This window comes from Pteronotus mesoamericanus, unplaced genomic scaffold (assembly GCF_021234165.1).
Source record: "Pteronotus mesoamericanus isolate MK-2021 breed Mesoamerican mustached bat unplaced genomic scaffold, CSHL_Meso_final scaffold_54, whole genome shotgun sequence".
Classification (NCBI taxonomy): Eukaryota; Metazoa; Chordata; class Mammalia; order Chiroptera; family Mormoopidae; genus Pteronotus; species Pteronotus mesoamericanus.
This window is the reverse complement of record NW_026555321.1, coordinates 6948021-7188997: the sequence shown is the minus strand read 5'-3', so window position 1 is coordinate 7188997 and position 240977 is coordinate 6948021. Positions and strand designations below refer to the sequence as shown.

The window sequence follows — 240977 nt, the reverse complement described above, 5'->3', positions numbered from 1 at the left end:
GATAATAACTTAGAATAATGCTTCATGCTCTTACTTACTGCTGTCTCCTCAGGAAACTGGCCTGCCTAGTGGTATGAGAGCACCACCCTCTCCCCACGCCCCATGATGAAATGCTCTACGACTCGTCTCTCCCCAGTGTGTCTATCTGCTCAGTGAGGGTGGGGAAGATGCTTTCTCATTTCTGTTGCCCAACTTGCTCTTTACCCACCTGATCAGTGTTGCATAAATTCTTGCTGAGAGAACCACTGGAAGATGAATGAATATGTGTGGACAGTATTGCTTAATGTGTGAAACGCACACTGGTATTTCAGATGATTTCAGAGTATGCCAACTTTTAAAAACATTATTTCAGTGGGTCTGTTTTTTATTTTAATGTGTTGAAAAAAATAAACACATTTAAGCCTGGGCCTTCAAAAATATTATTACCTGAAATATAGCTGAGCGAAAAAACTCAAATTGATTTTTTAAATGCAGTAAGTACATAATGGCACTTATTTTGGGCAACTACAGGGGATGTGAATATCAAAGATTGAAGTTAGCTCCACACAAGGAAGCAAATCCATGTTAATTGCTAACATATATTGAGCACTCAGTAAGTGTACACTGTTTTTGTTTTCTTTATCTGCTTTAATCTTCACCACAGGCTTAGGAGGTACTCTTACCTCCATATTAGAGATGAGGAAACTGAGGCAGCTGGTGAGATCTTGCTAACAGACCCACAGAGAGCCCTCTTTGGGCCAGGATTTGAACTGAGGCAGAACATCAGAGCCCACACTCCTGCTTGAAGAGGAGATGAAAGATGTAGTTAGAGGAAATAATGAAGCCTCTGGAAGGCTCCTGGGTCCCAGGGTCTAATTTCTTAGTCTATGAAAAGGAGGAGGAAGATGCAGTTTGCACTGGAGGGGAGGGGCTGGCCCCCAGGGAGCCCAGGGAGCCCAGGGAAAGCCATTCCTCAAAGGCACACAGACTCTGGGCTCCAGCCCAAGAGGCTCAGCCAAAACAGGAGCCAAGGTCCTCTGACCCCCTGCCGGTTCCATTTTGCCAGGGTTATTTCAGTTCTTGCTACTGCAAGGTCAGGGGCATTCCCAGTTGGCAGTCAGTCTCCAAGTGCCCTCTACCGGGACGCAGTCCCTTGTACCAGTCAGCAATATGTGAATGCCGGTTCCTTGTGCCCAGGAGTTTCTACTCTGGTGGGTTTTAAGTTCTCTATGCAAATGATGTGCTAATGGCAGGGCCCTGTGGGAAATCCCTTCCCTAGGTGACTGACAGAAAACCTTTAATTTAAAGAACAGTGTCCATCCTTTTTCACAAGTCACTCTAGTCAGCATCTGCTCATTTTGCTCATTTTCTTCCTGAAATAGGCTGCCTAATTGTTGCTTATCACATTTCCAATTAGGTTTTTGTTTTGTTTTGGTTTTTTTACTTCAATAATTATAGCTCCAGACTATGGGTCTAGCAACATGGCTTTCAGGCCAACTTTGCAAACTGCCATTAAAGACAAGATTGTGAACTTACTTTCCCCACATTACATGGCCTGCCAATCAGCCTCACACAGCGTAATTCAATTCTAATACACCTCCTGATCTTGGGTGCATTTAAAAATAACTTGTTAATACTCTTCCTAGTCTAATTAAGCTAAAATTGCCTACACTGTGAAATGCTCTCTTTCTGCACACACACACAAACACACACACATGCTTGATCCTTAAAAATCACCTGCACAGAGCCAACGCAGCATGGTGCTTCTGAAATCGTTCTCAAAGTCTTATCTCCGTCGATGCCCAAGTTGATGGACAACAGAATAAGCACAGCTCAGGTGTCCTAGGGTCATCAGAAAAATTGCCTTTGAAATTTATGTTTGTCTAAGTAGCCATAGCAAAATGGTTAAAAGGGACCCCTGGAGCCAGACCCCTTGGTTCAAATCCCGCCTCTGCCACTGACAAGTGGGAGGACTTTGTTTAGGTTTCTCAAGGTGTGACATGGGGAACTGACCTGGAAAGTAGTTAAGAATCACTATTAAAATGGAGTTACCAGAGAAAGACAAGTACTGTATGATTTCCTTTATATGCAGAATCTAAAAAACAAATGAACAAACAAAACAGAAACAGACTCATCAATGCAGAGAACAGACTGATGGTTGCCTGAGGAGAGGGATTGGGGATCTGGATAAAAACGTGAAAGGGATTAAGAAGTTACAGGGATGTAAAGTAGAAACTGCCAGTTATAAAAGCAGTTACAGGGATGTAAAGTACAGCAAAGGGAATGTAGTCAATAATATTGTAATAATTATGTAAGGTATCAGATGGGTACTAGGCTTATGGGGGAGTCACTTTGTAAGTTATATAAATGTCTAATCACTATGTTGTACCCCTGAGCTCTTTTGACCCACCCAAGACTCCACCTTGTCCTGCCTATGTTAGAAAGCTGGAGAAAAATCAAACATCTCATTCGTAAAACCACATAGAAAAAGTACTGAATATTATTAATACAAGATACAATTTATTAGCTTTTTATAAATATATGCACTGAAACTTTGCTGGAACACTAGACCCTCAGTAGTTGGTATCATTATACATGTCCATGCTAATATTCTAACAACTCTGTAGTTAGGTATCATTTTCTCCATTTTGCAGGTATGAAACCAAGATAAGTATCTTATGCAAGTTTATGCAGTTTGAATCCAGGTCCCCCTCAGTACAAAACTGTCCACTCCTCCAACTTATTTTGTCCATACTTATTTGCTTCGTCCAACATACATTAGCTGAATGCAAAGCCACCCAAGGTCTGCTTGGATCTTGAAAGCAAGGACTGTGCGCTACTCAGCATCTTGTCCCAGCATCTAGCACAGAACCGAGAACAATGGTTGTTCAAGAAATGTTTGTGGAAGGAAGAAATGAAGCCTCTTGGTCTTTAGAAGGCTCAAATCTAGCTGAGGAGACAGGCACATATAAGTAAACAGTATGTGATCAGGATGTCCTAGTCAGTAACGCCTTTGGAGTAAAACAGCATGAAGCCAGACATGTATGAGTTTTGCAGAGGTTCCTAGGGAGGGCCTGGCTGCTGTGGGTGAGCTCCATCTGCCCGTGTGGATGTGGTTGGTGCTCAGCCATTACTGCTGCCCTGACAGGATGGCCCTGCTCCTCCAGGTCTCTACAAATTTCTCTCAAGCCTTTCATATTAGTTTCCTAAGGCTGCTGTAACAAATTACCTTAGTGTGGGCAGTTAAACGAACAGAAATTTAGTCCCTCACAGTTCTGGCATCCAGAAGTCCAAAATCAAGGTTCTCAACATCAAGGCAGGGCCTTGTTCTCTCTGACATCTCTAGGGAATAGTCAGGACCAGGTCATCCAGAGCTTGACGCATCCAGCTGTTTTGGATCCAGGTGTTCCTCGACGTCTCCTGCCTTGTAGCTATACCACATCTGTTTCTGCCTCCTTCTTCACACCCCCTTCTCCTCTTCTACTGTAGGTGTCTCTCATGAAGACATTAGTCATTGGATGTAGGACTCATCTGGATAATCCAAGTTCTCACATTGGGATCCTTCTCAATTGCATCTACAAAAATCCTTTCTCCAGATAAGGTCACAATACAGGTTCTGGAGATTAGGACTTGGACATATCTTTTTAAGGGTCATCATTCAACCCACTATAGAGCTTTAGCCCATTCTTCTGATAGGAATTCTTCTAAGATGAAAAGATCCCAAGCCCAAGACTCTCCCTTGTCCACTTGAAGCATTCCCCAAAATGATGGGTACACAAATTTTAGTTGATTCGTTTCATTTTCTATCTTAATGACAACAAAAAGGTGATGTTTGCACTGTACAATAATTAAAACATCATGTAGAATTAGTGTTTATCTCAATAACTTCACATATTTTTTGCACACCTATCATTTCTCCAGCAATTCTAATTTTTTTTCCCTCCAGGAATATGAGACCAAGTTGAAGTCAAAAACTCTTTTCCCACCCACTGCCTTTGATGCCATCCTGGTTTAACAGCCCCTGACACAATGTAGGGAGCAATTCATGGTTCTAAAAGAATATTATGGAATTTCACACCAATGCCAAACTTAGAAATAAACTATGACTGTGAATGTGTGTATGTCTTGTTTCAGTGCCTGTCTCATTCCCTTGGAACACAGGAATACCCTGGGAGAGAAGGGGAGGTTAGGTCTAGTCTAAGTCCTATTACTAAGTCCCTTTGCTTCATGATTGTGGGTATTCTAGTTATTATTACAAATTACTATACATCTTAGTGGCTTAAAGCAACCAATGTACTCAACTCAAATGTTGTGGGTCAGGAATTTAAGAAGAGCTTGGGCTGGACAGTTCTCACTGTAGTCTCTTCTGCCACTGAAATTAAATACTGACTGGATTTAAAATCATCCTGTGGTTCGGCTGGGCTGGACTCCCAGGATGTCTCGCTCTGGCAGTTAATGTTGATGGTCAGCTGGGAGCTCAGTTAGGAATATTATCTAGAACATCTACACATGGCCTTTCCAGCTGGCCTCCCCTAAGATGAGAGTACCAACAGAACCAGGCACACACTGCATGGATATTTATTACATAGTCTGAAATGTCATATAACATCATTTCTCCCATAATCTCTTGAACCAAGCTGTTTCAGGTCACTCTCATCCCAAGCAAGAGGACATGGTCTCCCACCTCCCAATGGGAGGAGAGACTAAGAGTTGTGGTAATACTTTAAAAACATCACAAATCCTTTACAGCGCATGGGTCTCCATCTCTCATCTGTAAAATGGCACATTAGTCCTAAGGTTCCTTTAGTAAACTTAAGTCTATGAGCACTTTTCTTTAATTATCTTAATGTATTCATATCAATATTGATATGACATTTCCTTTCTTTTACACATTATAAAATAACGGTACTACATAAAATTTTTAAAAAAGTTTCCATTTTGATAAACTTCCAATTTTTTATATTTTTTAGAGTTATATTCTATGTGTGTATGTTTATGTGTGGTGTGTGTGTGTGTGTATGTATGCATGGTGTTTGAGTGTGCATGTTTACATGTGGTATTTGTGTGTATATTTACATGTGGCATTTGTGTATATGTTTATGTGTGGTATGTGTGTATGTTTATGTGTGGTGTGTGTATGTTTATGTGTAGTGTCTGTGTGTATGTTTATTTGTAGTGTTTGTGTTTAGTATAGTGTTTGTGTGTGTGTGGTTGATGTGTGTTTTGTGTAGTGCTTGTGTGTGTGTGTTTATGTGTAGTATTTGTGTGTTTGTGTGTGATGTTTGTGTGTGGTGTTTGTGTGTGGTGTGTGTGCTGCTGTATTTGTGAGTGCACTGATATGACCAATTCACCATTTTAGAATCTTTTTCTCAGAACTAAACAAGTTAGAAAGACATTCTGGAATCTAGTTTTAAAGAGGCACCAGTTGCCTCTACGTAGCAGTAAAATTTAATATTCTAATTAAGTGGTATTGGTTATTATCCTCAGATTACAAACTCAGGTGTGCCAGAAATGTCACATCTTGGTTTTCTATAAATCTACTTGATTTTTAATCTGCACCTCTATCCTGCTGGGCTGGTGAGAAATTCAGCCCTTATTTTTGGAAACGCCTTCTCACTAACTCCAAAGGTTTTTACCGTTGTTCCAGGTTTTGTGCAGTGATAAGGGGGAGGGACTGGGGCATTCTAGTTCTTGGTTTTCTGGGAAGCCTGATCCCCCGAGAGGTCCATTATCCCACTTGCTGGGTTTGTTCACATCTGCCTCTCCTCCACTTCTTTACCTTGTTGGGAACTTGGTGTTATTCTTGGGAGAACAATGAGGGCCACATGTCTGGTTTTGTTTCCCGGTGCACCATCAGCTACCCACCATGCCCTCAGATCCCTGCCTTGGAGAAGTTGGCAAGGGCTCTTTCCTCCAGAGACCCACACAACGGTCACTTCTTTAAGTCCTAGGGACTCTCTGCTTCTCACCTTTTCCTTTGCCCAAGCTCTGCTCCTGCTCTTTTCTCAACAGATTTTGGTAGCTTCTCAACTTGGAGCCTGAATTATTAGCAACCAAATAACAAGTTCGCTTAATCGCTAAGCCTTCCCTGGAGAAGGAAATATTTGCATTCTATCTTTCTAATGCTTAAAAGAAAGGGAAGAACCAATTGATTATTTTCCCATAATAAGAGTGAACGTTCACATCCTGCCACAAAAGAATACACCAGGCTTATTTATATGCATTGCATAGCCTCAAGTATAATAAAGGGAATCACACTTCCATCTGATAGTTTTCTTGAGTCTGTGTTCAACCATTTCCTAAATCTCCTAGGTCTGATGGGAGGACAACTTCTTTCAGGCTGATAACACTGAAGAAATATCAAAAAGGATAAAATGGCAGACACAGACCTTATTGTTGGGATGGGATAATGCAGGTCCATAATCCCTTATGTGCTATTTCAAATCAAAAAGCTCTAAAAAATATAAATAAATTTCCTTACTTGTTTAGCTTCTAAACTTGATATGAGACTACTTATAATTGTTACTTACCCCATGTATGGTGAGCGTTTATGTTATTTGGCAGAAATATTAATGTATTTAATTATGGGGATACCACCTACACCACACCTCAGGGTCTCACATAATATCCATCTTACTAGCTTCCTAAACCACTCCCCAGAAATGTCTCTGTTTCTAAGTCTATCTGACTCTGGAGGGTTTGAGTAGGGCTTGGGAGAGATATATACCAGTATGTTTCTTATTCATGATATTCCTTCATATGCCCAGTCAGGCCAGACCATGGGGAATGATCTAGTGGGGCATGATGATTTCTACATAGATTTGTTAAATCTGAAAAGAAGAAAAGGCTTTTCTGAATTTCAAAACTTGATGGTAGGCTCAAAGCAAGGAGGAAGACAGGTAGCATCAGAACAAGTCTTCTTACATCCATACCACTGAATCTAGCCAAAATTCCCTGGTTGGCCCTGGCTGGTGTGTCTCAGTGGTTTGAGTGTCATCCTGTGAACCAAACAGTCACTGGTTCGATTTATAGTCAGGGCACATGCCTGGGTTGTGGGCCATGTCTCCAGAAGGGGGTACGTGAGAGGCAACCATTCACTGGTGTTCTCTCCCTCTCTTTCTCCTTCCTTTCCCCTCTCTCTAGAAATAAATAAATAAAATCTTTTTTAAAAAATCCCCCAGCTGAAGGAAGATAAAGGGACTATGATAAGGAAAGATGTCGATGGGGCTGGGCACCAGTGTGCTGCAGACCTGGAGGGATCATGCAGACTGAAAGTAAGTTGCAATCAAAGAACACCCAGTTCACATTAGAGCAGCCCCTTAAATTGTCAGCCCATGGGAACAACATGGATACTAAGTCACAAACACTAGAACCTCCAGGATCTATTCGAGTAAACATCACACATCTTCTGTGGCAAGGAATCGCATCAACAAATCCTCACACTAAGCATCTGGTGAGAAGCTCCAACCATAGGAACTTATTGCTCACTGAGTTTCAACAGGAAGTGGCCCCAGTGCCCCAAGAAACTGTTCTCAGGCCTCATCTGTTGTGAATTAATGTAAATCAAATAATTTGCCATCATAAACATCAGACTCTTTTGGGAATCAGTAGCTTTCAATGGTTACAAACAGGTTAAGGCTACTGTTCTCCCCAACAACCTCACCAGCATGTTTTGATGAAAGCAAGTGTCAGACCGCACAAAAGAAATCATACCAACTGTTCCATAACCTCAAAAAAAAGCTCAAATCTCTACTTAAATGCTATCACCATAGTGGAGACAAAATCAGCAATATTCTAGAGGTGGGGGATGTAGCAATTTTGCAATTGAAATTCAGCAACCAGAATCTTCCAAGTCAGTAGCTGGACACTGTTTTAGGAGCAGACCTTAAACATCGTTCTGAAGGAATCAGATTTCCGAGCCACTGGATTCTGCTCATATGAAGATAGAGGAAAATGTTCATAATATTTCTAGCCTATTCACATATCTTGAAAACCAGCAATTTCACCAATGAACACCCATTTGTGCAATCATTATGGTAATAAAACTTATTCTATTAATAAAGATGTGAAATACTTGACAACCTTTACAGGTGACTTTTGATTGTACATGAACTCACCAACCCTGGAATATTTTCCGAGATTGGAGCAGCCACCCATCTTAGCAAAGTGTATTACAGTTATCATATAACATATATGCATCTTAAATGTATATGCAAAAGTATGTAAGAGTTAAATATAGACTACAATTCCCTATCTGAGGTATTGTATGTAAGCCCCTTTCGACTGCCCAGGGTACATGGGAGCCCTTCAAGGTGGAAGGTGGGGCACTGGACACCTAGAAAGGTAATGGGAGTGGTATTTAGCTGAAATTCTTTCAGACTTTCAACCTCCACACTTGAACTTGTTTGGGACTGCATGGAATCAGCTGAAAAGCTCTTCCAAACCAGAGAATCAGTATGTTTTCTCCCGCTCTTCTGGTCAGGGGAACAGACCCTGCTTTGGGAACAGAACTATAGCTTCCCTGTGAGCTATACTGAGCCATGATTCCCGCAAGGTATGTCTCTGCTGTTGGCACAAACCGTACAGGAAAAAGCTGTTCATGCAGGCAATACCTGTGGTTTTGTTTTATGAGACAAGTATTATATTAAAAATATAGATCCTGTGTTAGGAAATCATATCATTCATATGTATTGTGTAAAGAAGTTAACTCACAAGTTATAAATCTTCACTACAGATATTAAATGTGATTTCTTAAAATGCCAACCCTGAATTTAAACTCAAACAGTAAACATACAAAATTTTAACAGTCAACAATAGAAGTAATTAAATTACAGGCAATGGACAATCATGTAGACAAGTTATGTAGACCATGGTGAGTGAACTAATATTAGGTCAAAAAGAATCATCAAAGCTTAAAACTTTCACTGTGTTTAAAAATATTTTATGTCTTACACATGATTCTGTGCTTGTTAATTTATCATTCTTGCATTGATCTCTGTTAAATTGTCTCCCATTTTCGATTTTCCAGCATTATGAATATTGTTGCAATGACTATCTTTGTGTAAGTTGGCATTTGCATATTTTTCAAGACAGACGACAAGAAGTTATAAATATTTTTATGGTTCTTGAATCGCTGGCCAAATTATTTCCCAGAAGGATTGTTTCTATATCTATTCCCAGCAATAACTGAGAATGTGTATTTCACAGCACACTCACCAGCTTTGCAAATTACCACTCTTGGTTAATTTAATATTCCATAGTTATACATGATTATTGTTATTGTATTTCCTTTATTCATAAAAATATTAAATGCTTTCTTCACATATTTGTTTTGAAATTGTGGCTTTACCGCTGAGAATTATGGCTTAAATGTGGGTTCTTCCCACCTATGCATGTAGCTACAGTCTAGAGGATTACCTTCTGTGTTACGTTCTTTTTAATTTATATAAATGGAACTCTGTATGTATCTCTCTACTCCCCCCCCACCACCATTTTCATTTTACTTAAGATTATGCTTTTATATCCAACTATGTAGATGTCTACTAATCTAATTTATTCATATTAACTGCTAGGTCATGTTTAATCACAGGTTAAAGCAATCAAACAAGGAGGCCTTTAGACAAGCTGGCTCCAAATGCCTGGGTTGCCTGTTAGATCTAATTGACACTTGGCTCTCGTCATCCAGGGTAACTGTTGCTGAGTACTTCTTCCTCCTTACTCAGAATGCAATGGTTATTTTGAGGGAAAAGTCAGAGAGGGATTTCAGGGGCAAGTACTCTGTAAATTGAGGAAAGCTATCAGCACCCAGTCAAACTCACAGTGGTTTCCAGAGTCACCCAAACACATAGTTCCTGTTCTTAATTTGGCAAACTCTTTGATGAACATTCATTGGATTTTTTTCTTATTTGAAAATAAGAACTAATGACAATCCATATACGTTGGACCAGGTCCAAGACTGGAAGCCACTCAGTTACTGTTAAACAACACTCAGCTAACTCAGAACTGGAGGTCGGCAACAGCAGCATGACTGCCAATCATTCGCTTCTAATTACCAGGCACTTTTTAGAAGAGAGTAGCTAGCAAAGGCACTGGCACCCCAGTTTTTCTTGCTTTTGTACACAATGATAATTTATGATTGTTAGCGTATTTCAGTTTCCTGAATTGTATTCCTTTCCTCTTATTGGAAGTTACTTACTTATCCAAAATCAGACTTACCCCCTTACCTACCAGACTAGCTCCCCTTCAATTTGCCCTGGTAATGGTAACCATTTTTCCATTTACTCAGAATCAAAGACTTCCACAAACACCTTCATTCAAAACAGTGCACCCTGACTTTGGCTCTTGAGAACAATGCAATCCACATATACATTATGTATGCTATGTTGCTGACTTGAAAAAGTAAAACACAAACATCAGCTTATATTCAGGTCAGTTACCTTAATAGCAACTCGATCTCATTTTTAAGTCAAATCTTCACAGCTCTAACTTTGAATTCTGACTTAGTCTCCATCTCTGATACCTGGAATTTATTGTTTGGGTTTGGCCTCTCCAAGTATTCAACTCATGCTCTTCCTGAGGTGTAGAGCATGGTGGTACTGCGGGACCACTGCCCCTAAGTTAAAATCTCCTACTCCCTTCCTGGCTTCAGAGAACCCAGACCTGCTACCAACACCTGGCCAGCATCCTCATCAAGCCATCTCCAGCCTATAACCACTAACCTTCAACCTATAAACCAACCTCAATCTATCACCACACACACACACACACACACACACACACACACACACACACACACACAGAGGCTAGGAGAAGAGTCTTTACCTTAAATCTACTTTTACTAAGTCCACATTTCCAAGATCTTACAACACAGACCGAACCACGGAGGGGACACTGTGCTACAGCATAAATATGCAGTTTTAAGCACATGAGTGTTTTTCCAGTGGTTGAGTTAGCCACAGGCGGAATGGAACAGGCCCAAGTGCCACATAATCTGATCAGGTGTGATCTCCAGGATCTGTTCTTCACCCTTGATTGCACCCCTCAGGAGAAGTGAAGCAGAAATTCCTACCTAGACTTTATTACATGGCTATGACTCTAATGGGCATCACAGCCTGAAGACAGCGGAGAGTCCCAAACATATCCGTACAATTTGCACACCAGATTGGGAGGAACATGTGTTCTCTTATGTAGTAGACCAGCAAGTCTTTATAACACATATTTAAAACTTCCCCGGAAGTCATACAATCCCAGCAATATAGCTCTGCCCTAAGGATGTAAGAAATACCAAAATTTATCCACAGGCTCCAGGACAACAGTCATTGAAGACTAAGTTGGGGCTGCCAGTCCTAGGATGAGAAAACTCCCCTCTGGAAATATAAGTCCCAGAGGCCTTAGAGAAACACGATGTTTGGGCTTCTGAACACCTGACCTAATCAGTCAACTAAAAATTCAATTCACATGATGAGTTAGGTATGCTTGGAAGACATCGTTTTAGGTTCAGCACAGGTTCTTAGAAGTGACAACAGGGTCCTATTCCAAGAGCAGCAAGGGCAGGAGTTAATGAGGTGTTCTCAAGTACCCATTCCTCATCCCTTCCCTACCCAGCCCTGTGCAGAGAGTGACTCCGCCTGAAGATGGAACAGCTGTGTTTTCCTTATGGCTTAATAAGCTTCTCATCCCTTGGTCTCCAGTCAAACATGACTTACATAAAGAAACCTCAAAGCCTTCAAATGACAGAATAAAATTGTTTAGAACTAACCATCACATGAGTCGTGGTCTGAACTAAGCATGCTCTACATTGTTATCAGCTATCAGTCAGAATTGCAGGATATTTTGAATATGACTCGGACTCTAGGAAACGTTAGTGAAATGTTAAGCAACCTATGGCTTGAGATGACTTAAGGTTTTTATAGCTCTAGTCATTCGTTCTTGTGAGCAAATATTTAGAAATCAAAGTCAAACTTACCCAAAGAGGAAAATTGTTCTGTGACAAGTCAAATCTAAATTCATTTTAAAGGAGAGACACTCCTCTTTTTCTTCAGGGGCACATTTACTAACCCAAACATTTAACAACATATTTTGTAGCAAATGTCTTAAAATTAAAGGTTTCTTAGAGTTTCCTCTAGTTGTTTTACCTTTATGTATCCAAGTGCTTCCCTAAATAAAGAAGTTATCTCCAAAAACAAATTAATGTACCTTCCTGCCAACCTTCCTTATTTTTACAACTATTTATTGAGTGATGATTATGTGCTAAGTCTCCAATGGATACTGTATTTTAATTTTAAAAATATACAGAGATGTATAATTTCAAAGAGTAACATGTATTTTAAGAAAATTATAGAGAGCTTATATTACTGCAGAGCCCCTTTTGGGTAGGTGCAGGGCAGACAAAGAACGCATCTATGAGGAACTGAGAATCAGGCTGAAATATGACCTGTAAGCAGGTGTTTAGTTAGGTGAAGGGGAAATAGCATTCTCGGAAGTGGTTTTGACGTGTAGGGTAAAGAGGAGGGGTGAAAGCTGAAAGAAGACTCATTTTTTCTGACCCTCAGCAGGAGGGAGGCAGGGTAACATAATCCTACACTGTATGGGAGTTGTAAGGAGGCTGGGGCTTGGCAGCCACTTGCAGAATTTGATCTTTATCCTGACAATTGAAATCATTTGCTTCTATATAGCTTACCTATCAGGACTGAGATCACCTCCATCAACATGATTTAACTGGTTGTTTCAGGAGATTCTCGTTCACAAAGTTAAGATTGTAAATCAATGAACAACTTTACTGTTTGCTTTAGCAAGTTCCTGCCAACCAATTTATCCAGGCAAACACTTGACTCATCTCTCCTATCAGGATAAAAGAGTGCTCAGCTGCAGAAACAGCTTGCTTATCACACAACAGCTTACTAATCAGGGTCTGTGTCAAGATTCTCACCTTCCTGTGCCCACTGATCCTAAACTATTGCATGATGAATTGTGCCCCAATCAGTTTGCCTTGAAAGACCCACCTTAAGCCCTGTGAGCACAACCTGAAGCCTGTAAATTGTCCTCCTCCAAGGCCCCCCTTGTGAGACACCACAAAGATTCTTTCAGGACAATGCTCTCCTGTACTCAGTAGGGCTCATTAACTTAGGTTTGCTTGACTGATAGGCTTTCTGATGGTCTTTACAAAGCTGAAAGTTGTCAATCCTAAGAGCAAAGAGAAAGTCATTGAAAGTTTTTAAAGAAGTGAGAGACTGGATCAGTTTTGTGTTTTCATCTGGTTGCAGTTTGGTGAGCAGAGTGGACAAAGCCCAGAATCACTGCATGGATACAGTAAGGAGGCTATTGCTATAGTCCAGAGGACAGGTGATAGAAACTTGAAATGTGGACAGGACAGTGAAAATAGGATAAGTGGGTGGACTAGAGCTATGTCTTGGAGGTAAATCCAACAAGGCTTACTAACAGATTGGACGATGAGAAAGAGAAGGAAATAGAGGTGGCAAGCATAAATTATGAACTGTGAATTGCTAAACTACATAGAAAATGACATCAATCACTGAGATCGATACATGGATAAAGGAACAAGTTTGAAATGGGATGTGGGGTTTGAGATAGGAAATCATGAGTCTGTTTCGCACAGGCTGTGTCTGAGGTGTATTTGGGATACCTAAGTGGAGCTATCAAGTAAGCATTTGCAAATATGGTTGTATAATTCAGAAAGGTCTGAGAAACAGAGCAATGGTTAAATAATCAGAAAATAATTATCCTTTCCTCCACTGTGGTCCCTGTTAAAATTTCTTAATATTTCTGAATATTTCAACCCAAAGGCTCTTAAACTGCTACCCTCCAACTTCAATGACAAAAAAAAAAAAAAAAAACAAGAAAATTCCTATATTCTGGTTTGAAAAAGCGAGGTATTACAGTATGATATAGTTGTCCTCTGTGGCCAAACTGGTTCTTGATGCTTTTCTTTGCTAAGTAACTGTGGGATGCCAGGCATATTCAGATTGCTAGGATTAGTCCAAGTTGACTGTTTCTTCTTCATATAGTTACAGAAAACTGAAGAAGTTTAGAACTTAGGCTCCAGGATGAGGTGGGTTTGGATTTGACTTTTTGATGCACCCCTTATTAGTTTGACAATCTTGGAGAATTTTCTTATTAAACTACCTGAGCCTCAGGTTCCTCAGTTGTAAAATGAGTATAACAAGAACCCCCACCTGATGGGGTTCTGTGAATAAGACCATGTCAATGTACAAGCTGACCCAGACCTTGGAATGAAGTGTGAACTCAATAAATGTTAGCTATTGTTACATTCATGCTGGTTTTCTGCATTAGAGGATCCTCAAACTTGTGGAAAGTGGCTCTGAGAATTGTTATAGCCTCAGGACTAATAGGTTAGATAAATAGGAAACCTGTAGTATTTTTGTACTTTTGGCCACTGTACTCACATACTCCTCTTTTCCCCAATGGTCCTTTATTTCAAGGGTATAGGTATTCAATGCTTCATTTGCTCAGTCACACACAGTTAAGGGGGAAGTGAAAAACAGAGACCTGAGAGCTCTCATTCTTCTTCACTTGTGACTCTAATTTAACCTGGGGTCTCCTTTATGATGTTTGCTGAGTTTTCTTTGAAGAGCTGGTCAAGAGTCCCCTTTACAGTGTTGCTTCTATTAGGCTGCATTCAAGAGCTTCCTGAAAAAGGGGCTTTTTAATGCATCCAGTTGTATTAAGCAAGTTTCATCCAATTTTCCTTGAGTTAAACTGTATAGAACAAATAAAACCGGTTCTAAATGGTTGAAATGAATTTCCACAAGATCAAGGTAGCTCAAATGGGATGTGATCAAAGCAGAGAGACATAAAATTGCTGCAAACTGTAATCATGCCAGTTTAAATTATATTGGGTGAGTTGTGACCAGTTTAAATGAAGAAGAATCAAATTGGTCCTGAAGAGGTTAAATTTAATCTAATTTTTCCCATTCAAAATTGACTCTAATTGAGCTAATGGGAATAAGATGTTTCAAGCTGCATCGATCCATTTCCCATTGAGTTAGATAAGTGTGAGCCGGGTAAAATTAACCCCATTCAGCTTGAACCAGACAAACTGGATTCTGGACAGTTAAAATAGAAGCAAACTTTATCAACATAGGTTAATTTCTGGGCCACTGGGGGAAAAATAAAAATGTTTAAGGAGCCACCCAATGTATGTGTTACAGCGGCAAAGACTATAGTTGTCTGCCCGGGTACATTCTCATATTTATTCTTTACTACTAACAAAACTACTTAATATGGTCATGGACATCAACATATGTAGCTTTATAAATAAATAAATAAATAAATAAATACACACACAGGTGGGCAAAAGTAGGTATACAGTTATAATACAGCTAAATAGTACACTAATTGATAAATAATAATACAAGAATAAACATGGTGTTTTGCCCACCCCTGTAAATAAATAAACAAATAAAATTTTAAAAACTACATTTCTTAGTCTCCCCTGAAGAGAAATGTGCAAATAAGGTGGTGGTGGATGGGCTTCTGGGAAAGTTCTTTTCCACTTTTTGCTGTCTGAAATGTGGAGGAACGCCCATATTGCAGCCATGAGTGAAACTTGATGGCTGAAACCACCTCTAAAGATAGCAGGGCAAAAATACAGAAGGATCCAAGGTTCCTGACAACACTGTGGAGGTATCATTCATTTGTTACAAAAGCTGTCAATGCCCTTCCTAAATCTGCTCAACACTCACCAGACTGGCTGAAGGCTCTAGTTGCAAGTGCGTTTACTCTCTGCCGGAGACTTCCGAGGCCCTGGAAGTATGGTCAGGATTGTCAGGGAGTTGATGGCCCTTGGGTCAGCCCTCAACCAATTAAATCACCAATGGATGAATACCACACCTCCCTCTCCCCTCAGACAGAAATCTCAGAGTTGTGTTCTACACCTTTCCCCAGAGGTCATAGGCAGGGTACAGCTTGTCCACAGCATTAATTTGCTCATTAATGTTCACTATACTGGTTTCTTTTTCTTCTCTGTCTCACTTTGCTCCCCGAGGACAGTGTTTCCTGAGATTACCAAATGAGCAGGCTGCTTGCTCTCAAATCCTTGTACACATCTGCCTACAGGGTAATCAAATGTAAAACACCAAATCTGAACCATCTATCTTGGGACTTCTTTTGAATAAAATAAAATAAATGACTCCAATGAAACGACAAATATTTGGGTCTTCTGTTATATGCTATTAAACCTCATCCTCTCTGATCCAATTAGCCATGTAATACTTCCTTAAGTTTAAGTCCCTTTATGTTGGATCTTTTTCAATAAAGAACCATTGTTGAAAATCAAAAGCCAGAAGAGGAATTTAAAAGTCTTTTGATTGAATAAAGTCTGATGACGACAAGAAGAAATATTGAAAACTATATTCTAAATTCTTATTTTTAACAAACAAAAGTTCACCAGTGAACAGCCCCTATACTGCCAATCCTAAAGTCAGTCTCAGTTCTTTCTTGATCCATCCTCAGCATTTGAAGTGACTGATCACTCCCCTCCTTTCTAAAATGTGTTTCTTCACTTGGCTCCTGGGTGACCACTCTCTTTTGGTTCTTTCTCTGTCTTACTTGCTGCTTCCCTTCAGTCTTTGCTGGTGCCCCTCCATCTGGAGCTGGTGACCCAGAGCTCAATTCTTGGCCTGCTTCTCTTTTACGTCTACAAACACTCTCTAGATGATCATACCCAGTCCTATAATTTGAAATAAAAACTCCTTTTACGATGGCTTTGAAATTGACATCTTTGGCTCCAACTTCCTGTCACAATTTGATACTCACAAATAATCACTTATATCATATCTGGTTGGCTAACTTTTAGACAACTCAAATTTCACATGACCAATACCAGGTAAAACTACCCTTTTTGCAGTCCTTACCTCAGTAAATAATTCCTTTCTTACCATCGCCCAGGCCAAAAGTATATGAAACTATTCTTAATTCCTCATTTGTCTTTGAACACTCCACTCCATTAGTCAACCCCACCAACTCTACCTTTAAATGCCTCCAAAACTGGACCTCTTAACCCCACTTCCATCACTACAACCCTAATATAAATTTTCAGAATTTCTTGTTCAAATAGTTGTAATTGCCTCCTATTTGGTTACCCTGAGTTCACTCCCACCCACATACACTATACTGTCCAAACAGTAATCTGAGTGATCCTTCTGTAATGTAAGTTGAGAATGCAGACTGATGCAGCCACTGTGGAAAACAGTATGGAATTTCCTCAAAAAATTCAAAATAAAACTGCCTTTTGAGCCAGCATTCCCACTTCTGGGAACATATCCAAAGAAGCCTGAAACACTAATTTGAAAGAATATATGAATCCCTATGTTCATTACAGTATTATTTAAAATAGCCAAGATCTGGAAACAGCTCAAGGAAATGAGTGGATGAAAAAGCTGTGGTACATTTATGCAATGGAATACTACTTGGTCATTTAAAAAAAAAAAAAAAAAGGAAACCTTATCTTTTGCAACAACATGGATAGACCTGGAGAGTATTACGCTAAGTGAGATAAGCCAGTCACAGAAAGACCAATACCATATGATCTCACTTACATGTGGAATCTAATGAGCAAAATAAACTGACAAACTAGAAACAGAGGCATGGGCACATGGAACAGACTGACAGCTGTCAGAGGGGAGGGGGGTTGAGGGGCTGGATGAAAGAAGGTGAAGGGATTAACCAAAAAACATATATGTGTGTGTGTGTGTGTGTGTGTGTGTAGTATAGACACAGACAACAGTGTAGTGATAGAGGGAAAAGGGGGTAGGGAGTAGGTGGAGGTGGGCAAAGGGGGAAAATGGGGATAGAAAGAGACTTTGCTTGGAGCATTGAGGGTATAATGTGATGTGCTGATGATCTTTTATTGAGTTGAGCACTTGAAACCTGTGTGGTTTTTTAAACCAATGTCACTCCATTAAACTCAATAAAAAATAAAAAATAAAATAAAATAAAATAAAAAAGTATAAGCTGGATCACTTAGTACCTTCTTCAGGTTCTCTATCTAATGTGTTTCCACCTAACTCTAAGTTCCCACCTACAAGGCCCAGTGTAGTAGCTCCCAGATATTTCTTTGACTTCATCTCACACTCACCCCACGGTTCCCTCTACGTGAGCCATGCTTACCTCATGGTGGTGCCTGAAGTACCATGAAAGCAACTCCTCTGGTCTTAGGCTTAGCACACCCTCCACTTGAACACCCTTCCCGCAGACACCCACATGATTGATTCTCTACCTCATTTTCATAGTCTCCTTTCAAATGGTACCTTATGGAGAGACTTGCCTAACCCACTTTTCTCCAATAGCTCACCCACTCTCACCTTCATACTTTATCTCTTCACTCTCTTTAATTTTTGTTCAAAAACACTTATTACCAACTGACTTGTTACGTATGTAGTTGTTGATTATCTGCCCCAACTGGATTAAAAGCTCCAGAAGAGCCAGGACTTTTTCTGCTTCATTCACTGCATGTCCCCAGCAACTATCCATGTGTTTAATGAGTGGATGAATTATAATTATCCTTTTATCCAATAATTATTCTTGCCCATTTGGTCAATACCTGCTTGTGTTGTATATCTTGACATTTAAAGAACAAAATGGAATTTTCAGACTACCTAGTAGCAGCTGCTTTTTCATTGATCAAGGAACTTTTCTTTCTCAAGAAAGGCACAGCTGAAGCTGAGCTGTGGCTATTGAGTTTCCATGGCTTTCCTGGGAGAGGAAGAAAACTGAAACAAGAGGCAAATACACCCTTTGCTACAACTGCTGTTATCATTGAATCCAAGGTGTTAACTACAAAACAGCTTTCAACCTACTACTCTCTAATGGCTACTCTCTCTTTAAATTTAGAACAGATAATGGTTAATTTAGTATAGTTTCTCTTTTTAAAAATACTACTACTTTCTTATGGCTAAAATGCCAGCCGAGCCCAAATCTCTTCTAAATTTTTATTGGTACAGTTTAATAAGAGGAAATGACAGGAAAGAAAACAACACTAAGTGTGTGCTAATGTCGCTTTTTATTTCATGAAACCCAAATTACTGCAAACATCAATTTCAGGAACATTTTATAAAGATATTAAAACAAAAGGCAATGAAAAATGCAAAACACATACACAAATACCTATCACCAGAAATTGAAGTAATTCTTTGACCAGTGGAGATATTAAGAAACCACATATCCCAAAATGAAAATATGGAATAAAAGCAAAGAGTACATTATCTGATTTTTTTCTCTACAAAATTTAAACAGCACAAGCCAATGATGGATTATGAAAATGATATTGAATGTGCTAAGTCTAATATTTGAACACTCTTCAACCATTTGCCTTCCAAATCAGAGTTCTACTTAATTTTACCCTGTTAAACTCTGCAACCACATCTCTGAGTTTTGCTTGTTTCTTAGTCAAATAAGCTTCTCCTAGAAATCTAGGAGCAGGATAAGAGAACTACTCCTATCACCTACTCCCAGGGGAAAAGGAGGAGGTGTTTTCCCTGAAAGGCCCCCGATTCCCAGATTCCCTGCTCAATATGAATCATTTAATAGTCTACACTTGGTATTTCAAAGCTTGAGAAAGGGAATGTTGTATCCCCATGGACTTCATTCTGGTTATTTCCAACAAGCAGAGAACAAGCTAAGAAATGGGCCCCTCAAGCTAAAAGAGGTTCATAAGTTAGAGACATATATGTCTAATATCTATGCCAAGTGAATGACACAGTGACCTTCAGAAGTGAATTAGGATTATTGCTTTGATTTAAAGGACAATGCCACAAAGTGTTTGTCTTTTATTCTTATCTCTAAATAATTTAGAACAGATAATGGTTAATTTAAACTTTTGAGAATAAACATTCAGCCTGCATAAAATATACATCTTTATAAAATAAGCATCGTGTATAGTTTCTCTTTTTAAAAATAGCTTGGATACACTTCTGATGTACCTAAACATTTGTGCTACCAATGCCGCAGCTACGTATATTTTCAAAGACTGGCTCAGGAACCACTGAAATATTAGATATGCTTTTGCTGGCAAAACATCAGAGTGATTATTCAGTCATTATAAAGTTTCATGAAGCCACTAGTTCTCAGATCTTACCTTGCCTCAGGATCACCTCGAGGATTCCTTAAAATACAGAAAGACTGGGTCCCACCACCAGAGTTTCTGATTCAGAAGGTGTGAGGCGGAGCTAAGGATCTGCATTTTTAACAAGTTCTCAGGTGATGCTCTTGCTGCTCATTTAGGGACCTCACTTTGAGAACCTCTGCTTTAAACTATTTATTTATACGTTTTTTTAGAGAGCAATGAAAGCTTAGATTCCAGGCACCACAGGGTAATTCTTAATCTCTTCAATTGTTTGTCTCAGGGACAATCCTTGAGAAAATGCATTTTTCACTTCCTCTTTTGTAGCTACCATAGTGCCCAGGCAGCTAGAGTCCTTAACACTATTCACTTAGCATTTTGGTTTTGCTGGGCTTAGATGGGGTGTGTTTCCTATTTCTCACCAGAAGGGCTGCAATCCCCATGTGCCCCAGACTGGATCTGTTACCCTCTCTAGGACAGAACCCATGCCTCTGGGGGACCAAAAGCCACCGCTACATGTCTCTACCCAGCAGGTCTATCTCATCCAGGAGAAAGTCCATGTCTTCCCGGCTCACTTGAGGGCTGATCACAACCTGGCGGAAGAAGTTGACCTTCCCCCGGTGGGGCTGATAGCCCAGCATCAGACTTCCCTTCTTCATCATCCTCTCCTTAATGGCTGGGGCCACCTGCATGGGTGGAGAGGATGGGTGGAGGTGAAAGACCAGAACACCAAGGCATTACAACTCATTCTACCCAGTCATTTGACACTTACTGGGCATCCACGGGCATGGATCCCACTCTCAGGTACACAACAAGGTCAACATTAATAAAAACCTATTGAGAACTTATGACATATGAGGACTGATTCAAATGTTTTAAATATATGAACTCATTTAATCCTCACAATAACCCCATGAGGGAGATAATACTACTGATATGCACACTTACAGATGAGGAAGTTGAGGTGCATAGATTACATAAATAGCCTGAGGTCCCCCGTTCCGTATGTGGGAGGGCCAAGATTTAAAACCAGGCAGCTCACTCAAGCCCGCAGTCTGAAACCTAAACCATTATGCAATGCTGCCTCATTAAAAACAAGCCAGGTGTCCTCAGGGCTCACAGTCTGAAAGGTGTCAAATGTTGTCTGAACTGAAAAAAACAAAACAAAACAAAAACCACAGCTCTCCAGTTCATGCATCTTGAGGGGAAAAAAAGTCATAGATGGGGGAAAATACCACAAAATAACAGCCTTGCATTGATAGTCTACCAAGAAAAACACTAATAAAGGTATTATGTACAGATCTATTTTGAAGACTGTTTATTAGTATATTAATAGGACATATGTGAAATATATACACTCTCGTCTGTTATTAAGAGGCATAAAGTTAGTAATAAGATTAGGAAACCCATATTTTAAAGATTTTCAGTTAACATGAGAAGCATGGGCCCTGATAATGCATATGCACAAATTTCTCTAAAAGTTTAATATTTGAAGAAATGAGTCCAATTAAAGGACCACATGAAAAAATGAGTCCATTTTCAAATCACCCAAGAATGAGCTTATAAACATGTAAAATAGTGAAATTAGTTTTTGAAACACCAACTTAAAAATTAAGAGTGAACTCTTACTGGCTTGGAAATGCAAGCAAAGGTTCTCCATTTTCATTTTATTTTAACTCCGTAAAAGATTCTGAGTGTATCCTACTGAATATGTGGAAAGGGAACATCATGAGTTTCTGGGTTCCTTTTCTCAGAAAGATCAGACTTAGCTAAGCCAGAAGGGAGGAAGGCATGTATAAATAATACCAGGCACAATGTGCTTTACGATTCCTTAGGTGACAGGCATAAATGTCAGTTCCCCCGAGCCTCTCTCCAAGTGTGACCATCCAACACCTTTCTAGTTTTAAGCATACCTATGTTTTGTCAAAAGAAATGCCAAACTATTTTATTTAACACTCAACATAATCTTGACCTATTCCAAAGCTGATGGAAAAAGTAAGGGTTTCAGACCTCTGGAGATATGACAAGTTGGGCTTAGCCACACAGCCTTCTCAAGGGATGTTCACAGATAATTTTAACTGAGTATATTATTCCTCATGTGCTAATTTTAGAATATAAATCTTGCAAAACATGGACTACGCTATGCCTACAACAGCAAAAAACAAACACCTATTAAGCACAATCACGTTGCCATCCTAGCAACAGATCGGAGCCCTTTTAGTCTGAAGGAACATGAAGAGAAAATGTTATATGAGTGTAAGAGAAAAAAAATTGTAGAGACAGATGAAGTCAGAGGTCAAGTTAGGGGAAAAGAATGTGAACCATCATTTTCTATGGCTATCTGAAAACACATCACAAATTTTATTCTGAGCTTTTTAGAGATTAGAAAACAAGGATTAAATAAACACCATCTCCAGTTTCTTGGCAAAATTTAGTGACAAATGCCCAGTGGACACTGAAGGTTGGAAGCTAATAGGTAACTCTCTGAGATGTCTAAGCATATCTGTTAGAAACACTTGATTCTGAATGCTCCAAGCATCAGCTGGGTTTTCTTCCAAAGCTCTTTATGCAAGTATCATTTCTTATTAGTATTATAAAATCTAGTAAAATTATATGTAAGCAAATTAAAGATTATTGCAAAAAGAGAGTGCCTCCCATAAAAACTAAGGTGAATCCTTTGGAAAGGCTAGATAAACAAGGACTGCTAAATGTTGCTGCAAGTCAGGTGTGGCAAGAGAACTGTAAAAGCTTTAAAACAAAACCTTGAGAGTCCAGACAGGTTCTGCACACAGATGGCTCCACAGGTGTCTGTGCCCTCTCACCACTTAGAGAAACCTGAGCTGGATATGACAGGTGATTTCTGAAGAGTGCAGATTAATGTAGTCTAATCATCAGACTCAAGAAAAGCCCCACTTGCTTTTGGAAAGCACTTGCATATCTTCACTTGGTAAGGGAGGGAGGAAAAACCCTTTCCATTAGAAGGTGGGGAAAGAAAGGCACGTAGATGTGTTTTAAGTTAAAGTGGCTAAGCGATGTATGCATCACGTGTTTTCCTGGGATTGTTTAAACTGATCAATCCTTCTCAGATAGGAGGGTTTCTAGTGTGAGTGTGAATGTGTGTGTGCATGTGCACATGTGTATGTGTATGTATATGTGTTCACTACCATGTATGATTTAAACTTCTAACCCAACATTTGTTATTCACGGCTCTTAAAGTCCTCATTTTTGATCACAGAGCAGTGCAGCACTGTGGCATGACTTAGGCTATTAACTAAGGCACATTTATTCCAGATTTAAAGAACAAGAATCCTCTTGATGCACTGAAGATATGCGACAAAAACACAATCGTGCCAGTAATGATCAATATTAGGAAGACCTGGTTGACCAGGAACAAATGCCTGGCAAGGAAAATCCCAGTCTATCAATTTTAGAGCTTACAGATTTTGGTTCTGTAGGTTGTTTTTGAGAATAAAAATTCCCTTCATATTCATCTCTATCCTCCTCTAGATAACCAGGGTGTAGCTGGCTCTGGCTTACAGTCAATTTTAAATTTAAAACAGGCATGTCTCCTTGGTGCAGGTCTAATTTGCATTGTCTATTTCCGTTTCCTTTTCAATGCCTTCATTCTTGCCCCATATGATATTTTCATGCCTTATCTTTGGGGAGCATTGGAATTTTGATTCCAGGTCATCAACATGTCAGAGGCTTACAGGAGGCAACCTTCAAAATAAATCTGTTCAATTGCATTGCTTGTATGCAAACCAAAAATATTTCCTCATATGAGCAGAAAAGGTCAAAGTAAGATGGCCCCTCAATAGTTCAATATAAAGATATTTTTGATCTTTAAAGTCTTGCTCTTGTGTAAGGCATGAGTGTTCTTCCGTGAGCAAAACAATGGCATAAGAACCAAACTTCTTGGCCAACTTTTGTCACTAACTCTCAAAAATTATAAATAAGTGATTCAATATCTATGTGACTCAGGGAACCAATTCAGTGAGTGTGTGACAATACCACACATATTTTATGAATATAAGATTAATTTCTGGAGGTAATTACTCATAGGCAAGAGGGGAAGGCCTTCTTTGTTTAGGAATACTTCCTAAGGAAAGAAAGCCATAAGCAACACCATGGTTGATAATCAGTAAATCTCTGCCACAAATAATAATTGTAGTAGTAGTACTGCTTGTTGTTAACAAATATTTTACCAACTCCTTACAACTTGCAATCTGCCTTCACATGTCTGATTCCCGTGAACTCAAATCAAAGCTTATTTGAATGGAATTCATGGTTTTGCAATTTAGGGATCAAGGCTATTCTCATTAACAGCCAATTTATTACCTTTGCACTTAAAAATATATCAACCATTTTCTATTTATAAAGCTCCAGGCACAATCCAGTGTTGGGTAATTTGGATATTCTCTTTTGCTGATCACAGCAGAGAAACAGCCCTAATCCGATAGGATGGAATACTCACAGGGGAAAGAAAATATGCACAAACTAAATGTAAATATCCAAAGAGCATCCCTAAATGGAGCATGCATGGAGGAAAGCAATTTGGCAGGAGCGAGATTGCTTTCCAGCCCTCAATTATTTTATCGCTGGTTTTCCTTCAAATTGTAAATCAAGTTCTTTTCTCATGCCTCAGTGCACTGGCCCCTGCATCTTAAGTGGAGGAATACCCGGACATTTCTTTCTGGTTGCACAGGAACTTAATTGACATGTGTTCTGTAGAATTGCTGTTTTTCCCCCTTTAAATAATGTCCCAGCAATGGTTTAGTCACTTACACAGAATTTTATTGTCAGGCCCCTGCAGCATGAAATAGCATTTGATATTTAAAAGTTGCTTAAACCAAAGGAAAAAAAATAAATGAAACAACTCTTTCATTCTGGCCAAGTATAGGAATTTGATAACAAATAACTGACCAGGTACTGTAATCGCCTCTTTATGAAAATAAAATTGCAATGTCCATAAAATGACATTTCTTTTGAAAAATGTTACATACTTAATGTTAATAGCAACACATTTTTTTCAACATATAAAGTGTTTCTCAAGTTGTGAGGGAGTTTATTTTTTCTAATGCATTCCATACATACTTTTGTGAAATACAATAAAAGTAAATTACTAAATGAAATTGAATTACTAAATAAAAATAAAATAAACCAAAAAATACAAGCTCAATTTTGTTCTTATATTTTAAAATTCAACAGTAAAGTTACTCCGTCATTATAAAGGTTTCTAAATAGTAACTCTTGATTTCCATGCTTTTCTTTCTGCATCGTGGTATCACCAAGTTCATGGGTCTGCCTGGGGCTGGAGACCACACTTGGAGGAGTGCTGCTCTCTCAGAACTCGGTTGGCTCCTTGTGGGTGTATAGCATTTGAGTTATGCATTGCCTTGTTATATTGCACATTTATTTCTGCTTATCGGCATGGTCTTCATTCCATTTTGAGCAATGTTTTGTATCCCACCATGCCACCGTGCTATAGTTTACCTAAACATTTTCTAATTATTAAATCTTAGAACTGCTTCAGTTATAACGGCATTTTGGTGAAACCCAGAACCCAGTCATGAAGCCTCTACATCAGTTCTTCGAAGTCTAGTCCAGAGATTATGAGAGTAAGTGGTTCAAAATGTCCTAGACTTTAGGATCTTTATACAATTTTTTCCATCATTTGCTATAAGGGTGAAATAGTCACATATACCCCCTGTAAAGATGGGGTAGCGCAGCATTCAGGGTGGCTGAGAACACAAAGCCATATTTGAAGGAGGTGATCTTTTCACAGAGAATATGAGGGACAGAGACTATATGTTTCTTTATGACTCTAGACAGCAATACCATTCAGAGCTTCTAAAAAATCCAGAGAGATTTGTGTTTTGCTAAATTTTTCTCTAAACCATGGACCATGTTCTTCAAAAACCCAGATTTGAGAGCCATCATCTCAATTTCAGTTTAATTAATGTACATTCAATTTTCTCTGAAAAAGCAATGATTCTTTGAGCAACAGGGAGCTAAACTAATAATACTTTGCAAACCTTGTGGGTAGAACATGGGGCGGGCAGGCAGAGTAAAATCTGAAGTGTAAGTTATGAGAGTTTTATTGTAATCAACATTTTTTCTAAGATTATCTTACCTAACAGAAATTTGTATCAAATGCAGAAAATTATCTACAATATTTTTTCTATATAAAAAGCCAATTGAAAGAGTTGTTAATTTTCCATACCTACACTAAAATTCATGCATATTTTTCCTCTTCTATATTCTCCAAAACAGTGTTTATAGCCATACCAAAGCTACTCATTGCAATACATGGTTAAGCAAAATAAACACTGAGAATGCAATATAATGGGGGCTAATTCAGCTGCCATCCTTGAATGTTAGTTATTCTAGATCTGGGATGCGAAACTATATTTTTCTGTAAAGCACCCAATAATAAATATTCTAGATTTTGTAAGTTATGCAGTCTCTGTTGCAAATACTCAACGCAACCATTGTGGCACAAAAGCAACTTTAGACAATATATAAACAAATGAGCACAACTGTGTTCTAATAAAACTTTATTTAGGGACAGTGAAATTTAATATCATATGATTTTCACATGTCATAAAATGTTATACTGCTTTTGATTATTTTTAAACCACTTAAAATGTTAAGGCAATTCATAGCTTCTAGGCTGTACTTAGATGGGTAATAAGATAGGTTGGACTTCAGACATAATTTACTGACTCCCTGGTCAAAATGGAAAAACACATTATATATGTAAAACATACCCTTTCAAAGGAAAAAGTACATAGAAAATTTTGCTCATTGGACTTCTTTCAGAAATTCTGCATTGAGCCAAGAAATGACAAAGTCTTCTTGACTCTACTCCAGCAGAGCATGAAACCAGAGCCACGGATGGGTGAGCAGGGTCACCCTGTGGCTTTCTTCCAACACTGTGCTTCTTGAACAATCACAAAATGTAACTTGCTTTATGCTTTCTTCCCAAGTAACCTGGGTTCCAAACAAGCCCTGTCCTCCATGTTAACGTGGGAAGAGTTATCCTCAATAGAATATGAAAATCTAGCTCATGAAAGAGTTGGCATGAAATATTTACACTTTGTATCTGGTACCCAACCAAGACTATTCCTGAGACTTGTAACAAGCTACATTACTCCTTTCTCCATTAAGCCACTTATATTTTGTAACGTTGGGGGACATCTCAGACTTTATGCGGCCAGATAGAGATGTAATGTGGATCAAGGTGGGGGACAGAATTCAGGGTGTAAACAGCCTCAAGGTACAGAACTTAAGTGGAAGAATTTCAGCCCAAGAGAACGATTAGCACACCTAAGCCATTCAGAGGACTTGAGTGGGCTTCCCAAGTCCCTTCCTTCTCCTGAGAAGGGCGCGTTGGCAGTCTAGGAAGCAAAGAGTTCCTTTATCCCTGCCTCAGTGAACTAAGGAGACAGTGCACACAAGCTGAAGGCCAATTCATTAGCCCCTGAGAAAAGCTGCCCTAGAGACAATGCCCAGTTCTGTAGATATAGAAAATTATACATGTGAGAAAGGATGTAATTTATTTAATTGTTCACTAATTTCTCTGATATTTATCTCCATGAATCAAATTGGATCACAAAGTCTAAACACAGATTCACATCTGTTTTCCTTTCAGCCTCAATTTGTAAAGAAAGCATATTCTCCAGTGGAAAGGGGCAGTTCACCAATTTCTGATTCTGAAAGAGTCCAACGATATGCCATATATAGGAACTTCCTAAAACATAAATGAACATTTTTAGCTTTGAACCAGTTTTCTGGATTTCCTCTGACTGTAAATAACAATTGGCTTTTCCATTACACATGCAATTCAGAAGTAGAGTTGAAATGGGTTTGAATTCAGCTAAATAGATATCCTCCAGTTTGTAACCTCTGTTCTACCCAGGGCGGTTGTCGCTAAATGAACAGCTGGTGGAAGAAAACATTCGTTATGGTGTAGAATACTATAGTCCAAAGGAGAAAGTGATTTTTTAAGTCTTACATAAAAAGATTTTTGTGGTAATGGTTAACTTTACACCTTGAAAAATGTAGTAAATGGAGTCTCTTACTTGATGCAAGAGAAAGAGTTGTTACCTCACAATATAGAAACCTTTCCTTTGTATTTCCAAACACACTTGAGTAATTTGTCTCTTGCCCCTAATGTGATATTTCATGTAGAATAGACATTTGCCTTCCCAACACAATGTGCTTTTGTCAAAAATTGTTCTGAGTTCAGAGCCCCGAACAGCAGCAATGTGGGTAATGCCTGATCATACAGGCAGTTTCCACCTTCCATCAGGGAAGAAATCCGCACCCGGCAGAACTAACACTTGAGCACTCGCACATTTCTTAGAGCGTTTGCAGTGCAAAGGGGTGAAACTGTAGCCTTCTTAGCTTGTGTCCAGCTCCCTTCTAAATATCTGCTTTTTTGCCCCCTTCCTGAGTCTTAGGTGAAGTGATCCTATTTTTCTATCATTTCATCAAGTTACTTGTTTTCCTTTCAGAACAGGGAATGGCTATAGAATGCTGTCTTTTGCTGATAATTACTCGACAAGTGCAGTAAACACTGATTCTGTCATTGCTCCATGCAAAAGGGATCATGCTGAACAACTTAATGCATTGATTCTGGAGCAATTATCTATTGATGAAGAATTTAGGATATTTTTCTTAAAATATCACAAATCAAATTATTGAATACATTATTTCTCTTACTTTTTAAAGTTTTTTGACCATATAGCCTTAATAACAAAAGAGATGCAAAAGTTTACATCGACTTTATTCAAAACAACACAAAGGCTCTTCAACAATTGAATGGATACATAAATGATGGTATATCTTTACCAGGGAATACTACTCAGCAATTATCTACTTTCTGGAATTATCTTCTTCAGGCAGGCCCCTTGTAGTACAGGCTTCCGCCACTAGGCACATGTTCTAGGAACCCATCTGTATCAGTGTAGTAGCCGGCATTGTTGTGAGAGGCTGTGTTCAGCTTCAGTGAATTTTTTTGAAGACTCTTTCAATGCGGTTACCTATTTCATGACGAGTGATTTATGAGCACACCTGCCCTCATTGTGCTAAGGGGTCAGCAGTTTTTGACCAAAACCAGGATGACCCCCATGCCTCACCCTCCCTATTCACTCAAAGTTCATGAGAGATTTTTTTTTGTTGTTTCCCCGATGAAAAAAGTCCTCTAAGGGAAACATTTTGCTGATGTGGAGGAGGTGAAACAAAGAATAGCAGAAGCACTAAAAGCCACCTGCATCAACGAGTTCAAAAACTGTTTTGAGCCGTGGAAAAAAAATTATCAATGGGTGTATTGCATCAAGTGGAGAGTACTTTGAAGGTGACTGAAGTTTAAACCAGTAAGAATAAATGCACATTTTTTAATAAATAAATTCCAGAGTTTTTGTGTTCTCTCTTAAAAATGAATAAACTACTGATGCAACATGAATGAATCTCCATTATGCCAAGTGCAAGAAGCCTGACTCAAAAGGCTACTTAACATATGATCCCATTTCTCTGGCATTCTGGGAAAGGGCGAAACCATGTGAAGTTTTCTTTCATTATTTTTTCAAATAAGTTTTCAATTTCTTGCTCTTCATCTTCTTCTGGCATCCCTATGATTCAGATGTTGGTAGTTTTATAGCTGTTCCCGAGGTTCCTACTAGCCTCATTTTTTTGTATTCTTTTTTCTTCCTGCTGTTCTGATTGAATGTTTTTTCCTTCTTTGTGTTCCAAATTGTTGATTTGATTCCTGGCTTCATCCTCTCCACTGTTGGTGCCCTGTAGATTCTTCTTTATTTAACTTAGTGTAACCTTCATTTCTCCCTCCCCTCTTTTTCTTTTGTTTTCAATACTCAATGAGTTCTTTGAGCACCCTGATCAGCAGTGTTTTGAACTCCACATTTGCTATGTTGGTTATTTCCATTTCATTTAGTTTTTTCTGGAGTTTTATTCTGTGCTTTCATTTGGGCTATATTTCTTGGTCTCAATTTGGCAGCCATCCTGTGTTTGTTTCTGTGTACTAGGTAGAACTTCTTTGACTCCTTGTCTTCGAAAATGCACCCATCTGGAGGGATGTGGGTTCTGTAAATCCTTAGTTGTTGGACTTCAATAGAGCTCGATTTTTCTGACAGTTCTGGTTGTTATTTGTTTTGAGATATAGTTGAAATTCTCTCTGTGGTTGCATGAGGAGGTGAAGCATGTCTACCTACATCTCCATCTTGACCGGAATATTATTAATTTCTTAAAATGAATTTGTTCTTAATCAATTTACATTCACACCTGGTCTTTTCTTACACTACTTCATTGTTATCTCTTGAGACATGAGCATTTGAAAGTGTTGTGAAAACACAAATTGTAATTTATTGTTTCTCTCCAAAGCATCTTAATTGTATTTAAATAATTCTGAGAGGTTGTGAGTTAGCAGCTTTAGAAATTCAATCTTGCACCTCATGTATACCACTTCTATATTAATCTTCTCTTTAAGTTCCAAGTTTTTCAAACAATGACAAAGTAAACGTTTTTTTTCCTTTAAGAAGGAAGACAGTTGTCAATCATCTTGGCATTTGGGTTGGAGACGGGGACCAGGGGCAAGGTGAGAAGCTTTCCATTGAAATATAATGTGTGCAGGGATGTTTCCATTGTATGAAATTTCTTTGTGTTGTGTAAAGTATTTTGTAAGTAAGTGTAAGTACATTTCAGAATGCAGAAATATTTTATAAGTTAAAATTTACTTCTTTGGACATGTGAAAATGTCATATACTGAAAAGGTCATTTGTCCCCATATTCATAAGCTTGTGTCCAAAATTGGACAGTCTTCTTGTATTGTCCTACCACTTAACTATTTATTGAAACATTGAAGAGCACTATTAGGTGCTTCACAAATATGCCTGAAGATATAAATCACCAGAATTCAGATCCAAAACCAGGGCAACTGAATTTGAAGCTCAATGAGATAGGCGTGGTGGTCTATATATTTACAAGCACCCTAAGTTTTTATTATCATGATGCAAATTTATGAACAGGAAGAATGACAGTCTCTTAACTAGGACTTTAGAAGTCACAGTGGGATGGGAGGTGAGAGGTGTTTTAAATAGGAAAAACAATTTTAAGAGAAGAGCGGGATGGAGATTGTCAATCTCCCTTCTCGAATTGTTTATGTCAGTTTTACAGTAAAACCAACCAGTGACCTTCAAAGAGATGCTAGCCAATGTTTCTGCTAATCATAAAACCTGATAAAGTGTTAAAAACACTTAACCATGGCTTAGGAAACAATAAAACTTTTTATTTTGATTGCTTAAAGAATCAATTTGCTTCTTTCCGTCTGCAGGGTCCAGCACAAATAATGCCCCTTATTTACTACAAAATCTTTTATTACAAAATCATAAGCATGTAATTCTGTAACATAACAATATCACACTCAGGCACACCATATGACACTTTAGGTGAAATGTTCAAATTGCTGTCCACCTTGTGTGCAACATTCACGTACCCTACCAACTACACTCAAGCAAGCCTTACTTCTGCTGGAACTTGCATTTTCACTATTCCCTACCTGTCCAATTCTGCTCTTACTCCTTCACACATTTCCCCTGACATCTGTCCTCCTATAATTTAGAAGTGAGCTGCATTGGTATAAACCTCCCAAGCTTAAATTATGTAAAATTGGTGGTCTATTGCCCATGAAATCATATGCAACTAAGAGATCATTTCAGCTTGGCAAAACATGGAAAAATAGGCTGCACTTTGACTGGACATACCTTTTCTCAAACACTGATTTTTTAGCCTTATTTTCTCCAAAAGCTATCTCAAAATCAGACATGCACAAGAAGAAAAGTGCTTTAACTTAAAAGAACTTCCCTGTTTTACCCTTTCTGATGCAGAGGAACAAAACCACAAAAACAAAGTTTAAAATCACAGCAAGACTAAAGAACACAACTTCACATTTGGTGTTTACAACATAGAAATGCCAATGACAGCAATTCCTATAAACCTAATGTCAGCCATATATTCAAGGCAGCTGAAATGAACAGTCATGAAAATAAACCAAACTGAACCGAAAGCTTTAGCTGAAGAATGGACACAATAAAGGTTTGACACACTCTATAAAGCAAAAATTTAATGCTCAATTGTGTCACAGCAGCCATCTGAGCTCATAGCTTCTCGGTAACTGTTGTGGGCCAACTCCCAAATTTCAGCCCATGTTGGGAAATCCCTATATTGGTCCTTAACATGACAAGTTATTTGGAAATTTTCAGCCATGAGTAGTACCACTGCTCTAGGGACCTGTGGAAAGGAGTCTAAGCATTTTGAATTGTTGCAATGGTGTCAGGGTGCTATTTACATTTATGTCTGAAGGTCAAAGGTACCAAAAGTGTGATAATGCTTACAATTGTCCTGCAGCAAGGAATACTTATGTTGCCCCAAAATGTCACTGTGTTCCTGTTGAAACACACTGATCAGGGCCCGCATGTGCTCAGGGACACCAATTACACTTTGTTTTGACACTTGGATCCTCTCAGTATCTCTCCTGTGTTATTACTCTTGCTTTGGTCCAGAAGAGATGACTAAACTGATGGGTGAGCAAAGTAAATGGGATCCTCGGAGACAAAGTGGACTGTTTTGTTATTTCCCTTCGATTCTTTTTGGTGGTTGTTTTATTTTTACTTTTTTACCTTCACTGAGATATGATTGGCCAATAGAAATTGTATACATTTACAGGGTACAACGTGATGTTTCAATAAGCACATACATTGTGAAATGATTCCCCAAAGATTCTTAATATATTCAATGAGTATCTCTCGGTCTGAGAGGAGAAAATGGGACAATCCCCAGTTTCTCTCTAGGTCCCCTGGGCAGTGGTCCAACATTACGAGATGCTGCATCTGGCCATTTTAGCAGGGACACAGCTTGGAGGCCCTCAAGGTGGTCCCAGCACTATTCCAATTGCAGTAAGTAGATCAGATTCCCTGGTTCTCAGCCTCAGAGATGCTGCACTCGGCACAGAGCCACACACTCCATGGGATAAACATTCTAAGGAGGATGAAAATTCTGATTCCTTTTCCCACAGATTTTCTCCAGGTGACTCTCCCAGAGAATCCTATTCCCTTTTGATTTTTGGCAGTGGGCCATTAGCAGCTGGAATTCTGTCTTCGGACTGATTCCATGCCAACAAGCCTCTAGCAACCAAGGAGGTTCTTTGGGACATGTGCACAAAACCCCGACAGTGGCTCAGACACAGATGTGGAAGGTGGTCCTGGTGTTGGCACAGTAATAATTTTAAGGTGTCGAACCTGCATATTAGGCTGGGGAGGCTTAGCTCCCTGAGTAGCAGTATTATGATTTTTATAGTAGATTCTGGGGCCTGACAACAGAAGGAGTGAGAAAGAAAGTGACCCCGTGGTTTATGTTGCTCTGTCCTGAGAGAGCTTGCTCTGCACAGCCTGCTGAGGGATCAGGAATAGGCCTCAGTGAGGTCCCCATGAGCCTAAACCCACCCTCCTACCTCCACCTACTCGCACCTACCTGCCTTCGTCCTTGTCTTGTTTATAGCTTTTTGCACCGATTATTTTCTTTTGGGGTAAACTGAAGTTCAGATTGTCTTTTTTGACCTTTTTGGGTTGAATACAATTCTCATTGTCCCTCCAACAGTTAGTGTGCATACATAGGACCTATACTCACCTCTCCCTATGGCTTTTCTTTAAACCTCTATTTATAGTAGTTTTCATATCATTTCATATTGTTTCACTGCACTTCCTTATTTAGCTCCAGTGCATTCTAAAATGCCTGGAGTTTCACCCTCAGAGGCAAAACCTGAGCTTTTAAAGTCATGTGTTTCCATTATCATTAAAATGGCAAATACCAAAGACAGACAGAATCCTAAAGCAAGCAAGGGAGAAGAGGTAGTAACATATAAGGGAGCCCCGATACAGCTAGCAGCTGACTTCTCAACAGAAACACTGCAAGCCAGAAGGGAATGGCAAGAAATATTCCAAGTCATGAAAAGCAAAGGTCTGCAACAAAGACTCCTCTACCCAGCAAGGCTCTCAATTAAAATGGAAGGCGAAATAAGGAGTTTCCCAGACAAAAGAAGGCTAAAAGAATACACCTCCACCAAACCAGCACTGCAAAATATGCTAAAGGGACTGCTTTAAGATGAAGAAAAGTTTCTATGAATATCTAGTTCCTTTCAGAGTTGCCAATACTTGATATTACCAATATTTTTTAATACTCATTAATCTGATTGTGACAATGATGTTATTTTAATTATTCCTTTATTATTTGTTGAAACTAAGCCTGTTTTTGTATATTTCTTACCTATTTCTATTATTTTTAAAAAAGCTTTAAATGACTTTTTTATATTCTTTATCCATTTATTGATTAAAAGTTTGTAGAACCTTTTTCCCTAAAAACAAAACAAAGCAAAACAATAAAAAAAACCTATTAACCATATTTTAGATGTGTTGCAAATACTTTCCTATTCTATTCCTTGTCCTTTAACTTTTTTAAATATGTATATTACTATATAGTCTTAAATGTTTAATATAGTCATATTGTCAATGTTTACTTTATAGCTTCCGGGGTTGAATATTTTACTTCAGGTCATGAAAAATATTTGTTCTATTTTCTTCTAAAACTTCTTGGATTCTACATACAGATTTTTTACTCGCCTGAATGTTTCTTGTATAATGTGTGAAATAGGGCTCTATATTTGTTTTATTTCAAGTAATAGTGGTCCATACACTTTATTTGTTGAATAAGCCTAATTTTCCCTATTGATTTGAAATATCAACTTAATTGTATATTATATTGTTAGACAGATATATACATTTGTCTCTAAAATGCTCATTATATTTCATTGATCTAATTGATTATTTCTGTGCTGGTGTCATGTTGGTTTAATTGCTGAGACTTTACAATGGTTTTAAATTGTTTTAATATTTTATAATTAACTTTGACATTTAAAAAAATAAATAAAATCAACCTGCATTTAAGAAAAAGAAAGGAAGGAAGGAAGGAAGGAAAGAAGGAAGAAAGAAAAGGAAAGAAAAGAAAAAAGAAAAGAAAAGAAAAGAAAAGAAAAAGAGGGAGGAAGGGAGGGAAGGAGAAATGGGACTCCTACCTTTTGTGACAACATGGATGGAACTGGAGAATATTATGCTAAGTGAAATAAGCCAATTGATGAAAGACAAATACCATATGCTATCACCTATAAGTGAACTCTATTCAACAAAATAAACTAACAAATAAAATAAACCACAGGCATGGAAACATGGAGCAGACTGAAAGTGACCAGAGGGGAGGAGGAAAGAGAACCATGGTGGAAAGAAGGGGAGAGAACTAGATAAAGAACATGTATGAATGACCCATGGACATGGACAACAGAATGGGAATTGACTGTGGGAGCGGGGGGTGGGGGTTGTATGGGTGGAGGGGTGTAAAGGGATAAAAATTGAGACAACTGTAATAGAATAAACATGATTTATAAATTTTAAAAAATAAAAATAAAAACATAAAGTCACGTGTTTCATGTAGCTTGCTTCCCCCCCCCTTTTTTTTACTGAATCAAAGAGCTACCATGAGGATATTTAAAAATAATTATTGTTCCTGTATTACTCATAAAAATATTGTGAAAATGTTAAGCATCAGGTGTTCCTCACTGAACTCTGTATAAATACTTGTAAAGAGTTTTCTTTCTTTCTTCTTCTTCTTCTTCTTCTTCTTTCTTTTTTTTTTTTTTTTACAATGAATACTGTTAATAGTAAGCAACAGCGTTTAGGTTAATTTCAAGCAAATTAACAAAAGTGAACTATATATTCTTCCTTGTATAATAAAGCGTCCTTCAACACTCTTTTACCTACTACCTAAAATTGGAAGCTGCCTTTTCCTCAAAGTCATGGTTCCCCAGTTGTGTTCCAGGGGCTGCAGACTGCAGCGAGCTGCAGAGGGGCAGAAGGGTTGCCATGAGGTCCAGGAGGAGGCAAAGTAGACAGGGCCCTTCTGGGCCTAAACCAAGCCCCACTTCACCTGTCTTACATACCACAATGCTGTGTAAGAGTTTGTTTTACAAAAAGGGCTCTGCCATTTAAAAAGACCATGTTTGAATTAGATTGGCAATGTATTTACTATTATTATTCGAGATCTATCATTTTGGAATAGCTGAAAAATACTTAAACTACATGACTAGTTTAAAGGAAACAAGGGGTCTTGCAGTCTGCCATTCTTGACCAACTTGGGAAAACAGAAGAACCACAGAGAAGGATGTTGCTTTGCCAAAACAATGTGTACAATGTGATGTTTCAAGAGATGCATATATTGTGAAATAATTCCTCAAAGATTCTTAACATATTCAGAAAGTATGAGAGAAGAAAATGGGACAACCTCAGATTCCTCTCTAGGTTTTAAGCTACTTCTGGTTAAAAGTTAAGAATAAGCCATACATTGTTAAGTTATGTTCAAGTAGAGTAATGATCAATAATAAATGACCATTTTGTGTAATTGAACCACGAATCTACCCTGTCACTGTCCAACCGAAAGACTCCTTTGCTTCTCTTAGGGAATCACTATTCCATTCCTGTGCTCTTCCACCAGGAAGGCCCAGGGTTTCCACTTATCCACTCGCCGTTTGACTGTGTCCCTTCTGTGAATGGCTTGTTCATGTTCTTTGCCCATTTTAGATGACAACTTTTTTTTTTTTTACTGATTTAGAAGAACATTAACTATCTGATTGTTTTACATGTTGCAAGTTATTTATCTGCTTTTAATTTTGTTTCTAGTTATTTCATGTATAGTTTAATATTTATATAAACAGACCTATCAATTACATACATGTATTTTTATCAACATTGGTGTTATATTTAGAAAGCCTTATCTACACTAAGATTAAATAAATATTTGTTTTTTTCTGATTTGATTTTGACACAAAACTGTTAATGTATTTGAATATTCTATCTGTATCTAGCATAAATGAGAGATACCCTCCCCATACTCCCACATTAACCAGTAGTCTCAACACCTCTGATGCAATAAGCCTGTCTTTCTTTAGTAGATGTTGGGAACAGGTATGATTCCTGTAAATACTTGGGCCTCAGCTTTCTATTTTGTAAGATTAATATGTCTGTTCTTTGAGTAACCCAAGCTGCTTTATTTATTGTAGTCCATAAAATCTTAAAGAGCTTGAGAGGGGAATTCCCTTGTTAGCAGGCATCCTTAACAAAATGTCCTTACCTACTGTACCCACTTATTCTCTTAGATGATATCTGGAGATACTTTGACAAGTTTAAGAAAAATTCTGTTACTATGATTAGAATTATATTAAGCTTGTATTAATCAGGGAAAATTAATCTTTTCATCTCAAACTATGGTGTTTTTCAGTTTCTAAATGAGGTGGTTTTTAAAAAATACAGCTGTAATTTCTTTGGCACTCCTCTCAAAGAGGTTTCCTGAATTGGACAGTATTTGTGGCAGGTTATTTGGATGCTGTGGACCCTGTGTGGCCTTAGGGTGAGGTGAGGAGAGGTGGAGTGGTGTCCAGTGGGTTTTCAGAAACACTCGTTTTTTAAGTCCAACTGTGCTGAGCCCAGCATGCTTTGATGAATCCCAGGCCATGTGGAAGAGCCTCATGTGGGTACTTTCATTGACCGCCCCAAATGGGGTCCTAGTCAAGGGCCAGCATCAACCAGCAAATGTGTGAGTGAAGATGCATCCAGAAGATCTCAGCCCCAGACAAGACTCCCGATGGGCCCTTCCCTCTGTGCTGTCTGAACCCTAACCCACAGAATCTGTGAGCATAATAAAATGGCTGTTTAAAGCTGCTCCATTGGGAATAATTTGCAAAACAGAAAATGTTACTGAAACATTAGAGGGTTTTGTGGCCTTAAAATTTTATAGTTTTCTTCTCTTGGTACTATATTTAATTCTTGCTTATTTAATTTTTTGTTTATTTGGTTTTTTGCCATTGTGGTGGTGAAATTATTCTGACTAAAAAGCTGATATATGTGTCAACTTTCTAGCTCTTAGTTGCTTACTCTTTATGTAAGAAAAAACTTTTTTAGATATTCCATTTTGTACTTCTACTATAGCAAATCTCTAAGTTTTTTAATTTGACACCCTTGAGTTTTATAGACACACAATTACACAATCTAAAATGAACACATTTGGTCTTCTCCTTTTAAATATTTAAAGCTGATGTGTTTGCCTGGTCATTGCATCAACTGGCACTCCCAGAACACCATTAAATCACTGCACCAAGGGCAGAAGCTCCTAATTTGTTACTGAGTTTAATGAGAAGGCTCTTCGTGTGTAATGTATATATTTGCCTTATACATCACATAAGCAAACAAAAGCATATAACCAAGAGATAACCTCTGAGTCTTAACATTAATTTTGAAGGTCATTTAACACATGTATTTAAAAAAATAATTTCTAAGTGTTTTTTCTTTCTTGCTCCATAATTTTGGATTCCCTTCTTGATTTACTTGTTCAGAGATAGGGAGAAAGTGATGAAATTGCTTTTTAAAACTTGCTTTTGCTTAGCTTTTGAAATAATGAAGTTCTGCTGAATGGAGCACTAAAAATGGAACCTGTGCAACAATGCTGTGTGCTCTGCTGGCTGACTAATCCATCTCCTCAGACAGTTTTTCGAAGTCCAAAAATGCTCCTTAAATTAAGTTTTTCAACCTGTGTGAGTGGATTATTGTATGGCTTCCTGAAATAATCCTCTCAGCTTTTAACATAGTGCTGACCCAGTTTGGGGAAATATCTTTAATATCTTGTTCTGCTTCACTGACCTCCGGGCAGAATAGCCAGAAATATCTGCATTTAACAGACAACTTTCATCTTTAGGCTCACAAAAGGGTTCGCTTGCTTTAAAAAGGAAATTGAAACTTGTATCACAAGACAGCCTTTTAGGTAATTTTTACTTTCCATTTTAGAACCCCGACAAATAGAAGGCAGAGATCTGGAATAAATGAAGTGCCACGGAATAGTGCGTAAATCAAAGCCGTTGACCGGACCTGCGTTTGCCTCACTGCTGGTTATTTGTGAAGTCATAGGCACTCACCCCAGAAAGAAAAGCAGAAACACATGTGTGGCAGATGAGGCGAGGCTGGGTTGCCAGAACCAAACCCAGAACAACAACCCACCCAGAGGAAGAATGAGATGGTGAAGTGCTCACACAGAGCAATAACTCCCAGATTTTATAACGCAGGCTGGTTACCTAAGTGCTGGTTAAGAGGATGGATGTCTTCTAGTTGGCAGATGGGGGATTGGTTGCTATGGCCTGTGGTAGATTTTATTACCGTTCTCAATTATTCAAATGTGCCCCTTGCAAGAGTATGCATCCGCGTCTTTGCCTGGTAACCTGCTGTGGCTCCCTATACCAGGAGTGAGTATATATCACCATTCCATTGTCATGTGACCAATCTGAGCATGAACTTCAAGAGCTGCTGTGTTTCTCCTAACCCTTTTCCCCTTTCCCTTTGCTGTAGGGATGGCATGTCCCAGAGAGGGCTCAGCCTTCAGCCCGGATATGGTCATGAAGACCAGGGCCAGGGCAAAGCTGCTACTGACCCACAGTAGACATGAAATGTAATAAAAAAATAAATAAACCTTTGTCATTATAAACCACCAAGATTGTGAAGGGAGAGCAGGGGACTCATTTGTTGCTATAGCATAACCAAGTAAAACCTAATTTATAACACACAAACTAAGGTGCATTAGGTTAGATCTGGGATGAGTTCAGTTTTAAAGCAACTGGGAAACTCCTGTTAGTTTGTAAGTTTGGCTTTAACTAATTTCTGCATTAGCCATGGGAGACTGAAGCCCTCAACCCCAAGGATACCCTAAGTACCTGAGGCACTTAGATTTTCATAGGCAAAGTCAAGGCAACAACTTGATATTAAGCTATTAGTCAAAGAGTATCTGCCATCATAAAAGTGGTTTAGTCATTTAGAAGGGCAGTATTAATCTCTAGCACAGGGATTGGAAAACATTTTCTCTAAAGGGCCAGATAGTAATATTTTAGACTTTGAAGCCCATACAATGTCTGTTGCAACTACTTAGGTCATAAGTAAAAGCAACCACAGATAATAGAAAATACATGGTCATAACTGTGTTCAATAAAGTTTTATTTACAAAAACCGTCAATGAGCTGGATTTGGTCAGCAAGCTAACAGGTGCTATAGCATAAGAAAACTTAAAAGCACATACACACAAAGAAAAAAATATCCTAAAACAAGCCTAACGATTTACAACCACGACTATATTGTTTTAAGATTAAAAGTTACCCAGTGGTCACTTAAGGGCATGGATAATTTCTTGGTTTTCTCATATGTAAAATAGAGATAATAAAAACCACTTCATAAGATAGGAATTAATTAAGATGAAATATAAAGTGCCAGTAAGAACAATTCTTGACATAACTGAACCATCTTTTTCTCCCTACAAATTAAATGCCACCAGAGAAAAACGTATCTATTTTTCCAGTATATTTTCTGCCTAATTTAACATTTTAAATTTACCTTCCAGTCCTCCTTTTGGAGTTTACTCTTGTCCCAAAGTACTAAAATACCTCCTCTCCATTCTTTCCATTTCTTCTATGCCAAAATAATGACCAGTATCATTGACAACCACCTAAGTTCTTTTCTGTTCATGAGATGGATAATCTGATGAGCATCACATCTATCATAGTTCCCTCACAAAAAAACCAAGGTAAGTATGAATACCTTCCTCCTGAAATGTTATAAAAGCAAAGGTAGGAACATTCTTGCATAAAATATGTGTATAAGCTTAAGGAGGCTTCTACCTTATTCACAGAGTAGGGGAGAATTTCAAGGTAAGTGAAATTGCTCTGAGGTTTTAGTATGGCTGTGTGCTTAGATAAACATGTGGGGAAGAGAGTATAAAACAAAGAAATGAGTTAATGTTCATTTAATGCTAATGTTAATATAATTCTAGTGGTGGGTGGAGACCATAGCATTTGCACCAGGCCTTGGATCACACTGTCTTGTGTTTCTGGGTGTAGAAAAATTGCTTTGGAATCATCTGAAGATGCTTGTTAACATTGCAGATTTTAGGATACCACTTATTGTAGACTTAGTATGTCTACATTCTCTAGGAAGTTGGGTCTGGAAATAGGATATTTACCAAAGTTTCTTTATGTTTCTGATATGAAGCCAAGTATGGGAACCACCTTATTAAAGAAACATGAACCTCATGAGAGATGCAAATAGTCATCACCATTAGTGCTTTCATGGAGGCATGGAGATGGCATCAGGGCATATCCCATTGGGCAATATGGTGACAGGTGAGCTAACGTTTCTTGTGAGAAGTTTCTTTCTCTTTCTACTCTGTACTTCTTTCTCAGTTGAGAACAGTATCTAATCCTGGGTTGTCCAACTTTTCACACTCAAGACACCAACAAACAAAAATGAGGTATAACTTTGGGATGCAAGGAAAAAAATGTCATTAAAATAAATGCTAATAAAATTGCCATTCAAATATTTGAAAAAAAATGAATTGGATCTATCACATGTACAAAAATCACTTTCTAGAGATCTAGTGTTGTATTTTGGTGTTCCTGAGGGCCAGCAAAGCAGGGGTGTAAAAATGAAATAGTGTGAGTTTGAGCACTAAAGGGTAGATGAGTACAAGGGTACTAAAAAAATCCCACAGTGAAAGAGTGTAATTTAGGCCAGTAATTCTCCCTTCTTCCTCCTCACTGGCCCTTTTTGGTATCTTGTAAAATTACAGTAGCTATATAAGGATGTCCCTACAACATGGCCCCTTTTAGGTTCCTGCATTTTTCTCTTTGTCCCTCGGAAGACTTTTACTATCACAGGCCGGAGCGAAGCCTTACACACGAACCATATCATCAGTTTGGATCAGGCTCTGCACGGTTCCTGTTGACAGCCAAATGATCACAAGTGGAACCAAGCCATTGTTCCCTCCCAGGGATTTTAGCACCCAACTCATTAGGTTGTCGAAAAGTTTTTCCTTTGCCCTAGAGCTGCCTCCAGACCTCAAACATGTTACGAAAAAATTCGGTCTACTTGGCTACTGAAAGTAATATATTAGCTTCATATACAGCTGTCAAAACGATGGCATGTTTAGCTGTCTGAATAATCCAGGAGAAAGGGGGCGAAGGAGTGAAAAAACTGTGAAATTAAGTAGAGTCTGAAACTAAACACACTTAATAATTCTGGTCAAGGATAAATTTATATCTATTCATACATCTCATTGGACAGTTTTACAGCATCCTCAAATCTAGTTTCTTTTTGAAAGAAAGACAGTCTCCAATATCCTTTGTGAATCAAATGCATTTTTTAATATTTTAAAACAACATTAATTTATCATTTCCTTCGTAATGAGGATTCTAGACATGGCCATATCTAAGGGAACATGGACCAAAGATTTGCATATGGGGGCATAGGGTTTATTCATTTCCACTCGTCTATCATATTCTGTAATACTTACTATTCATTATCCATCTGTCCACCCCACTCACTGAACTTAGACTTCGGTTCCTGTCAGAATTGTGGCCTGTGGTTTGAACTGACTGTCTTCACCAGGACGTTAAAATGAATTTGTTCCTGATTCACAGCACCAGCTAGTTTGCTGGGGCCACTAATGATGGGTCTAGCAAAGCTTCCTGTCAATCACACTGAAGTGCTTCCTGTCAAAACCACCCCAAAAATATTGACAGGGATGGCCTGTAAAAAAAGTTTAACAATATTCAGACCTAATCACTCACTGCATGATGAAAGGTTCAGTCGTTCCTGAAGCTAGAGAAAGGCAGTTAGGTCAGTCGCAGCGGGATGGCTTTGTGTTCTCCCCTTCTTCCTGGACTGAAGCAATGGTGTAGAGACTTTGGATTGATTTGGAACACCATCTAGTGAAGGATTTGAGGAAGTGCATGAACACAGAGAAATCCCAAGTCAAATTCGGATTCAATTGATTAAACACTTTCTTTGAGACTACTTCAAATGGATCTGAAATAATGACAGTGTAATTTTTTTAAAGTCAGGGCAAAAACAAAACAGAGTGATGAGTGTATAACCATATTCAGCTGATTACCTTGCCTGCCTCTTGGGAGAGATTTCCACTTTCCTCTCTTCACACTTGTCCGTTGACTACAGGAAGAATGTTAAGGAAGGCCCCATGGAGCTGGCCTGATCAATAGGCAAGTTCTGCCAGAAAGTCAGCATCTGGGAATGGCACCAAAGGCTTTGGGAAGAATGATACCAGGGCACCAGTTTCTCAGACTTGCATCTATCAGCCACGATGTTTTCAGTTAAACAGTATATGAGTCAGAGGCCTTAGCTATCAAAAAGTTAAATATTTTTCTGGAACTCGATAGCTTCTATCGCCAGAAAAATCAGTACCAACAGTACCTATTTCACAGTGCTGCACACGAAAAGCACTCGATAAATATGACGTTCAATCACTAGAAGTGGCAGCCAGAATTTTTAACCAGGGAGGAAAGTTGAATATAATTCAACCATTAAATGTTGAATTCCTCCGTACAAAACTATGCCATTTATTCCTTCCTTCCTTCCTTTTGAACTTCTCAACTCCACATTTCAATGTCAACTCCTCTTGGTACGTTTGATCTATGTGCTCTTGGCATTGGATACATGTTCTGTGACTGTCTCTAAACTTCGCATGGGGGGCGAGGGCCCAAGAAAGAAGGCAAACCAACAACAAATCCCTCAACATCAACACTGAGGTACTTTCACCATAATCAACTCTCAACACTTTCTAATGAGTCTTCATTCATCTTATTTTGACTTTTAGAAAACCTCACTTCGCCATGCTTGCTGGCTTTGTCATTTCTAGCTATAGCTCAAGTTACCCAGTGAGGGTGCCATTTGGGGTGTCCCAGTTTCTATGAGTGACTGAATGGAGCTACTCTAAATGAAAGCAAGTGCTGTATTTGTGCTGCTCGCGTTGCTGGGTTTTTCCTTTTCAGGGGAAGAGAGCAAGCCTCCATCAGGTCTGCGAGCCTCAATTACAGGCCACTGAGAGGAGAGAGAACTTCCTTCATACCTTGTCTTCTCTCTCTAATCAGGAGAAAAGAAGGCTGGACAGAGGGCGGGGTGGCCCTCTCTCTCCGACTCGTCCACTACTTGACAAATGGCTAATTAGCTATCGTTGTATAAATCCAGCTATGCGCTGGCTAATCCATGTTTATTTTTAGGAATAGGTAACTCTGAGGCATTTCTTCAAGAAGCCACCCTTTTAAACCAATTGCACTTACTTGGAACTTAGAGAACAGAGAAGTTTTCAAACATTATAACTGTTCTTTCTTTATTTGTGGTCCTTTACCAGGGAGGGAAGGTTTTTACCTGGCAATGAATTCTCAATCGGTTAAGCAATACCCAGAAAGCACCTGCAGGCAGGCAGGATAGTGGGTTGCCTCTACTCAGAGGTTTAGAACCCCAGAGTCCATTGTTACTTGCTCTAGCTCAGTACCTTACACAAAAAAGCCACTGAGGCACTCTAATGGGGAATAATTGAGAAAAACACCTCTCCGGGAGGGGTAAGAAAACAGGGAAACAGCTATCATGTGAAACAAATGGGTTAAATGTCATAACTGAAGAACAAAATGTGATGGGTTTTAAGACATGGTGTTTTTGTATAGTTAATGATCAAGGATGATGGAAAGAAATGCTCTGGGCAGGGGAATTTGTACCGTAGGCAAGTACAGTTACTGGCACTCAATTAGTTGTTTGGTGTATAGGCAACTTATTATTAATCAGGTTAAAATACAGAAATTGGCAAGAAACTCCCACTCCGCTGCCTCCTCTTTCTTCTTCAAAGTAGGTTACGGGCATTTCCGTTTATCCCCATGTAACATCCTTCTTCCCCGTGCTCTGACACACTCCCATGAACAAGAATGAAAGAGTTAAAATTAGAGTCGAAAGAGCAGACAACTAGGGCTGCTGGTTTGCTCGGAGGAATCCTGATTTATTTACGCTTTTTCCTGGTGTAATTATTACTAGCATCCACTTCACTTTCAAAAGTGCCCCGAGCTGGGCAATACCTCCTCTGGTCACTAGACACAAACGGACAGTCTATCCAACGGAGGCGACGTAAGTGGCTGGAGCGGAACAAGAGGCTGGGCAGCAGAAGGAGGCGTGATGCACTATCAGCGTCCTTCTGGCACTGTGGGTTTCTGCTTAGCTTTCCAAAATGCCTGGTCTACTGAGACAGCCACTTTTGAGCCTTCTGAAGGTAAGGTTGTGTGTAGTGTCACAGCGGCCATCAAGGGGGTACCGATCTCTGCTTTCAAATGATGGAAAAGTTTACTGGATCAAAATCCCATTTCTCCCTTCCTTTTCCCCTGAAGCCAATCTTCTGCCACAATTGCTACAACTAATTGCCAATATTTACAACACATACACACATAATATGTACATGCATGTATGTAATTTTTTGTGATTTCATATTGCCCGATTTAAATTATCTTCTTCAAGCTCATTTATTTTCAGCTTGACTGAAAATACATGCTATTTCACTTGTCTAACTCAAGAGAGCTTTTCTTTATTTGCAATGAATGTCAGCCCCTGATAGAACCTATAATAAATAAAACATTACATATTTTATATATTTTCAGAAGACACAGGACATGATCTGTACCTTAAGATCAACTTTTGTAGCAAACATATGAGGACGTGTTTTGGTGGGGAAAGAAGTGAAGAGCTAAGTTCTTAGGCAAACTGAATAAACCAAGCAAAACAAAACAAAAAAAGTCTTCCAGATTTTGAATGGAGGTATCTGTGGAAAATAGGCTAATATGAAAATTTAAAGAGAAATTATTTGAGGGAGTATCTTCTCCCCTCCCCCACCTTTATTATTATTTTTTTTTACAGTTGACAGAAAGCACTGGGAAACTCAGATTTCTGTTGCACTGTCGCCCCCCAATGGTCTTACAATTTCACTGCTCAGAGTTTTAGAGAAAAGCACTTGGGAAACTTTTTCATAGGTTTTTGTCACAGCCTGGAGTAGGACAAAATGGCAATGCAAAGCCCAGCTTCCCTTTTGACCTCCAATCAAGTTTGTTCCCCTCTATTTCCAACCCATGAATGGCAAAGGTAATGAGGCCAAGGGGGAAAAGGCAACAACAACAACAACAAGACTTGCCGATGGCTGTCTCAAGAATGTAGGCTGAGATTTGGAAATTAAACCCAGCAGGCGACGGCTTCCCAAGGCCCCTCCGCTGAAACCTCCTTTGTTAAAATGCTATTACGGTTTCTCGCTCCACACACAAAAAGGGACCTGACTGAGTTTTTCACTGAGAAACTTGAGCAAAAGATGCAGCGCTGATGTGGTCCTACTTACCAGGCTTTCTCAGATAATTTTAGGGTTCTTGTCAACAAGTTCTTAGTTTGAACAGGGGCCATAGTCACAAACTGAGTACTGGCTGAGGCCAGCAGGAGACAAAGCTTAACTGTCTTTCATTTCAGACATGTGGGGCCTGCTTCTGCCTATCTGACTGTTCCAAGGTGGAGTTTAAGCACAAAATCCGTTTAAGTGGGACACTTTGCATGGAGGCGTAGAAATTCATGCCACAGCCAACCTCAGAGTTCAGATAAGGCCCTGCATCTAAAATTACTCCAGTTGCTGTGAATTTATGAGAGCCCTGGAGAGCGGGGATGGCATGGGACACTCACTATTGGGCTCTTTAAACCACCAGAACCACTCAGAAACCCAGTCTCAAAAATTATAAGCGGCTCTCTCTTAACCTCTTCCCCCCAAACAGCTGGTGGCTCATAAGAAAATGACTGTTAGGGCACCCTCCACAGAAGGATAACAATAGCATAAAAGCTACTAAGAAATTTCCGTTGTCTCTTAGTTCATTTCTGGGCTTCTAGAGTGTGTTGGAGACCAACGATGCGTTTGTTAATATTTGAGAGGTGGTGATGACATGTTAAAATATGTGTTTACTCTATGTAAGTTAATAGAATAATTGTTTCTTAAGGTCTCAAAAAATAAGTTCTAAAAAATGTAGATGGAAATCAAACTAGTATAAGGCGGTGACAACACATTGGTAGGACCCTTGAAATCAGCTGAGAATGGAGAACCTTCATTCTTACCAGTTTACAACACTGCATCAGCGGCACATACGTAAGCATTAAATTTTAAGTATTTTCAGATTCCTAAAGGAGAGTCACAATAGACATCTTCTTAAACCAACTTCTCTTTAAAAATAACTGTCACGGACAATAGATAAATGCAATGTTTTCTCTTATTGGTGAGACAGTGATTTACTGCCTCTGTGATATCAATCTGCTAAGTAATCTTGTGAAATATTAACCACACTCCAAAGACTCACCCATGATTGCAAGCAAGTGGAAGGCAATTGCCTTCAGACTGTGAGTGGAGACAGTTCCAATTTATATTATGTGCTCTATACATAACATCAATTTTTATCTGATATTTAGTCCTTTGATTCAGAAGTCCTTCATCAGAAGCTTTCCTAGTTCCAAATACATCTTTACACATACCAGTAACAGGCTTGCATACAATACACATTTTGCTTACTTATCTTGGTTAATTGGGGAGTTTGGCTTATTATTTTTAAACTTTCTTAATTTCATTTTTTAGGAAGACAGAGTATTATATGTACTGTCTTAGGGAGTCATTTTTCAATCAAAAAAGAAACCAAATTACTTCTGTTAAGAAGGATAGTTTCTCATAGAAGGTTGATTAGTGAGAAATCCTTTTCCCCACCTACTATCACTGAGTTCATTGAACAAAACACCAACAGACTTTAAAGGAGAGCTGATTAGTCCTTCTCCTGAGCAGCACTTAAATTCATCCTCTGTGCCTCATGTTTACCTGAGAGATGAGGCTTCCAGGAGGTCGCAGCTGACATTTGGGTAATAATTTGAGGGAAGGAATATGAATTATTAGACCAAATACAAACCACAATACAAAACAAACAATGAACACCTCATTTGCCTCTTCACTATTAAACCTGTAAGGGCATGTGTTCCTATGCAAGCTTTTGCTAATTCATAAGCTGCAACTAAACAGGCTAAGTTTCCTTGTACATTTTAGTCCACTTTGAGGCTCCTCACTCAGCACTTTAATTTTAGTGGGCCCTTCAAAAAAGGAACTAGAACCTTGACTAATCCGAGAAGAGAAAGCAATTGTTTAAAATGACGCCACTGCTGTGTTGGGAACACACCCAAAGTCCTAGCCACACGCGGAACTTCCCCAGGGGGCTTCAGGGCCACTTGCATTACCAACTTTATTCTGTATCTTCCATCTTCAAGTGCTAAATTCAAGTAGCGACACGCAGGCTCTGGGGGGGCGGGGGGCAGCCTCTGACTGATATGTGGTCTCCAGGTGAGTAAAGACCCTTTTAACAAAAAGAGAAAAGGAGGTATACTGGTATGCATTTGATTACGACCTCATCTTTTTCCTCCTTCTTCCTGGGTGACAAATCCAGGGTGGTGTAAGGGGCAGAAAGTCCACCATTTATTTTTATCAGGACATGCAAGACTTTGGGGGTACATAGGAACATAGTACACTTTTGTCCAACTGATAAAATAAAAGTTATCAAGGATTATTATCTAACAAATTCCTTCAGGAAAGGCACATGGAGAATGGTGTGACTGCATTTTGAGAGGATCTTTAGCCACGATGATAAGCACTATAAAGCCTCAGACCTACAGGCATATGGGGAAGGACGGCTCTGTGGGAACGCCAAAGACAAACTCTGAACCTACAGGAGCCCCACAGCATCAAGAGCATAGAGTTCAGTGTCTACTGCTAAGCCGACAGATGATAAAGAGTGTATTATCTCAATGGCTAAATATTTAAGCTTTATGGAGTAGGAGATATTTGACTGTAAATAAGCCAGGAATATGAAATTAAAAGGAAAAAACCTCTGCCTGTGAAATTATACTGCAGACATAAAATCTCAACTGCTTGAGAGCTCCAGTATTTTAAAAGCCATGGATGACAGAACAAATTAAGCAGTGAGATGTTTACTATGTTTAACAGAGAAAAACTGGCAAATGTAGAAGATGTAATTACCCTGCATGTTTTTCTAAAAATGAATCTTAACTCTGTGCTATGAGGAAGAAACTCTGAAGGGCACTGGTTTGTTTTTCTTTTATTTCTTTTTTTCCTTTCTGAAAAATAGTTTCTCACCTGCTTAAGATGAATTAAAATTTTGTTTTCAATAGCTAATAAGATGGACAAATATCTATTTAGCTCTGGGAAGAAGATAACCACTATAAATAATTTAAAATTTCTACATAGTAAAACTTTTAATAAGTCAAAGTTCCTCTAAGCTGGCACCAGGGTAAATAGAAAGATGATTAGTTACACATTAAAAAATACATGAAGCTATCCCTGGCTGGTGTGGCTCAGTGGATTGAGTGCTGGCCTGTGAACCGAAAAGTCACTGGTTCAATTCCCAGGCAAGTCACATGCCTGGGTTGCGGGCCGGGTCCCAGATGGGGATGTGTGAGAGGCAACCAATTGATATCTCTCTCACACATGGATGTTTCTCTCCCTCTCTGTCTCCCTCCCTTCCCCTCTCTGTAATAATAAATAAATACGTAATTTTAAAAAATATATATTAAGCTAAAGTTTACATGAGGATTACTTCTCTCCTTGTGGCAATTTGTAGGCTTGTCCTAGGAGAGCTATACCCTTTACATTACTGTTAAGACAGGAAACTGTCAGGTGTTTTTGTTAGGATGTGACAGTTGTAGGAAATATATACTTACTAAATGATGGTAATGCTATAGTTATTTTATGTTTATCTGTATCTGTATATTTATATACATATATCTGTATATATACATATGTATATGTATATCAGATATTTAAATGTTTCTCTCTATCCCCCATTAGATCACCAGCTCACTGAGAAAAGAGAGCTCTCTTAGAACACTGCCTGACATATTAACAAATGCTCAATGAATATTTTTTAAATGAATGAGTGAACAAAATAAAAGCTGAATGCCTAAGAACATATACGGTGATAGAAAATGATTTAAACATGTACCACAGTTCTCTCTCTTTTCCTACAAAGAGAGAGTAAGAGGTAAGCATCTAAATACCCAACACTAAATATATATGCCTAAGTCAGCCTTAAATGGCTGATTCCTTTGTGTGCACCTGCCAGGAGGAAGAGCCCAGAACAGCATGGAGAAGAATTAGAGATCATTTGGAGGAGAGCTCAGTCATCCTAGCTGAGACTATCCTAGTCCAGCGTAAAGCAGCAAACACAGCTGCAATCAGCAGAGCTGTCTAATTGAGCCACAGCTGACTGTAGGTGTTAGGGATAGCTCAGCCAAGATCAGCAGAACCACTCAGATGACCTATAAACTCATGACGAATGATAAAAGTTTATTGTTTTAAACCACTGGATCTCAGGGTGGTTTGTTATGTGGCAATAGCTAACTGATACAGCACGATACAGGCAAACCTCAGAGATACCACAGGTTTGGTTCCAGACTACCACAATATTGAAATAAAGCTAGTTATATGAATATTCTGGGTTTCCCAGTGCATATAAAGTTATGTTTAAAATATACTGTATTCTATTAAATGTGCAATAACATTCGGTCTAAAAAAATGTAAATAACTTAATTAAAAAATATTTTATTGCTAAAAATTGCTAACCATCATCTGAGCCTGTTGGGAAAATTGTGCCAATAAATTTTCAATAGAATTGCCTGACCTGGGTTGCCACAAACCTTCAATTTGTAAAAAAGTGCAGTATCTGCAAAGCATAACAAAGTGGGGTGCAATAAAATGAGGTATGCCTGTAGCTTCCTACCAGAGCCCTTGGGACTATGTCCAGAGAAGAGGATTAACATGGTCAGAAAATATGTGGCTCTTACAATTCAATAACAACTGTATGTCTCAGTTTTCCCCTTCAGCTTCCTTCAACATTTCCAGTGTAGTTTTAACCACAATTCCTGGCTGACCTCAGGACTAAGGCTGAGAGCTTCTCACCTCAGCAGAAAAACTGCCCTTAGTTCACAGAACACCATGTGAACAGCTTCTGCTTCCAAGATGTGATCTAACAAGATATAAGAAATGGGCTCCTAGATCCTATCAAATCCCTCATTAAGTATGCTGCCTCAGTAAAGAGCCAAACACGCAGGCAGGTCTCTTTTTAAATATAGCTTCTGAAATCAACCTACCCAGTCTGACATTTAAAAATCAGCTGATACGGGAAAGCAGAAATGGATTAGTTAGCAAAAACAGAAAAGTGAACAGATCAGAGGCTGAGGCATCAGAAGCCAAGGCATTAGAAGCCTATAAACACTGTAAATGCTCAGGAAAATCTGCATGGGAAGTGGAGAGGTAATTTTAAAAGAAACAAAAGGGTAACCCATCAAATTCTTTATGATCAAGTATGTCCTCGCTCACAGAGCTCTGGCCACGTCGAGTCAAAGCTAATGTGATGCCATCAGTGCACAGTATGATGATAATTATGGGCCCATGGATAACTGTTTCCCTTTATTTCTGCCTTGTTTTCATTTTCTTTATTTCCCAGGACTTACCCTCTCCTGCAGAGCATGCGCAAGCATGGGATGGGGGACTAGAACTCCAGTCACTCAAATATTTCTCCTAAATAATAGATCAGATTCACAAAGTTGTGGAAACTCAAAGGAATTCTACAACTCCTACAAGTATAATATCTCCCTACCTTCTGGATACCCGACCTTCTTTATTTCTTCTTTATTGTCTGAATACAACAGCAGCAAAGACGTTCAATCTACCAGCAGACCAGCAAAAACTGAGAAAAATACCTGAACTTAAGATGAGAAGTCCAGATGCCCATAAACAATGACTATAGATAACACATATTGAGTACTTTACTATGTACTGAGAACGCTGGTGTTCACCAATTATCTGAAATTTGTCTTCTCCTAATTCCATGAGTCAGGTATGGTAAATCTATTTTATAGATGAGATCTGGCAAGATGCAATAATTTGTCCCCCAAAAAGTCTTATAGCTAGTTATTGGCAGAACCAAAGGCAGAACTAAGTCTGGATGATACTAACAAGTTCTTACAACCACTTGAACCTCAAGCTTTGGCTCCACCCAACAATCTTTGCTTGTGAAAGTAATGTTTACACAACATGTTACAATCTGTCAAGTGTTGTCAATTGCATCAACAAAATGTTTCACCTTTCCCTGGCAGGGCTTGCTTCAGCTCCCAGCATAGCCTCTCCTAGGCTGAAGATTTTTCTCCAGGCTACTCTTTGCAGCCTCTCCCAGCTCTGCCTTTTGTCAGATTGCCATTACGTACACACTTTACCTTTCATCCTTTTTCCTCCCTTCCCTTTATCAAGAGCCATAGTGCCTGGACTTAAGAACTTCTGGATCAGGTGGCTCTGCCACTAACTAACTAATGCAAGATGTTGGGTAACAAGAGAATCTACTTCATAGAGAAGACTAAAGGAGTCTTTATGTATGTGTGTGTGTATGTGTGTGTGTGTGTATATATATATATATACACACACTGAGCTTAGTACACTGTAAGATAATATACTAAAGGCTTAAAAAGTGTTATTGAAAATAAGTACAGGCATTCTATGAACATACAGATTTGGTGGAGGGAGAAAGTTAAAGCTAATCCTAGTCCTAGATTCTCTCTGCTGAGGAAAAAGTCTCCACAGTGACCCCATTCAAGAGAACTCCACTGTATATCCATAAAGCAAGTCTTCTTTATCTTTGTTGCTTTACAATTTATAATGTGCTTTTTAAATAAACAGAATCCTATGCCATTCCTGCTATAAGGCAGTGCTTTTTAAGACTGGCTCAAATGTCACCCTGTTTATGAAGTCTTCCCTAAGATTCCTGTAGAAGACATTAGGAATTGATTTAGCATCAATCCAACCTCCTCCTAAATAAATACCCTCTCTATACATTTCCAAGACTCCCTTGCAGCTAAGATGTCTGATGTGATTGAAAGTTAGCCAATTAGATGCACCTGTATAAGCCATAAGTTTCAGAATTGACTTCAGTGGGAGAAGAGGCATACTGATAGGAATCCACTTTTGCCAGGCAGATCACAATGGAGGCAGCCGGCTCTAGTGCTGGCATCTCTTGTGGCAGATTCACAATTCAACAGGCCACATCAGACTGGGGCAGGAGCAGCAGCTCCCTAGGCAGTCTGATTCTGGGACAGTGCTTTGAAATATCTGTTTTTTTTTTAGTCCTCTAATGATTATATAAGTCTTTACTGTAAATCTCTTCCTTCTTAAATTAGCCAGTATATTATACTTGCTGCACTTGATCCCCAAGCAATCACCTAGAAGAGGAATTCTTCTTGGCCTCTTTTCTGTGCTCATACTACTTTGTTCCTGCACATAATTCTTCTTACACTTAACTTTTCAATACAATAATTTTTTGATATGTCTGTTTCCTCTTCAAATTGAAGGATACTTGGTAGAAGACTTTATGGAATAATTTTCATCTTTGATTTTCCCTGTAGTACTTTGCACAGTGCTTGGCACAAAGCATGTGCTAAATTGAAGCAAGACATGTTCCCAGGCCAAAGGCTGACTTTGAACTATCACTAGGTTTTATTATTCCATATTCTGTCTCATGTTAAAGGATGCTTAAATTGCTAGTGTAAACATTAACCATCTTTGTGGTAAATTGGGCAACTCATCAGAAATATTACTTTCACTTTCTCACTTCTGTGGGAATAATATACTTTCCTGCTCCACTGATATTTATTTAGGCTGTATGGCTTCATTTGGGATACACTATAGTCTCTACTGTCTTTAAATGTTGGGTTTAGTTATGTGATTTGCTTTGGCCAATCATATGTTGGCAGATATGATACGACAGAGACTCTTGAAATGCTCTTGTGCACCTGCCTGGGCTTGTGCTCTTGGATTTCTGTCATTGCCATAGAAAGATGCCCCAAGTAGTCCACTGCTTCAAGGAAGAGGACAAGAGACTCATGGAGCAGAGCCACCCCCAGCTGAGTCCAGCCCAACTTAGCCACCCATCTCCGTCTTCCCCTTCTCACAAGCAGATGTGAGGACAATAAATGCTTACTATTTTATATCACTGAGGTTTTGTGATTGTTTGTTATATGGTACTATTACAATAATTCATGTTCCTGGAAAGGTAGAAAAGGAAATTCTCTATTTCAAAGACGGTTGGATGTATTAGAAAGAGAAGGTGTATCTCATATTAATGTCTAATACTTTCCTCTAGCACATCCCCTTCCCTTCACATCCATCTTCCTCCTAGAGACTCATCTCCTTCATTTCCATAACAATATACATTGCTAGGCCTCTGGCTACTTTCTGAGCCTTACCCCACTCTCCCTATGCCTTATCAGTAGATGTTACTCATTAGTTTTGCTTCTCTTCGTGAAGTCGCCTTCTCTCCCTTAAGTATCACTTTCAGTGAAAATTCCCAAACTCTAACCCCAGTCTCAAAGTTTTCTTTAAGTCATAGGCACTAAGTTCTAGCTGCCAACAGACTGGCTCCTGTTGGTACCTCTCCAGTTGGCATCCCTCACATGGTCCTCCCAAAACCACAGCTTCAAACTTAGTCTTTCATTCCCTCTTTCTTTTATTGACCATTTCCCAGGTCATCCATGCACACAAGTATTAGCATTAATAGTTACCCTTCTCTCACCAAACTACAAATTTAATAACTGCCAAATACCCTGAAGGTGAATTAGACATGGCTTTGATAAGCACTCAAAGGGAGCGTTTTAGGTTCATGGAGTTTGTAAGAACTGCTACCTGAAATAATTGTGTAAAGGAAAGAGTGACTTTAGTAATATGACTTTGCCCTGATGTGTTCTCTATTTTCAGGACTTTTACTATACACATTTTTCTCAAATTAGGGGCAGGGCAGTGATTCACAGAAGGTGGAGCCTCAAGTGTACTAATAAAAAGTTGTGGGAATCAGGATTTTGGTGAGGGAGATAGGACATAGGGAATAAAAGTAAGTCATTCCCACAATCAAGATTAAAGGCTGTTATCTTGTGTTGTCTTATTCAAAAACAAATCACTAATAAAAATGTAAGCAATATTAGCTCAGACAAAACAGGGATTAAAATTTATCATGTGGAACAAAGACCATAAAAATTTAGCAACTAGATTTTTTTTCCATTCTAAAAGCATAATACACCACCAGTTTTTATACAGACATTTAACAAAGGACATCTGAAGAGACGCTGGCTATAAACCTCATATTGTATGCCTTATTAATTGTTTTATAAAGTTCCATATTTCAAATCTGGCTGAATTTTTCTCTCATTGTATGTATTAACAGATGCTGATAATGAATAGCAATAAAAATTCTGGGCAAAGCCTTCAGGTGGAAGATAGCTAGAGTCTATCAAATCACCTTACCAAGTCACTGAGTTAAAGTTGACTCAGAGAATATTTATTTGATGGATTTTAGGAAGGAATAATGACTACATTTACCAAGTATATGTGGGGTTTACTGACAAAACAAGTGGCTAAGGCTTCTTCCAAGCAGCCAGTGTTAGGAGAACACACAGATTTTCACATTCCATTAACTGCAGAATCTGGGGTTTTGTATGTTTATTTTTACTGCATGACATATTTTAGCTCTTGCTATAGCCACATTTTTTTTTGTGCAAATGGAAATTGGGTAAGCTTCCTTTCTGCTTCTGTAGTTTACCCTTATTCTTTACCCAAATAAGTATTTGAGTTTAGACCAAACTTTATCGATTTGAAAATATCAATGCTTAGCAGACAGTATGATGCAAATTGGCTCTGTAATGAGATTTCCCAGGGTGTGCAATGGCTGGGTGGGGGTGGGCAAAGGGAAAATAACTTTACTAGACCAGGATTAAGTAAAAAAAATCATATTGAAACACTTATTCTATACTACACCCACACACCAATTGGGGTAAAACCTAAGATTAATATTTTTAAGAGAGTGTTTAAATGGTACAAGACACCAATATGCTGTATTTTACCATCATATATAATATGAAGTTTATATATGTATACATACGCATGCATATATATGCGCACAAGACCTGTCCAGAAAGTATCCATCCATGTACGATGAAAAATAGAGACATTTATTGAAGGAGATACAAGATACAAAAAACATTGTATACAGGAAAATGACATCTCAGTCCCCTTCAAAGTAGGCACCTTGGGACATCACACAGTTCTCCCAGCGTCTCTTCCACTGTTTCAAACACTGGAAAATCCTTTGATGGAATTGCTATCAGCTGCCCCATTGTATTTTCCTGAATCTCATCGATGGTCTGAAATCTCTTCCCTTTCAAAGGTGATTTTAGTTTAGGGAAAAGCCAGAAGTCATAGGGTGCTAAAACTGGGCTATTAGGGGAACTTAGTCACCTGGGTGATTTGATGTTTTGCAAAAATCTCTGCATGAGACACGATGCATGAGTGGATGCGTTGTCGTGATGGAGCTGCCAATCACCAGCTGTCCATCGCTGCAGCTGTTTTCATCATATGGCATCTCTCAACCAATGAATAACATTGAGGTAGCACTCCTCATTAATGTTTGGCCTGGAGGGGCGTACTCATCATGGACAACACCTTCCCAATCAAAAAACACAGTTAACATGGTTTGATTTTGCTGTGATTTTGCCACACCATCTTGGGGCGTGGAGAACCAGACAACTTCTGTTGGGACAACTGGTTCTTAATTTCCAGATCATAGCCATAGACTTAATTCATCTCCCGTTATGACCTTGAGGAAATCTGGTTCATTGATAGCAGTTTGAATCAGGTTATTAGCAACTACAGCACCATGTTCCTTCTGTTCTGGTAGCAGAAGGCGCAGAACAAATTTTGCCACAACACATTTCATGCCAAGATCCTGCACCAAAATCTCAGACACAGTAGTTTTTCGAATCCCCAGATCAGCTTCTAGTTCTCACACTATCAGTCACTGATCTTTGCTGATTGCAGCCTGCACATGTTCAGCATTCTCAGGTGTTCTGCTTGTTGCAGGCCTTCCAGGACATGGATCACTTTCAACAGATTCTCAACCATCTTGGATGCATTCATGCCGCACTTATATTTGTGCTGCACTCAGTGCATTGTCCCCAAAAGCCTTCTGAATCATCCAAATAATTTCCACAGAGGAATGTCCAAGCTTAATGCAAAATCTGATGCAGATTCATTGCTCTACTCAGTCGTTTTAAATGAGATAGGCTCATAGTACATGTGCTCACTCAGTGGTGTCTACCACCCCCACTGATGAGAGTACAGTGAAGTCATCATTGCTCATGCATGGGCATTCCAGTCCACTCTCCTTGCCTGCCAGGTTACATTGATGTCACACACACTGTTCTCATTATATTAACAATGGCTGGACTTTTTCTGGACAGACCCCAATGGTCTGAAATCTCTTCCCTTTCAAAGGTGATTTTAGTTTTGGGAAAAGCCAGAAGTCGCATACATATGTAATATTTTGGGTAGATGAGGCCATGGAAGGAATGAGATTCTAAGAAAAGGAAGCATCTGGAACTAAGGTACAAAGAGAGAGATAAGACCTTGAGCGCAGAGCTCTTGGGGATGTGAAAGAAGCTCACGCAGCCTGTATAGCTGAAAGGTGCAGCCACAGGAGGAGACAGAGCCTATGCTTTTACCACCCAGCTTAGGAACTTGCGTCTGGTAGAGAAGGTGGTGGGAAATGCTGAAACAGTGGAACAAAATGATTTAACAGCTGTTCATACAGTCCTCTAACGGGCTGAAGAGAGAGGCTTGGAGCAGAGGCAATCTAAAAGCAAGTGGATTAGTTTGAGACAGTTCACAGCAGTACTCTAGGTAAGAAAACATGAGTGAGGACACGCATTTAAAATAGCTTCCTTTTCTACCAAGTACTTCAATATAGTTTTCCTTTGTAATGCTATCTTCAAAGTTTTCATTTGATTTTTCTGGATTGCCATTGCAGGAAAAAAATACACAAGGCAAATCTGAGTTCTATGATTCAACAAACTGACCTCTGAAATCAGAGATTAGAAATTTAACAATATGTTATTAGCTTATAAAATTTTTTATTCAACATACTTTCTAGCCTTTGACATCCATTAAAAATCTGTGTGTATGTATAAAATATATGTATACACACACACATTCAAATCATATATGCAATTATAAGTATGTGCATGAATATGTATGTACATTTATATATGTATACATATAAAATCTTTACTCAGCTTTTGACCAGAAATTTTTAAATTATGTAACAATGTTACTATACCTATAAAATGAAGATATGTGTGGGTATCAGAAAATACCTTTTCTGAAATGATGTACAAGGCGGTTATCTATACTTGGAATATGGCTTTATAAAAAAGTTCAATAATACAAAATACATTGACTTTTTTCTTTGTCAACAAAGAATCAAAATTTCATAAGGTATTAACTTTAAATTTCTGAAGAAGGGCACCAGACAACAAAATGTTTTACTCAATATTGATTTTATAGTATAAGACATAAAGTTTTACTATAAAAAGTATTTCACAAAAATATAAATTTATGTTTAATACATAAGTTTATATATTACATTTATGTTTAAGATATATTTACATTTAATAAAGTAGTGAAGTTATTATTTATTATTTAAACTTCATACCAAAACATAAATAAAAAATAAACTCCTTTAAGAAATGTTTTGAAATTTAGTTCTCTTAAATAATAACTGAAGATATGAAGGGGAAAAATAATCTCTTACTGAGTTATAGTATGAGATTTTTATACACAAAGCATTTTCTTATTATAACTGTAAGAGGGTACACAGTAGAAACTCTCTTTAAAGATGTGGTCTGATAGATTCTGGTATTTAGTGTATAAAAGAAATCATAACTCAGTTCTGCAATATTTTGGTTAGATTACACTTAGAGTGTCTGAGTGTAAGAAAAATAAAACTGCAGAGCTACTACATGATAAACTAAAAACCAAGCTGAGCTTTCTTTTATAAAAACAGAGGAGCAATTCAGTTTTAATTATGTATTTTATCTTTCCTGTTATCTTTCATAAAATCCTAGCCTCTAATTATAATTTTTCTAAGCCCCTTGGTCAACATTTTATTAGAGAAATGACTCAACAAAAGGGATGTACCCCAAGTGCTTAGAAGAGTGTTTGGCACAAGTCAATGCTCAATATATATTTGTTGAATAAATGGGCAGATTTGAATGAGAATTCTGACTCCTCTACTGTCTTTTTACACTCAAACATTGTTGACTAATGTGGCAGGCGTGATTAGATCCCAATTCACTAGCAATGCTATTCCGGTCCACACTAGTACCACCTGGACAATTGGCTCCACCCAGATGGTAGACTGAAAGACAGTCTCCCTTCTGAATTAGGTAGGTGATACTGCGACTAACTAAACCAAACCCTGCTGCTGTACCTACAGCATTTGAATTATCCCTACCTCCAGAACAGTGGGGTGCTATCATCTCTAGGACATGCTAGAGAAGGGGGTACTTTCATAAGACGTAGAGCACGATCAGAGACAGATAGGAGGAAAAGTCTGAACTAAAACCAAGAGAGGTTTAGCCATCAGAAGACAGGCTAACAAGTTCTGACATTTTAATTTTTTTCCTGTGTTCTGAGCTGATGATGATCAACCAACAGGACACAATTTGGCAGCAATTTGCAATACCAACTCTGCTGGATTTATACAAAGACAGGGGTGGTGGTCTCCTCTGCAACAGAATTAGAAGAGCAATTAAAATGTCTGCCTCCCCTAAAACGTCTTCCTTATTTAGATGCTTTTGTCCTGGGAACCCCCGACACTGATTGCCATTCATAAAATGTGATGGCTCTCGGTCTTCCCTGCACATCAAAACAGGCTGCGCCTTGTAACCACAGGGCTTCACTCCAGACCAACCCAGTCATGCTTTCAGGATGAGCAGTCACTTAAAACTTCTTTGGATGAGTTAATGAGCAGAGAAGGTAGGAACAACTATGTCTCGGGAAATCCCTACATGCATGTAAGTTACCCAAAAGGTTAACACATTAATTCATTCCTTTATTCATTGACTCATTCATTCAGGGGTCATTAATTATGCATCCACTGTGTGACAGTAGCAAGGAGAAAAAATGCAAAGTAGTAAGAATATTAACAATCACCCTCATTATTAAACACTCAGCGCGGTGCCAGGGCTGGCTTCATGGGCGTGCAACCTGTGCAAGTGCACAGCGCCCTGTGCTTAGGAGAGTCCCATGTTTCATTTAATGCTCTGCTGTCACTATTGAAATTCTTGATAATTTTGGAACAAGGAGCTCTGCAGTTTCATTTTGCACTGGGGTCTGCACTAGCGAGGCCTGAAATATCAAAGCCCAGGCACGGCTAACCCCAGCAGAACACACTGCTCCACTTTCTTCATCTCTCCTCCCATCAACAGTATCATTAATACGAATGAGTGAATCTTTACTGATAACAGGGGGATTTGTATGTATCATCCCTGTGTTAAAATTCATCGGCTAGTTCCTCCTATTGCCTGATCTTCTCTTCCATGCTTGCTGTCATTTTTCTACCCCCTACAAAAGTGTTACTGTCTTATGGCAACTGCCAAGACAGGCTAGCAAAGCTGTCATAGGAGTATATGGAAAGGGTACTCATACCCAAGTGTCCAGAAATCTTCCTGGGAAAGCTCAGAGGTTACAGCCTAATTTTAAGGTGGAGCTGGACCCAAGAATTCCCTATATACTAGTTTGAAAGTTATAAGTGGCTTAGAGAAGACTGGGTCATCGCCATATTCTTTCACAGGAGGAAACACATACCTTTGGGGACTCCAGGAGGAGAGTGCATGAGAGGCAAGCCCTAAAGAATGCAGAAATGGAAGGACATAGGGGCAAGACACCGGAGACAAAGGGAGCAATGGGGAAAAATGCAAGGAGGCAAAAGTACAAACATTTATCTCCATTAGTAAACACTGAGCGCCATGGCTGGCTTCAAGGCTGTGCAACTGCTTGATTTAAAGCTCTGCTGTCACTGTCTTGAAATTCTTGATAATTTTTGAAAAAACGGGCCCCAATTAGCACCATGCAAAATGGCTTACATGCACTATCTTTTATAATCTGTGCAAATCCATAACATATTACAGTGAATTAATGGATGAGCAACCTGAGACATGGCGTGGTGAAGTACTTTACTGAAGTGATACACCCCCAAAAAGTGATGAAGCCAGGAACGGAACCCAAGCTTTTATTCCTGGCAAGGGGAAGTGTTTGAAGACAGTGGCAGGCTGGCTTTCCAAGAAAAGACAGGAGCAGGTGGCTCAGTTGGCTAGAGTGCAAGGGACATGGCGAGAATTAGCAGGAGACAGAGCCAGTGGTTAAGTGACATTGGATCACTGCAGTCCCTGAATGAAGAGGGGCTCTTTCCTTTAGGACAAAGGGAACATGGAGTGACATGATCAAGGCTATATTTTAGAAAGTTTATTATTGCAGTAGTGTGTGAGGTAATTTGGAAAAGGGCAAACAAAAAGACATGAAAAAGACACTTGAGGTTCGCATACGCCTTCAAACATGAGGTGACAAGATTAATAATAATGAAAGCTAATGTTTCCTGAGCACTTACTCTGTGTCTGATCCTCTACCTGGATTATGCTATTTAATCCCTATCAAAACCCTTTAAAATAGGTACTTTTATTATTCCCATGTTACTGATAAAAAGAGGAGGCAAACGGAATTTAAATAACTCATTCATAGTTACACAGCCAGTGAGTAGCAAAGGTCTTATTTAACTCCAGATCCAGTGACTTAAATAAACTCCAATAAACAGCTTAATAAGATGTCTTTTTTTAACTAAAAAGAGTTCTGAAATAGATATTAACAAATTTAAAATACACTATTAAAGAATGTTGTTTTAAAAAAAACCCCAGGAGGGTAGAGTTTTAGCAGCTTTGAGAATCAATTATAAAGCAATCCCATTTAAAACCTTTTGTTCCTGGCACAAAAACAGAAACACAGATCAATAGGACAGATGGAAAAATCCAGAAATAGAATAAATAAAGTGTTTCTTTAAAATGTAACATAGTAATACAAGCTTACCATAATAAAAAATGTCAAGAGGAATTGTTTAATAAATCAAATTGTAATAACTGGATACTAATTCGGGGACCCAATCAGGTTAGATCTATGATTTTACACTGTACACAAAAATAACCTCCACATGGATTAAGGAGTTAAATACAAAAAAAAAAAAAATTGAATTACAGAAAACCAGCAGGAGATGGACTAGAATGTTTATCAGATTTGTGAAAGAACAGTAACTTCAGCTTTGAAGCAGTAGAATAAATCATGAAGGAAAAGACTGACAGATTTGAATGCATAAAAAATTTAAATCTTTCATACAATAAGAAAACAGCAAGACTGAAATAAAAAGGACATTATACTTAGGGCAATATTTGCATTCAACCTGACAAAAAGGGCTTTAAAACTCAAACTATATATCCTCATTCAAATTTATAGAGAAAACATCAGACTTCAGAATATAAATATGTAAGATATGGAAAAAATAATGAACACACAGAGGAACACAACCAGTAAAGAAAAAAAAAATAAAAAGCTGTTTAGCTCACCCACAATTAATACAATAAAAGTAATGCAACCTTAAGATTTTTCCCTTTCTAGATAACATTTCCCCACAAACGGGCAACACCCGTTTATGCCCCAGATAGATTGAAACCCGCATACTCATTCCTCACTGGTGGCACTGTAAGTGGATACCACCATCTTAAAAATCAGTAATATCACAATACTTAGCCAGAGTCAGGCTCAAAACCACATTGATTTTCATAATCAGTAATTACATTGCAAGCACTTTATCCTCTGGAAGTAATAAAAGCAAAAATGGATGTGAACACGAAGACGTTTGTCCACTACTGTTTCCATCGGTGAAATACTAGAAACAACAGGAACATCAAAAACTAAGGCAGTGACTTTTTACCCAATGACATAAACTATTAAACAGGGTAAGGCATTTTATGATTTTCTTTTCAGAACTTTAATCCAAGAGGATGAAGACAGAAACAGAGGTAGCTTGAGGTGAAGCAATCTTACGAGAAAATCACGAAATAGTTCCTTTAAGATTGTCAGAGCTTGAGTGTGTATATCAATTGAGGGGAGCAATATATTAGAGACGAAAAACGAAACTATGAGAAGGGGAGAGAGAGAAGGAAGGAGAAAAGAGAAGGGGAGGAGGAAAGATGAGAGAAGACAGTGGTGCGATTAGAGGCGGGGTGAAGGCCCAGGCAGGGCCCTTAAAGGTAAACAGGGAAGAGGCTGCTGTGGAGATGAGGAACATGTCTCCCTCTGGAGTAAGGTCGAAGAAAGGGACAGAAACACGCTTCAAGTGAAGACAAAGATCAATCTGATCCTTGAGAATTTCTTACTCGGGCGCGTGTGTCTTGGTTTGACACGGAATCCAGCAGCCCTGATTCCAGCAATGCTGCATTTCTGTAACATTTTGTAATAGCATTTATTCCCTCAGCCTTGAGTGTCACTTCCCAGCGAGGAAAGGAAAAATGAGCAAAAGTGCCACCAGGGGGCAGGTTTGGTACTGAGAAAGGGACTAAGAATTTTACGAAAACCACAAGTCTTTTCCTTCAGCACAGGGTTCATTCTTTGTTTTGTAACAATAAATACTGTACCTAGTCCAGAGCAATTTCCTTAATAGCTGTGTCATGGGTATAAATTTTGCTCCATAAACTAAGGTGCACAAGAACATAAAAGTACCTCATATCTTTTAAATAAAATTAAAGCCAACCTCAAGCCACTGTTCCTACTAGGCCAGGTTAAAAGTCCATCTGAGTCATTGTCATGGCTCCCACAGCCCTAAAGCGTCCTGCAGAGGTTCTGGGAATGTTAGCCAGTGCTAATATTTAGGCCCAATATATAAAATACTTATGTTGTGAACCAGCATGATCCCTTGATAAACTGTGACTCGGTCATGTCCTTACCTATTGAGAATGGGCAGAGTCTAATAGCTGGAGTCTAATAGCACGCAGGCGCACACCCCCATGCACGTACGCTTATATGTACACACATACCTCCTTAGCGCACTCACAGAAGGGAAACTGAGAGTCATTCCTAATTGTGGTACTCTTGCCTCCTGCACCCCTCTCTCAGTTCCTCTCTCCCCTGCCCTCAAACTCTCTGCCTTCCTCTCATCGTTGGCCAGCTGAGGCTGTTAGAAAAACTAGGGAGAAAGGTGTCTTCAAGAGACATGCTTAAGAGAGGCACGTAGCCCAGAAGCCCTAATTCTAGGGATGAGAAAAGAAGAAAACACAAGAACAGAATACATCCATGTGTCCTAATTGTGTGGCTGCATTTGCCCCAATATTACAGTTCTTGAAATCTCCCACTTAAGTCTGGCAGCACGTGACAGTGAGGGTTTTGGTGGGGTGGGGGGCACTAGATAACAAAGAACTCGGGGAATCCTTGAAGCTGATGACGGGCCAGGGAATGACCATCAGATTAGCTGCCATGGAGGAATAAAGACAAAAGAGGGACACACTCTCATTTCAAGGGCTTTCCAGAGACACCTGAACAGAAACAGGTGATCAAGGACTGATGAATTTAGGTTAAGGGTTGCAACTAAAAGCCTGAAGGTCAGATTGCGCTGACAAATGTAGGCTCCAATCAGATTATCTAGCATCTCTTAGAAAAGAAGAAGCCTTTGCAACCCAGGTCTGCATGGCTGCGTGCCAGGCATCATTAGGAGCAGAAGGGAGGCTGCTCCCTTTAGCTGAGGCCACTCCTCTGCAGTTTACCCCAGTTCCCACCACTCCCTACTGTATTATCCCCAAGCTATTTCTCTTATGATGCTGTTTGTCTAGGTTCCATAGGTATTTGGGTTTGCAACCTCTGACGAAATAAACTAAATAAAATTATACTTAGGACAAAATAGTATATTCTCCATAAAGACCAATTAAACTTCTGCTTCTCCTCAGTGCTTACCCTGACATATCTGGAAGTTAGGAATTAATTCCGAAGAGCATTAAAATTTGAACAGAGACTGAAAAAACTGGTATACTTAAGTGTGATCGACTCAGTTCATATGCAGGCTTTAGAGACAAGGCCAGCTGTGCACCTGGCATGGAGCAGAGTAAAATAGTGCTTGTGTGCTGAACAGTAAACTCAAGGAACAAAGTGATATTCACGAAGTACAGAAATTGATAACCCAGTTGTGTTCTTTGGCCTCGGTTTCCATCACTGCTATCCAGAGTTCCCAATGGATCACCCAGTCATCAGTGAGCAAGAGCAGAGTGGTATGAGTCACAGGAAGCCACACGTGTGACATTTCTCTTTCAGAACCAGTCTTGTCCTGACCTCAGCCTCAGCCTACAGGGATGCCCAGTTTCGTTTTGCTCAATTTTAATTTTCAACAGATATGCAGATAAGCCAAGCTCAGAACTTCTTCCACAGTAAAAAACAAACAAACAAACAAACAAACAAAAAACGGAGAAAGAGAAGGGAGCCTGTTAAACTTGGGAGATAAAACTGAAGGAAAGAACAAAATAATTTCTGAATAAGGATATCTGTACTTGCCTGGCTTTCCTGGGAGTTTAAGTTACTATCCATGAAAATTCTTATCTAAGTCCCTGAAAATGTTTAAAAACCAAAAAGCAATATAAATAAATAAACTAATTCATTACAACAATTTAAAATTTTATTCTATGTGTTGAAAGGTATTGTTTAATGAAAAGGAGGGCTCATGAACTTCGCCACTGTGTATGCAATAGCCAAAAAGAATGTTGTTGGAATCTTTTGCAGGTTGAAATTTTATAAATCCAGTGGAACAAAGCCCTTCAGAAAGACTATGATGATACAACTGAGGAAGAGAGATGAGCATGAAAGCCATAAAGCATTCAGAGTACCCTGTGACCTTGAGCAGAAGGGATACCCCAGTGTCCCCTGCCGATTTCTGAAGGCAGCCATGGGCGTCCCTAAGTGGCTCCTTGACCCTTAAATGCAGAATGAAACAAGAAGAAGCTGATTACAGCTATTAGAATAGCTGACAAATTGTAGATAATAACACCTTTCCCTGAGACAATACTTAATACCATTTTCTCTCTGGTCTTAATAGTTTGAGGAAAGAGAATAATACAGTGTCTACATAGGAAATGCATTTGTTAAGCATTTTCCAAATCTGCATCCCAGCCACTATCAGAATGAGAGCCTCTCAAATCACATTTAGAAATATTTTTATTTCTAAGACACTTCTATATTAGATTTTCCTTAAATATAAATTTTAAAGGAAGTGCTGCTTTAAAAAATGAGGGGTATCCCCTAGGAAACAGGATTTTTGAAGAATATATCATAAAATATATATCACAGAGTTAAAAAAGAAACTCATCTTTAAAAATTAAAAAAAAAAACACTATTGCACTCCTAAAGAAATGGGTGTTTTTAGTTTGTAATTCAAAAATGACGGGTTGGATACACCAATAGCACAGATGGTGATGGAAAGGAACTTAGAATCAAAATCCTCAAAAATATAGAGGCTCTCAAAATGTGCATAAGTTCTTATGCACATTTGTGAGCACACACATGCACACGTACAACAGAAATAAATGGAGCGTAGCAAGCGGCGCTGAAGCCCCACCTACAATCACAAGAAGTGGCCTGTTTGGATGGCTTCCCTGAGAGGCTCCTCCCACGGAGGCATGGTACCCTCCACTGTTTACGCAGTCTCCTCTTCAAGTGCTGTTAATCAGGAAGCTGCCAAGAAGAATACTACATTCTCTCTAACGATATCTGGAATACCATATCAAGTTATATGCCAAGTAAGCAATAAAACAACAAGCCTATCGAGTAGGTCCTAAAAGATTTATTCCTCTTCTGCTGTTGAGGAGAAAGGAGCCTGTTATAAATGACTACCATTAGTCATGAATCTGCAGGTCAGCAAATAAAACATAAAGTTGAAATGACCATGCATGAGTACAAAAAGAAAACATGTTAATTACTGTTAAGAATGTAAATTTTGTTGGCATAATGTAGAATTATTTATGAAATGTCAACAAAAAAGGAATCTTCTGCTTCATAACACTGAGTAATGATGAGATGAAAGAGATGGATGGAATTTTCAATTATATTCTCTGGGTCTTAACGCTTTCCAGTTTATCTTTGCAGTCTACCCTCAACTTCCTCATCCTCTATATCTATCTGATCACAGGGCGGAGGGGAGGGTGGTGAGGCTTTAGAAAAAGCAAGCACATAAACTTATTTTAGGAAGTCACTGTAGAGAGCAAAATATGACTCTACCACAGTGCTGGAAGCTTTCAGGGAGTCTTGGGTGGCCTGTTAAAGGTCTCACCATAGGTTGACAGGAGGAACGCCTCTGAATTTTAAATTGGTGCAGATAGCGTAGGGATTTTAGGAAGGAGAGAGAAAGAGAGAGATGGGAAGAAAAGGCAAATTATACACTATGTCTGGGAAAAAGTTGCAAGAAAAAATAGTTCACAAACTGATTGATAGAATGCCATCCAATCATGATCTCAAAACAAAACTATCCCCTGTGATATAAAAAGAAAAGTTTGAAATATCTCTTGAGTTGTTTAAAATTTTCAAATTCATCCTTATAAAAATTACTTTGTGTATTTTAATATATATACTACATATTTATAAAATAATACATGTAGATAATTTGAAAACAATAAACATATATTAGGGTGAGTGTTCAATTTTTTTTCCTAATTTTTTTAACTGTTAGGAATATGTGGTCAAGACACTAATAGCCTTTGTCTAGATAAGCACTGGAAAGAAGGGGAGGGGATTAGTCAAAGAACATGAATGAATGACCCACAGACAGAGACAACAGTGTGGGGATGCACTGTGGGAGCGCGGGGTGGGCTGGGTGGAGGAGGGCAAAGGGTGGAAAATTAGCACAACTGTAATAAATAAACAAGAAAAATTTGGAAAAAAAAGAAACCTATAGCTTCTTTAGCTATAGGTCAGTTCTCTGTACTTTGGTTTATTATTATTGCTATTTTCACAAAAGCAATATACATTAATTGTGGAAAATGAAGAAATTAGAACCATAAAAGAAAGGAAAGATAACTCTATCTCTAAAATATTTTGGTGCCTATTGACTATCTCTTATCTAAACACATATACAATATTTTATATGTACGAGGGGGAACCCCCCAAATAGGATTATCTTCTGGAAGGTGGGCCCCTTGTAGTACAGGCTTCCCCTACTAGGTGAGTGTTCAAGGAACCCAACTGTATCAGTGTACCAGCTGGCATTGTTGTGAGAGGCTGTGTTCGCATTCAGTGAATTTCTTTTTAAGACTCAACACATTCGCCCATTTCATAAAGGGTGATTTATGAGCACACCTACCCAGACTGTGCTGAGGGTTCAGCATTTTCTGACCAAAAAACAGCATGAGCCCTCCCTCCCTATTCACCTCATCTTGGCCCAAATGACTTTTTTTTTGTTTCCCCAGATGAAAAAAATCCTCAAAGGAAAATGTTTTGCTGATATGGAAGAGATGAAAAAAAAAAAAGAAACCCAGAGGCACTAAAAGGCATCCGAATCAATGAGTTCAAAAACTGTTTTGAGCAGGGGGAAAAAATATCTTGACAGGTGTATTGCATCAAATGGAGAGTACTTTGAAGGCAACTGAAGTTTTAACATGTAAGAACGAATACACAATTTTTATAAATAAATCCCATTTTTGAGGGCCCCCCCTTGTATATAAGTATCTATACATAAACATTATTTTTCAAAATTCTTATCAAATTTTAGTGGCTATTTTAGAGCTCATTTTTAAATTAACAATAAATTATGAATATGCTATTTTGGAACAGAATTTTAATTGTCTATACACTTGAAATTCGAGTAATGTTATGTACTAAAATTTAACCTTTTCCTGTGGAGAGATATTTAGACTCTTTTAAATGTTTTGTTATTTTAAATAATGTCTTGGAACTTTTAAGTAGCTATTCAGCCCCCACAATTCTGTAATGATTTAAAAAGCATATGTTTCTGTAAGTGGAATTACTAAAAGAAAGTACATGCCAAATTAAGATACTTGATATGTTTTATAAAGTTGGTCTTCAGAAATCTTGTACAGATTTACGTGCCCATTAACAGTTATAACGAGTCCCATGACATTCTTGCCAATAGTAGGTATTAACATTAAAACCACAGTAATTTGCCAATTGGAGGAGCAAAAGCTCTCCATCACCTAATTCCTAACCAGTTTCTTAACTAGTAGGAAAACTGGTGAAACTCCTCTGGCTCAGTTTATTGGTTCAGGGGTTTCATCCATGGAAGTCCCCAATAGACTGAGCGGAAGATACCGGAGTTGAAAATACATGGAGGCCTTTGGATGCCAGGCAAATGGGACTAGATTTTATCCTTTAGACCAGTCATTGTCATGGGAATGGTACCATAACCCTAGGGAGCATTTTGTAAATTTGGGCAGATGTCTTTGCTTAACACTGTTTGGGGATGGCTACTAGTGTTCAGTGGGTGGGAACCAGAGATGCTAGCAGCCCTGCAATGTGCAGAAGAGTCTTGAGCAATGAAGAACTGTCCCGTGCCCTGCACAGCTTGCAAACATCTTACTGGAAAGGCATGAGGAGAGAAGCCTGATTACAATTATCCAAGCCTGGAACCTAACTCTATTTTACATACTAATGCAAAGTATTCTGTGCTAATTTTTAATAAATGCTTAAGTTTTCTGCTACCATGCAAACCAAGGGGAAAGTGTTTTCTACAGAGCTTTACCAAGGGTTGTGCCCATTTAAAAAAATTACATCATTAATACCACATCCTTTCTGTTATTTAGATATATTGTGATTCTAAGAGTATGTGTGAGAATCTTATCACTTCCTCGTGTCATTTATGTAATGAAATACATGTCTTCATCATAAACTAACTCATTTCTCCTCATTACATGCAAGGCCTTCTATTGCCTTTTACAAGATTACATGTAGGGAGGCCATAGTTTCCACTGGTTTCATATTAGGGGAGTAAAGGAAATGTTAACAATATTTATTCTAAACAGTGGCCATTGGGTCTCCAGGGTAGAAAACTGCTGCTGCAGAGAACAGGAAGCTATTCAGGGGCTTCCTGCAGGAGAATGGCAAGATGTAGCAGGGCTGGAGGTGTGAATGTGCAGAGAGCAGGAAAATAGATGGGAAAAGGAAATGGCAGGAGGCAGGGGCCAGAAAAGAGGCAAGTACAACCTAGGCATAGAGCTAAGGAAGGCCTAGAATACTGCAATGCCTGAATGAGTCAGAAGGAGGAGCATTTTATGGAAGTCATCTTACAAAGAGAAGTCATTGGCACTCAGTGATTGAACATAGTGTCACAGAATGACGGCCAGAGTGTTATTCGATGGCAGATTGATTGTTCTCAAAAATAAGTCTCACACATGTGCACACACATTCACAAGCACACACACATACCCATATTTACACACTCTGAAATGCCAGATTCATTACCAAATAATCGCTCTCCCCTCCTGCTGTCAAAGGGAAGGCTTATCACACCATTGATTCTGAAACCTGACAGCTCAAGCTGACACTAGGCTGAATCGAAGGGGTGATGCCTTAGTCGGTTTATTTATTTGTTTGTGATTCTCCATCCAAGATAAACTCTGAAATAAATTTCAAGTGTGTTTTAAGTGCACTCCAGGTTATAAATCATATATTGCATTCTCATACTACAGTAAGCATAAAACCCCATAGATCAACAACAGATAGATATGCCTCCCTTCCTTGCTGGATTCATTCACACACACCAACACAAAAAGAAGGAATAAAAGGAAACTGAGAATCGGAGAACCATTTTCATCGGAGATGATTTTTTTTCTTCAGTGTACATTTACTAACCAGGAGCAACCATAAAAATTAAAATAGTATAATATTAGACTGGACAAGAAAACCATGGTTCTAAATGGCAGAAAAGCGTTTCAAAGTGACGGGATAGAAAATCACAGTTATTACCCGTAAGAGGATCAATATTGGAAATTATTGGGGAATAGAAGAGAATGCCTGATTTATAGTCTATTTTCAGTGAAAAATAACAATGTATAATATTCTGAATTATTTGACTTTAGCTTCTCTATCTACCCTCAATTTCAAACTTTCTGATAACAGATAATGTAAATATTTCTATAAATAATGAGTCAAAAATATCTCTAAATACAATGAGACTCTTCAGTTATCACAATCCATGTTTATGCAACAGTAGTGTCAGTAAAATATAAGTATCACATTCTTGTTTACTTTTCTTAACATACAAAATATGAGGAAAAAGAGCAACCATTTCCTTCTCTACTCTATGTAATCCTTCCCCCCCTCAACCAAAAAATGTCAGGCGCATTCTATCAAAGTGGGTTATGTCCCTAGAAACCCGTCATTAAATTCTCACATTGTTCAGTTCTTGTTTCTTTTACTTATCATCTGAAATGTATACTTTAGCACTTTCCTATTAGCAGTGTGTGACAACAATGCAAGACAAATCCCAAGGACGGTGGGAACAACCTAAAATGGGTAAGGGAGGCCTTGTCCAGACTGGGGCACAGATAACACCATCCCTCTCTCTCCCCATCTCTGCTGCCTGATCTCAGGTTTGAAAAGCAGTAGAATATCTATATACTGGGTGTGTACTACGCTACAGTGCAGGAGGTTTAATGAGACATAAACAGAAAATGATTTGAGACTAACAGGAGAGGCTGTAGTTGAGGTTATAAGTGGCTGCAGCTTAGGGCCATGGTCTTCCCTCTTCCTTCAAATGAGGCACAAGCTCCAAGCTCCTTGTCCTGGAAGACAAGGACCCCATGACCTACCCTCTGCCTGTTGCTCTCATCTCCTCTTCCACCACTGACCCTTTGCACCCCTGTGGTCTTCAAATCACACTGTCTTCTGCTAAGACTGGAGGTCACCAGGCTGTAAGTCTTCCTGGAATCCACTTCTTTACAATTGTCCCCTGACTGGCATCTAGTTATTGTTCAAGACTCAGCTCTAGCATCACACATTATGATAGATAGGCTTTCTCTCTGCTTTCAGGGCAAACCAGGTTTATCTCCATCTAGGCACCTACTAGCTACATTGTGATTATCTCTGTAGTAATTTTTCTTTCGGAATATGAGCTTCCTATGGGCAGGGACTGAGTCTTTTTGATGTTTGTATCTCTAGTACAGAACACAGTGAGTACTCAGTAAATGTTTGATGCTTGCCTGACTAGGAAGTTCTTCCTTTTCTTCTCAAGGGCAAGTAGAGAACTACTGACTATAAACCACTGAGTGTAGAGAGGGGTTTCCAAGTCAGAGTTTGTACTAACAAGGGTCATAGAGCTGGCTGTGCTTGAGAGGGAAGACACAAGGCATAGGGGATTACCTAACTCCATGGTACCAACTGTCATGAACTCTCACTCTACATGCCACAGCCAAAGAATCCTCAGGGGAACTCCCAGTGGGACACATCAATATACACTGTGTCCATACAGCAGGGGAGTAAGATCAAGTAGTGTTGACTCAAAAAACTTCATAGCCCTAGAAATTTGGGTTAGAGGCAGCACAGAATTGGCAGGGCCCTGTTAGGGGAGGTGCAGATGAGATACAAGAAGTCCCTCAAGCCTGGGGATTCTCATCATTCTGGACTGTCAGCCTTAACCAGCTGTGTGCAGACACTTTCAAGCACATTATATTCAATAATCAGTTGAAACCCATTGCTGGTGTCTCTTTTCTTTTTTTATCCCACAAACCTCACAGGCATAAGATGCAGGGCTTTTGTTGGTGAAAAGAACAGAAAGTGTCAAACTTACAAAGGGTACCAGACTTTTAACGTCTCCAAGTGAGAAAATGCAAACAGTCACACGCTAGCAAGACTGAAAGAAGCAGTTCATCATACAACTTTAATCCTATTATCCAATCGTACTTTCTGAAGTATACTGTAAACCAGAACTTGGAATAAATTGTGTAACTATCTTGTACATAGCACAATGTTTTGAATTTGTGTCAAGTATGTTAATTTGTTCAATGTAAACAATGTTTATGACTGTTTGGCATGTCATTAGTTTTTAATATACTAGGAGCCAGCTCTCTAGTTCTTCAAGAAGTTTTTGCAAGAACAGAATCATTTATAGGATCAAAAGAAAAACACAATTCACTTACTACTTACCAAGTTAAGTTTTTCCCAGAACTCAGGCCCTTCTTTCATTTCTCTGAGGCTCGGTGGAATGTACCAAAAGCAAATATTGGCATATTCAGGCTGAGGATTAAGAAAATTTGAAAGTTGTTTTGTTAAGATTAATTTTAGAATGCAATTAAAGTCTTTGCTAGTTTCTTTAAAAGTTATGATGTGTGTACTATGTTGACAACAAGTCAGAATTTGATAGAATAGATATCCATTCTACCTTACTTCTCATAATGGCCTATTGGGAAATTTTTATCTCAGCTGGGTGCACCTAGAAGGATGCACACAAGATCAAGAATAAACATAAAGTTTGAAGCTGACTCCAGTTCTTACCATCAGCGCCTGATGCACATATGCCCAGAGAAGCCCTGATTTCTCCCTATTCAATCCTAATCCTAAGATTATTTCTAACAGCACCATATCCTTCTGATAATTCCCTCTCTACTTAAGGTATCCAAAGTTGTCTTCTATTGCTTGCCATACCTGACAAATGCAAAATCCCTGATTACCTGTAAGTGATAACATATGACATACTTCAATTCACTTAACTAGCTCTGCTAGGACCCTAGCCATCACTGCTTTGGAGGGAAAAAAGCATCACCTCGACTTCCAGCTCTCAAGTGTACAATCAGTCTCAACTTCAGTAAGGATGAGAATCAGCTAGGGGGCTTGCTCAAAATGTAGATTCTCAGTCCCTAGGAGGCCCAGAGTCTGATTAAGTCCACCATAGAAAAGATGGAAGCATCTCAGGCGAGTCTTAAATGGGTAGTGCATGGTCTATGAGAAACTTTGATGTAAAGTGGTCATAACCTAGTCCTCTTCTGCAGTAATCTGTTTTTCTTTCAGACAGACACAATTTGATTAAACATGGGATAACATTCCAGAACAGGCTTCAGTCCAGCCATTGTCATATAGACAAGGAGATCTTTTCCATCACACCCTTCGCCCTCACTGGATAAAGACCTAGGGCATGCCAAAGGTAATTGCAAGACTTGCACTCAATCATCAGGTGATTTGGGACATTATGTTGGGGGTTACAAATTATAAACACAGAACTGTATTCAGTAAAGATTATGAGGTTCTGGTCAAAATGGAGATGTAGGTAAATGTGGTACTCAAATCCTCCCCAAACCACCTCAAAAATTACTGCTAAACTACAGAAAAACCATTATTGATAACCACCTTAAATAGAGCTAAACAGAAGTCCTACGAATAAGGATATAAAGAAGAAGACACATTGAGACAGATAGGAGAGGTGCAGAGGTGAAACTGGCTGGTCCCACACCCATGTGAGGCAAATAAAAATAGGGAGGGATATCTTGGCTATGGAGGTACCCTGTGAGGACCGAGGGGTCTGAACTCCATACCAGGCCTCTCAGCCCATGGTTTTAGTGCTAGGACTTCTAGCTGTAAAAACTAGTAGGGATTGTTGCTGAGTGAGACTAAGGGCTTCTGGAGTCCCAGGTATTCCTCTTAAAGAGCCCATGCATGGGTTTACTCAGATTTGCATGCTCTGAGCTTAGCACCTGGGCAGTAGCTGGAAAGGCACCAGGGATATAGGAGGAGGTACTGAATCATTTGGCATCAGGACAAGACCTGGGGGGCTGCTTTCTCTCAGACAGAAGTGCTGTCAGAGGCCATTGTTCCTTTTCTGAGTCCTCACCTCACATAACTGGTAGGCTGGTGCCACATCTGAGCCTCCATCAACCTGCCTAACACCGTTAGCCCCATGCTGGTGATTCACTGAGATCCTGCCCCACCCAACTTGTGGCCCCACCAAAGCTGTTTTCAGTGGCTTTTCCATATGTAGGCCAGTTTTGGCTCATACTTCAGACTTTCCTAAAACTTTTCAAATGAGTAGTAGCTGGTCTCGGTGTGCCCTGTACCTCTTGCAAAGTGGCCCCAGCCCTAGACCTAGCACTAGTAGCAGCTGGCCTTGGTTCACAGCTTGGCCTTTCCTGGGCACCTCCAAGCCCAGCACAAGTATCACCCATCTTGCAGATAGCTTTGTAGCTTATGCTGGGAGACCCCAGTCAGGACATAGGTCATAGTTGACCTTGGCCTGCACCTCCCAGGAGGTACCAGAGCCACCTCTACAAGCAACACACTCAAGAAGCAGACTCAGTGGGCACCAGAACCCCACTGAAGTAAGTCCTGTTCCATGAGGTGGGCCTCTGGACAGCTGATCCTCCATGGTGGTTGCAGCCAATCTTTAAAGCTAATTGGCCTGGGGGTATATCCTTGATTGCGAGCAGCAATCAAGGCTCAACTACAACAGGATTGTGTACCCAAACCACATAAGAGATACACCGGGAGTACCCATCTCAGATGAATTGGGAGGCTGTACCACTGGACCCTATAGGACACCTACTACATAAGGCCACTCCACCAAGCCCGGGAGATATAACAGCTCTACCTAATGCATGGAAACCAACACAGGAAGGCTGCCAAAATGAGGTGATATAGAAATGTATCCCAAGTGAAAGAACAGAATAAAACTCTCAGAAAAGAGCTAAAGAAAATACAAACAATCTACCAGATGAAGAGATTAAAACACTGGCTATAAGGATGCTCAACGAACTTAGGGGAAGAATAGATGCATTTAGTAAAAATATCAACAAAGAGATAGGAAGCATAAAAATGGAACTAAAAAACATTAAAAAATACAATCAGAAATGAAGAATACATAACTGAAAGGAAGACTACATTATAGGGGAGCAACAGTGGAGTAAATGAAGCAGAGTATCAAATCAGAGATTTGGGAGATAAGGAAGCAGAAACCACCAAATCAGAAAAGTAAAATAATCTAAAAAACAAGGATAATATAAGGTGCTTCCGGGTCAACTTCAAATGTACCAATACTCACATCATGGGGTTGCCAGAAAAGAAGAGAGAGAGCAAGGATTTGAAAACTTATGTGAAAAAAATTGTGTCACTTATGTGACAGAAACCTTCCCTAACCTGGTGAGGGAAATACACATACAAGTCCAGGAAATGCAGAGAATCCCACACAAGATAAACCTCCCCCCCTCAAAAGAAGCCCACAACTAGACACACAATAATTAAAATGCAAAAGGTTAAAGACAAAGAAAGAATTTTGAAAGCAGCAAGAGAAAAGCAGTTAGTTATCTACAAGGGAGATCCCATAAAACTGTCAGGAAATTTTCTGGGCAGAAGGGATTTGGAAAAAATATTCAAGTGATGAAAAGCAAGGACCTACAACCAAGATCACTCTACCCAGCAAAGCTATCATTTAGAATTGAAGGTCAGATAAAGAGCTTCACAGACAAGAAAAAGATAAAAGAGTTAATCACCACTCAACCAGTATTACAAGATATGTTAAAGGGTTTTCTTTAAGATGGGAAGGGGATTAGGAGAATGGGTAAGAAAGGTCAAGGAATTAAGAAGTACAAATTGATAGTTACAGAATTGTCACAGGTGTATAAAATACAGCATTGGGAATATAGTCAATAATGTTGTAATAACTATGTATGATGTCAGATGGGTACTAGATTTATCAGTGTAATCACTTTGTACATTACATAAATGTCTAATCACGGGGCCATACACCTGAAACTAATATCATATGTCAACTGTGATTGAAAAGTAAAAAAATATTTTAAAAAATGATTTACAGTCAAAAAAAATTTTAAAAGATGTTGTTTTTGAAATTTTTTTAAAGACATCAATTACCAAGAAAGAACTAGGCAAGAGAGATAATGGGGAGTGTGTTCTGTCATTTTAATGCATCGATGTTGAATCCACTTCTAACCAAGTGTTCACCCTTGCCCTAAGATCCTCCCAGTTGGAAAAAACCAGAACTGATTTCAGAAGTGAAGCGCTCTGCACTCAGAGGAGAGCAGAAGTGGACACCAGAACACCTTGCCAGAATGCCCTAAACCTAAGCCTCACCTGTCACTTTGGTTGGGTCAAAACAACTTGTTGACTGTTTTCAGCAGCATTCATCGCTCTCATTCCTCTTACATTCTCCATAGTATAGAATCATTAGTAGCAGCAAGAGCTGGTCCTCCCTCCTCTACATGCCTTGTTGTTTGGTTTTTCTCTAGGGACTGATTGGGCCAATCCCTGTGTCCAGGACACACAGGCTATGCAATGAGAAGATAAATGTTATAATTTTTTGAAACTTTTGAATCATTCATCAATGGAACCAAGTTAGGAGGATGTTTCTAACCTACTCACAGTTTCCTTTGGCACCCAGAGCAAAGGGAAAAAAAAAAGAAAGGCCAGCACACCACTAGCACATGAGCAAGAGACAATTCTGCAGCCTGCCCACTCTGGGACATTCTCCAGAAACTGTAAGGCTCCTAGAAGAAATCCTCTCAACTGCTGTTCTAAAGAACCAGCACAAACACTTCTAAATGGGGAACTTCAGCAAGATGAGCCTGAAACACTACAAGAATTACTCCTACACTTAGAATTTTAGGCTCTACTGGACATGCTGTAAAGTTGTCAGTACCTGAGCTTCAGGAGGAAAAAGGCATCATTCTTTCCACCCCAATACAGGCCGTTTTGCTTGGGATGCTGATCCATGGTGACAGAAAAGGATTAGGATCCTGGAATACTCATCAAGGGTTGGAGCAAGGCCAAAGAAGAAAGAAGTAACCATCACATGGAAACCCAAAAAGGGTGTTCCATCCCTGTTCTGCATGTGATATTTTATTGCCTCAATGATTGTTGCCAAGCCCCATAGGAACTCCAGAAGCACTGTAAGCCCCACACAGTAGATGTCCTCCCCAAAGTCTGGATAACAACAACAAAAAGGATTGTCATAACAAACATGACTTCTACACTGCTATTAGCAGCAAAGTGTGTTGTCTGGGCAACCCCTGAACTGTAAACAAAGCAGGGCAAGAAGAGAAGTTTAAGAATTCCTGCACATGTTTCTTTGGTTGCTATTCTGGAATTCAGGAGAGAAACCGAGGTTAGGTAGGTGTGCATAACAGGAGCAGATGCTATGGATCTTGAACATCTGAGTCCAGAAACATGAGTCATTATTTCAGCTCTCAGTGCTGAAACAGACAATCAAATGTAACTTTAAACTCTGGCTGTGAATAATTAATTTAAAGGTGAAGTCTATAATTCCTTGAAATTTTTTCATTAGGTTTTCCTTCAGAACATTTAAAACAAAGAATGTGGAAGGTAAAAGTACAATAGAAACTTTGAGCAAACAGTCAACAAATTGTCTGAATTTTGCTCTTTTCATTATTCTAGCATTTTTGTATGTATGGACATTTATATTGCCCATAATTTCAAATAGTGTTTTTAGAAGAAATTATAAGTTATTTTTGAGCCTCCTGGTGCTCTTATTCATCTGTGTCTTTTTGCTTCCTTTTGTTTGTGTCTTGGAAAAATGCCTCTTGGATTTTAAACAGAATGTGACTCTTCATTTATAAAGTAAAAACATATTTAAAAACTAAAAAATAAAAGATTATAAATCATGCCCACCAACTCAGCACCTTCTTCATTTGATTCTTAGCTCTGACAGTGTTTGAAATGACTTTCATTTTTCCACCACAAACACAGTGTGTAGGTAATAACCAATGCTATAATAGTTATCAATAACCATCAGAGAGTTATGCTCTAATTTTAGTACAAACTTTCATAATATTTCAGAAGGAGGAAACAGCTATCATCTCATATCTTAAAATCAAGACTGGTACAATATAGAGTTCTCATTTTAAATCACAAGTGAATGCCCAGAAACAGTTCCAGCTCAAGAAGATAAATTCTTGATCTGTTCATCCTTTCACCTTGAAATTTATAACATGCTTATTGGATTTGACCAAAAAACTACAAATCTTCAAAACATAGAGTTTTGAATGTAGTACTTCAAAATGGAGTAAGTACTATGTAATATGGAGTACTATGTAGTTCAACTCAACTTCCACAAATATTGATTGTGAGACTACAAGTCTTTTTAAAAATCTTTATTGCATTTTTTTCATTATTATTTAGTGCCTATATACCCACTTCCCTCAGCAATCACCATACTGTTGTCCATGTCTACAAGTCCTTTTTCCTTTTTTTGCTCAATCCCTTCACCCCCTAACATCTCCCGCAAACTCTCCCCACCATAGCTGTCATCAACAGTCTTTATACATTTACACAATTTATACTTGGATTTATGATTTATAATTGATTTGGTTTCTCTAGGATAAAATGCACTGGTCTTCACAATTCTTTAGTCATTTAATGTGAATAAATCTTTTTAAATAAAGTAACTGTAGTTCAATAGAAAGTAGAAGAAAAATATAGTTATTGTCTGTCCCTATATTCTAGAAATTCATGTCTTTATATCAACAAAGATTTTATTCCAGATAACATGTATTTCAATGATCAATTTATCACCCCTCAGCTCCAAATTCACCCTTTCTTTGTGTCCTGCAATAATGGAGGTGGCCTCTATAAATATTTCTCCCTGCCACCTGCTCCAGTTTTAGACTTCAGCAGTAGAAGGTGCTAGAGGGACACTGAGAAGGAAGAGAGATCTCTTCCTGGTTCCAGTGAGCTCACCTCATGGGTCTCCTGCAGAATTTGTGATTCTTTCCAGCAGCATTGGTGACCAGCATCAAGTCACCCCCTGACACCTTCCCCTCAACACTGCTTTTAGAGGTGCCATGTCTGTGATTCCTTTTGCCCAATTTCTTAGAATGGTATGGCTTCAGCGCTATGACTTTGGAAACTTGTGAAGCCCTTTTGATGCATCATTTCATTACAGGAAATTTGATGCCCCATTTGATGATGTGTCTTTACTGTGGTCACTTCTAAAATTATTGAGTTGAAAAAAACATTCCTTTGAATATTCAGAGAGCATATTTCAGTTTTCTTGTCTCTTCACCTCTGTAGTTTGTATTATATATAGTGACTTTCTTCAAGAGGATTCAAAGCACTAAAGAGTATTTTCAGAGTAGAACCATTCACGTGCCACTTAATTCCCTACATATGTGAACGCCTGACATCCTGGTGTCTTAAGGACACATTTAGGCTATGTTCTCTTGCACTGAGGCATAAAAAGGAACCCAAATGTCTACACCAAACAGATGATAGTGAAGGGTACAAAAAATCTGTAGAAATAAAAGCATTGTCATAATCTTTAAAAATTAATAGAGAAGTGTCACTAAAGAAAAGATGAAAAAATTTTACCCTGAGTTTCAAAGAGAAAAAAAATAGATATATTTCAAAAAATAAAGCAAGTGTTTTGATGCCAATTCCAGCAAGGATCTATGAGCAAATGATATGAAACCCCATGGGGAAAAAGTCAGTGGTCACTAACATATAGTAGCTTGCATTCTCTAAAACTGAGTCATGTTAAAATAAATTCATCTCCTTTGTTTACAGTGTCATTAGATCACAATAATAGTAATAAAAACAAACTAGCAGTATGCGATTTTATATATATAAATACAGAATCTGGCATGTAGATTTAAATAATCATGCAAATGTAGAATGGAGAAAGGGGGAAGAATGGATTTTAATAGACTTCAAGCTCACAAGTTTTAAATGTCTGATTAGATTACTGAAAAATATCAAGCACAGCACTGAGTAGCATGAACAGACCGAGTGTGGAGGTCACATGGATGTAGCTTTAAATTCCACCTTCAGCTGGTCTTTGCTTGGTAAGTGTCAAACTCTCTGTGCTTCAGCTTTCTAATCTATAAAATGGAGATGATATTGTTTTCCCCACAGAGTTGTTTTGATCCTTTATTACCAGTATTTAGTATAATATCTGGCATATAGCAAGAACTCTATTAGTGTAGTGACTATTATTTGGGACTATATTGGTAGAAAGAGATAGCCTTTTCAAGTGGATAAATAACCTCACTAAAATCTGTGAGATACATCACTATGTTAATTTCTACATACCATATTTGAAGAAGAACATTAAAAAATTAGAGCATTTTCAAACAAGGGCAACCAAAATGTTGAAATTAATGAACAACATTTTCTATGTTCTGTTAGCATAGGCAGTGGGATTAGAAACATGACTTATACTTTATATCTTCAGGCACTCAGAGACTAGATGGCGCTAGGTACAGGAAGTTAAATTGCAATGGAATGAGCATTACACAAGAAGAAATATCCGATAATCCAAGAAACATTCCTGGTGAAAGGAATGGTGCACATGTAGAAGTCAGTGTATTTAGGAGGATAACACATACTTGGAATGGATAGATGCTAGGTGTACAGAAGACAGGTGAAGCTTGTTAAATATGGGAGTCATTTCATGAAGGACTTCCTCATGTGCAGCGCTTGGGAGTCTGGGTTTGATCCTGGAGGCAATAAGGAGTCATTGGAGAGTTTTAATCTAGGGATCAGAGATCATTTTAGAAAGGCCACAGTGTAGCTGCAGCATGAAGATGGGCGGAAGGGGACTAAGACTGTAAGTGGAAGAAGAGTTAGGACACAGTAAGCTACTTGAGGAGTAATGGGAGGCAGTGGCTTCAGGAGTGGAGAAGGTACTCAAGATACATTTCAGTGAAGGGGAAGGGATATAGTGAAGACAGTGTCAAGATTTTTGTTTGAATAAATCCTATTTCTTTCTTTTTTTATTCTGACCTGAGGATATTTTCTCATTGCTTTTAGATAGAGAGGAAGAGAGAGACATTGATGTGAGAGAGAAACATTGATTGGTTGCCTCCCATATGTGCCCAGACCAGGGATCAAACTCACAGCCTGGGTATGTGCCCTGACCAGGAATTGAAGCCGCAACCTTTCAGGTACAGGACGATGCTCCAACCAATTGAGTCACGTGAGCCAGGGCTGATGGATCATATTTCTAATGACCAAATAAAGAATGTAGAATTTTGGTAAGAAAGATGGCTACACGCTCAATTTGGAAATGCTGAATCTGAGATGCCTATGGGAGTCTAATTGAAAATTCCAGGATATATCTATACACAAAGGGCCAGAGTTTAGGAGACAAGTCAACATTGGCGACATTCCTGAGGCTATTTTCACAAAACTCTAGATAGGGATAAAGCATTTTAGGGAGAATATGTGAACACAACGAAGGGCTAAAGACAAATGAATGAAGAAGAGACCTTCACACAGAGACTGAGAAGAAAAAGTCACGTGAAAAGGAGAAAAACTGAGAAAGTCAAAGAAACCAAGACAGGAGAGAACTTGAAGCAATGGAGCACATAATAGCGTAAAATGCTGCAGAAGTCCAACAAGATGAAGATTAAAGATAATGCATTGGATTTAGCAATTAGAAGGCTGTTGTGATTGAATAAAACTATACAAAAAGTTAACTATATTTTGCAATGTGCTTGATATATATCAATAGTAGGATTCAGTAAGTACCAGAATATGGATAGATAAAGCTTCCTAGGAGAGGAATGAACTGTGAATTTGCTGACACAGGAAGTCTTCAGGCAGACTGACCTCCTGTTACAGGTACTGCCAAGAGAGCTTCCCTGCACTGAGCAGAAAGTTAACTCGATGTCCTTGAAGAGCCGTTGTAATTCAGAAAGTCTATGAAACCCAAATAACTCTGCCTAACATAGAATTCAGGAAAAGAAAAGCAAAAACTGAATAATTAGGACTCTCCCAAGAGATCAAAATAAAATATGTGAAAGATAGTATAAGAATGACTAAACCTCTAGGAAAACATCTATTGTTAGATCTTAGATTTAACACAGGGAAACAGAGATACAATTTTCAGGTTCCTATGAATAATGCAGAATTCATTTGAAAGGATAACTTTCAATCATCTTTAAGAAGATATGTGTTCTTCATGCTCTTTTCAGGACAAGATATTCAAGTACTGGACACTCTATTTTGTTGTGTTCATTTACTGTTTTCAGTGTCCTACTTAACACTCCCACTGCTTTCTGCCAAACAGTGAAAACACATACACTTTCAGCAGTTGCAGATACCTGTGGTCAACTGCAGTTTGAAAATATTAAATGGAAAGTTCCAGAAATAAGTTTTAAATTGCAAGATATTCTGTGCAGCATGATGAACTCTCATGCCATCCAGCTCGGTCCTGCCCAGGCCACGAGCCACTCCTTTGTCCAGGATCTCCATGCTGTAGACACCATCCGCTCATTAGTCACTTAGCAGCCATCTGAGTTATTAGATCTACTGTTATGGTATCACCATGACTGTGTTCAAACAACCCTTATTTAACTTAAAAATAGCCCCTAAATGCAATGGTAGTGATGCTGGCAATTCAGACATGCCAAAGAGAAGCCATAAAGTGCTCCCTTTAAGTAAAAATGTGAAAGCTCTCCACTTAATAAGGGAAGAAAAAGCATTGCATGTTGAGGTTGCTGAGATCTATGCTAAGCACGCATCTTCTACCCATGAAATTGTGAAAGAAAAAAAAAATGGTGCTAATAAGTGCCATTATCATGCTAAGAAAATTTTTGAAAATTCCCCGGTATTAGCCAATAACCAGTTCATATTAGAAATTCCCTCAACTGTTTCAAATTTAATTTTTACAATTGGCATGTTCAAAATAGGATTCTAATAGCTTCATATATTGCATTCAGTTGTTATGTCTCTTCTCTCTCTTTGAACCTAAAGTGATTACCACCACTTTCTCCTTTATTTTTTATTTATGTCACTGCCCTGTTTATGAAACCGGTCACCTGTCCTGTGGAATGTCCCACATTTGAAATTTGTCTTTTTGCCTCTTTAAAGTGTTATCAGAAAGTCACTTAAATATGGATTCTTTTGCCCTCTTTGCAAGTGTCTTTATATCCCCATTTTTCAGGAACTTCAAGTTTCTTTGTAGATAGTGGTGGAAGCCACAGCCAGAACTCTCTGGAGCAGGGTTGCCAGTACTTGTCTGAGGATCTGGACTACTGCAACAGTCCCCCAGTTTGTCTTGTATATTCTTTCCTTGTCCTCCCTTCACCCCACCCCATCCTCCATTCCTCTCTTACCAAGATATCCAGCATCATCTTCTAAAATGGAAGTCAGACCCCTGTCTCCTTAAAACTTCACCAATGGTTACGCTGAAGTAAAAGCTAAAGGTCTTAGCATGATCCACCTGATTCCTACTAATCTGGTCTCTGCCCACCTCTCCAACTTCACTGCAACCTTTCCTTGGCTCCTCAAACACATAGAACTCTTCCCAGCTTTAAGCCTTAGCATTGTTTATTGATTGTACCTCGAATGCCTTTCCTTCAGACAACTGCATGGCATGCAGTTTACCTTCATTCAGGTCTCACCTCAGAGATAATCTCAGAGGGCTGTACCTGGACCACCCGAACAAACAAGCTATCCCCCACTCCCATCTTGCTTTAACATTTCACCTTACTTATTTCCATTATAGTACCTATCACATCCACAACTAATTACTTCTATGCATTCTAGATGATCTCTCATGAATTTATTTGTTTTCATAAGACTTCTCACTACCTGATATTTCCTATGTGTTAATTTGCTTGTTTATTACCTGTCATGGTTCATTTGAGGGTAAGCACCATGAGAGCAGTAAACTTCCCTGTCTTGTATTTCCAGTTCCTAGGGCTATGCCTGGCAGAGAGCAATTGTTCAATGAATATTGCCAAACAAATGAATCCCTAACTAAACCAGATTGCTTATATATAACATAGGTTCCCAGGCTGCAATCTCTAGATGATTTTTACATTAGGCTAAAAATTGCTATTGAGTGTATGTATAAGGAGATCTAAGAGAACTTCACACTTTCTATTTCTTAAAAATCAGAATGAAATAATACTCTTCATATTTTCTAACCATATATTTGAGGGGAAAAAAACTATATTCTCTATCTTTGTAACCACCTATTTCTTATGTGGAGCAAACAATTCTACAAGAAGATGACTTATTTTCCCATTGCTCCAAAGCTAATATGCTCTCATTACTTTGTAAAAAGAGAACCGTATATGCATTATTGTAGATTCACTTAATTGATTTTTCACATGCAGGCACCACTATGGCACAGTTGAATATTTGCAGTACAATCATTATGCAATTTATATATCAAGATAGAGGACATAATTTATTCAGTATTATCCTTGGTAATTATTATTGAGCACTTTAATTTTCAATATGTAAAGGCAAGTGTGTTCTCTGAATCCAACAAAAGAAAAATACTCACTAATAGAGTAAATTAACATAATGGACTCTATGAATTAAGCTAATTACTTGTTTCTAAGCCTGCAACACAAAAACTAATGACATATAACAGATTAGAAAATTACCACCTTCATCACTGTTGATTGACAAAAATCACAAGCACAATTCCGTACTTACTTCCATCAGTAACTTGAATCCTTCTCTTTTCTTGATTTCTTCTACTAGGTACCTAAAAACACAAAAAGTCACACAAGTTTTATAATCTGAAATCTGAAAATTCCACGAACATGACTGGCAAATGACAAAAATGCTATTTCTAAAGCAGAGATAAGGCTTAGAAATGCAAGGCTTAGAGACAAGTAATGATTCAGGTATATGCATAGGTATGGATTTTGGCAGACACTACCGAATCTACTGCCATCACCTGGGGCCTAAGTAAAAAGATACATTTTTTGATGAAATGATGTCTATCTCACATGTTAGCATCAGACTTTAATCTCATTGCGAAATCCACACAAAGTAAATTGGATATATCTCTCTGAACATGTGGGCTTCACATTCACATTCTAGATGGGTATTTAGTATAGGCACTTAAATTACCTAGCTGGCTTGGGGAGAAAGATTCCTGTGTGTAGTCCTGCTTGTAATTTCACTCAAGATAAAAGAAGCTCAGCATCATCTTTTCCAAGGCCAGGACAGATGGAAGAAAAACTCATTACTGGTATCATGTTCAAGTGAGTAGGTTGTAGCCATTGGTAAAATGTCTATGAAGTCATTTTGAATGTCGGGGAAAAGAGAATTATCACACCGTAAGCAAAGGGTACAGATACATGAGATATAGAATATGATAGAGAAAAGACTAAAATGACATTGAGAATATAAAGTAAATTAACACTGATACCTTTCCCCTGGGATTGATTACAGCCTATATAAATAGAGAAGGCTTCTGAAATGGTTGGCCTTGAAAACTAGCCATCTGATCATGAGCCTTGAAAATTTCATAACACTTAACTCAATATTTCAAATGTGGGGGTCAAATATAAGGAAATGATCATGGTGCTGACAAAAATGTACTTGCTAGGGTATTTATTGTGATTTTATATCTAATAACAAAAAAAGAAAAAGAAAAAGAAAACAGGAAGGAAGGGAGAAAGGGAGGAAGGAAGAAACAGCACACTCAGAAATGAGGACCAGCTTTGAAAACTATGGTCCGGTCATATGGAATTATGGTACAACCATATGAAATATATTCCTGTCACTAAATTACATACAGCCTATTAACATTTAAGGACAATAAAAAAATGCACTTCTATAGCCTCAATTCCCTTACCTGTAGAACTGAAATAACATGATCTATTTTTTCAGTCTCAAAAGATGGTTGTAAAATTTTTTTAAATCATACATTAAAAATTGTGAAATATAGAAACTGTGAAATGGAGGTGGTTATTATCATTATGTTCATTTGCTAAAGGCTATTCTAGAATGTAGATATGGAATACATCAGATAACAGGACTCAGTTCTTTTTTCCCCAAAATTGTTTATATAGTTTTTCACATAAGCATATAGGTTATATCATTTTTGAATTATACAAAATCTTATACACTTCCATTATTATTAACTAAATAACATAGATCCTTCATTTTGAACAATAATGTGTGACCAGGCCTCCCTCTCCCACACACACATATACACACTCACCAAGTATTTGATGTTTTACATACTCCTTTCTCTGAATATTGTTTCAGGAGACGTTATGTAGCTATAAAGATTTAAACCTTTAGCACACTGCCTAACTTTCACAAAAAACAACTCCAACAGTTAATAAAAAACAGAACAGATGCTCAAGATCACTAATAATCAAAGAAGTGCAAATTAAAACAATACTGAGCCATGTTGCCCATGCGATAGTAAGAACAGATTTTAAGAGAGACAACACCCAATGCTAGTGAAAATGTGACAGAAAGCTGCTGAAAACCTTTTAAAATTAATAGGAGTCATATATTATGATGTAACAAACCACTTTTGAGATTCTGATCTACCAGAAAAAAAAGCATCACTACTAAAGATAGATATATATATATATATATATGCACATACATATATATACATACACACGTATATATACATTATTGTATCTAAATCTATGTGTGTGCATTCCACACAAAATAACTAGAAATAAGATTAATGTCCAGAAATTGGCAAATCATAAAATACAATATATCACAGCAACACAATGTAATACAATGCAGCTATTTAAAAAATGGATTATGTCTACTTCGATTACACCACAGGGATTCTTTTGATGTATTAGTAAGAGGTAAAAGCAAAGTACTAAGAAATGTGGATAATATGATTCTATTTTCTAAGAAATTGTAAAAAAGAAAAGTAAAAGTAACCCCTGCCCACAATTATATATGATCATGGAGTAAAGTACAGAAAGATACAAGTAAATTGTTAATGTTTACCTAAAAAAGGGGAGAGGGATGCGACGAGGGAGGTAGGAATTATTAACTCTCTTTTTATGTTTCCTTGCAAAGTTTCATAGTTGTGCTTATTTGTGTGATTTTGAAAACGTACTTAATAAAAGGTAAAATGTAAAGCACAAAATAAAACAGATACATACAATCTCTATACAAGGACAGCTTGTGAACCATATTTTTCCTCGCCTTCTCAGACAGAAATGTGACAATCTGTTGGCTCAAAAGCCAATGTCATCATGATTTCATCCTGAGGAGGTCTACACTAATCCTGGACTTCCTGAGCCTACAGAAAAGCTTTGTATCTCCAGAAATGCACAGAATGATCACAGAAGATTCTGCATGTGTAGGTAATGCACTTTGTGACTAAGCAAACTTCTTAGCCTCCCTGAGCCTGCCTCAGTTTCCTCATGCATGTAATGGAGATGTGAAACTAGATTGGTAAAATCCTTCGCTAACAGGTTTCAACAGTGTACAACTTACACATACTACCAATGGTCTCAATTTAAAATATTTCTGTCAAACTGGCTAAAGCTGCTCCCAGGAGAAAGGCATCCTAAAACAGAGCTTAACCATCTTAATTAAAGGTCTGCTTCCTGCTAACCATGTGGACCTGGGTTTGGTCAGTGTCAATGTCCTTATCCTAGTCACTCTTGGAGCCTATAAAGCCCAGTGTAACACTCCAACTGCACTGAAGGTAGAAGTGATTTGGGGGAAGAGTTACTATTTTAACAATAACAAAGGTTCACACCAAAGTTCCCAAACCATGCTCTATGACATACCATGTCAATAGTTTTCCCACATAAAGAGTTCCATTGCCAAATACATTTGAGCAACGCTGGGCATATCAGTTAAATTGATGTTGTCTACAGTTAGAAATATACTTGGCTTAATTTATAAAGATGTTTATTGAGCTGGTTAGATGGTTCAATACTGTCATCAAAAACTGGGCATTTTCTATCATGTCAGCCTGCCAAACACTCAGCGTTAGTGAATTCTCTTATGTTCAACAAGATGTCTGCCACAGGGCCATACATCACATCCTTGCACAGCAGTGTCCCAAGAAGAAAGAGAGGGGGGCTGGAGCAAAAGCATTTTCTCTATTTACATAAGAATATTTTCCTCAGATGCCTTCAGAGAATTCTTCTCTATCTTATTGACTGAAGTGGAGTCGTATATCCAACCCTAAAGTAATTGCTGGCAATGGGGATTGGCTTGGACCAATGCTCCCAGCTGGAATTTTGCTACCTAAACAAACCAAGGTTCTGTTGGCAAGGAGAAGGGGAGAATGGTTGTTAGGTGAGCAATTAACAGTGTCTGCATACTGGTTAAAGCACAGTTAAAAATATTTCTATATTATAAGCCCCCTCAGAGCCTTTAATGAGCTAATGAACATTAAATCTCCAAGAGAGGAATAATATAGTCATTAGCATTTCCCAAGCATATTGGACCATGAAAATATTTTTTGGAAGAACATTTATTATGATGTTCTAGAAGTATATTATCCTACAGAGCATAGTTTCAGAAATACTAGTTTAGAAGTTCCTCTTCTATAGGGCACCTTACCCTTTAAAAAAATAAATAAATAAATACTTAAATGCAATGAGTTTGGGGAGGGAATCAAAATAAGGTTTTGAGTCACTTCTGCCTACATTCACAGGAATGATTTATTCTTCACTTTTCTTTTCAATATATGGAAACAGCCTAGAGATGAAATACATTTTTAAAAAAACTATTCTTATCTGATGCCAGCCTCCAAAAAAGATGTACATTGAGTTTTTGGGACATAATGCAGGAATCATAAGCCACTTATACCAAAAAGCATCCAGGTAAATACGTCCAAAAAGCAACAATAGCTTCATAAAATTCATCACCATCCTTCTTACTAAGCTTAGCAAAAAGAGAAAAGATTAAAAAAAAAAATACATGAGCAAGAGTTTTCATCAACCTACTGGGTAAAAAACATTATACTAAGAATTTGGCTTGATTTTGAAGCATACATTAATGACAATCTTGCTCTAAAACATTTCCTCTTCCTTTGCATAAAAATGTGCTTCTAACATGAGATACCCTCAATTCTCTGATTTGTTAAATGAGTTTAATATCTTTGCATTGCACTTGTCCTTTCTGGAAATGGCCTTTCAAGGCCCTTTCTCAATTCACCAGCCACTTAGTCTTCCTGGAGCACTCAGGACCATGTTTCTCTCCCAGTCTCATCTCCTCATTTGAAATTTTCCTGATGCATGGAGCCTTGCAGAACTCCTGGGATTTTTTTCCATCTGCTTTCTGTATGCTCTGCATTTATTAAGACATATTGCATGGCTTGTGATTCATCACAAACACCTGCATGCTACATTCTATTGCAATTGTGATTTTTAAAAAAAAATTACCAGTAAAAAAAAAAAGAAAATGTTGGCCCTTCATAGGCTTGTTGGCTCTCTTCCTCTTGTCACCTGGAGAAATACACTAACACCAAAGTGCCATTGTGTAAACTGCTCACCTTTTCCATACTGACAACAATAAATCTCTTGGTATTCATGCAAGTCAGTGAAATAAATTCCATTGGAGAAATTACAGAGATTGTGTGTCAAGGGGATAAATAAATGATACATTGGAGACCTAACAAGAGCAGAACAGGAGCTTGTGAGCTGTTTGTTGTTGTTGAGAAGACTTACACACCTGACTCTTCCAGATTTGCTTTAAAAATTACCCCTTAGTGAATATCCATTAACCCGAGTGCCATAACAAAGGCCTAGAAGGTGCCCTCAGCAACAGGTTGCCTTGGGAATTGTAAAACATTTTCAACTTTCTTAGTCCAAAATCAGAGATGCACAATCCCCCACCTTGTGCTGGAGATAGTGATTTTAAACCTCAGCCATCTGGGTTTCAATCAAACGGTGCTTTTGGTTCCCAATGCCACTGATTTTCAAACAACCCAAGGAGAAAGCAAGTTTTTAGTCATTCCTATTTCTTCTGAGAAATGGGCTGTCACCAACTGGAATGACAAGTCAAATGGAAGCCAGGAAAGTCTTCAAGATCTTCCAGGCAATACATATTTCCTTCTGGTTGTATTTCTGACAATTGGTAAAACAGGAGTCATTGTTCTCTTGAAAATGCCTGTTCATGCTTTCCCAGGAGAAAAGGGAGCAAGTTGTATGATCATGAGGGCAGCTCATCAGTACACCAAAATCTGGTCCTTAAATCTTAAAAGCAATATAAACATTTCAAAACTAAGCTCCATTCTGATTCATTAACATGAAAACATTGCTTCTATGGGGTCAGTGCAATCTTTACTGCAAGATGCCAGGGGAAAAGAGTTGCACAGCTTTTTTGGTATTTAAGAGACCTGACCTAGGGTGTAGGGAATGGATATCTTAGCTACATTACCTTAGGCTACTGGTAATAGAGGTACACTCCAAATACTAACACAATCCTCATTTGCATCTTTACTTTGTTAGAGTTCTTATCTACTGAATGATATTATACTTCTTGGAAACAAAAGTGTTAATTGGCAATTATAGAAATTATTCCAGGTAGAGCCTCACACCATGAATGAGAATTGTTTTTATTACATAATATCTAAAACAAGCGGTCTAGGGTCAATGGGTGTGGTGGGAAATGGTATTTTAACTCTCACTAGTCAGTGGTTTGAACTAATTATGCTGACTCACAGAATCAATGGTGTGCTAGAGCTAGATTGTACTGGTTAGTGAGAGCTAATTGTTAAATATTCCAGAATTTTTTAAACTGCAACTATTGATGGCTTGCAATTTTCCATGATGGGAATTTACTCCATGGAAATTCACAGATGTTACAGGTTGGGGCTTTTTCCTCCTGAAAGCCAGTTTACCACTAGACCACCACACATAGGCTCAGGCAAACAGAATAGCTCCCAGAATTGAGACAATGTTCCACTTTTCCTAAAAAGCAGGACCACAAACCAATCAACCAATTTAAAAGGAAATAAAATAACAAAAATAATGACTTTATGTTTCTATCTTAATATAATTCTTAATCCTAGAGAAGCTTCCTCCAAGTTTATAATTTTATACTCATGCCAAGTGACATGCATAAAAGGACTCAGCTTTTGCTTGGTATTGGTGGTGGGGAAACAAGAAGACTTTAGCTCACCCCAGGAATAGAATGTTGGATAGCATGATTGTGGAAGTTCAGGGGAAAAACTATTATGAGTAACAACATGAAAGAGGAGGGATTATTTTTCAAATAATTAAATATAGGTCACAGAGTCTGCAGTTATGCTCACTGAAATGTTAATTCCATTCTATTCAATTCAATTCAAACTTGACAAACTTTTACAAACAATAAATGTTGTTGAATTGAATTGAAATGTTAACATTTATCCTCCTGATAATGTCTCTGCAAAATTCAGAAAATCCCCTTTGACTATAAATTAAATTCCACCCTGAGATGAATGTTAACTTCATAATAAATACAATCATCAAATATTTATATCTAGCCTGTTTCAAGACACCTGTTATTGAATTACTTAGCAGTATAGACAAAATAATGCAGAGATTCTACCACACTTAAATATTAGAAGAAAACACAAAAAAGTGAACAGAGACTTCTGAACTTTTCTTTTAATTTAATGAGTAACTATCAATATTTATGGTAGACAGTTTTCTCACCACTGGGTAGTTCTCTATCTATTTCTGATCCAGGCGCTTTAACCATACTTGTATTAAAGGCACCCTGCTCACCTAGTTTCAGTATATATTCTATGGGAGGAATTGACAGTCACCCTTGTGCCAAGGGAGGGCATACAGGTCAGCCTGACCAATGGGAGTATAACCTTTCCCTAGCAACAGTGACCAATTCAGTGATGGATGCTTGCTTCACACAGAAATAATGTAAAATTTCCTCTGGATTGTTGAGAGAGGAGAACTCTCTCCTTTTGGCCTTGAACTTGAGCTTGGGAGGACATAGATCTGATACTCTTGGCAGCTATCTTCCTGCATTAGAATAAACCCAACATGAAGGATACCAGACATCCTAGATGGAGAGAAACTGAGGCCTGGTGATATTGTATAAGCCCCTAGAATAAGCCATTTCAGAAGTCATCACTACACGAACTTATAAGTAACATGAAATAATAAATTATCTTCTTCATTCATAATACTTTGAGTTAAGGTTTCTGTCACTTACTACCAAGAGTTTTAACTGATACAATATTCACAGATTTTTCAAACTACTTCTTAAACCATAATCACTGGAACTGTTGACTTCTAACAGTCTTCTGAAATGTCAAAGCCATCTCTTTACCTTTCTTTCTATTTAAGCTGATTGCCCTGTAACTTTGCAGTTCTTCCTGCAAAATGGCAGAATGTACTTCCTGCCTTTTGACTTTGACTGTGGCCATGCGATTTGCTTTGGCCATGGGAATGCTAGTAGATATGATACAATCAGGAGGTTAAAGTGGGCTTGCCTTATTGGGCTTCTGTCAGCTCCATTATAAGAACATGCTTTGGCTAGACTGCTGATCCAAAGAAAATGAAAGAAATATGGAGAGTAGACCCAGTCCCTCCCCTCCTACCCCACAGTCACCAAACTGAGAAAAAGTCACTCCAGCCAACGTGAAGGCCTTTTAGAATAAATAATTGTTGTTATAAGATACAGGGTCTTTAGACAGTCCACAGAAATGTTCAGAGCATTACTGTTGCATGGTGCACCCATATCATTCCCAGTATAGAAAGAGAAATTCTTTTAAGTCTCTAAGGGAACATTTAAAGTTTTGCAAGTGAAATGTGAACAAGGAGTGAAGAAGGAAAGGTTATCCAAACCAGAGATCACAAATTCTGTTACCTGTCGTGGCCAAGTAGGTAAAAACAAACAAACAAACAAAAAACTCTAAAACTCATATAGCATGTAGCATATGCCAGGTACTGTTCTGAGTGTTTACAAATAGCAATTCATTTAATTCTCATAACAATAATCATAGTTAAAGGCTGTTGTTTTCTCCATGTTTCTGGGATGAAACTGAGGTACAGAAAGATTAAGAAACTTGTGCAAATCACAAAACTTATAAATGGTAGCACTAGCACCTCTATACTATAGTAAAATAGGCTATTAGTTAAAAAAAAAAACAGGAGGAAGTAGGAGGGTTACCATTCTCTGGAGAGTCAGGCATCTTGTTCAGCAGCTTGTCACCATGTGGGAGTAAGAGCATTCTGACCTTTCGATACGAGCCAAAATTCTAGATTTTTAACAAATCTCCCTATTTTTAAATATTTTAAATGTTCAAATGTTTGATTTTTTTAACACCATGAAAGTTAACCCTATGCCATTCAGGCCCAACAAATCACATTTAAAACTAAATTTGTCCGTGGCCTGGCCAATGGCACCCACTGATTCAAGCTTAGGAGCAGAGTCCAGTTCAGGTGGCAAATGTCCAGCACTCAGATGTCAAGAGCTTTTCTAATGTCTTTACAAGTGATTTCACATGCTTTATCTCTAATGAACCAAAAGGAAAGCAATCATGGGGCTTCCATATTTCCTTTACCTTTCTGCCTTTACCCTAGCCCCATAGTCTCAAGACCTCCTGTTCGAGTTCTTGAAGCCACCATGATCTCTCTCCCATCTGGAAATCTGGGCCTAGATCATTCTTCTGTCCTTCCTTTTTTTGGTCTTCATTGAATGTCACTTCCCACAGGAAGTCTTTGCCAGCAACCCTCCTGAACATACCAGGGAACCTTCCTTATCAAAAAGTAAGTTCACCTGTACTTTGTCTGCTTTGGCACCTAAATGTATTTCTTACTAGGCTAGGATCCTGGAGGGCAGTGGGTAAGGATACTTTGTTCACAATTCCTAACACATAGTAGATACTGGAAGAATGGTTATCAGATAAAAGAATGAATGCGCAAATGGAATAACATGTACAGACCTTGCAAATGTTACTGTCATTGAATCTATTACAGACATACAGGGGCACACACACATATGCAAGTACCTAGATAAAGCAAGAGCACGATTCACTCTTTCTTCAAGGCCTAATGTGCCCAGGGCTTTCCAGCTCATCCAGAACTTGAACGCATCTGGTCTCCTGCTACACTGGATAGACTTGTCTCCTGTGTCGTAGCTGACATCATAGAATTTATCCTGCTGGAAGAGGTAAGATGCTTTGGCAGAGTAGCATTTCTTAAGAAGATCCTTTTGGGGGAAGAAAAAGAAGGTAGATCAAAGGATTGTCCATTTTAAAAATGTACTTGATTTCAAAAACACCCACAGACATTACCTGTACAGCATTCTACAACTTTGTGCCACAGGACTTTGGTTTCATTCTATGATTGTCCTCCATCAGGAGCAATAGGTATGCATTCACTTGGAGACACAGATTCCCCATTGTGTTTCTTAAAAAACCTCAGAGTTGAGAATGCTAAATCTGTCTTCAACCATTTTACTGATGAGTACTCAGAAGGTTTGAGACAATAATGTCATCATCTGTATGATATCAAGGTGGGCTCAAGATGAAATAAAATCTGTTTATAACTCACTCAAGGCACAATGGAAAAAAGAAAACAATTTCTTTATACAATTTTTATACAACTTTATACAATTTCTTAGGCAAAAAGCTAGGCTTTTAAAACCTCTTTTCAACTCATATCCATATTGAAAAGGCTAGAAGTAACAATAATGCAGAGATTAAAAAAGCCTAAGGAAAGAGTTGTGGAAGAGCTAAACAAGTGCTAACAAGTTTTAATGACCACAAAATATCATCTACCATTCCAAAGTGTTTTGTTGGGTTGGTCTTGCATTGGTTTTATTTGGAATCAAATTCAGTTTGCACTTATTGACTGGTTACTGCTTGCCAAGCGGTATATGGAAATTCACCATGTTTATTACCATTTGAGAGTCTTCACTTTGACCTCGAATTATTAGAATTTAAGCCCTGTTGCCCTCAATGTTATTTGGTATCTACAAAATCCCGGATTTCCTAACCTGTCTTCCATAGCCCCCATAATTCCCTACACAACTTCATTCTCAGAGAATACCTACTAGAACCATATGTTCATCCCCCACTCACTCCAGCATAATCAAACTACTCAATGTCCCTTAACCACTCATGCCCCATATGTTTCGTCACTCACACCATTTGCCTGACCTTGTCTCTATTTTAAATAAACATAGCACATTCGAAAGAATATATGCAGTATAGTTATATGTTCTGAAGTCTACTAATACCAAGCATATTCTACCCTCTCTAACTAGGTCTGCTCTTCCTTTAGGTCCCATCTCAAGTTCTGCTTCCCTTTCAGTTTCTTTATCTGTCCATCCCATTGGACTTACTTTCTCCTTTTATATTTGGCTGCATTTGTTGGTTTACTCCTGAACCACCCCTACTCAATGAGCAGTCTGCATGCATTCTCTCCTCATGTGTCCAAGCCCATTCTTGAAAGCAGGAATCATTTCCTATCCATGTCCACATCCACAGAGCTTAAGGCAGTATTGGGCAAAGAGGACCGTCACTACAGCAATTAGGGTGATCATGCTACTCCCCATATTCCATACTTCTCTCATATTCTTCTGACATGCAGTATGAACAGAATAAACACCAATACATGAACTTCTCATTTGGTGAATCTTCCAACTCTTAACAATGCAAAACTATCACTGCTGTACAGGAAGCTGCAGAGAAACTACCCAGAAATCATTGAGGTCCTAGAAAGTGATCCCTTCTGAACAGAATATGTATAAGATGTTGTCATTTTACTGATCAACTTATACTTAAAGAATAAAACCTCAAGGCATCACATTCTGAACAAAAGGATGCATTTTTTATCTTAATAGCAATATTGTCTTGTGTGGACATTGACCTGGATATAATATTTTACTACCATAAAGCATGATTTTATACTGTGTAAAAAGTTATATACCAACTATAATCAGGAACCCAAAAGTCTCACTCATCCATTATCCAAAATAAATTGAGTATAAAATAATAATTAATATAATATTAGTAAGCCTTCAGTTTGGCTTTGATGGATATTATTGGTAGACACTGGGGAAGAGTTGATTGCTCTGATCTGAACATTAAGGTAGAAAAAGCTCCTTACTCTCTAAGCTACTTTAATTCTATCAGCAATCTCTCAACTCCAATCACAGCTGCCACCACTGCATCTCCTTCCCCTCAAATGTCAGGATATTTGGTTATTGTTTCCATAGCAACTACAGCCTGACCATGCATTATAACATTAAAAGGCCACTGTCCATATTTTTAAGACAAAGTCTACACACACACACACACACACACACACGCACACTTGCATCATGATTACAAATTACTTTCATCAACCATGAAAGATTCAAAAATATCCCCAAAGCAGATGAACTTTAGACATGTCTTGGGCAACTTTCAGTGACTTATGCTAGTGGCTCAAAGACAGAGGAAGCCCATTCATTATCGGAAGACAAACTGCATCATTGAGCAAATGGAGAAGAGCAGAGCCAAGGAAACATATAGCAGAATGAGTGATTGCCTTGTAGTGACACTGTTAATTTCATTGCACTGAAAAGGCCTCCTGCCTTGGGTAGCTTTCCCCAAAAAACAACTGGAGGCTTGGGATTCACTTTATTGAAAATAAATGAAAACTTTTCCCCCTAAAGTTTTTGTTTGCATTTTAATTTACATTCTTGTATTAAAATGGATAAGATGTGTTTTAAGATACACATCAACTACGGGAAGACCTCCAGAAAAACAACAATTTTGGAATAAGTATAGTAAAAGTTAACAGTTTGACGTATGAAGTGTAAAATCACTTAATTTGTCATTATTGTTCTATCAAAGAGAAGGACCATGTTTATCTTGCTCAGCTTCATACACTTAATCCTAGCTGGGCAATAAACACTAGTTAAAATTCCAGTGACAAATATTCAATGAGAATGCCAATTGTTTTATTTTGTGATATCTCCAACAGTTTTCATGAATAGTAGACAATGTATGAGAACTCTCACAGTGACAAGTAAATGCAATCAAAGTAGCTTAAGCAAAAAACTTTTGTAGGCTCATATCTTTAAAAATCCAGACATATAAAATCTTCAGGTACATTGGGATCCAGGATTAAATTTGGAATTTGCCTTTTTCTTCTTGTTCTAGTTTCTTCTGTATTGACCTTATGCTTACAGCAGAAAGCTGGTAAGAAGCCTATGAACCAGGGTTTCCAGTGGGGCCTATGAGCACAGCAGCAGGCTCTGCTGGAGAGAGATGTGAAAGGAAGAAGAGACAGCCTCTGCCGTTGGTGCTACTTCCCAAGCAGCAAGTCATCATTGGCCTCCCAACCTCAATCTCTTGTCTGAACCTTCTGCTACTTAAATATAGCAGGAAGCCAATTAGTAAGGGAGCCTGGGAAATGTGGCTTTCATAGGTCAGGCTCCCTTCACAGCAAAACAGAGGAAGGCTGAAGAATGAATTATACAGTAAAGAGAATAAATGACAAGCACACTGCAAGAGTACAGAAACCATAACTTCATTTTCTCTGCTGTATTCACAACACCTAACCTAGCACATAAAAAACTCACCAGAGCCAACATTTATCAAGTCCTTACTAGGTGTGAAGCATTGTATATGTATGAACTTATTTAAATCTCAAGGAGTATTAATTTTGTCAATGTCAACATACCTGTCAAGAAACTGCAACACAGAGAAGTTTGGTGAATGATCTAAGACCGTGTAGCTAGTAAGGGGTCAGGCTGGGCTTCAAACCAAGGCTGTTTGAATCCAAGGCCTAACTAAGCTCTTTACACATTACATTCTACTCTCTCTATAGTGAGCACTTCAGTATGTGTGGAAGAGAGTGCTCCATAAACGCTCATTAAGAATTCTTAAAGGAGATTGGTAAAATGGAAAATGGTGGCAGAGAACATCAAACTAAAGGTCAAACCAACTAATATGCCATTTCAGGCCCTTAACTTTGTTCCTGTGAATATGACTTCTGGTCTTACTAGTGATCCTATCTTGTTGATGAAGCATTTTGAGATTTTTCTAAATACCCGTGACTGTTGTGATCTTTAAGGGTATCACTAAAAACACATAATAAATCAGTAGGTTGTATATTTTCCTTGCCAAGATTAGTCAAGTCATCTTTGATTTCTACAAGCTAGATCAGATTCTGCAGTATCTTTCCCAGGAGTCAGTGACTACATAGGCCTATTGAAGTCCCCCTTGCAAACACATTTTTCAGCTTATCAAACAAAAGCTACCAAAAACTCTTCCCATATTCTGTCCCTTATCACTGCTACTTATATGCAAAACATTGTCTAAATTAAATGTCCTAGGAAATGGGTATATTAGTCATCCTTGTACTAACTAATTCATTCCAAAATTATGTGTTGAGGACCTATTTTATAAAAAGCACTATGATGCCAGGAGTTTGAGCATACAACCCCAATGGAAACACTAAGAATCTAGGCTAACATTTGTTGATCGAGTGAGCAAAATTAAATTTGGTCTGTGAATAGCAGAAAGGCTTGGTTGTAATCTAGAATACAAAAGTGAATTTTTAAAATGATTTGATCTTCTGACATTTGCTTTATTCCTTGAGCAAACATTTTGAGATCCTTAATATATGCCAAAAGCTACTCTAGGCACTGGTGCTGTATAGTGTCACTATCCTTAAGAAGTTTAAGATAGAGACAGGGACAGAAAAACAGGCAATTAGAGTACAGTGCTAGAATAGGGGAAAGAACAAGATCTAAGGAGCACAAAGAAGAAGGGTCATCATTCACTAACTTAGAGATGTTAGATAGGGTTCTTCAAATGAAGAAATGTGTCACCTGAGAGCTGAAGTAGGAGATAAGGAATAGCTGAGTAGGAGAAGAGAAGAAAAAATTAATTCAGTATCACTGGAGCTAATTAATGAAGTAGGGCATAGCTAGGAAGGCTGTAAAGGTAAAAAATAGCCAAGTCACCAAGGATCTTAACTGCCACGGTAAGAATGATTGGTGATGGAATTTTCTCAGGCTTGTGTAGATATTAAAACTTAAACTTCATTATTGTTCTGGTAGAATCAAGTTAGAATTAGCAGATGTGGATAGTGTTTTTGATTTAGTCACTTGGTGTCAGAGCTCAAAGTAAGTCACTTAACATCTCGGGCTTCATTTTTCTCATCGACCTAATGGAGATAATACTTGCTCCACCTACCATACAGGAATACTGTGAAAACTTAATGAAATAATGTTAACTGGGAATACCTCTCAATCTTTGACCAAAATCCTTCTCACTGGCCTTCTCTCCTGCATATTGCTGTACTCCTGACCCCTCCCAGCTTTCACCACTCATTTTTCCTTAGATTTACTTCTCTCCCCAGGCAAACTGTAGAACAGGATGCCAGCTCTGGACTTCCTTACTGTGTAGGAAATAAGAATATTACACCTCTCACCAACCTCCCCCTTTTTAATGGACTGTATCCATAGAAATGGACTATGTTGATAGAATGTATTAAAGCATAGACAAGAAATTTAGAGCATAGGAAGAATTAACCATTAGCTTGGAAGTTTTTATTCTCCAAATGGAGCTAATCCTGACCTTGTTTAAGCTATCACACTTGACTATCTTAGATGTTGCAGGTCTTTCTAAGTCTCAGCATGATCTGTATGGAAGACATACAAAAAGCAGGGTATGAAATGAGAGTGGGCAAGGGCATGCAATAGGTGGACTGAGGGCTAGCGAGTCACCAATTGACCAGGTATAACTTGTCTAGTCTTCAGTTTCCTTGTTCAGTCAGGAGAAAAGATATGTTGAGTGGCAGCTACATAGTTGGTGTGGGGTGAAGGGAATAGCGTAAGCAAATGATAACAATGCCAGTGTTATTTTCCCCAAAGTACACAAATCAGACTGAACCATGGAAAAGGCCAGGGTATTAGGCTGGGTCATGAATACCCTGGAAAGAAAGGAAAAGAGATAGAGAGAAGTGGGGAAGGGAGGGAGAAAGAAGGGGAGGGAGGAGAGAAAAAGGTGGAAGGGAGGGAGGGGAGAAGGAAGGAAAGAAGGGGGGAAAGGAAGGAAGAAAGAGGAAAGGAAGGAGGAAGAAAAAACATAGGAAAGAAAGGGAAGGAAGGGAAGAAAGGAAGGGGACAGAGGGAGGAAGGAAAGGAAGAATAAAAAGGGAGGGAGGGAGGAAAAACAATGGGAAGGCAGGGAAGGAAGAAAATAAGGGAGGGACAGAAAGAGGGAGGAAATATCCACAGCTGATCTGCTTTGGGGATTTTTTTGATCCTCCTCTTTCCCTTTCCCTGTCATCCAGGCTTCCACTTTTTGGACCTCTCCTCCCTGTGCCTCTGTATTGGGCCCTACAGAAGTCCATCTGTAGTCCAAAGCACGTGTCCTTTCGTGGGCTATTCTTTAGACCGCTTTCATTTTTCTGATGGCAGTTTATGACCTCTCTCTTTACTATTTATTGATTTAATTCACTTACTTCTGTTTTAGTTTTTTCATTCTCTGTCAGAGTAGAAAACTGTTAAAATCATCTGGTGTTCTATCCAGCTTGAGAGAAAGATTACTTTTGAGGAGGGGCCACAGTTTGCCTTTTTTGTTGTTGTTGTTCAAGTATGGTTGTCCCCATTTTCCCCTCACCATGCCCCCCACTGCCCCACCCATCCCTGCTTCCCACCCTTGACCCTACCCCTTTTTGCTTTGTTCATGGGTCCTTTATGCATGTTCCTTGAAGACCCTTCCCCTATTTTCCCCCATTATCCTTCTACCCCCTCCCCTCTGGTTACTGTCAATTTGTTCTTAACTTCAATGTCTCTGGTTATGGTTTGCCTGTTTGTTTATATTGTTGATTAGGTTTCACTTATAGATGTGATAGTATGGTATCTATCTTTCACCACCTGGCTTATTTCACTTAGCATAATGCTCTCCAGATCCATCCATGCTGTGGCAAAGGGTAGGACAATTTGTCTTTGAACTCTACATCAAATCTGCTGCAAATGCCTTCTCTTCTGCTATCCGAAAGGCCAGCCTCAGACGCTCATGCTTCATTGCGCTTCAGTGACTGCAGAAGGTTCACATCCTGCTGTTTATGCTTCTGTTATCAGTTCTGAGTCATCTTTTGGTCAACTGATTCAGTTTTCTTTTCTATTCCATGCAAACATTTCCCAGTCATTGGTAATCACCTAGATATCAACCTCTGCCCACCTTTTCAATTAATCCTCCAATTTTCACTCCCATCCTTTCCCCCATCACTTCTTATCTTCTGGAAGATGGTAGGTATAGAAGTTTGCTGAAATTTAAGTTGCTTGTACTTAAACTTTTGAAGAGTTGGTGAACAGCCTGTCCTGCTCTCTTCTGCCAAGTGGTGATATAGTTGAGCTTGTTGTCCTGCCATTTCAGCATCTCCCTTTGTAAAAAGTTCACATCAGCCTCCCTTGTCTCAAAATACTGCCACCCTGTTAGCTCTTTGCACACTTATCAATGGATGGCCTGATGCTAGCTGTCTCCAGAAAGTTTCTGGGTGTCTGGATATTATGTACTAGATTTCCGGGAGGAAAAAAAAAGTGACTTCCACTCCTGCTTCATTTCAGTTCTTATAACTGAAATTCTTTTAAATACGCAGCACTCTGTGAAGTATGTTCCTTGAGGAAACATCATTTTACTCAAAATGTTTTGAAAAGGAAGTTCCATGTGCTATATATCCTGTATTTGCCTTCCTCCTTTGGGCTGTTATTTTTATTATTATTATTGCTAAGTTACTTTTCATAGTTGAGTTCAATCACTCCTTTCTTTAATACATTCTGAGCTATTTTTAAAATCATCACTTTTCCACTTTGTGTATGTTCCCCAGCTCAAGGTAGGAGTGGCACAAAGGGATGTCGCATGAGCCGTGGGCACAACTCTTCGGGTCCTGTCCCTGGCGAATGTTTAGCTGAGGAAAGTCCAGACCTCTCAAGACCACAGCCTCTCTGGTTCACAATCCTTGTCCACCTGCGCCCCTAGCTGCTCCTCCACCTAGTTGCTCCACAACCAGTTCAAGGCATAAAGGCAGGAAGAAAGAGCAGCCTTTCAGCGCATGCCCATCAACAGAGAGATTCAGGTAACAGGTGGAAAGGAAGAAAGGGAGGGCCTCATTCACCTGGGGGTGGAGCCAGTGAGCCTGGGGATGCACTAGCTTTCTGGATGGGAGTTCCCATGTTGACCTCACGTGAACTGCTGTGAAATCATAGGGGCTGAGGGTTTGATATAATCTGTGAAAACTACTGACTATCCTGGAATATTTGAGCACTCGGTATTATTACGAATGCCCCACTTCTACTTCTGGAAAGCCTCCTGGAAGATTCCAGAAAATTTTGTTGAGTTCTAGACCTAGAGACCTGATGGGGTGTTCAGAGAACTAATAAAGCACTATTGTGCTAAACCCTATATCCTCTGTTTTCTTCTGAAGTGTAAATCTTCCTTAAATATCTCTAACAAAAAGTTAGAATGAGCTGATTTAAAAGTAAGAAAACTGGGGTAAAAAAGATTTTTAAGAAATGCAACTTACGTTTATGTAGTGATGGTACTTACAGGAGAGAGGAAAGTTGGGCTCAGTGTCTTAGAGAATATGTAAGTGCTTCTGTAAATACGTAAGAAACATTTGATAGTGCAGAGATCACTACAATACCACAATGCCACTTCACGTCCTACAGGCATTTAAAAATAGTGCAATTGGGCTTCTCTCTTAGAACAGATTGGAGATCTTCCTATTTTCACTAGGCAAATATCAACATAACATACTTTCTTCATTAAACATATTCTAAAACAGTATTTTTTAAACTTTGACTATAACTCACAGTAAAAAATTATTTTTAAATAGTGACAGTATCCACTCTAATATACATGAAACAGAAATAAAAGCTTAATGGAATAGTACCCATGATAACTACTTGAATTGCATACTGATATTTTCTATTTTATTCTATTCTGACTGTTCATTAAAAAAGAAAATGAAAAGTTGATATGACTTACAATTGACTATATAACTCAAGACCAATTAGTAGTATGGTTCTTAACCCTTGCCACTATTAGAATTATCCGAAGGGAAAAAATTCCAATGAAGAGCTCTTATTGGGCCAAAAATTCAGAATCCCTAGTATGGGGTAAGGGTAATCCTTTTAAAGCCTCAAAGGTAATTCTAATGTGCAACCAGGATTGAAAACCACTGTGCAGATGTTTTCAGCCTTACACTGAAAAATCCTGGTCTAGCGATTGCAGTCAGTATTATGTTCACGTTAAGATTCGAGAGCTCTGAAGTGATGTGATGTGGTTTTACAAGAGCATACAAACCAAGGTGATTATCTGACTTTTGTGTGTGTGTTATTAGTATCTGTGTGTGAATACAAGTGGAAAATGACTTTTTCCTATGCACCAAAATAAAGGGAATATAAGTGGGATATGGATAATGCTAGAGTTTTAATCACCTATGAAACATGTCCAAAGATTGTGGCATGGATGTGATATGCAAAACACCCCCAAACCCCAATCTATTCAATTATTTAATTTCCTATGTTTTTGTGATACAGATCAAAGCATTATTTATTTTTCAATATTTAATCATATCCATAGAGTAAGTAAATAACTAAATTTTGCTCACTCAGCTCTAATGGAAGAAAGTGTAGTTTTTGTCTTTCTGCATTACTTCCAAGTCTGAATTCTCATGATTCTATCATACATATATTTGTTTACAACCTATTTCATGCCAAAGGGATTTAAAGTAACTGACAAAAATAGAATATGGTAGGATTAGGATAGAAAAGGAGAAAGCAGAAGAGACAAGGGAGGTGGGGAAGGTGGGGGAGTTGGGGAAAGAAAAAGGAGGAAGAAGAGGAAATAAAAGATGAGATCAAGGCCAAGAAAAAAATGTGATGGGGAAGTACAACAAAACCTGTAGTGATAGCTAAGCCCAAGTGGCATGCTGGAAGGAGGTCGAATGGGGAGAGATTATTTGCCAGTTTCTTGGTGCACCTGCTAATGTGTGCACAGCAAAAACGTCCAGTAGTTATTGCTGCTTCTGAGCTCTGAGCATTTACTGTGTAACTGTTAACTGCATCACTTCCCCTCATCATATCTCCGTTTCATTCATCTGTAAATTGAAGAGAATGATACTGCATGGCAGCCCACCTCCCGCGGATAAGTATTCGTGGCACAAGGTTTAAGTGAATGTCTGTAAAAAAACATTTATTAACACAGAACATGTTCCTTCAGTCCAGATGGCTTACTTGTATCTCTCCAAATAGGTGAACAGACATAAGGTAATAGTGTTATTCAAACTGGACAAAACAGACACAGAACAAGTGTGTTTCCTTGGACTGAGGCTAGAAGAGCCATTCTATACCAGGGGCACAATATTTAACAAAAATCAATCTATGTCTCCAACTTATTGTGAGGCTGTTAACAAAAGCCTGGTTTCTCTTCAAAAGGAATTTTACACATTCAGCAGCAAGGCCGCTGGCCTAGATTCTTGGAGTTGGAGCATCCTCCAGAGGTCTGTCCTCTGAGGCTTGGAGTATAGCTAAGAGATGTATTTTACACCAGGAAAAATGCTGTGCAGGAAGGCAATTTCCAAAGCCCAAGTTACCTGCTCTTCTTTGTATAAATTCCTTTAAAGAGTTGCTGGAAATTGTTGCTATTACCGTAACCATGGGGAATCCTACTTAAAACTGGCCTTGAATAACAGTTCAAAATGAATCGGGAAGCACTTGGTAAAACCCTTGAATAGAACACAAGATGTACTGGACAAAAACATTTTTTTCAAAGACCCCTAATAAAATACGGAAATATGCTAAAACGACAAAGAATTTTTCCACAATATAAATGGACATTTGTCCAGACAGAAGAATTGGTGAATTCACATGTGGCTTACTCCTCAATTTGGACATAAAAAAGGAAAAATAAACTGTATTCACTAAGTGCCAACTACATGGCTAGAAATGCACTGCACAATTTTGAATGTGATCCCTTTTAATGTCATAGTAGTTCTTCAAAATAGTTTTTCAAACACTTTCTATTTTTTGCAAATAAAACAATCGCGATTCAGAGAAGTTAAGCAAGTTGTCAAAGTCACACAGGGCAATTGTAAGCAGAGGCAAAATTTGAACACAAATCTTGCCAGACTTCTCGATCCATAGGTGTATTTGCCCACTAAGAAATCATATTTAATCCCAGAATTTCCTGGTTTAAACTATGGTCTCTGTGACTAGGGAAGGCAAAGTCCTCTCCTCCGGGCATTCTAAAATACAAATGAGCAAACGATTTCTGTAAAGGGCCAGTTAGTAAATATTTTCAGCTTTGTAAGCCATGCAATCTGTGACATACCTACTCAGCTCTGTGGTTGCAGCACAAAAACAACCACGTAGGATACTTAAATGAATGGGCATGGCTGTGTTCCAATAAAACTTTATTTACAAAAACAAGTGTCAAGCTCAATTTAGCCCAAGGGCCATATTTTGCAGACCCTATTCTGAGACATATCTATGAGGAAGCACGTTCAATAAGAGAACTCTTTTCCAAATCTGTAGAGGTAGGAAGAGTTAAACATTTACCCAAAAGCTCTAACTCATTGTCTTCAATTTTTATTAAGGCAAGCTTTTAATCCTTTCAGACAGTAAATAGGTAGCTTCTAAAAGAGAACACTTAATTTGGAAAATAAAGTCCCTTGGTTTATTTTCCTTTTAATGGCATTTGGTGATCCAGATTCATGCTGGTTTACAAATTCTAATTTCCTTTCTTCCCTCAACATCCCGGGGAAGAAAAAAAATTATTCTGTGATGAAACTGGTTAAATCTGAGTTGACTTTCTGTTCTATGTTAAGGTTGTATTTTGTCATTTGTAGTGGATCTTTGCTGAAATAATGTGGCAGGAAAGGCTATGAATTTCAAACTGAAAACTCATTAAATGCAAACAGCAAGTGGAAGCTAGTCATGGCCAAATAGCAAGAAAGGAAGGAGGGAAGGAAGGCAGAAAGGAAGGTTCTCTTGTGGAAGAGAAGCAGATGGAGGAAGTGACTTCTAAGATCCTCTGGCTCAGTTCATCTCTAAATATAAGAATCATGATAAACTGTAATGTCCTGAAGGGGACATTGGGCCAGTTATATTAACTTCAAATCCTGAGAGAGAATGACTATTTCTACAGAATTCCTGTACACTCCTGAGCCACAAGAGGAGAAGTCAATGAGAAAAACCTACTGGCAAGGTCTGGGGACAGAACGGAGTTAGGAGGAGATTTACAAGTCACCTTAACCTGCCTGGCTGGGTCTGTGGAAAAGAGTTCGAATTAACAAAATAATTAGCAACAAAATTTCACTTTGTATTAGTTCTGTGAGGATCAATCGCTCAAATTTTATCTTTCTAAAGCAAGATTTTCTATTTCTGTACATCAATGTGACTTTAAAATTCAGAATTTTAGTTAGGATATGAGGTTGCTCCACTCCTTATCATCTTGATTTAGGAACGCAGGAGCTGTGTGATTAAAAGCATGATTGCAGAGTGAGCCCAGTTTGTCCTGAATCCGAGATCCACCCTTACTAGTTTTATATCCTTGGGCATGTCATTTATGATTTCTGTACTCAGTTTCCTCATCTTTACAGTGGGCAAAGTTATAGTCCCCACCTCATGGAATTGATATGGGTTTAAATGCGTTACTATATTTATCTACTTATTTATCTTTCCCTCACACTTGCCAAGGCCTATATTGGACATGGGGAGAGTGAAGGAGACTCTAGTTCCATGGAGATGACAGTCTATAATGGTGTGACCATAGAGGACTTTGTGGTATATGCTGAATAATTGCTTGGATAGAAAAGAGACAGCCAAGGAAGCAAGAAGACCCTCTAGGAAAGCTGATGCTTAAGCAGAGTTCAATGAGAGAAAAAGTAGGGTTTAGGTAGGCAAAGAGACAGTGTCCAGTTTTCCACTCTCTCTTTAGATAGAGGGAACAACTATCTATAGGGAAATGAGTACATTCTTAATGTGATATCCAACGCCCTCCATACACAACCTGAGATTGCTTCCCAGTCCTGTCTCCCAGCAGACTCCTTCCCAGTTGTAGGTACTTGTCACAGGTCAATGCCTGGACATTACCCTCTTCTACTGCCAGACCACATATCTCAATTTCTGACTGTTTAGCACATGCATCGTGAGGTGAAGGCTTTACCCCTACTCCTGCCCCATATCTTATCACAAATACAGTCTTCAAGCATAATTGCTCAGTGTACACTCTAGAAAGATACTGTGGACTGACAGATAGGTCGCAAGTCGGCAGTAACCTAAAATAAACCATAAATATCTTTTCTCCTTACAAACAGCCATGAAATTGGTGCAATAATGAGGGACAACATGTTTTCTCTATGATCTCATCTAGGCTGGCACCATGAATAACATTTTTGATTCTAAATAATTATGATAAATTATTGAACATAAGTGAGAACCTTTCTTAAGAATACCTAGAGTAATAGAGGCATTGGTGGGGGGTAGGGGGTGGGCGTTGTATCCTCATATAGGGAAAGTTAAATTCCATGGGCTAACGTTAATTCATTTTTGAATTGTAAAGCCAAGATTGAACTCTAGAATACATTTGAGACTCCTGGCTCCATGAATTCACCACTAATGATAGATGAGTCATTTCCTCAATCACAATCTTTCCAAATTAAGGAGACATTTGAAGAACTCCTCTTCCCTGGAGATTTTCCTCTTGGATATCGACTGAACTCTTTAAGTGAAAGGGATCCTATAACTTTAATAATCAGGATACAAAACCTATCAGAATAACTAACCCTGTAATGTTTGCTGTTGCAATCTCACAGGCACAAACCAATCTTTTCTCATATATAAATTCCTGTTTCTTCACTAGCTCTTAAAAAATGCTATGTATTTAATCACATTTCACTACATTTCTGGCAAGTTGGTTATTGAAATGGCACAAAGATTCTGACAGTACTGTAAAAGAAGGCATCGGTATTTCTGTAACTGGATGTCAAGGGTTTAATCTGCACTATGGTGCTGTCTAAAGCTGGTAATCAAATAGAGAAAAAAATATGTCAAGGTAAGGTCCAAAGGACGTATAATAGTGACATGTGCTACCCCGTGATTAAGGCATAATGAAATGTACTGGAAAGAGAGTAGCCTTATAAAAAAGAAGCTATAAACTGCTTTCTGATAATTGCTGGAGCTAGAGATGGGGAAGATACAATCAGTGTTCCCTGTTATTTTCTGTTGCTGGACCAGGTTTAAAACTCAGCAATCTATTAGTAAGTTGTCACAACAGGACATGGAAGACACTTACAGTAGACACAATTTAGGCTTTGCCCAGTTCACAGTGACCCCTTGCTTCTCTCATTCATAGAGACCATCACATTACACCACTCTGCTACCCCATTCCCCTGGTCTCAGCTGACTGGACCGGAGGTGGAGAAGCCTCAAAATTTGGAATTAACACTGAAGGATATTAATTTAGCATGCTGGTCACTTGCACATAGATGTGGACATCACACTGCAAAATGCCATATTTTACCTTAACACATGAACTTAAAAACAAATACAGTAATTATGAAATTTCAAAATTATAACATTTGGGGTATACAAAAATGATGTTTTATTTTTTTTGTAACACAAGAACTTATGATTTGGAACTACATTTATTTCTAATGCAAAATATCTAATCTGATCACTTCTAGGAAAAAGAATTAAATTGAGCGGTCTTTTGAAACATTCAGACGTAAAACATTTCCTCTGAAAGTTGTCTTCCTCTTGCTCTTTATTTAACATTTTTGGGACACTCACAAATGCCACTGAGGAGACTTACCAGATAAAATGCAAAACATTCTATTAAATTTGAATTACATAAATATTTATAAAACAAAAATTTTAGTATAAGTAGTATCCTATCCAATATTTGGGGTATACTTATACTAAAAAATTGTATTTTATTTATCTGAAATTCAGATTAAACTGAGCCTCCTTTATTTTCATTTGTTAAATCAGCCAGCCCCGCATTGAAGTTCAGGAGTGAAATCTGCTTCCCCAGAGCAATCACTGCTGTCCTTGTGCTGACCACCTGCTCCATTCCCAGCTCATCTCTAGCTGATCTTTCCATCTTCCTACTTATACCTAAAGACTTGCCATGGCTCCTGGTTGTCACCTTGCATGAGTCATGCTCCTTGCTGTCCCTGTTTCCAGGCTCCCTTGTGTGTTCTTTTTCAGTCCCTTCTGATGATGTCCCTGCCAGCCACTCAGAAGCCTGCAGGAAACTGGGAGGCTCTCTCAGGAGCCCTCATGCCTCACTATGGCTCCCCTGCCATCTATTTCATTTCTGCTTTACCATGTTAACATGAGGGAAAAGGGAGAAGAGAGCCTTCCCAGCTCTCTGAGTCTCACCTAGAACTTGAGCCAAGAGACAAAAATATATCATATGTTTTGCACTTACAGGGAAGTTCTGTCTTGATCTCCCTGGGTGCGCACACTCATGTGTAACACTTCCATCCTCTTCACATACCTTTCTCCCCTTCCCAAATCTGCAGACTGTTTACTTGGAAAAGAAAATGAAAACTAAAAATGGATTATGGATGATAAGATATCCTTTCAAGAGTCACTGTTGACTCTTGAAAAGGTAAAAATTTGTCACTCTTGATCTATGGATTCATTCTGATCGTTTTCTGACTATAGTAAAACAAACCAGAATTTCATAACATAACTTAAGCACTTGAGAAGTTAAAATACCTTCAATAAATCACTCTTGGCTCAAAGATTCAAGCAAAGCTGTTATTAAAGATTAATTAGAAAATAATTTAAATGAGAACACTCCAAAACAAAATTTAACGAGCTGAGGCAAAACTGCCCTCAATGTAAAATAGCATTCTTATAGGACAAAATATTCAAAAGCAGGAGAAAAAAATAATCATTGAATAAATTTAATAACAATGTGACTTGAAAAAATGAATGCAGGAAGTGATTTCTAAGGAGATAAACATAATCAGAAAAAAATAGAAAAAATATTTTAAAAATTTACATTTTTAGGTAAAGGTATAAAATAAAAATAAGATTAAAAAACTAGGGAATAGTATATATTCTTCTAATGTATTTGAAAATCTCAATAAAATATATTAAATATTTGAGAAATTACAAGTTATCAAAATTGACTCAAGGAAATTCTTAATAATTTAATAAAAATGGGGAAAATGAACATTTGATTAAGGAGCTATCTCTTCCAAAATTTCTGAACAAATGTTTTATGATTAATTTTTCTGGGAATTCCTAAAAAATGATGATCTTTATGCTAGAGTACTTATTCTAAAACAAAGATGACCATTTAAAACTGGCACTCAAAATACAATCCAACCTCAATAAAACACACATACACACACACACACGCAACTGCACTTACAGACACAGAGTAGATTGATCATGTGTACATAGAGGCAAAAATCAAAATATACAAATCCATGAATTCATTAAAACAACTTATTGCAATAAAGTGAGTAATCAGTAATTGAGAAAATCTATGAACACATTTAACTTCATTCAAAAAGTAAAGTGATAGAGCTACCTTATTAGATAATAAAAAAGAACATGGTAAAATTCAATACTCATTCCTAGATAATTTCTCAAGAGGACTTATATAGAATGTATATCATAAGGCAACTTTAATAAACTCACAAAGAAGAAAGAAGTACTTTCTATTTACTATTATTACTGAACATATTTTTGGACGTTCTATCAGGGCATTATATTTGAAAATGATATGAAGCTGAGATATTAGGAAGAAAATAAAATTACTGTTATATACCAATATAATTATATATTTAGAAAATACAAGAGAATAACTTTAAATCTTTCAAAATTTGCAAGAAATCCAGTAAACTAGCTGAATATAAATATTTTATAATTGTTCTCTACACCAGCATTTGCAGTTGGAAGTTTAAAAAAGACACTATACATAGTGATATTAACTAATATAAAATTTTATAAATAACCCCAGCAAAATACATGTAGGTTCTTTATGAGGAAAAAATAAATAAAAATCTATGGAACTTAAACATTTACAGGTAAAATAATAGAATGTCTGTGATTTTGTAAAAACGTATACAGGGAAGAGTAGGAAAGGATAGGTATGAAACTAGGTTACACATGAACTGATCCTTATTAAAGGCATGGGGTAGGTATACAGGGCTTCATCTCTGCTCTTGTATATGCTTGAAATTTTTCAAAATAAAAAGTTAAAAAGAACATTTATGTGAAATAAAAGATATGTGAATAAATAGAGAGGTATGCCATGTTCTTAGCCTGGATGGCTGAAATAATGCTAAGAGGATACATTTTCTCAAATTAACTCCTAGGTTTAATATAACCCTAAGAAAAGCCCAGTAGAATGTTTTTGTCTTTAAAGAAAAGTTTCCATAGTTCATTTGGAAGAATATGTAGATGAAATTAAAAGATTTCATTTAAAAGAGTGAATGAATACTTGATATTTTGAAACTATAATACTTACAGCAATGGAATTATTCCTTGTCTGTACCTCCTAGTGTTTTATTTCTCTCTTGTGTAAGTCTACTATGCTTTTCATTATATACATTTTTATATGCTGTTACAACACTTTTCGTTGTCTTCAGCAGGAACACTTCCAATTCATCCAGTGCTTTATTACTAGAATTAATATGTGCCCTGTTTTGGCTTTTTAATAAAAAAGCACTGTGTTCAGTATTGCCAGTGGGAGTAAGCATTTGTTAATTTATTCATCTTTCATTCAACCTGCAAATATGTCCAACCTCCTATATATTAGATGAGTAAGACATGATCCCTACCCTAAGTGAACTCAAAGTCTAGTAGGAGAAATAAACTTCAAGAAAATAATTCAATGTTTTAAAAAATTTGTTTCATCTTAGATGATCTTCCATTTCCTCTCATTCATATGTAGGCTTTGTACAATATTGGACCCCATCTGATGCATTAAATGCGATAATATATGAAAGTCTGTTTTTTATTTTAATATTTTTTTCTACAGTTAAATAGGTATTGTGTGTCACAAAAAAAGTTGTCAACAGAATAATAGAAGGATGGGTGGCTAAATGATATTTCCAAATACTACTCTCTCCCAAATGAAGATGGCAACATTAGCAGGTTTAGCTTCCCATCTTTCCAATGAAGTCACTGACAACCTGAACAGTTGTGATTATAAGAGGTATCTGGATGGAATGCAGAAAGAGGTATTGTATATTTTTAATGTAAGAAAGGCTTCTTAAAACATATATGTAACTTCATGAATACACACTTCTGAGCTGGACTGAAGGTGCCAGATTAGGGGCTTCCATAATAATGGTGGCCATCATTAAAGAAATTAATATTCTTTCAATTCTTTATACACAAGAACCTCTGTTTCTTAGATCAAAAGTATGGGTAGGACTGGATAGAAAAGGAAAATGCTGGCTGTAAAAGAAAAATATATGCTAATCTATATCTATCAGCATATATATAGTATTATATTAATATGTATCTATCAAGATAATTTTAAATACTTTAATTTTGGCTGGTGGATTATGAGTAACTTTCATGTTTCTCATTTTGCTTCACTCAATGCTACTGTGATCATATATTGCTTTAAAAATAAAAATACCAATAACATATTTTAGTATTTGACTCTTCTGTAAGTTTTCTAGGCCATCCTCTTCTGCACAGTCATTTTCTCACCTGATCTAAATCCCCTGAACACCTGCTTTTTACTTCCATAATTACATTAAAACTATATTGAATTATTTGCTTGAATGCTATTTCTCCTACCAGCCTTTGAGTTCATTTAGGGTAGGGATCATGTCTTACTTATCTAATATATAGGAGGTTGGACATATTTGCAGGTTGAATGAAAGATAAATAAATTAACAAATGCTTACCCCCACTGGCAATAGTGAACACAGCAGATTATTAAAAAGCCAAAACTGGACACCTATCATTTCTAGTAACAAAGCACTAGATGAACTGGAAGTGTCCCTGCTGAAGACAACAAAGTGTTGTAACAACACATAAAAATGCAAATAATGAAAAGCATAGTAGACTTACACAAGAGAGAAATAAAGCACTGGTAAGTACAGAGGGATGGAGCTTGAGGAGATAAGCCAGAGATGTTTCTGCTCCAGGGAAATTTTCCAACTGAAAGAGGACAGCTAAGAAAAGAGCCAGAGAGTGAGAGGTGAGGGAGCAGAGATGACAAATACCATGTGTGGAGACCTGGTATACCACCACTACCTCTCCTCCCCAGCAGGCTTTCCAAAAGCTTCAGGAAACAGAGTTCAAAGGTGTTCATTGTTAACAAGGGCAGTTAAAGTAATGTTTTTTCTTGTTTATGACCCAGAGGTGCCCAACCTAAAGTAGATGTAAAGGTTATATTCTGGAGATCCAGAAAAACTTCAAGCACTGCTCCTGGACTTCTAATTCCCCCAGATATCCAGGATATAAAAATAAAATCCTCTATGAAGAAATAGAAATTAAATATTCAGTAAGCCATCAAAAATTATAAGGCTAGACAATGTGAGAGCCATAAATCACAGACATGAAAAATAACAGGAATAGCACCAGAGGGAATCTAGATATTAGAGTTAGCATAAGCAGATTATAAATCTACCTTTAGAATGTTTATGGAGATGAAAGCCCATCTTAAAAATGTCAATGAGAACTTAAAGACATATATATGTGAAGAAGACCACATACTGTAAAACTGGAAACACACAATAAAGTAAGAATGTAAGAGAGGGTGTTAATAGCAGATTAGATATAGCTAATGAGAAAATTAGTGAATTTTAAGATATGTCATAAAAACTATCCACAAGGAAGCATGGAAAGACAAAATTATGAAACACACAAATAGAGTAAGAGACAGAAAAAACAATGAAAAATTCTAATATACATTTAATTGGCATGCCATAGAAAAAGAGAGAAAGGAGGCAGAGGCAATAATTAAATGATAGTTTTCAAAACTTATGAAACATATCAATCCACAGACTCAAGAAGCCAATGAAGCTATGACAAGAAAAATTAAACATATTTAGAACATTACAGATAAATAGCAGAAAATTAAGGAAAGTCTGAGAATCTTAAAAGAAGTCAGATAAATAAGTCATTTTACCATCAAAGGAATGACAAATAGTTAACTTTCTAATACAACACTAATATACCCACCCCCCAAAATTATGAAAGTTCTGAAAGAAAATTACTGACAGAATTCTACTTCCAGAAAAATAAAATAAAATAAAGATATTTTTAAAGAAACAAAGTTCAACAGGATATGCTACCTTTGGGACCCATTATGCAATTCCTAAATATGGTCTTCAAGAAGAAGAAAATTTATACTAGACACAGCCTCAAAAATATAGAAAGCAATAAAGATATATACACAAAATTACAGAAAAATTTTGTAAAAGCAAAAAGTTGGAATAACCCATCAGCATAAAATGGACAAAAAAATTGTGACATACTCATATGGAATAGCATAAAACGGTGGAAATGCACAATCATCAGGTTGTGTCACAACATAAATTAATCTTACAGACATAAGGTAAGTTGGAGCCACAAGAACAAAGCTGAATGGAAAAAATATACATAGCGTATGATTCTATTTATACAAATTCCAAACAGACACAAGTACACTATATTATTTGAGGATATATAATTGCAAAGGAAAACTAAAAAGAAAAACAGCAAAGTCAATAACAGGAAGGAATACCTGAGGAATTTCTGGTTTCCTGCTCTTTGTTTTAGTCTGAGTCGCAATTACCGGATTATTTCTATTATGATCATAAATTAAGATTTTCACTTCTGTTTTATGCATATTTTACATTTTTCTTATATTGTATAATATTAATTTTAAAAAAGACCAACATCTTCCAAACTCCTAAATAGCCCTCACAATAAACTTCCAAAGAAGAGATTGAATTTCTTTGGCAATTAATAAACCTCCCTAGATTATGATTTACCATTAACATCATAAAGGCCTAAGGCAGGTATGGATGTAAGTGTACATGTCCCTGCTGAGTGAGATACATGCCCCTTCAATACAAAAAAGATGGTGACTATTTTAGTTTTCTTTTTTTCACTCAGTCCAAAATTAATTTCCTTATTGCTTGCCAGTAACAATTTCTGTACAAATTAGGGTTTAGGTACAATTATTAAAAGTCTATATAAAATAAATGCATATTTACCACCTCTGAGTTATCTACAAAATTAGAATGCTTCTCTCATTCACATCAACTTGTGTCGACACTGAGTTGCCGTGGAAGAAAAACCCAGAAACAACTGACTCCTTGAAGCATTTTGGCCTCGAAACAACAAAGCTAGGAAGTGTGATAATGAGTGTCAAATATGTTTTTACATATCTTTCTTGGGAAACAACAAATATGACAACTAGAATTGTGCAAAGGAAAACAAATACAACATTTATTCCAAGAAGTCAAAAGGGTCCCAAGCATCATAACAGAAAGTAGAAATGGAAGAGAAAGCCTTGTTGCAGTAAGTTAATAGTAAAATAAAAGGCAAAAGAAACAAAAAGGCAGAGGCTTGGAATCCTTTAAAAATGCTAAAACCAAATTTTGGCCTACCCATTGAGGCAGGTGCAGCATGCTAACTATAGCACGATTTTTTTTCCAGGTTTCCTTTTATACTCATACCCTCATGTTTCTAATTTTTTTAGATTTTAACTTATGTAATTTTCCTATTATTTTGAGACCTTAATCAGTTTTGTTACAAGATAGGTGAGAAAACACTCAATCTGTAAACAGACTCATCTGTTGGTGATATTTTCCAACTGCCAGAGATGAAAGGACACAAAGATAGAGTTTCACTTTTCCTTTTTGGTCATTTCTTAGAAAGTCTGAAGTGTTCTGTGATGACTGGAAGAGAAGCAAAGATTGGGGCCCCATAGTGAAATGGGATGGCTGCTATGAAGAATGAATTTTTCACCTGGAAGAATAATCTAACGAACAACATAGTAACAGAAGCTTAGATGCATAAAATAGACTGACAGCTGCTGGAAAGGTGTGTGTGTGCAGGGGTAGGCGGGAGACAGGTTGAAAGATGGTGAAGGGATTAACCAGAGAACGTTTGTGCACGATCCATGGACACGGACAACAATATGGGGATTGACTTAGGGAGGGGAGGGGGTGGGGCTGGGTGGAGGTGGGGAAAGGGAGTAAAAGCAGGGACAACTGTAACAGCATAAGCTAGAAAAATAAATTTAAAAACCCAGGAAAAAAATATATAAGAGAGAGTCACACACTCTTAGGGTTCTCCAGAAATAGAAAGTAAGAAGATATTAAATCTAATACTGGGCAACACCCCAACTCATCTAAGTCAAACTGATTGAATAAATGTACCTTAATCAGTAGGACCAGGTGGCAGCCACCCAGAGGTTTGAAGGAACTCAAGGATGAAATTGGGAAACAGTTGGCCAAAATGCTGCATCCTACATTACAAGCAGCCACAGCCAGCAATCTGGCAGATTGTTTATGTCATTCTGTTTATTAGAAGGGGTCAAGAGAGGACCCAGGGAACCTTAGAAAAGCAAGTATCTCTTCCGCTTGTCCAGTCTCCAATAAAGACCAGCATCATTAGACACTAAAACAAAAATAACTCCCTAGGGGAAAGACAATATGGTCTCTGAAAAAGGAAAGTATGAGTCACTGATTTATTATTGGTCTCTGAGGCATGTAGATAAAAGGCCAAATGTTGGCAGAGGGTAGAGTAAAGGATTTTTTTTTAAAGTGCCAACATGAAATGGGAGATGTGAGGAGGCAATGGATATTTCAAGCCATATGGATAAGATAAATAATTTCTACACCTGTCAAAAAAAAATCTTAACCTACTAGCAAGGAGGGATACTCTTTGAGGCTTGAAAGAGATCAGGTTGCGATTATAAAGAAACCACTACTTCATACTGCAGGTAACAAGTTTAAAACGCATTATCATTGGACGGTATTGGATAAAGACATGAAGGTCATTCCAGGAAACATTTTTATCGAGTATTAGTTGAGTGTCAGGCTTTATACTAAGCAGTGGGTCTACAGCGATGAATACGAGCCCTTCTGCCCTCCAGCAGCACACAATCTACTATACAGATGATTACAAGAGCCGAGGAAAAGGTCCTGCATTAGGGCCTGTGCCCATTTATGACAAGAAGATAACAATTAATTGAAATCAAGTAATATAATAACAGTTATGCAATAACACCCCCTTTGAGCCACAGTTCACAAAGGATTTAATTTACTTGGTTATATGGGCAGGGATCTAAAATGAAGTACAAATCCCCTTGTGAGGATTAATGACAATTTCAGTAACAACAAAGAAACCCTAAACCCCAATTTTATTATTTTGTTTAGTGGAAAAGACATAATGAATTTTTGAACATGTGTAACTCAGACATGAACTATTGTATTTCTCTGCCTCATGCAGAAGGAAAGCAGACATAATAAGGGATATTTGTTATTACCAATAATACTGCATGAGGTTTTATTGATGTGATGCATGCATATAAATGTGTATATGCACAAATTTCCAAAAGCTTTATGAAAATTAACTTTTGTTTAATATAATTTAAAAACCAGGAATTAAAAAAGAAAAGGGCTATTTGCTAACCATGAATTTGATCAGTTCTGCCAGTCTTATGCAATTCTCAACCTTGTTGAAAAGTCTAAGAAAAATTTTCTCACCAGAAGCAGTATCAAGCACAAGAGCATGATGTCCCTTCTACAAGTCAAGTGCTTCTTCTTTCTAATCAGTTTTAAATGTGTACCTCTCCCTTTTTTTGCTACATTAGTTAGGAAGCTGCCATTCAAAGAAATGTGTATGTGTTCATATGGAGAGTGTGAGTATTTTCTGGCATGAAAGGAAAACATTTTTTTGATGATCAGATTGTTCAGTATTTTCAAACCAAATAATGGCATTTCTATAGGAACTCCGTGAGGAAAAACTAGAACTAAAAAAAGAAATTCTCACAAAAACAGATGCAGTTTGTTATAGTTTCTCTGATCAATGTTGTACGGCACATTTTTAAAATGGCATATAATAGTTGTTATTTGCAATATCAATTATCATTCTGAATAGAATTTTAAACGGGCTGGGAGATAGCACATTTTTCAGGTGTGATATTCCTGTGAAATTTCTCTGCCTTCTGCTGGAGGACCACACTGGGAAATGGTATTAGTCTCCTTTTTCTTCTTTTCTCTTTGCATTGCAGTGCCAGATACATAGCATTGAATGAATTTCCTACTCTTCTACTTCCTGCTGCTCCTTCTCCTAAAGAAAAACTGGAGACTACATTCTGGGCCTTCTCTAAAATGAAGATGAAAGGAAAAGAATTGCAAGCTTAACTCTTTTTTTTTCCCATCTTATTATTTGAAACCTAGGTAGCTCAGAATTGCATGTTGATACCTCCATCCAAAGACGATCCCTAAGAAGGAGGCATAATATTTCAATACATGAAACTAGAAGGAATATATTTACATGTGTATCTGTAAGTGTGGGCATACAAATGACTTGCCTATTAAATTGACAAAGCTAGATACCTCTGTGACGTCAAGGGGAACCCTGTAACAAACATACAGGCACACGCTCACACACACACTCATACCCTGTTAGTAAAATGTTAAGCGATTTCTAGGAGGAAAGTTAGGGAACAACTTTGTTAGTAAAAATCTAAGTAATTTCTAGAAGGAAAATTAGGAAACAAGTATAAAAAAAGCATCACAAAAGATGACCAGAGCTCTCCTACTTCCAGGAATTTATTCCAAGGAAAGAATAAAGGATGTGCATAAATATTCAGCCTCAAAGATAGAAGTCAAATCCATAATAGTCAAAAATTAAAACAATTTAATTGGGGTGGTCAAGTTAATTATAATATATCAAAACTAGAGAATACTATGCAGCTATTAAAAATGTACACAATGAACATTGACATGGAACAATGTTCAGTTTTGTTTAACAGAAAAAGCATGTCAAAAGCAAAATATGTTACAAGTTTATTTTTTATGTTAGGTATGTGTGCATATATATACACTTAGATATATATGCATAAGAAAATATATTGAAGGCTATCTTCAGTTATGTATTCTATATCTCTTTTTCTTCATCTTTCTCCATATCTAAATTTTCTGATTTGTGTATAATAAACACACATTACTTCTGAAATAAACCTATAAAAATGAGCATAATTTCAAAAATTCATAGTTATCAATAGTCTTTCTTTTAAAAAAAAAAGTCCTTTAAATTGTCTCTAGCTGATAGGTCAAACAAGAGGTCCTTTTGAATTAATATTCAATTATAATTGTAGATACAAATGGAAAGGAATAATCTACACTCCAAAAGTCACCTGATTGGCATATTTCCTGTTTCATGTATCTGCTAGGTTGTATAAAACTAAAAGTCCTTCTAACAACATTAAAAATCAAAATGCCAATATTGAAAGTTTTCTGCATCCATGCAACTGATTCTAAGAATATATTGCCTTTTATTTTAGATCAAAGCATCAAAATTGTCATGAATCCAAAACAGTCATGTCGATCCAGCATCTACATCTCAACTCAACCTATTTATAATCACAGATTTTTTTTTTAAATCCCTGATTTTCTTTTTATCTCTATGATGCAATGAGGGTTAGCGATAGTATAGTTCCAGAGCAACAGCTCTGCTCTGTTCCTAAAGCAGTCTTCTTCACTAATACAGGAAATTAAAAATGCAAAATACCACAAGCTAGTCAGTCAGGAAAGCAGCATTGTGAATGTTAGGGCTTTGCAGATACAAATTAAGGAATTAGTTTTTCCCTTAGCAGGAGTACATTCACTAAGTAATTTGCTTTCTTTAACTGGAGTTATCCTCTTCCATTAACTGGAGAAGTAAGTCCAAATTAAAATCACTATTTATCAATTACTGCTGGAGGCATGCTCAAGCCTGTGTAAGGGCCTAGGCAATAAAGCTCATCAACTATAATTTTAATCATTGTTTAATCAGAGCTCTCAAAAGGAATAAGTTGGGGTAGGGGAGAAATGGGAAACTCTTAGTTACTGTTGGCAAGAAGGCAGATATTTCTGAGGACTTTTGATTTATTTACTCATTATATTTTTCAACAAATTTTTTATTTTTTGTCCTTGTTCAATAAAAACTTGCTATGCACTGTACATGCAGTGGTAAATATAATGCCACTGTGTTTACTATCCTTATACAGCTTACATTCTAGTGGGGAGGGAAAATTGATACAGGAGAAGGCATAATTATAAATCATGGTGAGTACTTCAGAGGAAGGGAACAGAGTCAGAGAACAAATAATGGGGAGATGCCAGTTTTACCTTGTGGAGCCTGGAAACCCTTAAGAAGAAACATTTAAGCTCTGACCGAAAGGATGACAGTCATTTACACTCATGATACTCTTCTTTCAATTTTGTCAGCATCGTTCTTTCCTGATCTTCCTACTACTTCCTTAGCCATTCCAGCTCTTCACTGTGAGTTTCTCTTCTATCCAGTCTTTAGCCTCTGACATTCTTCAGGGCTACCTTCTCTGATCTTTTCTTTTCAGACTCCAAAGTTCCTCCTAAGGCAATCTATCCCACTTCTAGAACCTCCAAAGTCATCTACATGTCGTTAATTCTCTAATATACTTCTCCAGCCGACAACTCTTTTTCTAACTCTGGGTCCACATGTCAACTGCTTACATGACATCTTCATTTGAATGTCCCAAAAAAATCTCAAATTTAACAGGACCAATGCTAAAATAAAGATATTTCAGTCTCAGATCTTATCCTTTAGCAAACTCCGTCTCCCTCAATAGGATCTTTCACTCTGTTGCTATATCATTAATCACAAAGTCAAACCTGACACCTGCTTCTCCCTCATCTGCCACGTGCAACTGGTAATTCAGCCCTGTCTTATTGATAGCAAAAATATATCTTAAATTTCATCACATTATTCCATCTCCTCTAACATCAAGTCTTCCTTAGATACTGCAAGCCTTTACTTATTCTTGTATTCATTCTTGCCCCGCTTCCAATTCATTGTTTTAAATGAAAATATTTTCAGATTACTCCCTGGCTTTAAAATCCTCCCACTGTTTTGAAGATTAAGTCTAAAATCACGAAGATGGTTTCTCATATCCTGCATGTCTTATCCACTGCCAAATCTCTTTGTCCTATCCCATGCCAGTCTTAGCATTATTCTCTGTGCTTCGGCAACAATGGACTTCTTTTAGTATCTAAAATTTAAAAGGACCTTTCTCTTAAAGATTTTGAGCATGCTATTTTTTCCATCTGGGACATTTCAGATCTTCTTGTTGTGTATTCTCAGAGTAGCCTACTATTCTCTGTATCAGAGAGAAGTATATTTGGCTACAAGTAATAGATTACCTAATGGAAGTAGCTTCAGCAATAAAGACGTTTAACTACCTCATTTCACAAAAAGTCTGGAAGTATGCACTTCCAGGGTGGATGCAACGTTGCAAAACCATCACCCAAGACCAAGGCTTTTCCCCTTCCTGTTCTGCCATTCTCTGCGTGTTCACTTTTCAATGTAGGGTCACTGTCTATGGTTACAAGGTCAGAGAGCTTCATGCATCACGTTGTGACCTAACTGCATTCAAGGTAGGAAAGAGGAAAGAGTGCCCTCTTCTTGTGTGTATCATCTCTTGCAAAAAGTAAAACTTTTCTCAAACGCCCCATCACATTTCCCCTACGTCATATTGGCCGCATTAGTGTCAAACAGGGACTCTGAGCTGTAAGGGAGATGGGTTAGATGACTTTTGGGAGATAGAAGGGAAGGAGGCTGGAGGTTGGAATGGCTCCAGAATATATAATCAACAGTGTCTGATACCTTCTTCAGAGTACTTAACAAGATAGTAATTAAAGAATTAAATAGGTGTATTTTGTTCACTGTCTCCTCTGTGAGATGACACACATTTGACTGCGGGAGACGCATCTGTTTTATAAGCTCAGAATCAGCACAGTGCCTGGCCTACATAGCAAATCAGTTAGTGCTGGTAGAATGAATGAATAAATGAATATAAAAGAACAACAGAGGAAGAAAATAGGTACAAAAGAGAGATAAAACTGCCAACACAAATCTTCTTAAGCTGATTGTCATATCTCATTATCTCATGTTTCAACTCTCCATTCCAGTTAATTTGAAAACAATCTTTCATCCAAAAAAAAAGGCAACTTTTGAAAGTGCTCAATTCTTTGCACAATGAATGCAATTTTTCTAACTTCTTAATTCTTGCCAAGTGAGTAAACATAGATATTATTGTTCTTATTGAGATCCAGGAATAATTCTTTTTCAAAAAATACAATTTTAACCCCTGTTATAGAGTTAGATGATCCAGAAAATTTTAAATTGCTTTAGGTACATAAATCTAAATCAATTCTTGGCTAAATCACTCAAATATCATTCAAAAAGAAAAATATATAAGAGCTAGAAAATTATTTAAAAGAGTAGTCATAAAATTTTTGGTCTAAATTTTCCACTCCTGAGAGCAGCACACCAGCAGATAAGAATGTCATTCAGATTGACTCATTAGGGAGAAAGCTGATAGAAAATGGCTGGCACATAAAAGGATGCTCGAGATATTTTTGTCTTCATATCTAGATCAAAGGAAAACCTGGGTTTACTCCCAAACTCTGTCTTAAATATGTAACTATGTGCAAGTTGAGTATGTCCTTTTGTTCACAAATAATATAATAATCTTAAACTATCTTTTAGCTGTAACATGCTATCATCACTCTACAACTTAAAAACTTAAATGAAAAATAGTTCAATGAAATTGAATACAGTCGATGGCAGCCAGCCTAATAAAACATAAAGGAATAGATTCATATTCCCAAGAGTGTCTCTATCTACAGATGCAGAATCTGTTCTTAGTTTTCGATGGACATTCTGTTTGGTCATCCCAAAAGACCACCAACATACAAATACAGTACCACAAGTTTTGTCTTTAGAGAAAGGTGTAACGAGCCACATATGCAACAGTAGATTTCAAATTTTAAATGTGGTTTTCATTTGAAATAAAATTCCTTAAAAAGAGAATATGACTTTAGCATTGGCAAAGGGAGTCCCCTAAGGAAAAAAATGTAAACAGATGGCTGAGAAAAATCACCCACATGCTGCACACAGATCTTGAGGAGGCATTTCTAAGAATGAAGTGGCACTTCCCAGCCTGGGCCACTTCCCACAAGGATCCTTATTTAACCCACAGAAAACAGAGTTTATACCTCTAGCCAAGAAGCAGCTCAGCAACTCTTTTCCCACTTGCCTCACAGTAATCCAGACTAGTTTTCAACTCTCCCCAATATTCCGGAAGAAGCTAATTACCAACCACTTGAGACAGACGATTCTCTAATAAATCAGTGTTCGATGATGAGGCCTGAACTAACATCTTCCCATATAATCGGGCTGTTAAGCCCCAGCTACGCATATTAAGCATTCAATTTAATGTATGACACACATCTGTTCCACTTTCTCGCAAGCAGAAGTTTCAAGATAACTTAAATCCCAGACTTAATCAAGGAGAAACAAATCTTGGCAGTGTTTAAAACTGATTTTTAAAATATAATCCAAATGAGAGTGAGAAAAACCGTTTTGCTGTAACTAATGAGATTACATAATACCTAAATCAAATCTACAAAATTATCTGAGCAGAAATACTAGCTCTTTCATCCAAGCCTATTTATCTTTCTTTTTGTTACCACCACCATTTACCAAAGGCCTCTACCTATATCAGGCCCAACGCACCAAAATATAGGTAAAAAATAAATTCTCTGCAAGCCCTGCACTTTAACCCCTCTCAATGCCCAGAGGCCGTAAGAGAAAAAACTCACAGATTTGTCTTTCACAAGGAGAGCGCAGCACTGAATTCCTGCCATCAGCATCTTGTGGGGGTTCCAGGCCACGGAATCAGCTCTGTTATGTAAAACAAAGAAAAGGACAGGGTGGCAAGGGGAACCATTAATTTCTACTGGAGAAAAGAATTCTACCATCAGCAGCACAGGCATTCAATACTCACACCCAAGGTAGTGCTCAACGGGGTCCCTTGTTGGAGTAGTCTAGGGAGTTTAGAGTTCTGTGTTTGTTTTTTTCTTCAAGTAAATCAGTTTGTGTGTGTGTGTGTGTGTGTGTGTGTGTGTGTGTGTGCGCGCGCATTTTCAGGATGTTACTTAAGTGGGCAAAACCCAGAGAGATTCCCATGCCTAAATGAGAGATGCTGTGTCTGGGGAACTACATTTACCTGTGGATGCCGTGCAGAAGCCTGCGGTGCTTCCTGGACATCAAAGCTGAGCCACCCCAAGAAGCCTGTTGACAAAGTTATATAAGCAGGACAAGGTTATTTCAATGTGACTTGTTTACCAGCCAATTGTCCTAGGAAACCCTGAGTGACAACCTCAATCTGCCTTGCTACTTTGTTTTAGGCCAATGTTAACCTATTTGTATTCCAGGAAACTTTGGTCTGTGGCTCCATTCAGGCAATCAGAGCTTCTCATCACAACAGATGGCTCCCATTAACCCTTAGGACTTAAGTTCACACATCATAAAAAAATTGTTATATTAACCTGTTGAGTTGCATGTGGTTGAAAAGGTTTAAAAGACACAGTCTATACCGTCTTGAATCTCAGAATCTAAAAAAGACAACATCCTTACAGTGCCAATATTCTACCATATACAACGTACCACTGCTGATCATAAGTCAGGGTCTAAGGACTGGCATTCTGTATAATAAATGTGGTATGTGCTTGACAAAGTGGATAGAAAGGAATGCAGAAATCCATAGCTAAATAGCTTTAGCTAGGTAGAGATGGATCCTAGTATTGAAAAATTAGATCTTTTCAGCCAAATACCTTTCAATATATTTATAAATTTTTTTTAAAAAAAAGTGGGAGTGGGAGAAAGGAGATGTGGGACTTAACAAAGTTATTCACTGGAAAGGTAAATATGAGCAAACAAGAGGGGAACTGAAAATAAGGAAGTGAAAGGAAATCTCACAGTCAATAAGTCTAGAAAGGAGGGAGGAAGAATCAGTGTGAGGAATGAGAAAGTCAGTTTGGTTCCTGAAGTTGAGCAATCTTCTGAGTTTAATTTGCAGGGCAGTGAAGGCAACTGCAGTAAGGAAATATGAGGGGACCATCCTGGGCCGTGTTGAATGCTCTCCAAGGCTATTTACACAGCACGACATTGCATTGAGAATGGAATTATTGTCACTTCAGTTTTTTAATAGGAAAAACTAATGTTCAGAAGCTGTAGGTAAACTCTCCAAGGTCTCGCAGGTAATAAAAACCAGGTCTTTTTGACAATAGCCTCATAACTTAGAGAAGGTAACCCATTGGCCAAACGGTACAGTACAACATGGATAATTGAGGGTGATGAAAGTACTATAGCAGGAGGTGAGTTTAGGAACTGCCTAGGATATAGGCTATCTTATTTTAGGCTACAGAATTTAAAAAGATAAGGAACACCCACTAGCATGGAGAAAGAAGTGGTAAGATTGTGTGGGCCATTGATGCGGAAGGTAAAAGAGATGAGATGCCTCCGTTACCCTCAGAGGATCACAGAAGCTGAGCCCATCACTGAACAATAAGGCATGGCCTTAAATCCCACCTAAAACAGCTCTCTTATTCAGGGCTGGAACTCCACAGGGAGTGTGCCACCTGAGGTGCACAATTTAAGGAGGCATGTGCTCTCAGAGTCCGACTCTTGCATGGCCCTGAGAATAAATCCCTCCTTGAGTCCTAGGAACCTCACTTCTGCCACCTTAGTTCCAATACTGCTTCCAGGAATGCAAGTCTCCAATAACCCCATAGAGTTCCCAAAAGTTTGGGAACTGAAGCTGGTATGCATGCAAATCCCAAAGATTCCCAAATACAGGATTGATGACTTGGGGTTGTCAGTCAAGCCCTCTTCCTGCTGCACTCTTGCCTCACGGCATTCCTGACGGACTATGTCTGATTAAGGCTGAGATAGAGGCAACTGCCTTCAGCATCTCCCAGGGGTGTCCAACCCATAGCCCATGGGCCCCATGTGGCCCAGAATGGCTACAGATATGGTCCAACACAAAATTATAAATTTACCTCAAACCTTTTTTTTTTCCTCACCAGTTTTCATTAGTGTTTGTGTATTGAATGTGTGACCCAAGACGACTCTTCCTCTTCCAGTGTGGCCCAAAGATGCCAAAATGTTGGACACCCCTGTGGGAAAGCTTTATCCTGGCCTTCCAACTAAGGACCTCCAGTTCTGGATTTTGAGATCTTGACCTTTCACAAACATTAGGGTGACTTACATATGATGTTCTCTTACTTCCATTACCCATGCTTTTTTTACCTACTTTTCTCAGGTTTTTTATCCCCAACTTCATTGAGAACCTACCAGTGACAATTAGGGTAAAAGTGAAGTAGTAAGACTCAGACACCGCCATTTACTCTCTTACTCTTTCCACCTGTCTCACATGCTACACTCACAGTCCTTTGTGTCTCCTGTACTACCCTCTGCCTCCTCTTCCTCCCCCAAAAGTAAACAATATTCTCCCAATCCTAGAGAGCTGAATTGATGTTTTCAAATCACATGTGTTCTTTCAAGGCTCTGGTTCACCGGTTTACAGAGCAGTTGGGCAGGGTTAGAAATAGCTGATCCACAAACTTATTCCTTAAAAAAGCTGAAAGGAGAAAAACAATGTTATGCCCTATTTCTATTTGCTTAACTTTCTAAATTTTGACCCCAAAACTTTCAAAAACAACAAATAAATCACCCAAGTGATGAAGGAACTTGGTTTTCCTTCTCAATAAAGACCACCATTTATTGAGCTATTACTACATGTTAGGCACCACAGCTACCATTTTACTCACTTTTTTTTTCTCTTGAATTACTTAAGTAATAAGGGAACAGTAGGATCAGCCCTGAAAGGAAGGTGGAGGCAGGGGTAGAAATGACATCCACAGCATGTAAAGCCCATGAATTTCAATAACAATGTTTACTCCCACTCTGGCACTTGGAATGCAGAGTAGGTGAGAGACTTCAGGAAGCTCTGCTGGGAGTGGGAGGCTCAGCAGCAGCCACAGCCTCAGCTTTGGAGAAGAGGTGAACCATCCTTGACACCCTGGTTGGAGGCAGAGGCTGGAATAACAATGTGCTCTCACAGAAGAATAATAGAACTGGAGGCAAAAAATGTCAACAACACTAGAGTTTTCCTTATTCGGTTGTTTAAAAAAAATGCATTGCAATTAATCATATTTAAGACACTCTCAAATGTAAGAGTCACTGTTTTTTGTTACCACTAATAAAAAAAAATGGTGTGAACATACCAATTTCAGTTGTTAAAAATGTTTTTAAAAAGTGTGTCATAAAATTAATAAATTGTGGTTCATATGCAGGGTAACTTGGTTTCTTGTAAAACCCAGAAGAATAAGCAATCAGAATTACAGTTCTTTTTTTAAAAAGTAAATACCAGTTTTTAATAATTTAAAGTATCTTTCAAATATTGTGTAGAATATTTCCAAAAGGTCAAAGTAATTATGGCAATTTTGTTAATTTTTAATCTTTAAATTTAATAAACTGTGCATAGAATAAAAAGGTAGAATAGCTACATGCTTCCGTATGAAATTTTATCAACAGATTCGATGCCTGCAATATTAAAGAATAGATGAACACTGTCTCCATGTTTGAGCTAATTTCTTTAATAGGTCAAATAAACTGTTGTCCAATTTAATCTAATACTACAGGCATTCATTATGTGTAAGTAGAATAATTTGTGTGGCTTATATTTTCCTTGTAGAAGTGTTCCCTTCCAAAATTCAACCTCTAATCTTTTAGAAAACATAGAGAGGTTTTTACTCATACTTATAAACCATAATTCTCTTTAAGCCCCATAAATCTCTTAATATCATTTCTAATTTAGAAACTGCTGTAGCTACTATTTTATATAAACTATATAATCCAAATTTGATGTTTTTTATGAGAGTAGAATTTTCAAGTATAAATGATGATGTATTTTATTCCCCCCTTATTTCCACAGTTATAGAAGTACTCCATATTATCTTTTAGAACATAATATATTATTGTTTTTCTAAGTTTATAAAAATCAGTAAGATATAAGTTGAAATGTAAACAGATACAAGTATTACAATTCCATTTTTAAAAGTCACAAATAGCCTACCTGAAATATTGCCATTGGCATACTAATAGAGCCTATAATTCTAATGAATTTATATTAATGCTGCTTTTATCATACATTAGCATACTTTTAATGAAAACCTTAAGTTGCTAAAAAATCTCTCCATATCATATCGAGATGCTTTACTTTGAAAGCATAAAATCATCCAAACTACAAAATTATGGGTATGTATATTCTCCAAATGCTCAGTTATCTTCCACTCAGCAAATTAAAAATACAGTCCTTTCCTTTTTTTTCTGATAAGGAGGCTATGAACCACTCACTTACCAGAGAAAGTTTCCCTAACGTTTCATCAGGATGTTCAGCAGTCCCTTCTGTTGGGTTGAATCAAACTAATTAACTCCTGATTTCACACACACAAAAAGAGAAACCAAAATGCTCAACAAGCTCTTACAACTGTCTGAGCTCGACCTTTTAATGTTAGATAAATAGAATTTTAAGAGTTACCTTTAATTAAGGAAAAAAATGTTACAAACAACCCTGGGACTTACCCAATTAATTAGGAAAAAAGCCAATCCTTTAGGTTAAAAAAAATTATGAAAAATATGTTATCCCCATCCCTCTGAAGCAATTATCTATAATATATCTATATAAAACCTGCTTTAATTAGAGAATGAAATTATGTAGTTCAGCTTTTTGCATTTTCTGTCTGCTTGGTGTCATATAATTTTTAAGCTAGAATATACTTTACAGACCATAGCAGCCATTTCTCTCTTTACAAATGAAGAAATCAAAGCCCAGAGGGCTGAGGTCACTATGTAAAAGAAGTCAATGAGAATCCAAAAATCAAAGGCTCTTGGCTCCACAGTCCAAAATGTGTCCCTTACACCATGGTGCCTCAAAGACAGTTGATTGAAGGAACCAAAGAAGATGGTTCACGGGAGAAGAAGAAATAAAATGTAATCTAGAAACCTGAAAATTTACATTGTCTTAGAATATTCTTCTTTATTCTTTACCCAAAAAGACATTTTTATTTCCCCTAATTTCATATTGAAATAAAAGTAGTTGGAGACTTCATTCTAATTTCTGAGGATAAAAAGATCAGAAAGGTAAAAGGATGTATGCATCTAGATGAACTTACATCCACATGAAGCCAGAGGCCATGCCTTTCGCAGACATCAGCTATTTCATCCAGAGGATCGAACGCGCCCAACACAGTTGTACCCGAGGTGGCACAGACAAGGAAGGGTGCTGCTCCCTGTGAGAAGGACCCACACATAAGAATCATCACCATCACTTCTAAATTTGTCCTGTGATAGGTGGGTAAATTAGAAAGGTTACACTATATCCAGATATCTATTGGATTTCTTTGGAGATAATCATCAATTCAGTGAATGTTTCTCAACTTTTCTATTACATAGCCTCGTATTCTAAGTAAGTTAGGGAAACTGAGAAGACGTTATGGCAATAGTAGTCCTTAGTCCCAACTCAATATTTTTTGTATAATTTTCTTTCTAGAGCACTTTCTGTTCTCAGCTTTCCCAAATAGAAAGTAAATGACCTCATCTGCGTTGGTGACCCAACATCCGGTATGACTCTTACCTTCTTCTTGGGGAGACTCACTGGGCCTCCAGAGTGCCAACCTTGTTAACCTTTCTCCAAAGTAAAAAGGGACATTTGCAAGATAAGCAGCTCCAGGGACAAACCATACTGGCCTGTGTGCTTGTCTCCTTGTGTCATGAGTGCAGTTACAAAAAAAAAGAATGGGCTCAGACATTAATATGGACAAGGTAACCTCACAGGGATACACTCTCCAAAACGGGCGCTCAACAGAGAGCTCTGTTAGAATGTGCTGGTAGGAAAAACCTGCATAACTCTGTCCACAGTCATTCCTCACATAGCTGATGGCTGCATCTTCATAGTGAACAGGTGCCAGAGGGAAATGGAGAGAAAGGGGGTACAGGGGTCACATGCAGACATGAGTGGCAATTCCAGCCAAGCTAGCCAGCACCTTGGTCCCACAAGGGAATTCGTGGCAACTGGGTAGAGGACAGTCCATGAGGCTGTTTTTGATAGATCCACCCCAGGATGTCAGCAGAGATGTGTTGCTGGCTGAGGAAGTGCCTTGAAGGGAAATTTTTCAGATAAAGGTAGAGGGCAGGGGTGGTGGGGAGAAGAAACAAGGAGTTGAAGATTCTAGAGTATCTGAGGAATAAGTGACAAGAATATTTACTTTTCCATTAAATTCATGTTGACCTTCACTTAGGACGGAGTCATTTTTTTCCTCAGTTTTATCTTGAAGTGCAGTTGTTCTTACAAAATATGTTTTTGTCCCACTCTACTGTAAGCAGTTTTGTCATTTGGAGCAGACTCTCTCCACTTTAGTTGACCGGTAACAGAAATATCATTTCTCAGTGGAAAGAAGGGCAGAGCTAGGACACTTGGTCCACATCTCAAAATTGAGATGCCTAACAATCAAACTGATGGTATACAATGAATCCATCTGCCATTTCAGCAGAGGATTATGACACTTGTAACCTAGTCCACCCAAACTCTTAGAGTGGGACCAGTAGGTGACAGAGTTCTGGGCAGCCATGGGCTTTGAGAATTATTTCCTGCACTCAACTCCCAATAGACCATAACTTCATCATGTCAGCGACCTAAAGGAAATGGAACCAGATTTATGTCAATCACTAAAAGCAATACAAAAAGTAATTTACTAAAACCATTTAAGGTGACTTTAGCAGTTGAGGTTTTCCTCATAAACTATACGACATCCTGACAGTGGTGAGAAACACCTTTGCAAGCTATTATAACTTATTAAGGACTTTTTCTCACCTTTTTAAGAAAAACAATCTGGCTGTAAATATCAGTCCCTGAAATTAAACTTTTGCAGCCTGGGTTTAACCTTCCAGATTTTTCCTTTCACACATCTCAAGCAATTAATAAGAAAATTCAGTGGAAACAGAATTGATAGTGTGCTGACTATAAGCAGTCTTCCCTAAGGACGTTTGTCATTTCAAAAGTCACACACAAAAAGTCTCCCAAATATTCAGTGGTTATACTAGTTTTATCTCGTCATAAGCACTTCAGAGCCTCTGAGGTCTCTGTGGTTTTCACTGTCAAGTAAAGGTCGCTGCTCGACAGATTTTTAACGGATTGTGGATGGCCAGGGAATTGAATCCCACCAGAAAAGAAGTGGATGTACCATTTCCTACATCTGAAACAATCCAAGTTAAAAGCTTGAAACAGAGCACCCAGGTGTAGAGCTAGTGGGAAAAATAAACTTGGTTCATCGGGTATTATTATGTCAGAGTGGATGCGAGGTTTGTCCTTGGTGAATCCAGGCTCCAGTTTGAACTGACTTGAAAGAAAACTGAGGAGACACGGAAACTCTCACCCCATTGCCCTACTTTTAAATGTGCCTTAAGCAATTGTGCTTTTCAAAAACTTCTCTTTTCAGGTTCTCAACTTTAGAATGCCAGTTTCATGTACTTTAATGGTTAAAGCAAACCAACATTTACATAATGAAAATAATAATGACTGCGGTGGGATCAAATAAAACCCATCAAATATGCTCACACACGAGATCTTAATGATACTGCAAAAAAAAAAAAGAAAAAATAGATTTACTATCTTCAGGGGATGCTGGGCAACTAACTCACTATTCTGAAAATTAGTAAATAAGCGGAAAGAAGAAACCATCTACCCTGCCCCATCTGTGAAACTCTTTCCTTAGGGAAACCAAACAGGCATGAGGGAGCATTTTTCTTTAGAGTAGTATGTCTGCCAACAGAGGAATGAGGAATGGGAGAATAAATGAGAACATCACCTAATGAAACACTGGGTCTAGACAATGATCATCCACAGAAGGAAAATCCACGAGATGGGAGGCCAATGCAGAGCTGTCTCAGGGGTGGGCTGGCCAGCCCAGAACACACCAACCCATCTTACCACAGAAAGAGACCCGAACTGTCTGCTTAAGGAAGGGCATAATTTGCCCGTGAATAATTCCTGACAAAAATTCCAGCCTGAATTTCACCCAGTCTCTAGATCTAACTGCCAAGTTGCAAGAAATATGGAGAACAGATGGGTGGCACAGAGGAGGGGAGCACTCAGAGTCTCAACAAATTGAGACTCTGGTGATGTCATCTACAAAATTCACAATGTGGAAAACTACCAGGATAAAGGGTTTGGTTTCTTCAACAGAACAAAATTGCAGGAGTTAAAAAAAATAAATAAAAGAGGAGGGGGAAGATATAGATTAAACAAGATCTATATGATGAATCAACGAATGTAGCACATAGACTTTTTATGAATCCTTATTCAAACAAACAATTTTTAAAAAGGGAATAGGAGAAATTCTAACAGAGTGGATATTTGATGATATTAAGAAATCATTTCTTACAATAGTATCACTTTTTTAAAAAAGAGACCCTACTTCTCTTTTGTAGATATACTGAAATGTTTCTATATCTAATCATGTGATGCGTGGGATTTGCTTCAAACTAATCAAGTGGTATGGGAGGGAAGAGAGTATAGATGAAACAGAATGGAGCATGAGCTAATGACTGCTGAAATTGAATAATGGGCATATGAATACTCATTATGTCAGTTTTATATTTATTTGAAATTTTTCACAGTTAAAATTTCCTAACTCAAGGAAGAAAGGAAGGAGGGAAAGAAAGAAAGAAAGAAAGAAGAAAGAAAGAAAGAAAGAAAGAAAGAAAGAAAGAAAGAAAGAAAGAAAGAAAGAAAGAAAGAAAGAAAGAAAGAAAGGAAGGAAGAGAGGGAGGGAGGGAGGGAGGGAGGGAGGGAGGGAGGGAGGAAGGAAAAGGAAGGAAGGAAACAGTAAAATAGAGAGAGAGGAAGGGGGAGAGGAATAAATGAATGAATCATACAAACCATACAAAAAGCACAATCAATATGCCCCACCAACAAGCATTAATGACATTAAGAAAGTTCTTTTTGATTGCAACTTCTGTAGAAGAAAATAAAACTAGATTTAAAAAAAGAGAAAACTGTAATTTGATATCTGTAGTTCACAGCAGAACAAATGGGTTGTAATCCAGAATTTTATCCAAGTCAAAGAACTCTGATAATCTCTACCACGAGACAACTTCAAATCCACTTGTCAGTAGAATGTTAAAAAAATAAAAAATAAAACAAATGTACCTCTAAGGACACACCTGAAGCCAATACATCCACAGTAAAGGCAAAACTTTTAAGTAGAGACTTTTCAACCAAATACAATAATCTAGGATGCCCTTTTATTTAAAAAATTAAAATATAAAAAATAACAGAAATATAATATCGACATTTAAACAAATAAAAATAAAAGAACCCATCTTTTCTTAGGCTGTGAAATCCTGTCAAGGGAGCAACACTTAATCCCAGCTCAGAAGCTGGGCTTTTCATTTTTCAGCAGTCACACCTGACTTTGTGGCTTCCTCTTGGAAAGTTAAAGGAAAATAGCCTGAAGCTCCTTTAGCCTTGAGGACTGTGCTAGGATGGGAGTGAGGCAGTGAAGAAGCAGGTGCACCTAAGCCAGCAGGTTTTTGGTCCGAGAAGCAAGATGGCTGGCACCAAGACAGTGACACACCTGAAAAGCAGGTGTCGGGGCCAGCTCTAGCCAGAATATAGCAGGTACCCATGGTCATCCCTTGCTCCCCCGAGCAACAGACATGTCAGCTTCAATACATCCTGGCAGCTGAGAAAGAGAGGACATTCTGCCAGAGCTGAAATACTAAAGCCAGACCCAATACAGGATGATGGTTATGAATGGGCTTTGGGTGGAAGCAACCTGGGAGGAGAGTTTAATCTAGAAATCAAGAAGCAATCTGAATGCAACCAGAGACAATTGGTTTGACCTGAAGAATTCTCAGAGTCAGGAGTTTTGTAGGAGAGCGGTTTGCAGGGCCCCTGCTGGAGAGGCTGGGTTTATCTTTCAGGGACAATTCTAGGCAAGAATCCTGAATACAGTGATGTCAAGGTTTTCATAGGCTCTGACCACCTAGGATGAGAACATCCAAGAAATTTCACAGAACATGAAGAGTCAAGCCCCTGCAAATAGAGCACCTGTACAGAAGTTACCCTATTTTAAGTCTAGCATGCTCCCTTCTCTGCCCCACACAGAAACGGGTCTGACTGCTTGCATTCCCACCCTGGCAATTTCTCCCTCACACCCAGAGACATGCATATATTTTCTTTCCCTCTTTTTATCTTTCTCCCCTCTCACCTTTTTTCTGGCTTGCCAGATTTGCTTCTCCAGTTCCTCAGGTAACATTTTACCTCTAAGAGACATAGATTTGAGATGTTCGGTTATGTTTAGCAGTGAACATGCTTTGGTACTGCTTTTTTTAAAGTATGAATTTCCCCCTCCGCCCACCAGGCTTCCGGCTCCTGTCCCCGTTACCTTCCATCTGTTTCCACAAAGCAAATATTCTCAGTACCAATCCCAAGAAAAGAGGCTGCCTTCTTCATGGAGTAGTGACACTAAATTAAAAGGGACAAGGGGGAAGAAAGAGACATGAATACACGGCATGAAAGACTAGAGCTTATTCTCTAAATGGGTATAAGTTATACAGCTGAGCTCAGTCTTTAAAACATTATTGTATAAAAGAAAAAGAAAGCAGTAACTTAACTAAGCTCCTTAGTATAGTGGTTGAGAACATTGACTTTGGTTGGAATCAGAAAAACCAGGATTTATTTCCAAGTGTTCCCTGTTACAGCCATGGAAACTAGAGCAAATAATGCATACTCTCTAATCTTCAATTTGCTAATCTACAAAGTGAGCATGTCGATCACCACACCATCTTTGTCACAGAATTAAATGGGTTAATAAATGGTCCTGACCAGCGTGGCTTAGTTGTTTGGAGTGTAGTCCCATAGACTGAAAGGTCACGGGTTTGGTTCCAGGTCAAAACATATGCATGAGTTGTGGGTTTGGTCACCAGTTGGGGGCGTGTGAGAGGCAGTGATCAGTGTTTCTCTCACACATCAGTGTCTCTCTCCTCTCTCTCCCTTCTTTCCCCTCTCTCTAAAATCAACGAGCATGTCCTCAAGTGAGGATTTAAAAAATGGATTAACAGATATAAAGGGCATAGCACAGAGCGTGGCATTTGGAACAAACTTCATGGTGCAGGCTATTGTTTTCCATGCCAGTGAGAAAAGTTTCTCTTAATGCTACTAATAAGACTCAGTAAAACCCTCTAAGGAGTGAGCAAGGCTCTCTCTCAAAAGTTATAATCTCAGATCACAGAAGAATTTCATTATTTTCAAAAGCAAACACTGGATTATAAATGCTGGTTTGACACTTGGCCAATCTTGTTTAATATTGAATGTAAGACTGAAATTAGACACACAGGAATGTGGCTTAAAATCATAGCAAAAGTAATAATAATTTATAGACACATTACATTATGCAGCCCCGGCACGAATGAGGCTAATGGGTCTGGAATTAGGTCTCATCTATTTCTTATTGGAAAAAGTAGTATATGCTTTAGATTGTTGGGCCTTTTTACCCTACTACATAGAGCCTATAAAATAATTAGCATTCGAACATTGGGGATGTCAGTCTTTATACATTAGTGTGGACAGGTGGTCAATTAATTCTTTTTCATACCAGAAAAATGAAGGTGTTAAAGGACATTATTGTACTAAAAAAAACTTAGTAATTTAATTCGTAGGTATGAATACATTAAAAGAGTAGTCATGCCTTCACACTTAACTTGATATATTCCCTCAAATGTGGTAATTTTTTTCTTCTTTTGTCAAGAGAGGTTATTGGAAGCTCTTTTTTTTTTAAACTCTGTAAAAATAAATGTGGACGTAACACCATCGGGAAAAATGAAACCATCCCAAATAATTAATTTCTGAATATCAAATAGAACCCATCCGAAATGCCTGGAGTATGCATTCATTTCAGGTTGTTGCAAGAACATATGCATATTGAGAAGTAATAATGTAAATGAAAATGTAGCTAATTCTCTCCGTGCCGTGTCAGCCCACCATAGATAAGGTAATGAAGCTAAGGCCAATTATTTCTCACCAGAGATCCCGGCTCAAGCAACCAAACAGCTATGGATTTCACCACAATAAATAGCAGCCTATCCTACTGACAATTGCCAATAAGGAAAAGCACATTGCTTTGCCCTTTGAAATAGCAAAATATCCCCAACCAATAGATCTGATCAATAAAACACTGGTAAATCAGAATAAGAATAGCACCCGCGGAGCTATCTTTGGGGACCTCAGGGCAAATGTCGATCTCAAATGCAGAGGAGCAGATTAAAAACAGTCTGCAAAACTGAAGTCTGAACATCTGAAAGCATCAGAGGAAGAAAAGAGCCCCGGAAGGGGGAAAAAAAAAAATAAAAGAAAGAGGGTAATGCTTCAGACATGCTGAGTAGTTTCAGGGAAAGGAAAACCTAGAAGGCTGGAGTTCAGAAGTAACAGATGCATTTTGAAACAAAGGGCGGCTGCTCCCATCACTCGCAGAAGATAAGTCAGCCATCTGAAGACCCAATCCCAATCTCCCCCCAGGTTCATTCTTCTACAGAAGAGGTAAAAATCTCACCAGGTGCTCACTTCTATAAAGTTAAAACAGCAAGCGCCTGCATGAAAGACAGATTGCACTGAAGTTTCCCTTTCTGGTTCCAGCAAGGATTTTTTTTTTCTGTGACCTTGGATTTCTCAGTGAAGCACTGCTCCCCACTCTTGTAGGTGATGCTCTGGGTGCTTAGACTCTTTCTAGTGCTGCTTAGTGTGATGCTCATATTGGCTCCAGGTGGTGGGAAGGGCAAGGGATGTGAATATTCTACATTAGGGAATGAAAAAAAGCAGTACGTTTCCAAGAGCACACAGCTGGTTCAATTCCTAAAGCAGCAGAGCTGTTGGCCAGGTGGACTGTGCTCGGCATCACATCCTATAAACACCTGCTTGCCTGTGAAGAACACCTGCATTAACATCCAAACCTAGGTCAGCCTTGCTTAGAGAACAGGGACAGGAATAGGGTGAGTGAATGACGCAGCTTGGGTGCAAAATCTAAGGCGGCACGACCTTGAGACGTGTACTTTAGTATCTCACTCGCCTCACCCCAGCCTCCAGCCTGCTAGAGGGGAGCTAGCACAATTGATCGCTGGTCTGGGAATGAAACGTTTCTTTTCTCCCTTCACTACTTAGTGGCAGATGAGTACTACTTTATGTTGATTTCCCCAAATGATTTGAATTACAAACCTAAGATTTCTGTTAGTTCAAGGAATTCACATGTAACTGCTAATCAAGCCACACATTTATTATTTTTATTACTTTCCGCATCAAACTCCCTTCTCTTTGGCTCCTATGTATCCTGGAGAGGCTAGTTTGGATATGTTGCCAGTATAGCAGTCTCTGTCATGAATTAGAAGCTGAAGTATGCAAAAATACCTTACGTTGTAGGTGGGTACATATAATCTGCATTTGACAGTCCAAGGCAAAAGTGCAGTAATTACCCTGGTTAATCTGGGGCAGAATAAAAACTGGAAAAGTAAGACGACCTAACAAGCAATACAGGAAAATAACCACATGGCCATGTGCCAACATCTTAAAGAAAACAAGGGAGAAATAGCAAAAAGATTAACATTAGGGTTTAAGACCATTTAGGAAACATGGCATTCTTTAATTCTTTATGTTTAACTAAATAATGAATTGATCTGTTATAATAAATGGCAGAGGTGGTCATAAAATATGAGTTAAAATAGTGCAAATACTATGACCTGAGTCTCTAGCTGAACAGGGAAAGGAATGAGCTACAAAGTGGAATCTGGATGGAAGTGGTGAAAATACATTGTCGAGGCTATGGTGTGTTTGAAGTTAGATGTTTTTCTGTGGAATTCACATATTGTCAAAATTTATGTGTTATCCTTCTCCCCCAGTGCGATGGTATTGATTTATTAGGTCCTGATGGTGAGGCTCCTATAAGATTAGTGTCATTGTAAAAAGAGGAAGACAGAGAGATCTTACTCTGTCCACAAGCATGAACAGGGGAAAGATGGCCACGTGAGCACACAGTGGTCTACAAGCCAGGTAGTGGGCTCTCACCAGACACTGAATCAGCAGCTTGTTCTTGGACTTACCAACCTCTATAAGTATGAGAAATAAACGTCTGTTGTGTAAGCCACCTCATCCATGATATTTTGTTATCCCAGCCCAAGCAGATTAAAACATACATCTGGTTCTTGGGTTTATGGCTTCACCTTCTGCTGGCAAGTTAGCCAAGGCATACATTTTACCTCTTTTTGTATCTCTATCTCCACCAGAGACTAAACAAAAAAACATACTTAATTCTGGTTTTACAACTGTTTGAGGTTTCAATTTATTTCCACTCCCAATTCTCCAGGCTTTTATGGAATATCTTCCCCCTTTCCAGGGCAATTGTGCTAGCAAGTTTCAAAATCAAAAAAAGAGGGAAAAAGGCAAAGGTAAAAGCACTGAGTTGATAGCAGGGACCCTATTTAACCAGCTTTCCTAGGCATGGAAAAAGGAATTTGAATGCAGAAAGGACTTGGCATTTCTGTTATGCTAGGGTTCCTCACACTGAAATACCAAGGGTTGGAATCCAGAGAGGAAAACTCGACTCCATGATAATCCCAAATAACCAAGTATTTTTTCCCAGATGTCTACATTCCCAAATATTCTTCCCAGGCTGTAGAAATAATGTCTCATGAAGAGGGGCCTTGGGATGGCTGGGTAAAGAATCTCAGGCTGGAAGATCATCCAAGGTGCCTCCCAACACTCAATGTCCATTCTGCATTGAGTACCAAACTAACCAGAGCAAAGGTCAGAAAGGAAAGGAGGAAAATGTGGGCTTGGCCAGGTGTTCTTCCACTGTGGACCTCTGTGTACAACTGGTCTTTCTGCAATAATTATGTAGCTTCTGTTCTTGAAGGACAACAACAGATACAGGAAAGCCCAGTTGGAAATAACAGCATTTTCAGATTTTTCTGGCCCCATGTGTTTGACAAGAGAACTAGAATGATTGCAGAAGATACAGAAGCTACACTTTTCCTGCCAGGCACAAGGGGAAGAAGCAGAGGTAGAAAGGACAGAGGCAGACACTGGAATCACACAAAAATAGAAAAGGAAAAAAATAATCTCTTCCAGATAAGATGGCACATAAGCTGTGCTATCTATTCTGTCCACATGATTGTAGCTGGATTATTCTTCTCTTCCTAATAATAATAGCTAATATTTTGGTCTATCTTGTATATGCTAGATGCTAGTTTACATGCAGTAACTCATTCAGTCTTTGCAACAACCCACTAATCAGCGACTACTAAGCTCATGTCGCTGTCAGGTTGCTTTAATGGCCCAAATTGTTCACTGCTCCCTGTGTCCATACCCTTTGCCAGATAGCTTTGCAGCAAATCTCCTTAAGTAGTGAAGCATCTCAATTCTTGGATCTGGGTTCCTAGACTTGACTTAGTTTGCCAAGAAAATGAGGGAGAAATGACAAGGTGCCAGTTCTGAGCCTAGAACTCAAGCATCCCGGTATGCTTCCACACTGTTTTTTCCCAGTACCATTGCCACAAGAACACACCTGGACCAGCCTGCTGGAGGGTGAGAGATAATGGAGTAGAGAGGACTCTCAGGAGTCATCCCAGCCAAGGCACTCTTAGACCAGCAATGGCCAGCCAACCCCCAGACAAGTAAGTGAGCCCAGCAAGAGAAGATGTACTGCCCAGCTATCCCAAGACTTATAAGCAATAATATATATAGTTCTATGCCATTGGATTTTGGGATAATGTTATACAAGAGCTAACTGTTATGCTCATTTTTGCAAATTAGGAAACTAAAGCACAGAGGACTAAATCAACTTACTCAAGGTCATTCAGGTAGTAAGTACTAAAGACAGAAAATGAATCTAGGCAGCTTAGTTCAAAGTGAATGCACCTACCAGACCCTCTACTAAAGTGGAGATTAAAATGAGTTAGGGGATTGTGGCAACATCCAATTGTGTGTGTGCGTGCATGTGTGTGTGTGAGGGAGAGAGAGAGAGAGAGAGAAAGGGAAAGAGAGACATGTTCATTATTACTGAATATATCCCTTTCTTCTTGAAGAGTCCTTGTGTTAGCCACTGAGAGCAATCAATTTTATAAGGAAATGTGAGCAGATGACATAGCTGAGATCAGTATCGATCATCCAAGTTCTAATAAATGAGATATTTGAAGAAGAGGTTCACAGAAAGAGATAGCACTTTCAAATGAAACATTCTCTTTTCCTAAGAAAATATATAGACTATAAATTTTAAATAAAGGTGATGTACAAAATCAGGTGGCTAATACCAAACCCATCAGAATTGCTTTTGGAATGAAATACGATGTTATACTTATGCATATTAGTCACACACAGAGAGGAGAAAAGCACATCAGGAATCCACAAACAAATAAACCCTCTTACATAATGTATACTCTTAATATTTATATATGATATCAAAAATAATTTTTTACCTCTGCAGATGTGAAAAGGATTAATCTTGGCAACCCAGACAGCCCCTTTTCCTTAATATCTGGGCAATATTTGTATCTAGCTAAATTCATGGCATACATATTGGACACTGAGCCACCTGCAAAGACAAAATTGAAATGGCATATTTATAGCATGAAGTTATAGCTCCCTAAGTGCTGACTACAGTGGAAAGCACAAATGGCTGTGGCTACTCTGCTCTAATGACAAATCACTGTGAAAGCCATCTAAACACCACACCACCTACCCCATTTCTCTTACACACTTCCTAGTCTCTAATTCCTGCAGTTTCCAATCTCAGCAACGTGAGAAGTATTAGTCTATTCTCTTATTCCAGAATTTTTCCTAACTAAAAGTTTCAATCTATGAGCTCTGCACTCAAGTCTCTGTAGTTAATAATATTTTTGTCTGTTACTTGATCAATAAAATGACAATTGGTGCTCATCTCTGCTTCTGAAAAAAAATTACTGTGGGATAAATAAAAAGTGATTTGGGAAACTTCACAGGTAAAATTGATTTAAAAACCTAAAAACTTTATTATGGCCCTTCCAAATTTCCAACAGCAGGGAAATTCATTTGTGTTAGGTATAAATCCTAAATTGTAGATAACTCATTTGTTCAGCATTTATGTCATTTATTTAGATTTATGTAAAATATTATCATTCTGGAGAATGGCACAAGCTAACGTGTCCCTTAGTAGCATTATTAATTTCTAACTTTTTGTAATGTGCAAATCTGCAAGGAGCTGTTCTTTATCTAACACATGGATTCATTTTTAGATGCTTGTAATGGAAGGAGATGGCAATAACTAATTGTACTTACCTGGGTTAAATATTCCATCCCCTTCTTTCCAGCCAATAAATTCAATCATTTTCTTCAGAACCGCTTCTTCCACTAACAGAAACACTGGGGACACCTCATATGTATAACTGGATAGATATGAAAAATACTTCACTTCTATGACTAGAGTCAAACCATCCCTTTGGTGTCCCAAGAAATGCACAAAGAGTTTCAGTAAACCAAGTGGCTGTTGAAGTATAGGTAGTGTCTTCGGAAATGTATCCATTAGAAATAGAGAAATATTCAATCAGTGATAGTTCTAGCTGTGGTTATTTAAATAGAGGCGACCTTAGGGATAAGCAAGCTACTGCAGCAGTCTTAATTTACAGAAAAGCTTCAATTCCATTGGGAAAGATGAAGGCAGTGCATCTGGATTCTTTGCATTAGTCATGAGCAGTAACCATTTTACTCTTTGGATGATGCTTTGGATGCCGACTAAAGAAAAACCATTGTCATGGTAACCAGGTTTTATTAGGTTACTTTTGTGTACACTAACAATCATCTCTAGAGATTCTACATGGAAATGACCCATCCTGGATTAGAGCTTTCCCCACCATACTCCTGCGTTTGTACAAATGGGAAGCACTCTGTGGAACATCTCTTACTATGGAATATTTTTACTGCAAAGTACTATCCAGATCCCCTGTCAATGAAGGCTTTGTTGCTTCAGGCTGGAAGGCTGTAGTCAGAGAGCATTGTTAAGTTAACCCCTTTAGGAATTTCCTCAGCTGCTCGGAGCCACTTTTCTTAAGGTCCAACCCTTCCCTGTGGTGATCTACACCTGAGGATTGGTCCAGCTGGAGGTGTAAAGGCTTGGCCATGTGGGTCCAACCCTAGACCAATCTACAAGGCCACTGAGGAGCTCCAGAGACCTTCATGGAGTCAGCCTTGATTGTCATTGAGCCTGCATGGCAGCTTGACTCCTATCTCTGACCACTTCTACTTCTTTTCCTCCTGTCACCCATGTTGATCCCAAGGATATTCCTTAATAAACACCTTGCTCACTAAGTTCCATTTAGAGCAGCTTCCCAGGGAACCCAGCCTGGGACAGTAACCATGCCCAGGTTTGTAATGTCTGAGTCTCTTCTCTCTCCAAATAACTTGATGGTGACTAAATATCTATAACTTCCTTCTCTAACTATTAAGTGATTGCATTAAATTGTATCTAAATATATATAATATATTATATATATATAATATGTATTATATATATATTATATTATATATATACACTCTAGATGTGTAAACTAAGCAGACACATTTAGATTTGTAGTCACAGAATTTAATGTGATTATTTTAACATCTGGATGGAAAATCTTGGGGAAGGAGAAAAACAAAACATCTACTATATATCACCTCCCTATGTGTCATTTTACAAACAATCTAGGTTCTGTTTTTCAACTATGTTAGGAAACCAGTTTACACATATAAAAAATGTAAAAAAAAAAGCATATATGTATATGTGTTCCTACAAATATAAGTGAAATAATCATTCACTTTTTTGTAAGAAAAAGAAATTCATATTGAACCTATCTTTGAAAATACCTCAACTGTAAACCTGGGAATAAGCCTGGAGGTGGAGGAGAGGCAACATAGAACGATCTCATGGCTTGCTCACATTTTGATGGATTACTCAGCTAAACGGCAATTTAATACTTCAAAAACCTCTAAAGATTTCAGTTAAAAGAATTCAGGTGAGACATTAGAAAACCCAGGATGTACAAGGAAAGGCCCTCAGACCTGTGTAATATTCCTCTCTCTTCTGACTCATCTACCACTTTAGCTCTTCTACCCATTGTAGCCCATCATCTCGCATTACTCCACAAAAACCCTGAAATCACCAGCGGCACCCACGTTGCTAATCCAGGGGACCTGTCTTAGTCTTCGTCTTAGTTAAATACTCAGCAACACGTGACTCTAGACACGCTCTCCTCCATGGCATCCAAATTTCCCCACTCGATCTCCTCCTCTCCCCATTGCCAGCTGATCTTCCTCTCTCCCCCTCACTGTTAAGCAGCAGATGTCCCCAAGGCCCCGCGCTGAGCCCTCTTCTCTCCTCATTCCATGCTCTGTCCCACATGCTGTATTTCTCCATCTCCTGCTTTGTTTTTATTTTTAAAGTGTCTCCATCCTGCTCATTAAAATTACTTGTTAAACACACCCACAGAAAATAAGATTTAATTGATCTGGTTTGGGAAGCAGGCCTCATTTTTTTTTTTTTTAATGTTCCCAGGTGGAATCTAATGAGCAGAAAGAGTTGACAATCACTGACTTAAGGAAATCTCCTCCTTGCCCGTTGTTTGAACTACCATCGTTTACCAATAACTTTTAAATTTATAATTTTGATATAGATATCAGAATGTCAATCCCATATACCTCTCATCTTGGTGGTATATACTCTTAGATATCTCACAGTCACTGCAAACTCAAATGCTCACAATTGAAAATTGAATTCTTGCTCTTGTGTTTTTCACCATATACTTGAAAACTGTTCCTCTCTTCAAATGCTTAGCTCAGTGAATGACTGGAACATCAACCAAGCTATGAAAGCCAGAAATCCAGGCATCATCTCATAAACCTCCCTCATTTCCAAGATCCAATATATTATTCAGTCCTTTCTGTTTTACCTTCTAAACAGTGATTGATTGATTGATTGACTGATTGATTGTCTCTGTTCCTGCCATGTCAGATAAAGATTCATCTAAGTCTAAGCTACTATCACCTCTCACCTGATTAAAGTAATGGCCTCCTACTTGGTCCCCTCCTGTCCTCTCTCCATATTTCCAGTGATATTTTCAATAAACAAATGGTACCAAGTAATTTAGAAACCTTCAATGGCTTTCCATGGTACTTAGAATAACTCACAATCATGCCCCTCTGGGTCCTACAGGTGTGGCTCTGTCTATCTTTCCAATCTTATCCTTCCTTACACTCTCCATAGTTCTTTCAGCTGCACCCACACTGACCTTCAGTCCCTAGCATGGGTTATGTTGTCTCCTGCCCCAGGGCCTTTGTATATGCTGTTCCTTCTGTTTAGAACTCATCTCTCCTGTTTTCACCGTGTTAACTTTTACTCACCCTTCAGCTCTTAGCTATAACTTCCTCTGAGAAGACTTCCCAGAGCTCCCAACTGGGAAAAATTGTCCCACTTATATTTCTAACATCATGCACCTCTCCTTCACATGAGAATTACAATTTTATATTAATTTGTGTACATACATTGATTAATTTGTACAGATCATTTCTATCTCACTAGATATTTTGCTTCATGAAGGCAAAGTCAAGGTTTGTTTTCACTTAAAGTATCATTCCAGTACTTAGCATAGACATGGTTTTCCATGCAGGAATAAGTTAAACATGGCTTACTCAATTTTCTCACCTGTTAAATGGAAATAATGCCTGTTTTACCCTCTCACAGTACCACTCCCAAATCAAGCATCTCTTTGACCACTACTGTCATAAGACTATTCTTTATTTATGATGACACTGCACAAATGAAACCATTAACTAGGAATGTATGAAATAAAATTGCATCTACTTAAAAAACATCTCTACTCTTAGTTTGGTGTAAAGTTCTAGTATAATGATACTTACACACTTGGATTTAATGCTTCTGTCATAAATCGGGCCACCAAGGAGTAATAATCAAGTCCAGCATACAACTGGTTGAAAAATCTTGGGTGGTCTGTAAATTTCAAGAGTATTAACTTATATAGCAATAAAAAAGAAAAATTATCAATACCATACAGCAATAACATACATATATCTTTTAGACACTTAAAGCAGCTGGACACAAAAATGTATATATTGTATAATTCCACTTATATGACATTCCATATCAGGCAGAGCTGATCTATGGAGATAGAAGATAGAATTCTGGGTACCTTTAGGAAGGAGATGCTGATTAGAAAGGGTCTTGAGGAGCCTCTAGAGGGTTGAGAATAGTCTTTATCTCTACCTGGGTGGTCGTTACTTACATACACATATGTACAAATTCATTGATCTGAGGATTTAGGATTTGTCCATTGCATTGAATACAAATTATATCTCAGTTCTTAAAAAAGCATTCAGAACCTAATCATGTACAAAGGAAACAAGTGTTATAGACCCATCTCCTCGCCCTTTCAACTGAACAAGAACATGTTTATGAGCAAAACTTGAGCATTCACAAGCATTGGTTTGCCTGCTCCTTTCTTTCTACAACCTTGACCCATTCTAAAGCCCTCAAGACGTGGGTTATTTGAACACTGTCTGTACACATATCAAATATCAAAGCCTGCTCCCTTTATCCGCTAAAAATGTTGATATTAACTTCTCCAAATTTGCATACATTTCACTCACCAACAAGGTTCACTTCAGGCTACTGGCAGTGAGTGGCCTTTTTATTTTTTCTGACTGGACCATTTTCATACTGCATCTGGCATTATGTTGATGGAGTAAAACGTGACTCATTATGCAGCTCACACAAACTTTCTAATGCAACGTTTTTCAAAGGCAAGTTGCCTTTAAGACTCAAACAACTTCAGTTCCAACTCTCTATTTTTTTCCCCTCCTATAAAAGGTTTCATGAAAGTCCTTGGTTTTACACAGCGTGAATATTCACACCGAACACCAGGCTAACTGGCTTGACATTCTCAACCATAGGAGGCCCAGCATGGCCAAGGGCAAAGATGCAGGATGTCTATTTCCAGTTCTAAGTATTTGGGACCATTTCAGTGAGGGACCTCTCATTACACTTCCAGCTTTTGGTTTTAGCTTTGTTTTCCTCTTTCAACCAAGGGTTCATGAAAAATGAAGTATCAAAAGAAAATGTATTTTTAAAAATAAAACGTGGAAAAATTCCTCTAATCTGGCAAAGGAAACCAGGAATTACTACAAGTAATTTTAATAAGACTTTTTTTAGTTTTGGGTTAATTTATGATTGATTTCCATGGTAACATTATGGAAAATATCCAGTAAACTGAAAAATCTACTGCATAAATGTCATTCTACATTTCTGACATGCACTATAATAATAAGATATGTATCTCTGCTTTTGAAATGCTAAGTGGATTTTTGATACATACACTAGACTTTCCCAAAGGAATATAAACCAATTATTTTTAGCCAGGATTTTATTATGTTCCTTCCACTAAATTTAGTTCAGTGTCAGAATTCACACAGCATAATGCCTGTATGGTCTTAAGCATTAGATTACCTTTACAGCACACTGAGAAATGCATATTTTGCTAAGTTGTTCTCCTTCTTTTACAACCTGTTCCCTGGGTATATATTAACAGTTAGTTGGAATAGTATTCAGCACAAAACATATCATGTTACTGCATTTACAAAGATCACAATTTTAAGCATTATTGTGAAGCTATCACAGCATAAACATACTATGAATAGCATTCAGTTTATACCTTTGTAAAAGTTTTTTTGATCCTACTAGAGGTGATAAAATAATTTGTTAATGACAAACTGCTCAAAGTTAACAAGTATCTTCCAAGTAAATCTATTCTTATTTATATTAAAGACATACCCTTGAACATTGTTTCTGCATATCCTGTGACTATCAAGATTCAAAATCCCTTACAAATTCCATAATCAAGATATCATTTGCCAGTTCAGACCAACATAAGAAATGATAAGTAGCAGTAATAATACATGGTTTTGATTATAAATGGAGGTTGAGGATTGCCAAGAAGCAAACAATATTTACACATGACTGATAACACCAATAGTTTTACTCTCATTCTATTTTTGGCCTCTACAACAAATCTGTAATAAGGATTAAATGGACCATTGAAAAAATATCAGAACTGCTATGTTTTGATCCAGGTTTCTCATCCCGTAAACAGTATCCTACTCAGCTTCACCATGAGGTCCATACATGCTGAAGAACAACATGTAAGAACTTGTTAGCGGTATAGATCAGGGAAGTAATCAATTCGTACTCGTTTTGACACTATAGCGTATGACATCCCGGCAGAGTTCCAGCAGTCTGTGGTGTGGCTCTCCCGTGTCTCTCATCTCCAAATCAAGAAGTTGTTTCAGTTGTTCAGGAGGCTGCCATTCACAAACCTGGAGGGTTAGCAATGGAACGGTTCATTGAGTGCCCATGAGAGCCACACACTGAACAAATATTAGAAGCTTCCAGACAAATGGGAGACAAAGGGATTTAAATACGCAAGCATAGTTGAGCATGAAAGAGCTATACCAGTAATGTAGAAGCCATTGAAACCAATGAGGGGCCCCACACAGGTTTAGAAGGCCAAAGATTTCCTGGAGGAACTGATACCTAGTTTGTTACATAAAAGAGTAGAGTGAACCAAGCAAAGATTAGGGGTAGGGTAATGCAAGGGCCATTCTAGGTGGAAGTAACAGAAGTAACAAAGGCTGAAATACTATAGAGGAGCTCATGGCCTAAGGGAAGAAGGAAGTTTAATGTGGCTAGAAGATGCAGTTTGAGGAAGGAAGAGGCAAGAATTAAGGTTGGGATAGCATCCTTGCCCAATAGTCTACTATCAACTTAGCATGTTCATTCCTCCACTCAAATATTTCCAATGGCTCCTCATATCCTTCAAAGTAAAGCCAAAGTCCATACAATGACCTAAAATGTTCCTGTACAATCTGCTTACCCTGGCAGTGTTTCTTTTCTCTTCTCATCTAGCACTACTCTCCTCCTGGCTGACTCTGCCCCGCCACCTTCGCCACTGTGCTGTCCTCAGATGCACCAGGCACGCTCCCACCTTAGTGTCTTTGCACTGGCTGTGCCCTCTCCCTGGAATGATCCTCCTCTGAATATCCTTAAAGCTAACTTCTTCACTGCCTTCACAGCTCTACTCAAATGTCACCTTCTCAGTGACAGCAGTCCTGATTCCCCTATAAAAAACCACAAGCTGCCTATTACCCCATCTCTATCAATCTCCCCTAACTTTTCTATTCTTCATTCTCCATTAGCACTTACCACCTTCCAACATTTATTATGTCCTACATAATCTCCACGAAAGCAGAGGCATCCGTCTGTTTGTTTACTGGTCCTGAATAACTAACACAGAGCCTGCCACATAAGGGGATGTCAAAAAAGCTGTGATGAATGAATAAGTAAGTGAATGAATAAATGCATAAAGAAATAATCAAGTCTCATATTCTGACAGGCTTTATATGACAGGTTGCAGAGTTTGAACTTGGCACTAGGGAAGCCACTGAAATGTTTTGAACAGGGGAATGATATGATCATATTTGTGTTTTGGACAATAGCTTTCATTGATATATGGAGATTCCATGTGAAATTGGGAGTGAAGTTTACTGTAATAAATCAGACAAGAGATGGTGGTAGACTGGATGAGAGTAAATACTATAATAATGAAGAATTTCTAGAAATAGTTAAAGTACAGAATCCATAGAATTTGGAAATTGATTTCATCATGAGGATGAGGGGAAGAAATGACCAGGGATCATCCTGAGGTGCCTCCTTGCATACATGGGTTGATGATGGTGATAGGGAGAAGCAGCATCTGGTTCTGTGTGGGCCGGGTGTTTTTTGAGGACATTTAGCCTAAGGATTCTCAGGACCTCCAAAGGTGGTGTAGCTATTGGTCTGAAGTTCCTGTGAAAGATGAGAAATAGAGGTTCAGGCATACACTGTGATAATCTAGTATGGCTGACATGGCTCAGGGAGAACCTACAGCAAAGAGGAAGAGGTGCAGAATCTCACCTGAGCAATACCAACACCTAAGAAACGGGCAAAGGGAGAGAAGCCCGTGTATGCGGTGGAGGGCACGAAGAGGCAGGGAGAATCCTAGAAGAGGTTCGTGCTATTAAAACAAAGAAGAAAAGAATGTTCTGGAAGGAAGATGGTCCTCACTGTCAAATCCTAGTGAGAAGCCAAATTAGATAAAGACTGGGAAGTGCTAAGTTATTGACAAGGAGGTGTTCTTGGCAAGAGAAGTTCAACTTAGAGGTAGGAGTGGAGGCCAGATTGCTGTGAAGTGAGGATGTAGGAGGTGAGGAAATGGAGGGAGGGAGGGATGGGGTAGACAATTTTTACAAAGTTTGGCTGTGGAAGGAGGGAGAGAGACAGGAAAGTAGTTAGGAAGTGAGAAGATTAAGCAGTGGGAGTTGGGGGAAATAGGAGCAAATACCAAGTTGTCCAAGAGGTATGAAATTAAACTATGATCTTAGGACTCCAATAGGCAGAGGCAAATCAGAAGTAATGGAAACAATGAAAAGGAATAACTACTGACATGCACAACAATGTGAGTGAATCTCAAACACAATTTTCTGAGGGAAGCTAGCAAGAATCAAAGGGCTGCTGGTGATATGATTCCACTTATCTGACATTCTGGAAAAGACAAGAACTACAGGGACAGAATATTATCAATGGCTGCCAGGGTCTAAAGTAGAGGGGAGGCTTTGACTGCAGAGGGGCACAGAGAAATTTGGGGAGCAGTGATGGACCTGTTCTATTGTATATCTTGATTGTGGTGATGGTTACATGACTTTTCAAAACCCATAAGCAGTACACCAAAAGAGTAAATTTTACTGAATGTAAATTATAATTCTTTTTTTTTAAGTGCCTGAGAAAGCTTTTCTATCACAGAGGGTACTAGACATAATCATCTCATGAAGTGTGGGGATATATAAGCAGGTCACCTTATTAAAATTATATAGGTTTCAAGTGTACAATTCTATGACACACTGCATTGTGTATACCACCCAAAGTCAAATATTCTTCCATTACCATGTATTTGACCCTTTATCCTTTACTAACGCCCACCTCCCTCACCTTTTAATGGTACCCTGTTGGATGTCTGACAAAGTAGGCTAAGTTGTGGCATAAAGAGTTTACCTCTCCCATTCCCCCTTCCTCAACCCCAACATAGATTTCCATCTCCATTCATTTCGTGAGCCTGCACATCTACTACATTGTGATTGACTTGTGGTTCCTTAACTGATAACTTAGGATCATAAGTCTCCCCTTCTCATTTTATCTCCCATTAGTTCCTTTTGTAAACACTTTCTTTCTAGGCAAAAAGATCCCCTTACTACGTTAAATGCATCATGTTCTTTTGCAGCTCTCTTTCCATGTTTACCTTCCTGCTTTCTTCAACACAGAGGCTGACTTCTCTCTGCCTATCAAAATCTCACTTACCCTTGACATTCCACATCAAAGCTCAAAGTGCCCACTCCTCTGTGAAATCTCCAAAGTCAGCCCCAGTCACAGAGCTTTTATCATATTCCCTGGGACCCCCTGCTCTCTTTTTGAATGAAAACTTATTCTTTCAATTAGATTATAAGTTCAGTTCACAGTGAGCCTTTATCTTATTTTTCTTTATATTCCCCAGGGCCAAATATAATGCCTTACCCATAGCTAACACTCAGTTAATATTTAATGACTTTATAAAGGCCAATTTAAAAAAAATATCTTACCAGAGGAGCAATGTGCGCCAAAGTAAAGCAGATGCAAAATATTTCGCAAATACAGATAAGACCGCAAAATAGCAATTATAAATATATAATCAGAAAATATCTCTGATTTTGCCTTGAACATAACTATTCAAAGTTCACTGGTCATTTCAATCAATTTTTGTATTAGTTTTCCCAAATGCATGTGATCAAAAATTCAGAAAAAAATTCCACTTCACATTCAAAATGTTTTTTAAAATGACATTTACTTCTGACTAATAGAATTGGAATAAAAGTTTCTCCTATTTGTTGATCCATTTCTTGGTAATCCAGTTCCAATATAAAAGGTGATCAATGTGAGAAGAGGTAATTTAAAGATTTTAAGAGACATATAGAGTAGTTAAAGGTACAGACTCTGAGGTCAGACTGCTTGGATTTTAGGGCCAGCTCTGATGCTCTGATCTTGGGCAAAGTACTTGACCTCCTTGTGTCTCACTTTTTCCCTCATCTCTAAACTGGATTTAATAAACTTTACAGTCCTACCTCGGTACTCATCAGCTTCAGAACTTGTCAAACCCTGGACTTGTTGCATTTTGACAGGAAAAAAAATGTTACAGCACCTGGCGCTTGCTCACCACTCATCACACTTGCTAGAGCTTCTATCAGTCAGGACGCTGCCCCGCAAGAGAAAATGCTTCATTATTCAGTACTCATCAGTTTTGGCACTTGTAATGAGTTCCAGAATGAATTAACAAGTACTGAGGTAAGCACTAAGGTGCCACTGTATCTCCCTCTCAGGGCATTTTAAGGATTAAATACACAAATACATATGGAGGAGTCCTGAGAACAATATCTGGTGCATCATGAGTACTCTTCAGGGTAGATGTTATTAGTAGTAGTTCCCATATTGTTTCGATTCTGTGCCTAAATTTGAAACCTGAAACCAATCATTGCTACCAGTCAGAAGTCAGACCCAAGATTCCCAACCTAAGCTCAGACAAGTTCTTGACAAAGACCCTCAGATAAATTTTAAAAATTTTCACACATTTTATAACTTCTGCTTGGTTTTCATTAACTACATAAAGAATGTGCACCCCCTAAAAAATGGAGAGCAAAGTGTGTTTTAGAAAGTATAAAAATCAGACCATTAGGTTATTTATAGTCTATATTATTATCTGGGGCAGAAAGCGTCATCTCTGTGCCTCACAGACTTGTATGCATAAGTTCTAGAATCCTGGCCAATCTCCCTGCAAATAATAGCTGTTAAGAGTTAACCCTTCAGGAAAGCAGATATAGGAGTGGTGGGAGGGGCGGTGGGAATGAGAGCAAACATTGGTATCTGGGCAATCCTTTGAAACAAAGGTATAGAGGAAATTAAGGTGTGTGCTTCCCAGTTCTCTTGTATCTAGCCATCTAGACTTGGGGGGGAAACTCAAAAACAAAAAAACTATCTTTCCCATTCCTGGGGTTTCTCACAGGCTTTTTTTCTTTTACCTTCTCATTGACATCTGTTGCCTTCAAAACCACCTCTTCCATTATTAGCCTACAGGCCTCTTCAACAAATTTTTCTCTTGCTTTTGTGTCTGTTGCGGGACCATTCAATATGACCCCATCCATGAGAACAGCATTCTTCTTAGCTGGAACCATCTCTTGTTGACCAATTTCTCCTGGAAGCATAGAAACAAATTGTGTTTGAGAGGTAATCTAACTAGACCACAACAAAATACAGGGTGAAAAATGAATCATGATCCCAGCTTCAAATGGCAGGCTTTGTCTTAGTACTGGGTTGGCCAAAAAGTTTGGGTTTTTTCCTGTAAAATGGCTCTAGTACTGCTTCACTGTCTTTAATTTCATTCAAAACAATTTTGTTAGACTGCATTGTGAAAGCTATTGTATCAACATGCAATTAAAAAAACATCAAAACCAGTGAATTTTTGTGTAGCCATTTTAATATTGAAGATGGATGAAAATATGCAACATTTTCAGCGTATTATGCTTTATTATTTCAAGAAAGGTAAAAACACAACTGAAATGCAAAAAAAAAATGATCTGTGCAATGTATGAAGAAGGTGCTATGATTGAACATGTCAAAAGTGATCTACAAAGTTTCATATGGGAGATTACTAGCTGGATGATACTCCACAGTCAAGTAGACCAGTTGAAGTTGATAGCAATTAAACTGAGACATTAACTGAGAACAATCAATATTATACCATGCAGAGCTAGCCAACATACTCGAAATATCCAAATCAATCAAGCTATTGGTGAAAATGAAATATATGTCTTTTATTTAATGTAAAAACCATAGGACTTTTTGGCCAACCCAATACATATGCAGTATTGAAACTGACAGTTTGTCAATATGGTGCCCAACAGTGGAGGCAGGGAAAGAAACTTTTATGTTCCATTCCTGCAACATCTTGTTTAACATCAGGGAATGTGATGGAGCTCAAAAAATGTAAATTCCACCAATTTTACTCACTCTTCCGAACACCTTTCAATCATATGTACAAAAGATCTTTGTTTATTTCATGAACACACCTTCTCTTGTAATTTTTAAAGGATTGCCATATATTTCCTTTTAATAAGTTATTCCTAAAGAAAAAAAATATAGAAATGTCACTTAACTTTAAATTTTAAACTCATGGTAAAATGGCCGTCTCTTTTATAGACAGTGCTTTGTCTCTGAGAGCCCCTCCTTAAATCTCCTCAGCCATTTCCCACTGAAAAGGAATAAAAGAAAACATCTAACATGATCATTTGTGTAAATCTGCATTTAATGCCTTCAAACTACTCAGACTTGCAGTTCAGGCACAGGCAGAAGGATGGATGGAACAGAAGGTTTTTAGAATGGCACAACTGCTGGTCAATGACTAAAGGTCAAAAAAAAGGCAGCATGGAAATTTATGTCTGAGAATAAAATAATTTTGGTAACTTAATCCAGTTACTCAACCAATATGTGATACAAGCTTTGAGTATTTTTTCTTTTTCTAATTACTATCCCTCTCCTCCTTATGATGTTCATGTTCATTTAGTTGCAGAAATTGACAGAAACAGTTTTTTAAAGTATTTTTAGGCACTTCACCTAGCATAATGCCTTACTTATACTTTGTAAAACTGCCTTAGGTATGCTGATGGTCTAACTATATTTCAAGTATTTTTGTACTTACTGAGGGATCTAACAGTATCACCATTTATTATGCTGTTGAGTCCATATTCTCCTCAATGTTAAATGTTTTGATAAAATTCTGTGATTTATAAACCCTTTAACTCTACTTCTGGCAAACTCAAATGGTGTCCACTGAAGAAGATGAAAATGTTACAGGAACACTCCCCAATTTGGGAAAGATGGAATATGCAGCAAGCGATCAATCTTTTATCCTCACACTGAAGGGTGAACCATCCAGAGCTCCAATGTTGAATTTTAGTTCCAGCCTTCACTTTCACTTATCTTTCACTTGAAAGGATGTAGTTAACATGGTTTAGCATGGAATGTTGAAACAACGGAATTACACTTTTAGACGGAAATGCTCTACACCTAAAGGCACTTTCCTCCCCACAATTTTTAGGTCCTAAAAATAAACTGGAAAAGAGGGCAATTATTCAGGGAACCCTGGTTATGTCAGTAGGCAGTGCTATTACTGATCACACAGAAAAAGTTAGGAGTTTTTTTTAACCTCATTAGTAGGATTTCAGGGTTTTATAGCCCAGGGAATAGCAGCCACTCTATCCCTCACAGATCAGTCTCTCTCTCTCTCTCTCTCTCTCTCTCTCTCTCTCTCTCTCTCTTTCTCTCTCTCTCACACACACACAGAGTAAAAAAAAGTCAAACATCCACTTGCAACCAGAATAGCAATGAAATTGGAATTAAAATTATCTCTGTGTCCACAGAAATCAATTAAACAAATGCCCATAAATCATAATTATCTAGAAGAAAATACTATAATAATTGGGTATAGATCATTCCTCTTTTCTTGATAGATAATGTTTTATTTCTACTGCCAGGTGTGATCACAAGTCTCTTTCCCCTGCATTTCCCAAACTGGAAAAGACCCTCTGGAGATTGTATAGTAGGTCAAGCTGTGATCTTTGGGGATGTGTTCCTAGGACTTCCAATCTAACTGCTAGAGATATAGTGGTTAATCATAAAGTCTTTCAATTGAAGGAATCATCCATGTTGCCAGAATTTGACTGCTTTTCATTACACTCTTCCCTGAAACCATCAAATGCTTAGTCCAAACCACCATCAAATGCTTAGATTAGTGGAGCCACCTCCCAACTAACCTCTCAGTCTCTATCCATACCCTGCATGCCATGTAGACTACTCTCAAGCAAATAGGTTCTATGTTCCTTTGAAGAGATAATTCAGATCACGTGGTGACTATTCTACTTAAACCATCAAATGGCCACTTATCTCATTAAATCAAAAGTCCAAGTCCTTACAATGACCTCAAAGGCCCTAAATGAACCCCTTTCCCCATTATCTCTTGTACTTCAAACTTCATCTCTTATTACTGTCCTCCAAGCTCACCACTTCGGATTCTTTGATCTTCTGTGACTCTTTCCTTATACATCAGCTTCTGAGCAAGGTCAAACTTGATAACCCTACTTAAAACTGCAACCACTTCCATGGCTGGCGAGTGCTGGCCTGTGAACCTAAAGGTCACCAGTTCGATTCCCAATCAGGGCACACACTGAGTGGTGTTTCTCTTTCTCTTTCCCTTCCTCTCTATTAAATAAAAGAAGTCTACCAGCCAGTGACGATGTTTCCCTTTTCTGAGATGTCATTGCAAGTTGCTGGACCTAACCGAGCAGGAGACACCTTAGCTAGGGATGGGGCAGATATAGAACACAATTCATGGGCTAGAGAAAATACAGTAGGAATTGAAAGAAGAATCTAGGGGATAGGGTCAACTAGTCAAAACAGAGTTTATGGTCTCTGGAATATCAAAGGACTATGTAGATGAGATTCTCTCACTTCCCTCTCCTCTCCATTCATTTTACTGCTGCTACTCTCTTTTCCTATTTTGTAGTTATTTGACTTCTAATAGTTAGTCCATCACCGAGTCTCACTCCATGAACCACAATTCCAAAGGTGAAAATCAGTCAACCCCTAAACACTTTGCTTCTGAATTTCCATCAGTGCCTCCACTCCACGCCTTCTGAAACTCTACATAACCACAACTTTTGTTTTGTTCAAAGAGATGTACAGCTCTCCCTTGTTTAACAAACAAAAATTCGGCTTCAAATATTGTTTCAGATATCAAGAAGCAGCTTCTTCTTTTGAAGTATGATTAAATGTATTAATACAGATAAAGACTTGAAATAGTGCCTGGTATATAGTGGGCACTCAGTAAATGCAGACTGGTGCAGCCATTGTGGAAAGCAGTGTGGAATTTCCTCAAAAAGCTGAAAATGGAACTGCCTTTTGATCCAGTGATTCCTCTGCAGGGACTATACCCTAAAAATCACAAAACGCCAATTCAAAAGAACCTATGCACCCCAATGTTCATTGCAGCACAATTTACAATAGCCAAGTGTTGGAAGCAACCTAAATGCCCATCAGTAGATGATTGGATCAAAAAGTAATGGTACATATACACAATGGAATACTACGCAGTAGAAAGAAAAAAGAACTACTAAACTTCGCGACAGCATGGATGGAACTGGAGAGCATTATGCTAAGCGAAATAAGCCAGGGGGCGAAAGACAAATACCATATGATCTCACCTATAAGTGGAACCTAACCAACACTACAAAGATGCAAGGAAAATAAGACCAGCAACACTGAAAGGAAAAGAAACCAACAGAGACAAGAGGAAAGGAGGGGGGGGTACGGGGGAAAAAGAAGGGAAGGGGAAAGTCAAGGAACATTTAGCAAGGACTCATGGACAAAGCCAAAGGGGAAGAGTTGAGGGAGGGAGGGCGGGGGCAAGGGAAAGTGGTGGGGGGTAGGCAGAGACAAATGTATTTGAAAAAATAAATTAATTAATTAAAAAAATAAAATTAAAAAAATTTTTAAAAACATCAAAAGAAAATGCAACAAAAAATAAATGCTAATAATATTAACTAAATAAAAAATTAGCTAATACTGGTACGTAATCAATAATATTTATTAAAAACATAAATGCATAAGAGCAAAGTGACAATTACATGTGACAGTAAGCTGTGACAGTAGAAAGGGAGATCTCCTCAGAGCTGTGAAATGACCAAGGTAATGAACTCTAGACCAAGCAGCTGGTGAGTTTTCTGCTGTGGGAGAGTGGGAAGAGGGGGTTACAATGGTAGGGGCTGTCCATGGGAAGAGAGTAGAACTTCCTGCCAAAGTGTTCCAGATACAAGATCATAGTCAAGCAGTTTGGCCCACACTGGGAGGGCACAGTTCAGCAGTTGGTGTTAGTAGGCACTCAGCACCTCTCTGAGGACTGGCTGGCTATATAGCTCTCTTGAAAGTCATCTTCTCTAACCTTTCCATACAACCCAAGCTCTATGATCCTGGTATAATACAACCTTTCTGTGCCTTAGTTTCCTCATCTGTTAAACAAGAGACAATCTGAGGACAGTGCTTGGCTGGCTGCCAGGAAACTCCAATAAAGTATAAGATTCAGATTCTTAAATTGCTACCCAAAATATTTAGGTCTAGACTGAGGCCTAGAATCTCAAATTTTAGCAAGCACTCTAACTCATACTACTAGCATGGAAATGCAGGGTGGAACAAAAATAGGTTTATAGTAGCAGGTACACAAAATAGAGTTTATCCTTGTATTATTAATTATTGTATTATTTTCCATACTAACAACTATAAACCTACTGTGGCCCCGCCCTGTATACTGACATGCTGGTGGGTTTAGGAATCACTATTCTGGGTGACTCTAAGGTCATGTTAACATGTTTTATGTGGAAGTAATATAGATGTTTGAGGTTAAGGGTTATGCTTATAGGAGAACTTGAGGTATCAGTGAAGACTGCTGAAGTGGCAGACTTGTCTTCTTTTTGATTATCTGCAGTAATAAGTAATAATAATAATAACTTTAAAACTTCATCACTTCTGAAAGCAGCAACTCCATTGATAGATGGTTGGAATGGTCACAAAGCTTCTTAGAGTGACTTCATTTTGTGTCATTTCTACAGGCTCATAAGTGGGTGGACAAAGTCTCATTTCACTTCCACAGGACTTTAATCCAAATATGCAAAGACATCTACCAACTTTCACCTAAATCTCCTTTTTTGCCAGTTACAACTGCTCCAATTTCTACCATGGTTTCTGATGTCCATGGTCACTAGTCTGGGCCAGTTTATTTCTATGTTTAAAAAAATGAGGCATTGCACAAAACTCCAGGTGTGGTCTCACCATCCCTAAACCCTTATTTCTCATGCTCTGGTCACCATATCCCATTAGTAAGGCTTTCTGGTTGACTCCAAAGCTGAAACTTGGAAACCAGACAGATCCTGGCCTGAATTCTAACCGCTGCTATGACCTTAACCATGTTACTTAATTTCTATTTGATCCAGATTTTTTATCTGGCAAATGAGAAAAATAGCTACATCTTTGGCATTGAGTCATCGGGAAGATTGAATATGGCAACGCCTGCAAGCTGCTGAGCAAAGTGCCAGGAACCCAGTAAAAAACACAGTGAGTGGTAACTATTAGTGTGACTCAGTCTGCATGAACTCTCTTTTGGCATCTGATTACACTGTTGGCTCAGGTAAAGGGTAGAATTAATAACCTTAGGTTTTTGCGAGAAAGTCTGCCAGTAAGAGCCAAGCTTCCCATCCAAGACTCTCATTGTTAAGAGCAAATTAACAATAAGAACATAATTCTTGATTTCAAAGGATAGAAATGAGGAACAGTGGATCAAAAATGAGTCCAGGCATCTGGTTGGGAAAAGGCACTCTTCAGAAAAATTGTGCCAAAGAGAATGGGAACCCAGGGAGTTTTACGGATCAGGACCTAGAGAGCTCCACAGGACCGTCCAAGATAGACATGAGAAGCAGAGCCTGGGAAAGAGGATTTTATTAATGAATAAGTTAATAAGGGTCTAGCTGGTGTGGCTCAGTTGGTGGGAGCATAGCCCTGTAACCAAAGGGTTGCAGATGTGATTGTTGGTTGGAGCATGTACCTAAGTTGCAGGTTCGATCCCTGGTCTGGGTGCATATGATCCTCAATCTGGGCACATGCAGAAGGCAACCAATCAATGTTTCTCTCTCACATCGATGATTCACTCTCTCCTTTCCTCCCTCTCTAAAAACAATGAAAAAATGTCCTCAAGTGAGGAGAAAAATAAATAAAAATAAAATAAGACGTTAATAAGGACCTACTGTGTGCCAAACACCCAGCCTGGTGCCTAGGAACACAGAAAAATACACAGCACAGAGCCTCTGTTCTCAAGTTGCTAAAAGCTTAAAAAGAAAAAATTTAGGGAATCGGGGGAAAGGAAAATAGAGCTGAACAAAAAAAAGTTGAAGAGACATTCTCTTGTTCTGGATTTTTCTAAGACAGCTGTCTCTTCTAAGCTCAAAAAAGTAGATACCTAATTTAGTTAATGTACCTGCTATTGCCTGAATCATATATTGTTTGCATCCCTTTTAGGTTTCACATGCATTTTAAACCATTTTTGTTGTCTTACAAACAACATGCCAATAATTATGGACAACCTACAAGGAAGAAGACTATAGTAAATAAAGAAATAATTAAGAAATAACAATAATACAAGACAGTGGCCACAGGAGCTATGAAAGTTTGGGTAACAATAACAAATGCAGGGATTTAATTTCTGAATGTAGCTCTGTGATTTGGTAGAATCATAGAGCCTACTTAGAGACTGAACAATTTTCACAGTGAAACCCATAAATATGAAGTCACAGGCATAAATGGCAAAACATTACTCATAGCTTTAGTCAGCTAGAAGTGGGTACCCAAAGGCCAAGATAAAAGGGGAAAAAAAGAAAATTTAAATAACTTGTGTAGTGTCATTGGGGGTCAAAATCCCTCAGTTGAAATTCACAGTAAGTTGATACATCTTTTTTCAATACTTTCTGAAGTAATTATCAAATACCTACTATGTGCAACACATTGGAATAGGCACAATCAGGACTCAGTGATGAATCAGACACACAGATGGTGACTTCAAAATCCGAAAAGGAAAATGAATATCTAGAATCACATCCAGAATATATAAGGTATGATGCTTGAGGTCAGGCAAAACACACTGAAGTTCCTGAGAAGGGCTTCTGAATGTGAGAAGCAGAAAGTCCTCTTGGATTAGACGATATTTAGGATAGCCCTTTATTCAGCCATTTAGCAAGGATTTATTTAGTAGCTCCTAAGTTCAGAACACTGTGTGAAGCATTGGAGACTGAGCAATGAACAAAAAATACATCAATTTATATTTATTTGGGTCAGATGGGAGATATAGTTAATAAAAAGGCAAACAGATAAATAAAGCAAAATACTCTAAAGAAAATAACCTGAATGATCTGAGAGAATAAGGACAAGCAGTTATTTTAGAATCTGGTCAGGGAAAGCTTTTCCGAAGAAGAGGCATTTGAACTGAGACGTGAAAGAGGAGCCAGAAATGGAAAAAGGCGTGGGAAAAAAAAATAGTCCAGGTGAAAGAAACAGAAAATTCTAACATCAATAATTGGCCTCTTAAAGAAATAGAGATCAATCTGGGTCAAATGTGAGAACAAGGGGAAGGAAGAACTAATGTGAAATTTGGAAAGACAGACAGGGAGCAGGTCTGGTAAGGTATTTTATTCTAAAAACAACATGAAGCCATTTAAGGGTTTTAAACAGCAGAATGGCATGATCTGATTTATGTTTATGAAAGACCACTTTGGTACCGTGTGGCTGATGGACTGCCAGAGTGTAGACGTAGAAATAGGGAAGTTGCTTAGAAGACTCCTGTAGAAGTCCAGGCAACAGATAATGGCAGCTTTGACCAGGAAGGTAGCAGTGTACATGTAGCAAAGTGGGAGACATTTTGGTGGTAAAGCCATGAGGACTTGCTGATGAACTGGATATAGGGGGTCAAGAAAACAAAAGACTCTCAGATGACTCTTGGGTTTGAGGTCTGAGACACCAGGGAAATGGTGGGGCCTCTACTAATGTGGGGACCACTGGAAACGGGCAAGTTGGGTAAGTGGATGGTGAGGAGAGAATTAAGATTTTTCACTGATTATAAAAATGGGTTATGATGTGATAGAAACAAAGGTGGTAGCTAGGACACTCATGACAAAAAGGTAAGTGGCATGGACTAGGTAGAAAAATGTATGTGTGTGTCTGTGTCCAGGAAACGTCAAAACTGCCCTTTGTCCAAGGGGCAGGGTATGTAAATATGAAACGTGACTGCTGAGAAGGGGGCATGGTGACTGGTCTTGCAGGAACCTGACAGAGACGGAGGAGTTTAGATGTTACTTGGTAGGCAACAGGAAGTCATTGAAAACTTCTGATGGGATAGAAGGGTGCTTTAGAAAGATGCAGTGGGTACTGGTATAGAGTTCAGATGGGAAATCAAGAATCAGAGGTGGGGGGATTTGATGGCAATACTCCATCCAGGCCAGGGAGAGGGAAGACATGAACCAGATATAAGATAAGATAGTAGGTTTATATTTATTTTAATCTCTCCCTTATAATAGTGTTACTGCAAACTTTAAGCCAGAAATCTTGTGTCTTTCTAATTAACTCTGTCCATCAATAAGAGAGTTTTTCTATTCTCCAGTAACTCTGCCTTCTAAAATGATCTTTGGATGAAAAGGTGATAGAATAACATAGGAAATAATCATTTTGCACATCCATGCATTGGCGCCTCGCTTACCAAGCATGGATGAAAACATAACATTTCTGGGAAGCGACATGTTCCCAATACCCAGGGTTTTATTTTACGAGGTCCTGTTGTGCTAGCATCTGGGATGCCAGTCAAATGATTCAGATTCTGCTGAAACACCACGGCATCTCCTTCAACAAAAGAGCTGGGCCCATAAACATCATCTATTCTCTAAGAGGATAAGCTCTTCAGAAAGGAGTCTTGGAAATAGCCAAGAAAAAAAGAAAAAAAGCAGAACTCAGTGCCCTGTCAATGGCCCATAAATGATGCATGGTGCACCATAAATCTTATTTATTTTTAATTTCAAAAATATTTCCCTTTCACTGGGTACCAGGCCAGGAATGGGGTGAACTGATATTTTCAGAGGAGTAGGTTTTCCAGAGATATCCACTCCTATTGTTTGAGGAAACATGACTTGACAAGCTTTGTATGCGGCTGTTGTATGTCTTAGCTTGTTATATTGACAGGCAGCTCTCGAAAGCCCCGCCCACTACCCTGCCTTTAAACCTTATGAACTTTTCTGATTGGTACAACTTCAGTTTGCAAAAGCTTGAATGCTGTTGGGCTCCAAGAGAAAGCTGGATTTGGCAATATCAAGTTAGTAAATTTCAGCTCAGGCTGAAGCACGTCATGTGCTTCCCTTTGGCTTAGAGACAGCTACTACTCCAGGGTGCAATGTGCTTCCCAGGACCTGCACTCGTTTTGTCTTCCTTCTCCTTCATTAGGCGCTGCCAGTTCCTATGGGAATTTTCATGCTCTGCCATCTTGGCTCCTTGTCATCTCTGATTCTTCACCTTGCTTCTTGTCTGCATATATTTATAAAACATCAGATCTTATTGTTGCTTTATCAGTGACTCCTGTGTTTTCTGAGATTTAATACGGAGTAGGTACAATCCCTGTTTTTATTTTGCTTATTTTCTTGGGGCATTTTTGGTCTAACCAGCATTGAACGTGAACCACATCCTTCCCCCAGGACACTGTCTTGGGCAGCACTGTTGGGTAAGGTTACTAAATTTTGTGGGTATCTCCAAGTCCCAAGTATTCTAGATATCCAGAGTTGCCTTGGTTCCTGTCTTTTCCAAGGCCTAATTACTTTGCTCTTTCTCCAGTTCTGTGAGTTATCCAAGATTCTTTCAATAAACTCCCTCTCTTAATGAGGGAGAGTCATTCTGTGCTCTGTGAAACTGGATAACCATACTCTGAATAATTTGGCTTCTTTAGCTATTTTGATTAAGGAAGTTAAAACCAACAAGACACACCTTACTAAGTATATTCTCTGGATCCTCAGTGTTTCCCACGTATTTGTACTGTTCTCCAAAGCTGGGAAGTCACCCAGTTACTGTCAGAAAATAAATGTGGTGTTTTCCTCTTTCTCCATTTAAAAAACTTTCCACTAAAGTACAAGTCTGAATGCTTGAGGTCCATGGGTAGAATACTGTATTAGGGGAAAAAAAAAAAAAGGTCACCCTGACCAGTGTGACTCAGTGGATTGAGTACTGGCCTGTGAAGCAAGGGGTCGCCAGTTTGATTGCCAGTCAGGGCACATGACTGGGTTGCAGATCAGGTCCCCAGTAGGGGGTGCATGAGAAGCAACCACACATTGATGTTTCTCTCCTTCTCTTTCTTCCTCCCTTGCCCTCTCTCTAAAAATAAATTAATAAATAAATAAAAGCTAAAAAAAAGTCTAGAACAATACTACCAAAAAGAAATATAAAGCAAGCTATTTTTGTGACTTTATATTTTCTAGAACTAGAAAAGGCTTAGAGGAAACAAAAATACAATTGCATTTACAAAACAATAATGACAGTTAACATTTATTAGATACTTATAATGGATCAGATACTGAGATAGGCACCGTATATGAATTGCCTTATTTAATCCTCATAATAACTCTATGATGAGGACACCTTTATTAACTTCATTGTGCAGATCGCTCTGAGGCCAGAGAGATGAAGAGGATTGCCCATGTCTCCCAGCTAGTAAGTGGTGGAGCCAGATGTCAAAGCCAAACAGCCTAAGTCCAGATATTATGTTGGTTATTAATATATTTTATCTTTTCACAGAAAAGCAAAAATAAGGTGGTATTACTTCCTGTGCCTCCTTAACCACACTAAGCTATTTGAACACATATTTTGCACTCTTAAAGCAATAAGTGATTGTCTTGGAACTAACATATTAAATTGAAATGTGCTAAAATTTAATATATAGTTTTAAAACCAATTTACTCAAGTGTTGACTTCAGGGTTTTAAATGTATTCCACTTAACCAGCAATTTAAATGAAAATTTAAATAAATGCCATAAATGGTTACCTCATTTGCATGATCTGTTGATTAACGCTGATATGGGCTCCTCTGGGCCCAGGGCTCTGTTTCCTCATCTAGGCTTTGGGAAGATCATCTTCTAGGTGAGTGAGGGCAATTACTCCCAGTTCCTGAGGACCTCAACCCACGTGCTGTGACGTGCATATTCAGCCACCCTCAAATGCAGAAAACTGCACACATCAGAACTGTTTTGTGAAGTTTATGAAATGTAATTGGAAAAAATATACTAAGAAGATGCTTGGAATGGCAGTGAGACGAATCTTTAAGAAAAAAATAGATGGTCTAAACATTCTTCTAAAGTGGGAGGACTCTGTTATTTGCAGGGCAAATGCATTGCTGAGTGGGGTATACAAATTTGGGGTCAGAGGTGAATTGCTCAATGATATAGATTTTCCTTTTCATCCTTCATGCTACACAGCATTAGCCTTACCTCCATATAAAATCAGAGCAAATATTCTAAAAACTTTCACCTAGGAGCCAACACAGTCACATAAACTATATTATATACTGTGCCCTGACATGACCAATGCAGAATCTCTGGGAGATGCCCACACACCTCATTGCCAATCTGATGTTTGATAAAAGAAGTAGTCACAGAATATCACATAAACAGCTCATGAAGACATTGCCATAGGTTATGCCACAGCTGAGACCAACTGATACATAGCTTTGCATCTATCTAGAATTTGTGTCAATGTTGCTTTTGCCAACTTTGTATAGGATCATGGGATCTTAGAGCTTCACATGCATTTACAGATAATTTAGCAAATGTCCTCATTTTTAATTTGAGAGAACTGAGATTTAGTGGCACACCCATTGTTTGACAGATCATTGTACAGTTCTGTCAGATCCTCTCCGGGTTGTGCACTCATAAGTGTGTAGAACCAATTTCACAAAATAGTAGGTAGCTTTTTTTTTAAGCATTTACTATGCACCAAGGTTTTAGTAAGTCCTTCATAAACAGTAGCACATTTATCCCACATAACAACACTGGAAAGGCACAAACAACTAAAACTTACTCTGGTTAAGTTAAGCAGACAAATAATTTATTGGGAGGAGGGTGCATCAGCTATCTAGAGTTGTGTAATAAATGACTACAAAATTTAGTAGCTTACAGCAACAATGATGCATTACTTCTCCTGATGCTGTGGCTTGGCTGGGTAATTCTGCTGGTCTTGTCTAGGTTCACTTACACAACTGCATCAGTTTGGGTGTTTCTGAGAGCTGAGCTTATCTGGGAAGAATAAAATTGCTGAACCTCCCTCTTCACATGTGTTTTTATTATCAAAAAGATTAGATAGTCTTCCATACAAGGTAACAGCAATTCAAAAACAGTAAAGGCAGAAGCTATAAAGTCTCTTGAAGCCTAGGATTGGATGTCACACATCAGTTCAGCCATACTATGTTGATAAGAGCAAGTCATAAGAACAACTGGATTCAAAGAAAATACAAGCTCATATCTTGACTACAGAAAGCAATTTCACATTAGAAAGTAGTATGACAACTAGGTGGAAGAAATTTGAAGCCACTTTTTCAATCTATGAAAGTCTACTCCTGACCACAAATTATTCATATTCTTCCCATCCACAAAATATGGCCTTCCCATTCTATGGCCTTCCAAAATCTTATCCCATCACAGAAACAGACTTGAAGTCCAGGATATCATGGTTTGTATCAGGTTCACAGAGAGATAAAACTATACAGTTGCAGCTGTTCTTGGTCTAGGGACCCAGAGATTGAAACACAAGTTATTAGACACCATCCACAATATACAAAACATACAATAATGAGAAAGACAGGATAACTTCTATAGACACTCTTAGAGGGGGAAAAAAGACAAAAAAAAAACAACCCAGAAGGGTACAAGGCAGTCACTGGTCCATAGCAGTTCTGAAATCTAGCCAGGCACATGTCACACATAATGAATGAAGTCTATGTCTGCCTTCTTGGGTGGTTTTCTAACCCATTATTCTCTGTGGTTCTTGGTTATTCACTCTGACAGAAGTAAAGCAGTAGCCCAGTTTCTCTGACAGCCTTTGAAGTCAGATACAATGATGGATATTAGTAGACATGCCAGTGCATTCCAGCTTGTCTTCACTCTCTTTGCCTCTTATCTGAATGCTTGGTTTTGGATCTCCAGAGATGGCACTTACACAGAGAAACAGCTTTTTTTCCTCTAGCTCCTTTCACAGTCACAAATTGACAACAGTACATACCTGCATTCCCAGATTCCCCTACAAGCTCCAACTTGTCCAATATTGCCAGTGCTTCAGCAAGGTTGGTTAGTGACTTTTCTCTGATTTCCAATGCCTCCTTATGGAACATGTCTTCCTCCCACAATTGTGTAATAGGTATAATTCCTGTAATAAATTCCTTACTCCATGGTGTTCCTTACATAGAATATCTTATTGTGCTTACTCTTCCCAATTTTACAAATTATATGCATCCCCATTTTACAGATAGAGACACTGAAGCTCAGTGGTTTGGTAAATTTCTTATGGCTACACAGCTAAAAGATGTAAGAGCTCTTATTTGGACTCAGGTCTATCTGATGGCTAATCCTGTACCTGTAACTCCTATACTCCATAGTCGGGGAGCTAAAGGATGGGAGAAGTTGGTGTGCTAGCAAAGTCGTTCCTGAAAAAATATTGTAAAAGACCATAATTGAACGTATTTGACAATTTCTATGGTATAAAGGCTCCTGCCAGGCTAATGAGCTGGTATGAGGTAGCTTCAGCATACCACAAGATAGGGAGCTAGGAAAACAAATGTTCTTCAGTAAGGAAATGTACTAATAGTTAACAAAAATGGAGAAGGGTAGTTCTTCAGGTATCTCATCCATGAGCAAGCTATCTGATTTCTAAGTGTTAGCACCTTCAGTTCTTTGCCTGTGGCCTTTCTGTTTTGACCAAACTTGCTCTGCCCACTTAAATGACAAGCTGAAAGCTCTGAAAAATTAATACCCATACCTTAGCATCCCTCAACCAATAACTGATAGAAATTAATGTATAAACATACAGCATTCTTGTCCTTTTCTGAGATAACTTGAGATGTGTATTTTTCACTAACACTCTAAGTTACCCAGCAGAATTAAGCTTAATTACCCACAGTGATACCCTGGTTTACAATGTATTCTCTGTTCATCTCCCTGGGACCGCCTTCCAAAGTTGCTATTTGTACTCAAATCCTTGACCCAGGGTCTGCTTCTAGAAAACCCAAATTGAAGCAAATGACTACCAATTTTGAATATGTATGGACCAGACTAATACTATACTAGGCACTTATAGTACATGCGTTTGCACAAATCTTCATAACACCTTATGAGACAAGAATCAAACCTAATTCTACAAATATAGAAATGAGAATCAGAGAGGTTAACTAACTTGATGAAGGTCACAGAGCTGGTATAGTAAATAGCAAAACTGATATTCAAACTATGATTGGTGAGATATCTCTTTCCACTAAACCATGCATCCTCTTTCACCAGAGATATTGGACTAACACACATGAAACAATAAAATAATAATTAACTACTAAGCTGACATATTGTATTGAACACTTCTTGGCAAAACTGTCATCATATGTATGTTCCACAATTACTTTCTAAAATTCTCTTTTGTTGTGCCATCAACTTGAAAAGTAAGGCTGCTGACAAATATTAGGAAATTGAATTTTTCATATATTTTCCTTCTCCTCTATCACTGCTTCATACAAATTAGGTACTGAAATAAAACTGAGCTGATGGCTTAATAGAATACAGCATGATGAAAACACATATGAAGGAAATATGTTCCTTGAATGCATCTTTTGGCTCACACAGCACCTGAAACAACAGATATGTCATAAAATAACAACTAAGACTCTGTTGATTTTGAAAGCTGATACAAAGCATTAGGAGATCAAACAACATAGCACACAGAGGGCTGAATTAAATAAGCTAAGAAACTAAAACAAAGGGAAGACTTAACAATGTATTTAATAGGCAAAAATTAGAGTGTGGAAATTTAAGACTTGTTAAGGCAGCAGCTAATTTGCCAAAACAGATTTTAATATTTAATGATGGCTTGCTGACATCAAATAACTTAGATAGTTGCTCTGCAAAATTTCCCATTAAGAAACTCCTGAATTCTGAAATTTTTAAACACTGTACCAAGACATTTCAGATGCTGGTGAAAGCAAACAAACAAAAAAGTTGCCTCTGATTTAACCAGTAGTTTGCAGGATTAACTTCTTACTTTTAATTATCTGCTCTGACAAGACACATAGAAAGAACATTCTGGAACTTGGGATGGGGGAGTTTTAACCCAACTCTAGCCCTCTGTAGTTCTGTAATTAATACTTTAACCTCTCTGGTTAAATATGCTCTCAGTTAAATGATGCTCTACAAGATGACTTAACACTCTGTCAGTGATTCTAGGGCTAACTCTAGATTTTCAATTAAATTCCTCTTCATGTAATTAACATAAATCACCTCCCAGCATTTCTGAAAGTGGCCCTGGTCAATGCTCTGCAGAACCGTGAATCCCTGTTTCAGGACCTTCATGGCAGCTGCTCAGGGGAGGACATGATGGAGGAGAGGGGCAGGTGGTCTTTAGACCCGCAGAGCCTACTTCGGGCACAGCAAAGCTCCGTTATCTCAGCAGCCTGTCTGTACTGTTTTGGTTAAACATTAGTGCATGAATTAATGAAGGAACATTTCAGCTTCAAATTACAACAGGACTGATTAACTTTCGCCACCCACTGTTTTTCCCTCTTTAAAAAACAGAGAACTTACCTAGAAGCCTCACTTGCCACAGGGCAGGTCATCAGCGGGCCTAAGGCTCACCTTTATGCATAGCTGTTTTTGGAAATCACGCTGCTCAACCACAGTGCCTGTGTCAGCGGCAGTGGCTGAAGCAACAATATTCCTTTGTTTCAAGGCTATTATTTGTGGCACCATTACCTTTATGGACACTCAGATATATTGAGAAAATATAGTATCTTTATTTTGGTCTCTACTTAATCTTCTCTTCCCCTGAGTACCCATTGCTAGAAAGTGGTAACAAAAGTTACTTTATTTAGTCCAACCTACTTAAAATTTGGTCAGATGTAATAAATTAACCAGCTCCCTTAGGCGATGCTCAGTTTTAGGGGGTAAAAGCAGTTTACCCCTCAGATTTCTACTCCCCCTTCTCCTAATACTCTTCTTACCAGCTTCTAATTATGTGGGGAGAGAAGCGCATGTTACTCAACTTGAAGATGGAGAAGAGTGGTAGTGTCCTTGAATCAGTGTGGCATTCCCCGGCACCTTTGCCTCTGGGCAATCTCACTTGTCTACATCTTTACTCCTTTCCCATTGGGCAGACATGGCTGAGGCATATTCGTGGACTCTTCCTCTCATCTTGGTCAGATACTGGGTGTGCTCACTGGCTGACGTTGCCTCACGGTGGCTGTGGGTGATGGTATCCCCTAGGTTTATGCCACATCCTTAATCAGCTTCCCAATAGAAAAAAGACCAAGCCCATCCCTTGGTTTCTGCCTTCCTCCTCATCAGAGAGGGGTCCTGGGAGGATCAAGGATACTCGTTCCTTCCACCTTTCTGTGAGGACAAGAGGGGTTTTCTGGGGCACCTCACCTCTTAAGGAGCTGAAGCCAGCCTCTCCCTCTGCATCCAGCTTCAGGGAGCCAGAACTCTATGACTATATCTTCTAGGCTTGTGTTTTACTGATCATGTTGAAGGGAAAATAATAGAATTTAGAAAGTCCTACCTCAAGGCAAGAGGCTGACTTGTAAAACTATTGTTTTGTTTTGAAACTCTTATTTTGGCCACTGGAATCTAAACAGTAACTGTCTTTCTCTTTGCATTCAACCAGTCAAGATAATAACCTCTCTCAGGCATACAGCTCTGGCAAAGAAGAGCAAAGTACTCAAAATAGTAGAAAAGCACAGTAATATTTTTCTGAAATATGACGTGCATGGAACTGCTCTAAAATTGGATTGTGGTGAGGGATGCACAATTCTGTAAATTTACTAAAAATTAAATTGCACATTCAAACAGGTGAATTTTATGATGTGTAAATCATACCTCAATAAGGCTCTTCAAAATCATGGACAGTGTGAAAAAGAGTAAGACACAGTTACTCAATGCCCTATAAGCTGTATTATGGACCCCATAGTGGCGCTGCTGATGGGAACAGCAGAAATAGAACAAGTAAGGAGAGAAGATGCAGTCATTGTCCTCTTTGTAAGAGTTAGAGCTCAATCATACTGCCAGTGAGAAAAAAGCCATAATCTTCCTTTAAACTGCAACTTTGTTTACATGTGTATCTCTTGAGCAACAAAATGTTATCAGTGTGTTCAAATCATGAGCATGGACTGTAATTAATCATGTGTATGTTTACACAAAAATATTTTTCATTTACCCACACTCTTTATGAAAGCTTTTTACCTGGCCATTGCAAATATCCAGAGCATATACACGAATACAGATGAATGCAAAATAAATAAATAGAAAAATGTCAGTATAACAGATACTTATAAACTCTTTTCATACAGACCTTTTCATACCCCATTCAGAGGCAATCTACCTTACATCATGTATAATCCCAATGTCTTGTGGGGTAAAAAAAATAAAACAAGAAGACGAAACAATAACCAACTTTGTTACAAACAATAAATTGGAGGAAATGTGGCAAGTGATGACTAAAGATGCCTCCTGAATTTATCAGAGAAAAGAACATATAGTTGACACAGGAGACTGTGATGAGGGGAACTGCAACAGTATAAAAGAAGATGCAAGGATTCAAGAAGAGCAATCTGATGTCATTCATAGAAGGAACAAACAGCTGGGCACATCTCGTCTCTTGAGAAATGTTACAATGTTATTCAGTGCTCACAATGGCAATGCCAAGATATCCAAAATATGATTAAAGTTTTTCAGGAAGGCAAGTACATTTTAAAATTATTTTATAAATACGTCTATCCTTAGAAGTCTTTTTTGTTTGATTATTTATTAGTTTTTAAATTGGGTTTTCCTTTTTATTGTGGTAAAAATAAACATATAACATGAAATTTACCATAGCAATCATTTTTAAGTTTATAGTTCACTATGTTAAGTATATTCATTGTTGTAAAACAGATCTCCAGAACTTTTTCATCTTGCAGAACTGAAACTCTATATCCCTTAAATACTTATCCTTTCGTCCTCTTCTCCCAGCCTCTGATAACCACCATTCTACCTTCTGTTTCTATAAATTTGACTACTCTAGGTAACTCATATGTGGAATCATAAAATATTTGTCTTTTGTGATTGGCTTATTTCATTTAGCATAATGCCCTCAAGGTTCATACATGTTGTAGCATGTGACAGCATTTCTATTTTTTTTAAGGCTAAATAATGTGCCATTCTGTGTATGCACCACATTTAGTTTATCCATCCATGCACTGGTGAACATGTGGGTTGCTTTCACCTCTTGACTGTCATAAATAGTGCTGCATTAAACATGGGTGTGCAAATACCTCTTTGAGACCCTGTTTTCAATTCTTTTGGATGTTTATCCAAAAGTGGGATTATTGAATTATATAATAGTTTAATTTTTTAATTTTTTGAGGAATCTCCATACTGTTTTTCATAGCAGTTGCATCATTTTAGGATCCCACTGACAGTGTACAAGAGTTCTGATTTCTCCACATCGTGCTTAATACTTGTTATTTTTCTGTTCTGGCAGGTTTTTTATATATAGAGAGAGAGAGTAGTGATCCAATGGGTGTGAGATGGTATTTCACTGTAGTTCTGATTTGTATTTCTCTAATGATTAGTGATGTTGAACATTTTTTCATATGCTTGTTAGTCATTTATATATCATATTTGAAGAAATGTCTGTTCAAGTCTTTCCCCATTTTTAACTGGGTTATTTGATTTTTGTAGTTGAGTTGTAGGAGTTCTCCTATATATTCTGGATATTAAGTTCTTATCAGATATAAAACATGCAAATATTTTCTCCCATTTCATAGGTTGCCTTCTTACTTTGTTGGCTGTGTCTTTTGATGCACAACAGTTTTTAAGTTTGATGTATTCTCATTGGTCTATTTTTGCTTTTATTGCCTAATGTTCTTTGCATCATATCCAAGAAACCATTGTCAAATCAAACATCATGAAGATTTCCCCTGTTTTCTTCCAGGAATTTTACTGTTTTGGGTTTTAAATTTAGGTCTTTAATCTATTTTAAGTTATTATTTGTGCATTGTGTAAAATAAGGGTCTAACTTATTCTTCTACATGTGAATATCCAGTTTTCTCAACACCATTTGTTAAAAGACTATACTTTCCCTATTCAGTGGCTTTGTTGCACTTGGTGGAGATCATCTGACTATATATATGAGGGTTTATCTGTTGGCTCTGTATTCTATTGCATTGGTCTATCAATCTGTCTTTATGTCAGCACCACACTGTTTTGATTATTGTAGCTTTGTAATATGTTTTAAACCCAGAAAGTATGACTCCTCAAACTTTGTTCTTTTTCAAAACTGTTTTGGCTACCTGGGATCTCCTGAGATTCCAGATGAATGTTAGGATAAAATTTTCTATTTCTGCATCAAATCCTTTTATAATTTTGATACAGGTTGTGTGGAATCTGTAGCTCACTTGGGTAGTATAGATGTCTTAACAATATTAAGTATTTCAATCCATGAGTATGAGCTGTCTTTCCACTTATTTGTGCCTTTTTAATTTTCTCTCAGCAATGTTTGTAGTTTTCAGTGTACAAATCTTTCACTCCCTTGCTTAAGTTCATGTGTAAGTATTCTTCTTGATGCTACTATAAATCTTAAAAAATTTTTAATATAAATTTTAAGTGTTTGGCTTTTAAACTGATTAGCAGTGAGACAGTCATCTGTGAAATAGACAGGTGGTATCCCATTGGTCTAAATCCTTCAACTCTACATATCCTACTTGCTTACCCACCTTCAAATGCTTTCATATCACAGTCTACAAAATTTTGCCATCGCACCACCAATAAGGAAAAGAAAGGCAACAGCAAAGGTGCATTCATGGTATTATCTTGAGTCTGATGTCCAACACTTTTTGGGATCCATCCCTAGCTTGAAGGGCCCCAGCCACATAAATCACAGACAAGACAACTTTAAATATTTAAACCACATCTAGGGACTTGGGACAAAGCTCAGCCAGGGCAAGAGAATGGCTGCTTTATGATCATTCCACTGTGTGAGAATTTTGTGACATATTTTTGATCAAGTAAATATCAGGTGAAAACCCATATTGGGGGTCTCTGTGATTCATTTCATATGCAAGTCTTCAGTGCCTGTTGAAGGGATGGTCCTTAAACCAGTGATGGCAACAGAAGCAGGACCAACTTTAGTTCTCTATATCGTCCAGGGATAGCATCTGTTCTTGCACAGACTCAGGGAAATATTGAGCTCAATCATTCTAATTTAAGAGTAGCAGGGAAAAAAAAAATCTATCTCCCATGCTACATTTTTTCTTATTGTATTCTCTATTTGTGCTGTTTCAGTTTTGAGCAGAAGGAATCTTAAAAAATCACTCTCCCTTTTTCAATTACTCTATTAAGACTGAGAGAAGTCCAATGCATTTGGTTTGCATTGGACTTCTCATGGTGTAATGCATTTGATTTGGAGGATTTCTTTAAAATATATTTTATTTTAAAACATATTCCCCCCAGAGTTGCATGCATATTTACCCATGTAATTCAGTATGATAAAATTATTGAGGGAGGAATATAGGAAATACTTATCTTCAATGTGTCAGGTACTTTACATATGTTCCCATAAAAGCCCATGAGGTAAGGAATGTTGGCTCTTATTACCTCCTTTGCACTGGGCAATAAACTGTTGCTCAAAAGGGGCCTCACTGCTTTTAGAGCCAGAAACTGAGTCATGGTCTATAAGGAGCAAAGCTCAAACCTTCTCCTTTCTTCTCACTTCCCTGAGAGCAGCCTACTGTTTGTTCAACAGCAATTTGACCAAGTGCAATTTGGTCAAGATGACCATATGTCAAAAAAAACCAAATATGTCTTGTCATTGGATTTCCAAGTATTGGTAATCCTTACGCATATCTGGGCACACTTTAATTCTATATTTGCCTTGAAACATTGTTAATACTTTTCTAGAATTGCAGGGTTCTCCCGTATTTTTTGGTTTCTATATTTTAAATTCATTTTTAGCCAATTATTTTTCCCTCTATCTTGTGTGTGATTTTAAAAATGTTGAAATAACTTGAGTATTCAGCAATGGGGGTTAATAAAAACACATTTACATTCCAATGTCAGGATTTGTTTGAATAATAGAAATGACATTTGTGCCCATGTTAGATGATAAAAAACCAAACCAGATGAATATAGCTAGAGTGTCTGGCCTAAATTGAATGAGAAAAACATTTGAGCCAAATAAAACCCCACCCCAACCCTCTCTCCCACCAAGTTAATTTCTTTTTCTCTGTCTGAGCAATGCAGACTGACTACAGAAAATACAGACAAGAAGAACCTAAGAAAAAATTCCATTATGCATCCAATCATGCACAATTACTTTTAATCCCCAAGTGTAAATTCGTTCAGCTCCAGTTCTATAAGTATAAATGAATCACTGTTTTTCAACAAAATGTACTCTTACTGTACAAATTATTCTGCATCCTACTGTAATTCAAGTAACCCAGCATTCATATTTTTCAAACTAAACCATATTTCTAAATATTTATTGTACCCCAATTAGTAACAGTAGAGAAGAAATAATTGCCTGAAAATTAAGAAATCAAAAGTAAAAAACAAAAACAAAAAAATTCTGAAAACAGATTTTTAAAAGGACTCAAAATATTAAAAGTTTCCCAACTGCCCCAAATTACTAATATTTGAACTAATTGGTAAATGAGAGTATCAATTTTCTACCAACTCATTATAATGCTTAATGAAGTTACTACAGGAGATGAGATGAATATAAGAAGCCCCGTAAAGTGATTTACTGCCTAATAATAAAAAGCCTAATAGAGAAAATGATTTCAAGGTTGTTTCTAGAATTGAAAGATTAGACTAAGAAATGTAGCCTAGACAAGCGGAAGGGCTAGACGCTATAAAGTGGAGTTGAGAAGAAGGCAAATCCTCAAGGAAAATGTTGAGCACAAAAGCATCAAAATTCAGTTTGTGGAGGATTCTATAGGTCAAGTCACTCAGATTCCTCAACAGATAAAAAAAATAAAAGAAAGGACAGGAGGGTAAATCTGTATATTTAAAAAAATCACAATTCGTAAATGGGTAACACTAAATTATTATGTCTAACAATGCATACTTGGATGGTTAAAGTATAAAAAATGCAAGTAAGTAAATAATGTCAAAATCAGGCTATAATTGGAATAGGGTACACAGGACATGTACCCCCCAGGGTGATGGCAAAATTGTGTCTTTTCACTTGGGCAGTGTTCTATATAGTCAACCCCTCATAACCCAAAAGGAAGTGTAAGGGGCACAAAACAGAATCAAGCATCATACAGTTTCAGTCTCAGGAATCATCAGAAGGTTAAAGTGAAGAGGAAGCAGGGAGCGGGGAGGAAGGCGCTGTGCCTGAACCCATGAGCGCCAGGAGTTAGTGGGGAGGAATTCTATTTCTGAGATATAATTTCCTTCCCAGCATTTTTCCTTTTCCATATCCATTCTTCCACAGCGGGATGGAATGGGGCGCCATCCTTCAGTCAAGACACTGGCACTTCTAGAGAAGCATAGCAGAGCTGGAGAACAGGGAAGGGGTAATAGCATCTGTGAAGGGGAAAAGAAACTCGAGATGGGTCAGGGATTACCTCCAAGGTTGACAGGAGTTTCCCGCATGGAAGGGAATAGTGATGCTACTGGCAGAGCCTGGAAAAATAACCCCAGGATCCCTCGTCTCAGGCAGGACATTGAAGGAGCAATGAGAAATTAGGAAGAAAACATGATTACAGTGTTCCCAGAGATGCTGTAAAAGACACACTAAAATTTCTGCCGAGTACAGAGTCCAGCAGAAGTAAGGCCTGCTTGAGTATGGTTGGTAGGGTAATAACATGGGTGTAATAATTTATAGTTTTTTTGAACATTTCACCTAAAATGTCATATGGTATGCTTGAGTGTGATATTGTTATGTTACAGAATTACATGCTTATCATTTTGTAATAAGAGATTTTTGTAATAAAAAGGGGTGTTATTTGTGCCAGACCTCTGTATATAAATATATAAGGTTAACAGTTACTCATTCGCGTATCAATTCCCCAAAAGTGGTGATTTAAGAGAAAAGGAAGTAACCACTCTACTTTGTTCCTGGAGCTACTTCTGCAAACAAAGAAAGGGTATTCAACAGTAGCCACCTTGAAAGCACCTCAAGTGCATACACAAAACAATTAGGAGAGGCTTACCAATTAGCTACTTCAATTACCTTATTAACCTCTGCATTCAATTTTCAGAATATCGTAAATTTATGGGAGCCTACTATCTGCTAGACAGTATGTTATGCTGTATATTATTCCTAATCCTCACAATAATTTTAAACAGTGGATGTTTTTATCCCCACTTTACAGGTGAAGAAACAGATTCACAGAGAATAAATATGTATCTAGAGAGACACAGGAGGAGGAGGCTGTGGACAGCAGAGTGCTGTACGTTCTTCTCCTTTCTCCGTCTGCAGGAGAGAGCTATCGTGGTCCACTGTGGGCCTGCGTCCTCCTAAAATGGACTCATATGTAGTGACCTAAGCAAAACGTGACCACTGGTAAAGCTGCTCTGAAAGACGGGCTGTTAGAGAGTGTGTGCCGTGGCACAGGCTGCCCTTTGCCCTTGGCCTCAGAAAGGCCAAGCTGCCTTTCATCCCTAGTAATCAGAGGGTTGCTGCCCCAGAGACACAGCACAGGTTCCTACCTGGATACGATCCACGTCTGCACTGACCGTCTTTCCTCCCATCTTTCCCACCCACAAAGAAGAGGAAAGAATACTGCTGTCATTCAATGAGCTTAGAGCCACATTCCAGGTCCTCTCCAGTGTTCTACCTATGGCCCCAGCACAGGCAGGCAAAGGATGCTGCTGGAGGTCACCTGTGGATGTTCAGCATTACAGCCCCGCAGGAGTTAGGTGTTAGGCGTGTGGGCTCTGGCGGTAAAACACCTGGGTCAGAGGTTCAGGGCTAACAGTCGACCTCTCAGAGACTCAGTTTTCTTAAAAAAGGAAAAGACAAAAAAAAAAAAAAAAAACATGATAGTTCTCCTCCTACTGACTTGTTAGTGACTGGCGATTAGGGAGAGTCAGATAAGACCAGCTTGCAGCTCAGAGTAGCAGAGAGCAGTGCTGAGCAGATGTTACCGCCTCTATCCTAAGTGAGGGGATGATCCATGGGCAATGAATGTTGCCGGCAGTGGGTTTTATTTAAATGACAATAAAAAAGAGTAAATAAAAAGTGAAAAAGTTATGGGGTGGGGTGGGGTGGGGTGGGGGAGGGAATGAAAGATAAAAACGGGGCAAAAAATTATGCAGCCATTTTGTTCCTGAATGCCATGCTTTTAATTTTATTATAATGTACCAGACTTCTAGAACAGTACATAAAAGTCAGCTTTTCAACAGAAAAAAAACTATTCCTGCTATTAAAACTTGAAATATGCTTCCATTTTAATAGTTTCAACAAGAATCAAAGCTGAATAAAATTAAAACAATGATTTTGCCCGCCAAATTATGTGGAAGGTTTATGTTATTATTTCAAACCACACAGGAAAATATTATGAGTTCAAAGTATTATTTATTTTAGTGGAATTAAAATCTAAATCCAGTGTAATTAATTGCCTAATCCTTTCTTGGATGTACCGTGGCAAGATCATAAACTGTATCAAAGCGTGAGGTGTAGAAGCAGCATTCTTTATCTGCAACAGAGCTCCCTGCGACATTCTACCATAATGTATAGTCTGTAATAGATATTCTATAATAGAGTTCAACACCGGCATATCAGTTAACATACTCATCAAATGTCACCTTGCAAATCTTGTCATCTACACTTAGAAATTTACTAAGTCTGACATATATGTCTTGTACTCTTAAGATGTCATAGCAAACATTTGGCACAATCAGGGGTTATTAGACATGTTATTGACTTATCACCTCCTCAAGAATAACAGCAGCCTAAGCTTTCCAGTATTTCCTGGAATTCAGATTTAAGGTTACATTTCCCACTTCAGTATACATATATGGCAACTATTGAAGTCCTCACAAACTACAGCAGACTTGCCTGGTAACAAGGACACATACTTGCTTTAGGAAGAATAGATATTTAAAAAAAAAAAAGTTTGTACCAGAGTTCTAATGGGTGTGTGGCTTTAAAACAGAAATTAAGATGGAAAACAAAGCAAACAAATAAAACAGTGCAGGGCTAAGGTAGTTAGATACAATTATCCTGCCCATTCTTGCCTCAAATAAGGAAACCTGACATGTTATTAGGTAATTTTTAAATCAACGATCTAATTTACGCTTCTCCATCAGTTCTCAAATAGCCAGATGTCTTAAATTACAGTGTGTGCTGACTCTAAGAACATGTAATAGTTTTACAATTAGCTCCTGTAAAGTGCCAGTTCTTTATGCCATTTAATGAAAACAATAACAATGCGACATGCAATAGAATAGTTTTAAAGCTAACCCAGGGCAATTATGGTGGGAATATGCTTTGGGGCTATGAAAGGAACCAAGAAAATGTTTCTTGCAGCACTGTGGTTCTTGCCTTGCCAACTCCTGTACAGATTCCCTGTAGTGACAATGACTGATCCACAGAGAAGCCAAGCCAGTGCCTGACACCTGACACACCTGTCGAGTCGAAGCCCCCAGGGAGTTTCAACTTAATGCAGCTTAGCTAGTATTCAATACAATCTGGAAGGGCTATTGATGCAAAAACAACGAGGAGTTATTCCTAGAGGAACCCCCCTCTAGGAACTAACAGATTCCAAGCAGGGGTTCTTAACCAGGAGGTACAAGGAGGTAGTTAAGGAGTCTAGCTTGAAATCTGGAGCAAACACCCAAAGGTGCCAACGGTGTATTACAGGTGAATTTGAATGGGAAAGGAGTTCGGAGTATTTCATCACCCGTTCAAAGTAATCTGAGACCCTTGCAAAAGCTGGTGACCGTTATTTTACAGTAGGTCTAATGACACTGGAGTTATAAAGTCAGTTTGTGGAATTCTGCGGCCACCATTCCTTCTTCAAACAGATAACGCCCCACCTCCCCACCCCACCTCAGCTTCAGTCCGAAGAATATTAGGCCATCATTCACTCTGTAAGATCAAGGTAGCCTCTTTAAACTCCTGACTGTAGAAAAGTGGGTGGAGGTGGGAGGGCGAAGGTGGTGCAGGGCACGTCCCAATGTAGAAGCAAAATCCCCTTTCTTTCAGGGAAGTTACTTCCCCAGTGTCTAAGGATACCCGCAGCGGCGCACCGATCAGTGAAACCCTAACCCGTGTTTTAACAAACCTCACAGAGCGCATTGTGTTTGTTTCAAGCGCGGTTTTCTGTTCTTTATATGAGTTAACTTGTTTAATTCTAAAAATAACCTTAAAAGATGCAGAGAAGGGTGCATAAACCCATGATGGGAACTTCCTACCCATCCCTCACAGGGAAATAACCCTCTTCCTTGTCCCGGGGTCAACCAGCACCCGGGAGATTAAACCCGCATGAGGGGCGGTTAAAAACTAAAAACGCGGCCTCGCCCGAAGAGTCGTTACCGTCAACTGGGCACTCGGGGTCCGAGTCGCTGCTCATCGCTGCTCCCCAACTCCGGGCTGCCCCCTGGGCGCGGCTCCTGTAGTCTAGGCAGCGGTGGCGGTTGCTGGGTTGCTGAGGCAGCGCCCCGCTTAGGGACCCGCAGGTGCACCCGGCAGCCTCCCGACGAAGCCACTGCAAGGGGAGGGACCAGGGCGCGCTCTGAGTGCTTCTTCCACCTTGTCCGGGAGGCTTCAGCGCCAGCCTCCTGAGGACCGCGGCTCTCTATTAATACTTGGCATGGGACTGGCTGCAGGCCACTGACTTGACCAAGAGCCAGGGTCCACCTGCCCTCTCTGGGGAGGGATGGAACTGCGTGTGTAGGAGCTTGGGTAATTTGCCTGGGGAGGAATAGGTAGGAGGTAGCCCAGCAGCCCTCCAAGGGTAGGGGCTGGGGGAGGCAGGTGAGAGAGCTCTGGCCTGGGATCTTCCCAGCATCCAGCTTTTTGGAGTAACCACCTCGCAGGATCTGCTCTGGCCTGAGAAGCCCTAAGCTAAATACCATGCCTGCTCAGGGAATCTCTCTGTTAGGGCATCTGAGGTGAAAAGGATCTGCTACCCATTCATTCAGCACTGCCTTGACATTTAAGAGTTCTACAGGCGAATTCCTTTTTCCGATCGTGTTTCAGACTTTTGCTTCTGCATAATTCCAAGTTTGGAGAAGGGAAAGGGGTAAGCACCTTGTTGCCTGGTAGTAGTAAGCAAAAAGAGATGGTGAGTTAGAAAGGTGACATATTTACTTGGAATCAAGGCTAAAATTTTCTCAACACTGTGTGTTTTCCAGCAAGCCTGGGGAAACTGGGTGTTAGCCATGATCCTATTGTAAATTTAAATTTAATTAGAGAATGCTGCTTTTTTGTCATTCCTCCAACAAGCTTTATGTTTAAAGTTGAATTCCCTTAGGAGCTTTGAACTCGGCTGTTGATAGGATGGAAGCAATCAGTTAATGCCACTTCAGAGCGCATTTATGACAACTACATTAGGGAACTGCTCATGTAATCTAGATCCTTCAACAGGCTGAAAAAAATTAGTCCTGGTTTACTTTCACACAGAGCCCAGTATCATTCTCAGCAGGTGAGTTAGTTCCTCTGGCCAGCATAATAAAAGCCCCTATCAGTGACGGCAGCACAGACCCTGCCTCCCAAATTAGAACTCATTATTCCCAGTATGTATACAACTAGACCTATTAAAAATATTAACATTAAGACCCCACAGCCAAGTTTTATTAAGTTTCTGAGCCCCCTCCCCATCTTCTCTTTTGTATCCAGTTTCACCAGGTAAAGGACAGAGATCTGTCTAGTGATGAAAGCATAAATACGGCACACAAAAGCCTAGGACTGGGCAGTTTCCCAGGAGAATTTTACAAAACATTTCAGGAAGAACTAACCTCTGTCCTTCTCAGACTATTCCAAAAAGTCCAAGAAGAAGGAAGACTCCCAAACTCGTTTTATGAGGCCAGCATCATCCTAATCCCAAAACCAGATAAATACACAACAAAGAAAGAAAACTACAGACCAATATCATTGATGAACATAGATGCTAAAATCCTCAACAAAATATTAGCAAACTGCATCCAGCAATAGATTAAAAAGATCATCCACCATGATCAAGTGGGATTAATCTCAGGGATGCAAGGATGGATTAATATTTGCAAATCAATAAATGTAATACATCACATAAACAAAAGGAAAAACAAGAAACACATGATCATCACAATAGATGCAGAAAATGCAATTGATAAGGTACAGCATCCATTTATGATAAAAACATTCAGCAAAGTGAGAGTAAAGACCTCAACATAACAAAGGCCATATATGAAAAACCTACAGCCAACATCATACTCGATGTGCAAAAACTAAAAGCTTTCCCACTAAGATTGGGAACAAGACAAGGTTGTCCACTTTTACCACTTCTATTCAATGTAGTATTGGAAGTCCTGGCCACAGTGATGAGATAAGAAAAAGAAATAAAAGGCATCCAAATTGGAAAAGAGAAAGTAAAACCATCATTATTTGTAGATGACACGATAGTGTACACAGAGAACCTATAGACTCCACAAAAAACTATTCAACCTAATAAGTGAATTTGGCAAAACAGTCAGATACAAAGTCAGTATTCAGAAATCAAAGGTACTTTTATATACAAACAATGAAATATCAGAATTGGAAATCAGGGGAAAAAATCCCATTTGCTATAGCAACAAGAAAAATAAAGTACCTAGGAATAAATTTAACCAAGGAGGTAAAAAATGTGTACTCAGAAAACTACACAACACTGAAGAAAGAAATTAAGGAAGACACAAATAAATGGAAGCATATACTGTGTTCATGGATTAGAAGAATTAACATCATCAAAATGTCCATACTACCCAAAGCAATTTAGAGACTCAATGCAATCCCTATTAAAACACCAATGATGTATTTCACAGATACAGAGCAAACATTTAAAAAATTTATATGGAACCATAAACGACCCTGAACAGCTGGAGCAATTTGGAGAAAGAAGAACAAAGTAGGAGGGATCACAATACCTGACATCAAACCATATTACAAGGCCACTGTAATCAACAGTTTTGTACTAACATATGAACAGACAGATAGATCAATGGAACAGAATAGAGAGCCCAGAGTTAAACTCATATCTCTATGGTCAATTAATATTCAACAAAGGGGACAGAAGCATAAAATGGAGTAAAAATAGCCTCTTCAACAAAATGGTGCTGGGAGAGCTGGACAGCTACATGCAAAAAATGAAAATTGACCACCAACTTATACCATACACAAAAATAAACTCAAGATGAATAAAAGACTTAAATATAAGTCACAACACTATAAAAGTCCTAGAGGAGAACATATACAGGAAAATCTCAGATATTCCATGCAGCAATATTTTCACCAATATGTCCCCTAGAGCAAGGGACATAAAGGAAAGAATAAACAAATGGGATTTCATCAAAATACGAAGCTCCTGCATGGCTAAAGAAAACATCAGCAAAATGAAAAGAAAACCAACCGTATGAGAAAATATCTTTGCCAGTGATACCTCAGACAAGGGTTTGATCTCCAAAATATATGAAGAACTCCCATGACTCCATTCCAAGAAGACACACAATCCAATTAAAAAATGCACAAAGGACCTGAACAGACACTTCTCCAAGGAGAATACACACAGGTCCCAAAGACATATGAACAGGTGTTCAGTATCACTAGCCATCAGAGAGATGCAAATTAAAACCACAATGAGATACCACTTCACACCAGTCAGAATGACCATTATAAACAAATCAATGAACAACAAGTGCCAATGAGGCTGTGGAGAAAAGGGAACCCCAATGCACTGTTGGTGGGAATGCAGACTGGTGCAGCCACTGTGGAAAGCAGTGTGGAATTTCCTCAAAAAGCTAAAAATGGAACTGCTTTTTGACCCAGCAATTCCACTTCTGGGGATTATACCCTAAGAATCCCAAAACACCAATTCAAAAGAACCTATGCACCCCAATGTTCACAGCAGCACAATTTACAATAGCCAAGTATTGGAAGCAAACTAAGTGCCCATCAATAAATGAGCGGATTTAAAAACTATGGTACATTTACACAATGGAATACTACGCAGCAGAAAGAAAAAAAGAACTACCACCCTTAGCAAAAGCATGGATGGAACCAGAGAGCATTATGCCAAGCAAAATATGCCAGGGGGTGAAAGACAAATACCAAATAATCTCACCTATAAGTGGAACCTAATCAACAAAACAAATAAGCAAGAAAAATATAACCAGCAACACTGAAAGAAAAAACAAACCGACAGTAACGAGAGGGGAGGAGGAAGGGGGGTAACAGTGAAAAGAAGGGGGAGGGTCAAGTCAAGAAATATGTATAAAGGACCCATGGACAAAGCCAAAGTGAGGAAGGATTGAGGAAGGGAAGTGTGGGTGGGTGGGACAGGGGAAAGCAGGGAAAATGGAAACAAATGTATTTGAACAATAAAAATGAATGTAAAAAATGTGGGGAGTTAATCTTTAGCTCTCTCTAAAAATACTGAAATTTTCCTTCCTCCCTCCCTCCTTCCTTCCCTCCTTCCTTCCCTCCCTCCCTCCCTCCTTCCTTCCTTCCTTCCTTCCTTCCTTCCTTCCTTCCTTCCTTCCTTCCTTCCTTCCTTCCTTCCTTTCTTTCTTTCTTTCTTTCTTTCTTTCTTTCTTTCTTTCTTTCTTTCTTTCTTTCTTTCTTTCTTTCTTTCTTTCTTTCTTTCTCTTTCCCTTTCCATTATAAGAACTGAATCCTTTAGACTCCAGATCAGAAGAGTGACTAGTGTCAGCTCCAGTAAAGTATGCATCACAGAGATGACAAGTAATGACACACCTGCTCCCTCCCCTCCCTACCACAACCAAGGGCCATGCCATTCAAAATCTCTTAGGTTGAAAACCGGAAACTATCCTATGAGCTCACCTCTTACTGGCTTATCTCACCTTCCAAATTTATTCCTAAACAAAGGCATTGTATTATATTCTTTCTTGCTTTTATTCTTCAATTACTGGGCACTTCCTGTGAATGGTTATTAAGAATTTAAAGTAAAAAATTTCCCTCCGAATACTTTAGTGTAGTTGAGAGAGACAGGGTGAGATTGGCAAAGCTTTCTTAGGTATTTTATGCTCTGTGAAATACATGGGACATTGAGGAGGCACAGGTCAGGGGACGGCGAATTCCTTTTGAAGGCTGAAGAAATGTTTCCGACCAGAAGTGACAATTTTCACTAATGATAGTTGCTATCATTTTTAACCATATATTATCAACTAGGACCTCGCCAGTTGCTTTTCATACATTCCCTCCTACAATCCTTATAAGAGTGAAAATTGTTATTGTCCCCCCCTTTTATAGATGGACAAACAGAGGCCCAGCTTAAGTAACCTGTCCACAAACACAGAGGTGAGCAGTTTCAGACCCATGACTGGAATGTGGCTGTCTGTAATCACAACGCTTGTGCCCAATTTCTACATGGATTGCACAGACTAGCAATGATACTTTCCACAATCTGTAGTAAGAGCTTTTCACCAAAACTTTTCAGAAAAATGGGTCCTTAGAGAGTACAAATATTTGGAAAATGGATTCAAGTTTATCATAGTGACCGGGTATAGGAAATGAGGTAGAATACCAGTATTCTAGGCAGACGGACCAACACGGGCAAAGAGTTAGCATCCGGCCCAGCATTAATAAATGGGTCAGCATTTCTTGGAAGGGGTGAAGTGGGATCTGGGGGTGTCTAGAGATGAGGGTGGAGAAGAGAGCAGTTCCCAGGTCATGAAAGACCTGTAGACCATGTTTAGAAGCTTAGACTTTCTTCCGTAGGCAATAAAAAACCAGTGAAGGGTTTTAATCTGGGGACAGATGGAGTGATGTCGTAGCATTTGGAAGACAGCCGGAGGCAGGCATGGCCATTGAGTGAAACCAGGGCTGAGGAGACCAGTCTCCATAATCAAGGTGAGAGATGGCAAGAGCTGTCACCAGGACAGGGACAGCAAGGACTGGGAGGAGGGACAGATGGGTGATACAAATGGGGAGTGTGTAAGAGCTGAGTGTCTGCCTTCCCATTGCTGAAGCCACAGCCCAGAACAATGTTAGGCATGGACCAGGCACTGAGTAAGGGGTTGTTAAATGAACACATCAACGGGACTCATGTTGTGACTAGATTCAGAAATGGCAAGAGAATGCCTAATGAGGTATCCCTTCTCTTAGTGTTTGCTAGATCTTTCTACTCATTATACTCATTTAGGGCAGTTACTAAAAATAGAGATTCCCAGCACCTTCTCTCCAGTTCCTAGGTCTGAGGTGGGAACCTGAAGTCTATATTTTTAATAAGCACTAATGATTAGTGGTAAGAAACTAGTGATTAATTTGGGAAATCCTGCACACTCGATTAAAAACTAGTAGCCAAGAGGAAAAGGGGTGTTGTGTCAGTGAGAGAGCATCATGTGACCTGGGCATCTGTATTCCTTCTCCTATGCTGTTTAGCGATACACCTAGGCACTCATGATCGTATACCAGAGGACTCACAGAATGGTTAGTTATGTCATTTCAAGAAATCAATGCCTATGCTGTAAGCAGTGTGGCTTCCACCTGCTATGAGGACCTCTGGATAAACACACTGAGTACGTCATCTGCACATCCCACAATGGGCTCATGCTCTGGGTTCGATCAGAAATGAGGTGGCAGTACCTCTGGAATGTTACTTCTTGGAATGTGATCAGCTGACAATGGCTGGTCTAGGAAGTGTTTAGAGCTAGTCAACAAGAAGTTAAAAAACACAGAAAATGAGGAAGGCATTTAGAAACTATGCTAGAAACACATGGACATCGTGGATGGTCGTGGGGAGCAGTTCTGTGCATTGTAGGGTGTTGCGCAGCATCCCTGGATCCACCCACTAGATACCAGCGGCATCTCCTCCCAGTTTTGACCACCAAAATTGTCTCCAGACATGGACCAATGTCCCCATGAGACAAAATGTTTCAGGCTGAGAACCACTGTTTTACAACAATTTGACAGATGAGTTTTATGCCTGTTATATCTAATAACATAAAAATATAAATGGGCTTGCATTGTGCACGTCTTTTTATTTCATTTTGCTAGTAATTTGTTATTATCATATTTTACAATTAATTTATGACAGACTATTTTCTTAAATTCACCCTTCTGCAGACAGCTTAAAACACACGGACATAAAAAGTCACTGTTAAAATACAGAGTGGCCCTGAGAAGAAAGGGGTACAACTTTGGGCTATCCTAAATCTCCCTGCCATAATAGCCACATGTTACAAGGTGAATTATTAAGAAATTAACTAGTTCTTATTTTTTACATTTTTTGGTTTTGCTTCTGTAGTGCACCATGGAAAAGTTGAGAGCACTCCCACCACTGCTACAAAAAAGTAAAAATTTAAAAAAAAAAGTTCTCTTGCATGTTCTAGGAGAGATGAGAATTTGCTGGGGAGGGGGTAGACATAGAAGCAAACCCTAAAATTCGTATGGCAGAAAGGCCTAGGTCAAAGGACACAAACTCCCTTGCCACTGGCTGAATGTGGCCTACAAACAGATTTTATTTGGGTCCCACACTGACTTGTTTTAAAAAATGTCATTACCAAACTCTTTCTCATAAAAATCCCATTCCCAGCACCTGCCAGAGAATCAGAACCTTTTGGCCACAGCAGGCCTGCCTTCCCTCATGGTGTCAGTCAGCTGAAGCTGAAAAGCAGCTACTGTCCTTAGTCCTCTTCTTCTGTCTCTGGGCACGGCCCGCTTTCTGGTACATGCCAGCACGTGGTTGGCAGGGCCTGATCTAGGCCTGCAAGCAACTAATCTGCATATGTGGAGAAGCAAAGAGGACAGAGACTTTGACCTTTGACGGTGGAAGGAGATAGGGCTGGGGACTCCCCAAGCCCAGGGAAGGGCAGGCAGAGTTTCAAATGGCTGCAGTAACTGGGTTCTGGCCTGCACCCTGGGCCATGGAGATCAGCAGGCTTCAAAAGGCGCTGGCAGCGTAGGCACCCCTACAGATGGATGCAGGTGGCCTACACCAGATCTTCCCAACGGTTCCACTGGAAGTTGACTTCCAATGATTCTAGTTTGCCAGAACAGTGGTGACCCCCACAAGCTATAAGCAGGACCCTTTCCCGTCACCAATTCCATAGTTTTCTAAGACTTATGAACCCCCTGCTAGAAAATGCCTACAAAACCTGGCAAGTGAGGGCTCGGGCCAAACTTAATAGACCTTAGGAAAATAAGTAACTGTGACATTGATTGCACTCTGAGTGCCAGGGAGCAATTGCCATCTGTTAGAGAAACACTTAGTATCTACCGTCTGCAGGCTCTGAGGCTACAAAGACAGATAAGGCAAATCAGTGGTCTTTGCTCTACGATGCTTCCAGCTGAGGGATGGAGACAGATGTGTACAAAAATAATTAGAACACATTGCGTGAGTGCTATTTCAGCGCAGTGTATCAACTCCTGAAGCAGCCAAAGCATAAGTAACTTAGTCTCTGCTTGGAGAAAACAGGGCTCCCCAGAAGAGATGGCATTCAACTGGGCTTTGAAATGAGGCAGCGTTTATCAAATGAAGAAAAAAAAAAATCATTAGTTGTTTCGAGTGACAAGAACAGAGGGAAGGTGAACAGAGTGGTGGGGATCTAAGAAGAAAGATGGGGTGAAGTAATGTCTTCAAGTCAAGCTGTTCAGATGAGCTTGTAGGTTGAATATCAACTCAACAGAAATATGATGTCACCAACCTTGTGTCTTTGAAGTCAAATCTGTTCATGTATTCTTGTTAGACTAGGCAAGAGGAACTGGAGACAATTCTAAGGCTGTTTGCAAACCTGAACTAAGTACAGCAATAGCAAGGCATTTCTTAGAAAGTTCAAGACTTGAAAATAATGTGGAGGTGAGACAGAAAGAGTTGAAGATGACTCAACTGTCTGACTTGGGAGATTGAGTAGATAATAAAACTATCAACAGAAATCAAAAAATAAAGAGCTAAAAGTGTGCTTGGGGAAGATACATAAATGAGTTGCTTGGGATAACTGTGAAATAACTGTGGGTCCTTCAGGGAGATGTATCCAAAGGTGCTTAAAAATAAGGTGCTAGAGTTTCAAAGTGAATGAGAATGAAATCTTAGGACAGAGATGTCATAAATGATTGCTGAAGCCACATGGCAGGCTGACATTGCCAGAGACAGCAAAAAGAAAAGTCAGGACAGAAGCTTTAGGGAGTTCTTGAATTTAAGGAGCAAACAGAGGAGAGAATCCAGAAATAAGAGAAAGAAAAGACAATTGGAGAAGTAGAAAGGTAAATACTAGAGCAACAGAAGCTGAGAGAGAGGGGAGCACCAAGAAGTGGCCAGCCGTGCTGTGCTCCGCAGAGGACACGACAGAAGGTAGCCAGGGAGGACTGTGCCTTTAAGAGGCCATCAGACTTGGGTAGAGCCATGTCAAAGAGACAGTGGTGACTAGAGCCAGAATGTGTGGGCAGAGGAGTGACTGGAGGGCCTATAGAAGTTAAGATGGCAAAGGTGGACAATTAATTGTGAAAGTTTGATGTTAAATCTAAAGAGAGAGTTGGGCTAGAGGCATGAGATCGCCTACGGTTGTGTTGTTTCAGCTCTGTCTTGTTTTTTTGGCAGGGGATGTCTTGAACAAATTTGTAGGAACAGGGAAGGACCTAGCAAATAGAGACAGGCTGACAAGATGGGGGAGGGGATTCCCGGCCGTGCCCCCAATGAGGCTGTTTTTAGAGAGAGAGGAAAAGGCCACAGCCACATTTAGCGAAGTGAAGGTAGGGGGTTGGCTTGAGAGAATGTCTCATGAGAAACCTAGTGTTTGAAGGTGTGGCTGCCAGAAGCAGGGGAGAACCCCCGCCCCCAGAGATGCTTGTCAAGTGTCAGCAGGCTGAGGGGCCTTCCCCAAGGTCCACCAAATCAGAATCTCTGGGAAATGGGTTCAGAACCTGACTTTACACCAGCGCCCCAGGGGACCACCAGGTGGGTCTGGCTTGGAATTATCTAAAGTCAAATTGCCTGATTTCAACTCTCACCTCTACCACCCATCAGGTATGTGACCTTCGGAAATGTCTTAAAGCTGTCTGTGCCTCATTTCCTCTCCTGGAAAATGAGAATGATCGTACCTACTTCCAAGCGGTACAGGCGAGGAGTCAATGAGTTGGCACATGGAAAGCACAGCAACCTAGCCCATAGGAAATGCATAGGTCACATGAACATTTAGTCTTTTTATTCCATGCCTTCTGTCGTAACAGTTCTCAGTTTACAGCTTGCCCACAAGTCACCTGGCATAACTTGTTAAATACCAAATTCCGCTGCTAAAACTCCAGAGATTCTGATGAAGTTGGTGTGAGGTGGCGTCCAAAAGTCTGCATTTTAAACAAGTACCTCCTCTTCCCAGGTAATTCTGGTGCGAATGGGCGTGAAGACAACGCTTTCAGAGTCTCTGTTCTGTAGGATTAAGCCCACCAGGCTGGCTGTGGCTCGGTGGCCTTAATCCCAGAGATTCTGATTTGGTGGGTGATGGGGAAGGTCGGGTCTGCCAGCTGGGGTTTAATAAACGGGGCAGGGGGGGCAGGGGGGTGCTCTTCCCTACTCCCCGTGGCCACACCTTCAAACACTAGGTTTTTCATGGGACTGCCCCTCAAAGCAACTCCCCTGCCTTCACTCCTCTAAACAGGGCTGCGGTCTTTCCCTCACTCCCAGCCCCGCCCCCACATGGGAGGGTCAAGATGGGCAAGAGGCCTGGGGCTCTCAAGAGAATATGTAATGAGAAGAGAAGGGTTGCCCACCAGAGCTAATTGTGAAGATTTTTAAAACAACATTTGCTTTTAAAAACCCTTGACTCAAACTATTTTCACACAAATTAGGCTTCTGTTTACTTCAATTGCTACTGGTGTTTTCTTGAGGGGGGGGCGAGGAGCAGTGGAGCACTTTGAAAAGAGATAGATGTGTATGCGTAGGAACTAACTTTCAGAGACAAGAGGCAATATTTGGGTGTATTTATAGCCCAGCCACTACTGTGTATGCTGGCTTCGCACCTGACATTCTAAAAAGGCAAGAACTGTAAGAAATGAAAACCGGCTCAGCAAAGCAAACATTTTCTTCCAGTTGGGTACTAGTTCTACAATTTCAACTTGAATACTCAGCACAAGGAATGGTTATTTATTTTCCTAAATAAAAGTAATAGAAAAATGATCGGAGGTGAAATTAAATTGCTCCTGGCAACTCCATGTGAGGAAGGATAATTGAAAAGGAGAAGAAGCCAGGTGTCAGGCCTCCTGTGTGTAATGCAAATGAAGTTTACTTGCACAGTTTTTTTCTGGGCAACTCTTAGTTAACTAACTGTGAGAGCTGGCTTTCAAGCTGTTTCTGGGTGGCATGGAGGCATCCCTGAGGCCTCCTGCTGAGGAAAAGCAGTGGCCTAGAGGGTTAACGCAATCCAGAGCAGATTCATAAATTCGTAATTATTTATCAGTGTTCTCTGTATTTTTAATTAGCAACATTTTAGCTTTGCTGCTTTGAAAGCCTTCCACAGTCATTGACCTGAGATTGCAAATGGGTGGTGTAAAGGCGTAGCTGGCCCCGAAAGGTATTTTCTTTGGCCTTCATTAGTGTTTTTAAAATTTCTAAATAATTGCTAGTTTTTTTCCCTTAATTGAGAGAGTTCACATTAAATTCACATTTCAAGTCTTAAGAAAAATATGTGGTCATGACCCATATTCCTGTATGATTACAATGAGTCGCCAAGTACCTACGGCTCCCTTTATAGAGGAAATGCATTCTCCGAAAAAACTGCTCTGTGTCTCAATGTGCTCATCTGAAAAATCCGAATAATAATCATGCCTGTCTTATATAATTGTGATGAGCAAAGGAGCTGATATAGGAAGACACCAGTGCCTGCACGTGTCACGGTGTCCAGCCGGCCCTTTTATTACAATTCCTATCAGTCTTTCACATGCATTTGCATTTGTGATCCTTGCTATGCAGAGGATGGCAGATGCAGAAATTTCTGGAAAGCAAAGGAAACTAAGGGGAGCTAGCACCTTCCTGCCAGAAATCATTGCTCCTGGGGAACTTAAGACCTGACTGAGGAGGAGGAGCAAGACTCATCTGCTGAGGAAAAATAAGGAGGCTCCCTTTGTAATGGATTACAGACCTCAGAACATCTTCTCTGTTAAACTTTGTAGAGTGATTTTGAAGCGTCAGGATTTTCCCTTTTGTTTATTCTCTATCTCTTCTCCTGTAGCTGTGAGTAGTAAAAGTCCTTAGAAAACCTCAAACGATTTTTGGATGTGTTTAAGAGGAAGTAAATAAAAGGTTCAAGACAATATCATGTGTCTGAAAAACTCCTAGCTCCTAGTAAGCACAGTCAGTAGCATGGATCCTGGGGAAGGAGGTTGTGCCTGAGCAACCCGCCAGGGGGAGAAAGTCCTGGTGGAAGAGGTGAACTCCAGCAGGCGTGGCACTGAGTTCCCACCAAGGATGGGCCTGTCTGACTGATCTGGGTATTTTCCATCTGTCTCCCTTTGTCCACACGCCTCCACCTCGCTCTGTGCCTCGGGGGGAGGCTGTCCCGTAAGGATTGTCTCATTGGCTTCCGCCCCCTAGTGTGCAGCTGGATTCAGCCTGTGAGGGGCTTTGGTGGGTGATCGGAGGGGGCAGATCAAGTTCCCTCGCTCTGTTCCCGTTGGTTTACTGCAGGTTGGGTTTGTCTCCCCACCCCCACCCACAGCCCACGTGACTCCTTCCACAAGGCCCTCTCCCAGCAGTTATTCTTTCTGAGTTCCCGTAACTACCCTCCTGTTTTGCCTCTTCGGGCAGGTCAAGGATGACAAAGGATCCTCCCTGCTGCCAGCCTGAGGAAACTACACCACCCTTCATTGGTTTCCTTAACCCCTTCTGGCACCACGAAGAACAATCTCTTTTTTAAACTCTCAGTTGTTCCCGTGTGAATGTGGCATTGGCTTCTTGCCAGAATCCTGGCCTGTAAATTTGTCTATTTTTATAATACCCATCTATATTTTGTTTTTGTTTAAAAACAGACCTTTCAAATTTTTCTGAACCATGTCCTTTTAGGTAAGTTGTGGGATTTGATTCCACCACTATTTGATAAGCAATGCTCAGTCAGTCATAAGGGTAAATTAAGTAATGTGTCAACCAAAATATTTAATGTTAGTGGTAAAATTTTAAAAAGTAATAATATTACTCTACATGAACTTTTGTCTACCATTACCTTGAACTAATAAGAAAAAAAGCTCCATCAGTGGATGAATGGGTAAAGATGTGAGATATATATATGTAATAGATATATAACATATCTATTATATTACATATATGTAATATAATACATATAATACATTATATGTAATAGGTATATTATGTATAATGCATACTATATATAAAATAGATATATACAATAGAATATTATTCAATCATAAAAAAGAATGAAATCTTGCCATTAACAACAGCATGGATGGACCTTGAGACCATTATGCCAAGTGAAATAAGTCAGACAGAGAAAGATAAATACCAGTTGATCTCATTTATGTGTGGAATCTAAAACAATAAAAAATAAAGCAACAAACAAAAATAACCCAAGTTCATGGATATAGGAATAGCCTGGTGGCTGCCTGAAGCCGCAGGTTGGGGGTGGGTGAAATGGGGGAGGGAGGTCAGGAGGAACAAATTTTTAGTTATAAAATGAATGTCATCAGGATGTAACATACAGCATGCTGACTATAATTAATAATATTGTACTGCGTATTTGAGGATGGCTGGGAGAGCAGATCTTGGAGTTTCTCAACACAAGAAAAACATTTTTTCTGTGCCTATGTCTGGTGACAGATATCAGATGAACTATTGTGAACACTTTGCAATATATACAAATACTTAATTATTAGGTTACACACCTGAAACTATATAATATTATGTCTATTATACCTCAATTGAAAAAAAAGAAACAGAAAACTATGCTTCAGTGAAAGCATTTCCCTCACGGCCTTGGGCCCCAAGGACCCTCCACGCCCTCCCTCACACTACCCCTCCCCCAGTCCTGGAGCTCACATATTTGGGTTTTCAAGTGTAAAAGAGAGTTTCTACATAACTGAAAGTGAAGGAAAGTCTACATCTAAGGAGAGAATGAATTTGCTAGCAAAGGGGTGGAGTTGCATTGTCCACTACAGTAGCCACAGGCTCTATGTGACTAGTGAGCATGAACTGTGGCTGATCAAAGTTGAGACCTATCACCAAGGTTTGCCTGTAGCTACCTAATTCTCTGCCTCAGAGAAGTCAGCTGTGGCTTGCACTCCGTAAAATCATTAATCAAAGAAGGACAAGAACAGTTACAGTGTTTAACGAGGAGGCAGAAATCCAAGGGAGGCAAGAGCAAATAACGTGCTAAGGTAAGAAAGTAAATATGTCAAGGGTGAAGAAACCTAAGGCAGGGGGGTGGAGAATTCTGAAAATGATGGCTGAGAAACAGCATAGTAATTAAATCAAACTTAGTCAACCTGCCTAATTATTGTGACATATAGAAGGTGCCTAATACTCAGAATTTTTTTTAAAAAATCAAGTTGTACATGTTGTAAATTCCTCTTAAATTAGTAGGTCGGATCACACAACTGAGAGCTCATATAATTCAAAGAAGGTGAACCTAAGAATTAGGGAGGTGAAGTGATAAAATTACATAGAGTCAGGACACAAATTATGATCCAGATCTTTGAACTCTTGACTGCTTCTTTTTTTTTTTTCTCTCCCCAAATAGAATAAGACAAAGAGCCAGGAGCAGGTATACACCTACAGAACCTCAAAGTTCTAGAAAACAAGTAAGGCTCATCGTTTAAGGTTTTGAGGTCCATTTTCATTGTTGCTGTTATCATTAAGTACCTTAAAAATGTTTATCAGATGCTAGTAATCTGATTTAGAGTTTGTCCCCAGAGTAATTAGCAATAAGAACCTGTTCCCTGTGGGAAAGATACTGGTGATGGTGGAGGAACATGGAAAAGGTAGTGAGTTGACCTCTCACCTGGTAGGTCAGACATGCCCAATGATCTATTATCAGAGCAGTGACAGTCTCAGGCTCAGCTCCACCTGGGCAGACTCGTGTACTAGGAGGAGCTCCCTCTTTGTGTGTGTGTGTGTGTGCGCGTGCGCGCACCTATCCCCAGGCACCCAAAGTCTTCCTTTTGCACTTTAACCTTGGCTTTTCTCTATCGTGATTGCTGGGTCTACAATTACACAAAATTAAAAAACATGCAGATCAGTACATCTCTCGCCAATGACAGAGATGTTGAGATGTGATCATTTGATTAAGGACCACCTATCCATTAGCTGCTAAGTTCCTCATGGGCCAGGCTCATGTAGGTTTCCACTCACCACTGTTCACAGGGCCCAGCAGGGTATGGGCACAGATACAGGCTTTCTCCAAGCACTTACTGAGAGAATGGGTGACCTCACTTCCAGAGAGGAAAATAAGTCACCAGACGGAGCTTCCTCACTTCTTTGTCAGCCTCCAAATTTGCATAAAACTTTTCCTGCCCTTTCTCCTCTCTTTCCTGTTGCAGTAGAAGAGACATGGGTCCTAGTTCTGGCTAATCCCTACTCTGTGTTTCATTACCACATCCTCAAATAGCTGTTTCCTCCCCCAAGGTAATCTATGCATGCATATTCCTACTTCCATGCTATTTTTCCAGCTCATATTGATTATAAACATATATCCACATTAATTTATACACATGCATGCATACATATAGGTGGACTTCAAAAATGTACCAAAATGACATGTAATAGTCATCCTTTCTGCATTTTATTTTTCTTCTTCAACCATAATTCATGAAAATATCTCCATGAAAAATTCTCCTTCATGCTGAAGGCTGCACAATATTCCAGGGTGTAAATGTTCCAAATCACTCATATGTTCCCCTGAGAGTAAAATGGGCACTAGAAATAATGCCATACAAACACCTGAGCACACATGTCCTTGTGCACTGATGCTTTTATTTCTATGAGATAGATTCCAGAAATGGGGTTTCTGGTTTGAAGACTGCACATATTTTTAATTTCAACAGATGTGCACATTGGTTTCCACAAATGGCTGTAACACGTCATATCCGCATGAGGCAGGGATATTACCTCCCTTTTAAAGCTCAAGAAGCTAAAGTGCAGAGAAGGTCAGAAATGTGCTCAAGCTCATCGGGGGCAGAGCTGAAAACCAAACCACACCTGCCAGGCTTCCCAAGCAGCACTTTTTCCGCCTCAATACTCAGCCTCCCTAACTGACCGGTGCCAGTCTTTCACAACAAGGTATGTGCATTTCTGAGCGGGGAAGAGCTGGTTTTCCCTTCATTTCCTGAGCATTCAGCAGTGCTCTCAGCACAGCCAACTGGGCCACAGCTGCTGGGCTTGTACTATTTACAACACGTAACAGCCCTCTCATAAAAAATAATGATGTACAATTTGTAAGAGTAATGATACTCCCGGTGCAGAAACGGCTACTAGAGCCTGATGTCCCTACATTTTGGCTGAGAGGTCACAAGAGATTACTAGTACAAGGTACAATGAGAAACATGGGGACTCTTCTATCCGATTAAGCACACTATCCACGTAGATGCTCAGTGAAGGTAGAAACGGGAAAGAGAAGCGGGTACTAGGGTCAGTTTTGTTAGTACATCTTTATTCTTTTAGTTATTCTTCTTTGTAAATAACTAACAAATATGCCATACACTTAGCCCTGCTTACTAGATTTTTGAGAGAGAGAGAGAAGGAGTGAAGGCAGCATTAATTTTACCCACAAACAAGCTAAAGCATCTTTCTAGAGTAGCTGTTGTCAGTACAGTTCATCTTGGAAATCCAATTAAGCCTCTGGACATGTACACCGAAAAAGGTTAGCTATAATAATTCAAACAGCATCAGTGTAACAACATCCTTTCCAAATAAATTTGAGAGAAAAGAAACAAATTTCTGTTTTGACCACAGGGGGAAAAAATCAGCATGAAGTTTGAACCCTTTCATGGTACACAGGAAAGAAGTTCCGCCTGTTTGTGAGTTCCAGCAAGAGAGATGTAAATAATAACATTTCACTTTCTCCTCGCAAAAATATAATGGAAAGTGGTCAGGTTTGACATGGGAATGGTCAACTAAGGCCAAACCATAAAATTCACAGGTCTTATTTACACTTAGCCATAAGCTAATGAGCAAGGGGGCAGGAATTTCTGGGTCTCTGTGGCAGACAGGAAACTTATGGCAAAACTTAAAAGCAGAAATTATTAGAGTGATCCAGTTCTCCATGATGGGGCAATATTATATAATCCCTCTAATCCTCAACTTTCTTTTAAAACATTTTCAAAATACTTGAGCTTTTGTTTTTCACTTAATAACTGTTACAGTCATTGGAATGAATGCTTTAATTGGAATCTAAAAATACCCAGAAAATGGAGATTATGAAAAACAAAATATACAATCTATCCTGTAATCTCAGTCTGTGGGTAAGTCTTTTTCAATTAATTCCATATTTGCTTTACTTTATGCCACTACTCATACAGCTTTCTACAGGACTAATGATATCGGTAACAAATATTTGTATAGCATCTTCAACTTTTTCCAAGAGCAGTCTTTTTACAACTGCCCAATGAGGTGGACAAAGTAGGTCTAATTACCCCCAATGTGCAAGTGTACAGATGCATTAAGTCACTGACACAGACTCTCTAGCTGGGAAGAGCCGCAATAAGGACCTAAGCCTCCAGATGCCTAGTCCAGGCACACTTTGGACAAGCAGCAACTTAGAATCAAAACTGGTATCACCTCTGTATGAAACGCCCAAGTTCTGGGATGACCGCACAACAATCAGTAGTGCTCTGTGGGAAGGATCGTGGAGCCATGGGTGCCCTGACGTGTTGGTAAGGCCTGCCATGGGCGAGGAGAGGGGCAAGCCGATATATGCGCTGGGCACTTCCCAACTCTGTAGGCGCCAGGGTCCTTATTCTCCCTTTGACCATAATCTCTACTGGCACCCAGTTTCATCAGCCCAATTGCATGGTCACTTCCCAGATCATCTGCTGTCTGTCTGTTTGTTTTGTTTTGTTTTAATATCTGTCTACAAATATTCCTCAGTTTTTGTTCCCACACACTTGTTCTTTCATTCCAGGAACACCTCCAATTCCCTGACCGCTTTCTTAGCAATCTGCCTGATTCCACAATTCTTTTTTTGTTTTGCAAATTCATATCAACCTAACAAGGTTTTATTGCATTTATCTTTTTAGTATTATTTTTTTGGATTACCATTTAACTCCTTTATATCCATTTCCCCTTCTCCCCGCAAACACCACAACCCTGTCCCTGTCCATGAGTGCTTTTTCCTTTTTGCTTGATCCCTCTACTCCCTGAGATGAGGCAGGGAGGTTAGGGGATCCCCGATTCTTTAATTGCATTAGTCCTCTAAGATACTAAACTCCTTTGCTTCTCTCACTTCAGCAACGGTATCTGAATATTTCCTACTGTGAAGCAAGGCAACCAGTCTTTTTTTTTTGAGCCTGAGCCCTGCTGAAGTAAATGTCTCCACACATAAATCTAAATGCCACTAAAAATATTTGATGCTCAATTTCCATTAGTCCATCTGTGTGGATTTGGGAGGCATTTCCTCCTCACTGATCAGCAGACTGTCATGCTTCCCGTCCTCATGCGAATGGCACCCCTGGGGCTGCACAATGTGGCAGAGCGGTTGGTCAGCACCTCTTCTCGTTCCGCCACAGGTTATTTCTAACCTTCCGAACGAGCCTCAAGGTGTGTAACAATGACCCAGGTCCCACACCCATTAAAAAGATGACTTTGTAGTTCATTAATAGTTTGAAATCATGACATAAGGTAGACCTGAACCTCTCAACCGACAACCTAAAGAATTGTCTACCTCCACTTCTATTCTTCTCTCCTTCCTTCTCCCCTCCAGTCGCCGGCCATCTCTTCTGCAGTCGTTCTCTCCTCCTGGCAAAACGCAGGAGATTGCCTCTCCTCTAATGCACCCTGCTACACTAATCGATTCCATTCTTCCCTAAATCTTACACATCTCCCTCTCTGCTGGCCCCTTCCCCTCGACTTTCAAACATGTTCAAGTTTCTCACGCCCAAAAACAAAACAGAACATAACCTTTGTGTAGCAGATACTATGAGCATGCCACCCATATATCCTTGACTCCTTCCATGTCAGGGTGCACCAGCGTGACTTCAAACTGCTGATGTCTGCATCTTTTTGCCTGAGGGCTTCTTTGCCCACCAGAGTCCATCCCCTTTTACTCAGGAAGCTGAAAATTGCCAGGGAATGAATGAACTGCCCCTGACCTCTGGAGCTGCCTTCCACCAGGGATTAATAGTCATTGGTCTATGAAGAGCCCAGCTCCCTCATCCATCAGGTGGGGTAAACTTTAAAGCATTTGTCTAATATTTTTAACCAAGTGTTCTCCAATAGGATCAAATGCTAGTTGTAACTTGCTTAAAATTACAGTCTTTTTATTTTTAAAGATTTTATTTATTTTTAGACAGCGAGAAAGAGGAGAGAAACATTAATGTGTGGTTGCCTCTCACATGCGCCCTACTGGGGACCTGGCCCACAACCCAGGCATATGCCCTGACTGGGAATCGAACCAGCGACCCTTTGGTTTCCAGGCCGGCACTCAATCCACTGAGCCACACCAGCCAGGGCTGGAAATGCAGTCTTTTTAAATGCTTCTTTCTGTCCCTATCTCACTTTAGTACTTCTTTAGAGGTATTGCTTGGGATTCCTTCCCAAATAAGCTCCTTGCACTTGAATCCATATTTCAAAGTCAGCTTCTGGGAAAATCCAAACCAAGACCTTCAGTCTACACCTAGTCACCACGCACCATTTCACTCCATCACCACTGATGTTTTTGAAAAATGATCATGTCATGAAGAAACTGAATTTTACTAGTAGTGAGACAGGATAGTAAGAAGCTAGGAAAATCCCCTGGCATGTGGAATAGGGAAACTGAGACAGACGGCTGAACAAATGGCTGAGCAATTTACAGCCAGATACAAAAGGTCACCTCCATTGAGATACCAGCTAAGCCCCAGTTGTAGTTCAGCTCCAAGCCCAGAAAAGCAGCACAACCAGGTGGGCGATGCCAGGACCAACTGCAGTGACCGAGGACTCCCTGCCATGTCGCTGACCAATCAGTGGAGACCACGGCCCTAAAAAAGCACACCTAGAAAGCTGATGAAGGTACTACTGAAGCCATCCCCCAAGACCTCCCCTAAGATTCCTGCCTGCAAGAGAGAGAAAAGAGCCTCAAGACAAAGGATCCAGCGTGCCTGCCCTCCTTCTGGGGAGCAGCCTGGGCCATTTCCTCTCCTTTCTTCTGCACCCGTATCTTTCTCTCAGGCATGTGCCTCCTAAACTCTAAGGCAAGGGGCAGCTGGCACTTGTCCCAGGCTGATCCCCTGAATCTGTCCCTAATGCCTTTTTCTCTCTGACTTCCCAGGGGGTGAAGGCAGCCCAGCCTGGCTCTCCTGTGGCTTCTTTCATGCTAAGTCCTTCCTTGTTTCATGGTCCCCAACTTCAATAAATGTATCCTTATAGTCACCTGGGCTGGTGATATGAAATCTTTCCTCCAAGAAGTCAACAGACCTATTCAGGATCAGGCCCTCTGTCTGGTAAAAGTAGCACAAAAACCCAGAATTTAAAAAAAAGAAAAAACAAACAATGAGGGTTTCTTTTTCTGATGAAATGGTACATTTGGAGCTATGGATTCCTGGACCGCTATGGCAGTGCCACGATGTCATCAGGGACCCAAGCTCCTTCTTCCTTTTTACTCAGTCATCCATCCCACGTCCTAGGCACCTGGTGGTCCCCAAATGGCTGAATCCCCTCCAATATCACCTCCAAATTTAAGGAAGAGAGGATAGAGATAGATGCATAGGAGGCAAAAGGTCCATGACAGCCTTTTCATCAAGGAATTTGCCCCACCAAACCACTTCTTACATTTTATTTGGCCAGATTTTTTACCAGATTTAACTTCAAAGGAATCTGAAAAAGTTGTTTGTTTGTTTTTCTGGGCTTTCATTTCTTCTAACAATATTGGGGTTCTCTTGTAAAAATAAAAAAATGGACATTGGGTAGGAAAGCCATCTCTACTGTAGGAGACTATATAACAAGTGACAGTTTCTCAGCTGCTGTCCCCTGATTTCCACCACTCTATTAAAAAGCTCTCTAAACAATTACTGTCTACCTCTTAAAAACAACAGACAATATCAGTTCATTTCTTATTGACTTCCCCAATTTTTCACCGACTTTCCCTGTCATATATACCACATCTGTACACATTTCCCTGTACTGAATTGCATTTAAAGGTCCTGATCAAACCTCTCAGCTTTCCAAGGTCAACAGTTTTATGCTAAAGCTCGTTAGGAAGGAATGGAGAACAAAGGTAAAATGGTGAGGAGGATAATGTCACACTATGCCCAGAACACCTGAGATCTCTCTTTACGTGTATTTGTTTATTTAGCACGTGTGCACGCGCCCACCTCCACCCTGTGACGCAGGTGGATATGCCTTTGTCTCAGGTAGGTTTATTGCTGGGGACTCCTCTCAACCTACTGGTGCCCACACTGCCTGCGTGAACAGATCTGGCAGTGCTGGATGCCAGGCCTCCGGGCAGGCACGGGAGCAGACAAACTCCAGCTCCCAGCCTCAGAAAGGGACAAGCGTGAGGTGTGACACAGAGCCCAAAACTCCCTGCGAGGTGTGGGGGAAAGGCTGACGTCACCCTCTGTGGGGCTTCTCAGGAGATGGCAGCTCTGCTTGGCTTCCTCCCCTTCCCTGTCCTGCTTCTGCACTTGCTTCCTTCCCCGAGGGCACTCTCTTAACAAATCACTTGCACACTTCTGGGGAAATCAATGTTAAGACAATTGGGTAATAAATATTTGTTGGCCAGGAGAAACTAGGTGAAACCAAACAAGTCTTTCAGAACATATTGCTGCATTAAGAAAGCCTTTGAGGTTTCTGTATTACCTTTCTAAAAATTAGAATGTCATTTTTGGAAAGTAATATTTTGCTACAGTTCATAAAGTCTAAGAAATCTAATTGTAATATTTGCTCAAATGCATAGTTTTTCTAACACTCATAAACCATAGACAGAAATCCGGTAAGTAATTTTAACACAAAAACCATGCTCTGTACCAGCATTCTTAATTTTATGATTTTCAGGAATTAGTCATTGAAGTTACAGAAATTTTCTAAGCATTTTCGGAGAAATCTCTTTGGAAATAGAGGAAGATCTAGACATACTATCTTTGTACTTTATAAACCCATCCTTTCTTTTCTGGAGAAGAAAAAACAAACGGTGCTGAATTCTACAAAATCTACTCTCCGTCCCATGTGACTGTGCCAGTTGTCCTGTCACCTCGCAGCTCCAAAGCCACCCTTTTCGCCAGCTCCATGATGAGGGAGGATGGCCCGTTTAGTCGTCCTGTGACAGCCAGGAAGATGTTACGTCTTGTCAACAGAAGGCACTGGGAAAACACTGGGGGAAGGAAGGGGCTTCCTCTTCCTGGTTATGGTGTGTCCCCTCATTGTTCTAGTTATGTTCCTGCCACATGGGTGGCTTTGGGTGGCAGTATCCCCTACATTGCGCAGAAGGAGCCACCTGATCATGCTGTAGCTGAGCATCATGGCTAAGGGCGGCGAACAGGGTGCCTGGGCTCCAGGTCATTTGCTGGCAATTCTCGGATGACAGTTTCTTCCCAATGAGTCAACGGCATCCCACCCCAGGTTCAGGGAGCATGCCAGCACCTTTCTCGCAAATTCACCAGCTGTCCCTGCTGGCTTTCCAGAAAGTGGCACCTGCTTCTTGCCCCCCTTGGAAGCTTTCTGGTGAGCTCCCTCTCCAGCCCAGAAGGTGGGTTTGCTGCCTGCCAGCCTCAGCCTCAGCCTCACCCTGCTGACGGTGGACACCATCACACAGCCAACTTGTCTTCTGACCGGTGGGCTTCAAGCAAAAGTCTGAATCCAGCCTTGGAAAGAATAGCCCCCTCCCAAGACATTTCCTTCCTTGGGTGCCTTTCCTCAACCCTAGGGTATCCTTAAGAGGGACTTTCCCCCTCCTCTTAGCTAATTCTCTATTACTCCATTCCTCTGTTAATATTTTTTATATTAAACTTTCCTAGTTCTTTCTTTTGACAGAACCCTCACTGAGTAACAAAGAAATGCAAAATACCTAAATCTTAAAACTTGAAATTTCTCTCAATGTGTGAGTTATTTGAAGGTTTAATTTTTTTAAATGTATTTAAATTGCTTGTGCTTTTTAAAACACTTTTTCTAAAGGTACTCTTGCACTCTTTCAATGGTTTTCAATTTGAGGCAAAAAAAAAAAAAAGAAAGAAAGAAAGAAAGGAAGTTGCTAGCCCCAGGGATGACAGGTCAGATTTTTTTTATCTTAACCATGTACCTATATAGCCATATATAGTAAACCTGCCCACCTGGCCTGCAGCTGATCACAAGGGCACAAATGCACAGCTACATATGGCTGAAATAAAATATTCTGAGCCATCATTCTCAGAGTCTCTACCTGGTGCTCAGCACTTTAAAAACAAACATCGCATTGAATTCTCAGCAGAGCTCTACAAAGTCAGCATCATCGCTGCTGTCTCAGAGATAAGGAAACTGAGACACAGAGATAGGAAATTAACTTGTCTAGTGCCACACAGGGAACACATACCCACATACCCATTGCGACTTAAACCCATATGTGTGCCTCCAAAGCCCTTTCCCTGTTTCCCATGACATTTCATGTAGACACAAGATAAAACGTTTCAGATCTTTATTAATTAGTTACTCCATTCTTTTCCCAACATTAGTTGGGGACCTGCTACATTTCAGGTACTATCCCTCACAGCAGGTTAAAAAGAAGAAAAAAAGATCCCTTGCCCTCGGGAGTTTTCCTTTTAAAAGAACTTTTCTCAGCTGTGTGACTTGGGCTATTCATTGCATTTTGCCCCTTTAAAGAGCCTTAAATTTCCAACAAGCCTGTGCCCCGAGGGGCGCCTTCCCAAAGGTGTCGGGGCCACCTCATGCTCACAGGCTCTGCAACGCTATTTGATTGGCCTCATTTTTCAGCTCCTTGTGCCTCAGAACTCAGTCTCAGCCTATTCCTTTAAAGGCTGATCCATATGGACTGCTCACCCCACAGCCTTCAGCTCTCCCCCATCCTAGCTTCTAAGACCAATCACTAGATGAGCTTTCAGTGTACCATGTTCCAGGACCCATCACCACCAGCCCTGAGCCTGCCCTCCGAGTCAAACAGGGGCATGAGTGTTGCCTAAGTGGGGAAATGTCTAGTTCAGCAAACTTGGGAGTATAGCTTCCTCCTACCTGGGAGTACAAGCAGGGCAACGCCGTTACAGAAGCAACTCTTTCCAAATGCCCTTTGTTTCTTAAATATGTCTTCTCCTCTTTCCCATAAGGCCCCTCACTCTAGTTACCTGGACTGATGTATTCACATTCCATCTTCACCTTCAACATTAACTCTTACCAAAACTCCCCCTTGTCAAGCTCAAGGACATGCACCCCGATTGTGTTCCCCTGCTGCACTGGACTGTCATGGCTGGCTCTTTGCATCCCCCCGTGGGCACCAGGAGCATCTGGAGTGCAGGGCCAGGCTAGATTAGTCTGTACCCCAGGGCCCAGCACTGTGCTGCATGGTAGGCACTTAATGAACATTTAGGAAAGGAGAATGGGAGACAGGGAGGGAAGAAGCCCGAAAAAATAAGGCAGGAACAGGAATAAGGGAGGAGGGAGGGAAAGGAAGGAAATGTATTCTGTCTCATTTGCCCATGGATATGGCATTAAATCATCTAAGTTTCTCATCTAATATTTAGGATATCTCCAAAAACATTGTTTTAGGGGGCTCCTGGCTGAGCCTTGGTTCGAGCCAGTGACCTCGCTCAAAGAGGGAAAGGAATGAGTCCACCACCGCAGTCAACACTGTGGTCACCACCGCACTAGAAAAGACATCCTGCAACAATTAGCATTTAGTGAGTTTCTGTCATATACCAGGCCTCATGCCAACCATCCTCTGTGCAATATCTTATTAATCACCACAATTACGTAATGAGTAGATATTATTACTGTTTCCATATAAGGAAGCTGAAGCTTAGAGGGGTGAAGGAACTTGCCGAGGTCATGCTGCTCTGCTTGTAAACAGCAGTGGGGGGATACTAACTCAGGCCACTGGACCCCAAGCCAAATTTCTAACCATCACTCTACGCTGCATCTCTAAGGAAGTTCTGCACCTTTTCATGCTCAGAGGAACACAGGATAACAGCATAGCTCCTAAAGAGAGAGACCTATCAACCTCAATCATTAAGAGGTATCTTAAAATCCACAGAACCAAAATGAGTCAACATATGACAACATTTCCTCATAGAACCAAAGTAAAAGTCATCCCTAGGATGAAATCTGCCTGTTGATTTGGGTTGGGTGGGAGGGGGAAACAAAACAGGAGGAAGAAGTAAATGGGATAATTTTGCACAGTTCCCCACCACTTTGAAATGAAAAATAATAAAATGGCCTTTGCACTCAATCAGGAGGCATCAAATAGACTATCATAAAGAAAATACTGTAATAGTGAGGCTTTGGGGCAGAATCAATTCCCCAACACCCCGGAGGGATTTTTGTCTTAGATCATAATGCGTGTCCTCCATTAAACAAGCCCCCCACACGCTAAGTGGGGGAAAAAAACATTAGATGGAGAAGGCACTTGCAAAAGGAGAGCAAGTGAATTTTGAACAGCAACGAAACAAGCTTCACAAGAGTTGGTTTCAAAATTAAATGGCTGATATGATGTTCACTTTGACTCCCGGTGCATCAAAATATAAAATGCTATTTTTCATGCATTTCCACAGCTCATTTCTCTGTAATACTGCACAAGCATGTTATGTTAGAAGGAAATAACACACAAAGGGAGATGGGCTGCCTGGGGACCTATCGCATGGGCGTCTCTGTGACTTGCTTAAAACTATTCAAAGATCAATGCAAAAAGACGTATCTTGTATCTCTCTGCTAAGGTTTGTCTACAATCTCCTGGAAAGGCAAGGATGGGAATTTTCAGCTTTGAGTCCTCAGCTTCAGAAGCTCTCCCCCTTGGTCCTGCACGCATAACACTATGAACTGATTCATTCTCAAAGTCACTGGTCATTTGTTGGCGGCAGGCAGTAGGACACCATAAGAAGTGCTTGCTCCCAGCCCCTTGTTGGCAGAACAGAAAACATTCATGGTGCACTGTTTGCTGATATGGCCACAATCCTTTACCCTTCCCTTTGCTCTGGTTTTGCACCTCTTCCCATCAGGAAATGAAGTTTATTTTACCTCCTTTTGACATTTGTATCTGGCTTTACCAATAAAATGTGGAAGAAAGGACACTGTGCTGGTGCTGAGCCTGAGCCTCAAGCACCTTACCCTTCTCCACTCACTTCCTGGGCCTCTTACTCCACCATGTGAATAAGCCTGAGCTGAGCTGCAGGAGGATGGAAGGCCATGTAGACTCAAGCCAGGTGAGCCCAGTTGTCCCAGCTGAAGCATCAGAGATATGGGAATGCCTAGCCAGCATCAGTAAACCTGCCCACCTGGCCTGCAGCTGCTCACAAGGGCACAAAGTGGCCCTGACAAGACCAGGACTATCAGCTAAGCTTCAACTGAATTGTTGACCCACAGAATCATGCATTAAATGAATGGTTTATGTTTTAAGCCTCTAAGATTGGTGACTTTTAAAATGCATGATAAATAACTGACATACCTTCCCAGAATTAATTCTGTTATTGGTAGGAAGCCTGATAACTGTCCCTCCCCAACACTGAGAGCTGGGAGCATCAGGCTATGGGCCAGCTGAATGACGATGGGCTCAAATCTCTGGCTCTGGGGTTAAAACTGGAGCTTCTACAGAACAGAGCTCAGAATGCTGTATTAACCAGGTCATGTCCAGATGCAAAACATTAAGTCATAAGCAGGGTATCTAAACGCCAGATACCAGTGATTATTCCAAAGGGCATGTGGGGCTTATGAGTGGGAAACAGGCAAAAGGTGGAAGATCAGGAAAGGCAGGCTCTTCAGTTGCTGCTTCCTGTGCTGATGATTTGCTCCACGAGCACAAACATTGCTTGGCTGACTCCCCAGCATCTGGCACACAGGAAGAGCTCAAGAGTATTTGCAGAGAGAATATGTAGCCTGACAACTCACACATGTGACCTGCCTTTCTGCATCCACTGCTGAGTAGACAACAAGCATGGGGCTTCCTTCCATAAGGGGCTATGCCCAACATGATTGTAGAATCCACTACTTAGGAAAAAAAGAAATATTTATGTATATCTTTCTGTGGGTTAGTACTGTTCTAATCACTTAAGAAATAATAATTCATTTCATTCTCTTAACAGCCATCTGAGGCAGGCATGCACTTTATACATATTTTGGCCACCATGAGGGGAAATATAGGACATTAGAGTTTGCCCAAGGACATGCAGCTGGTAAGTAACTGAACCAACAGTCTAGCTCTTGAGTTTGTGTGCTGACATCTCCTGATGCTGCCAGTTTTAAAATCATCACAGCTAACACAGCAACCTTACAGAGTGATTAGGTGAACCCCTGTCTCTATAGGTGAACACATTTTTGGCCCAAGAAACTCACATGACTTTCTCAAAATCACACACTTAATGGCAGAGTCTGGATCAGAACACACTCCTCCTGACAGACAATGTGGCATTTTTCCCTCTATACCATACTGATAAAGTGAAAAGCTATTTCATGCGTATCTTTGTTTCCAAAGAGGGTCAGAATGTTGAGACATCCTGAACTCCAAATTCTAAACCCAAGAAGGAGTGGCAACTAGTACTAAGAGTGGTAGGGAGGAGAAAGGGAAAAAATAAATGAAGCGAGTGATACAAGTTGCAGTCCATAGATACTTAAGTCATGTTGTAACAGAACATGGGTCCCACTCGCAGGCTGAAATCTACCAAAAATTCCTAAAGCCTCAAGGACTAAGACTTGTTTTGCATGTATGTGGAGGAGGTTGGTGCCCTAGTACACAGCTTCTCAAATGTCAGTGTGTCTATGATTCACCTGGGGATCATCTTGAAAATCAAGAAGCTCTAGGTGTGGCTGGAGATTTTGCACTTCTCACAAACTCCTAGTGCTGCCAGCGCTGCTTGGCTGTGGACCACACTTTGAATAACAAGGATCTAGAGTCCTTAGCTGAGTTCCTCCAATCAGAGCCAAGGCCACGATACAAATTCCACTCAAGGGCATAAGACAACCTGAAAGTAAAACCCTAAATTGTGGTCAGAACAGTCAGAGATCTAAGTGCATGAGATATATAAATATTAATATTAATATACACACATATAAATATATTTCAAGTTTTCAAAAAGGAAAAATACCCTTAAGGACTGCTAATGTTACATAAAGAAAAGCAAAACAACTAGGCATTATGTGCCTTGGGACGAGATGCCACAGGAAGCACTCAACACTATCTATGGAATATTTTTGACAAAAATCATACTTGAATCAGAGCAAACCTCTAAATATAACTACCAGTTTAGAGGAAATATGGAGGAACAAAGGAACATGTTAAACACCATGAGATCCCAAAAAAGCCAATAGGTGAGGAATTCTACTGGAAAAATGACCTGACTTCTCCAAAAAATGTGTGTAAAGGAAAAACAAGGGAAACACATTGGCCAAATGAAATTTAAGAATGTTGTTAGAATTCTGATTCAAATAAACCTTAAAAAGAAAGAAGTTTATGAGACGATCTAGAAAACTTGATTTCTAGCTGGATACTTGATGATATTAAAGAGTTTTCATGTTTTAATTATAACATGGTATTGTAGTTATTTTTAAAAAGCAAACAAACCTGGTTTAGGGCAGACATACTGTATATACAACAGTGATCTCATTCAGTGATATCATTCAAAGCAATCCAGTGATGGCTGGCGGAGGATTGTAAGGGGCACCGAAAAACAGATTGGCCAGAGAACCCTTGAAGCTGGTGATGTGAATGGGGTGGTATTAGAATAGTTTCTCTGTTTTTTTATATGTTTAAATTTTTCCAATTTGAGGTTGTAAGTAAATAAATAAGCAAAAAAGAGAGAGAGAAGAAGTAAGGGAGAAAAGGAAGGAGGAAAGAAGGAAGGCAAGAAGAAAAGAAGGAAGAGAGTAAGAGAGGGAAGGAGGGAAATAAATGTTCAGAGAGCACAGTCTCTCATCCACTCTTTAAAGCAGATTCAGCAAAGTGGTGATTCCAGTTACAATACCACGTTAGATTCTAGGACACTTTATTGAAATGGTAAAAGTTAAATGAAGAAGGAGGAGGAGGAGGAAGAAAGGGAGGGAGGCAGGAAGGAAAGGAGGGAAAAAGAAAGGAGAAGGGAAAGGAGGGGAGGGGAGGGGAGGGGAGGGGAGGGGAGGGAGAAAAAGCTGCGATCAGCCCCTACTAAAGGCAGTTTGCTCAGACTCTTCCCATTTTGCTATGGCTTCTTGACAGGCCTCTCAGGGACCCTGCAGATGTAAGGCCTCTGGATTCAGCACAGCATTTGTCAAAGTCTCCTCTGATTTTTTAAAAGAAGATAGAAATTGTGGCTCAGATGATAGCATGGCAAGGTGGATTTATGGCTGGTTAAATGTTCATCCCCAAAGGAAGGGCTTAGGAGCTCACATCAAGCTGGGGGCAGCTCTTTAGTGGAAGGCTGAAGGACTCCAGTTCAACATGTTGCTTTTTATCAATGACAGATGAGGAGGTACAAGATGTGTTGGTCAAATTGACAGGGACATAAAGTCCAAAGGACTATCTTTGAATGCCTTTGATGACAGAATTATTATCTAAAGATGTCTCGGATTCTGCAACAGAAGTCAGCATTAAAAGGCTGACATTTAATAGCGTTAATTATTAAACAGTCAACCAAGAAAATCAAGATGAGGAAAAGGCAGAAGCATTTGGCTAATACAAAAGTACATGATGAAAAGTGTCCATGTACCAACTACACTTAAGGGCACTTGTAAGATACAGATAGATGGGACCCTTCCCTGAATTTTCTCATCATCCTCTCCCGGTCTGAGAAGAACTGGCTTAAAGATTTTCTCTTACTGTAAATTCCATATGATCAATAATGTAAGTAGCTGCCAAAGCTAATTTGATCTGCTAATTTGATTTTAGGGTACATTAAAACAATTACTTCTCCAGGAAAGAAGAGGGAATGAAAACAATAACTGCATTTACCATTTAGTACATATTTACTAAGGTGAGGCATTGTGCCAGGTATTTTACAAACATTATCTCATTTAATAGCCACATAGCCCTTGCTAGGTGAGTGCTAATAACCTTGGTTCCTAGATGGGGGGAAACTGGGGTCCAGGCTGGTTCAGTCAGTCAGCTGGAGTCACACAGTTGCTGAGTATCAAACCTAGGATGCAAAAAGAACCCCTATGTGCTTAGTAACACAAACACTCATTAAACTGTCCAGGCGAATTCTGGTTGCTATGCTTTGGGAAAGCATTAGCAAATTTTAGCCTGTGTCCAAAACACAGCATTATTAGTCAGGCCAGTGAGTGGACAAGCATGTGATATGAGGAGAGGAACAGGCAATTTAGCCTGCCACAGTAGATGCTTAGTAGTAAATATTTGCTGAAAGAATGACAGCAGCTTTAGAAAGAAAGAAAGAAAGAAAGAAAGAAAGAAAGAAAGAAAGAAAGAAAGAAAGAAAGAAAGAAAGAAAGAAAGAAAGAAAGAAAGAAGGAAGGAAGGAAGGAAGGAAGGAAGGAAGGAAGGAAGGAAGGAAGGAAGGGAAGGAAGGAAGGAAGGAAGGAAGGAAGGAAGGAAGGAAGGAAGGAAGGAAGGAAGGAAGGAAGGAAGGAAGGAAGGAAGGAAGGAAGGAAGGAAGGAAGGAAGGAAGGAGGAAAGAGTTTCATAGTGTCATCCATTTTTGCTTATCTATTGCTACATAAGAAACAACCCCCAAAACTCTGGCTTGAAACAATAGTCATTTATTACTGTTCTCCCTCCTGGTTCTGGGAATTGGCTGGGCGTTGCTGAGCTGTCACTCAGAATCTCTCAGGTGGTTGCAAGCATGTAGTGAGAGAGTCTGGAACCATCTCCAAGCTTGGCCTGCTGGTCTGGTGCTGAGTTGGGAAGGCACAAAGAGCTGAGCTCCTCAGGCGTCTCCCTCTCTCTCAGCAGGCGGCCAATATGATTCATGGCTGCAGCTTAAAACCTCTCTGGAGCAACGTAGCAGCTAGGCTATGAAATCTGTTATCCTTTACTCCTTCATGTTCACTTTCCTGGATAGGAGATGATACTGTTATGGGAGAAGTGGGGGGAAAAAAAACAAATGAAACCCCACACTGAAATAGTGACTCCAAACGTTCAAAGAAAGGATGTAGATTCAGACCTGAACTCCCATCCCTGCTTTGAATGACAGAAGTTTGTAATTGGAAGCGGCCTTAGAAGTTACCAAAACCAATTTCTCCTCTATTAGTTGAGAAAACTGATGTCATAGAGGAATATTTACATATCTCCTGGTCATTTCTTTCTATGATAGAGTATTTCCCCAATGTACACAGTGGGGGGAAAAAATGGGGAAAATACAGTTTAGGCCTGCAGAACATTATTTTCCAGTCCCTGCCATAACATAATTGCTGCATCACTTGCCCCCTTGCAACGTGACATGAGCTGGTGGGAAGGATGGAACACTGCAGGTCAGGAGCTCTGTGCTCTTATTCCAGCAACATCCACGCCAGATCTGGGACCTTATCTCAGGTCCCTTTCTGATCTTTCTTTAGCCCGGAACCTATCAGAGGTCAGAGCTCATGGTTGATGCTAAAGACATGTTTGAATAATGAATAAATGCACTTAAGCTCTACAGTTCTGCATAGTAGTTAAAAAAAAAAAGTCCTCTCAAAAAAGGAAAGTTGCTTCATCTAAAAGAATATAAATATAGTCAAATTCCTGGATTTCTGTTGTGACAAATGCGGAGTAATTTTGCTAGAAATATTTTCCAAAAGGCAATTAATTTCTGGGCACCCTGATGCCCCACAGATGTTCACTCATGTCATTCAATTTAGGAAGATGGGCACTTCAGTTTTATTCATTGGAGAGTCAAAACTCCTAGGGACAGGTTTAAAAATTGATCTCCCTTTAAGCTTCTTAGATCCCCGCCTCTTACGGCAAGGTCCCTGGACCAGCAGCATCAGCATTAACATTACCTGGGAGTTGGTTAAAATTACAGAGTTGACGTCCAACCCCAGGGTTTGAACCCTCATTTTAACAAGCGCTCCAGGCGATTCATGTGCAAGGTAACACTTGAGAAATGCTGTGATAGATGCCTCCAGCAGGCCGAGACTCTTTGCATGAGGCATCATCTCACTTTGCAGGTTATAGCTCCCATTTCCCCTATCAAAGAACATGCCATGTGTACCTACTTACACACTCAAGGCTAAACACCCAGTAAAACACACACAGTTCAAGAAGCCATCAGAACAGTTCCTTAATTATTAGATCGAACCATGTGAAATCTCTGCTACTCGATGTTTTCAAGTAACAAAATGGCCATTTTCTATGTGTCAGTATAATACTTACCACTTAGTGAGCGCTTGTGGGCAAGGTTTATTCTAACCCACAAAACCCCCTACAGGTAGGTATGAAGTCCATTGTATAGCGCAGAATCTAGAAGTTAAAATCTAAATAGGTTATGCTTCCAAGGTTACATAGCCAGGAATGGAAAGGGTCAGGTCCATGCACAACCCTAACCCGGTGGCCCAGCATTTCTCAAGATGTGACCCTCAGACCATCCCATGAGAAGTTTGTTAAAAGTGTTGGCCTGGGGAGAGTGAATCTCAATACCTAGCCTTGCTGAATCTCAGTATCTGGTGTTGGAATCTAGGAATCTGCATTTCAGTAGTTTCCCTGGGAAGAGTTTTATTCATGAACAAATTGAATCTTGCTGTTTTCATAGGCTCTCTCCTCTCCAATTAGGTGATGGAAGGCCATTGGCATAAACATCTAACTCACCCCGGGGGCAAAATGACCATATATCCAATTTTCCCAGGACAGTCCTGATTTATGAACATTGTCTTGGTACTCCTTTGATTCTCAAAAACGTTTCTGGTTTGGGTGGTACATTATATGGTCACCTGACTTAGGAGGAAACTAGGCCGGGTTTCTCCAAGAAAGTATGAGAGGCTCTGTTGCCATTGGGCAGCCCCCCTGAGCTTCTCAAGTGAGCCAAGCGGGTCCGGATCTACCCCCTGGCTGCCCTGAGCCTCACTCTCCCCCTCCCCCTGCCCTGGCCTCGTCCTGCCGCAGCAGGGCAGAAGGGGCAGGCCAGATTCCAGTTGTATCTGAGGCATTCATATACGGACGCAGTAGGTGGCGTTCCCTGAAAATCCCTATTAGAAACCTTGGAGCAGTTCTGATCTATTCCCTGCTGAGGGAACTGTCTCTTCTCCATTTCCCATCCTCCGCGCCATTGGGGTGGCCTTGCCTGAAATGCCTTCTCCGTGACTGAGTCAGTTGTGTCCCCACTAGTCCACTAGGGCTGGCTGGGTCTGGCTCTTCCCTGGTTCCATGTGACACGGAACGAGGCACTGAGTGAAATCCCAACATATGCGTGCTGACGGTCTAAATGAACAAATTAATGTAGTTATCAGATCATTGCCCCAGGAGCAGATTTTGACAAATTGGGGAGAAAGGAGAACAAGAAAACTAGTGGGCGGAGGACGTAATTATAGTAAGGCCTGAGGGAGCTCAGCAAAAAAAGAAGCCTACAGGGTATCTTTAAAGTCAGGATACAGAAAAAATAAACTTATCTTTAAAGACTATGTTAGCTTCATCTTCAAGTAATATGCTCAATATATTCTCCTTGAACCTCTAGACATCCTTTTAGGTAAAGTGCACCTAAATTTAAAGCCACGGGCCTAATTAAAAATGTACTACAAGACATCCAAAAAATCTGCACATGCAAAGAAAATACTGTTCATTATACCTTTTTCAGATTAACGTCTTGGCCATTGCTTTAGATTCACAGGAATTTTATCTGCAAATATGGCTGGAGGTTGGAGAAAATGAAACTTCTATTTGCTTAAAAATCGATTTATCTTATGTATGCTGGTTAACTTTATATGTTAACTTGACTGGGCCATGAGATGCACAGATGTTTGGTCAAACTTTATTCTGGATGTATCTGTGAGGGTGTTTCTGGGTAAGTGTAATATCTGAATCAGTAGACTGAGTACAGCAGATTGCCCTCCCTAACATGGGTGGACCCCTTCCAATCAGTTGAAAACATGAATAGAAAAAAAAGGCTGAGTGAGAGGGAGCTCCTCCTGCCTGACTGAGTTGAGACATCAGTCTTTTCCTGCCCTCAGACTGGAATATACACTATGGTTCTCAGGCCTTTGCACATGGTCTGGAACTATGTGACTGGCTGTTTTGGATCTACAAGCTGAATTTCGGACTTCTCAGCCTCCATATTTACAGAAGCCAAGGGCTTTATTATAAGAAATTGGCTTATGTGGTTACAGTCATTGTCAAGCAACATGGAGACCAGGAAATCCAGTGGTGTAATAGTTCCAGTCCAAATATTACACATCTGCTTCCCCTCAGATCCAAGGCAGAATTCAGTTACTCTAATTAAGCTTTTTCTTATGTATATTCAACCACTCACTGTATTATCCACCCACCCTCAAAATATTTTAGGGGTCAAATAAGTGAGAAAAACACTAAAGGCCAAAAAAATTTTGAATCAGAATCTTTAAGATGATTGCATGCATATATGCCCCAAAGAGAGCAATATAACATGTAGTTTTTCTTGAATGTTTTTAACCACTTGTTTCCCATTCCTCCACCACCCTCCTTTCATTCTTGCAAGACTAATATTATAAGAAACACACTGGGGAAAAGCTGTACCCAATCCACTCAAAGTGCCCAGTTCTGACCAGAATGAAGCCAGTGGCAGGTGGAGCTTCTGAGGTGCTCGCCATGGATGTTCCCTAGGACCTCCATGGCTTTGTCCATTCAACTTCCAAAGATCATGTACACATCCGTTGGCTCTATTTTTGTCATTGTAAAACAAGATGTTGCTTGTTACTACAGAACCTGTTTCATTTGGAACTGAAGATCAATATAAAGCATAATGACTAAGAGTCCTGGCTCTGATGCTTACTAGCTGTGTGACCTCAGGCAAACTGCTTGTTTTTCTGTGCCTCACTTCCCTGTCTGCAAAATGGAGGTGACAGTAGTTATCATGAAGATTAAAGGAACTAATGCACACAATGTCTTCATATAAAGCTGTGTGTCTAATAGGATAGCCACTAGTCATGTGTGGCTATTTCCATTAAAATTCAATAAAACTAAAATTCAGTGTCTTGGTTGCACTGATCACATTTCAAGTGCTTGATAGCCACGTGTGACTGGTGGTTACCATATTGGATAGTACAGAAGAGACACTTCCATTGCCACAGAAAGTTGTAGAACCTGAGCTCTTTACAAGTGCTGGGAAAAAAAAAAAAGGGCTAGTTTTATTTTCCAAGGCACAAGTAAGTTCAGGTTCATTGAACAGATCCCTAACTCTTCAGTCAGATCTCCCTGCAGAAGACAAATATAAATTGTAGGTTCCTAGTCATTCTTTGCTCTCTCTTCTCTTTTTCCTTCCATCCTTCCTTCCTTCCTCCTTTCCTTCCTTCCCTCCTCCTTCCTTCCCTGCCTCCCTCTCTTCCTTTTCTTTCTCCCTTTGCTTTATTTTCCTTCCCTCTTTCCCTTTCTCCCTGCCTCTTTCTCTCAAACAGAAAGATCACCAGAGAGTTTCCTGGTTTCTTCTCTTAATAATTTGATACCAGCACCTTTGCTGTTTTATTTTTTCCTAGTAAAATGCCCTGCCTTTCCAAGTTTAGCTTTCCAAGTTTACTATTCCAGTGTCACTAGTGCATTTGAGCCCTATGGCTCATATTACTTTCATACTACCCTCTGGAGAGGCCCTGATTTTGTGAGTCACAGAGCAGAGCCTGTCTTTATACCAACTTCACCCCTTCTCTTTATCAAAATAAGAGATTTTGACATATATAAATGTGCACCTACTAAATTATTTGTAGTAGCAAATGTCACTGTAATGAGAGAAACAAAATACTATGGCCATGGGCTGCTGCCTAGGCCTTAGAGAAACAGGCGAGAGGAACTTTCTGTTGATAAGACTTGTTGTAATAAGATGTGACCATCATTCCTCTCTAAAAGGATCATAATGGATATTGATTCTTAGTTTTGGAGTTCGGCTCATTAAAATACCAAACAGAATTCTATGCGGAATGAGCTATATTGATTGCTTCATTTTGTTTTATGGGTTTGTTTCCTATGTAACATGTAATTGTATTTTATACTTGCTATAATATGCAAGAATTAAAGACCTAATTTGGCTAAACAAGAATTGGCTTATAAATTATGAAATGTTCTCTCACATCAAACTCCTGGATCATTAAACAAAATTTTAGCGAATTCTATCTTTGTAGATTGTTTTGTATTGAGGAGAGATAAAAGAGTGGGAAAGAAACTTTTCTTCCCTCCTGTCACTTTTTAACTTTCTTGGCAGTTAAGCCACTAGTAATGAGTTGACAGATTTTAGACAAGGCTCTTACATTTTTGCTGAGGTCTATTAAGCTGTCTTTTCTTTCAAATTATTTTGCTTCTAAAATCTCAAAATGAGTTGCTTTCGGTGGTATAGTGGCAAAACACAGGTTCTGGAAATATTTAGACTTAAATTTAAACTCTGCTTCTCCTTCCTCCCTTCAGTAGGTAGATCATACGTCCACGCACGTTGATTCTGCACTGAACCACCAGATATGATGCAAGTAACAGCTTGAAAATACATGCACTATTGGGCTTGCTGTCATGTTCCTCTGCCATAGCCAGGAAAAGAACATGCTTATATTAGTGACCTACTCCCAACTAGAAGGAGGAACAACACCTAGAGAAGGCCACCACCAGCCAAGATCAACCCAGGCAGTTGACTCTTAGCCAACCAGTATATGTGTGAACTAAGTGACTGTTGCTGTATGGTGCCAGGATTTGTATCAGTTAACTGATATAGCCTGTCAAGCTTTCTTTACCCATTATTTTCTTCCATTGTCAAAGAGGATGGCTCTCTATCTAAGCAATGCCCTTAGACATGAAAACACAGACAAGAATAGAGATCTATTAATATGCTAAATGGATATGTATATATCCAATGGCAAAATAATTCTTTCTATCTGCAAGAGTCAAGTTTGTTAAAACAGAACAAATTTGTGGTTTCTAAGGAGTAACTGCCTGGAAGACTAAGAACATAGATTTTATACCATGAAACGTGAACTAGAGAATGATATTTTTATAATGGTATAGCCCATTAGAAAATAAGATAATAGATGGAAGAAGGATATGAAGAACTTAGATGCATCTTTAGATATCTTTAGATATCTTTAAGGGCCCAGCTGAGTCCAAAAAAGAAGAATGAAGAGAAAACCTAAATAAGATTTATAGTTTCTTTTTCTTTGTTTAAACCAAAGCATCTACAGCTCTCATAGGGAATCCAAGTAGCTACCCCTTAATGGTAGATTCACAGAGACTGAGAAAGTTATCAAGATAGATAGGTTTAGAGGAAGCCTCATAAAACCAACCTGCTTCAGTGATGGGTGGTAAAAACAGGAGATGGGTCTATACTCCACCCTAGGGAGTCCTTGTACTTCAGCACAAAAAGGTATATACTGAGAGAGCTAAAAGAGAAGAAGAGACCAGGGAACTGGGAAAGCAGTGCAAGAAGATATGGACCTCAGCTAGATTCTAAAGTTCAGCAATGAGAATATGACTTAGTCAAAGAAAAATGGGATCTTTTCTGGATTGAAGAGTGTTAGCCATTAAGTCTCCAAGTCCCTGTCATATTTGATATTGCCCAAGGCAGAAGCATTTCACAGGAAAATCTTTGTATCCAGGGATGGCACTAAGGTCTTTTGGGTAATAATAAATATAAGGGAGCTGAAAAAAGATCCCACAAGACTTGAGAGCTAAAAAGTGTCAGATGAGATTCAGTGTTGACAAATGCTTGATAAAATGTTACAGAAAAATGGGATTCTTCCATGCAACAGCATCAATAGTGTCTCTATAGATAATATAGTTTAACTATAATAATTAAAAGAGGGGCATACCCATGAAGACAAAGAAAATGGGAAAGACAATGTTAGAAGAAGATGAAAAATGAGACAAGTGAAAAGTAACAAGGCAGAAAAGAGAAACAGAATGCTGAACATCTACAGAGAAGGAGGCTAGTAATATGCAAATGGATTCAGATTTTGGAGCCCGGAAACACTCAGGAATTGGACCTATCAGGGGAAGGGTAGGGAAGAAAAGCAGAAGGATTGGTATAAAGTTTATATAAGGAATAGTTAAACACCCAGATCCCTTCTCCTACACCAGTAACCATTAAATGACAATTATTCTCCTACCCGGGAAAGAGATGGAAGGTTTTTGTGGGCTTTTTTTTTTTTTAAGAAATTGAACAAGGGTAGTTCTAGTTCCTGTATGATGAGAATTATATTGAAAACAGAGAATTAAGGCAACATATACCTAAGTAAATGCAGATCCCCATCATCCTTCCTCTACTTGCTCACTGCATGGTAGCACACAGACTCATAAACATTAAGCAGGTAACTAGAAATATTTCCTGTAAGTATAGACTAGTGTAAGAGAAAAATGCACATATTTCCCCATGAAAAGACCAGCTTGCACTCTGATTTGGCTTCAGTGAAACACAAAGTTTAGATGAGACCTATTCATACATGCATAGCTTCCAGTTTTTTAGTACTTCATATAAAATATGATTAGATCTCCAAGGATCACCTGATATGTGTGATCACATCACTCAAGCTCTCACCGTAAGAGACTGAGACTGTGATAGCGGTATATAACAATTAGCCAAAAAGAATAATGCCTTGATATAAGAGGAATTAATACCACTTTCATGTAAAAGTCTGAATGTAAGCATTCCATGATGGGATACAGGCTCCTTCTGACAACTACAGAAAGCTGTTTCATCATGCTAGCACCTAGCTTCTGACCTCAACTAACCTCATAGTCCAAGATGGCTCCTAGTGCTCCAGTCATTATGTGCAGTCCCACGCAGTAGGGACAGAAAGGGCAGAAGGGCAAAAGAGCAAACCGCCCAGCTGAGTTGACTCTCTTTAGGCAGCTTCCCTAGCAGCCCTCCAAAACACTTCTATTTACCTTTCATTGGCCAGAACATACTCTTACATCTAGCCACAAGGGAGGCAAGTAAATGTCTTTCATCAGGGTACACATCTTTCCTGAATAAAGTTGTTCGATGGAAGAAGGAGAGAGTGAATTTCTGTTAGACAATTAACGATCCCATGCACACACATGCTGAATAAAGCAATTAAAAAGAAACAGGGTTGATATGTTGAAAGTGGAAGAAAAACCTCAAAAATAATATTTGCACAATGTTAGAAGAACTTTCACCCATAAATCAAGAACATATTTCTATTTAAAGGAAAAAAAAGAGCTGTTTGAAATTTAAAATATAACAGCCACAAAAAATGAGGGAGTGAATTGAAAGATACAGTTGAGGAAATCTCACATAAAATAAAAGCAAAAAGTTTAAGCAATAGAATGATAGAAAAGGTCAGGAAACAAGATAGTAAGTCCAGACAGTTTAATATCCCAGTAATAAATATTTAAGAAAGAGCTATCAGAGAAAAATTGAAGATAAAAAAATAATTAGAAATGTACTCTCCTCTGACAAATATAGTTCTATTTGAAGGTGCTCATTGAATGTCCAGTAAAATAAATGAGAAAAGTTCACACAACTTACATTATCATGAAATATGAGAACACCAGAAAGGCAAGCTAAAATTTCTAGGAAAAAAAAATCCCAAAGGAATACTAGAAGATGGAATATAAAATTCAAAACAAAAAAAATGTCTAATACAAACTGTGGAAAAATTATAGTCAACCTAGAATTTTATACTCAACCAAATTATCAATCAAATATGAGGATAGAGTATTTATTTTCAGACATGAAGTGACAAAATGTTTATTTCCCATGAACTCTTTCACAGAAAACCATTTGAACATGTTCTCTATTGAAATGAGGGAGTAAACCAAGAAAGGGAAAAATATGAGACTGAAGAAACACAAGATCCAACACAGAGGGTAAGTAAAGGAGCTTCTCAGGATAATGACAAAGGGAGGTCCCTGCACATCAACTTAGCAACAGACCTAGAGAGCAACCAGTCAAGACTGTGGGAGGGTAATGGAGTGTTCCAGGATAAATGAAATTAAGCAAAGACATTAAAATTGATGAATGCGAGCCTCCTGAGAGAGCCTTTAAGTCATCCTCAGATAAAATTTGTTCACATTATAGGACACTTTGCAAGCAAGAAAATTAGAGCAGCTATGATTTCCTTGAAAAGAAACCTGAAAATGTGCATAATGAAGGCACATAATTCAGAATAAAGAATAAATTGCAGTTAGCATGTAAATAGTATTTGTGCTACAATAATGTAAAATATTAATATAACCGGAAATTGTGATATAACCGTATTAGGAAGATGAGTGAGGGAAGCATAGAAAATAAAAGAAAAACATTAAATTAATGAAGTTAAAAATAGCAATTTAAGCATATGATTTAGAAAACCAGAGGTAAGTATGGAGAGAAAGAGCTAAAAGGAATTAAAATCAGTTGCCTCTGGAGAATGGGACTCCTGGGTACACAGTAAAGTAGCTTACTGCTATTTTTCATAATAAACATTGTGGTGGCACTATTTGACTTTCAGAACTATGACACCTATTATTATGATAAAAAAAACTAATCATGTATGCTAAAGCACACAAAACAAATTGGTTCTGTTGAATGTAATGACAACTTCTGGGCAGCACTTCAAAAGATTTGGAAAAAAGCACAGCTTCCGCGTTCTTATACTCAGACCCCACATGCATTTCTATTCATCCAACTCAGAAAAGCCTTGTCAAAGCAGGAAAATACCCAAGAAAAGAGTCGTTATTAATCCAGAAGTAAAGCTGCTTCATCATAAGGTGATCTGTCAAGAAGCTAACCCTCTCATTATCCTAAAGTAAGGCTAGTAATAGAATAAGATCTTCTGTCTTGGAAGATAAAAGACTAGGGAAGCCATTAACAACATTTAATGTCATGACAGTCTTGCCAGGATGAATAAAGTGTCAAAGGAGTAGAGAAAGGAAAAGGGGAATTGAGTGATATACTAAATACATTCAACAGTATGAATCAATTTCAAAAAGTACTGTCTTGCCCTGGTCAGTGTGGCTCAGTTGGCTGGAGCGCCCTCCCGTAACTGAAAGTTGTGGGTTCAGTCCCCGTCAGGGCACATATCTAGGTTGCAGGTTTGCTCCCCAGTCCAGGCATGGGTATGTTCGGCCCCCAGTCCAGACACATACTATCCCCAGTCTGAGTGCATACAGGAGGCAACCAATTGATGCTTCTCTTTCACATAGATGTTTCACTTTCTCCCTTCCTCTCTCTCTCTAAAAGCAATGTAAAAAATGTCTTCAGGGGAGAAGAAGAAAAGCACTATGTTGAGTGATAGAAGCTAGACACAAGAGTACACACTGTATTTATTCATTTTGCTGTCCTTTAAATTGTACATATGTGATTCATATACTCTTATAGTATATTTTCCAACCTGAACAATTCTGGTGGGTCATTCTTACAGTATCTGTGGAATATAATACTTTTACCTGAAAAACACTCATAGCTATGGAGGTCATTAATGTTTGCTGAAAACCTATTATGCCGTTGTTACTTTATATAGGGTCTGGCAGAAGTAATGCCTGCTTGAGTGTGGTTCATAGGGTTACAATGTGGGTGTAATAACTTATATTTTTAATTTGAACATTTCACCTAAAATGTCATATGGTGTGCTTGAGTATGATATTGTTATGTCACAGAATTACATGCTTATGACTTTGTAATAAAAAAGGGGTGTTATTTGTGCCAGACCCTGTATATATACCATCGTCTTAATACTGAGAGTAACACTGAATCAGTTAGCATTGTTCTAAATTGAAGATTAGAAAATTGAGGCTAGAGAGTTGAAATAACCTTGCCCAAGATTCAAATCTATTTGGCTGCAGAGTCCTTGCTTTTTTAACAAAATCATATTGTGGACAATTCCGTTGTTTTATTTTAAGAGGCATTTCTAAGAGGAAATGGATTACTGGGAGTTGGGTGCAAAGCATTTCCAGGAGAGGCAGTTAAAGCTCTCATTTCTCAGAAGTCTGGAGAAGATGGCAGTGGTGCCTTTTTGCTACCACGTGGCTGTAGCCTCCCCACAGGGTGCCTCAGAATCTGCTTTAGCGTTGCTTTTGCTTCCACCGTCTTTGACTCTTCTGCATAATTATGTGCCCTGATGTTTTGAGAAGCTCCATCCTAGAAATTAACTTCATCAATGATACAGAAACATTTGTCTTTCCTGGAGGGAAACTAAATGAGAAAACAGAAACTGATCAGTGATGAAGAGAAGCCAAAAATTAACAAAACTTGAAAGCAATGGCTCAAACTGCTGGATGCATTAGATAAATTATGTAGGATATTCCTAATGAGTTGCACGAGGATTTGACTCTTGCCAAGGAAAGTAAGTAGAACCTTGGTGATTTATTTAAGAGACTGTTTAAATTTACTTGATCAGTGGTTGAGACTCCAGAGGTGATGTAATGTGGTTTGCCCAGAATTGCCCCTCTTTCTGGAGTAAAAAGTAAAAGGAGAGATAACTAACCTTCTGCTCTCATCACAAAAGAGTGTCTCACTCTGATTCTTTTTAGAAATCTCTTTAGGTTGGATAAATGGCAGAATACAGAATCTGCCCTCTTCCCAGCCAGTTTCATTCTTCAAAGCATCAAAATGAAGCCTCCAGAAGGGAGATAAGTGCTGTAGCAGACAGCTGCAAACAATTACGTCTTAAAAACAGAACTGAAAAACAGACTAATTAATTTACAAAGTTCAGGGTATGCCAAGAGTGCAATAAAAATCTATTCCACTTAGTGTCCACTCATGTTTCAGCAAAACAGAGCATTTGCAAAGTGTTGTGAATTAAATTACATGGCAAAACTATGGTGCACAATTCTCAGATCCTCAAATACATATAGAGACAATTTAATTATACACCATTCCTTATGTAACAAATTCCTTAAATTCTAATTGGTAAACATATATATAGCCCATGTTACTAGGACTATACCTATGAAATTCTTAACTTGGGTTGTTTGGGTGGCTGAGCCCAGGGTGGTATCAATTGATGTGGTGAGGAGGTTATACTCTGGATCCACTTTGAAAGTAGAAACAATGGGACTTTCTGACAAATTAATATAAGTTATGAAAAGGAGAGAGATAGCCAGGATGACTCTCTGAAGTTTTAACTATGAGCAAATGGAAGAAGGAACCACTCTGCAGTGAGATGAAGAACCCTATGGTGGAACAAATCTGTGAGGACAGGGAAGTTCAGTTTGAAAATGTCTTGTAAGCAAAGGACTATAACTAGACTTGTAATAAGGGACTATATAGTAGGCAGTTGGAAACACATGAAGGAAGTAGTAGGGGAAAGAACTTATATTTATTGTGTGCCTGCTTGGTTGTAGGACTTTATATTCATTAGACATCTATGGTTAGATAGTTTGTCTCTGTTTTGTTTGAGATTGTTTAATAGATAATTACTGAATACCAAAGACTTTGCATAATTTTGTCAAGGTCAGGCAGCTTGTAGATGGAGAAGCTGGAATTCAAAACTAGGTTGTCTGATGCCAAACCAAAGTCCATGCCATTTTTGCTAAGCCATACTTTCCCAAGTAAACGCCCTTTGTAGCTTTTTATACATTTTAGAAGTGAATATTTCAGCTACTCTTGTTAATTAAAATATACATTGCATGTGCTAGAGGCCCTAAACAACAGTGGTTAAACACAAGCATTGACATTATTTCTCTTTTTATGTAGCATTGGAAATGGGCATTGCAGGGCTGTTGTGGTAGCTCAGCTACGGGGCGTCATGGGAGACCCAGGCTCCTTCTGTCTTCTTGCTCCGCCATCCCCATGACAGTTCTTTTATGTAAATAGATCAAAATAGTTGACTGCCATGGCCATGATCCAAAAAGCAGGATGGAAGAAGGGAGAAAGACAGACCTCATCTGAAAATTGAACACATCATTTCTACTCATATATTATTGGCCTAAATTTAGTCATATAGAAACTTCCAGTTGCAAGAGTGGCTGGGGAAAAGTATCTTTATTTTGAATAACCAACCAAATGTCAAGCTAAAAAACCATAACTTCGAATAGTTTGAGAGAAAAAGGGAGAATAAGGATCAGAGGGTGGCAAGCATTATCTGCTCTACAAGTTGGGCTAAGCCTCTTCTTTTTCATTGTTGTTCAAGTACAGTTGTGTCCATTTTCCCGCCACCACTTTCTTCTTAATGTCCTTAAGCGAATACTGATGAAATAAGTTCATTTTATGTAAATCTGAATTTTAAAACATTATTAAAATCTCAATGTAGATATGAGTTTCTAAAAACAATAATCCCTTCATACAAAATTCAAGAAACCATGATATTTAAAAAGATGTTGTGAAATAATAGAAAATATATATGTGTGTCTCTGTTCTGGTTCCTAGCACAGAGCTCTAACAGCCTTTGTAATTTCCTAAGTAAGAAGAGCCTGACAACACCTTTTGTTGTAATATTTGATCTTTGATTCAGGATCCTGACACAGAGCTCCTAAATACTTCAGAATTTCCTGGGTGATAAGAGAGTCTTTTGTTCTAATGAGGCAAATTTTCATGGATCCTAGATAGCTACAGGATGGGGGTTGGTCACCAGAAAGACCAAGCCATGATTAGAAGTTTGGCATTTTCATCCCTGACCCTCATCCTCCCAGAAGTGGAAAGGGTCTGGAGATTGAGTTAATAATTGATCATGCCTAACTGATGAAGCCTCCATAAAAATTCCAAAAGTATGAGGCTTGGAGAGCTTCTGGGTGGGTTGAACATGTTTTTGTACTTTCACTATATATCCATGCATTATTCTTTTAATACACATATACTCATTTATAAACAATACTGTGCTGCTTTGTTATTATGTTGGATATCTTTGCTATTACATACTATCAAATACTATAGGAAAAATATAATGGATATATTAATATTTTCTCTCAACATTAAGCTTTTGTGATATATTCATCCTGGTTCATATAGCCTTTGTTCTATAAAACAGAGTCAGTATACTTCTGGAAAGGATTAGATAGCAACGGGCCAAATATTCTAGACTTTGCAGTCCACATAGTCACAGTTGCTAACCTCGGCTGTTGTAGTATTGAAGCAGCCATGAATATTATGGAAATGAGTGGATGTGGCTCTTCTCCAATTAAACTTTATTTGCAAAAACACTTGGTGGGCTAGATATGGCCCACAGGTCACAGTGATCAGGCCCTGCTATTACAGTATTTCATTAAAGGAACATATGTCAATTACTTTTTTCCCATTTTAGTATCTCCTGAAATACCATAAATTTGTTATTACTCATATTTCTCTCAATCAGGCAATGCTTCAGTGAGGAATCTCATAAGCGTTCCCTGCGTACTTGTGTGATAAATCCTCCAGCTCAGCGCTTCTCTAACCTTCCATGTGCCTCTGATGTACCTGAGGTTCTTGTTAAAATTTACAGTCAGAAGGACTCTGGGAAGATCTGAGATTCTGCTGGTCTAACAAGCTCCCAGGTGATATCGATGCTCTGGTCCATGAACCACGTTTTGTAAAGCATGGCTAGACTGCAGAAGGGAAATTGCTCAAAATTATTAGACGTTATCCAATTGCCCTTCAAAGTGGTTGAACCTGTTTACACTCCCAGCAGCAGCACATACCGTATCTCGTCTCTGTACATTCTTCCCAACTGTTTAAAATTTCAGCCTTCTTTAAAAAGAGACTTAGCCCAACTTGTAGAGCAGATATGCTTGCCACCCTCTGATCCTTATTCTCCCTTTTTCTCTCAAATTATTAGAAGTTATGGTTTTTTAGCTTGACATTTGGAAGGTTATGAAATTGTACCTTGTTTAAATTTGCTTTTCTCTAATGACTGTTGGTTATACATATTTTCATATCTAGCATTGTCCTTTGAATATATATTATTCACTTATTTGGGGTTTTTTCTTATTGATTCACATGGACACTTTTAAAATTTACAATTTAATCTTTTTCCTGTTATATCTTTTGCAAATACTTTCTACCAGTCTGTGTTTCTCATTCAGCATAGAGGATATCCTAATTTTTACATAGTATAATTAAACTATTTTTCCTTTTGTGTGAGTGTGTTTTAGAATTTTGAGGATTTCTCCTAAGTTTCAAAACCATAAAGATATTCTGTAAATATATTTTTTCACATATAGCTTTTAATTTGTCTTGAATGGGTTTTTCTGAATGATGTGAAGTCAGGAACGATTTTTATATTTTTTGATGGAAAACCAGTTCTCCCAAAACTATTTACTGAACAGCCTATGCTTTCTTCACTGATTTGTAATGTTTTCCTTATCGCTCACCAAATTTATACACACACAGGTGTGTGTCTGAGTATGTGTACAGATTCTATGTTGATTTATTATCCCTCTGCATATCACTATCATACCGTCTTATTTACTCCAGCTTTATAAATCATGATGTCTAATAGGGTATCTTCTTCTTCTTTAAAATTGTCAATTATTTTAGGTGTTCACTTTTTAGCTCTTTTGTTAACTATGTATACAAATAGATAAGTTCATGTAAATGCTATATAAAGTATAGTTCAAAACCCATTTAGGAGACTGAATAGACCTGTAAAATCAGCATACAGATAAAAAAAAATTGTGCTGGCATCCCCAAAGCCCCGTCCTTAAATAGAGTACCAATCTCCTTTCCCCTTTTAAAACTGCAATCAAACTCATTTTATAGATAAGGAAACTAAGGCCCAGAGAGATGACATTGCCTTTCTCTGGGCCAAAATTTTCCATAGCAGGAAAATTTTGCTGTGTGTAACTGCACTAACCATACACCTTGCACTTGTCACAGAGCTATTACATTTAATAACAACACCGTTAAATTGCTTTATTGATAAAGAACATTGTGTCAGCAAATTGCGGTTTCTTATTGGGATTTTTTCCTTAGATTTTGCATCATTTCATTAGAAAATATTGCATGTATGGTTCAGAAAGCTTAGCAGAATCACTTCTAAGTATTTGAATGGTTGAAACAATTTCAAGAGAGAGGTAAAAAGAAAAGCAGCCATTTGCTTTCAGGAAAAGCTCAAAAATTGGCAATTTGGGTTGCAAAGAGAAGAAATTCTCAGGTGATTCATTTCAGTAACTGTACCTGGTATTAATGATCTGACTCAGTATTGTTTGAACATGCACAGTCAATACATTATACAAACAACACTCTGGCAAACAGCATGCGGAGGGCTTTCACGCATGACACTTAAGACAAAATCATGGTTAATTTATGGCCAAGAACCTAACTAACATGAGCAGTAAATAAAGTCTTGCTCTGAGGAGTCAGCATTTGAAGAAGAATGTTGTTACACAGGAAGTACTCAAGGGCATAAACTCTTTATTCTGCCTCTGAACCGAGGCTGGGACCTGCCATAGATGGATGGTCAATGTTTGTGGAATGAATGAATGAATGCATGCATGCATGCATGCATGCATGAATGAATTACAGAACTCCACAAAGGACAGAATCCTTCACAGAGTCTTCTTAAAGTTGTTCTCATTGCTTTCAGTCTTTCATTTCTTCTATGTCATTAAGATGCTTAAAGGTGAGGGTAAGAAGGAATCTCATGAGAGGGTTTAAATAATGATGTCTTCCATGAAATCTAGTTGAAGACCACAGATACAAAATTACTGGACCTAAACTACATATTTTCTGGTAAAGACTTTATAAATAAATAAAATTTACAGATGTTTTCTCACATTTGTGTAGTATCTTCTCAGAAACAACATTCATTCTAAGAATGTGCCCAGACTTCCAGGAGATTTCCAAATTTATTCTCTTTAAAACTAAAACTCTAAGGCTGTGCTTTATAACTCTATACATCAAGTCCCCAGAAGATGATAAAATACTGAGTTGGCCAAAGTTCCTTTGGTTTTTTTTTCTCTAAGGTGGCTCTAGTAGTGCTCAGTTGTCTTTAACTTTATTCAAAACAATTTTGTTAGACTGTATTGTGACAGCTGTCATATCAGCATGCGCTTTTTAAAAAATTATCAAAATGGTGAATTTTTGTGCAGCCATTTTAACATTGAAGATGGAAGAAAATAAGCAACATGCTCAGCATATTATGATTTATTATTTCAAGAAAGGTAAAACATAACTGAAATGCAAAAAAAGATTTGTGCAGTGTATGGAGAAGGTGCTGTGACAGATCAAATGTTTCAAAAGTGGTTTATGAAGTTTCATGCTGGAGGTTCCTTGCTGGACAATCTCCAGCAAGGAGATTGGTTTGGGTAGAGCAGTTGAAGTTGATAACAATGAAATTGAGACATTAATTGAGAACAATCAAAGTTATACCATGTGGGAGGTAGTCGACATACTCAAAATATCCAAATCAATAAAGTTATTGGTGAAAGTGAAAAATGTGTCTTTTATTTTCTGGAAAAAACTAAATGGACATTTTGGCCAGCCCAATAAAATTCATGGGTCACCCATCCCCAAAGCACTGATCAGACATTCCTGCTGGGGCACCCTTTTCTTATCCTTTTATGACCCTAAGAAACTCTCCAGTGAGAACTGATTTTGAGTGCCTTGGAAGAGGAAAGACTCCCTCATCCCTGCCTCAAAGGACCCTAAGTTTTATTCCATACAAATACTTAAAATGCAAAAATATCCCTGGAAGAGAAAAAACAAAACTGTTGACTTAGATTCACACTAAGGGGTAAATAGCTTATCAGATCTTTTCCAGAGAGCAGGTTCTATTAGCTACGGACTCCACGGAGAGAAAAAGGCACTGTGGAAAAGTAAAACAAATGTTGCCTAGTGTATGCCTTTGCTTGAGGCTGCCCTGCCTCTGAATTTAGTGCCATCTCTACCAGATCAGTTCCCAGGGACTTGTTCTGGGCACTTACAACTCCAGCACCAGTCCCATTCCTCCTTTGCCTGAGCCTTACCTTCCCCTCTCCCATCCTGCTTTGTACTCTTAGAAGTCACTCCATCAAATGCGTTGTTGGTTTGGTCCCTGCCTATCCCAATGAAGCTACTCTCCCAATGGGATAAAACACTAAATGAGAATCTTTTTGGATAACTTGAATCCAGGACTAGTGAAGGTCTCAGGTTTTCTCCAAAGACAGTGTTGCTGGTTGGTTCACTGGTAGTAAGTAGGCCCTAAGATGGTATTGCAGCAGAAGGTCCATTGGAGAGTATTCTCAGAATCAACACCCTTGAAGAATTAGGGTAGCAGAGTAGAACAGGGAGAGAAGTTGAACTGAGATGCAGTTGCAGCAAAGGTCTCAGCCAATCCAACAGGGAGATATAGAGCTGAGATGGCCCTTCAGAGTTGTCCCAAATTAGGTCAGGAGAATTGCCTTGGTTATAACCCAGCACTCACCAACCATTGAATGAGGTCTGTGCCTGAAAAGGTGGCATGATATTGGAGAGATCTTGGGCAAGGCAGTTCTCTGCATCTAAGTACAAGGGCCCAAGAGGCCTATCAGCTGAGGGTCATCAGCCATTAGCACTCCCAGCGACTGGAGAAATAAGTGCTTCCGTCCTAGAGGGGGATCTCAGTGGGGTACCATGGTATCCGCCATAATAAGTCACTGCCCCTTTAAGTACATGCTTTGAACTAGGGCTCAGAGACATAAAGAATTGTTCATCATTTTGTTAGAAACTTTACCAAGATCTCTTTTTTCCACAAAATTATGGCACCCGCAGTAATGTCTCCTCTAGCTCTTGAGTTAACAATTCAGCACACCTGGATCAATCTGTATTTGCAACTGTCACATTGATAGTAACTCACGCACCTGCCTGCCTCACTGCCAGTGCGGTCAGACAATTTAAAATGTTTGAAATGCACATTATCGTCAATTACCTTTCTATTATTTCTCTCTCATATTTCAGTTAAAACTATGTGCCTAAGTAATAACTTATGACATAGTCATAACATAGTTTCATATAAATTTCATTTCGAATTAGTAAAAGAAGCGTATATAATATTTGATATGAAAAACAGAGAATTAGATCTTGAAAAGTAATTTAGGATGGGAACTCGCCCTGGAGTAGTTCTCAAACCTGGCTGTCTGTTAAAACCATTGAGAAAGTGGTGAAGCAGCCTGATGTCCAGGCTACACCCCAGACCAATTAAACCAGAATGTCTGGAGGTAAAACCAGACGTCATTGTTTTTTAAGCTCACCAGGGAAGTGCAATGTACAGACAAGGCTGAAAAATCTGGGCCTTGGTGCAGTAGTTCTCAAACTTGAGTATGTTTCCCCATCACCCAGAGAGCTGGTTCAACAAGACTGCAGGCCCCTAGCCCTAGAGTTCCTGATTCAGCCGCCCTGGGATGGTGCTGATAACTTGCATTCTCATCAGTTCCTGGGACTACACTTTGAGAACTAGGGTTCTGGAGGGTCAGTCTGCCTGATCAGAGTCCCCCACCGCCTATAGCAACTGCCACTTTTATTCCTGGTCCCCTTACCCCTTCAAACTTCTCTAAAAATATTGGAACATTTTCCCCTGTACTAACATTTGGGAAGACCCTTTCCCCTCTCTTCCCACACAGCTATTTCCAAATACTACATTTTTCCATGCCCCCGAGCAGCAACCAGCAACCAGCAACCATCAGATAAGATGACCTCTAACTTCTTCCATGATTGGTTCATCTTCTTTTGTCCTGAATTTTTTTTTTATCATTATAGGCATGATTCTACAGATTACTGGACTAGAAACACTCCTTCAAAAGAGCAAAACTAATTGCTTCTATTGCACATTTCAATTCCAATATTTATGCTGTTGAGAAGCAAATGCACTTACCTATGTCTTCTCCCACTTGCTATTTTTCATCCCGAGATGGACCAGGTGCAGCTGTTCTTCTCCACTGTATAGCGTTTGCAGCCAGGACCTAGAAATGCATTGTATGTGTTATGACTCAAGTCGAGCAACATCAATAAATCACACAGAGATTGGCAGCAGTGACTTGGCTACAGTCCTTTCTTAGTTCCCCCTGAAATCAGCCTACAGTCGGCCCTCAATATCCAGTTTCTACGTCTGCAAATTCAAATTCAACCAACAGCAGATCAAATATGTATGTGTAAATATGTATATAAATACATATATATATATATATATATATATATATATATATAATGTTATGTTGTTGTTGATGTGTACTATATAGTTAGGCCTAGGATGGCTGCATCTGAACTGAACATGCACAGGCTTTTTTTCTTGTCAGTATTTCCTAAACAGTACAGCATAACTGTTTACATAGCATTTACATTGTATTTGGTATATAAGGAAATCTGGAGATGATTTAAAGTATAAGGGAGGGGTGTGCATAGTTTACATGCAAATACTGCTATGCAATTTTATATGAGAAACTTGAACATTGCAGACTTTGGTACTCAGGAGGGTTCTGCACGTACTACTCCTCATGCTAAGGGAGGACTGTATTTCACAGAAGAGGTTAAAATAAGATTTGTTTAACCCCTGCAGTGCTTTCAGTGGGACAGAGAGCCTTCCAAAACTTGTATTCAAGACACAGACCCTCAATTCCAAACACTAAATCTAAAAAGGCAATTTGAAGGTTCACATAAAAATTAACTTTCCGTTTTAAAAGAGCCTGAAGAAAAAGGAGACCAAAAAGTCTTCATTTTTCTCTAGTAAAAGAAAAATATTCACACAATTTTTCAGTTTGGCTGAGATTAATAACTCATAATCTGAAGATATTGGCTTCTGTTGAAGTGAGTATCAAGATTTATTGACCTGTGGAGTAAATATTAACGGAGGTGAAACTGAGGTTAATAACAAACCTCAAGGGATAATACATCTTTATATTTGCTGAAATAAAAAGTCAGCCCATATATTGCTCATACATACATTCAAAAGCCTCTTTAACCAGAAAGCTCTGGAAATCTCTCTGCTGTGACAGATTCCTTAAATTTATGGCCAAATTTCCATTTGTATTAACATTCACTGGGCACTGAGGGAGCTGGAAAAGCAAAACTCCCTCTGAGGATCATCAGCAGCCAATCAAAGGGCAACCACTCATTTACGTATGAGACTTAACTGGTAGAGTTTAACCAACATGCCATTCTCTTTAATCTCACTGAAGTATGCAGTATTTCTCAGACCCATGCAAATATTTTACTACCTAATAAGCCCATCTTTTTCCCACATACAAAATAAAAAATACTCAAGTCTTAACTTCAGACAAATCCAAATAGATATGCTAACTGTAAACAAGAAATTTCATAAAGTAATGTCTATTAGGAAGACTTTTTTTTAAGATAGGAAATATAAGTTCACATGAATAAAGGAAGAGATTTCCGAGCTAGGATGCCAGAGGGCCAGTGCCAGAATTCTGGGTCGCCCACTTAATTGCTCTGTCATGTTAGGCAAGTTACTGAACTGCTCTGTGCCTCAGTTCCTCATCTGTAAAATAAAGATAACAACAGTACCTACTTCATAACATTGTTCTGAAGGTTAAATTAGTTAGGACACGTAAAGTGCTTTAAAGTGTGTCCAGAACATAGTAAGGGGTACTTAAGTATTTGTCTTTAAAAAAAGAAAGTTCTAGAGGCAAGGGAACTTGGAGATCATCTGGCCCAAAAGTCTCAAACCTTTGCGGGTATCTTGCTTGGCCTGATCAATAGACTATTAAGTGTTGCTATTATTGATGTTTATTTCAATTAAAATTTAGTTGCAATTCAGGATAATTCCATGTAAAATAATCAGATGTTCAGGAGAAAATCATTAAAAAAAAAAAACTTTGGGAGACACATGCATACTAGACCCATAGTCTCAGAGAACAACCATCAAGTGTTGCTAAGGGGCAGCTGCCTGCTGTAGAAAGTACATACTCTCCATTTGCCATAGTTCCCACCACTCTCTATTACTCCCCATCCTGAGGCTGAGTGTCCACTGATCGCTGTAGTCCCATTATCAATGTTGCTTTTAGTAAGATATAAGAGATTTATATTCGCACCTATGTCTTTTTGAAAATGGGAAGGAAAAAAAAGAGAGCCACTTGTTCCAAGAAAAATTGTGAATCAGACATAATTTTCTAGAGCAGAAAGAAGATTTCTGTGTTTAATAAGCCAATAAAGTGTGTCTGGAACAAAAGAATTTAACTTAAGCTGCCATTAGGAAAACAAACTGTGAGAAAAGCCGTGACTGGGATTTGGAAAGGATACCGAGGAAAAGCTTAGTGATCTGTGAAAGAGACTGAAGTCTCGACACATTATTTTTGTGAGTGTGAAGAAAATAGTAAGTGATACAGAGTAAAGTACACTCTACCATTGCCCAGGTAGGTGTGTGTATTTCTGACTCGGGACCTAGGCCAACTTTCTCATTGTATAAATGAAGGAACCAAAGCCAGAGAAATAAAGGAATTTGACACATTTTAGCATACTGGCTAGAGGAGGCTATGAAACTACAACCTGGGTCTCTTGGCTCCATTCCATATCTTTTCTACCATTGAAGTTACAAATACAAATGGCTTTTTTGAGCAGATGTTTTTTCCACTGCTCAAAAGAATTTTGAACTTGGGGATTTTAATGCCTTTTAGCGCTTCTGTCATTTTTTGTTTCATCTCTTCTACATCGGCAAACCATTTCCCTCTGAGGACTTTTTTTCACCTGGGGAAACAAAAAGAAAAGTCTGCCCAGGTGGGATCGGGGGAACAGGGAGGGTGGGGCATGGGGGTCATGCTGTTTTTGGTCAAAAACTACTGAACACTGAGCGTGGTGTGGGCTGGTCCACTCGTAAATCCCCCATCATGAAATGGGAAAATGCATTAAAAAAGTCTTCAAAAAAAATTCACTGAAACTGAATGCATCCTCCCACACCACCACCAGCTGCTACACTGATACAGATAAGTTCCTAGAACAGTCACCTGGTGGGGGAACCCTGTACTATAAGGGGCCCGCCCTCCAGAAGATAATTCTGGGTTTTTTCGGTCCCCCCTCGTATGATGGTGGTCCCATAAAATTGTAACAGAGTTGAAAAATTCCTAACTCCTAGTGACATCATAGCCATCCTAAGTAGCTGTCCTGCCATCCTAAGGTCATAGCAGTAAACAAGTCACAGCACAAAGCATTACTCACATGTTCCGCTGGTGCTGGTACAAACAAACCCACTGCACTTCCAGCTGTATAAAAATAGAGCAAACACAATTATATGCAGTACATAAGACTTGATAATAATAATAAATGACTATGTTATTGGCTTAGTGTACTCATAAAAAAAAAATTTCCCGTAAAACAGTATGCCTCATACATCTTGTATTTACTGTGTCTCCTGATTGCATCATTCCCTGTTGTGTTTGATTTACTCTCATGTTGTTTTATAAATTTATGTAGCCTAAGTGTACAATATTTATAAAGTATATACTAGTGTACAGCAATTTCCTAGGCTTTCACATTCACTCACACTTACCCACTGACTTACCCAAAGCAACTTCTAATCCTACAAGCTCCATTCATGATAAGTGCCCTATACAGGTGTACCATATTTTATCTTTTATACTGTATTCTGACTGTACTTTTTCTATGTTTAGGTACACACATACTCATCATCATGTTACAATTGCACAGAATATTCAGGACAGTAACATGCTGTACAGGTTTGTAGCCTGGAAGCAATAGCTTCTACCATACAGCCTGGGTGTGTAGTAGGCTGTACCATCTAGGTTTGTGTAAGTGCACTCTGTGATGTTCACACAAGGACGGAATCACTGAAAGATGCATTTCCAGAAAGTACCCCACTGTTAACTGGCACCTGATTGTATGCGATACACACACATCCTGTTGTTTCTATTTCCCTGGAGAACCCTGACTAACGATGCCCTCTTCTCCGTCCTTCCTACCACTGCTTTTTATCAAGGCCCTTGTCATCTCTTGACTCACCTATTCTCTGAGCTCTCTGATGTACCTTTGGGCTTTCAGGCAATTCTAAAATTCCAGTCCACCATATCATTCTAACTAACATCCTCTGTTCTGGTTTTCCAGGAGTATTTCTAGCGTCTGTCCCTCTAAGCTCTCCCTGATCGGCCTACAAACTCAGGTGTTTCCTCTCTCATCTCTAGCCCATGTTTACCACTCTGCCACTTCACTGTTTTCTTCTCAGTGCTCCGACCCCTCTGCCCAAAATATCCATCTCTCTGTTCTTTCTCCCCCTTCCCGCTAGGCCAACTCTTGCTCATCCTGCAAATCTCATGAAGCCCCAATTCCTCTAAAGACTCAACCAGTTCCTCTGACAATGGATTAACTGCCCCCTTCTAATGCTTTCTTCACACTCTTCATACTAGCTGCATTGCTTTCTAACTATCTATTTATGTGTCTGTCTTTCCCCTCTTGGATATATCAATTCTACCAGGGCAGGGACCAGGCCTAATTTATGTTTTTATTCCTATAGCCTAGCAGTTTCAATGTAATAGTGAGACCTCAATGAATTTTTGTTGAATGCATGGGCAGTTGAAATATATACTTACACCTCTCTCTCTCTCCCCCCACTCCCTGCCATGGAGGGATTAAGGGATTGCTACTGGAAGATCTATCTTCTGTCCTATCGAATTCCCCCAGTTGAATTGATACACATGCTAAATTGATACACATGCCTGCCCAGAAAAGAGAGGGATTTAAAGAGCTGAATAAAGGAGAAGTTTGAAGAGCAAAGGAAATTGCAGAGTGATGAGGTTCTTTGCAGAAGCAAAAACCAAAACAAAAGAGTTATGCAATGTATAGGTGATGACAAAAAGGGGGAACATTGATCTTAAGTGACAATTTTGACCAATGAGCCAGGTAAGTGCTTCATGCTTTAAGCATTTTAATTAATTTACTATCCCAAAAGTCCAAATGAGGAAATCGAACCTGAGACAGAGTAAATAATATACCCTAGTTTAAAGAGCTAGTAAGAGAAGGAATCTGAACCTAGGTCTGTGTGAGTCCAAAACTGATGTCCTTTCTGTCACACCATGCAGCTCCTGAAGCTACAGATGAAAAATTTTGTTTTTGTCCTCCGTTCTTCCTGGAGCAAAGGGAAGAGAATAGAAAGGCATAGTCACTATGTTCTGGCTATTATGATAATGATAATAATATCAAACACTTAAAATGTAGTTTGTACTGTTTTAAGGGCTCCGTACACACTCATTTAATCCATGTCACACTCCTGGGAGGGAGATCCTATTGTGGTCCTCCTCATTTTACAGATGAGCAAACAGGGGCACATAGACTTCACAAACTTGCCCAAAGCCTTGCAGACAGTAAGTGGCAGATATAGGATTCAAAACCAGGCAAACACCATATGACCTCACTTATGTGTGGAATCTAATGAACAAAATAACCTGACAAAATAGAAACAGAGATGTGGATACATGGGACAGATAGACAGCTCTTAGAGGGGAAAGAGAGTGGGGAGTTGGATCAAAGAAGGTAAAAGGTTTAAGCAAAAAAATTATGTATGAGGTGTGTCCAGAAGGTATCCAGCCATGTGGTATGAAAAATAGAGATATTTATTGAAGATACAAGAAACATTGTACATAGGACAATGACACCTAAGTCCTCTTCAAAGTAGGCACATTGGGACCTAACACAGTTCTCCCAACCACCATCAGCTGCCCCGTCATATTTTCCTGAATCTCATCGATGGTATGAAATCTCTTCCTTTTCAAAGGTGATTTTAGTCTTGGGAAAAGCCAGAAGTGACAGGGTGCCAAATCTGAGCCATAGAGGGGCTGAGTCACCTGGGTGATTTGGTGTTTCACAAAAAAACTCTGCATGAGATGTGATGCATGAGCAGGTGTGTTGTCATGAAGAAGCTGCCAGTCACCAGGTACCCATAGCTGTGGCCTTCTGCATCATCTGAATAGCTGCCACAGTGGAATGTTCCAGCTTAACACAAAACTTGAGGCAGATTCATTGCTCTACTTGATCAGTCATTTTGAATGCAATGGCCACACAGTACACATGCTCACTCAACAGCGTCTACCACCCCCACTGACCGGTACAGTGATGTCATCATTGCTCATGCATGCGCACTGCATTCCAGTCCACTCTCCTTGGCTGCCAGGTTGCATCGATGTCACACAAACCATTCTTGTTAGTATGAACCATGGCCAGACTTTTTCTGGACAGACCTCATATATTGTATATATCATACATTATATATGTAATATGTATATTACATATATATGATGTTACATCATATATAATGTAAGATATATAATATATATCACACAGACACAGACAACAGCAGAAGGAAAGGAAAAGAGGGGTGGGGAGTTGATGGTGGTGGGCAAAGGGAGAAAGATGGGGATGGAAAGAGACTTCGCTTGGGACGAGGGGCATACAAAGCAGTGGGCGATGATGTTTTGTTGAGTTGTATACAAGATCTGTATGATTTTGTGAATCAATGTCACCCCAATAAATTTAATAAAATTTAACTTAAAAATTAAATAAAAATGAAAAACCTGGCAATGTGGCTGTGAACTGATGACGCCTTTGGCTATTCTGCCTCCAGTCATCCCCACGTGGAACCCAGAAAGACCAGCAGAGTCTGGGATAAAAACTTCTGGAATGCAAAGATTTTTCCTAATCACTCCAAGGGTTTTCTCTATAACTTCACAAAGAGAAAAGTAGAGGTTTATATCACGACTCCATTACACAGGTGACATTCATAAGACCTTCAACTTGCAGCTAAATTGGATCCTGGAAGAAGGCTATAAGTCATACTATAATAACGTAAACTATTTCCTACAGGTACCTGGGATAAGATTTTATTCCTAGAAAACCATTAATTCCATTAAAATACCAAAATAATCACAATAATGCATGAAAGCAACACAATGTAAGCTTTTGTAAGCATCATTGATGTTAAAAAACACTTAATGGGGTGGGTGGGGCAGGGGAAAGTGGTGGTAAAAATGAAGACAAATGTATTTGAACAATAAAAATGTAATTTAAAAGAACACTTAGCATAAGTTTGGTTTCTGCATGTACTAGTCTTGTTGAAGTCCGTTAAAATATGAATCAATGAAATTTGAATTGAAGATAAATTATTTTTCCTGGCAGATTTCCCTGTAGCATGCATAGGCATATGTCACTGCTTTAGGCATCTTAGACTTGAATTCACAATTAGAGTAATCTGTCTCAAAAATTGTCATTCAGTGTGAATGAATGGAAAATTTTTACATAGTAAAAGCTGAGGGAAAGACAGTGTCCATGATGTCATTTTTAAATGACCCCTAGCTATTCTATTTCAATAAGCCTATGGACAATGACTTCCCACGATCTGTCAATATTACTAGTCATTCTAGTCATTCTTGACTGCTCTCCTGGTTTCAGTATTTTGGTGTTCAGTTCTGCGCTACAAAAAATTCAGCATTTTTATTGATGTAACACCATTGTTTTAGAATTTAAATAAATCTGAAATTTATTTGCATGCTGATTGCATACTTAAAGAGTTCTCTGCTGAATTAAAACGTTTTATTGAATAAAGCCTTTTGCTGTTGTTGTTTAGAAAACATTTCTCTAAATCTCCAGAATCCTCAGGAAGAGGAAGGAAATGACCATTGATAAAGTAAAGCTTCACTGACAAGAATAATTCTTACCTAGTTTCACAGCCTTTCCCAACGAGTGGTATATAAATCTGACAGTTTGGAAATTGAAGCAGGTAATTCTACTTGGAGTGTCAGCAGCACAAGATAAAACCAAAGAAGACATAGATAAACCAGAAAAGCTTTCTTTGAAACAAAAAAATACAGCACTCTCTCTTCCTCTCCTTGTCTTTCCCTATTTGCCCCTTCCTTTGACCACCTGTATGTCATTTAGAATTAAACTCTACTTGCACTATCTCTTTAGAACAATTTCTCAAATTTTAATATGCACAAGAATCAACTGCAGATCTTTTTGAACTTCAAGTTCTGATTTAATAGGTCTGGCTGGGGCTAAAATTTTGCAGTTTTTAACAGGTGATATTGATGCTACTGGTCCAGGGAACACACGTTGAATAGCAAGGCTTTTCCCGTGTACTTCTCATCTCCCCACATGGATTCTGTGATTCTGGAATGAATGTTAGAGGTCACTACCAGGGAGGGTGGTTTTAATGCCTGTGATGTGAATGAATGGAAGAGGCATGCTGGGAGCTGTGAAGGGAGAGTTGGGTGATCCTGCCCTTAAAAATCAGCAGAGAGTTGGATTTATATGGAAGAAAACTGAGTTACAGAGTCTTGGGAAGGGAGATCTAGGAAGCCTTCTGGTCATGGTGTGCACAATGAATTGAAATAGAAGAAACCAGCTGAGAATGGTTCCAGTATCTTCTTTTTTTCAATCAATGGCATTGAAAAACATAGAGGTTGATCCAGGTCCCCTCTCCCAACCCTGGAGTCTCTTGCTGCTCATTCCCTCCTGAGAAGCAGTGAGCCCCTTGCCCCCAAATTCCTCCTGAGCTTTGAGCAATGTCACCAGCACAGAAAGAGCACAGGACATCAGCATTCACCACCTTCTTTGCCATCTCATCCTCTCAGAAGCCGCTTCCCATTGTGTTCATCCAGGTTAGGCAGGCCTCCTGCATCTCACGTGGCATCCATGCCTCTCCAGTCATGGCACCCATCCCACTGCATTATAACGACTTGTCTTCTCACCTCTTAAATCCTGAGCTTCCCGAGGACATGGGCTGTCCCTGACTGCCTCATATCTGGAACATAGCAGAATATCTAGCCTTTAGTGGGCCCTGATTGCTAGCATTTGCTCAGTAAGTGAATGATACTTTAAGCAAGTCACTTCTGTGCATTTTTTTTCCCCAGTGATAAATTAAAAGATGATCTGGAGCAATGTAAGCCTGCAGCTGTGTTTCGGTAGCTGCCTACCTGGCTTCCTTTTACCTTTGACTTCTGTGTTACAACAGTGGGTTTTAATACCTGTTCTTTATCCTCAAGACTACTTAAGCTACTGTGGCTCATGCTGGGCTCTGTGATTCAATGCAGATTTTACTCCTGAGTTAGAAGCCAGACCATGACAACACAAATTCTAACTTTTCTTTCTGTCCTCATTAAGTTCTTTGCCTAGGTGGTGCTTAGAGGGCCTCAGGGAGTAGGGTCCATTTTAAGGGAGCAGGGGAAGATGGAGAAGTTGGGAACCTTCCTTGGCAGCAGCACAAGTACTCTGGTCCCTGAGCTTCCTCGGTTGGAACAACTTGCAGGCAATATAGCGATGCTCGTAAACACCCAGGATTCACCAGTAACTCTAGTGTCCTACCTCACCTGCTGTACTCTCCCAAGCAAGTACTCATGGCTACCTGCAGTTTTCACTGTGCTCAGTCAGCGGCAAGAGCAAGAGGCTAGGTAGCACAAGGGGTAGCCTCTATAGACAGAACAAGCAGGTAGTCAGGGACATTATCACTAAGTTAAATCGTATATGTTGTCATTAGACATGGGGCACAGTGGCCTTTCAGAAGGTCAATGGTTCGCCCTCCCATTTACTGACCTTCCTCGTGCCCATCCTCTTGTCCTGATGAGCAGGAGTCAGAACGGTGCTTTCTTGGGTATCCCACGTGTCATCACAATGGTGAACTCATCCTATATATACTCTTGTTTCATGGGAAAGAACAACTGTATCGTATCAAAGGATATATACAAACTTGCTCCATGGGGTCCCTAAGTGCTCCAAAA

General features: G+C 39.0%; 1 protein-coding gene across 1 annotated transcript; it reads right to left on the bottom strand.

Annotated features, from left to right (window-relative positions):
• Positions 1-20589: 20589 nt before the first annotated feature.
• Positions 20590-153275, bottom strand: GADL1 (glutamate decarboxylase like 1). Its single transcript, XM_054595724.1, has 14 exons — positions 153108-153275; positions 148160-148286; positions 145818-145908; positions 142206-142312; positions 141368-141483; positions 135295-135374; positions 135118-135172; positions 130021-130137; positions 125010-125074; positions 124603-124684; positions 94761-94960; positions 85493-85544; positions 73229-73318; positions 20590-20763 (listed from the first exon to the last, which is right to left on the bottom strand). The coding sequence occupies exons 1-14, from the start codon at positions 153258-153260 to the stop codon at positions 20590-20592; spliced, it is 1509 nt and encodes a 502-aa protein (XP_054451699.1). The 5' UTR covers positions 153261-153275.
• Positions 153276-240977: the final 87702 nt, after the last annotated feature.

Bases quoted from the DNA above. Each gene is read 5' to 3' on its own strand.
- GADL1 (XM_054595724.1), bottom strand. From the start codon at position 153,260: ATGGTTCCAGCTAAGAAGAATGCTGTTCTCATGGATGGGGTCATATTG. The intron at 94,961-124,602 runs GTGAGTTTTTTC...TTCCCCCAAAAG, and splicing joins TCCTTGTGAAAGACAAATCT to GATCTTCTTAAGAAATGCTA. The intron at 85,545-94,760 runs GTACTTGCATAT...TTGTGTTTTTAG, and splicing joins CGTGCTCTTGCTTTATCTAG to GTACCTAGTAGAAGAAATCA.